Source organism: Notolepis coatsorum (genome assembly GCF_963971535.1).
Source record: "Notolepis coatsorum genome assembly, chromosome: 20".
Lineage (NCBI taxonomy): Eukaryota > Metazoa > Chordata > Actinopteri > Aulopiformes > Paralepididae > Notolepis > Notolepis coatsorum.
Window position 1 is genome coordinate 49,879,117 of NC_140184.1, and position 277,103 is coordinate 50,156,219.

The 277,103-nt window shown below is 44.0% G+C and overlaps 1 protein-coding gene across 2 annotated transcripts; it reads left to right on the forward strand.

The window, feature by feature from the left end:
- The first annotated feature begins 11,274 nt into the window (after positions 1-11,274).
- On the forward strand, positions 11,275-238,913 carry myo5aa (myosin VAa). 2 transcript variants are annotated; one of them, XM_084337836.1, is made up of 40 exons: positions 18,810-18,925; positions 78,838-78,948; positions 90,450-90,621; positions 105,917-106,061; positions 106,976-107,132; positions 113,891-114,034; positions 128,200-128,281; positions 129,339-129,446; positions 130,103-130,209; positions 138,614-138,879; positions 140,547-140,628; positions 142,292-142,432; positions 153,274-153,402; positions 157,509-157,592; positions 162,747-162,905; positions 165,022-165,119; positions 167,393-167,479; positions 168,175-168,283; positions 168,684-168,895; positions 169,263-169,419; positions 170,647-170,886; positions 172,922-173,170; positions 174,306-174,399; positions 192,084-192,232; positions 193,457-193,570; positions 195,134-195,268; positions 196,192-196,248; positions 199,120-199,347; positions 201,275-201,375; positions 212,311-212,509; positions 214,494-214,559; positions 217,511-217,604; positions 218,596-218,745; positions 219,064-219,218; positions 219,691-219,780; positions 225,510-225,660; positions 226,012-226,294; positions 227,558-227,732; positions 234,050-234,130; positions 236,180-238,913. In XM_084337836.1, exons 1-40 carry the CDS (start codon positions 18,893-18,895, stop codon positions 236,330-236,332), a joined length of 5,547 nt encoding a protein of 1,848 aa, XP_084193962.1. In that variant the 5' UTR covers positions 18,810-18,892; the 3' UTR covers positions 236,333-238,913. The 2 variants fall into 2 exon arrangements, with proteins under 2 accessions (XP_084193963.1, XP_084193962.1); XM_084337837.1 differs by lacking the exons at positions 18,810-18,925; positions 214,494-214,559 and adding an exon at positions 11,275-11,471.
- Positions 238,914-277,103: the final 38,190 nt, after the last annotated feature.

Consider the following 277,103-nt stretch of genomic DNA (forward strand, 5'->3'; position numbering starts at 1 on the left):
CGACACAGTGGTGGTGGGCCTGATCTCTGCCAACGACGAGAGGGCCTACCTGGAAGAGGTCAAGGTCCTGGCGGGATGGTGCCAGGAAAACAGCCTCTCCCTGAACATCAGCAAAACAAAGGAGATGATTGTGGACTTCAGGAGGTCGGGGGTCAAGGACTACAGCCCCCTCAGCATCGACGGGGCACCGGTTGAGAGAGTCAACAGCTTTAAGTACCTCGGAGCCTACATATCCGAGGACTTGACATGGACCACACACATTGACAGTGTTGTGAAGAAGGCACGACAACGCCTCTACTTCCTCAGGCGCCTAAGGAAGTTCCAAGTCAGTCAGAAGATCCTTAAGAACTTCTACTCATGTACAATAGAGAGCATCTTGACTGGCAACATCACCTCCTGGTTTGGGAATAGCACTGCACAAGACCGAAGCAGACTACAAAGAGGAACGCACAATTGGAGGGGGGCTCCCCACCCTCCAGAACATTTACAACAAGCGGTGCAGGGGCAAGGCTAAGAGAATCATTAAAGACTCCAGTCACCCGAACAACTGCCTCTTTGAACTGCTGCGGTCAGGCAAGCGATACCGGAGTCTCAAGGCGAGCACAGAAAGACTCAGAAGAAGCTTCTATCCCCAGGCCATCAGGCTGCTAAACGAACAATGAACACTACACAACAACAACCATCAAACGCACATAGCACACACATCCACACGCACACACTCACTTTAAACAAACACACTGTAGCACCCACTCCACACACTTTATAGCACACACCCACTTTAAACAAACACACTGTAGCACCCACTCCCCACACTTTATATTTATTGATGAAGGATTGCACTACAACTCGTACACCTTACTGTAAATTGTACCTAAATTGTACCTCATCCCATTTCTGCTTTGCACTATATAGTACTGTACATTAGTACACTGCATAGTATTGTATATTATATGGTAACTCAGTTACGTCTATTCTGCATCGAACATTGTACATATGTCTATACTGAACACTGTGACCTCATTTTCTACTTCTAAATTACATGCTATACTATGTTATTTGATACTATCTTGTCTAGCACAGTCTCTAGAGCGTAACAGTAAGAAGCATTTTGTATGAAAGTATTCTGTACTTCTGTATGACAACTATTAAAGAAACTTGAAACTTGAAGAGTAAGGAGGAAGGAGGGAGGGAGGAAAGGAGAGGAAAAGTTGAGTATCATCGGCATAGCAATGATACGTGATGTGATAATGTTACCCAGAGATTAGGTGTAGATGGAGAAGAGGAGGGGTCCAAGGGCAGAGTCCTGGGAGACACCTGTCCGAAGGGGGCCGACAGGGTCCCTCTCCATGATACTTGGTAGGAGCGGTCGTCGAGGTAGGATGACAACCATGCCAGCGCAGAGCCAGCCACTCCCATTCCTGCGAGGGATGCAAGGAGGATCTGATGGTTGACTGTGTCAGATGCAGGGTGCCGTTAGGAATGGGAGAATGTCTGGTGCTATGGTCTGGAGGAGTGGGGAGGGTATCGAGTCCAGCTGGCATGTAGACTAGTGGGACGGTTCGACGTTACCAGTGTCAAGGCCTTGGCGTCTGTAATGGGAGAGAAAGATGACTCGATTCAGCATTTGGAACGAGCAGGGTTTGGGAGAAGCAGCTGCGGATGCTCTCCACTTTTTTCTCGAAGAAAATCGCGAAGTCTTCGGCAGAGAGAGAGGAGTCGGGAGGGGGTGGAGGGGGAGTGAGGAGGGAGGACATGGTGGCATGCAGTTTACGAAGGTTGGCATTAGTAATGGTTTTGGAGAAAGCTAACAAGAGGTTGTGATAGGTGGTGATGTCACCAATGAGGTGTGACTTTCTATACTTCCTCTCGGCCGCTCTCAGGACCTGTCTTTCATCTCTCACTGCATCCAACAGCCATGAACTGGGTGGGGAACGGCGGACAGACCTCTCTGCAAGGGGACAGAGCTTGTTGAAGGAGGTTGAGAGGGCTGAGAAGAGGGTGGAGGTTGCCGTATCTGCGGGGAGAGCAGAGAAAATCTCACTCAAAGGTAGAATGGATAGGATGTCGGAGGAGAGATTGTGGCTGACCCCTACCACCCCGGTCACAACCTGTTTGAGTCACTCCCCTCTGGCAGGAGGCTGTGGTCCATCAGGGCCAAAACCTCACGCCACAAGAACAGTTATATATTAACTGGCTATCGCGTCCCGCTCTGCCTACTGAGATATAACTCATCATCTCTAGCACCTAGTGTGCTCCAGGAAACAAAAACAAATGCACCCACTTGCACGTGACCACGCCACTCCGATGTGCCCTATATTACACTGGAAGTGGTCACGCCTCACCCTTCCTCATTCATTTCCAACGCGGAAGCAGCTAGATGCACTTCGGAACTGGAGATTGTTATGAAGCAGAAGGTGAAATTACACAATGTTGGGAATTCGCCAGAAGTTTGCCAGCCCCCGGAACCTTCTTGGCACGTCCTGACAGTACGACGGCCCTATCCTGTTTGTTCCTCGTCGCATGACAGCAGACCGAGGGACTTCATGCAACGGCTGACAGTCGAGCCGTGTTGCGCCCAGGTAGGGCCTGTATTAGCAGGCATTGGTATATGTAATACTGCTCGTTGTCTCGTGAGACAGCCGGGTGATGTATTGGTGCCGGGGGCAGGATATTTGGATGAACGTGGTCATCATGACTCACTTTTGGATGTTTTTCCAAATATCCTAGCGCATGCAGCTAATGCTAATGCTAAGATGCTTGGGGCGCTGTTCCCATGTGCCCCGCAGGGGCTGTCACCACTCTTCCCTCCTCTTAACCGTTTCATTGCTGAAGGTCAATCGGTGTCTAATGTTGAGGGTTTTTCTGAGGCTTTTTTACCCTTTACACAGGTGGATGGGCTGACGACAGGGCCCAGGAAAGGTGTCCAGTGCTTAGAGGAGCAGGTAGCATCAGTCCTTTGCCCTGGCATGGTTGAACGGTATCCCACCCGGAAGCCGACGCCGGAGGGCGAGTCGGCCCGGCAGGTGGCTGAGTGGGCTGATGAAGCTTATACCGCTGCAGGGCGGAATTTAGCAGCAACCAATAACATTGCTCAATTGGCTGCTTTTCTGTCCAAAATGGTGTCGGGTAGTGGGGCCTTGGGGCCAGCCGACGTCAAAAACATTGCGCATGTTTTTGAGGTTATACAGCTTTTGACCCAGCCGCAAGCTATAACCGCAGGGAGGGCTAGGATGCTGTCAACGCTTGTTCACAGGCATCTTTGGTTGGAACAGTCTCCCCTTGAGGAGGAGAGGAGACTTCCCCTCCTCAGGGCTCCCCTCTCCGCAGAGGGACTTTTTGGTCTGTCCGCAGGGGCGCGGGCGGTATTTGACCTGGGCCCCACACCACGCATCCAGAGGTGAGAGCACGCCCTCGCCAGCGGCTGCGGCGAGGCCCCCGACCGGCAGCCATGTTTCCCCCGCCCGAGATACCCTGGGCACAAAGAAAACAGGTGATCACAAGGCCGACAGCCTCGGCGGCCGAGGGATGGGCTACATTAGATGAGCATGCCCTAAAAAACCGTCGCCGTCTAGCTGTGTCTAGCACGTTCTCCGGTTACTCCCCCCCGCTACACTACGGGACACAGGGCTCTGATTTGTTCCCTTTGGCTGCGGGCCACGTTCTTCCAGTGAAGCGCAAGCGGCCCCACATTTCACTTCTCATGGGGACAGGGGCTGACACCCAGTTGCTAGCTAGGCCTGGGTCTGTCTATGATAATGCTGTGCTGTCAAGCGGCTCCAACACCACACGTCCTGCGTCTGTGTTTGGTGAGCCTGGTGTTGTGTCTGTCGACGGAGCAGGTTTCCCTGTATCTAAAAAAGGTTGTCAGATGGGGAACTCTAGGCCCAGGAGGTTGCAGCGTGAGTTCCCCCAGCCCCGCCCTCGCCAGGCCGGTTATCACATTGGTGCCTCCCCCGACCGGAAGACCGGCGGTGGTCAGTCAGGCATGCGTGGTTTGGGTGGTAGTAATATCACTACAGGGCTACGGTGTGTAGAGACTCACCCTATTGGGCAGTGTGGGGACCACACACCTTGCATGTCCAGCTGCAGAGCAGGCTGTCCTCAGCAGTCTATGCCGGGAAGATGCTCAGCGGGGGAGCCTATGTCACCAGGGGTGATGGCTGCTCTCCCCGTATCAGATCGGCCCTTTCTGTCGGGGTCCCCCCTTGGGTGCGATTGCCTCATTGGTAGAGTCAGGGTGCGATATCCCGACTCCGCGAGATGCCCTGCTCGTGCGGTTGGCGAGTCCAGGGTTGGCAACACACAGCGGGAGGGACCGGGCCTCCTATCTACGGTTCCTGGCGGACCAGCGCCAGTTGGCTGCGGGTGCGCTTTGGGATTATCATCACGTATGGCTACAGCAGTGCCATATGTCGAGGTGGATGGAGAGAACACTGAGGGAGGGGCTTGTGTTACAGTTTACACAACCCCACCCTCCGTTTTTGGGTTTGCTACAGACCCTCTTGTCAGGGTCCGCGGCAGTGACAGCTCTGGCCGACGAGATCCAATCTCTGTTGGCGAAGCAGGCCATCGTCGTGGTCCCAAGGGAGGACGCGATGCGTGGTGTTTACTCCCGCTATTTTTTTTATTTTTTTTTTAAACTTTATTTTTTAGCGTTTATCGCTTTTCTGGTCAAGCCTGACCGACAGAAACAGGTTGAAATGGGATGTAGAGCAGGGGAAGACATTCTGAGAAATGACGGCGGGTCCGAGAATCGAACTTGTGTCCCCCAGATCCGTGACGAGCACGGTTTTCCCCAACGCAGAAATAGCGCCGAGATATGCGGTGAGCTACGGGAGCTCCCCCTACTCCCGCTATTTTCTGGTGCCCAAGAAATCGGGAGGTGTCAGACCTATACTGGACCTGTCCGCGTTCAATCGTATGATTGTGGCGAGAAGGTTCAGAATGTTGACCGTCAAACACCTGTTAAGCGCTGTCAGAGTGGGAGACTGGTTCACCTCCATAGACCTGAAGGATGCGTATTTTCACATCCCGATCCTCCCTCCTCACAGGAAATTCCTACGGTTCCTTTTTCAGGGCGTAGCGTACGAGTACCAGAGGCTGCCATTTGGCTACTCTCTGGCTCTTCGCACTTTCACCAAGTGCGTAGAGACCGCGCTGGACCCTCTGCGTTGTCAGGGGATACGAATCTTGTTCTACCTCGACAACATTCTGGTCCTCAGCCGGTCAGAGGAGGTCGCCAGGTCTCATACCCGGCTGGTGGTGGAATTCCTCACCAGCCTGGGGTTTGCTGTGAACTGGGAGAAGAGTACTCCTCTTCCCAGTCAACAGGTGGAGTACTTGGGCTTGGTTCTAAGCTCAAGGCCCATGAGGGCAACCCTCTCAGAGCAGCGACAAGGGAATATTCTCGGCGTGCTCAGGAGGTTCCGTCCTGGCAGGACGGTTACGGCGCTGTCCGTGATGCACCTGCTCGGTATGATGGCATCTGCTCACTCTGTGGTCCCTCTTGGCCTCCTCTTCATGAGGAGGATACAGAGGTGGTTTTCCAGGATGAAACTAGACCCGGTCAGAGACAAGTGGAAGCGGCTGATGGTTCCCGTGTCAATACTGGGGGATCTCGACAACTGGGGGAGACCTGGTGCCCTCACCAGCGGGGTCCCCATGGGCAGCAGGCTATCACACGTCATGGTCTTCACCGACGCCTCCCTCACAGGATGGGGGGGGACGTGTTGGACCCGCATAGTAGGGGGCAGATGGCAGTACCATGCTGCCCGGTCTGCTCTACATATCAATGTGTTGGAATTGAAGGCAGGCTCGGCCGCCTTGTGGTGGACATGCATGTTTTGGTCAGGACGGACAACACGACGGCAGCGTCGTATATCAACAGACAGGGGGGAGTACGCTCCCTCCGTCTGCACCGGGCGGCGGTCGAGCTCTGGCTATGGGCGTCTCTCAATCCGCGCAGCCTGAGGGCTCTACACATCCTCGGCAGGGAGAATGTGGGTGCAGGTGTGATGTCGCGGGGCCGTCCTCACCCCGACGAGTGGGGACTGCATCCAGACAGTCAGACAGGTCTGGGACCGCTTCGGAAAGGCCACGGTGGACCTGTTTGCGAGCAGACAGGCCCACCGGTGCCCCTTGTGGTTCTCGGTCAGTCGGAAGGACAACCCCCCCCTGGGGGTGGATGCCTTCTTGATGTATCCGTGGCCGCCCGGGATTTTGTACGCGTTCCCCCCCATACACCTGATAGCTCAGCTGTTGGAGCGGGTACGTCGAGAGCGCAGGACTTTGATCCTGGTCGCGCCGGACCGGGCCACGGCTGTGTGGTTCCCGGCCCTGATTCAGCTCTTGGTGGCCCCGGCGTGGCCTGTTCCGAGGTCACCGCAGGCGCTCTCCCAGGCTCACGGGACGCTATTTCTGCGTCCTGTTCTGGGACAGCCGTTGATGGTTTGGCTGCTGAAAGGGTGAATCGGGAGGTGATGTGTCTGAACCCTACTGTGGTTGACACCATCCGGAACGCGCGCGCTCCGTCCACTACCGCGGTTTACGCTGGGAAGTGGCATATGTTTCAAGAGTGGTGTGAGGTTGGGGGCCTGGACCCAGTGTCTTGCCCCCTGGACTCGGTTCTTGCCTTCCTCCAGACTATCCTGGATAGGCTGTCGGCCTCGACGGTGAGGGTATATGCTGCAGCTATATCCTCCTGTCATGTGGGCTTTGAGGGCGGTATGCTGTTTAGCCACCCTCTAGTGAAACGTTTCCTGCTTGGCGCTCGGCGTCTTAAGCCTGTGGAGCGTTCTTTGTCTCCAAGTTGGGACCTCCGACTGGTCCTGGGTCGGTTGTTGGAGGCCCCGTTTGAGCCTCTTGAGCAGGCGCCGTTGGGTCAGCTGTCTTTAAGACCGCGTTCCTTTTGGCCATCACCTCCGCTAAACGCGTGGGTGAGCTTTGTGCTCTCTCGGTGCGGCCTGAGTGCCTGTCTATTCGGGCCGATAGCGGGGCAACTCTGAGGCCTAATCCAGTCTTCGTGCCAAAGAATATCCTGAGCTCTTTTCGCTCCAGGGATATTGTGATTCAGGTGTTTCATCCTCCTCCAGTCCTCACGCTAATGAGTTGGAGTCGAGCCTGCACCTGTCGTGTCCTGTCCGTGCGCTGGGGGTTTACCTTAGCCGCACGCAGGGTTTCAGGGCCTCCAACCAACTATTTGTTTGTTACGGTGGCCCTCGCGCAGGTGAGGCGCTGTCCAAGCAGCGTCTGTCACATTGGTTGTGCGAGGGCATTGCCCTTTGCTACACGTTGGCTGGACAGGTTCCCCCCGGGGGCATCAGGGCGCACTCCACTCGTGGTGTGGCGGCCTCTGCTGCCCTGTTAGGGGGGGCCTCGGTGGAGGACATTTGTGCTGCGGCCTCCTGGTCCTCCCCGAGTCCTTTCGTTATGTTCTACCTCATGGACATGTCTGGGGGTTCTGTCTCCCAGGCGGTCCTGAGGTCCGGGACCTCTCCTGCATCCCGCCATCAGGTGGGCTAGCAGGGGTGGGTGTGGACCGCGGGGTGCTGTGTCACACGTGGTCCTGCTTGCGCTGTGCGTTCAGGGGTTCTTGGTTCCCCCCCTTTTTCGCACTTTGGTGGAGTTGACTGCCTCCCCCCCTTCGTTAGGACGGGCGGGTGGACGGGACTTCCCTCCTCCCTGGCTTGGGCTTACGGGCCCTCAGGGGGTGCATTTGTACGGGCCACGCGTCTGCTCTGCCCTTATCTCAGTAGGCAGAGCGGGACGCGATAGCCAGTTGATATATAACGTAAGGTTATCCTATAACCCTAGTTATATGATACTGGCTGAGCATCCCGCTCTTAGCGCCCTGAGGTCCCTTGGGGTTTCCGCTTATGGAAATCGAACTAGGAAGGGTGAAGCGTGACCACTTCCGGTGTAATATAGGGCACATGGGAGTGGCCTGGTCACGTGCAAGTGGGTGCATTTGTTTTCTTTTCCTGGAGCACACTAGGTGCTAGAGATGATGAGTTATATCGCAGTAGGCAGAGCGGGACGCTCAGCCAGTATCATATAACTAGGGTTATAGGATAACCTTACGTTTCTTCCCCTCTGCAGTGAGCCTCATCAACAAGTCTCGGGACCCTCACTGACCCCCCCCCCCCCCCCCCCCACTGTGTTACATTAACACACCCCTACAGGACTAAAATATATGTGAGGGCTGCAGATGTTTGGGTCACAAGCAGATAATAGGGACTCTAAGTTATTCGTGTAACGAATAACCACTAAACTGCTAAGCAGACATTAAGGAGAAGGGAGAAAGTAAACAACAAAAAACAACCTTTACAGGTGGAAGCCTCTACATGAGTATTTTAAGAAAATAAATCAAGTCCAAAAAACAGGACAACACTCAATAAAGAGGTATTATAGAAATAACTGAAATAAGCACCTCCTAATAGATAATAATTTCATACAAATAACCTAAATAACAATAAACCTCCAAACCTTGGAGTTTATGTGTAGTGATTTGATTTGATTTGATGTTTTTTTATTTTCGTCTCTTACATACAGGTGTATGCCAGCCCATATGGGCTTACAAGACACATAAACAATAAGTATACTTGACATTGACAATAAATTATATAGACCAAGATGGCCACAAAAAAAAGAAAACACAATAAAATGTAATATAGCAAGCTGTAAGCAATGTAGTTATGTAAACAAAGAAACAAGAGGAATTCATATACAATTATATAGGATATAGTGTGTTTTGTCTCAAGTGCCATGCTTTCTCCAGAAATCCTGCAAAACTGAATATCTCCTCCACACAAAAAAACAACTCAAAATACATCTCTCAGACTGCCAAAACAAATCTGGATTTACAAATTGAATTTTTTCAAATAAAGCCCTCCTCAAATCGGTGTACAAGGGGCAATCAAAAACAAAATGATATTCATCTTCCACCACTCCCAGATCACATAGAACACACAACCGCTCCTCCTCAGGTTTACCTTGGAATCTACCCACTTCCACAGCCAATGGCAGGGTGCCAGACCTCAACTGGGCACAGAGACCTCTGTCTTCTCTTTATGTTTAACATTACATAAGGTTCAGTAAAATACTCATCTTTACTTTCAACATATTTTCTAAGTTTAGGTTTTTTCCATATCTCCATCTTCCACTTATCCTGATGGATTGTTGATAATTTTGTAGTAGTGTACTAATGACAGTTAAAAAGGAAAGGAGTAGCCTAAAACCAGAATGGCTACAGAAAAAGGCTAAATGCTGAATAGCAGTGGCGGTTCTAGACCCCTATTTAATTTAGTTTATATCCCATTTAATATTATTCAACCTCTTTATTTACAGTTGTACAGCCCTGGAGTGCAGATTGCGTCTGACTGAGATGGTTTGGGTTGGGGTGGATGGTTTGGGGTTAAGCATAAGAGTTAGTGAGAAGGATATGAAGAAGAATTCAGATACATGGAGGGGAGTTACCGTGGTGTTAATGATGCTGGAGTTAAGGAAGAATGATGAGATCCATGGAGCTGCGTGCTTTGTGAGTGGGAAGCATGACAGTGGGAGTCAGGTCAAAGGATTGTAGGAGAGAGACCACTGTGTCTGACTGAGACGAGTCAGGCAGGTTAACATCACCCATTAGAAGGAGGGGAGTGCCATCTTCTGGGAAAGAGCTTAGAAGCATGTCCAGCTCGTCTGGGAAGTGGAACAGAGGGGACCTGGAGGGCGATAGAGAGTAACAATGGTGAGATTGAATGGATTAGAGACAGATACTGCATGATATTCAAGAGAGGAGAGTGACAGAGCTGGAAGTGATATTGAGTTTGTAGACCATGAGGGAGAGGTCAACAGACCGGTGGTGCCTCTGCACGTCTGGGGGGTCGTGGTGTGTGAGAGAAGTTATAGTTTGTAGATAAGGCTGCTGGTGTTGTTGAATTTTCTGGTGTTATCCTGGTTTTAGTAAGAGCCAGAAACTGAAGGTTTTGACTATGCGCATAGCCAGTAATGAAGTCTGCTTTCCTGACAGCTGATTCCATAAGCCTCCACGTACAGTGATAGGTATATTTGCTAGTTTTGCTCCCAAACTGGCATGGATGGCTTGAAGCTGGTCTGGTGGAAGAAAGTGTTGGAATGAGTAGGAAACACATTGTTGAAGGGGATAGGTGTGAGTAGCAGGAGGAAAGGTGAGGTTCTCAGGTGACGAGGGGAGGAAGAGAGATCGAGAAATGTCAAAGAGGAAGGAAAAGAAAACGTTCAATAGGATAATGGTCTACTTAGCACTCAGAGAACTACTGCAGGAAAACTCCATGTCTTCGTTTAATAGCATCATATAAAACCTTTATATTAGATTACATTCAAATGTATTGTCATTATACAGCACAAGTACAGTACAACGAACATATGTTTGGAATTGGCATCCAACCAGAGTGCAAATGTAACAGTAAAGTGCAATATACAATGTACAGGTGATTAAACAGTATATAAGATATATAAATTAGTACTTCTGAGTGTAGTGCTAATCAGATGTATGTTATACCAATATGTAGAGTGATACAGGTATAAAGACTACTGGTCGTAGTCATACTGTCCAGCAGTGTAACTAGTAGAGGTAAAGGATATGTAGAGATATAGATATAGTAATCTACAGATATGTAAAAGGATTATGTGCAATATGTAGAGACAGGTGGATAGATCTTTATATGGTAAACAGACATTATTTAAATTGTGTAGAACTATATAAAATAAGCCTTTCACGCTTTAAGTGTGTTTTGAGCAACAGCCTATAGCAAATAGCAATGATTAGATTACAGTATTTTATTTGTGTAGCCTAGTCCATTACACCCAGCTGTGACCCTTCCAAAGGGAAACTCCATTGCAAAACGTTTAGCTCATTTAGTGGAGCCCAACTTTTTAATACTGCATGTTCTATAGAACTTGGGGACAAAGTAACTGGAAGTAATCATATTACATTCTTATAACTATGCCTGTATATCACTGGTTACAATTGCAAGCAGGTAACAGTAGAAAGTAAGTAAGTAACCAACCCAAACTACACACAAACAGACACACGCACACACCAACCATCTGTGCATCCAACCTGTCACCTCTTATCCACGCCCCAAAATAAAAATAGGTCTCGGTCTCGGTGCGCACCACGACCACAGTGAGGTGCAGTTCAACCGATTTTCGGTGCCGCGTGTTTTTCAATAATCAATCATACCCAGAATGCAAAGTGAGACGCCAAACATCAAGGCTTTTCAGGTATCATCATCATGGCGAGATACTAGGTGCAACAACATATTGAACGGAGTATTTAAGGACATTTCTCAATTCCACTGAGTCGCGCTCCTTGTTTACATGCGGAGACGCAATAGAGATTCTGTTGCAGCAGCGCGTTGGAGCCACTGATGTTTAGCCCAGATTTGGAGAGAAAGGACACAGCGACCATCATGGCAGCGTCTGAGCTGTACACAAAGGTAATAGACTGTGTATATTAACCTATTCTCAATATCAACATGGATTTCTCTCCCATGTTTTTTTAATGCATCCTAGCATTGTCTCCCGACGTAAATGCTTACTGTATGATTGAATTAGTACACTGACAGCTCGACTCAGCCACGCCGCGCGTTCTGAGTACATTTTTAGAGCAGCTATGAATGACTTGAATGAAAAGTGATTTAAAAACAGCGTCTTGTATTAGAAACGTATTTCTGCTTGACAGCCGGTAGCGTTATTAGTATGATTTAGTGCTGCGTCTAAATATAGACCGCGTTTCAGTGTTTAAAATGGTGCAGCCAAACCTAACACTCTTGAGAGGTGTGCATTTTTTGGTCTAAAGTCGTTGGTCTTTTAATCATACATTTGTATTGTTTTTTTTTTCTTTTTCTACAAGTGTGTTTTTGACTTTATTTCAATTGTGTGCGCTTGGACAATAATAAAACATTCCAAGGCCTCGCTATTTTGCATCATCCCCCACTCCGAGGCCATGCAGGACTAGAATGATGCATAGGCGGTGCCACCGTGTAAACTGTGATTTGTATGTCTTTCTATTATAAAATTAGTCTAATGATCAGACCTGGATACTGTATATGGCCATATGCAATATTTTATTTGAATATCTAAGAATGTCAGAAACGTTTAGGCTCCATTATTCGAGTTGGTTTGGTTCGGATGTTGACTAGAGAACAGTCTTGTTGGGTACCGCTGAGATGCTGCTATCAGCGCTGACGTCACGGCTCTTCTGACGACACTCTATACACACCCATACGCAGAGCTGTCTATGCTACTGTACGTCACAACGTGTTTTTGCTTTAAACAAAATTGCAACCTCCTGTGATTTGGGTATTGCACTTTTTGCGATTTCAATAAAATATCCATGAATTGTTAAACCCAATTTGACGGTGGGACGTTGTCCAACTTTCTGCTTAGTGGACTGGACACTCCAGTTAAAATAGTTTTGCATCCTTCGCATATGGTGATGGAGAGACCCAGAGCGGGCCACCTTGGCTGGATTGATACGCCTGTGAAGAGTCCGATAGATTGAATAGATTAAGTGCTTACTGAATAGCTGCACAAGTCACGCCTACTGACTTGTATGCTGTTGAAATAATTAGCGTGCAACTAGGCTCATTGCCAGCCAGACATATCTCCACACTGTGTTTTAGCGCTGTTTGAGCATACAACAAGAACAAGGAGAATGCCACAAGTTTGTTGTTGCTATTGTTGAACCTTGTGTGTGCACATGTGTGTGTGTGTGTGACGTGTGTGGTTTGAAATAGTCACCCATCCCCTTGCATTGCCAGCTGGTACAGTCCCCCTGAATAGTGGTTGTGATAGAATACGCACAAGCGTATTCTAACTCCAGCACGGTCCTAAATCTCCACTCGGCAGAACTGAACTGCTACAGTGCATTTCTAAATATGTCCATAGATCAAGTCTCTCTCTCTCTGTGACCTTCTGATGTGTGATGTATTTTAGAAACATATGACGGGTTCCTGGTCCTGTCACATGTTCTGGGAGGTAAAGCACCATCCTGTCTTAAAGGTCAAGCTCTGATGTCACACACACACACACACACACACACACACACACACACACACACACACACACACACACACACGCACCCTATTCACCATTTCCCTTTCCATGCACAGGGTGGTGGGAGAACACTCTGCTCTTTGTGCCCGTGACTCAGCCAAATAAAACCCCATTGAGCAGGTCTGAGGCCGCTCAGTTAAAACTGCACACCCTCGCAGCACACGTGCAAAACAAACGCACACGGTCTGAGATTGTGTGGTCCAAATCATAGGCTTGTCTCTCTCCGGTCTCTGACCATGGGATAGAGAGAGAGACGTACAGTATGACAGTGTAGGTCGGGGTGAGACAGAGGCGGAGAGTGGTGAGATGAAGAGAAGGATTCCTGGTGAGAGGAGGAAACTATAAAAGAAGGAAGAGTCACGTCAGAACACCAGCGTTCTATGCTCTGCTTGGTGCCCGAATTTGGTGGCAGTTCTATTGAAGCCCGTGGGAGATGCATGGAGAAGCAAATATACAAACTATTTGAGGAAATATACATCAACCGATATATAAAATGTCAGTATCAAATTTTTATACTTATCATATGGTATTGATTGAATTGCTTCAATTACCATCAAGTATCGAAAAATGCTTTGGTATTGAATTTGATATTCAATACCAAATTCCGATACCTAAGTAGTTTATCTCATCGGTGTCAGTGAGCCAATAAGCAGTTTTTTTTTCCCCAATATATAACTTTCTTCTGTTCAACCACAATCCAAAATGTAACAAAGCCTCCGATTGGCTCGCACACAGGCAGGGACCGAAACTAAAGCCTGCCGCCCGCCAGGGGCGGTCTGTTTTTACCTTTGGCGCATGACACTTAGAGGGCTGCCCGCCGTGTGGCGTGTAGACGTGTAGTTCATAACGATACTCTTGTGCGAGTACAGATTATAGCCGCTCGTCTTTTTTTTCTCCGCCGCGAGATCGTTAAAAAACTACAAGTCCCACATTGCACTCAAGTCAACGGTCCAATCACAGTAGAGTGACGTGACTGGTTTCACGAGAAAGAAAGCAAATGACCAATCGGAAGCTCTCATTTGGCTTGTTTACTTCCGTCTGCTCTAGTCTATATCGGACCTCCATGAGCTAACGTTACTGTTTAAACAATGACCCAGTCAACTATTCACTTTTAGTTTAATACATGACGAGGCATTGTCTAACGGTATCTAGCTGGCTAGCTACTGATAGCTGCTGATATCAACAAATGCTCCAGCAATAGTCGACTCGAGTGCTCCGTTCCCTCGTTAGCTAGCTTAGCTCACGTTAGATCCATCTGTCCCAGTAAACTAAATTGTCTTAACGTTATCTACCGGGCTAGCAGTAGCTACAGATAGCTCCTGATATCAATGTCTTATAACATTGATTGAATGCGTATTCTAGCTGAGGGCATGTTGAATGTGATTTGACAAAAGAACCGTAACGTTAAATAGGGTCCAGCTGCATCGCCGGAGAATCCTTGCATGCTGAATGTAGGGTCTAGCTGAATATAGGGTCTAGCTCAGGGGTGACCAACCAGTCAGAGACTAAGAGCCACAAAAATGACTGTGGTACCACAAAGAGCCACACCATATACCAGCGTTTCTCAACCTTTTTTTTCAGTCACGGCACCCTTCATGTGTTTATAGGTCTCACCCTCTGGCCTCTGAAGTTGCTAATGTCTTTTTTATTTGGGCCTCACAGGGTTAAAAGTACCCTGTGAGACTCACGGTTGCAAAATTACAAAATCACTTTTAGCCATTTAAAAAAAATTATGTTTATTTAAAAAATGTTAAAGGGGAACTATTTTACTATTTCTTTCACTATTTGGGCACTTTTACACAATTCCTGTGAGTCTATGGAACACCTAGGTTTTTTTCAAAAAAAATGCATTGTTTTGTATTTCTAATCAAGTACTAAAAACCGCATTTTTCTACCTCAAGATCTTAAGCCGTTTTGAGGCTGGGCTCCAACCACTGTGTGGCCTGGTGCCAACTGCCACATCAACTGCCACATTATTATGCAGCTGAGAAATCTCTGACATCACAGATATGCACATTTTCAGATGACTCAGTTCAGTGAGGGTGAATATTGTGAGAGGAGAATTGGAAGAATTCGCCAATATGAGAATTGGAGACATATATCCTATTAATATAAGTCCACATAGCTAAGAAACAATGGTAAACACTGAAAAAAGCCATTTATAAGATAGTTCCCCTTTAAGCACATGTATAGTCAATTGGTCCTGTTGTTCAGCCTCACAATGCTATTTGATAGTAAATGTGTTTATATGTCCCACCCTATGGCCTCTGAAGTTGCTAATTTCTTTTTAATTTGGGCCTCACAGGGTTAACCTCTTAAGCCCGAGATATACAGTAAAAGTGTATATTTTCAGCATTATGTTTGTTTACCAATTATTTTAACTGTTATTAGTGAAATATAAGATTATAGAAATCTCAGGGCATTGAGTCGGAAACCCGCGCATATTGACAGGAGGAAGTGGCACAGCCAAAAGTGAGTGTAGTCTTTTGAAGGAAGAGACTCAGGGCTTTCAAATTTCGAAAAACTACCCTACCCAGCTCACACCAGCCCCTGTCAATCATCTGACTTCTGGATTTACTTTTTAATTTCTCTTATTTTTTGGGATTATCTCCCACAAACCTGAACGTTATTGCCATAAAACAGAACGCAGTTAGTTTCTCTACCTTTCTGTGAACGTCTTGCAAAAAACGGTGTTGCAATATGATGAAAAATGGTGGAGAAATTTACATTATAAAAAAGATGGCAGAATTCAGTACTGTATCTACAAAACCTTCTGTTTAATCATCTTCCCTTTATTCATTTGCTTAGATTTTTCAGGTCTGGTCAATTTTAGCATGGTGTTATTTACAGTCAAAGATAAAAAAAAAAAAAGTTAAATAGAATTGATATTCTCCTTTGGTTCATTACAATTTACTCAAGCCTAGTAACAGACACACTATTTCTGACACTGATCCATATATGTCCCTAGATTCAGATACCAAGAACATGCAAATGGACCATTTAAAAAAAAAATGTAAATGTTTATTATACGTCCTTATGGAATGAGTGACATACATTTTTTTTTTTTTTTTTTTTTTTTTTAATTTTTTTTTTATGGATGGAAGAGCCGCACATTGACGGGCAAAGAGCCACATGCGGCTCGCGAGCCGCGGGTTGGCCACCCCTGGTCTAGCTGCAGGGCCGGAGAATCCTTGCTGGAGCTGGAGGCTACTCAAGTATACACACAGACAGTGGAGCTGTTTGCAGATAGCAAGCATTTTGACTTATTGCGTGGTGGCGATGTCTCGCAGATAATACAACTACAAGTATGATTATATAATATATATTTTATTTAAAATAATTTTTTTTATATAAAATATATATATATATTTTTTTTAATCAAAATTTTTTTGGCAGGTAAGAAATATGCTTGGCGGGTAGACTCTTCCCATCTACCCGCCACTGGCCGGTGAGTCAAAAAGTTAATTTCGCTCCCTGCACACAGGGCTCTACAGTGCGACCATTTGCCCCTAAAAATTGATTTGTGCGAACCGGACAAATCATTTAGAAAAATCATGTGCGAGTAATAGCTTTGCGTTTTTGTTCTTGAACAAAATGATAAAGAAAACAATCGATAAAAATCGCTGTGACACATACGTCACACCGGGCATTTAACCTTAAAATGTTCATGAAAATTGTATGTGACATATGTCACAATAAGAACAATTATTATGATCTGCTTAGTTCATTTGTCTGATTCAATACTATTAGTTAATATATTTTATATTGTTCAAAGCATATTAAAACAAATATCAGTCATATTTCAATGTAGTACCCTGTAGTAGGGCTGCACGATTTTGGGAAATAATCAAATTGCGATTTTTCTGACAGATATTGCGATTGCGATTACATTCGCGATAATTTTTTTTAAGCAGCCCCACAGAGGTTTATTGTAAAATGTGGCTTGCATCTGGCCTACGCAGTGGGTCTTTTCAGGACACCGAGCCTGAAAATGTTTCTTTTTACCTGGGAATCGATACCGGTACCGAACGGTACCTTTTTTTCTGTACTTTACTCTCCCTCTCTGAAGTCTAAACTTCACAACAACACAATCTAAAACCCCTTACCTCCCGCTCCCAAACCGATCTTGTATCTCAATGGGACTTCCTGGTAAAAAAATTAAAAAGAATTGCGATTTTTTTTGGTGCGATTGATAATTGCATCATTCCAAATTTTGATTTAAAATTGATTAATCGTGCAGCCCTACCATGTATTGCCATGTAGTACCCTGTAGTTCCATGTAGTACTCTGTAGTATCCTGTAGTACCATGTAGTATCATGTAGTGCCACCCAAAGAAAGTGTTTCAAATATTTCCATTTGGCCTAGGGTTTAAACATGGTGCTAAAACCTAACATTGTTTCTAAACCCTTTTTGAAAATTTTCTTTTAGAAGACTTCCAATATGAGGCAGTTTTTATTCAGTTGTGTTCAGCAAAATGTTGTGTTTTTCTTTTTAAACCGAAGGGAAAGTTATGGGAAACGGAACAAGGAAAGTTATAGTTTGAGGAAATGCAAATAAAAAGACAATTTGATTTATTTTCCAACAAGGAATAAGTTTAATGATTAACGCCCAATGTGACATATATATGTAACATTTCAGATCTTTGCCATTAGGTGGTGCTATTTTGAAAAAATAAATCAGAAATGTGTTAATTTGTAGTCTATTTAGTCAGTCTTATGCCCCTCATAATTTGCCTTGAAGGAGAAATTGGTGTGGGTTCTTATGGGTTAAAAAAATAATATATATGTTATTTTTTTTAATAAATACTAAAATAAATAAATACTAAAATACTAAAAATAAAAAATAAATCCTCAATTTGAATAAAGTGATTAATCTGATTAAATTAGTCTCTTTTTTATTAAATCAACTTTCTTTAATGAATATAAGTCATCAGTTTTTTTTAATACTATAATATTAGTGTAGCCTAATCTTTATCTGCAACTGTGAAGAAAAACCCCATTGGTTTAAACAGAATGAAATAGACGCACACAAAAAAGAAAATAAATAAAATGTTTAATTGAATGCCAACGTAACGATCGAACATTCGGGCTCAGCCTTACACAGCACATAAGTTCACTTCCTGTAGATGTTCCCTCAGTCTGTCAGGTGGTGAATCTTTGATTGTGCAACATGCATATTTGTCTCCCCAGTGCTGATGGGAGAGCATGTTCATTAGATTACTATGGTAACCTGGTTAAGGTAATTGCACTGCCATGTTGTGCACACAGTGGCATCTAGCCCTACATTCATTCCCATACAAGTCAGGCACACACACGCACACAAACAGACAGACAGACAGACACACACACAGACAGACAGACAGACAGACACACACACACACACAGACTGACAAATCAGCCCAGAGGAAGGCTGAGTTTCACCACAGATCTGAACAGCTAATCGGTGCCATGGCAGATGTGTTTTGTGGGAAACTCCTTGGTTCTGCGGGCTGAGAGGGTGTCTGTGGATCCGTCTGCCTCAGGACTCATGTGATTGAGGGCGGGAGCTTGGATGTGTGATTGGCAGCGGGGGTTGTCCAGTCCTAGCAAAAGTCTGTGGCAGGGTGGGAATCTGAAGGGAGCACCAAGCGAACACTCCCCTTGTCTAGAGACACAACAGGAAGGCTTCATCTACTAGGAAGCTGAGGAGCTAACATTAGCTGTTACATTGATTAGTCTCAGGATTTGTGGTGTGAGGCTGGAGCCAACCAGAAGACTTGTCAGACGCAGCATGAGATAGGGGGCTGCCCAGGAGACCAAGATGAACCAGGAGTTGGATTATATGTTTGTCCAAGTAAGTTCCTGCTCACAATTTAGCTTTGTGTCCTTACTTCACAGACCTCCCCATGTTTCAGTAGATGCTGACGTTTCTGTACAGAGAATGGAATTTGAATTGAATGCAATGAGCCTGTGTTGTTGTTAGAAAATATCTTTTACGCTTGTGTGGTTCCTTGACAAGAGAGCTGTGGCGTGTTCCGTCAGATCAGCTTCTGATCTTCTCGTCCTGGAGTCCACTTGGAGAACATGGAGCTTCATCCCTGGCACGCCCTTCAGTAGGAACCAGCTGGCTAGAGGGAGTTGAGCCACTGAAATTGGCAATACCCCAATCCCATTGCTGCTTGCCGACCAATAAGCTAATGTTCCAATTAATTACAATCCTAATAGGGTATTTGGCTGTTGCTTATCAACAAGTAGCGTAAAACCTGAATCACCCAAGGTCCATAATAGTTGCAGACCCACTAATATCACAACACTTTGCTCTTTGCCAGCCAGACTTAGCCTACTGTACATACTAGATTCAGTATATTGTCCTGTGGGAAATGGGTTATGGAGAAGGCCTTTTTTAAATTCTTTATTTTGTCTGTAGAGTAGACAAATTCTCTGTTGGAGAGTCAAGATTGTGCAAAATGTATAACATATTTAGTATTTGGAGACCTGTAGCATCCATACTTTTGTATTTGCATTTGCAACTGGTCCACCACAGCCACAAGGGTTTTGTTACTGTAGCTTTCATAGCAGAGCTAGAAGCATTCAGGTCTGCTGTGATGCAGATACAATGCAAGAGTGCTTAATTAGCTTAATGCTGGAATCTAAAGAACCTATGCTGAGAATATATTTTCTTTTTGTACACTTATCATGGTATTGAGCTGTACTACTCTACTGTACTGTACTGCTCAGTGACTGAGCTAATGTGATTAGTGGCTAGGCAGGCAGTGACAGGGGTCATTAGGAAGAGACTCTGATCTCATTTAGCACTTAAGATATTGGCACATGGTTATGCCAACAGTCGAGTTCGGGACACTATTAGTCTACTAGTACTAGTTGTGGTTTTTTTTCTTCCCATCAACTCTCAAACAACAGTGAACTTAGTGACCTTTGTATCATGCTGCTGCGTCTGCCCAGCTGAGGAGAAAAACAGCAGATTCTCACATGAGTCTGGTCATGTGACGGGGATTGTAGAGTCTGGGGCTCCATTGAGTTGGATGAGAGGATGTGGGGAAAACACTCACTGGATGCAAAAATAACTCTTAAAAGTAAGTTCAGAGTTTTGGACCCCTAGCATTATCTTACCAATGGTGTTGTTGATTAGCACAGTCCATGCTGTCCTTCATACTGGATACCCGCAGATCCAGCTACTTAACCGCAAGACTAAAGAAAAGTCAATGGGGCCACACTCTGTTCTGTACAAGCCCTGAAATAAACACTGAAACCTACACCACAGTGCACCCAAAGTAGGTAATCGTACAGAGCTGCATACGGTATATCCAGTATCAAGAACCGCAGGGATTGTGCAGAGAAAGGACTCTACCAATTTATGACATCGTTGGTAGGAAATAGGGCTCCGGGTCCAAAAGTCTGAACTTGCCCTTTAGGCTCTAGTAGCCTAGCTAGTAGAGGTGGGAGAAAAATCGATACGTAGTAGTATCGCAATACTTTGCGTGGCGATACTGTATCGATACAGGGACGCCAAGTATCGATATTTAATTATTCATAAATCTTTTTCTTTTTGTATAAGGAAGTTGCATTGTTCATTTCAATACCTGTAATAATAGTACAGTAGTCCACACACACGCATGGAATATGACTGTAATAAAAACAGTTCAGTTTGTCAGGTACATGCAACACAGATTACAGTGTTGTGTTTACATCTGTCTGCTTGAGAAAATACCATGTTCTGCAATACAAATGATTGAAGTGAGATGAACAGACTGAACTTTATTTTATTAGATAAAACATGTTGACAAAGTTTTACTTTGCAGTTGAAAAAAGGTAATAAATCAAATGTGAGCAAAAAAATTTAAACGCAATATTTTCAGCTTATCGCGATATATTTAGTATCATATCGTATCGTGAGGTATCTGGCGATTCCCACCCCTACTAGCTAGGCTTAACTCTAACAAAATGGTAATGTTCCATGTAGAGGAGCTGTGTAATCCTGGCTACAGTAAAATGATGCCAACAACCACCCTGTTTCTGCTTTATTTATTGCAATTGAAGGTATTACTCCTGGGGTGCGTGGGGTGATGTTAATGCCCTAAGGAAAAGCAGAGAGGCTTTTTGGATTTATTTTAAAAGTCTGTACCCTAATGGGATGAATGAGGAGTTCAATGTGAACATTTTTATAATCTTCAGAGTTTTGTTTATGTTTTGTATAGATATTTTTAGGGCTGTCTTAAATACTTCGAAGCTTCATTCGATGGGCATGGGATTCGAATATGAAAATAAAATTCTATTATAAAAAGACTTGTACAGCACTTTGGTAAACGTTGTTGTTTTTAAATGTACTCTATAAATAAAGTGGATTGGATTAATTAATTAAGTAGCCCCTTTCGTGACTGTGAGGCAGCCAACAAGGTTTCACTCGGCTGCGCTGCCTGTGGTGCAGTGGGGCTGCTCTCAGCCAACGACATGACATTACATAATTATGTTGCAACCTTCGTCTATCAAGCAAACAATTATATTATATTTAATTTATAATTATATCAGACAATGCACCTACAAAAGCAGATGATTACAATTAAATTAGCCAACTTGGTAACACATTAGTCATAGCAGCATAGGCATAGCCTTATTAATGTTTTGTGTGGCGTCGCGGTCGTGTACAACGATACTTAAGTTTTTTAAGGTGATTTGACAAAGTTGTTGTAGAGTTGTGATATGCCATTTTCTTCTGGCATATCTGGCACTCGGCTTTTTGGGCATTGTCTTTGCATATTTTAAAGTGTAACCACACGTCTGATGACTTCTTCGTCGACATGTCTGCTGCACATGTCCTTGTTGTTTTCAACACAGATAATCTCCACATGCTTGTTGTAGAGAGGTGGAGTCGAGGCGCCGCTTACTTTCGTTTCATTGGAATGGAGGCGCAAGATTTGAGGTAAAACATTTTGATTTTTTTTTAAACTTAGATTTTTTTTTTATGTTCGAAGCTTGTGCCATCGAACGAAGCTTCGAAGTATTTAAGACAGCCCTAATGGGAATACACTCAGCGCCTGTGCACGTCATCTGAAACTTTCACATGCACCTCCCATCTGTCCGACCACGCCCACCTCCGGCCAGTTCATAACCCAGGTGTGGTTGGTCAACTCCCCCTTCCTCATTGTTCAACGAAACTTGGTGCTCATAGTCATAAGCCTTCGCAGTGTGAATGTGTATTTAGCTGGGGGAGTGTTGCATAGGAAAAGTAAAAATTATGGATTTGTCGAGATGTTCCGTGGGACTCCCGGGTAGGGGTGGGACGATACATCGATCCAGATCGATACATCGATGTAATTATCAACAATCGAATCGGATCGATGCGATGTAATAAGATCGATTCATATCGATACTCTTATTTTTTAAATCCTGTGGCGAGTCTCATATCCGCCCAAGAACAACAGCAGTAGCTCCGTGTGTGTAGACGTTACAGCATAGCATTCTCCCTTTCTGTGTGTGTGTGTGCGCGCGTCTTTGGAAAGACCAGATGAGGTCAGAGGAGTTTGATGTTTAAATGTTATTATTTATTTATTATTATTATTATAGGCCTATACATGATCATGCAACATCAACAAATTGTTGTAGGAACGGTTTGGGAGAGGGAGGTTGTGAGTTTTGAGTTCCAAAAAATTTAGCTTAAAGTTTAAAGCTCAATATATAAAAACGTGGCACTTTACAGTGAACAGGAGGTCTATTTGTATTAAAAACAATAGATTGATTTTCCTTTAAATGTCTGGAAGAGCTCAAAAATACAAATGTCAAATGATATTTTCATTACCTTTTTTTTGTTGATCTAAATGTTACTGATTGTGTTAAATGGGCATATGATATCATCTCATATCGATCGCAGGCACCTGAATCTAATCGTATCGTATTGTATCGTGAGAGACTTTGTGATATCGGCAAATATCGTATCGTTGTCCAAAGAATCGATATCGTATCGTATCATGATGAAACTGGTGATTCCCACCCCTACTCCCGGGACGCTTCGTTAGGCAGGTCGCCACGTCGCACCCGGGGGTTCCTTTGGACCGCCGTTTCGTGGCGTTGGAGCCCCGGCCTTCCAGTGCTTTTTCTCTACGGGACGAAAGAGACGACAGCGGGTGCGGCGGCAATGGCGGCGAGCCGCACGTGTCTTTGGAGGACGCTGACCTGTCCAGCGCTGTGTAGGGATGGGAATTGATAGGATTTTATCGATACGATTCCATTATCGATTCTGCTTATCGATTCGATTCTTTATCGATTCCCTTATCGATACCTGATCAATTTATAATTTAAATAAATAAATTGGAAATGCAACAGAACTACATTTAGTCATTTAGCTGACGCTTTTATCCAAAGCGACTTACAAGTTCTGTACGACAAGCCATCAGGAAGGGCACAACTCTATCAGCTGAGCAACAATGTTCATCAAAGTGTTGAGTGCTACAGTGTAGGTTAGTTTATTAGGACAAGTGCATGACAGTACGGTTAGTTAGGGTTAGATATATTTTTTTTTTATTCAGATAATGGTTGAAGAAGTGCGTCTTTAGTCGACGGCGAAAGATTGGACGTGATTCGGCTGTCTTAACTGGGGTGGGTAGTTCATTCCACCATTGTGGGGCAAGGACTGAGAATAGGCGACTTCTCTTTGATGACCCTCCCGGAGCTCGGATAGGAGTAGGTCTGAGGCGGCCAGAAGATGCAGAGCGTCGGGGTCTAAGCTGGTTAGAATAACAACATGCAACTTGACATTTCTGATTGTCATTTATTGTTGAGCCCCCATGTCAGAAAAATACAAACACTGTAAAAAATAAAACATTAACTATAGCCTACACTTACATTATTTTATTTATTTGAGATTCTCTTAAAATGTATTTATTTTTTTATTCTTAAACGAATTTAATCTATTGAATAACAGGTTGTTATTCCTCTGACTTCTGTCTCTCACTCACACTCTCTCTCACACACACACACACACACACACGCACACACACACACACACACACACACACACACACACACACAGAGAGAGAGAGAGAGCTCCCTCCCCGGGCCCCTGTCCTTTAAAGTATTGGCTTGTGTTGCTACACGGACACATTTGTATGTTGCACCATGGTACTTCCTGTCTGACGGACTCAGAGTAGACTAGTAGAGACTTAGTAAACAAACAATCCGGCTCTTATTATATGTGAACTAAAGAGTACAAGGTTTACACAACAGTCCCCACCCGCTGTTTTATTGTATTTGTACCTGTACTATCCGCTGTCAGCTGTTTATCTCTCTTTGTGAGCTTGATTAAATAGCGTTAGCTCACGTTAGCTAGCGATAGCTCCGCGGCTAATTTGAGCTCACCCTAAACTAAATCAATGACTGTTTTGATTGATTGATTGAAAAGTTTATTAACAGATTGCAGAATGGGTACAGTACAGTACAGCTCATTACATACAATTGTTAAGGGGATGCAGACCAGAGAAAGACTTTCGACTTGTTTACATCAGGGTCCCCCATTTTCAATTCATCATAACATATATGACATACATGACATACAGATAGACAGTACTGCTACATCTATACATTTATGACATATCAGATTTGCAAATACAGTACTGTTTGTGATACAAAAGTGTCCAGAAAAGGAGTGTATATACATTTGGCATAGAAACTGTACATTGGAGGAGGTTGGTTGGGTGGGGTGGGTTGGGTGAGGGCTGTACATTGGAGGTGGGGGGGGGGGTTGGGAAGGGGACACACACATTTTACACTGTACATTGGAATATTGACAAAGCCTTACTTGGTCATTTACTGTACAACTAGGTTAGGACATTTGTAGGGGCCAGTTTCGAATTGCAGTCTCACGTAGGTGTTTTTTGAGAGTGTTTTTGAAGGTGGGTAGTGATTCACATTCCTTTACAGCTTTAGGCAGGGCGTTCCACATTGATGTGGCATAATTGCGAAACGTGTTTAGTCCCTTGTTTGATCCGAATCTGGGTTTTACATGATTTGTGGAGCTCCCTCTGGTGTTGTGATCGTGGTATTCACTGACCTTTGGGAAGTATTTTGACATGTACATGGGTACCTTGGTCGCGTAGTGTATCTTGTAGACCAGGCCCATTGCAAGTTGCTGTACTCTGTCGTCTACTCTAAGCCATCCTAGGTTGTCAAAATGGGCAGGGGTGAGGTGGGTTCTAGGAGTCAAGTCAAGTAGTAGTCTGACTAGCTTGTTTTGAGATGTTTGTAATTTGTTTTTTAGTGCCTTTGAGGTGCTTTGGTACCATGAGGTGCAAGCATAGTCGTAGTACCCTTGAATGAGTGCTCCTGCTAGAGTCTTCAGGGTATTCTTGTTTACCAGAGCGGAGATCCGGTACAAGAATCGCGTTCGTTGGTTGACTTTTTTTATTACATTGGATGCCATTTTGTCACAGGAAAGATTAGCCTCTAGGATGGAACCCAGGTAGGTAATTTCATCTTTCCTTGTGATAATATTGTCACCCACTGTAACCGAGAAGCCGTCGGTCTTGCTGAGTTTGTTATTTGAACCGAAGAGAATGGACTCTGTTTTGCCCATGTGTAATGATAGTTTGTTGTCGGCGAGCCATATGCAGATTTTGCCTAGTTCCGAGCTGAGGGCTTTTTCAACCTGTAACTTGTTCTTGTCAGAGACCAGCAGGGCTGAGTCGTCCGCAAACGGGAACAAGTTGCAGTCACAAGCTGACGACATGTCATTTGCATAAATTAGGAATAGTAGCGGTCCTAGTATGCTTCCTTGTGGAAGACCACAGCTCACTGTGAGGGGGGGGGATAGTGTACCGTTTACTTCCACCATCTGTTCCCTCCCCTCCAGGTAGGATTGTATCCAGCTCACTGATAAACTATCAAAACCAATTGCTTTTAGCTTGTCAATCAGAATGGTGTGATTGACAGTGTCGAAGGCCTTTTGTAGGTCCAGCATGACCATGCCGCAGTATTTGCCCGCGTCCACCTCTTGTTTGATGTGGTCGTTCAAGTAGAGAAGGCATGTGTCAGTGGAGTGGGATGTTCTGAAGCCAGATTGGAATTCGTAGATTAGATTTTTTTCCGCGAGGTACTTTTCGATCTGTTCGTATACTATTTTTTCCATGACTTTCGAGATGGATGTAAGGATAGAAACAGGGCGGTAGTTACCCGGGTCTAATTTGCTGCCCTTTTTGTGCAGGGGTGTTACTCTCGCAATTTTGAAGTCCTTGGGGACGTGTCCCTGTTTTATGGAGAGGTTTATTATGTGTGTGATGACTGGGGTGATGGCTGCTGCTGAGTCTCTGAGGAATTTGGAGGGGATGTTGTCATGGCCAGTGGCCTTGTTTGGTTGGAGGGCGCTCAGTTTTTTGAGTACCTCATCTGTAGTTACTATTTCCAGTTTGAAGTCGTCTTTGTGGACGCCTAGGTTCTTGTAGTATGCTACTATGTGTTCTACCCCATACTGCCCTGAGTGGGAGGGTAGTTTGTTTACCAGTGTTGTGGCTATGTTTGTGAGTGTTCTAAAGCATTCAAGTAGTTTTCACTGCACATAGAAGTAGCCAAACAGCGGGAGCATTTCGGGAGCATAATACCAAAACCCAGGCAATTTCGAGCCCTTAAGGAATCAAATAGAGTCTGCCATGGCTACATGCTAACGTAACGTTATTGCGCAACTTTAGGCAGCGATAAGGGAATCGAAAGTCACAGGAGCCACACGGTTCCAGGCATCGGCCAATTAGTTTTTCGGTTTTCGATTCCCATCCCTAGCGCTGTGGACCTACGGCGAAGACTTTCGGCCAGGCGCCTTTCTCGACAAGAGGAGGGGAGCCTCCTGAGTGGGGTTGCACGATATACCAGTAATAGTATTAGGGCTGCAACTAATGACTATTTTGGTAGTCGTCTAATCTGTCGATAATCTTTTAGATTAGTCGACTAATCGAAAAACAATTATATAAAAAAAGAAATATATATATATATATATATATATAATCTTTTTAATTTTCTTTAAATTTTTTTGCACTACCTATCTTTGTGAAAGTGGCATCTCAGCTCTGGTCCAGCTGAAGACAGAGCAGAGGAACAGATTGGACATTGAGCATGACCTCAGAGTTGCTTTGAGACTCTTGTCAGGACCAAACAACATCCCCAGTTATCCCATTAGTTCCCCCAAACTTACTGTCGGTCTGTTATGTTAAGCTAAGAAGTCTTCAGCTGGCTGGACCAGAGCTGAGAAGCCACTTTCACAAAGATAGGTAGTGCAAAAAAAAATGTGTATTTCTTTTAATGACTAATCGACGCAACAATTCCTCGTCGATGATTTTTTATAATCGACATCGTCGATTATGTCGACTAATCGTTGCAGCCCTAATTAGTATAGTACCGTGGTACTAGAGTGTTCGAAATGATACTGCGTTTGAAAAAAAAAAAAAAATGTCCCCCTTTAATTTATTCATTTATGCATGCAAATGCCTTCCTATGAGAGCTAGCATTAACGTAACGTTAGTTATCATAACCATCGGCAATCGCAGTGAGGATCTTTATTGATTAACGTTAGCTAGCTAGCTTTAACTAGAATTATAGTTTGCTAGCTATATAAGCTTAACATTAGCCTAGCCCCTTTCGTGACTGCGAAGGGGCTAACGTTAGCCGAGTTTATTCTATGCAAAATGTGCTAGCTAGCTAACGTTAATAAAGATCCTCACTGCAATTGCCGATGGTATGATAACTAACGTTACGTTAATGCTACAGTAGCTCCTATCAGTACTGTAGTCATGCCATTGATGCCAACATTTGTTGGATGAGCTATGCTAGCTCTCGTGACTACAGTTCCTTATACGAGCATTCGAAAATGTCCACAATGCTATTCGCAAGAATAGAAAATAAATTGAAAAGCCTAATAATAAGCTATACATAAGCCTAAACTGCCGTGCTGAAAGCTAGTAAACGCAGCATCCCGTTGCCTACCCACAACAGAAATGAATTGATGCATATCTATAGCTTAGTCACAAACGTGATTTATACAGAGACATTTGACAATTGCCCATTTAATGGTTCATACATACTGTATAAAGACAACGGAAATCTATTTTATTTTTGTTAAACAGCCTACAATATGACAACCTAGTTCTAGATTATGATAGGCTATATATAATCAGTCTCACTCATCAAAATGTTTTCTAGGTTATGGTATCTCAAACTAATTAGGCCCTCTGCTATGACAAATGTATAATAATAATAATAATACAACCATACTTTTTCTACCCCTTGAATTTTTTTTAACTACAGAAGTCTGCTGCATTTGGCTCACAGAGTACACAAATGAGTCCAAAGATGATAAAAGGCTCAACAGGGCAGTCTCAGAGTTCATCTGTGTGGACCAAGTTCCAATATATATACAGTTGAGAAAGCTGGGTTCAGAAACCTTATACAGCAACTGTTTTGAGTGCAAAAAAAGTTCTCCAGCATTTTGAATGCCATTGCTTTTAATTTAATTTATTTATTCTTGTCATTGTTCATTGTTGTGTTTTAAAATAAAGAACAATAATGATCTGAGAGTGTCTCCCTGATTTTGAGGAAAAGTATCGAAATTCATATTGGTATAGTATCGAAACAAAAATGTTGGTATCGTGACAACCCTACTCCTGAGTGGTCCTTCGGGTTTAGTGGAGGTCGAGTACGCGGGGCCGGAGGCTTTCGAGCCCGACGTTGACACACGCCAAGGGGCCCTGGGTGCTTTTCACCAGGCCTACGCTGGGCCCAGCTACGACGTCCCCATGTCGGTGTCATCATTGGAGGCGGGGCAGGTACACCACCTGTCCCTGCAGGACATCGCCCAAGAGGAGCTTGTCCAGCGTCAGGAGATGGCAGTCGTTTTTCCACGAGTGATGGGTGCGGCGGCGGAGGCGAATGACGTCTCCTTCCCAATACCCCCACCAGGACCTCCGCAAGACGACCTGGTAGGCCATTTTTTCAGGGGAGGCCCATGTGGCAAGCCTGTCCTGCTGTGCCCGGCCCTCCCCTCGGTCCTCTCATATGCTGCCGCGAGCCGGGAGGTTCCGCATATTAGGGGTCTGACCAAGGCCTACCTCCCCTTTACTCGGGTAGAGGGGATGACGACGGGTGTGCCACGGCTTGATAAACCGTTGGCATCCATCCTATGCCCCGAAATGATGTGGCACCCCAGATTGAAGCCTGTGCCGAAAGGCAGGTTGGCTCGTCAGCTGTCGGAGTGGGCTGACAAGTCCTACATGGCCGCCACACAGAGCCTGGCCGCGACCAGCAACATTGCCCAGATTTCGGAATACATGTCGAGACTGGTGTCAAATGGAGAGCTGCTGAGCCTGGACGACAATGACGTCGTGGCTCAATCCATGGGGGCTGTTCTGCATCTCGTACAGCTGCAGAGCATAGCCGCCGGGAATATGCAGGCGCTGGCGACTCTGACCCAGAGGGCTCTGTGGTTGGAGCAGGCCTACCTGCAGGAACGCAGAAGACTGCCTCTTCTCCTCGCCCCCCTCTCCGATGACGGGCTCTTTGGCTCTTCCATCGATGAGGTGACGGTGGCCTGCGCAGAGATGGAGGGTCAGCGACGGCTCCTGGGGCACCATTTCCCCGGGGGAGCAGAGCCAGCGAGCGTGCGCCCCAACCAGGGCTCGAGACTAACGATGTCCCGTCGTCCCGGGGACGATCAAATATTGATTTGGGACGAACCGAAATCTTTTTTGGGACGCAAACGGGACGGATAGGATTAAATTTTTTTCACAGGAAATGTCAATTAGCCGACTGTCAGTGCGCGCATATATATATATGAATTATTCTACGTTAATAAAACATACCTGGTGATCAACTACAGTTTGCTGTAAACATTATGATATGCGTGTAGTGTTCTGTAACGACGGCTGCAGCGGGAGCTGGCTCATGCTGGATTTGCGAATAGCATGCAGCTGCAAAGCCGCAGAGCCAGGGCCGCTTTCAGGTCCGGTCACAGGCCCGCTCAACAGCGCCCCCCCCCCCACCCAACGGCTGAATTGCCAATGGCTGAATTGGAGTATTGCACAGTGAAGCGTGTCTTGTGTTTTTTGTTATCGGCAGTCCTTTTTCAGACTGTCTGATGCTAAATTGTTCAGTGACCGTGCTGTCTCTGTTATTTATAATAACGTTAAAGCTGCTGTTTCCGGTGGCGCTCAGCCCGGAGGCAGGCGGGCGGTGTTTGGTCCAATTTTCTCAAATTGGGGCCTGCCTGAAGGGGGTCCTTTACATTCTATTATGTGTATATAACGTTTCGGTCTTCTCCCTCGGGAGAAGGCCTGGTGTGAGGGGCTGTACTAGGCTTGGGCGGTAGAATTATTTTCATACAGTCATACCTTGCTGACATAATACCGGTATGGGTATTATGGTATGGGTAATAATAATGGGTATTATAATGGGTAATTATGACGGTATGACTTTAATTTTCATCAGGGGGGGGGGGCGGAGCTAACAATATACTTGTTAGCACCATACACAACGCTTATATATATTTTTTTGATCAACCTTTTCTCCCATTTTCTATTTTTCTCCCATCCCAATTTTCGTATCGTCCAATTCTACCCTCCCCTGTCTCGAACGCTGTTAGGCCATGCCTCCCACAAGCCGGCTGCAATGTGGACTAAGCCTTACATCACGTGTCCCCTCCGGTACTCGAGGAAGCAGCAGTCGCATCTTTTCACCTGCACAGCGCGATCTCTCAGCGTCGGGTCTGCGTTTGGAGGGCACGCCGCCCCCGTCGCTTCCTGAGTGCTGCGCAGGCGCACCAACCTAATACTGCCAATTGTATTAGTATGAACGACCAGCCAAGCTGATAGCAATGCGGAGAGCTGGGCTTGAACCCAGCGTCTCCTGCATTGGTGGTGAGTGCCTTGCCCACTGCACCACCTAGCCGCACATAACGCTTATATTGAAACACGTTGACATTAGGGCCGTTCTTTCAACCTAAAAGTGCACTTTCTTCAACCTCAAACCTAAATTCCTTAGCAACCCGTGTTACCAAGTAAACAAATCATGGAACGATAGCCAGTTAGCCCACACCAGCCTAGTACTACTAACGCTAGCTCCCAGAACGATAGTAGTACTAGGCTGGTGCGGGCTAACTGGCTATTGTTCTGGGAGCTAACGTTAGTAGTACTAGGCTGGTGCGGGCTAACTGGCTATCATTCTGGGAGCTAACGTTAGTAGTACTAGGCTGGTGCGGGCTAATTGGCTATCGTTCTGGGAGCTAACGTTAGTAGTACTAGGCTGGTGCGGGCTAACTGGCTAAATGTTAGCTCCCAGAACGATAGCCAGTTAGCCCGCACCAGCCTAGTACTACTAACGTTAGCTCTCAGAACAATAGCCAGTTAGCCCGCACCAGCCTAGTACTACTAACGTTAGCTCACAGAACGATAGCCAGTTAGCCCGCACCAGCCTAGTACTACTAACGTTAGCTCTCAGAACGATAGCCAGTTAGCCCGCACCAGCCTAGTACTACTAACGTTAGCTCTCAGAACGATAGCCAGTTAACCCGCACCAGCCTAGTACTACTAACGTTATCTCTCAGAACGATAGCCACGTAACCCTCTGCTGGCGTGTGCTGTGCACTACAATCAACTCTGTCAGTGTAATAGCAGTCTGTGACGTCACGGTATTGAGAATCATACCGGCGGGATTTCGAAAAATCCTGGTATACCGTAATACCGTCATACCGCCCTAGGCTGTACTGCATTTATTCATTAAATATCTTACATCCAGCTCCTCCGGTCAACCATGAGCGCGAGCGACATGCCGCATTGCCGCTCCCGCTGGGAGGAGGTAAGTGGTGACGTATTGTATTTGCATATCTGTTTTTTGCATAAAAGGGGTTCCCCGCTATCCGTCGGCGGATATATGGGGACCCTCGCTAGCTCTGGCGTTAGCAACCAGGGGAGTTGCGTGCGCACCTCCCCGGCTCGGGTTGTTTATTCAAGGTTATTTTTCGTCTTGCGCTGTTTCTGGCTCTGCTGTGATAAAGCAGCCACGACGGCCAGACCAAATCGGTTTCATTCTGAATTTTGTTGGAACGTTTTTGTCTTCTCCCTCGGGCTGTGCTATATTTGTTCATTAAATATCTTGCATCCAGCTCCTCTGGTCAACCATAAGCGCTAGTATTGTATTTACATATCTGTTTTTTGCGTGCGCACTTCCCCCGTTCGGGTTGTTTATTCAAGGTTCTTTTTCGTCTTGCTCTGTTTTTGGCTCTGCTGTGATACAGCAGGTGCCGCGACGGCCAGACAAAATCGGTTCATTCTGAATTTTGTCGGCAAAATAGGTCGATTTTCCGGTCCCAGTAATGGGAACTGGTTAAAGGGTCTGCCCCTGTCTTCTGTGAAAGCGGGGGGTGGAAATTCAGACCCATACGATACCTAGAGCCATATGAAATCCGCGTTCATGGAATCGCGGACGGAATTGCGGAATTAACCAATAAAAATGGAATCTTTTTAAAAAACGTGGAATATTGCAGAATTTGGCCTAATCTGGACTGAAATTCAGTTTTTGGGTGGAACGTTTGGTGCACACGCGACCGGGGAGGCGGGGACCCTAGAGCGGGTTACACACAACACGGCAGTGCTCAAGCGTCTCGCTGCTTCAGTCTTAACATCGTCAAGAAGCTAAGAAATTCCGCAATAAGCCCTAAATTCAGAGCAGAGCAGTATCCTAATGATTTTTATGCCTCCGGCGATAAGGTGTTTTGCAAATTCTGTCAACGTTCCGTGGACTGGACCCGCAAAATCACTTGCGACACTATTGTTAGGACATGATAGCTTCTAACTAAATCTAGTGCACCCATCCATTTGTTTAATGCAAACGATTGTCATTATACACTGCCCTTTATAATCTAAATAAACTTAAATAGCTATGTAACGTTACAGGACTATAATTTATATGGAAATGATAGCTTCTAGCTAAATCTAGTGCACCCATCCATTTGTTTAATGCAAACGATTGTCATTATACACTGTCCTTTATAAACGAAATAAACTAAACTAAAGGTGCCTAAATTATGCATTACTATATTTCATCACAATATAATATATATAGCTAGGCTACTGTCATTGTGATAATGTCAGTAGTAGCTAGCTGTATCTATTGTTTACACTTGAAATGTGTATTTTTATTTTGTCACAATATTATTTGAAAGATATTGTGTAAAATTGAACTGTTTCTGAGTTGCTGCACTTAAAAACATTAAATGGACTGTTATATCTTATTCAATTGTGGACATTTATTCATTCCCACTTATTTGACACTATTTCTCATGGTAAAATGAGCATAAAAAGCAAAATACAGAATTCTGAAATATTAAAACGGAATTTGGGAACAAATTAAATGGAATTTGGAAAATAATAAAACTGATTTCATATGGCTCTACCCATACCACACATGTCTCCCGATCGGTTGATTTTCAGTGGGAACGTAGTAGGGCTGTCTTACATACTTCGAAGCTTCGAAGCTTCGTTCGATGGGCATGGGCTTTGAATATGATTTTTTTTTTAATATATATTAAAAAAAAAAACGTTCTTTGTGCAAAATCAACTCTGCCTCTCTTTAACTACAACAAGCAATGCTGTTTATTTAAGATGAGGTCGGACTCGGCACTGACAGATTTGTGTTCATTGTGCTGCTTTTATAAAGCCTCAAATGACTGCTTACAATATTTCATGAAAGCAAAGTGTTTCGTTTGTCTAAGATTTAAAAAGGTTTAAACTTTACAGCACTGACAAAGTTGAACAAAGTGCTGTACAAGTCCCACAACATAATTTTTTTTAATATATATATATATATATTTTTTTTATCTCGAAGCTTCGAATTAAAATCGAATCTCGGGCCCGAAGCTTCGAATTCCAATAATTTTTTTGAAGGTCAGCTCTAGAACGTAGTGAAGGTGCCCATCCTCGGTGTAGGCTGCTAGCCAGCCCCCCCCTCCTGCTGAAAAGGGGGATGATGTCTGCCCATAGGGCTATGTCACATCTCACATGGCGGACTTCGCCGACTCCACCTAACGTGGGGTGCCGGGCCTGCCGGCCCAATATGTTGGGGAGGTGGTGGGCCTATTCTGCTTCCCTACGACCTAACGTATTGGTAATTAGAGGTCAGTGCTCCCGGGTTCCGGGTGTTTTTCAACACTGCCGTTAGGAACCGGGCACACCCCCGGATCTGTCGGAACAGCATAGAAGCGGAGTTTTCTATGTGTACAGATGGGAAGGAGGGTTTTTTATGTAGGTCTCCCTCGTTCAGGCTGACAGTCGAGCCCTGCTCTTACTGAGGTATTGGTCAGCCTGTAGGTCCCTGTAACCCCTGGGGGGCTCGGTGAGAGGGCTCGTCTGGTTAGACGCGGCCAGAGACCCCCAAGAGGGGGTAATGGGACGGGCCTGTGGTCACGGGGGGGGGGGGGGGGCAGTGGAATGCTGCGCCTCTGTGACTTATGGCCAGGACGCACACCCCCTGTCTGTTTTACGGGGGGCTGCTGCGTTAGGGGACACAGGACTCACCTTGGCCGCGCCGGGCGGGGTCGGTCTTATTCTAGTGTCCGCCAGGTGTCAGCCATGCTCTGCTGTACTGGTCACCTGTGGGCCCCAGCATTCCAGGAGGCTCGCTGGCAGGTGCCTCGGCAGGCCTGGTCAGAGTTCCGGTATGAGGATGGGTGGGGCAGGCTTGCCGTCAACCCTCTGTGGCTCATCGGTCAAGCATGTGCGCACTACCTCTCCGGGTGAGGTCCTTTGGTCCTCATCGGTACCTTTTGGGGGGGTTCTGTCTCGCGGCCATGGCCGGGGGGGCCCCGCCTCCGTAAAGGAAAGGTGCGCCTCTTGGAGCTGGAACCCCCTCTGTATCCCGCTGGCGGGGTGCATGGTGAGGTAGACGGTAGTTTTTCGCATGATCTACTCACCTTGTGCGTTTTGGGGTAACTGCGCCCAACTGCGCATGATTGGCGTCCTTCCCTCCGCTCCTCGTTAGGAGGCGCAAGGGGGCCGGACCCCACCCCATGTTTTTCTGATGGTCGTGAAGGGGACCTCAGGGGTTGCATTTGTCGGGGGGTACGCGCCCTGCTTCGCCCGTTGTCCCATAGTGCGAAGCAGAAAGCGTAGCCAATGAAATATAACAAAGGTTATCCTATAACCCTAGTTATATGATTGACGTAGCTGTCAATCAAGCGACAAATGACACGATTTCTAACGAAAGACACTGAAGCTCGATTTGCTGGAGTTTATTGAGATGAGACAGAACGCTCTAGAAATATATTCATATTCATCAAGGTATAAAACGGAAATGTATGTATGAAAAAATTATCTGTTTCGTGCATATTGACTGGAAGCAACTCATTGACGATCACTGTTATTTAGATCTATTGCTATTATATTTGATATATTTTAAACACTCGCAAATAAGTCCTATCCTACATTGCATAAAGCACTGGCACTGAAGAGCCATCAGCAGAGAGCGCTGTTGGCCCCCAATGAGTTCAAATAGAAAATGCAAAGGAAGAAATGAAGCACAATGAAGAATGAAGAATTTATGTTAGGAAATTATTACTATTTAGTAATAATAGTAAATAGTAATAAAATAAGTAGAATTGGTGCACCAATGCCGACACTGTCTGTCCACCAACAATATTTTTTGTCTGGCTTCCACCTCCCCTATTAGAATCTCTATTTCACAATCCATGAAATGTATTTTCTTTGAATTCTCTATTTGGATTGTATCGATTTGAATGTGAATTTATACTAGGGAACTGGCGTTATAAATCAGAATATTACCTTTTGGAACTTTCGGATGTACGCAACCGTTGGCACACAAATCTTATAATAAATCAGGCCCTTGTTTATTTTGGTCCACAGAATCAAAATTAATGTGCTTATATACTGTAGGCCATACTGTGATTTTTGTATAGAAAAGTACAGTGAAAAACACAATTTTATGTTACTAGCCATCGCGTATCGCTAGAATATTTTGAGGCAAAGTATCACAATTGACCACATTCACGCGGTGGCTCTTATATTATGCTCAGCTTGGGATTCCTTTCCACCCTGTTCTCTTTTTTTTTTTTTTTTTTTTTAATTTTTTTCCTCCGATTTTCTCCCATCCCAATGTTAGTCGTTATGCCAATTCCAGTCTGGGAGAGTGGAGGCTACCACGTACTTCCTCCGACACACGTCCAGCCAATCACCGCTTCTTTTTCACCTGGCAGCGTGGATTCTCACTGAGAGGGCGTAGCGTGTGGAAGGATCACACTATCCCACTTAGATCCTATCCGCGCTTAGCAGGCGCCCCGACCGAACTGTAGGAGTCGCTGTTTACAACGACCCGGACCCACCCCGCCAGCTTCTCCCACCCTCTAATAGTGCCAATTGTGTTAGTGTGAACGGCCAGCCAAGCTGGTGACAACCCCGGAGCTGTGAGCTGGATTCGAACAGGCGAATCCAGCCGCTCCGGGGTTGGTGACGAACGCAATCTCCGTTACGCCACCTGACCGCCCACTTCCACCCTGTTCTCTTAATGACATTACAGCTAAATGGATGCCGTTTGGTTGGTTTGTTAAACTAGTGCTATAGTATTGACTGGTTTGTTAAACTATGGCTGAGAACCCAAAACAGGTTTTACCTGTATGCATGGCTCTTTTGAGACCATACACAAGTACAAATAAGTATGTTAAATCAGTTTATCAGTGATGAGTGAAGGGCTGTGGAGGTGTTGAAAGGTGTAAAAGCATGCCTGTTCCTTCCAATAGTTTTAAACTAACCTACAACATCACCCAGTACTTTGCATTTAAGAAGAGTAAAACTGCACCCCCTGGGCTAAGCTGTCAAGTTAGGAATGACGGCTTGTTGAAAGCTTGCTGAGCTACTGGTTGCATGTACGACTTGCGAAATGCCTACTCATGAGACAGATTACGTCATCGGTACGTTAGCTAGCGATTTCACTAATTGCTATTTTTGATTGAAAGTTTAACCTTAGTTAAAGTTTTCATTGTTGGCGGCCATCAATCCAACGCTGGTTCCCTAAATTGGCCCTCAGTCATCAGAATTTTGAGAACCCCTACTCTAGGCTTAGAGCAGAATAAACATCTTGAGCTTTACCTGTTAGAACACATTGCAGGGGCGCCCCGGTGGCGCACCACGTATATACGCTCAGCTTAACCGCAGCGTCCTGGGTTCGAATCCGGCCCGGGACATGTGCTGCATGTCCTCCCCATCTCTCTCTCTCCCAATTTCCAAACTGTCCTATCCACAATAAAGCAGAAAATGCCATAAAAATATCTTATTTTTTTTAAATACGAACACATTGCAACACCAGGCTACAGGCTGCATCAAGGCCAGTTCCTTATATCTGCCACACGCTCAAATATTGGGAGGAAAACAGAGAGTGAGTGGTTGCACTGTTAGCCTTACATACACCTGGGAGGAAAAGAGAGTGAGTGGCTGCACTGTTAGCCTTACATACACCTGGGAGGAAAAGAGAGTGAGTGGCTGTTGTTAGCCTTACATACACCTGGGAGGAAAAGAGAGTGAGTGGCTGCACTGTTAGCCTTACATACACCTGGGAGCAGCAAACCCAGGTGTACGGCATCAGGCCTGACGATCCACCCAACACTGTCTACTATGCTTCCTGCAAAATAAACAAATTAAAGCCAGCAGAGGGCTGTGATAATGGGGAAATCCCATTGATTTGGAATAATATGTGGTTGATATTTGCATGTCACATTCCTGTAATTTAAACGCGTGTCGTGTAAGTGTAGCGCTATCTCATAGCCACAATGTAAGGAAATGGCAGCGTAGTTTACTGCAGTAGGATACGATTAGCTGGTGTTAAACCCAGAGTCAGCTTAATCCGTTCCTTATCCTTAGTCTCTTAGTTAGATCAGGATTACTGTCAGGCCAACCTGATACCTCAACTAACTGACCCTCTCCTGCTGGGCACCTGTGCACTGACCTGCTGACATCTTCAGGGAAAGTAGGCTCTCATCTGCATCAAGAGTGATCTGCATGTACTTTCACTACACTCACCTGACTCCTAAGATGCCGGGCCTCACACACTGCCCTTCAGCGGGTGACATTAACTGCACCAACATGCAATACATTTTTACCAGCACCTACACTGTGTAGTGTATTGACAGGGGACCCCTATTAACTGTTGCACTGCTGAACGGCATACATGGTACATCTCACTAGCTAGCCAGGTAGCATAACAGTCTGTTAACACTTTGAATGCCATCCACGCAGGGGGCGAAATTTAAGCCCGCCGCCCGCCATTGGCGCTCAGTTTTTACGTTTGGCGCTTGCCACTGAGAGGTCTGCCCGCCGTGTGGCGTGTAGTTCATAACGATACTCTTATTTTGAAAATCTGTGCGGGTCTCATTTCCGCCGCAAGCGCAGCTCCAGTCATATCGATGGCTCCGGCAGTTAGCAACATTCGGTTCGTATGATACTCTTATTTTGAAAAAAAACGTGGCAACGAGTCATATCTGCCCAGCCCTGCAGCGGGGGATACTATTGGCTTCTGCTCGTATCAACACAGAGGCAGTCTGCGGACCTCCATGAGCTACCGTTACTGTTTAAACAATGACCCAGTCAACTATTCACTTTTAGTTTAATACATGACGAGGCATTGTCTAACGGTATCTAGCTGGCTAGCTACTGATAGCTGCTGATATCAACAAATGCTCCAGCAATAGTCGACTCGAGTGCATAATACCTCCGTTCCCTCGTTAGCTAGCTCACGTTAGCTAGCTCACGTTAGATCTATATGTCCCAGTAAACTAAATTGTCTTAACGTTATCTAGCGGGCTAGCAGTAGCTCCTGATATCAATGTCTTATAACATTGATTCAATGCGTATTCTAGCTGAGGGCTTGATGAATGTGATTTGACCAAAGCACCGTAACATTATACCAATGGGGTCCAGCTGCAGCGCCGGAGAATCCTTGCATGCTGAATGTAGAGTATTAGTATAGGGTCTAGCTGCATCGCCGGAGAATCCTTGCTGGAGCTAGAGGCTACTCAAGTATACACACAGACAGTGGAGCTGTTTGCAGATAGCGAGCATTTTGACTTATTGCGTGGTGGCCATGTCTCGCAGATAATACAACTACAAGTATGATTATATAATATAACTTTATTTAAAAAAAAAAATTTATATAAAATATATATATTTTTTTTTTAATCAAAAAATTTGGCAGGTAAGAAATATGCTTGGCGGGTAGATTCTTCCCATCTACCCGCCACTGGCCGGTGAGTCAAAAAGTTAATTTCTCTCCCTGCATCCACAAGTTTTCTCATGTTTACCCCCCGCGGGTTGAATGCCCACTTACGAGAATATTCGTTTTTTTTTTTGTTTTTTATTAGTGATCTGAAATCATATTGCATCAAGCGAGTCTATCGTTGGAGATCCAGGCACCCCCGGCGCTCAGATGTGAAAAAAGCGCCCCCTATCGTCTCCCAGATGGTAAATCACCCTTTTGGATTGAACTCAATGAAAATGAATGGGAAAAAGAAATCCTGACTCCACATTTTACGTCTCACTCACTCTGGAGCCTGAAGAGCCGCGGGGAATATGTGTTTTACTGTATACACGATCGATCAATCAAATGAGCGATTTTTTCGAATGGCTATCAGGAATTGGAATAATCCATTTGGATACCATCTGATCTCAGGTAAGGAATCTATGTTATCAGTATTAGGATAATCAGACCCGTTTTCACGGATAAATAAGCTTTTATGTGATTATGGTGATAGGCTGTTTGACTCTGCTCGCGGTCAGGAAATAGGAGAATCGATTTTCAACTGGCGGCACGAGCGTGCGTGCGTACACATATACTATCGATCATCTAGCGTTTATTTGAAAACAATTCCTAAATAGGCCGAAAAATGACATCGTTCTAGAATATTCCAGTAAAAGGCGATTATCATGGAATGTGTTGTTCTTTCCGTGAAATGAGTGATTTTCAAAATGCTAGAAAAGGGAAATGAAGCGATAAAAAAACAATCTGCCATGACAATGTTGACTGGAAAATGAGTCTTTGATAAGCGACGGGCAGATTAGACAAAAACATAGATTAGGCGATATTAACGTTAACATTGGAGTGGATGTGGGCATTCAAGGGGGTAAAAAGGAAAATACGGCTGGCTCCCAAAGTGTTAATAGCTGGGAGAACATAATAGACAACATGTTTGCCATGTTGTTTCACTAAGTTAAACACATTTCAAGCATCAGTGATGTAACTTTTGGAATGAATGCTTTTGTTACCAGAAATAACATTGGTCCAACTCTCAAATATCTAGCTGAATTAGCTATGACAGGAGCCAGCTAGCTCGCTTGTTTGATTATCTCATGTTCACTATCGAGTAAAAACAATCTTGAGGGCGATCTTTTAATAGTAGTGTCATTCCCAATAACTATCGAATAGCAATTTTGTGAGTTTTGCCCATCTCTACTTCTTAGCTTCCAATCTATAACAAAGAGATTAGCTGTATAGATCACTAGATGTATCAACTTATAGGAGTTTCACGTTAGCAGTTAGCATTTCTTACATGATGGTGTGGCCTGCTGGGCAATAGTGATAATGCTAGCTTTGCACAATTAAACCTTAACACATTCCCGCCTGACCACGGAGATGTCCGTGTTTCGGCGCCATGCTTAAAGGGCCAACCACGGACATGTCCGTGGCAAGGTTGTTTTGGCTTTTATTCCATTTTAATAACTTACTCAATGTCACCGAGCGGCACTGCAGATTTACCCCACTCTTCGAATTCTGAAAAGTGCATTACCGGCCAGATCCTCTTAGGGGCGCTGTCTCGATAATGCAGTGTTCCCTGTGGCAGAACGGTGCACTAATTTTTTTTACTTTCAGTTTACTGTTAGCTGGATTCTATACGTGTAGCCTGTAGCTTGGAATAACTTTTGCGACGCCGAATTCACTATGCAGTAAAGGAATATATCATCAGCCAATGGACATATTGATCTACCCAGATGGCGATCGATAACTGGGAAATCCTTTTGGGGATCCAACCGGCCCACGGTAAGATATTTTTCACGTAAATTACACGCTGATCAGGCCTTGCTTTGATAGCCCCCCCCCCCCTTTCATGCATTCATGGTGGACCATGAATTAGGGCTGGGCGATATGGAAAAAAATCATATCGCGATAACGATATGATAATTTTATTTTATTTCTCGATATCGATAATTATCGAATTGTTATAAGTATATAAAAAAAAACCTTACAGATGTCTTCAATAGACTAACAGGAATTGTGTAAAGTTGCCCAAATAGTGCTAGGAATAGCAGTACATAGCCCCTTTAATGTTATTAGCTTAGCGCCCTGTATCTCGCCTTCCAGAAAATATACTAGTCCAAATCCCATATAACGCTTATATTCACAAGGCTATAAAATGAGAACGTATTGATGAATTTTTTTTTCTTTAAGCCATTTTGAAGGGACGTTTATGGTCTCAATTGACAATGAGAATGGACAGATAACAATACTATAAAGTATAGATTTAGCTCTACAAACAGCCTCACATACAATGCAAGTCTGTTTTGAAATGCTGGCCGTTTAGCGTGAGATTATACGGCCCCCAATGGCCCTGAATATGTTAAGAGGGACCATACTATAGTCACCATCTTGTAATATCACTATTGTGATTTATTTACCTTTTTTCAACTGCAAATTATTAGGGGTGGGACGATACATCGATCCAGATCGATATATCGATCTATTATCAATAGGGCTGACCTTCGATTTTTTTTGGCAATCGAAGCTTCGGGGCCGAGCTTCGATTTTAATTTGAAGCTTCGAAAAAAAAAAAAATTAATAAATCTTTTTTCTTTTTTAAAAATTTTTATTTAAATTTTTTTTTTATCTTATGTTGCGGGACTTGTACAGCACTTTGGTTAACTTTGTTGTTTTTAAATGTGCTCTATAAATAAAGTGGATTGGATTAATGAATTAAGTAGCCCCTTTCGTGACTGTGACGCAGCCAACACAGTGATTTAATTCAAGGTGGATCGCTGTTGTCGTTTGAACAACTTCAGATTTCATGGGAACTACCAATCCCCCAAATCAAGAATGTTTAAGATGAATGAAGTAAGATTTAGATTATTTGAAATATGGCCTGTGTAGACTAAACTATGCACAGAATTATGTCAGTCTACAAGGTCCGGATTCTACATGGTCCGGCAATGTAGACCTTGTAGACTCCACTACAGACCAATTATCAGTGAATGTTCATGCATTTTTAAAAAGGGCTACTTCCACAAAAAAACAAAGAACTCACCAAAACATCTCAGTAGCACCTTATCTAAATGTTCTATTTCATATATGGAGATTCATATTTATTCATGTATTGCATGCATTTCTACATTTTATTTCCTATTTTGTTTATTCATCCCAGTATCTTTCTTTCTTATGTGTGGAATTCTACAAGGCATTTACATTCACATTTACATTTAGTCATTTAGCTGACGCTTTTATCCAAAGCGACTTACAAGTTCTGTATGACAGGTCATCAGGAAGGATACAACTCTATCAGCTGAGTAACAATATTCATCAAAGTGTTGCGTGTTACAGTGTAGGTTAGTTTATTAGGACAAGTGCATGACAGTAAGGTTAGTTAGGGTTAGATTTTATTTAATTTTTTAAATTTTATTTCAGATAATGGTTGAAGAAGTGCGTCTTTAGTCGACGGCGAAAGATTGGATGGGATTCGGCTGTCCTAACTGGGGTGGGTAGTTCATTCCACCATTGTGGGGCAAGGACTGAGAATAGGCGTGTAGGTGGTGTATATGTGTTTGAGGATGATATCCTTCAAACAGGCAATAGTGATGATATAATTTGGGCAGTGCTGAGCTGGGTTACTTTCCTCCAGTGTATTTGTCCCCCGGCCCCACCCAATGGCCCCATGCACACACACACACACTGAAGTAAAAATAAAAATAAAATAAAAAACTTGAGAAAAAAAAAATTATTTTTCTTTTTTAACTTCGATTTTTTTTTAATGTTCGAAGCTTGTGCCATCGAACGAAGCTTCGAAGCTTCAAAGTATTTAAGACAGCCCTAATTATGAATTATCAAATAGGATCGATGCAACGTAAAAAGATCGATTCATATTGCGATACTCTTATTGTGAAAATCCCCTCGTGAGCATATCCGCCCGGCTGCAACAACGGTAGCTCAGCGCAGCTCAGCGTGTGTAGACGTTAGACACCATTGCTTCAGAGTCCGCCTATTTTGCCCGAAATAAGTGCCTGTTGTTTTTTTCCCCACAAGGGGTCAAATGCATCTAACATGCTTTCCATCCTCGCCATTCCTTTATGCCCACGTTGCGTTAAATACTGAAATCAACGTTGCGTTAGCGTGAGCTAACTAAGCTAAGCTGATAGAGCGATAGAGAAAACAGCAGAGGTCCACTAGGCCAGGGACTGGGAAGGAGGGGGGGTTACTGCATTCTTGAGATAGCCCCACTAACAGGATCTGGCCGGTACTGCACCTTCTGACTCCCAATATGCCTTTTCCAGCCAAAATACAGCGCTGTGATAGCATATTAATATCGGGGGAAAAAGAAAAACGAATCAAAAACAGTGAACAGGAGGTCTTATTTGTATTAAAAACAATAGATTGTTTTGCATTTAAATGTCTGGAAGAGATCAAAAATAAAAATGTCAAATGATATTTCCATTGCCTTTTTTTTGTTGATTTAAATGTTACTGATTGTGTTAAATGGGCATATAATATCGTCTCATATCGATCGCAGGCACCTGAATCGAATCGTATCGTATCGTGGCAGACTTTGTGATATCGGAAAATATCGTATCGTTGTCCAAAGAATCAGTATCGTATTGTATCGTGATGAAACTGGTGATTCCCACCCTACAAATTATGTCCCCAATGGAAAATGTTCTTACCATCTGCAACGAAAATATATCTAATACGATGACTTTCATTTATAATATATTTTTTATAACGATACTTGCCGTCACTGTATATTGCTGTATCGATTTCTTGCCCCCACCCTACCCTGCTCTCATCTGGTCTAAGAAGGGGCGGGCTGTAAGCCTGCCAGTCCCCGCCCCTTTGTGAAATCTACGTGACTCATTTCAGGAAATGAAAGAGTTGAAACATCTCTCCCGTTCTGAAAAGTCTCTTGTGTTTTACTGCTGCTGTGAAACACTGGTCTCTGATGACGGCCCAGGAGCAGTTTACCAACACAGACCTCACTACACCTCCGGAATATACCTCTCTTCCTCATTTTCCTTCTCATCCTCCTCAACGTATCGCCATAACCAGACCAACTCTCCATCCATGTAGCAGACTGGGCTCCCTCTGACTCATCACATTTTCTCTCCGTCGGGTTTCAGTGTTTTTTTTCACTGCACTTCACCTTGTGTGGAAAAGGCAACTGCACTCTGAAGTGTGTGGTTGAGTTTTACACTCCATCTCTCCTCTGTTCTACGAACCCTTGGGGATTTGGTGGCCTATAATAGAATAGAATAGAAATCACTCAACATTTAAACATTTAGACAGAACAGGTCACAAATTAGAATAATACAGAGTAAAATAGAAGAGTAAAGTAGAGTAAAATAGAATAAAAATGGAATAAAATATACAGTAAAAATATACTGAGGTCTACAGTAGGTGTAATATTGCACAGTGCTGTTTCAAACTAAGTCCAGGAAGATGGTAACTGCCACTCTGTGCTCAGTGATGCAGTGAGGCACAGTGATGCATTGTATAGTCTGATGGCTGTTGGAATGAAGGACTTCCTGTGCCGTTCAGTGCTGCATTTGGGTAGTGTGAGCCTAGCACTGAACATGCTCCTCCTGTCAGCCAAGTCTGTGTATAGTGGGTGGGAGGGGTTTTCCCTGATGGCCTGGAGCTTAGCAAGGCTCCTCCTCTCCACCACCCTCGCTAGGGAATCCAGCTCCACCCCAACCACGCTACTGGCCTTCCTGACTGGCTTATCCAGCCTCCTCTCTCTCTGTCTCTGTCCTCTCTCTCTCTCTCTCTCTCTCTCTCTCTCTCTCTCTCTCTCTGTCCTCTCTCTCTCTCTGTCCTCTCTCTCTCTCTCTGTCCTCTCTTTATTTGTATTCTCTTTGTTTCCAAGTCCAGTCTAGCGAAGGAGGAAGCTAAGGGGACATGAATTGAGAAGTTGATCAGCAGGATAGTTCAGCTCCTGCTACTTCAGCCTAATCATCAAGCATCTCGGAATCTTTTCTCTTCTCGAGTGTGTGACAGAGAGAGAGGAAGAATCAGCATGTGAAACCTGTGTGTGAGAGGGAGATAGTATATACAGTAGGGCTGACCTTCAAAGCTTTTTTTGGCCGTCGAAGCTTCAGGGCAGAGATTAGATTTTTATACGAAGCTTTGAGATAAAAAGAGAAATTAAAAATGTTTCACTTTTTTTTATCTTATGTTGTGGGACTTGTACAGCACTTTTTAAATGTGCTCTATAAATAAAGTGGATTGGATTCATTAAATGAATAACAAGTCGGGAGCTGCGCTGCCTGGGCAGCTGCTCTCCGTTACACAGCCAACAACATTACATTACATAATTATGTTGCAACCTTCGTAGGGCTGGGCGATATGGCCAAAAATGATATCGCGATATCGATAACAATATCATATCACTCGATATTATTGATATTGTTATAAGTATATAATTGTTTTATTTTTAATTTATATATATATTTTTTTAAACAACAGATTTATGTTTATTTTGCAGCAATTCTTTGTTGTTGCAGCCATCTTTCCCCTCACACTCCAGTTCTCAGGCTGCAGCTGGTTTGAAAGCGAAAGTAAACCGGCTTCTCTGCTGGCTGTGGCTCCAGGGGAGTTGAACAGTTCTGGCTCTGCTAGTTTCTTTTCTATCTTTTGGAGCTTTTTTGGTGGACAAACCACCACATGTGCACCGTGACTCGTGACTGGAGACTAGCTCTGCTAGCAGCACACATAGCCTACTGTGTACAGACGGTTTCAAACTGTATTTTAAATTAGAAAGCAAACAAAATAAATGGACATGTGAAACTGAGCGCCCTCCAACCTAACAAGGCCACTGGCCATGACAACATCCCCTCCAAATTCCTCAGAGACTCAGCAGCCGCCATCACCCCAGTCATCACACACATAATAAACCTCTCCATAAAACAGGGACACGTCCCCAAGGACTTCAAAATTGCGAGAGTAACACCCCTGCACAAAAAAGGCAGTAAATTAGACCCAGGCAACTACCGTCCTGTTTCTATCCTTACCTCCATCTCGAAAGTCATGGACCATTTTTTATACGAACAGGTCGAAAAATATCTTGCGGAAAAAAATCTAATCTACGAATTCCAATCTGGCTTCAGAACATCCCACTCCACTGACGCATGCCTTCTCTATTTAAACGACCACATCAAACAAGAGGTGGACGCGGGCAAATACTGCGGCATGGTCATGCTGGACCTACAAAAGGCCTTCGACACTGTCAATCACACCATTCTGATTGACAAGCTAAAAGCAATTGGTTTTGATAGTCTATCAGTGAGCTGGATGCAATCCTACCTGGAGGGGAGAGAACAGATGGTGGAGGTAAACGGTACCCTATCCCCCCCCTCACAGTAAGCTGTGGTGTTCCACAAGGAAGCATACTAGGTCCGCTACTGTTCCTAATTTATGCAAATGACATGTCGTCAGCTTGTGACTGCAACTTGTTCCTGTTTGCGGACGACTCAGCCCTGCTGGTCTCTGACAAGAACAAGTTACAGGTTGAAAACCCTCAGCTCGGAACTAGGCAAAATCTGCATATGGCTCGCTGATAACAAACTATCATTACACATGGGCAAAACAGAGTCCATTCTCTTCGGTTCAAATAACAAACTCAGCAAGACCGACGGCTTCTCAGTTACAGTGGGTGACAATATTGTCACAAGAAAAGAAGATATTACCTACCTGGGTTCAATCCTAGAGGCAGGGAGCGAAATAAACTTTTTGACTCACCGGCCAGTGGCGGGTAGATGGGAAGAATCTACCCGCCAAGCATATTTCTTACCTGCCAACTTTTTTTTGATAATTTTTTTTTTATTATTATTTTATATAATTTTTTTTTAATAAAATATATATATTATATAATCATACTTGTGATTGTGTTATCTGCGAGACATCGCCACTTCGCTGTCTGCAAACAGCTCCACTGTCTGTGTGTATACTCGAGTGGCCTCCAGCTCCAGCAAGGATTCTCCGGGGGTGCAGCTGGACCCTAAACGCTACATTCAGCATGCAAAAGAATTCCCTGGCGCTGCACCTGGACCCTAGTCAGCAGCCCTCACTCATGCGATGTAAACCAGGGACTCGAATACGCATGTTGTTGTTGTAGGACATTGATGCCAGGAGCTATCTGTAGACTGCTGGATGGCGTTGGGACAACGCCTCGGTGAACTATTTAGTTTACTGCGACATTTCGTAGTGACTAGTTACCTAGCCAACGGAGGTATTATGCACTGGACTATTGCTGGAGGATTTGTTGATGTCGGGCAGTCGGGAGCTATCCGTAGCTAGCCGGCTGGATAACGTTACACAATGCCTCATGTATTAAACTAAGTGAATAGTTGACTGGGTCATTTTGTAACGGTAGCTAACGTTATCTCACGAAGGTCCCACACTGACTAGACTAACGTCACGGTGAGGCAATAGCCTCTGTTTACATGCAGGCATACAGGGGTAGGAGCAGCAGCAGCGCTAACTAACGTCACGGTGATTCGGAGGCAATACCTTCTGTTTACATGCAGGCATACAGAAACAGGTGGGGAGGGGGTAGCAGCAGCAGTGCGCGGTGCACGCTTCATGTCTGTGCTGAGACAGCGAGTGAGAACTCCGCTAAAGAATTGGATCATGATTTTCGGTTTTCACATGACTATTTGATTGCCCGTCACACGGCGCTCAGACGTCTCAGTGGGAGGCGCCAAACGTAAAAACTGAGCGCAAATGGCGGGTGGCGCTCTCTAGTTTCGGTCCCTGCCTAGAGGCAAATCTTTCCTGTGACAAAATGGCATCCAATGTAATAAAAAAAAGTCAACCAACGAACTCTATTCTTGTACCGGATCTCCTCACTGGTAAACAAGAATACCCTGAAGACTCTGGCAGGAGCACTCATTCAAGGGTACTACGACTATGCTTGCACCTCATGGTACCAAAGCACCTCAAAGGCGCTAAAAACAAAATTACAAACATCTCACAACAAACTGGTCAGACTACTGCTTGACCTTACTCCTAGAACCCACCTCACCCCTGCCCACTTTGACAACCTAGGATGGCTTAGAGTAGACAACAGAGTACAGCAACTTGCAATGGGCCTGGTCTACAAGATACACGACCAAGGTACCCATGTACATGTCAAAATACTTGATTGATTGAAATTGATTGAAAACTTTATTAACAGATTGCAGAATGGGTACAGTACAGCTCAATACATACAATTGTTAAGGGGATGCAGACCAGAGAAAGACTTTCGTCTTGTTTACATCAGGGTCCCCCATTTTCAATTCATCGTAACATATATGACATACATGACACACAGATAGACAGTACTGCTACATCTATACATTTATGACATACCAGATTTGCAAATACAGTACTGTTTGTGATACAAAAAGAGTCCAGAAAAAAAAGAGTATATACATTTGACGTAGAAACTGTACATTGGATTGGGTAGGTGGGGGGGACTGTACATTGGAGGTGGTTGGGTGGGGGGGTGGGGGGGGGGGGGGGGGGGGGGGGTTGGGTAGGAGGGGTGGGTGGGGGACACTGTACAACTGTACAAACAAAACTGTACATTGGAATATTGACAAGACCATACTTGGTCATTTACTGTACATTGGAGGGGGTTGTGTTCGGACATTTACAGGGGCCAGTTTCGAATTGCAGTCTCCCTTAGGTGTTTTTTGAGTGTTTTTGAAAGTGGGTAGTGATTCACATTCCTTTACAGCTTTGGGTAGGGCGTTCCACATTGATGTGGCATAATTGCAAAACGTGTTTAGTCCCTTGTTTGAGCCGAATCTGTGTTTAACATGATTTGTGGAGCTCCCTCTGGTGTTGTGATCGTGGTATTCACTGACCTTTGGGAAGTGAATACTTTCGTCTATCTGTATGTCATATATGTTACGATGAATTGAAAATGGGGGACCCTGATGTAAACAAGATGAAAGTCTTTCTCTGGTCTGCATCCTCTTAACAATTGTATGTATTGAGCTGTACTGTACTGTACCCATTCTGCAATCTGTTAATAAAGTTTTCAATCAATCAATCGACAAGAGAAAAATAAATCTCAATTTGGTCAGTATTGTCATTTGGACAAGCCATTACTTTAAGTTGCAGGCAAGAAAGAAAAGTCTGTCCACCGTCTCTGGTTTTAAAACTGCCCTGTTGCAGACAAAAAAAAAAAAAAAAAAAATCGAGATATTTTTTTTTAATCTTTTTTTTCTTAGATATCGATTATTAAATTATATCGCGATAATTATAGTTATATCGCCCAGCCCTAAACCTTCGTCTATAAAGCAAACAATTATATAAATATTTATATGTAGTTAATAGAGACAAAGGCAGAATTCAACATTTTTATATGGGTCGGGACTAGGGGTTGGAATTGGTGCACTGCAACCCTGCCCGAGCGCGACTGGGCCCTACCCGACCCGACGGGTTCGGGCTGGGTAGGGCTTTGTTTTAAAATAAATAATTCGGGCTCAGCCGGGCCGGGCAGCCCCGTCTTTTTTTTTTTTTTTTATTATTGCGCGCTCTAGGGCTGGGCGATATGGCCTCTAAATGATATCGCAATATTTTTTGGCCATATCACGATACACGATATATATCGCGATATTTTGACATTTCCTCTAAGCACTTACAAATGCTTGATTTAACCCTTTGATGCATACAGTCACGCCAATATGATTATAATAAGTCCCTGCAAAATATGTTTGCATTATTAAACCATGAAGATGCTTTAAAAAATAATTAAATGAAAATGTACTAAGTAGTCTACTGACACACTAATAAAAGACATTTATATAAAAACTATTGGGTTTGGGTGCCTAAGACTTTTGCACAGTACTGTGTTTTCTATCCACTTTAGCCAAACACACACACATATATATATATATATATATATACACACTACTGTGAGAAAATAATAATCGCACACAAATGGATAATGGCTTATAGCAGACTTAATGATTTTAGAATATTTCAGATATTGAAATGAAATGTTTATATCATCAACTATCCAGTTAATATTTATACTGTAACGTTTGGCTACTTTACATCATTGAATAGAGAGAGAGAGAGAGAGAGAGAGAGAGAAGGCGATGATGTCACACTCGAATGTAAACACAGGAAGTTGAACACAGAGATTGAAACTGGATGCAAGAAACGAATAACCAATAAATATGAAGTTATCTTTAAACCTCTGTTGTTAAGCGTCGTCAATATAACCCACCTCACGAATGGAACTAGTGACGTTGAGTCCGCTTTGAGCGCTTCCAGGGTTAGCAGCTAAGAGCTAACGCTAGTTAGCTTAGCCTATTTATGGTTTAACTTAGCAGCTAACGTTAGCCCATTGCTCGCGTTAGCATGTCATTGCATGTCATTGAAGGTCCGCGCTGGTCTGTGTAATGAAATTACAATTGCATGTCATTTAAGGTCCGCGCTGGTCTGTCTATAATGAAATGAGAGGAACGCTCTGCACTAAAGCAAGTCTCATATCAGCCGCGATGTGACAACATATACTCGATGTTCACGATATAGTAATTTACTACATCTCACGTAGAACAAGCCGCGATACATCGAGTATACTCGATATATCGCCCAGCCCTAGCGCGCTCTCTATACTCATATAACTAGGGTTATAGGATAACCTAAGTTTCGGTTTCTCTTTTGCGCCAGCTGTCATCAGAGATCAGAGAGTCAGAGCGTGTCTCTGAGTCGCGATGGATAAGTTAACAGATATGGAATTGGGGAAAGGGAGAGCTTTTGAAAGTTCCCAATGCGTCTGGGAAAGCTGGATTTTTGGAAACATTTGGATGTAATTACCGCAGCGTGGTGAGTCCTGAATTATTTATTATAATTGGTTGCTGCGGTCGAGTTTTTTCTGTATACTTTTGTGTCATGATGATGACATTAATGTTTTAGTCTGTGTCTGCCAGTACCTCTGTATACTTGCGACATCGGATTCGGTAGCATCCTAGCAGTGATTTTGGACTGATTGTGACGAGGCACCGTGTCAGTCTAACGCGAGCGCTGGGAAATAGAGGCATTTGCGAAACAGGCTATAGAATGCTTGTTAGTTTTCAGCGTGATATGTGTTATTTAGTTAGACCTATTGGACATTTTCGTTTTTGTTTATTTATTAAGTTAATATATAAACAGTGTTTCGAATATTTAAAACAAAAGAATTATTTAATATTTGGCAATATAATTAATGCTTTAGTTTTCACTATCTGTTATTTAGGTAGACCTATTGAACATTTTTGTTTATTTATTAAGTTCATATAAAAAAATAATAATAATAATGATTTAAGTCTAATATATATATTTTTTTTCAGGTTTTCGCTAGGGCTTAAAATGTTATTTACAGTCGGGCTTATTTTCGGGCAGGGCCTGAAGTTCACGGGCTCGGGCTGGGCACAGGCTTCATTTCAAGGCCCTTGCAGACCACTAGTGGGAATCACCAGAGACCTCGCGATACGATACTATCGCGATACTTGAGCCGCGATACGATAGTATCGTGATACTCGATATATCGCGAATATTGCGATATACTTTTATTTAAATTTTTTTATTTTTAACTGCAAAGTAAAACTGTTAACATGTTTTATCTAATAAAATAAAGTTCAGTCTGTTCATCTCACTTCAATAATTTTTATTGCAGAACATGGTATTTTCTCAAGCAGACGGATGTAAACACTGTAATCTGTGTTGCATGTACCTGACAAACTGAACTGTTTGTATTAGTCATATTCCAACTTAACTGAATGCACATACTATTACAGGTATTGAAATGAACAATGCAACTTCCCTATACAAAAAAAATAATAAAACATTTAAAAAAAAATTATGGATAATTAAATATCTATACTTGGCGTCCCTGTATCGATACAGTATCGCCACGCAAAGTATCGCGATACTACTACGTATCGATTTTTTCTCCCACCCCACTCGGGACCAGTGATGCCACAGATTACTTGTAAAAGTAATCTGATTACTGATTACTGATTACTCCTTTAAAAAGTTTTCTAAGTTACTTTACTGATTACTTGATTATCAGAGTAACTTAGTTACTTTGAAAGTAACTAGGTTACGAAGTCGTCGTCGTTCCCCCAACAGTTTTTTTTTAAACGCTTTATTGAAAGTGCATAAATTGTTTTTAACTTGTTTCTCTGCACATAACGTAAATTGTTAAACTAGTGCTTCAGCTTCTGTACCATCAAGTATGGTAAAGCAACAGTCTATGATGCTCACAGCATTAGAGCAGCCAGCCAGTGGTTTTACAAAACCAGTGTATCACATCTAACAAATGCAGGCAGAACTATTCAATTATATCAACTGTAACTATTAAATTGTTTTTATAAATGTCTCTTTAACATGTAAATTAACTGTAAATCTGGCAAATAAGAGCTTTTGCTCTGCCACCATCAAATATACATTAATCAAAAGGGAAAGAAACAATCTCTCTCTTTTGCTGTTTGGCTGGCCTCCGAGTCCTCCTGTACCTAGTCGAAGCGTCGGCTAGTGTTGTGATTCCAGATGCTTTCAATGCAATTGGATGTGCTGTTTTTAGCGGTAGACAGTATTTTGTTTCCTCCGCATATGAATGTTTTTTTCACCCGGCTTAGCTGACACAAACGTGAAGTAGTGACTGAGGCTACGTTTAGACGAGCGATTTGGGGTGGAATTCTCCGCGCAGACGAGGCTGTAAAGACGGAGCCCTGCTGTCACACGATTGGCGCATATGTCACATGACGTGCTGTGAAGACCCGCCCTACTCTGCCTCTGATTCGCAGACTGTGGATGGGGAATGTGATTGGACCAAAGCAGAGTCACTCACAGACAGAGGGTCCAGTCACGCCGCGGGACACATTGTGTATTTAACCCTTTCACTGCCACACGACGTCACTCCCAAATAAGAAAAACAGCTCAAAATGTATTTTTGACTGTCGAAAATGAAATAAAATACTGCATTCCGCCTGCATTATGAATTTATGATGAGATAGTAACAAAATAGTAACGCACAGCCACTTGGACAAGTAACTGCAATCAGATTACTGGCTTTTAAAGATTAACGCGTTAGATTACTATTTTCGGGGAAAAGTAATCAGATTACAATAACGCGTTACTTAGTAACGCGTTACTGGCATCACTGCTCGGGACACAATAAAAAATACTAGTAGAGAATTGTCAGTGCTGTAAAGTTTAAACCTTTTTAAATCTTAGACAAACGAAACAATTAGCTTTTATGAAATATTGTAAGCCGTCATTTGAGGCTTTATAAAAGCAGTACAATGAACTAGGGCTGGGCGATATAACGATAACTATAAATATCGCGATATATTTTAATAATCTATATCCAATATCGAAATTTAAAAAAATCGAAAAATCGTTTCTTTTTATACTTTTTTTTTTTTTTTTTTTTACCTGCAACAGGGCAGTTTTAAAACCAGAGTCAGTGGACAGACTTGTCTTTCTTGCCTGCAACTTAAAGTAATGGCTTTGCTTGTCCAAATGACAATACTGACCAAATTGAGATTTATTTTTCTCTTGTCTATTTATTTTGTTTGCTTTCTAATTTAAAATACAGTTTGAAACAGTCTGTACACAGTAGACTATGTGTGCTAGCAGAGCTAGACTCCAGTCACGAGTCACGGTGCACATGTGCGGTGGTTTGTCCACCAAAAAAGTGCCAAAAGATCGAAAATAAACTAGCAGAGCCAGAACTGTTCAACTCCCCTGGAGCCACAGCCAGCAGAGAAGCCGGTTTACTTTCGCTTTTAAACCAGCTGCAGCCTGAGAACTGGAGTGTGAGGGGATGTAACACTAAAGATGGCGGCAATGACAAAGAATTGCTGCAAAATAAACAAAAATAATAATAATAATTTTATACTTATAACAATTTCGATAAATATCGATATCGAGAAATATGATAACATTATCATATCGTTATCGCGATAAGATTTTTTGCCATATAGCCCAGCCCTACAATGAACACAAATCTGTCAGTGCCGAGTCCGACCTCTGGCATTGCTTGTTGTAGTTAACAAATAGAGGCAGAGTTAATTAGGCGTATGATGTTCGTTGCATTGGAGGTGCAAGATTTTGCAGGTGGGAGGGGGGATAAAAAAGAAATAATAATAATAATTCGAATTTTTTTGTTTTGTTTTGAAAACATTTTCACTGTTCGAATCCCATGCCCATCGAACGAAGCTTCGAAGTATTTAAGACAGCCCTAATCGAACAAAGCTTCGAAGTGTTTTAGACAGCCCTAATGTACAGTGTGTGTGAGAGATTATGTACTGTGTGTTTATTATCAGGATGAGGATGTGAGCACAGCAGCGTGCCATGGTGCATCGGTGGGGTGTGAATGTGATGCTGCTCAACACTTGCTGTTGCTATTTTTACCTTCATCCTCCTCCTTTCCCCCCTCTCTTTCTCTCTCTCCCTCTCCCTCTCTCCGTTGCTAGGAGCTGGGTTCTGGGACTCGTTTCACTAGGGAGGGGAAGGTGAAAAGACCTAAATGGTGGGATGGCAAGAGAGATGGAGAGAAAAAAATATATATATATAGTGAGAGAGAGAAATATATATAGTGAGAGAGATGTTTTATTTGTTTCATTTTATTCTTTGGGAATATTATTCTTTATTATGGTTTAAATTCTCTAGACATTTATATTAACATGGTGTTATACCTAGTAGGCTACCATCACAGACTGCCATTGTGTGATTCGAGGCACTGTACACTGTCACTCATGTACTCTCTCTCATTAATGAGCGGAGCTATCCTGAGCCAGACTTCATCTACTATCTCATACTTGTTTTACAGGTGACCTGTATTAGTTTAAATGTGTGCATAATCATAGTTTAAGTAATTTACTTGATTACCAGCAGTGGGTTAATGATTTGAGATGTCAGAGACATAGCTGGTTTTGTGCCATTGTGCCAGCAATCAAGTTGCATTAGCTAGCTAGTTAGTTAATTAGCTAAATAAAAGTGTAGTCTATTCTTTGCCAGTTTGCTAAATAGTTAGTTATACAGTATAAAGGAAAAAAAGTCTAGTTTTGGGCTAGCAAGCAAGTCATATTAGCTAGCTAGCTAGTTAAGTTAGTCAGCCAGTTAGATAGTAGCCAGATAACTAACATAATAGATTTGGATAGATAACAACTACATGTTGTCTGGTTAGTTATCTAGTATCAACTAACTTGCTTGATCAGAATCATTAATAAATTATTTGCAAGTATACTGTAGATGATATATACTGTAGATAAGAACTATTTTATTGCACTGCAACCATTTTACTCTGTATTGTAAGCAAATTTATGTAAAAAAAAAATGTAAATGCCGGAAACCTGCTAATAATCTTTCATAGACCATGCTTGGGCTGGCTGTGAAACTGCACCAAAAACATGGCAGTACAGAGCTCATCAAGACTCTAACCAGGGGTCAGCAACCTTTTTGACATGGAGTGCCTGTTTGAAATATAGTTGTAACTAGTGTGCCTCAACAATATTCCATGCATCGTAATTTTTTTTCTCATAATCTGGTCTTTTTAATGATAATTTTTACATTATTACATCATTATTGTTATTGTTATTATTAACAATATTATTATGATGGTTGTATCAACCCTAAATCTGAGTTGGGGGGGGGGGGGGGGGGGGGTGCAATGCAGACAAACAGCTGCATACAGTGCGACCATTTCACTCACATTTGCCCATTCATTTTTGGACACATCGGTGTGTGTACTGTACGTGTGCTGTCATAGCTCCACCTACAGGCCTAATGGAGAACACCAGGAGAACACCAGGATGTGAATGGAGGGTGAATGTGAGGTATATCGTGTAAATAAGTTTTGATTGATTGCAAGACTACACTGTAAAAAAAAAATAATAAGTTACCAGAACTTAAAAATATTGAGTTCAGTTACTGTGCATTAAGGTTTTCAGTTTTCAATCTATAATAAGTTAACAGAAAAATAAGTACACAACCACATTATTTCAACCTAATACAACTATGTTTATTGTCATTGTTTTAAGAACACAAGTTGACTTGGTAATACTCTCATTGAGTAAAAAAAAATTGCTTTTAACATGTGCAATGTTCAATGAAATAGAAAAATAAATAATAAAATGTGTTGATTAATCCCACTGGTCACAATGGTGACCGTAATAATGTTTTTGTTATAAGGCTCTGCAAATGTTACTGAATGATGTAGCAATGTATTTCCAGCTAAATTGAAATAATAAACAAATAAAGGGTCTCAATTAAATATGTGGTAGTAAAAAGAACCTGTGGGAGGATTTCAACAAGATAAATGCGACAACAGTGCAAAATATTTCACTATAATATTTAAAAAAAAAAAAAATTATAATATTTTTATTTTTTTTATGCTACCCCCTGTGCCTATGAAAATGCCCCCTAGGGTTGCCTACCCCTGCTCTAAACGAACACGGCATCACAAGCACCTATGATGAAATGCTGTGCTTTCGCAAGTCAGTGGCCAAGTTTGTGTTAGCCAATCAGTCAGATTACCACAAGAAGCTCATCTTGAGCATGGAGATCGGCCCCATTTTCAGCTAGGCTGACAACTACAATTTGTAAATTGTGAGCCCAAAAGGGATGAAGACCACCCACACCATGGTCATGGAGTTAAGCCAGCATCCTGCCAGCATCATCGAGACAGGAAACATTGGTGTGATGCAGCTCAAGATCCCTTGATTCAAGAAATATGAGGTGTCCTCTCTATGACTCACTCACCAGGCTATAGTGTCATGCTGCATTCCGTTGCTGACTGAACCTGACTGCAGCGGACTGAAGCTTTGACTGAGTTTTCATTGGAAGCAGAGGTGGATTTAACTTGGAAGGCCCTTTGTAGTGCTCCAGCTGTATAGCCTGGTGAGTGAGTTGTAGAGAGGAAGGCTCAGGACGCCTTATGTTTCTTGAGGGATCTTGTGCTGCTGCATCACACTATTGTTTCCTGTCTCGATGATGCTGGGTGAACTCCAGCACTTCATCAAGTTTCAAGTTTCTTTAATAGTTGTCATACAGAAGTACAGAATACTTTCATACAAAATGCTTCTTACTGTTACGCTCCAGAGACTGTGCTAGACAAGATAGTATCAAATAACATAGTATAGCATGTAATTTAGAAGTAGAAAATGAGGTCAGTGTTCAGTATAGACATATGTACAATGTTCGATGCAGAATAGACGTAACTGAGTTACCATATAATATACAATACTATGCAGTGTACTAATGTACAGTACTATATAGTGCAAAGCAGAAATGGGATGAGGTACAATTTAGGTACAATTTACAGTAAGGTGTACGAGTTGTAGTGCAATCCTTCATCAATAAATATAAAGTGTGTGGAGTGGGTGCTACAGTGTGTTTGTTTAAAGTGAGTGTGTGCGTGTGGATGTGTGTGCTATGTGCGTTTGATGGTTGTTGTGTAGTGTTCATTGTTCGTTTAGCAGCCTGATGGCCTGGGGATAGAAGCTTCTTCTGAGTCTTTCTGTGCTCGCCTTGAGACTCCGGTATCGCTTGCCTGACCGCAGCAGTTCAAAGAGGCAGTTGTTCGGGTGACTGGAGTCTTTAATGATTCTCTTAGCCTTGCCCCTGCAACGCTTGTTGTAAATGTTCTGGAGGGTGGGGAGCCCCCCTCCAATTGTGCGTTCGGCTGAACGTGTCACTCTTTGTAGTCTGCTTCGGTCTTGTGCAGTGCTATTCCCAAACCAGGAGGTGATGTTGCCAGTCAGGATACTCTCTATTGTACATGAGTAGAAGTTCTTAAGGATCTTCTGACTGACTTGGAACTTCCTTAGGTGCCTGAGGAAGTAGAGGCGTTGTCGTGCCTTCTTCACAACACTGTCAATGTGTGTGGTCCATGTCAAGTCCTCGGATATGTAGGCTCCGAGGTACTTAAAGCTGTTGACTCTCTCAACCGGTGCCCCGTCGATGCTGAGGGGGCTGTAGTCCTTGACCCCCGACCTCCTGAAGTCCACAATCATCTCCTTTGTTTTGCTGACGTTCAGGGAGAGGCTGTTTTCCTGGCACCATCCCGCCAGGACCTTGACCTCTTTCAGGTAGGCCCTCTCGTCGTTGGCAGAGATCAGGCCCACCACCACTGTGTCGTCAGCAAATTTGATGATTGTATTGCTACTCCGCTGAGCCACACAGTCGTGTGTGTACAGGGAGTAGAGGAGGGGACTCAGAACACAGCCCTGGGGGGCCCCTATGTTGAGGGTGATGGATGAGGAGGTGCAGTTGCCTGCTCTCACCACCTGGGGTCTGCCCGTCAGGAAGTCCAAGACCCACTGGCAGAGGTCATAGTTCAAGCCCAGGTCCCTGAGCTTGGCTATGAGTATGGAGGGGACTATGGTATTGAATGCTGAGCTGTAGTCGATGAACAGCATTCTCACATAGTTCCCCTGCCTCTTGTCCAGGTGTGATGCTGCTGTGTGCAGCACATGGGCTATGGCGTCCTCCGTGGACCTGTTGGGGCGGTATGCAAATAGCAGGGGGTCCATGTTGATAGGGAGGGAGGAGCAGATGTAGCCCTTTACTAGCTTCTCAAAGCACTTCATGGCTATGGAGGTGAGAGCTACAGGGCGGTAGTCGTTGAGGCTGTAGGTGCTTGTGATGCTGTGTTCGTTTAGAGTCTTGATGAGCTCTGAACTGCCATGCTCACGGTGCAGTTTCACAGCCAGCCCAAGTGTGGTCTATAACAGACTATTAGCAGGTTTCTGATACATTTTAAAATTTTTATAATTGATTTATAAAATTATAATAGCATACAATAGACATAGTAGTAAAATAGTGCAATAAAATTGTTCTACAGATAGATAGATCTACAGTACAACAATCACCGTATGGATGCAATGAGTCCAAGCAGCGGTGGATTAAAAGGCTAAGGTGAAGAGGTATGTTTTTAGCTTACTTACTTTTGAAAATAAATACATCTATCTAACTAACTAACTTGCTTGATCATAATTTATTAAGAATAATTTATGGATGTTGTCAGGTTAGATATCTATCAAAATCTATTATGTTGGTTAGCTGGCTAGTTATCCAACTGGCTGACTAACTTAACTAGCTAGCTAATATGACTTGCTTGCAAGCACAAAACTAGCCTTTTTTTTTTTTTTTTTGTATTTTATTTTTTTATAATTTTTTAAACAAACATATAAACAAACATGACAACACACGATAAGATATACAAGCATTAATTAACAGTGCACATCCAATGAAATCACCAATTAGTTAAATGTCTTATACAGGATATACCCCTAATATAGGGCTGGGCGATATAACGATAACGATAAATATCGCGATATATTTTAATAATCGATATCGAATATCGAAATAAAAAAAATCTAAAAATCTTTTTTTTTTTTTTTTTTTTTTTTTTTTACCTGCAACAGGGCAGTTTTAAAACCAGAGACAGTGGACAGACTTGTCTTTCTTGCCTGCAACTTAAAGTAATGGCTTTGCTTGTCCAAATGACAATACTGACCAAATTCAGATTTCTTTTTCTCTTGTCCATTTATTTTGTTTGCTTTCTAATTTAAAATACATTTTGAAACCGTCTGTACACAGTAGGCTATGTGTGCTAGCAGAACTAGACTCCAGTCACGAGTCACAGTGCACATGTGCGGTGGTTTGTCCACCAAAAAAGCGCCAAAAGATCGAAAATAAACTAGCAGAGCCAGAACTGTTCAACTCCTCTGGAGCCACAGCCAGCAGAGAAGCCGGTTTACTTTAGCTTTTAAACCAGCTGCAGCCTGAGAACTGGAGTGTGAGGGGATGTAACACTAAAGATGGCGGCAATGACAAAGAATTGCTGCAAAATAAACATACATCTGTTGTTAAAAAAATAAATTTTTTTTTTTTTTTTTTTTTAAACTTATAACAATTCGATAATTATCGATATCGAGAAATAAAATAAAATTATCATATCGTTATCGCGATATGATTTTTTTCCATATCGCCCAGCCCTACCCTAATACCTGCTATCTAATACCCTACACACATACGCTCTAGCTCGTACCCCCCCCGCCCCCCGGACCCCCCATTGGATAATCCATCCATTATCCCTCGCTCCTAACCAGACACTACCATTATATGCTAGCTTTTATTCTCTCCACCACTTCTAACCACATTGTCATTTTGGATTAATTGAGACCCAAAATTCTTGCTGTAGATATTTCTTGATAAATCACATCGAGATATGTAATAATCCAGACCTTCCGGCAAATTCTTTCCGGTTGAAACCATCGTGATGCTATCAGCTTTTTAGCCACTGTGATACCCGATAAAACCAATCTCTTTAGCTGTGGGTGTACTGCACAGTGCACACTCAAACATCATTCAGCAGTAATACAGAGGGGTGTACAGGTCAGGGCTCCAGACTAACTTTTTTCACCACCGTCCCAGAACCGTCCCGAAATACAATCTTAACCGTCCCAAAGTGAATGTAACCGTCCCAAAAATCAAATGTTGTTTCTTTACTTTGGTTTTGTCGTCTATAGTTGTTATTGCCATAAGAAACACCATTCAGAGAAGGGGAGAATAAATTGATTTAGTCAAAAGGCTCCCAGGTGGAAAGATTTCACAAGAATAATTATGATTAAAAATAAATAAATATATATATATAAAAAGAGTGTTTAACAAGGTGCTAGTATAGGGATATTTGGTCACGGTGCTGTTATAGTCAACCAATTGGAGCCATGTTGATTATTCCTTCCATAGGAAAATATATTTAAATGTATTTGTATTTTATTTCGTTTTAGTTTTTTTTGTTATTACAAATGTGTGTTTATGGTTGAAAATGTTAGAGATAAATAAAGATCAAATCAAATCTAACTGAATAAGTTATCCCTCTCCTAACAAGAAAGAAAAACGTTGTTTAGCTTTAAACTATATAATGTCATTGCGTCCAGAGATTCCACCTTTGATAACTAAAGTAATGACACTTGACTAGTAATGAAACATGTCCCTTAGATTGCGCTGTCCTCCTGGTCGATATTGATAACTGCTGCTAAAATAAAATAAAATAAGTCCCGAGTCGAGACTCCGTGCTGCTGTTCCCAACGAATCCCAATAGTATGCAACTGCAGAGCCACAGAGCCAGGGGCGCTTTCAGGTCCGGTCACAGGCCCGCTCAACAGCGCCCCCCACCCAACGGCTGAATTGCCAATGGCTGAATTGGAGTATTGCACATTTATGTGGGTTAGAATATTTTTTTTGTGTTTCACGCCATATCCGGATCGCATGAGTAATTATGGGGCCAAATTTCCGTTCGCATTGCTTAATTGATAATTTGGTGTATGCTATGTCCTTCAGTCTATGTGGAGCAACTAGCCTTTTTTATTGAATTTTTCATTTGTAATTTAACCTCTTACCAAGCACCGACTCGAAATTGGGCCGTCATGCCCATCCACGCATGTCGTGGCACTTTGCGAGCGGCTACCGGCTCGGGGCTGCATTTTTTGCCAAACATATAATATACCATTCTAAACATCTATTTTCCGCCGTTCGAACGGCACCTCACTTGACCATTTCCGTGCCTCAGTTCTTGAGTTACATGACGATATGTCAGGCGAGCGTCTTTTTACAGGCCACACGTAAAATGACTACGTCGCACCGCATACGCTCGAGAACTGACCATTCCTCTGATGGCAAATTATTGGTCAACGAGTGTCCGCTTCCAATGCGCGGTTTACACAAACCTCTCTCAAACACTCATTTCTGAATGGATTTTTATCAAATTTGGACCTGTACTACATAAGACTTCAGGCTATGGAACCACAGTGTTTTCCAGCTCATACCTCTATGCTGGAATATGGAATCTTGCAACCACTAAAGAAAAATGTGAGTGTTTCAAGTTCAACTCAAGTTCAAATAGGGCTGGGCGATAAAACGATAACGATAACTATCGCGATAAATTATTTCCTCGAAATAAACATGAAACGTGGTCGCAAAGTTTCGATATATCGATTTTCCAAGCTTGGATATGAGCACACGCACTAACAACCAATCAGTGAAGGAGATGGCCGATAGCGGAAGGAGACCCGGAAGGAGGCGCGGAGGTAGGACTCAGTAAACAAGGCTGGCTATGGCAAATTAGCTTGCTATTTTACAGTTTACCTGCCGAGTTGGTGTGCGTTTTGAATTCTGAGGGTAACTGTTATAGTAGTGTGGGGTATACGGTGGACGTCGTTGCAATGAATTGGGCGGAACAGAGTATTTTAGGGTCATTTTTTAGTACATTGTCATAAAATACTCCGCTCAGAAACGAGGCTGGCTATGGCTAATTAGCTTGCACGGCGCTATTTCACAGGTTACCTGCTGAGTTGGTGTGTGTTTTGAATTCTGAGGGTAACTGTTATAGTAGTGTGGGGTATACGGTGGACGTCGTTGCAATGAATTGGGCGGAACAGAGTATTTTAGGGTCATTTTTTAGTACATTGTCATGAAATACTCCGCTCGGAAACGAGGCTGGCTATGGCTAATTAGCTTGCACGGCGCTATTTCACAGGTTACCTGCCGAGTTGGTGTGTGTTTTGAATTCTGAGGGTAACTGTTATAGTAGTGTGGGGTATACGGTGGACGTCGTTGCAATGAATTGGGCGGAACAGAGTATTTTAGGGTCATTTATAGTACATTGTCTGATTGTCATGAGATACTCTGCTTGCTTTGGCTAACTGCTAACGTGCGCGGACTGATGATGACATCAACTCGACTCTCGAGACATTCACAGCAGCAAAAGAAGTCAGCCCGCGTATCGGCGCCCGGCATAATAAGTTAATTAAACTTGACAGACATTATATCGACGATAATTATCGATATCGAGTTATATGAAAATCATTTTATCATTTTATCGCGATAACGTTTTTAGTCATATCGCCCAGCCCTAAGTTCAAACCTCTACTCTATTTCATTTTTTCTTTTTAGATATTTTTTTTCTTTTTCCACATGAAATGAAACGCAACGCAACACAATACAGTAACAATAACAGAATAAGACATGACAATTAAATAAAATATTAAATCAACAAATTGTAAAATAAAATACATATTTAGGTGTAGTTCAGAACACCACGGGAGTGCCCACCCACCCCCGCTATCCAACCCAAAAAACAGAACCCCCACAGATCACAGGCCCACCACACACAAAGCAGAACATCCCAAGCCCCCACCCACCCCAACCCCGACAGCTACGGCTCCCGGCCCATGGAGAACCCCGAATCCAACATCCCAGAGCATCACGCCTCAATGACACTCTGACTTCCCGAGACGCCGAATCCGTGGCCCCCACGGCCCAAAGCCAAGGCCATCAAAACCATAGCAACCGAGGGCCCACAACACCACATGCAGTGATTCCACAACCTACAAGACCCCCCCCCCCCTTCCCGAGCCGAACCACTGAAATGATAGCCTCCCCCCGATAATACTGATATTATTCCCTGACTAAATAGTCAAACTAAATGAACGTGTGCAAAACTGTTTACAGTTATGGGATTATGGATGAGATTATGTGAACATTAAATCAGTGTTGTTTTTTGGTGAAATGCCCTTTAAGTCACAGCGCCTGAACTGTGTGTTCTCCCACGAGTACCCAGAGGGATGGTATCAAAGACATTGAGGTGGCTGTGGTTCTGACAGGCACTCTGTCTAGGTTGTGTTGTCCCAGCAGGTGAGCAGATGTTAGGGCCTGACCTTCTCTTCAGCCAGGCTTCTCCTTCTCCATAAACATCTGCCTGTCTGACTGGTCCTACCTGCTGTTGGAGGGGTCCACGACCCTCACTGACTCTCGGCCAAACCTTTTGTAGGGGGAGAGGGGGGGGGGGGGGGGCGGGAGAGAAAAGAGGTGAGGATGCAGCAGCACTGAGAGCTATTGCTGAGTGAAGGTTGATGATCCATACTCCAGGCCCGGACTCAACTGGGTTCTTCATGGACTAATATGATGCAATAGGCAGCATGGGCCTGTCCACATTCCGTAAAATGTTCCTCTCCATGTACCAAGTGTGTGCATACTAGCTTTCTGGTGTCACTCGGCATGCACGCTGATCAAAGGAGATTGGTGGATCAAAGAGCTGGCCTGGACAATGAAAGAGAGAGGATTGTGCACTGTCAAGTCAAGTCAAGAGTTTTAATTGTCATGGCATACAAGTATACAATGAAATGCGGGTGGTCTTGCCCGCAACGATGTGCAATACAGTGTTACAACATATAATAGAATCCAATAAAAAAACAACATTGTGCAATAAACAGGTAACTGGTAACATGGTGTGACATCTCGGTATCTGTACATAGTTATTTACAGAGCATATAGGACATGCTAGGTAGCTTTGGTAGTGCAATACACTGTTCCTGTTATTCTAATTTAAAGTGGCCTTTCCTTTTGGCCATAAGTGTGCGGCATGAGTGTGTGCCCGCTCATGTTAAAGTGTTAAGTGGCTGCTAGTGTGTGAGCGTGCACAGCGTGCGTGTCGTGTGTGTGTTCATGTGTGCTTGTGTGTGGATAGTTTAGTGTTCTGTGGCACTCAATGTTCATTGTTCAGGGCTCTGATGGCCTGGGGGAAGAAGCTGAGCCTAAGCCGCTCTGTCCTAGTAGCTGGGGTTCGCAGGCGTCTGCCTGACCTCAGCAGCTGGAACAGGCTGTTATTGGGGTGGTGAGGGTCTTTCATTATCCTGCAGGCTCTGGATTTGCACCTCTTGTTGTATAGAACCTGCAGGGGAGGTAGTGCAATACCCGTGGTACGCTCGGCTGAGCGCACCACTCTCTGTAGGGCCTTCTTGTCTTGTGCCGTGCTGTTTCCATACCAGGCAGTGATGTTTCCGGTCAAGATGCTCTCTACAGCTCCTGAGTAGAAGGACTGGAGTATCTTCCCCGATACTCTGAACTTCCTTAACTGTCTCAGGTGGTAGAGGCGCTGTTTCGCCTTCTTTACTACTGTGTCTATGTGTGTTGACCATGTCAGATCCTCTGAGATGTGGACCCCCAGGTACTTAAAGCTGCTCACCCTGTCCACGGTAGCCCCGTTAATCATCAGTGGTGTGTGTGTCTCCTGCTGTCCTCTCCTATAATCCACGATCAGCTCCTTGGTTTTACCAATGTTCAGGAGTAGGCTGTTGTCCTGGCACCAGCGTTCCAGTACCTCAACCTCCTCCCGGTAGGCCTTCTCGTCGTTGTCCGAGATCAGCCCCACCACCACTGTGTCGTCTGCGAACTTCACTATGGAGTTGGAGCTGAACTTGGCCACACAGTCGTGTGTGTAGAGTGAGTACAGCAGGGGGCTTAGAACACAGCCCTGGGGGGACCCGATGCTCAGGGTGATGGTGTTGGAGGTCTGACCCCCCACCCTGACCGCCTGGTGGTCTTTCACTCAGAAAGTCCAGTACCCAGGCGCTCAGGGCGGAGCTCAGACCCAGCTCGATCAGCTTGTCCACCAGTCTGGTGGGGACTATGGTGTTGAACGCTGAGCTGTAGTCAATGAACAACAGTCTCACATAGCCCCCCTTCTGACGGTCAAGGTGGGAGAGGGTGCTGTGCAGTACCTGGGAGACCGCGTCGTCAGTGGACCTGTTTGTCCTGTATGCAAATTGCATAGGGTCCATATCACTGGGGAGGGAGGCACAAATGTGGTCCTTGACCAGCCTCTCAAAACATTTCATGACCACAGAGGTGAGTGCCACCGGTCTGTAGTCATTTGGACATGTTGGGGAGGGTTTCTTCGGTACAGGGATGATGGTAGACATCTTGAAGCAGGCAGGGACCACCGACTCTGCCAGGGATTGATTAAATATGGCGGTGAACACCGGGGCAAGCTGGTTGGCACAGGACTTAAGTATGCGTCCTGTTATACCATCTGGGCCAGCAGCCTTCCTGGTGTTCACCTGCATAAATGCTCTTCTCACACTGTGTACCGTCAATGAGAGAGCGTCCCCGCCCCCCCGCGGATGCCCCCCCCCCCCTCCACAACAGCCGGCGCACCAGTGACGTCACTAGCCGTTGGGCTAGCAGTGCCACTGTTTGCACCAAACCGCGCGTAGAAGGTGTTGAGCTGGTCCGCAAGGGAGGCGTCGTCGCTCCCCATTGAGGGGGCGCTGACTTTGTAGTCAGTTATAGCCCTCAGTCCCTGCCATAAGCCTCTTGTGTCATTCTGTGCCATTTGTGCCTCCATCTTGTCGGCATACGTCCTCTTAGCAAGTTTGACAGCCTTGCGCAGAGTGTAGACTGTTGTCTTGTACTCTTCCATGTTTCCTGACTCTCTGCCCCGGTTATAAGCAGTGGTGCGAGAGTTCAGGGCTGCTCTGATGGTACTGTCCACCCATGGTTTCTGGTTTGGGAACACCCTCGCCTTCTTTGTGGGGACGATACTATCAGCCAGTGTTGTTATGAATGACACCACAGCGTCTGTGAAATCGCTGACGTCACTGTTACTCCTCCTGAACAATCCCCAGTCGGCGTCATCTAGTGCGTCCTGAAACGTGGCCTCTGATTGGTTTTTTACCTCACGTGACACGACGGCGTCACGTGATCTCTGTTTATATGCTGGGACCAAAAAGATGGCGGCATGATTAGGGATGGGTACCGAATTCGGTACTTTTGAGGCACCGAACCGAAACACGTCGGTACTACCGAGTATCGAATCAAGTGAAAAAAAAAAAAAAAAAAAAAATTATTATTATTTTTTTTTACTTTTTTTTTTCATGTCAACGTTCACACGCACAATATATGCTTACCTACGATTTGACTTGATTCAACAACAAAGCAGTCGGAGCAATGACAAGCCGAAAACTGTCGAAATTGTAGTTATTTGAAGTTTGGATTTTTCTTTTTATTAATTAATTTAATTAAATTTCTTGAGACTAAAGTACCGAAAAAAGGTACCGTTGGGTACCGGTATCGATTCACAGGTACCGGTATCGGTTCAAATGTGAAAGGTACCCATCCCTAGGCATGATCAGACGTGTTTGTTGCTCCCGCTAATGGTGGAGCCGGTACAGCCTTGTATCCGGCTCTGAACGGGGTGTAACAGTGGTCGAGTGTATTTCCTCCCCTTGTGGAGCAGACGATGTGCTGGAAGAAAGACGGCATGACTTTCTTCAGATTCGCCTGATTGAAGTCCCCGGCTACGATCATGGCTGCATCCGGATGCTTGATCTGGTGCGCGTTCAGATGGTCGTGTAGTTCCCCTAGCGCCCTGCCGACGTTCGCCTGGGGGTGGATGTACACTGCAGTCATTATCACTGCAGTGAATTCGCGCGGAAGATGGAACGGGCGACATTGGATCGTGAGGTGTTCCATGTCGGGAGAGCATGAACGGGAGAGTATCTTCACTTCCCCGGGGCTAGTCCAGCCGTTGTTGGTCATAAGGCATAGCCCCCCGCCGATGCTCTTCCCGGAGGCTTCTGTACGGTCCGCTCTGAAGATGGTGAAGGAGTTGGAGGGAGAGATGCTGTGATCGGGAGTCACTGATTTCAGCCAGGTCTCCGTGAAGCACAGGATATTGCATTCCTTCATCTCTCGCTGGAATCGGACCCGCGCACGTAAATCATCCATCTTACTCTCTGTCCGTCCGCATAGTGTATCAGCACCCTGTACCTGTACTAGACTGTGAGAGCTGGTCTGGCCTGTCACATGGCCTGATGTCATGCTTCATGATTATGACCATAATGACTTATTAGGGTGTTTTCTCATTACACACGGTAGGTCCGCTCTGTTCTCGAGAGCCCCCCCCTCCCACTCCCCCCTCTGGTCTGCGTACGTACACACTACAATCTCGTTTTTCGTTCCCAAGCACAATTGAGGAGGGCAACACTCTATAGTCTATATATTTCTGAATGAACCAAAAACAGTTACATGGGACATTTCGCTGTACCTCGGGAAGTAATGTACCTAGCTAAACCTACACGATGGGTTAGATACAGGCGGGATTTTGGATACTCCCGCACTAAAAAAACATTTTGGCCATGCCGCACGCTAACCACATAGATTACAGACTAGTGTTGTCACGATACTGGAATTTCGAACTTCGATACGATACCTTGAAAAGTATCGATATTCGATACCATTTTCGATACCACAGGGAAAAAGGTTCAATCTTAAAATGTCAATTTTTATATTTTTTTTCATACATTTTGCTTTTGTTGCTGGTTGATTCTCCTCAGCTTATCTCTGGTACTATAAGAGAAGATCAATATAACACTTTTAAAACCCTTTGTTTATCTTTAGATAAACATTTAAAAATAACTGTTCATCTCACTTCAATAATTTTTATTGCAGAACATGGTATTTTCTCAAGCTGACAGATGTAAACACTGTAATCTGTGTTGCATGTACCTGACAAACTGAACTGCTTGTATTACAGTCATATTCCGACTTAACTGAATGCACATTGATTTTTCGATATTTTTGACAACACTATTACAGACAGACAAAACATAACGAACAACGTAAAAGATAATATGCATATATACTTGATCGGCTATAGTCCTGCTGAACACAACTAGTCACCTTGATAAGCCGCGATAAAAACACGATGGGACACAGATGGATCAGACACTGAAAAGTCATGAGAATATGGATGCTAAAACTTTACTTACCGATTGGCAGGCTAGTTGATGGACTAACATCAGGCTGCGTTACTGGAGGTAGTAATAGTGCGATGGGTTGTCGGGCTCCCTTGTTAGTTTGGGTTATGGATGCGCTAACCGGCCGCGTTACTGTGGGTAGTGTTACGAACTGGCTCAAGCTCGCAACAAGAATGCGGAGACACAGGCACAATTTAAGAAAGAACAAAGAATTTATTATAATTAAACTAAAGGAGCAGCCAATATATATGAATATCAGCAGTGTGTGGATGAGTTATGTGCAGCATGAATGTTGTAGGTGTAAAAAGCAACCAAAACCAAAGGAACCAAAGATGGCAACCAAAAGAACCAAACCAATCAAACCAAAAGACCAAATGTGTGGGGAGTTTGCCACCAGAGCAGAGGCAGCCTCTCTCTATTAACACTTTGGTCGCCAGGCTTATATTCTTAATAAACCATCCCACGCCAGCTCTATTTGTTTATGGAGAAGTTCCCCTTCTTTGCAGGGCTATAATTTTTTTAATTGTATTGCTAAATTGACATTACTATGGCCCATTCAACATCAAGTATCTATTGTTCAGGGTGTAGCAACGTTATACTTTTTCATTCACATATTCATACTAAAATACGGTCTAAAGTACAAGTATGTTTTTATCGTTTTCTGCAGCTTTCTCCAGAACGTGATTTATAGCCCCAAATGCATTATATTGATGATTGTATACAGTTTGATAGCAATCGGCGCGAGATAAAAAAATTTCAAATGGACGTGCTTCTAGAAGTTACTACTGATCATCTGATGTTGACCGGATGGGGGGGGGGGGGGTCATTTATAATTCCGTGGCCAACGTTAGATGATTCATCTAGTGTGGGTGATATGATCATTATAGCAGTTAGTATCGAACACGTTAAAAAATAACACTGAATCTTACCGTAGCTTCCTCGGGCCGTTGGGCGATGAGCGTGGAGCAGAAATATTCCTATTATGGGATGTAGAAATATGCGATCCATCTCCAGGTTGTATAATAGTATATACGTCCAAATCATATTGTTTATCGAGTTATTGGTAACGGATTGCTATCCGTTGTGTCTAGCTCGAGTCCTGGGACTATTAGCGAGTGATCGGACCGAATTGGAATGAGCACCAGCTTCCATTTCCTGTTTCCTGTTTGAGCGATCCGCCGATCGGCCACCAGATGGCGCTCTTGAACCGTTGGAGAGTTGAGAGGGGATCAACAGTAGATCTCAAGTCTCCGGGGGAGAAATATGATTTTTGAAATATTGATATCAAAGACGTGGTACGGCGTCTTTGGCAGAATGAGCATGGCGGGGAATGACGTGGTAAGGCGTTTTTGGCGACCATAGTGTTAACCTGCATGGGACACACCGGCGCAGGTGTGCCCCAATTAGGCTGATGAGCCTTCCCCAGCTCTGCTCTGCCAGCCAGAGCCAACACAATATGGGGGAGGGTCGTCACAGTAGTGATTCAACAACGGAGGGATTACTGGTTGGTTTTTGGTAGATTATGCTGTTGGTGAAAGCCCCCTAAACGGCCCATACTGACTACATTTTCTTTTCTGCCATCAATGAGGCCTTTATATTGGCTTGCATGACATAACTGTCATCAGCTGATCCAAAGAGAACCACCAATGCTTTTCCGTGGAACACTCCTGGGATTTGTAGTCAGAAGTTTATTGGTATTTTGTTGCCATGCCAGAGCCTCATGACTGGTGGCCAGAGACTCATGACTGGTGGCCACACTGGCCAGAGACTCATGACTGGCCAGAGACTCATGACTGGTGGCCAGAGACTCATGACTGGTGGCCACTGGCCAGAGACTCATGACTGGTGGCCAGAGGCTCATGACTGGCCAGAGACTCATGACTGGCCAGAGACTCATGACTGGCCAGAGACTCGGGCATGAGCATTTTTAGTGAGTGATTTCCATGTTTCTGTCAACAAAGAACAATTTTTCCTGTAATAAGAGGCTCAAAATCAAATCCCTCTTAATGTTGAGATTAGAACACCTTTCTTTCTCAGTGGCTGTTAGCCTAAATCCATGAGCGGTTTAGCAGGATTTGTGGGTGTGTGTGCGGACTGTGCGCATGTATGTATTCATGGTAATCTCATGACATGTCGCCATACAATATGGCACAATACCACAGCTCATTGGCCATTGGTCATCATTTAATGATAATCACCTGATTACAATGATATCTGATTACAATCACCAGGGCCCAGTAGTTCAAAACTTTGAATCCCTGATCGGATCAGATTTGGATTTTGGGTAGTTCAAAACCAAAAAAAACAGGATTAGGATCACTTTGATATCCGATCAGGAAATCAAATCCAAGCTTTAATCTGGATCAAATCTTCAAAACTGGTAGATGACAACACAGGATTGGGATCAGTTTGATCCCAAAAAAACTGGATTATCTTGATCACACCAGAGCAAAATGTACTATACAATTTATTTAAAAATATGTTTCAATATAAATAAGATGGCAAACGTTTGTTAATTGAAATAATACAACATTTTAAGCCTTCATGGCAAATCAATTAAACTTTTCGTGGTGGCCTAATTTTGTTTTCAAATAAATGTTGATGACATAAATGTTTATGTTCATAAAAGTATCACAACAAATATTGTCAATCACAATGTAATTTAGATAAAAAAAATATCTTCAACAAATAAAAGTCCATCTGTCATCACCTTCAGCAAACTGAAACCGCTTGGTATTGTCATTTTGTTTGGTTTGGTTTGATGTTGGAGTTGAGTGGGGATAGGGAAGGGGTTGCTAGCTATGTCTAGACTCTAGAGCAGTGTTTCTCAACTGGTGGGTCGCGACCCAAAAGTGGGTCGCAGGGCCATTTTGAGTGGGTCGCGGATGTGTGTGTAAATGTAAGTGTTTTTTTTTTTTTTTTTTTTTATATATATATATATATATACTTTTTTTTTTGCACTACCTATCTTTGTGAAAGTGGCTTCTCAGCTCTGGTCCAGCTGAAGACAAAGCGGAGGAACAGATTGGACATTGAGCATGACCTCAGAGTTGCTTTGTCTACCATCACCCCAGACTTTGAGACTCTTGTCGGAGCAAACAACATCCCCAGTTATCCCATTAGTTCCCTGGGATGTTAAGCTAAGAAGTCTGCTAAGAAGGATATATTATTTATTATTATTATTATTTTATTTCATTGTGTTTTTAGCCCTAGTTGCACTTTTGTTGCAACCCCAGTTATCCCATTAGTTCCCCCAAACTTACTGTAGGTCTGTTATGTTAACACATTCATGGCCATTTGGATCCGTCTAAAATCACTGTAGACGGCTAAACAGACTTGCATAGTCCGTGGGGCTGTTTGTAGAGCTAAATCTATACTTTATAGTATTGCTATCTGTCCATTCTCATTGTCAATTGAGACCATAAACCGTCCCTTCAAAATGGCTTAAAGAAAAAAAGATTTCATCAATACGTTCTCATTTTATAGCGTCTTGAATATAAGCGTTCTAAGGGATTTCGGCTGGGATATTTCCTGGAACGCGAGATACAGGGCTAATAACTACTAACGTTAAATCCAATGGCATTTCGGATATACAGAAGCTACAGTTAAAACTCAAACTGCATATGATCGGTATGATGGTCCACCATGAATGCATGAAAGGGGGGGGGGGCGGGGTGGGGTGGGGTGGGGTATGTCGTTTCTTGATTACCAATAACCACATTAGCCTCATTAACCTCATTCGCTGATCGGGTGGATGGCTATCATAACAAGCCCTGATCATCATGTAATTTACGTGAAAAAGAACTTACCGTGGGCCGGTTGGATCCCCCAAAGCATTTCCCAGTTATCAATCGCCATCTGGTAGATCCATATGTCCATTGGCTGATGATATATTCCTTTACTGCATAGTGAATTCGGCGTCGCAAAAGGTATTCCAAGCTACTAGGCTGCACATCCCGAATCAAGCTAACAGTAAACTCCATTGAAAGTCAAAAAAAAGAAAGCACCGTTCTGCCACAGGGCACACTGCATTATCGAGACAGCGCCCCTAAGAGGATCTGGCCGGTAATGCACTTTTCAGAATTCGAAGAGGAGGGTAGATCTGCAGTGCCGCTCGGTGACATCGAGTAGGTTATTACAATGCCAAAACAACCTTGCCACGGACATGTCCGTGGTTGGTCCTCAACTGTTGGATTCGAAACGCGGATTTATCCGTGGTTGGCCCCGAAACGGTTAGGCTAAGAAATATGCTAAGAAGCATATTATTTATTATTATTTTATTTCATTGGGTTTTTAGCCCTAGTTGCACTTTTGTTGCAACCTCAGTTATCCCATTAGTTCCCCCAGACTTAGGTATGTTATGTTAAGCTAAGAAGTCTGCTAAGAAGCATAATTATTTATTATTATTATTTAATTTCATTGGGTTTTTAGCCCTAGTTGCACTTTTGTTGCAACCCCAGTTATCCCATTAGTTCCCCCAAACTTAGGCCTGTTATGTTACGCTAAGAAATCTGCTAAGAAGCATATTATTTATTATTATTTTATTTCATTGGGTTTTAGCAATAGTTGCACTTTTGTTGCAACCCCAGTTATCCCATTAGTTCCCCCAAACTTAGGTCTGTTATGTTAAGCTAAGAAATCTGCTAAGAAGCATATTATTTATTATTATTTTATTTCATTGGGATTTTAGCAATAGTTGCACTTTTGTTGCAACCCCGTTATCCCATTAGTTCCCCCAAATTTAGGTCTGTTATGTTAAGCTAAGAAATCTGCGAAGAAGCATATATTATTTATTATTATTTTATTTCATTGGGTTTTTAGCGATAGTTGCACTTTTGTTGCACTTTTTTGTGTTTATTTCATGTTTTGAAAGATTGCGTATTACTGCAATTTTTTTTTTTTTTACATAAATCATAGTGGTTCAAAATGTTGGGTCGCGACTTAATGACTATGGAAAATGTTGGGTCCCGAGGCTAGACCAGTTGAGAACCACTGGTCTAGAGTATGGGAGTGTACTGCTTGTGGGCTGTATGGAGAAACAATGAGCCACCATGGACAGGGTTCAGGAAAGGGTCGTTCAAATAATGACTAGTTTCAAGGGCCTCCATTTACATCTTTGAAACACCAAGAGAACAGGCTACCAGCCTAACCATCCTCTCCATAACCTCCTCCCTCCTAGTAATGTAGAAAGGACTGGCCGGCTTCTTCAGCTGTTAATGTTAAAAAGACGAGCAAATAGACTGAAAATGTTAGCTGCGACCAGCAGCTAAATAGGTCACTCTGTCGGTCAATTTGGTCTACAAACATTTCCCCATTCCCCACCCTCTAGCAGCCACAGGTTTTACTCTAGGAGGCTGAAATTGAGCATGGAGGTCGAGGCTGAAATTGAGCATGGAGGTCGTGTGTGTGTGTGTGTGTGTGTGTGTGTGTGTGTGTGTGTGTGTGTGTGTGTGTGTGTGTGTGTGTGTGTGTGTGTGTGTGTGTGTGTGTGTGTGTGTGTGTGTGTGTGTGTGTGTGTGTGTGTGTGTGTGTGTGTGTGTGTGTGTGTGTGTGTGTGTGTGTGTGTGTGTGTGTGTGTGTGTGTGTGTGTGTGTGTGTGTGTGTGGTGGGTGGGTGGGTGGGTGGGTGGGTGGGTGGGTGGGTGGGTGGGTGGGGCAATGCACGGCTAGCTGGTCTACCAACTACTGCAACTGATACAGAACGCAGCCCACCTGATCTCCAACCTACCAAGTCCCCACTTCATAGAGCGCTGCACTGGCTTCCCATTGCCGCACGAATCTGCTTCAAGGTTCTTGACCTGGCATACCATGCAAAGGGAATGGCTCCCTCCTACCTCTGGTCTATAGGGAGGTGTAGTCTGACGTCACTGGTTGTTCCACCCGTATAGGGATTTATCATTGGGAAAATGCCAAAATGGATTATCGGCTATTGTAACAATTCTGCCGCATGAACATTGGCAAGCTTTCCATTTTTGCACAAAATTTGTTCCCTTCTACCACTAACATGATTGTTTAAGCATTTTTGGTTGAAACAAAGGTAATTATAAGGTTTTTAATTTGTCGTAAAAAAAGAACTACAATTACCACTAGGCAGCCTGTTGTTCACTAGGCAGCACTATTGGTCGGTTAGGCTGTCGCCTTATCCCCGTCACAGGTCATAGTACCTAGCTAGCTAGCTAACGTTAACGTTACCCCGCTAAATGCTATTACGTAGCATTATGTCTACTGTTGTGAACCATTTTAAATTGGGGCATGTAGGGGAGTTTCGGGAACGAGTAAAATGTGCAGGTCCTCTTCTCAGACCTGTGGGGCAAAGCACTGCACGCATCATACCGGCTAGCAAGCTAGCTAGATACACGCCACGGCATGTTGATACGATAGTAGCCCCTTTCGTGACTGTGATGCACTTGGTCACGAAAGGGGCTACCACGATAGCTAACTAACGTTAACGTTACAACACCTTATAACTACTACTACTGTCGTGTCCATAAGTTCCCTGGCAGAATACTTTGTTTGTGAGGACAAAGGTATACAAAGAGGAGAGAACCATTTTAAATCGGGGCATGTTAGGAGTTTCGGGAATGCCGACTAGCAAGCTAGCTAGCTACTAACGTTATAAACTATACACAATATGTACAACAACACAATGATTTACAATGATTAGTATTTACAGTGATTTAATATGCAGCGAAATAACGTTATACGGTTTAAATTATAAATACAAATATGGTAACGTGGTTGTGGCTTTTACAAATAGTGGTTAGCTTTAGAGATAAATGGCTATGATCACGGACCACTAGTGTTGGGTGAAACGGATACTAGCCACAGATTTAGGGTCAGTTATTTTCCCATTGTACGAATTGTTAAGCTTATGGAATGTAAGGGAAATCTGATCCTAGGTCTGTGACTACAGGCAGGAGGCAGGCTACGCTGTGGTGACGTCAGTCAGCAGCGCCAAAATAGCAGTGTAGTTTCCCAGCTACCTTTACAATTAATTGCGAATATTTTCATGTTGAGCTATAGATTGTGGATAAATACGCACAGAAAGGTACACCATGCCAACGTTAATGCTTTATTTATCTAAAACGAGCCGATTTCGAAATGGTCAATGGGGAAATACATTGCATTCCACAGAGGGTGGAACAGGAAAAAACGAAAATGACGTAACCACTACACCTCCCTATGGTCTCTAACTACACACCCTCAAGAACCCTACACTCTGCATCTTCTGGCTACTTCAGACCCACTCCCATCCAAGCTCCGGGGGGGGTCATCAAAGAGAAGCAGGCTAATCTCTGTCCTTGCTCCACAATTGTGGAACGAATTTCGGGACTGCCGAAACCCGCCCAATTTTCAGCCGTCGACTAAAAACACACTTCTTCAATCAATATCTGAAAATAAAAATACTAACCTTCGTAGTGTCTTTTACTATCATGCACTTTGCTACTAATAATCTTCCTTGCCTATAATTACCACCTACTATGCTAATATGTTTATACTACTTTGCACTCAAGAGTCAAGACGGTGTAGCACCCAAGTTAAACACTGTTTGATGAACAATGTTACTTAGGGGAGTTGTACCCTTCCTGCTGACCTGTTGTACAGAACCTGTAAGTCGCTTTGGATAAAAGTGTCAGCTAAATGACTTGATGTAAATGTGTGGGAAGGTGTGTGTGTGTGTGTTCATGCCAGCCAGGCTATCGTAAATTCAGCTTTGATTAGTTTGAGCACTGTACTTTCTTTCCTCCCAGTTCAATCGACTTGGATGCTGCACAGAAACTCTTAGGCGCTGTGCCAAATCATGGCAGGGAGATGCTGTGTGGTACAGGCAGAATTTAAAGCCAAAGTAACTGACATCATTAGTTACTGATACCCCACATAACCATTTTCACATAATGAGACTAATGTATATTAAACACTTTAAGCTCAATATCATTTTAACGTCTCCCATGTTCCACTGGCCACAGCAGTCAAACAATGAATCCTACTCTAGCTATACCGTGATTGGAGAGGTTGGTGTGTGTGTGCGCGTACATTTGCAAGCTAGATTCCTCAGCCACGTGAGTGGCGGTTCTCATCAGTGCTTTTCACATGGTTGTGGTCAGCTGATTGCCTCTGGCCATGGGGCAGGAAGGCGGCCCTACGGAGAGGTGTGCGTGTGTAAGTAAGTGTGTGTGTGTGGGGGGGGGGGGGGGGGGGGGGGGGGGGGGTTGTCCTTTGTGTCTTGTCATTTGTGTGGGTTCAACTCGTGAACAGTAAGATGAGCAGTGGAATGTTTCTCCACTGGCTCTTCCAATGTGCAGTGCATCACTAAGATAAAAGATACAAAATAAATAAAACCCATAATAACAATAGAGAACCAGACTGTATAATACGGTATTAATATGCGCAATTGAGTTTATTTTTTATTTTATTTTCGGACATGGTTCGTTGAGTCATGAGACTCATGACTATAAATGTCAAACGTAATTGTTAATGATACAAATATTTTCGTATAATTATTTAATTCCGAGGATGTCTGTATAGAATCGAAGTGACCACAATCGCCATAATTTATCCGAAATGAAGCCTTTAACCAGTTTAATCACCTGCGCATTCAATGTTACTATTGCACTTTACTGTTACATTTGCACTCTGGTTGGATGCCAAACTCATTTTCATTGTATTGTACTTGTGCTGTATGATGACAATACATTTGAATCTAATCTCATTTTGATCAGTCGCATCGTTAATAAACTATAGATTTATTTGGAATTCATGAATCTATTCCACTATATCCGCATGATTGAGTTATTAACAATGTAGCAGGTGTGGCAGGCGGCTTAGTGAAGATGCTGTACATACAGAGTGTGCGAGCGAGCGGGTGTGTACAGTATACTCAGAGTATCCTGCATCAGCTGCTGTATCTTAATAAACTATCGATTTATATGGAACAGTGTAGGTTTAGACCGAAGTGACATATTATAGCCACATCCATTTTTCTCCATTAGAGGGATTGCACGTGCTGCTTTTAGGGATGCACTGCTATCGGATATCGGTCTGATACCAGATTAAAACATCTGATGCCAGACTAAAACATCCGATATCAGACTAGATTATCAGATATCGGTCCCATACCAGATTAAAACATCTGATGCCAGACTAAAACATTTTATATCAGGCTAAAACAGGTCAAATCAGATATCAGTCCAATACTAGGGTATCTGTATTGCTGTATTTTTTTTATACTATAATGTGTTATATATATATATATATATATATATATTTGTAAATGGTAAATGGCTGCTTTTTTTATATAGCGCTTTTATCCAAAGCGCTTTACAATTTGTTACTCACATTTGACCCATTCACTCACACATTCACACACCGACGGCGGAGGCAACCATGCAAGGTGCCAACCTGCTCATCGGGAGCAATTAGGGGTTAAGTGTCTTGCTCAAGGACACATCGACACGCTGCCCGGGAGGAGCTGGAATCGAACCGGGAACCTCCGGATTGCCAGACGACTGCTCTACCTCCTGAGCCACTGTCGCCCCTGTTATTATATATTTAACATTTAATATATTATATTTGTCTATACTGTTCAGTAAAAGTGATGGATTGTATCGATACTTGGCATCAGCTGATACTGAAAGTACTTATAATCACTATCGGAAGTGAAACTGTAGGACCGGTGTATCCCTAGCTGCTATGTGACAAACATGTTTTAGCCAGCTTTTATATCTTGCTGCCAGTATCAAATTGTACCTTTGACATGACATAGTGCTGTGTTCCTCCCTAGCTAACAGCTCTCCCCTCTTCTTCTTCCTCCGTCTCCTCTGCTCATCCATCCGTCCTGCTGTACCCCCCCCCCCCCCCCCTCTTTCTCTCTCACTGTTTCTCAGTGTGCACGGGTGTGGATTCCCGATGCAGAGGAGGTATGGAAGTCAGCTGAGCTGATAAAGGACTACAAGGCTGGAGACGACGCCCTGCAGCTCACACTGGAAGATGGAACGGTATGGGTGGCTTTACTATTCCTCTAACAACACCTCAGACCTGAATCTCTCTCTCCCTCTATCTCTGTCCCTCTTTCTCCCTCCCTCTATGTCTCTCCCACTTTCAGCCTGTCTCTCTCTCCCACTCTCTGTTTCTCTCTCACCCCCTCCTATCTGTCTCTCTTGCTCTCTCCTACTGCTCTCTCTCTCTCTCTCTCCTCCCTCTGCCCCCCTCTCTCCCTCCTTCTGTCTCTCTATCCTATGCCAACGGGACTCCCCCGCCCCTCCTGAAAAAATTCTAATTTCTTTTTTTAAATCATTTATTTAATTTTTTTTATTAAAGTAACCTTGGCAAGCTAGCTAAATTATACATACATCGGTTTTAATATAAATCTTCACTACGACTTTAAAACGGTGGCACGGTCTACGGAGACGCAGAAAAAAGCTACCAAATCCATTCCGACAACTCCGAGACAATTCCGAGACTGACTAGCGTTGCACGTAACAAGTCTCAGTCTCTCTCTCTCCTTCAAGTAATCAAACGTTACACTATAAAAACGAACTCGATCGTTGATAATAAGTTGATATATGAACTGGATAGTTCATATAAGCCATTTTCCGTGTGTGTGTGTGTGTGTGTGTGTGTGTGTGTGCACGTGCCTGTCCCAACTCTGGTCTTTGGAAAGTTTGATAGTATTTACTGAGGATGGCCAGATAATGTTGATATTTAAACTTATATTTAAAAAATATTATACAGAGAGAAGCTTCAGCAAGTAGAAAATGCTGCTGACAGACAAAAGAGAATCCCTCACTGAGGAAAACACAAAGGCCTAACCATCATGTATCACAATGGTGATGTCAGCCAGAGATGGGGAGAAGTATGGATCTTTAAAGGACATCTCTTTAAAATAAATGACATTTTAGTTTTTTTCTGATTTATTTTAAACAAATTATTATTTAACTATTTAATTATTATTTAGTTATTGCACTGCACTGGCAGTTGAACTGCATTTAACTGAATTGAAAAAAAAGAAACCTCATAACTGAACCATGCGCTGAACATTGAACTACGCACTGTTTGCAGATGTACTGTTATTAAAGTTAGTTAAAAACATAATTTTGTATTGTTTTTTTTGGTTAAATCCAAAGGAAAAAATATAACATCCGAAAACAGGAAAATGTTTAACCGAGAAATCCGAAAACAGGAAAAGATAAAACGGATTTCATAGGGCCCTAGTTAAGGTGAGTTAATAAATTCACTCTGAAAATCTGCTCCACTCTGATAAACGGACTCTTTGGTCAGAGCGTCCAGTTGTATGTGCCTCCCTGTATTGTAAATAGTTGATGTGTGTTGTCACTACTGTATGTATAATTGTAAATAAGTTAATTTATGTGCAATCGTTTCATTTCAGCTCAGTGTAGAGAAATGCAGTTAATGCACCGATACTAACAACTGCCTTACTTGCGCGCGTCTATGACGACATGTTGACACCACGTATCCGTGACGCGCACGCCCCGCGACAACACTAGTCGTTTCGGGGCGCCTACCACCCCCCCTGAAAAGAATGCTACTTCCATCTTTCTCACTCCCTCTGGCTCTCCTTTTTCTCTCTCTCCCATTCTCCCCCTGTCTTTCTCTCACTTTCTCTCCTACTTATATCTCTCTCCCTCCTTCTGTCTCTCTCCCTCTCTCTATCTCTCTCACTTTCTCTCCTACTTCTATCGTTCTCCCTCTTTCTGCCTCTCTCTTTCCCTCCTACTTCCATCTTTCTCACTCCCTCTGTCTATCTCTCCTTTTTCTCTCCCTCCTTCCTAGTGATGCACCGATGTGGAAATTGTGGCCGATACGATAACCGATATTAATATTGCTGTTCTGGCCGATACTGATATTTACCGATGTCGATATCTCTGTATAGAAAAAACTTTTTTATGATAATCAAATAAAGTTATTTTCCAAAATGCATTTTTTTTTTTTTTTTTTACTTTTGTAACTTATTTTCAGAAATGACTGATATTTTAAAACTATTTAAGGCCAAAACAAGTTAAAAAAGATTTTTATAATTTTTTTAATATCATATATATAAATTCTTGATATCGGACCGATACCTATGTGTAAAAAAAACTGCCTGATATCGGCCGATATTGTATCGGCGGCCGATATATCGTGCATCACTACTCCTTCCCTCTGTCTCTTTCTCTCCTACTTATATCTCTCTCCCTCCTTCTGTCTCTGTGTGTGTCTCTCTCTCTCTCTCTCTCTCTCTCTCTCTCTCTCTCTCTCTCTCTCTCTCTCTCTCTCTCTCTCTCTCCCTCCACAACTATAAAACACTATTGCATCTCATTATTGGTTACTGGTTTTCCTCTTAGCACTCTCCATAAATTAGAGCTTCTAGTAAAGACGCCCTGAGGAGCTACTACTGTATATCATTGAGATGACTTCCTGAGCACAGCAGCAGTCTCATCCCCTATTACTCACATCACAGATGTTAAAAGAAGCTCTCCAGTCACATTGGAAGCTTTTACAGGATTGCTTCTAATGCTGTGTTGTGTGTGATTGTTGCATAGTTCTGTCCATGTGTAGGAGAGACGCTACACTATTATTTTTTTATATAATATCGTCAAAATATAATAACTATTTTGTCTTTGCGGACCCCCTTGAAAACGAGATGGTTAATCTCAAGGGGTTATTCCCAATAATTTTTTTTAAATTGACCTGTGAACACCGCCCTTCAGTCATCAGTATTTAGGAAAATGCCAAGAACACTGAGAAGACGTGTTATAATTAGTGCTGTCAGGCGATTAAAATTTTTAATCTAATTAATTACAGGTTTTGTAATTAATTAATCTAATTAATCGCATTTTAATCGCATATTTATATTTCATATTCATATAAATATTTAAAATTCAAGGACATTACATTATTGTGGCAGGTGACTGATCAATTAAATACACCAAGAAGAATGCTTTAGAAATCTATTTTATTAAATAAATAAAATAAATAAAATGAAAACATACCTCTCAATAAGGTAACATTTGTTGCTGATACAGCTAACAGTTTACACTAAGCTACAGTATCCTCAAATCAGGGTCTACTGCAGGGTCTACTGCAGGATCTAGTGCAGGGTCTACTACAGGGTCTACTGTATGCATGACATCTATTCCTCAGCTTGTTTACATTGTCTGAGTGTAAGGCTGCCCTCTTCTTTTGGACTATGTGACCTGCAAGTGAAGAATGCTTTAGAAATCAATTCTATTAAATTGAATAAATAAATAAATAAAATGAATGAAAACATACCTCTCAATAAGGTAACATTTGTTGCCGATACAGCCAATAACAGTTTACACTAAGCTACAGTATCCTCAAAAATCAGGGTCTAGTGCAGGGTTTACTACAGGGTCTACTGTATGCATGACATCTATTCCTTGAGCCAATTGCTAAGACAAACAAGCTTCAGCTTGTTTACATTGTCTGTGTGTAAGGCTGCCCTCTTCTTTTGGACTATGTGACCTGCAAGTGAAGAATGCTTTAGAAATCAATTTTATTAAATTGAATAAAATAAAATGAATGAAAACATACCTCTCAATAAGGTAACATTTGTTGCTGATACAGCCAATAACAGTTTACACTAAGCTACAGTATCCTCAAAAATCAAAACAGCCCACAGCAAGCTAGTGTCTGGGGGCATGACTACAGGGTCTAGTACAGTGTCTACTACAGTGTCTGGGGGCATGACTACAGGGTCTAGTACAGTTTTGGTCACCGTTAATGCAAATGATTGCAGTTTCCACTCAGTATCGATCAAGTGCACTGTGACACCCAAATAATTATGATTGCCCACCGACGTCCAGTGATCACCCGTTAGGGCCATTGGGCCAGCCCGTGCCAACACTTCTTCCCTCGCCTCCCTCTCTGTGTCATACATGTTGTGGATCCTTTTCATCACTGTAGCTCTCGAGGGTAGCTTGTAATTTGGGTCAGACGACGCTATTCGAAATGACTCCGCTAAACCCTTATCTTCCACTATAGCTATTGGCCTACAATATTTTGCTATCCACTTCGCGACGCTGTTGGTTAGTTTGTCTGTGGTGGATTTACTCAACCGTTTGCCTAACGGTAATTCTCCAAGAGTGGTTTGACGAAGCGTGCGAGTTGCTCTGGAGCTAACGTTAGCTACACTGGAGCTGCTCGAACAACTTGCCTGGACATGTTTAGCGTTCATGTGATACGTTAGACTAGAGCAGCTTCGGTGATACGCAAATTCTTTTTGACATAAGCTACATATTACAATGGTCTTGTTTACTGTCCCATCTATATTCTTTTTGAAATTGAACTTGCCGTTCATAGGTCCCAGGAGTATCGCCTCGGGTGATGCTGACATCTTGTTCCAGCTGAGCTAATTCCTTTGTGTGTTTGTTTTGTTTGATAGACGACGCATGTGTGAAGTGACGATCAAGTAGGCTACGGGTCATTCAATGGGCCAAGTTTAATACGCCCAACTCAAGCGTGGATTTCAAAATAAAAGCGCACCGATTTGCCACTTGTCTAAAGTAAATATAGGTCGGCTGTAATTAATTTTGCGTCAATTTTCATAACGCGATAATTTGCTGTGTAATTAATTAATCTAATTAACGCGATAAACTGACAGCCCTAGTTATAATATTACGGTATTCCGAGTAGCCCCCCCATCTCCCTCATGTCACCATCTTGGTTCTTTGTGCTCTCTATACAACAATGGCTAAATGTTTTACCCCCATCTCTGCCATCAATCTTCAATCTATTTGAAAGAGAAAATCCATCCTGCATATCTGCCATGTTTGAGACAAATCAGGTACTTTGTTATTGCTTTTACAGAGGGCACAGTGAAACGGATACACACGGAAGTAATTACAAACCTGTTTAATTACACACATTACACACAAGTAATACATAAATGATCAACCAATCAAATATTGTGTATGCAGGGATGGAAGAAAGATATTTTGGCACTAGCCTCGCATGTCTAATGAACTGCTATGACTGTCTTATCCATCATCTATATTCTGGATAGTGATGACAGTTTATTTTTAGCTTGTTTACCATAGCCTATGGATATAAGATAAGATGATCAAGATGATAAGATGATCCTTTATTGATCCCCTTGGGGAAATTCGGGTGTCAAAGCAGCATGGGGGGGGGGGGGGGGGGGGTGGATACAGGGTGGGGGGGATGCATAGCTTCACAGTTCTATATACACTATAGGTACACTTAAAGTATAGATACAAATACAATAATATAAAAAAAAGTACAAACACAAGATAGTCCAGTGATGAGAGTCCAGTGATATTAGTCTCTAGTGCAAAATATAAGATGGTCAGTACGGTGATGTGAGTCTCTAGTTCTCCAGTCCCCACCTGTCTGAAGAAGTTCACCATTATCCCTGTACCCAAAAAATCTACGCCCGCTTGCCTCAACGACTACCGCCCTGTAGCTCTCACCTCCATAGCCATGACGTGCTTTGAGAAGCTAGTGAAGGGCTACATCTGTTCCTCCCTCCCCATCAACCTGGACCCCCTGCAATTTGCATATCGCCCCAACAGGTCCACGGAGGACGCCATAGCCCATGTGCTGCACACAGCAGCATCACACCTGGACAAGAGGCAGGGGAACTATGTGAGAATGCTGTTCATCGACTACAGCTCAGCATTCAATACCATAGTCCCCTCCAAACTCATAGCCAAGCTCAGGGACCTGGGCTTTAACTATCTGCCAGTGGGTCTTGGACTTCCTGACGGGTAGACCCCAGGTGGTAAGAGCAGGCAACTGCACCTCCTCATCCATCACGCTCAACATAGGGGCCCCCCAGGGCTGTGTTCTGAGTCCCCTCCTCTACTCCCTGTACACACATGACTGTGTGGCACAGCGGAACAACAACACAATCATCAAATTGACACAGCAGTGGTGGGCCTGATCTCTGCCAACGACAAGAGGGCCTACCTGGAAGAGGTAGAGAATCTGTCGCAGTGGTGTCAGGAGAACTGCCTCTCCCTGAACGTCAGCAAAACAAAAGAGATGATTGTGGACTTCAGGAGTTCGGGGGTCAGGGACTACAGCCCCCTCAGCATCGACGGGGCACCGGTTGAGAGAGTGAACAGTTTCAAGTACCTCGGAGTCCACATATCCGAGGACTTGACATGGACCACACACATTGACAGTGTTGTGAAGAAGGCACGGCAACGCCTCTACTTCCTCAGGCGCCTAAGGAAGTTCCAAGTCAGTCAGAAGATCCTTAAGAACTTCTACTCATGCACAATAGAGAGCATCCTGACTGGCAATATCACCTCCTGGTTTGGGAATAGCACCGCACAAGACCGTAGCAGACTACAGAGAGTGGCCCGTTCAGCCGAACGCACAATTGGAGGGGGGCTTCCCACTCTCCAGAACATTTACAACAAGCGGTGCATGGGTAAGGCTAAGAGAATTATCAAAGACTCCAGCCACCCAAACAACTGCCTCTTTGAACTGCTGCGGTCAGGCAAGCGATACCGGAGTCTCATGGCAAGCACAGAAAGACTCCGAAGAAGCTTCTATCCCCAGGCCATCAGGATGCTCAATGAACAATAACACTATGTAACAACCATCAAATGCACTCACAGCACACACATCCACACGCACACACTCACTTTAAACAAACGACTCACTGCAGCACCCACTTTACACACTTTAGAACACCTAAACACACTATATTTATTGGTAAAGAATTTGCACTACAACCCATTCCTCATTACACCTTACTGTAAATTGTACCTAAATTGTACCTCATCCCATTTCTGCTTTGCAATATAAGTATATTGTATATTAGTATATTGTATGGTAACTCAGTTACTTCTACTCTGCATTGAACATTGTACATATGTACATACTGAACACTTGTGTCTACGTACGCGACTTCTATTTTATACTTGCTATACTTATTTTATTTTATACTTATCTATTTTTGTCTAGCACAGTCTCTGGAGCGTAACAGAAAGAAGCATTTTGTATAAAAGTATTCTGTACTTCTGTATGACAACTAATAAAGAAACTTGAACTTGTGACAGTGATAGTTCTGGCAGAAGATAATGTGCCAGACAGACCAAATGCTCAACAAGGAGGAAGATTCACTTTTTGAGATATCATGATGATGTGAGGCATTGCATTTTTTTTATTGCAAAAATGCAGCAGGGTGATGTAACTGTCTGCAGAACTGCAAGGAACCTATTGTCGCCTGTGTTGGCCTCGACCACGTGTGCGCAACTCGCACGATAAGCAAAACACAGAGGGCATTATCCACCATGCTAATATGGCAACTACCCATGATGCTCATGGGCTACACTTCGGGACAGGCTGAGAGTCAACAGCAATCGGAGAGAGAAAAAAAACGATATCTCATCAACACCCAGTCATTAACATCGCCACATGTAGGTACAAGGCTACATCACTGAAGCACATCATGGCAAGTTGACCTCTCTATTACTGAAAGAACAGCAAGGTGTGTAGCTTCAGGATTTTCCCACTTCTTGGCAAATTCAAGACATCCAACTATCACTTCTAAATAAGAAATATGTGAACAAAATGCATACAAAGTACAAATGGACTGCATTTATATATATTTATATAGCGTTTTTATCCAAAGCACTTCACAACTTATGCCTCACATTCACCCATTCACGGCAGAGGCAACCAATGCAAGGTGCCGACCTGCTCATTGGGAGCACGTAGGGGTTAAGTGTCTTGCTCAAGGACAGGAGAATATTTGGGGGAAAAAAGATCATTACATAAACATTAAGTTATTAAATATTTGAGTGAATGAATAATGAGCTAAACTAAAACCACATCAAGTTGAAACGACAAGGGAAGAGAGAAATGTTTCTATATGGGTAGACTATAGGGAGGTGGATAGTTTTCTAGAGTAGACTATATATAGTTAGGTGGGTAGTTTTCTAGAGTATATGGGTAGACTATAGGGAGGTGGGTAGTTAAGATTATTGTGTGGTGAGGTGGACTTGGAGAGCGCAGATAATCAAAGCAAGCTTTAGGTCTCAGGGACAGTCAGCCTTAACAGCCTTCCTGTAGTGATATTACATTTATATTAATAGAATAAGCTGACCTAGAAAAATAAGATTTCTGTGAGGCTTTTATTAACTAGCAAACTAGACATGCTAGTGCCTTTGGTCTCAACAGCAGCACTGTTGACATTTCCAAAAACGGGACCATCTCTTAATATAACCTATTCAATATATATAGGCATTTGAAGCAATCTATTTCATATTCATTGTTAAGATTAGAGATACAATATATATCTGTATCAGCCGATGTTTTTCTTTTTTTGGAGTTTGTTAGGGTAATGTTACTCATAGGCGGCGCGTGAACCGGACATTAGGGTAGGCTATATAGAGCGGAGCGTGCAACATTTTTCCTTTTTTGTCAATACACACACACACCCACTAGACTAGGCTATGCGAGGCGAGCCCCACTAATTTAATATATAGTGCAAATTAAGTGTTCAAATGAAGGCATCCAATAATAGATTAACCATTGTCTTACCTTAATGCAGCAAAATGCGACGTTTCGTCCTGGCATCATTAGGGATGGGTACCGAATTCGGTACTTTTGAGGTACCGAACCGAAACACGTCGGTACTACAGAGTATCGATTCAAGTGCATGTTCTTTAGCAAGCGTCCAGAAACCATCAAGCGGTCCAATGTGTTCCTGAGGAAGGAGGGAAGGAAGGAAGAACTAGAACTTGTTTCCCACTTCAAATTCCTTGGGGTCATCTTGGACTCAAACCTGACCTTTAAGAAACACATAAAGAAAGTGAGGAACACCATCAACTTCAACATTTCCAACTTCAAACAAATACGGCCCTCCCTAACACTTGAAGCCGCAAAGACATACTGTATGGTCTTCTCCCACATTGAATATTGCCTTCTAAACTGGTCATTTACTGGGGCCACAGCCATGAAACCCATAGAACAACTTTACAACAGAGCATTGAAGGTATATGACAGGAAACAGTACTCATACCACCACTGTAAAATCCTGGATAAGCATCAAATTTTACATTTTGAAAACCTCAGACGTTATAAAAGTTCCTGCTTTGTATATAAATGCCTGCACAGATTAGCCCCTCCCCCTCTCAAGGAGTTTATCCATGAGAAAAGGAACACTGGAGTAGCCACTAGGTCAAACACCAGAGGGGATTGTGAGGTCCATTTTAGAAAGACCGCCTTCAGCAAAAATGTTCTATCGATAAAGGGAAGTGGAACATGGAAAAAGGGAATGTACCACCCTGTCCACCTTTAGGGGCCAACTCAGGAAATGGCTGTTAGACAGCCAAATATGCACTCATTAGGGATGTTAGTGATGTTGTACTGACTGAATGTCATGTTAGTGTGGTCATGTCAGTGATGTCAGTTTTTATGAGTTTTTATGAATGAACGTTGTATGGTCCGTTTTGTGTTTGTTTTATGTTAGGACTATGGGTGGAAATTAGCCCTGTGCTATTCCCGGCATATTTACGTCCTTATCATGCTGTGATGTTATGCATACACATGTAAATGATGTTCATTCATTTGCATTGTCCTTAATAAACAAATCTTTTTTGATCCACTTTTTCTCCCATTTTTCTATATTTTTCTCCCATCCCAATTTCGTATCATCCAATTCAACCCTCCCCTGTCACGAACGCTGTTTCTTGCCTCCCACAAGCCGGCTGCAATGTGGACTAAGTCATACATAGCACAAGTCCCCTCCGGTACTTGAGGTAACAGCAGTCGCATCTTTTCACCTGCGCAGCTCGATCTTTCAGTGTCGAGGAGTAACGCGTGGGAGGCTCACGCTGCCCCCGACACTTCCTGATTCTACTGCGCAGGCGCACCAACCGACTTGTAGGAGTCGCTTGTTCACAACGTTCGATCCCCACCCTTCAGTTTTCCCTCCCCGTAATACGGCCAATGTGTATTACTGCGGACGACCAGCTAAACTGAAAACAATGTGGAGAGCTGGATTCGAACACGCGAATCCTAGCGTCTCCACATTGGTGGTGAGTGCCTTGCCCACTACACCACCTAGCCGCCCCTTAATAAACAAATCTTATAAGTGAGATACCAAATTTTTTTCTTATTTTTTCTTTTCCCTTTTTTCTTTTCATGTCAACGTTCACACGCACAATATATGCTTACAGTACCTAGGATTTGACTTGATTCAACAACAAAGCAGTCGGAGCAATGGCAAGCCGAAAACTGTTGAAAATTGTAGTTATTTGAAGTTTGGATATTTTTTTTTACGACGAGGTAGGTACATTTTATTTTGAGACTAAAGTACAGAAAAAAGGTACCGTTGGATACCGGTATCGATTCACAGGTACCGGTACCGTATCGGTTCAAATGTGAAAGGTACCCATCCCTAGGCATCAATGATCTTTTCTGCTTTAACTTTGTCTGTGAGATCACTTTCAATGTGAAGCAGACTGGTGCATTGTTGTTCTTAGCCAGTTTTGGATGTGATGTGCCTCATTGCTGAGAAAGACCGTTCACAACTTGAATCACAAGTTGCAGTGCTGACAGCAATGAAGGGAACATTTTTCGTAATTTAGATCTCATCATGCTTTGAAAACAATACAGTAGCTCTAAAAAGTTTCCACGATTTGATGACCTCAGACTCTCATGTCCTCTTAGAGCAAGCCCTTGTTTGCCAAGATAAAACAACATACAGCCTCAGGTGATCCGTAGTTATGCCCAGGGACAGCCCGGTGCAGCTTCTAAATTACTTTGTTTACCGTATATCCATTTTGCTTTTTGAAATTTGACTCAAAATTGTGCGCTGGTGTTCGCTACAAAGCGATCGGCGGGCTGAAATTCAGAACACAGATGTTGCTTACTGCGGCCTGCGGGATCAGGATGATCATGTGAATGATGTGATTGGCTACATTATTTAACCTGAGCCTATGCGTGATTGGTTACTGCCTGTACCTGGAATGTTAAACGCTGCCACCGATTGACACCTTCGTCGTTGACACCTCGGCCAGCGGGCTGCAGCACAAGACACAGCAGCCTGCGCACATTATATATACATTTAAAAATTTCCAGCATAATATTTTGAGTAGGCATAGCCTAGCCTGGCCTTATATACCCGCCGCCTATGATGTTACTTACATGTGACAATGACACAGCACAGGATTGTGCGATAACGTTGTTTCATGTACAAATATAGTATGTATAAAATTGTATTATCAGTTTGTTTTATTCATACATTTATTCAGCCTAGAGTGAAGCTGCACATGTCCGCCTCCATTCGTGCCTTTGCATTCCTGCTGCCTCTAAACTTTGTTTTGCGCTGTATCTGAATGTACTAGAAGATGTATGTCCTACGGGGATGCTAAAAGTAAATCCAATCAAATCTTATTTTAATTGTATCTTATTTGTATCTACTGCAGCTCACTCTAAACCTCCATTTCTCCTTTGTCCATCTACTGTGTTATGTTGTCTTGGTCACCATCGCCAGAATGTTGAGCACAAGCTGGACCCCAAGACGAAGAACCTGCCTTACCTGCGCAACCCTGACATCCTGGTGGGAGAGAATGACCTCACAGCACTCAGCTACCTCCATGAGCCAGCCGTGCTGTACAACCTCAAAGTTCGCTTCTCCAACTCCAAGCTCATCTACACTTACTGCGGTAGGCAGCCACACAAACAGACATACAGGCATATTTATTGTTGCCGTCATGTGATGTCACTGTTTTTTAGGGGGGGGGGGGTGTTTTTATCAAAGTGAGTGTTTACACATTTACTGTCTACGTGGAGTACATATACACATTTACTGTCTACGTGGAGTACATATACACATTTACTGTCTATGTGGAGTACATATACACATTTACTGTCTACGTGGAGTACATATACACATTTACTGTCTACGTGGAGTACATGGCCCTCATTTATCAAGTTTTCTTAGAAAGTATTCTATTTTCGTTCTTAAGCACAGAATTTAGAATGTGTGCACGCACAAAAGAAACGGGATTTATCACATGTGCGTACACAGGTCCTACGCGCACCGGTCTTCATAAATATCACCTTGCTCCTAAGCTTGAGCTTGTGCATGGTTTTAAGTATTTGCATACCAGAACCGCCCCGATTATCCATATATGGTCATAAAACACCCCCATGGGATGTGAAATAATGGACTGACCCGAGGGAATTGCGTGTTATGGAGAAATACGAGACAGGCTGACAGACATGTACACGTACGGTGATGTCGGATATGATATCTCTTAAAGACCATATTAACTAATAAAGCCCATGCTGGAATATGACTGCCTTTTTCCGTTTTGTTCGATTAATACCCAGGGATTAAAGTTCTCCTCAATTGTATTCCAAATTGCGACGGATTTTCCGTACATTTTCTACCTGCTGCATATGATTTCTAGAGGCATACAATCTATTTTGATGTCAGTATTGGGTAGCCTATATAAACAATAATACGAGAGCATATACAAGAACAATGAATCTCACTGCCATGTATGATGTAGCCTATACGCCATGTGTAGCCTGCCTATGTGATAAATACAAACATGAACTTGAATCCCATCATCATATTTACATAGTCTGTCCACTATGTTTATTACTTTGTTATTTCCCCCCCCCTATCTATGTAAAGCGACCTTGCATGGGTCTCTTGAAAGACGCTATATAAAATGAAGCTCTATTATTATTATTGTTATTATTATTATTATTAAAATACTGTCTTTTACTGTTAGTCTCAGTGAAGTTTCAACGGAGCGAGGTAATCTATTCTAACCAACAAATTGAAGTAGAAAGCATTTCGTTGTGGCCAATCATATTTGGAAACATGACACAAAATAATAGTGTCGCTTTTTATTTGAAACAATATTTAATCGCGTTTGGTGTAGGTGGGCGTTCTGTAACCCCTTTCGTGACTGTGATGCACCTCAATAGGAAACCAACCTAGATTTACCCTGAAGGACTGGTTCTAACCGAACCGTTCGTTATACAAGAATCACAGAGAAATGTCAAAGGTACTCACATTTGCACGAGGGTTTCGGACAGAGATACGGGATGGTTTGAAAGCTCGGCGTTGCTAATAAACATTTTAAATATTTTTTATAAACTGGTCAACACGGCATTATTTCCGGCGTTGGCTGCCTGGTGTGATCACAGCGCATGCGCATCATGCACACAACGCCGGAAATAATGCAGTGTTGACCAGTTTATAAAAAATATTTAAAATGTTTATTAGCAACGCCAAGCTTTCAAACCATCCCGTATCTCTGTCCGAAACCCTCCTGCAACTGTGAGTACCTTTGAAACGTCTCTGTGATTCTTGTATAACGAACGGTTCGGTCAGAACCAGTCATTCAGGGTAAATCTAGGTTGGTTTCCTATTGAGGAGCAAGTCACTGTGGGCACAAAGTCAAGTTCACATTCAAATTGATAAATCCCACACTTTGCTTAGAAATGGTCGTACGCACGGGTTAAGCACATATCTGTGCGTATGCCACGTTGATAAATGAGGGCTCATTACTTTTTACTTGAACTTGAGGACTGCATACTTTTTTTTGCAAAGCTTCGCTTTATACTTTATATGTATAGCACATGCATGAGCCTGATCTCTTTTGAAAGATAACATTCTGAAGTTACTAATGTAAAAAGGAAAATCACTTTCAGTGCTAATGAAATAGAGTAACAGAGGTCTGAACTTGAACTTGTGTAAAAAAATAAAAAATCTGTAGTGGTTGCAATATCCCCCCCCCCCCCCCCCCAAAAAATAGGTATAAGCTGGAAAACACTGGATCCATAGCCAAATCTTATAAAAATCCGTCTTTGAGAGAGATCCGGGTAAACCGTGCGACAAAAAAAAAAGCTCTCCAAAATCCATTTCCTCATCCATGGCCGTTCATTCTGAAGTGTGATTCACTTCTGGTTTTTGCTTGTCAAGTTTCACCTAGATCCCTTATTTGCACCACCCCTTATGGGGCATCATTGGAAAGGTACACTCACTTCGCCATCAGTAGATGATTAGCAGTTCTGGAGCGTCGGGAGTCCGGGGTGGTCATATGACGCAGTGCGTAAAAAGACGCTCACCTGACATATCATCATGTAACTCGAGAACTGGGGCACTGATTTGTTTGAGTGAGGTGGCATTCGAACGGCAACAAATAGATATATATATATATATTTTTTTTTTATTGATCTTTTTTCCCCCTCCATTTTCCTCCGATTTTTCTCCCATCCCAATGTTAGTCGTATGCCAATTCCCAATCCCCTTCCTGGTCTGCGCACTTACCCCCCACAGTCAGATCATCTGGGAGAGTGGAGGCTACCACGTGCTTCCTCCGACACACGTCCAGCCAATCAACCGCTTCTTTTCACCTGGCAGCGCGGATCCTCCCCGAGAGGGCGTAGCATGTGGAAGGATCACACTATCCCACTCAGGTCCTATCCGCGCTTAGCAGGCGCCCCGACCGAACTGTAGGAGTCGCTGTTTACAACGACCCGGACCCACCCCGCCAGCTTCTCCCACCCTCTAATACAGCCAATTGTATTAGTGTGAACGGCTAAATGCAGCCCAGAGCCGCTAGACGCTCACAAAGTGCAGTGACTTTCGTACATTCTGCGTACATGCACGTCGGGACGTATACGTCCCGGTGCACGTTATGTGGTTAAACTGGGTATTTTTCAGGGTTATCAGCCAGTAATCAACTCGTCACCTGTGGTTCCGTGAAGTTTCTGCGTTGTGTTGTTTATCTGTCATAAACATATTCTCAAGATGGAAACAGTTCTGAAAGTCTTTGAAAAGTCTATTTACCGGTCGCTCCTGCTATCAGCTCGATGATGGTTGAGGCCTAGTGGTTAGCCAAAAGCCTTCCCTGTTAACCGAAGCTAGCAATCTCGTGGCATTCCCCCTCCCCCACCGGCTATCGGAGGGTGAAAGGGATTTCTGCTGTCTCTCTGTCAACGTCCCTACGTGTCAGCTTCGTGTCCTAGTCTACTTTAAACCGGAAGAAACTCACAGCTATAACGTCTTTCCCCAAGCAACGGTGGCCATCCCCGTAGCCACGCCCCTTCTCTCATTACTAAGTGACACAAAAAAAAAATTGCTTTTCATTCATCTATTTATTTAACTGTATTAAACAATATAAAACGAATTGGCCATAATTGACTGAGCTGAGGTTGATCACATGATGTACTCGAGTACTCGTCTTTTCCGGTGTTTTAGACTTTTATTTTGAAGCCCACCGACCGGAGCTTTTCCGGTGTTTTAGACTTTTATTTTGAAGCCCACCGACCGGAGCGGAAGTATTGTTGTTATTATCCTAGCTGCCTAGCAGAACGTATTGAGCGGACAACTTGTCTCGTCCGGTTCTGTGTTTTTGAGCTAATGATAAAACAAATGTTGATTGTTGGTGAACAACTAACTTTAGGTTAGTTTTAATGTTGGCTACTAACGTTAGATGCAGCTACTACAGGCAATCAACGATGAGGAGGAAGCGTCAAAGCCGTATAGAATAGCCCTGTGTGCGTACTTAGGCACGACTCGAAACTACCTGTTATAATAAATTAATTCATGTTTAACTTGTCCCCGTGTCCAGTCCTTTGACTAGCCCCACCCGTTCATTGTAAACAATGATGCATGTAATTGTATTAACGTTATTGTGTGTTGTAGGCAGCTATGCTATACATTGTATTTCGTTTGTTAGCTATTTAGCTAATATTGAATAGCATCAACGACGCTAGATCTTTAATCTTTATTCTTTATTTAGCAGTCCAGTTTCTCCGGGCAGTAGCGAGTAACTACTTGGGTCTAAAAATAGCTAGCCTACACTACAAAGAACGCTACTTGGTTAAAAGGAGCAACACTATTGAGAAATGTAGTTAAGCTATGTGCTTACAGGAGCTCCCGTGCTGTGCTCTAGTAACGTCAGCGGCCCGCCTCCCCACACGTCCGGTTAGTTGTGCACGTTATATTAGGGCCGGGGGGATTTATGTTCCGCAAAAAAAGTTTCCATACCATTGCAATCGCTCGGTGCACAGCCCGTACTGTACCGGAGGACCACATTGAGGCGGTACAGTACGTATCCGCTTACCATTACACCCCTAATATACACGCAATGTGTTTCCCCGTTTCAATGGGATAACACACACAGAGGAAATGTATGTCTCAGCGTTTACAGTTTAACACGGTTGTTATAACCAGAAATGAAAACCATTGATTTCATCAATGTGGAGTACATTTACCGTATATGGAGTACATTTACTGTCTATGTGGAGTACATTTACACATTTACTGTCTATGTGGAGTACATTTACACATTTACTGTCTACTGTATGTGGAGTACATTTACTGTATGTAGAGTACATTTACTGTCTATGTGGAGTACATTTCATTACCCTGGGACAGTGTTTCTCAACCTGGAGGGAGTTCCAGGAGGTCCCCAGAAAAATTCTTCTTCTGCCATTGGAGTCTATGGCAGCCAATACAACCATATGGCAGAAAGTAATGACAATTGGCAGACTGATTTGGGACAGTCAACTGACCCCTGTCACCAAGTCCCATGTCCCCAGCTCTAACACTCTAGCGCCAACAACGTGTCAAAGTTGGAGGTGCATTTATGCACAACTTTTGAAGTGTGAGTCTGATTTTTTTAAACCGGTACCGTTGGAATCCTTGGCTCAAGCAGAGTTTGCCATTTGCCGCCATATTGGATTGCAGCCATTTTGCATTTTGTGAAAACACTTAAAATGCTAATCCTACAGATTTCCCCCAATCTGCACGAAATGTGGTACACATAAACTGTAGACCAATGCCTACACAGGTTTGAATTATGTTTTAGATTTTCCAATGCATTCGCATTGGAAAATCAACAGCCAATTGAATTTGGTGACAAAGCCACCAAACAGGAAGTTGAGTCATGTCTCAGAAATGCTTTAACACTTTCCGTGCCACGGGTCCGGTGCCCCGGAACCCTGTTGCGTGCCAATGCCCACTTCAATGATAGAGCTCTCATATTTGCGAACGCATAAACTATATCTTAAATTATGGCTATGTGTATAATATGGCCATCGCTTATCAATGACTTGTTTGCAGTCAACATTGTCGAAACGGATTGTTTTTTAATCGGTTCATTTCCGTTTTATACCATTTTGAAAAACTATATATAAATATAAAGATTCTGTGATAATCGCCCGTTACTGGAATACACAAAAAACGTTATTTATTAATCGTTTTCAAATAAACACTAGATTATCGATAGTATATGTGTACTTATGCACGCTAATAGAAGCGGGCTGAAAAATCGATTATCCATTTCCTGATCAGCACACACACACACGCACGCTAGGGATGTGCATCTCCATCACTGAGGCCGATGCGATGCTCATCTCGATACGGTGCCAACAATACGATACATTAACGATACATTTGAAGCACCGGGTGATGCGATGTGATACGATTCACCCCTGTTGAGATACGATACGATTCGATACGATTTGATTCAACATAATGCGATTCGGGGGGGCGATACGATGCGATTCAACACGATGCAAAATAATGATAACATTTTATGGTATGACAGAGGATTTGGTTGTATTCCTTATATGCAGCTTATATTATTATTAAAAATAAAATAATCTACTGTAAGACAATTTATATAAAAACTCTTGGGTGCCTAAGAAGACTTTTGCATAGTACTGTTTTTTCTATCCACTTTAGCTAAAAACACACACACACACAGACACACATATATATATATAAGAGAGAGAGAGAGACAGAGACAGAGAGACCGAGACCTTGAGGTACCAGGAATACCTTGCATAGGTATTCACGGTAACTTTAGATATTGATATGTATTCCGGTTACTTGTGAAAAGGAGAGGTTACCAGGAATACCGTTACCATATAGGTATTCACGGTAACTTATATGTATTCCGGTAATTAATTAATTGAAGCTAACACATCATGGAGGCCCAGGCCGTTAGCTACAAGCTAACAACACATCATGGAGGCCCAGGCCGTTAGCTACAAGCTACACACACCCCCCCCTACATGTGCCCCCCCTACATGTGACCCCCCCCCCCTCCCTACATGTATCTTGTCTCATCAGGGCAGAGAAAGTGTTGACGAGACAAAACAGAGCAGAGCTTATTGAGATCAATGAAGATACACTGTTTTTCTTTTTTTTTTATCTACTTTTTCTCCCATTTTCTATATTTTCTCCCATCCCAATTTCGTATCATCCAATTCAACCCTCCCCTGTCACGAACGCTGTTTTTTGCCTCCCACAAGCCGGCTGCAATGTGGACTAAGTCATACATAGCACAAGTCCCCTCCGGTACTTGAGGTAACAGCAGTCGCATCTTTTCACCTGCGCAGCTCGATCTCTCAGTGGCGAGGAGTAACGCGTGGGAGGCTCACGCTGCCCCCGACACTTCCTGATTCTACTGCGCAGGCGCACCAACCGACCTGTAGGAGTCGCTGTCCACAACGCCCGATCCCCACCCATCAGTTTCCCACCCCCTAATACGGCCAATGTGTATTAGTACGGACGACCAGCTAAACTGAAAGCAATGTGGAGCGCTGGGATCAAACAGTCGAGCCCAGCGTCTCTGCATTTGTGGCGAGCGCCTTGCCCACTACGCCACGTAGCCGCCCAATGAAGATACACTGTTATCTCACACACACACACATTCTGTACACACACACACACATACTGTACACACACATACTGTACACACACATACTGTACACCCATACTGTACACACATATACTGTACACACAATGTACACACACACTGTATACACACATACTGTTCACACATACTGTACACAAATACAGTACACACACATGCATACAGTACACATAAATATTGTACAAACGCATACAGTGTACACCCACCCACACACACATACAGTACACACACACACTAGGGGCACGTCCGCTCTGCCCCATATCTCAATATGGCAAAGAGTGGGACGCGATCGCCAGTACGAGTATATAACGATAGGTTATGTATATAACCTAGTTATATGAGTACTGGCTGAGCATCCCGCTCTTCGCCATATTGAGATATACCTCATCTCTAGTACCTACTGTACTACATGAACGAAAACAAAACACCCTCGCATTTGACCAGGCCCCGCCCCAGTGGCTTACTATAAGACACCGGGCGTGGTCACCACTCGCCCTTCCTCGGGAAAAGTTTTCCATCAGAAACCCCCCCCCCCCCCAAGGGACCTTAGGGCACGCTAGAGCGGGACGCTCAGTCAGTACTCATATAACTAGGTTATATACATAACCTATCGTTATATACTCGTACTGGCGATCGCGTCCCACTCTTCGCCATATTGAGATATGGGGCAGAGCGGACGCGAGGCCCGACAAATGTACCCCCTGAGGACCCGTAAGCCCACACCAGGGGGGAGGGGAGTCCCGTCACCCCTCCTTCCTAGTGAAGAGGGGGCGGCAGTCAACTCCACCCAAGTGCGAAAAGAGGGAACTAGAAACCTCCAAACGCACAGCACAGGCGGGACCACGTGTGACACAACACCTTGTGGTCCACACCCACACATCCCTGCTAACCCACCGAAAGGCGGGAAGCAGGGGAGGTTCCAGACCTCGGAACCGCCTGGGAGACAGAATCCCCAGTCATGTCCATGAGGTAAAACCTTACGAAGGGACCCGGGGAGGACCATGAGGCCGCAGCACAGATGTCCTCCACCGAGGCCCCTCCTAACAGGGCGGCCCAGCCAACGTGTAGCAAAGGGCAATGCCCTCGCACAACCAATGGGACAGGCGCTGTTTCGACAGTGCCTTACCAGCACAAGAGCCACCGTAACAGACAAAGAACTGATCGGTAGCCCTGAGGTCCTGAGTCCGGCTGAGGTAAACCCCCAAAGCCCGGACCGGACACGACAGGTGAAGGCTCGCCTCTAACTCACCAGCGTGAGGAGGCGGATGAAACGCCTGAACCACAATATCCCTGGAGCGAAAAGAGCTCCGGATATTTTTTGGCACGAAGACTGGATTAGGCCTCAGAGTTGCACCGCTATTGACACGAATAGACAGGCACTCAGGCCGCACCGAGAGAGCACAGAGCTCACCCACGCGCTTAGCGGAGGTGATGGCCAGCAGGAACGCAGTCTTGAAGACAGCTGTTCCAAGGTGCCTGCTCAAGAGGCTCAAACGGGGCCGAGGACCAATTGAAGGTCCCAACTCGGAGACAGAGAACGTTTCACCGGCTTAAGGCACCGAGCGCCAAGCAGGAAACGCTTCACAAAAGGGTGGCCTTACACCACTCTTGGAAAATACGCCACCTACCCGCGTAAACCGCGATAGTGAAGGGAGCATGCGCGTTCCGGATGGTGTCAACCACAGAAAGATCCATCCTCTCCAGACTCACCCTCTCACCAGCCAAACCATCAGCGGCTGGCCCAGCACAGGGAACTAACACAGAGACCCGTGCGCTTGAGAGAGGGCCCGCGATGACCAAGGAACAGGCCACGACAGGGCTACCAAGAGCTGGATCAGGACCGGGAACCACACAGCTGCGCCCCGATCTGGCGCAATCAGGATCAAGGTCCTGCACTCCTCAACGTACCTGCCCCGACAACTGACCTAACAGATGTATGGGGGGAAAGAATCCCAGGCGGCCACGGCATCGGTCCCAGACCTGCCTGACTATGTCCGGACGTAATCCCCACTTGTCAGGGTGAGGATCGCCCCGCGACATAGGTTGCGTGCCCATGAGCCAGGGTCGTAACAGTTGGGGGCTCGTCCGGGATATTTTACCCCTAGAACTTTGTTTGGTGGTTTTTTTTTTTTTCTTTTTTTTTTACACGGGGTGTCATGGTATTATGGTTTGGGTGGTGTTCGTTACATAACGTGGGGGCTTGAGCCATTTCGTCAAACAGGTGAGTATGCCGTATTTGTTTGTAATTTGATGTGACTACTTATGCTGTTAAAATATATAGTTTAGTGGGCACCACATGTAGATAGGGACATTATTTTCTGGTTGTTGGTTAGCGTCCTGTGCACCACGTACTCCTGGGGCAGTCAGGGAAGGGATTAGCACCATCTGCTTGTCTGGTACCGACCGTATCATGTACTGGACGGGTGGATGGTCAAGTATGATCTTTGACTGGTAGCAGGTGTGGTTGAAGATGGTTAGGTCTACAGGGCATTAGTTTAAGGGTAGGTAGATTAGGGCGGCCAGAAAACACAGGTAGTGTGGTAGGGCTTGATTTAGTGTTTCTTAGGGTAGACATGTGGTGGGCCGGTTTTGACTGCAGTTTAGACGTAGAAGCATATGTAGTCATATCAGGTTAGAAGGCGCACCCGTTTGGAATTGTTTGTTGGCTTATTTTGTTTGTTTGAGTGTTTGGTGAGCATACCTGGTAGCACCTAACACCCTGCGTGTATGACATGTCTATTTAGGGTGGGTGTGTTTTATTTTTTATTTTTTGCAACCTAGAAAGGTGCGCTCCGTAGAGCTCGCATTTCCACCGCGTTCCCTTCTGGTTGTTATTATTGGCATTTAGCATTCTTCAGTGGTTCTTCATGGTTCTTCAGTGGTTCTTCGTGGTTCTTCAGTGGTTCGTTAGGGGGGTCTTCGTGGTTCGTTAGTGGTTCTTCATGACTGTGAGGTAAAGTGTGTAGCTTGTGGTGGCTGGTACAGTGACGATGGCTTCCATCAAGGACTTTGTTGATCGCCAGTCTCATGACGTGTTGGAGAAGTTTTCCAAAGAACAACTTCTAGAACTTGCTGTACACTACAGGGTAGAGCTTTCTGCAGGTGAGAAACGTTTGAAGCCGACTGCCTTGAGTGCTTTAAGGGTGTTACTCATTAGGGAGCAGGTGCTTGAGGAGAGGGTGGGGGAGCCTCCTTCGTCTGGCGCGTCTCCGCTATTACCTGGGGTAGAGGGTGAGTGGAGGATTAGGGAGTTGGAGTTTAAGGAAAGGCAGCTAGAGCGAGAGCGTGAGGAGAGGAGAGAGGAGCATGAGCTTAAGGAGAGAGAGAGTAAAGAGGAGCGTGAGCTTAAGGAGAGAGAGAGGAAAGAGGAGCGTGAGCTTAAGGAGAGAGAGAGGAAAGAGGAGCGTGAGCGTGAGGAGCGTGAGTTTAAGGAGAAACAAATGTTGCTGGAGCACGAGCGTGCACAGAAGGAGCTTGAATATAAGCATGCTGTTGACTGTGCAACAACTGCAACATCTCCTCTTCAACATTTCAATATAAAAATAAAATAAAAAACAAACGAGTGCATGATGTGCATCTGAACATTCTAACATCAACACTTGAACAAAAAAACACATTATAGTGCAGCTGAGCTTATGAAAAAGTGCTTCATGTCTGTGCAAAAACAGCAAATCACAGCATCTTATTAGCACTTATTGTCCACTCTTAACTCTCAAACATCAGGGGGGGTGGGGGCAGACAGGCCTAGCCTACATACACGCATCTAATGAGAGAGATTGCACTTCTTTGACTGGGCAATGGCAGAGAAAGAGGGTTCATAGGAAGTGAGGGCTACCCGCAAACAGTGATGCAAATTTGTCAAGGAGGCACGGTTGCTTGTTTTAATGGCATTCATGTGAGAGAAACTGGATTCACAGGTGTATGTTGAGCCAAACATTGTTAGCACAGATATTGCCAGTGTTTTTATTTTGGGCAATGTGTTGACATGAATACACTTTATCCAAAATGTTGTGGTGGATTTATTCTCAAGTGCCTGCTTCAGAGCAGATGATGCTTGCATGTCAATTCTTTCAAGTTGCAGGAGACCTTCATCAATTGTGCTATTGTGGAAATAGCAGCTACATTGGCAAATGGGTTGCTCACAAAATGCATCAATTCTCTGGGCATGTCAAATTCATCAAATCGACTTGCAACGTTTTCCCTCAATTTATCAATGAAATCTGTCATTAATTGAGTGACTTTTGGCTCAATTGTGCGTGTGAACGTTGACACGAAGAAAAAAAACGTAAGAAAAAAAAAAGATTGTTTTTTTTTTTTTTTTTTTTTTTTTTTTTTTTTTATTATCATGTAATCTTTTGCAGGCCGGTCAGAATCATCCCGCGGGCCGGATCTGGCCCACGGGCCGCCAGTTGAATAGCCCTGCCCTAGAGAGATGACTACGAGATGCAGAGTGAGGCTCTTGATGGTTCCTATCTAAAACGGGGTTAACAGTACAGTTAAAATCCCCTCCCAGAAATAAAAACTCTTCATTATCACAACCCTTAACCCTTTATCTGCCAGGGATTATTCTGATCATATTCCCCTATCTGCCACTGTTGAAAGTCTATGGAGATGTTCCCCTTCTTTGCAGGTCTATAACTTTTTAAATTGTATTGCTAAATTGACATTACTATGGCCCATTCAACGTCAAGTATCTATCGTTTAGGATGTAGCAACGTTCTACTTTTTCATTCACATATTCATACTAAAATATGGTCTAAAGTATAAATATGATTTTATCGTTTTCTGCAGCATTCTGCAGAACGTGATTTATAGCCCTAAATGCATTATATTGATGATCAAATACAGTTTGATAGCGATCGGCGCCAGATAAAAAATGTCAAATGTACGTGCTTCTAGAAGTTACTACTCATCATCTGATGTTGACCGGATGGGGGGGGGGGTCGTTTATAATTCCGTGGCCAACGTTAGATTATTCATGTAGTGTGGGTGATATGATCATCAGAGCAGTTTGTATCGAACACTGTAATAATAAACGCTGAAACTTACCCCAGTCTCCTCGGGCCGTTGGGCGATCAGCTTGGAGTAGACAGTTTTCTATTATGGGATGTTGATCTAGATGAACCATTTCCAGGTTGTATTATATACGTCCAAATAACGTTGTTTATTGAGTTAGGGCGAGCGATTGATTATCCAGTGTGTCGGGGGAGCTATAGCAAGTGGCCGGACCGAATTTGGATGAGCACCAGTTTCCGGTTTGCTGTTTGGGTGATCCGCCGATTAGCCACCAGATGGCGCTCTTGAACAGTGGAGAGTTGAGAGGAGATTAACAGGAGATCTCAAGTCTCCGCGGTTGAAATATGATTGCCATCACAGATTTTGAAATATTGATCTCAATGACGTGTTACGGCGTCATTGGCAGATTACGCATGGTGGAGAATGACGTGTTAACTCGTCCTTGGCGATTAAAGGGTTAATAACATCAGCCAAAGAATCTAAAAAACACATTCTTTCCAAACCAACATTTGGGGCATAAACAACAATAAATACCATTTTCACCTTCTCATATAAAATACTCTTACTTTTAAAAGACGTCCCTTTACAACCTCCTCAATCTCACATGACTGTGGCAAAAATGTTCTGGAAAATAAAATCCCCACTCCACCACTAGTACTGGTGTTATGGCTTAAAACAATTTCTCCTTTCCATTCTCTTTTCCAAGCCACTGTATTATCCTCGGTGCTGTGTGTCTCTTGGACAAGCATCACATCAATATTCTTTAAGTCCATTAGTTGATAAAGAGATGCCCTCTTTGCATCATCTCTTGCACCATTTAAATTTAGGGTACCTACTTTAAATTCTGCCATGAGAAAATATCCAAATTGTAGGACATAAAATATTAAAAGGAGACCAGATAACTTAACCATCATTGAAGATTTTTGATCTTGACCTTTGAACAAGTTTCTTTAAACGATAAATCTCCTGATCAGAGAAACCTTCTTCATTCGTGCCATTGCGTCTTATTAGCCACTTAGCGGACTCAACAAATAACTTTACGTCAGGAAAAAAGCATTCCACCTTAACTGCCTTTTAGTTTCCTGTAGAAAACGTTTTATTCTAGTTAAAGAATAACCATCCCTCCTGTCAGCCTGAGACTGAGTGGGAGGCAGAGACTCCGCCTCATCACTGATGTCAGAGTCTCCAAATTTTAATTTTTTTTTGATCGGATTGGGAAAGATCGGTATTGGTAGATACTCAAAATCACATGATCGGGATCGGATCGGGAGCAAATTTTTTTTATCGGGACATCCCTACCTCTGACCCCTGTCTTCTGACTTCCCACTTCTTCACCCTCCTCGACCACAGTGACCTTCTCAACAGCCTTCGCTCTTCCCTTTCTCTCCACTCTTTTCCAATTAAAATGTACTCATTACTCCTGCCTCCGCTACCAAACCTCTTCTTTCTTCCTGCACCTGCTCACCCTGTTCTGCCCCCTATACCAGGTCTATCCCCTCTAGGCTTGGGCGGTATGACGGTATTATGGTATACCAGGATATTTCGAAATCCCGCCGGTATGATTCTCAATACCGTGACGTCACAGACTGCTATTACACTGACACGGAGTTGATTGTAGTGCACAGCACGCGCCAGCAGAGGGTTACGTGGCTATCGTTCTGGGACCTAATGTTGGTAGTACTAGGCTGGTGCGGGCTAACTGGCTATCGTTCTGGGAGCTAACGTTAGTAGTACTAGGCTGGTGCGGGCTAACTGGCTATCGTTCTGGGAGATAACGTTATTAGTACTAGGCTGGTGCGGGCTAACTGGCTATCGTTCTGGGAGCTAACGTTATTAGTACTAGGCTGGTGCGGGCTAACTGGCTATCGTTCTGGGAGCTAACGTTAGTAGTACTAGGCTGGTGCGGGCTAACTGGCTATCGTTCTGGGAGCTAACGTTAGTAGTACTAGGCTGGTGCGGGCTAACTGGCTATCGTTCTGGGAGCTAACGTTAGTAGTACTAGGCTGGTACGGGCTAACTGGCTATCGTTCTGGGAGCTAACGTTAGTAGTACTAGGCTGGTGCGGGCTAACTGGCTATCGTTCTGGGAGCTAACGTTAGTAGTACTAGGCTGGTGCGGGCTAACTGGCTATCGTTCCGTGATTTGTTTACTTGGTAACACGGGTTGCTAAGGAATTTAGGTTCAAGGTTGAAAGAACGGCCGGTGCACCGATGCGAATCGGTGAATCTTAACATCACTAACACACGCACACACACACATAGGGCCCACGTTGATATCTCTGTGAAAAAAGCTCTGATTATCCTAAGACTGGTAAAATAGATTCCTTACCTCAGATCAGATGTTCACCAAAAAGATTATTCCAATTCCTGATCGCCATTCCAAATATCGATTGCGTTTATTGATCCAACGCTGGGTGGTCGAAACGCCGATTCCACACTGTTCTGATGGTCCACAATGAATCCGATCGGCTCGAGTTACATGCCTGAGAAGTAAAATGTGGAAGCAGGATTTTTTTCCCCCATGCGTTTCATTCAATCCAATCCAAAGGGGTGCAGTACCACAGGGAGAGACGATAGGGGGTGGTATTTTCCCAATGGAGCTCAGAGAGAGTTTTGCAGTGGTAACATGAGGCTAGATTGATGAAATATGAATGGAAATAAAAAAAAAAAAAAAAAAACGAGATCTCTCGTCGTTGGCACTCAACGGTCTGCATGAACTAAGGAGAAATCTTGTCGCTGGCACTCAAAGTGTTAATGTATCAACCACATTTGGCAGACTGTTTAGGGACCCTCATGTGATCTCTGTCACCAAGTGGCATGTTGACAACTCGTGCACTCTAGTGCCACCAACGGGTCGAAGTTGGCAATGTGTTCATGTACGCAACTTTTGACACTTAAGTCCGATTTTGAAAAACAAGGTCCTGTTGAATTCCCTGGCTCAAGCCAAATTCACTGCCCTCAAAGGCATACATTTCCTGTGAAAAACACTTCACCAATCTGCATGTAACTTGGTACACATAATCTGTAGACCAATGTCTACAAAGGTATGCCTGCTTGGAGCCCCATATCCCTGCTTGCAGGTATATTTTCTACTCCCTTTTATCTCTCAAATGAATAACACTGGTGCTCTTTGAAACATCTCAAAATCGGTAGAGTATCTATTTACGAAAAGGTAAATGAAAATAACAGTTTTACTTCCCTTTTTTAATATGAATGAATGAAATGTAGTCCTCCTGTGTGTTGTGGTGTAGGGATCGTGCTGGTGGCCATCAACCCTTATGAGACGCTGCCCATCTATGGCTCTGACATCATCCACGCCTACAGCGGACAGAACATGGGAGACATGGACCCTCACATCTTTGCCGTGGCAGAGGAAGCTTACAAACAGATGGCCAGGTGCGTGTGTGTGTGTGCACACTTAGTGCTTCAGTGTGAGGCCTCATACACTAACAGATTTTTTGCACATGATACAAAATCCATCAAACGTTCAGAATGTTGCGTGTCGCTATTAACAATGTAGTCATAGCAACATTGTTAGCAAGGCTGGCGTGATCTAGGCAAGCAAGAGTTTCCGTCAATATGCAATTCCATGTGCATTTCCTGAAATGTACTGTAGCAGATTGACTTGGTAGTATAGTTCAGTAAACTAAACCTGCAGGATTCATTCATCCTTTCACAGACTAGTTTGGGATTGTTTCATGCAGTATGCGAGAGCATACACAACGTTATAGAGATAACTGTTCATTGGATTAACTCGAAGCTAAAACCAAAATGTTTACAAAACATGGTTTTGTGGTTCATAACTGGGGGGGGGGGGAAAGAAAAGAAAAAAAGAACACTCTGAAGTGCAAGTGTGTACAAGGCCTAAGTCGATCGAATGACTTCCCAATTTTACACCAAGTAATATCAACATGTTTGCACAGCATGTGTTACCTGAGTAGCTGCTCTCCCTGCTGCTCCCCTCTCTCTCCTCTTGTAGGTCAGAGCTGAGACAGGAATAGAGCGGTGGTCTCTCTCCTTGCTCTGCGTCTCTCTCTGGAGGATCCAACTAGTGTTATTTCTCCCTGCTGAGGACCCTCTCTGGGAGTCCCTGTCATACAGTACACACACTAACTAAACACACGTTTACTAGTGTACTGTAGCCACATAGGCTGCACCTTGTTAATGTATCCAGATCTCTCATATTCTCTCTCTCTCTCTCTCTCTCTCTCTCTCTCTCTCTCTCTCTCTCTCTCTCAAACACACATATGTTAGGTCTCCTCCTCTATTTCAATCTTTTGTCTCTTCCTCCTCTTTCCACCATCTGTCAGGGATGAGAGGAACCAGTCCATCATAGTGAGTGGGGAGTCCGGCGCGGGGAAGACCGTGTCGGCCAAGTATGCCATGAGGTACTTTGCCACAGTGAGCGGCACGGCCAGCGAGACCAACGTGGAGGAGAAGGTGCTGGCCTCCAACCCCATCATGGAGGTGAGTTCCAGAGGAGGGGGTCTCGCTCACTCTCGTTTACACCTCCATGTCTTAGTTTGTCAACACCAACCATCCTCCATAAAGTACAGGCAACACCAACTAGGCAACACCAACCATCCTCCATAAAGTACAGGCAACACCAACCAGGCAACACCAACCATCCTCCATAAAGTACAGGCAACACATAAAGTACAGGCAACACCAACCAGGCAACACCAACCATCCTCCATAAAGTACAGGCAACACATAAAGTACAGGCAACACCAACCAGGCAACACCAACCATCCTCCATAAAGTACAGGCAACACCAACCAGGCAACACCAACCATCCTCCATAAAGTACAGGCAACACATAAAGTACAGGCAACACCAACCAGGCAACACCAACCATCCTCCATAAAGTACAGGCAACACATAAAGTACAGGCAACACCAACCAGGCAACACCAACCATCCTCCATAAAGTACAGGCAACACATAAAGTACAGACAACACCAACCCCAGGCAACTCAGACCTGCTGGTCTCTGACGAGAACAAGTTACAGGTTGAACAAACCCTCAGCTCAGAACTCGGCAGAATCTGCACCTGGCTCGCTGATAACAAACTATCATTACACCTGGGTAAAACGGAGTCGATTCTCTTCGGATCAAATAACAAACTCAGCAAGACCAACAGCTTCTCTGTTACAGTGGGTGACAATATTGTCACAAGGAAAGATGAAATTACATACCTGGGTTCCATCCTAGAGGCAAATCTTTCCTGTGACAAGATGGCATCCAATGTAATAAAAAAAGTCAACCAACAAACAAAATTCTTGTACCGGATCTCCTTTCTGGTAAACAAGAATGACCTGAAGACACAGGAGCACTCATTCAAGGGTACTACGACTATGCTTGTACCTCATGGTACCAAAGCACCTCAAAGGCACTAAAAACAAGATTACAAACATCACAAAACAAACTGGTCAGACTACTGCTTGACTTTACTCCTAGAACCCACCTCACCCCTGCCCATTTTGACAACCTATGATGGCTTAGAGTAGACGACAGAGTACAGCAACTTGCAATGGGCCTGGTCCACAAGATACACTACACCACTAAGGTACCCATGTACATGTCGAAATACTTTTCAAAGGTCAGTGAATACCACAACCACAACACCAGAGGGAGTTCCACAAATCATGTTCAAGCCAGATTCGGCTCAAACAAGGGACTAAACACGTTTCGCAATTATGCCACATCAATGTGGAACGCCCTACCCATAGCCATAAAATAATTTGAATCCCTACCCGCCTTCAAAACCGCTCTCAAAGAGCACCTATGGGAGGCTGCAATTCTAAACTGGCCCCCGTAAATGTCCAAACCCCTCCCTATGCTTGCACCTTAAGCTCCACTCCACTCTCCTCTCCTCTCATACCATCTCCCTCCCTTAAACCCCCTACTTTTCTCTTCCCCCTCTCTTTGTATGTTGCTTATTCACCCCCCCCCCCCCCCCGCTGTCTCCCCACCACTCTCTTTGTATCCTTCTGCCTTATTAGGCTGCCCTCTGCTGTGACGGCACAGAGCTTAGTCTGTCATTGTGTGTTTGTGTGTGCATTCACACAGTCGTAAGGGAGGGGGGTTGGAGATCTCATCTAGGCCCATATGCCACTATACCCCCACCTCCCTTCCTCTACCCCGCTGATGACATCACTCTCCTCTCAGCAGACACTTCCTACCTGCCGTAGCCAATCAGAGATGTAGCTGGCAGGAGATGAATAGCAAGCCCTCTTCTCCTTGAGGGAGAATGTCCAATCTCTCCATAAATGTAACTGTGTATCCCAGGGCGTGTTATGTGTTTTGGTACGTGCTTGAGATTGCATCAGCTGTTTTAATGGCACTTAGCGTATGTGTGTGTGTGTGTATCTGGCTGGTTTGTGGAGAAACAGGAATACCTGTCATCTCTGCTGAAAGCCACCTTGTCTGCAGTGAGACACTGAGCCTGTGTTTAGCCTTAGCTCAGCAAGCATACTCGCACACTGCTGAACCCTACCCTGGTTGGCTGGCAGCAGCCTGTGTGTGTGTGCATGTGTGTGCCTGTATCCACCAATTGATTGATTGATTGAAAAGTTTATTAACAGATTGCAGAATGGGTACAGTACAGTACAGCTCAATACATACAATTGTTAAGGGGATGCAGACCAGAGAAAGACTTTCGTCTTGTTTACATCAGGGTCCCCCATTTTCAATTCATCATAACATATATGACATACATGACATACAGATAGACAGTACTGCTACATCTATACATTTATGACATATCAGATTTGCAAATACAGTACTGTTTGTGATACAAAAGTGTCCAGAAAAGGAGTGTATATACATTTGGCGTAGAAACTGTACATTGGAGGAGGTTGGTTGGGTGGGGTGGGGTGGGGTTGGGTGGGTTGGGTGAGGGCTGTACATTGGAGGTGGGGGGGGGGGGGGGGGGGGGGGGTTGGGTAGGGGACACACACACATTTTACACTGTACATTGGAATATTGACAAAGCCTTACTTGGTCATTTACTGTACAACTAGGTTAGGACATTTGTAGGGGCCAGTTTCGAATTGCAGTCTCACGTAGGTGTTTTTTGAGAGTGTTTTTGAAAGTGGGTAGTGATTCACATTCCTTTACAGCTTTAGGCAGGGCGTTCCACATTGATGTGGCATAATTGCGAAACGTGTTTAGTCCCTTGTTTGAGCCGAATCTGGGTTTTACATGATTTGTGGAGCTCCCTCTGGTGTTGTGATCGTGGTATTCACTGACCTTTGGGAAGTATTTTGACATGTACATGGGTACCTTGGTCGCGTAGTGTATCTTGTAGACCAGGCCCATTGCAAGTTGCTGTACTCTGTCGTCTACTCTAAGCCATCCTAGGTTGTCAAAGTGGGCAGGGGTGAGGTGGGTTCTAGGAGTCAGGTCAAGTAGTAGTCTGACTAGCTTGTTTTGAGATGTTTGTAATTTGTTTTTTAGTGCCTTTGAGGTGCTTTGGTACCATGAGGTGCAAGCATAGTCGTAGTACCCTTGAATGAGTGCTCCTGCTAGAGTCTTCAGGGTATTCTTGTTTACCAGAAAGGAGATCCGGTACAAGAATCGCGTTCGTTGGTTGACTTTTTTTATTACATTGGATGCCATTTTGTCACAGGAAAGATTAGCCTCTAGGATGGAACCCAGGTAGGTAATTTCATCTTTCCTTGTGATAATATTGTCACCCACTGTAACCGAGAAGCCGTCGGTCTTGCTGAGTTTGTTATTTGAACCGAAGAGAATGGACCAATACCTGCATTAAAGCAGTGTTATTGATCAGACGTGTGTGTGTGTGTGTGTGTGTCTGTGTGAAAGAGAGAGAGGTGTGTGTGTGTGTCTGTGTTCTATTGAACAGAGGATGCTGACAGCAGTTGTTGTGTTTGCAGACTTAGCAGAACTCATCGCACATCAGCAAAGGCTTACATCAGGAGTTCTTATTAAACCCTCTCAGCCCAGGACGAAGTAAATTCTAGAGGCTGACTGATTCATCTGCACAGATCGGACATTTCTGTTACCACCATTTGATTAGCTGCCTTTAAAGGGCTTTAGTGGACTCATGATACTGGTATAATATAAAACTAGATATCAGCCATGTCATGCTAGCTTGGGGCGGTCGATTTTGCTTCAAGGTTAAGCTATTTTAAGCTAGCTTAAATTTTATGGGAGGAAAATGTCATGGGCATGGCCATTTTTCAAAGTTGTCCCTTAACTTCTCACATCAAGATATCTGAATGACAATGGTCTCAATGGAACTACACAACACTCCTCTTTATGCTAGTCACATTCAGAATTAGGCCCAAACCAGGCAGTGTTGAATTTATCTTTGGAGTGGGGAGGGGCATATCGGCTATCAGCCTATTCCTGCTCCAAACTATTATCAGCCTTTAATAATCCACTGTTTACAAATTGTATCTCCAATTCAGCGTTTCCGTTGTAGTGCCGTTCCATGTGTCCTGCAATATTTAAATGTCTGGGAGATTAGTCTGGGATTATTATTATTATCTGTGTTTATTGAGCTTAAAATCAATTGATAGGCTATATAAAGAATGACATTATCCATGTAGATTTATAATGTATTTTTATTGAAAAGTAGGCTACTTTTTCCTATACATTATATTCCAAATAAAATCGGTCCTGTCAATAGTTTAGCCATAATATTGTTGAGCGAAGACTCGGACTGTTGCCTGTTTTGTTGAGTTAAATAAATGGAGAGACCCTTCGAACATATATCCATTTCAGTCTTTGCTGTTGTATAAGTGAATGTTCTTAACTCATTCAGCGCCGGAGCTATATGACTGAATTATGTCTAGATGGCCACCGCTTTAATCAATGGGAGGACGGGGATATTTGCCAGTGCTTAAAATATATCTTAAATTATGGCTATGGGTCTAATACACCTGTCGCTTATCAATGAGTTGCTTGCAGTCAACATGTACAAAACGGATTGTTTTTTCATCAGTACATTTCCATTTGATACCGTTTTGAATACGAGTATAGTTTTGGTGATTTCTAGTAATTCCAGAAAAAGACGCTGTCATGTACAAAGGTCTGATGACCATATAGAATATACCTGGAGCGGGCTGTACATGAACACCAGCCCGTCCAGTCAGGTGCCTTAGCACAGGTCCCGGTAGGCAAGTAATAAACAAAGGCGTTTTCAAATGGTAAATGATATTTATTATAGCGGGGCTTGAAAGCGACTGTTTTCCAAAGGAAAAATGATATTTATTATAGTGGGGATTTAAACCCACAGCACACACAAAGGGTAAAAGGGTAAGGGAGAACAAACAGGGAATATATAATAAGACAAACCAACACTAAGCAAAATATAGACGTGTCATAGGACACAAAGCTATTAAGCAGAGGTAAGCACTGGGAACCACCCAGCAATAAGGCACTACAGTATATATCCCCCTTGATGGAGGGGAAAATGGCGCAGAGGCCAATAATATATACAATAATAATCCCACCTGTTAGGGAATCACACAAAGTGGGAGATAAAACCAACACAATAAGATTGCCCACACACGGTGGTAAATGGCATTTACAAAAGGTGCTCAAAAGCATCCACTCAATAGTGGCAAGATAGGCAACCTCCTCACTCCACCCTGGCTAGTGGAAATGACTTAGTGAGGTGCCCCGATGTGTGTCACATGCCAGGCTTTATCCACCCGTCCCTTGTTGAGGCGATTGCCATCAGCTGCCACTCATTGGGCAATCAGCACTCTCCAGAGGAGGGACGGGCGGAACCTGGCAAAGGGAAAAAGAAAAGGGAATTAGTACAATAGTACCAAGACACACACCACATATAACTAACATAATATTACATATACTAACCTGATGTTTACATGGTGTTAAAAATATGGCAATAATGATAATGAACAACCCACGTACGTGACAGACACGATAATAGCCCTTTAGTGGAATATACAAAACACATTGTAATTTTTCGGCTGATTTATGAATAGTTTTCAAATAAACGCTAGATTATCGATAGTATATGTGTCCTTATGCACGATACAGAAGCGGGCTGAAAAATCGCTTATCCGTGCATTGGTCGGCGCTAACGGCACGCGCACACACACACACACACGTGCTCCGATGGCGGTGAAAGGAACATCTGATTAACCCAAGATTCGTAACATAAAGTCCTTACCTCACATCTGACGTCCTGCAAAAAGATTAATCCAATTCCTGATCGCCATTCCAAATATTGATTGCGTTTATTGATCCAACGTTATATATCCAAAACACATAATCCACGCTGCTCAGAGTGTCCCCATTCAATGTGGTATAACGATACTGCATGCCCGAGAAGGAAAACCTGGACCGGACTTTATTTTAATTTTTTTACAGTCTCAGCCAATCCAATCCAATGATGTGCAATACCATCCGGGAGACGATAGGCGGCAGTATTTGCCCTTTTGGGAGCTCAGTCCCATTCCCAACGATAACATCAGGTTGGATGGATGAAAATGAATGGATATCGCTAATAAAAGAAATAACGATTAAAACCCGACTATACTCGTGATTGGCACTCAAGCGTTGGCGAGTTAACCCGACTATACTCGTGACTGCCGCTCAATGAGTTAAGAGAGGGAGAAATACATTGCCTCTCTGCTGTCCAGTTAAGCCACAGCTCTGCTGTGTACTGAAACAGAGAACCCTCTTTCTGCTGGCAGCACACTGGAGACTGGCATCAAGCAGGCTACCATGGCCAGTTTGGCCCACTCAGGAATTATTTTCACAGGAGGAAAAATTATGATAAAATATGTAGAATTGTATCTTTACAGCTGAAATTGGCCTCTGTTTGTTTGTAGAAAATGTATCCTGACCAAACTCGAGGAATCTATAAAAGAAGGAAGGGTCATCACGATCAAGATTTCTGTGGGACAAATGGGAAGATTTGACCATGACAATGAGGTTTTATGGGGTTTTCTCAGAGTTGAGTGAGGACCAAAGCATTCATCCATCTATCCATCCAGCCATTCCATTTACTTTGACATCATGCATTTGAGGAGATGTATTGTGTTTGCTGTGTCTTTAGTATTGTACAACATGGAGCCACAGCACAACAAAACAAACGGCAGAGTACGTTGTGGGGCTGCGACACGACAAGAACGAGCCCCGAGCTCCACCTGGAGACTGGAGATGTGCTTGGACACACGGGAAGGTCTTCTTACTGGCAACATGTTCTCATGTCTCTCGCAGGCCATCGGAAATGCCAAGACCACCAGGAACGACAACAGCAGTCGCTTTGGGAAGTACATCGAGATTGGCTTCGATACGCGCTACCGCATCATCGGGGCCAACATGAGGACCTACCTGCTGGAGAAATCACGTGTGGTGTTCCAGGTGAGCGTTTGGTGGCACACAACTGACCACTTCTCTGGATTATTTTTCTTGTTTTGACATCTAGACCCCACACGAGTGTCTGTATGTGTGCACAGCAAGCTGATATCCCCATGAAGAACAGTCATAAAGTAGTAGTCACATAGTAGCGTCTAAACAGTATGTAATAGAAATACAAACTGTCAATGCATTATGGAACATCTGTATTCTACCTCTACAGAGTATATCCAGAGGTTGACATTATGGAACATCTGTATTCTACCTCTACAGAGTATATCCAGAGGTAGACTACAGATGTTCCATAATGTCAACCTCTGGATGCATTTTCAATGAGGATGTCGCCTCCCATGATTGCCCATATTTCTTTTTTCTTAAACCTCTTCTGTACATCTGTCATCACGCGGCATGTGTGCTGCAATCATCGTTTAATAGTATAAGTATAGTATACTGTAATAGTAATAAGTATATTGCATTACTTTAGGGGCTAGGGTATAATATAATATTATTTCATTAATTTCAATTGATTCTCCAGCCCTAACTTTTAAAGGTGACATGCATTATAAATGTCTTTTTTGAGTCTCTAGCATTGTATTATAGTAATAGGAGTTAGTATCAATGTGTTTTTGTATCTAAATACCATATTGGCGGATTGCTCTCATTAATAATAATAATAATTAATTTAATTTATATAGCGCTTCTCAATAACCCGAAGTCGCTGACAATAGTCGGGAGCAAGAGTACAAACAAAGAAACGAAAGCAAAGAAACAAAAACAAAGAAACAACAAAGAAACAAAACAAAAGGAACATGAGACCATGGGGGGAACAGGGAAGACAGCATGATAGCACAAAAAAGACTGGAGACAGACATCAATCAGGTTGGAGGGGGGGGGGTTTATGGGTGGGGGGGGTTGAAAGCAAGGGAGAACAGGTGGGTTTTGAGGTGAGCTTTGAAGGTGGAGAGTGTAGGGGAGTCTCTGATGGACTGGGGGAGGGAGTTCCAGAGTCGGGGTGCAGTACGAGAGAAGGCCCGATCTCCAAAGTTTTTAAGCTTGGATGTCGGGACAGTGAGGGAAGCAGTGGAGGAGGACCGGAGGTCCGACCATTTCCTGCTCGATTTAATTAGGTCATCCTGATTTGACTCGCAACGTGACGTCACGATGCGAGGATGGAGCGGATAGTGATCCGATTGGCTCTGTGGTTGGAGCCAATGCCCGCCCACAACCTAGGCAGCCCACACAGCGATAGCAGAGCGAGTGGAAATCACAGCGAGGCAGATAGTGAAACCCGACACCTCGACTGCACTCTGCCAGAGAGGGAGAGAGTGAGAGACGGACAGAGAGAGAGAGAGAGAGAGAGAGAGAGAGAGAGAGAGAGAGAGAGAGAGAGAGGGAGGGAGAGAGGTTAAGCGTTGGACTGTGACGTCAGAGGAGACGCTACAGGCTGCGCTGGAATGCACAGACTGGAATGTGTTTTGTGATAACACAGACAACCTCAACGAATACACTGAAACGGTGCTTGACTTTGTCTGTACTCTGGTAGAAGAAACAATCCCCACTACCACAATTAGAATTTACCCAAATCAAAAGCCTTGGGTAGATAAATCTGTCCGTGAGGCTCTGAAAGTGCGCACCTCACCATACAACACCGGGCTTGTGACAGGCAACATGGATGAACACAAGACGGCAAGATACAACGTCAGGAGAGCAGTAATAGAGGCAAAACGGCGTTATAGGGACAAAGTTGAACTTCAGTTTGAACAGGCCGACTCTAGAGGCATGTGGCAGGGCCTCAGAACGATGACAGATTACAAAGGCACCTCCCTCAAGCTGAACAGTGACATCTCCTTAGCAAATTAACTCAATACCTTCTATGCGAGGTTTGAGGCGGTGAATAACAACACCAGCCTACAAACCATTGCAATGGAGGGGGGGGGGGGGGGGGGGGGCGCTGCTGATGGAGATTCAGTGTTCAGAATAACAGAACATGAGGTGAGGAGGACCTTTAAGAAAGTGAATATCAGGAAGGCAGCAGGACCGGACGGTGTCCCCGGCCACGTCCTAAAAGTCTGTGCCGACCAACTGGCCCCGGTATCCACTGACATATTTAACCTGTCCTTAGAACAGGCTGTCATCCCCACCTGTTTGAAGAAGTCCACCATCATCCCTGTACCCAAAAAATCTACGCCCACTTGCCTCAACGACTACCGCCCTGTAGCTCTCACCTCCATAGCCATGAAGTGCTTTGAGAAGCTAGTGAAGGGCTACATCTGTTCCTCCCTCCCCATCAACCTGGACCCCCTGCAATTTGCATATCGCCCCAATAGGTCCACAGAGGACGCCATAGCCCATGTGCTGCACACGGCAGCATCACAGCTGGACAAGAGGCAGGGGAACTATGTGAGAATGCTATTCATCGACTACAGCTCAGCATTCAATACCATAGTCTCCTCCAAACTCATAGCCAAGCTCAGGGACCTGGGCTTGAACTATGACCTCTGCCAGTGGGTCTTGGACTTCCTGACGGGCAGACCCCAGGTGGTGAGAGCAGGCAACTGCACCTCCATATCCATCACCCTCAACATAGGGGCCCCACAGGTCTGTGTTCTGAGTCCCCTCCTCTACTCCCTGTACACACATGACTGTGTGGCTCAGCGGAGCAACAACACAATCATCAAATTTGCTGACGACACAGTAGTGGTGGGCCTGATCTCTGCAAACCTGGAAGAGGTCAAGGTCCTGGCGGGATGGTGCCAGGAGAACAGACTCTCCCTGAACGTCAGCAAAACAAAGGAGATGATTGTGGACTTTAGGAGGTCGGGGGTCAAGGACTACAGCCCCCTCAGCATCGACGGGGCACCGGTTGAGAGAGTGAACAGTTTCAAGTACCTCGGAGCCCACATATCCGAGGACTTGACATGGACCACACACATTGACAGTGTTGTGAAGAAGGCACGACAACGCCTCTACTTCCTCAGGCGCCTAAGGAAGTTCCAAGTCAGTCAGAAGATCCTTAAGAACTTCTACTCATGTACAATAGAGAGCATCCTGACTGGCAACATCACCTCCTGGTTTGGGAATAGCACTGCACAAGACCGAAGCAGACTACAAAGAGTGACACGTTCAGCGGAACGCACAATTGGAGGGGGGCTTCCCACCCTCCAGAACATTTACAACAAGCGGTGCAGGGGTAAGGCTAAGAGAATCATCAAGGACTCCAGCCACCCGAACAACTGCCTCTTTGAACTGCTGCGGTCAGGCAAGCGATACCGGAGTCTCAAGGCGAGCACAGAAAGACTCAGAAGAAGCTTCTATCCCCAGGCCATCAGGCTGCTCAACGAACAATAAACACTATGCAACAACCATCAAATGCACACAGCACACACATCCACACGCACACACTCACTTTAAACAAACAACTCACTGCAGCACCCACTCTCCACACTTTAGATCACCTAAACACACTTTATATTTATTGGTAAAGGATTTGCACTACAACTCGTACACCTTACTGTAAATTGTACCTAAATTGTACCTCATCCCATTTCTGCTTTGCACTATATAGTATTGTATATTAGTATATTGCATAGTATATTGTATGGTAACTCAGTTACTTCTAGTCTGCATCGAACATTGTACATATGTCTGTACTGAACACTGGGACCTCTATTTTTACTTCTTTTTACATGCTACTTTATTTTATTTCATACTTATCTTGTCTAGCACAGTCTCTGGAGCGTAACAGTAAGAAGCATTTTGTATAAAACGATTCTGTACTTCTGTATGACAACTATTAAAGAAACTTGAACTTGAGAGAGAGAGGAGAGAACCCGCGTCTGCGTGTGCTTGTTTACACAGTGTTTCATTCTCAGTCCCGCTGAGTCCGGGGCGCTCTCTCTCTCTCTCTCTCTCTCTCTCTCTCTCTCTCTCTCTCTCTCTCTCCCTCTCTCCCACTCTCTCTCCCTCTCTCTGTCTCTCCCTTTCTCTCTCTCCCTCTCTGGCAGAGTGCAGTCGAGGTGTCTGGTTTCACTATCTGCCTCGCTGTGAGGGGGGGAGAGAGAGAGGAGAGAGCCCGTGTCTGCGTGTGCTTGTTTACACAGCGTTTCATTCTCAGTCCCGCTGAGTCCGGGTCTCTCTCTCTCTCTTTCTCTCGCTCTCTCGCTCTCTCTCTCTCTCTCTCTCTCTTTCCCTCTTTCCCTCTCCCCCTTTCTCTCTATCCCACCCCCCCTCTCTCTCTTTCGCTCTCTCTCGCTCGCTCTCTCTTTCCCTCTCCCCCTCTCTCTCTCCCACCCCCCCTTTCTCTCTCTCTCTCTCTGTCTACCAGTCGCAGACTGTGTGGGCTGACTGTCACTCAAAGTGCTTATGGGCGGAGCCAGGCCATCACAGCCTGAAATACTGATGCTGTGAAATGCGGCGTTTGAGTACTTGATAAGAAATATAAAACAATGCATTTAAAAAAATTTAAAACTTACAGATGTCTTCAATAGACTCACAGGAATTGTGTAAAGTTGCCCAAATAGTGCTAGGAATAGCAATGCAGGTCCCCTTTAACAAATAAATACCTGACCCTTAGTCCTCATAAGAATAGAAGTACAAGATAACACACACAAACACACTAGCTAGACTTGAGGTTCATAAACTAGGGTGTAATTGGTGTGGGTCTGGCTTGGGTCTCCCTTAGATCAGAGACGCTGTACAGCAGTAACCTAAGAAGGACACGTGTTTAACCAGTCCTTTACAAGCCTTCACTCTACCTGTGAATCAGTCCTATTGTCTCTCTCTTTCCCCTTTTATCTTTCCCTTCAGTTTTTATCTCCATTATTCTCTCACTGTGTGTGTGTGTGTGTGTGTTGACTCTAAAGTAGAGCCGAGGGTGCAGATGAGGAATGAGGATCTTATTATTTTACAAGCATGGTACTCGCACACACCTACACTACACACACCCCTCTCTCTCTCTCTCTCTCTCTCTCTCTCTCTGGAATGAGGATGTTGGCGCCAAGCGTGTTGACTCACCCCCCCCCCCCTCATTCCTCATATGCTTGCCTCCAGCAGAACGTGTGTGCCCCAAACAGCAACACCAGACCTTGCCATAATTTTCACCTTAAAAGTTGTTTATACAGTAAACCTAACCATAACCCTATCCTTAAACTTACTGTTTATAAACCTAACCTTAACTTCAGCAGAGACCTCACACCCCACCCTAACCTATAATAGATATAATATATTACTAGATGCAATATTATTTTCGTGTAGTTACCTAAATGTCTTTCGATTACACACTAGGGTTGGATGATATTTACCGAATTGGCATATGACCAAGTCCACAGTGAAACATTAAATGGACGATGGTTTGTGTGTGTGCGTGCGCGTGTGTGTAGCTTGCTGTACGTTACCACCAGCTAGTATTCTCTATCTGACTCACTCAGTGCTGAACTGGACAGTGAGAGGAAACCGAAAACAAACTATAATTTCTCTCTACATTCAAGATCAAATAAATTATTCATAATTAATGTTATTTGATGGCCTCAAGTAATCATACTGCATAAAAAAAACGGAAAAAGACGAATTTGGTGAACTTTCAGGCTTCAAAATCAACTGGCCCAAATCTGCATGCCTGCCCCTTAACTCATTGACTGCCGGGGATTAGCCATGGCCCTATGGTAGCATTGCCATGCTTTAAAAGATAGGACTGAGTCACCTTGTTTGTAGAGCTATAACTAGGGATGCACGATATTGATTTTTTGACACCGATACCGATAATTTTATGCTCCTCAAGCCGATAACCGATATCGATAACCGATATTTATTGTATTATAATTTTTTTTTAAATGTATATATATATATTATTTTTTTAATCAATTTTTTTTTTTTTTTTTTTAGTATTTATAAGCTCCGACGTCATCGGTACTGCTATCGGTACTCGAGAAATTATGGAGTTTTTTTTTTTTAGGAATTTAAACGTCGCAAACTAATCTTGTTGGCCGTTTTCTATCTCTCCTCCCTGGGTCTCTCTCTGCCTGCGCGAGCCGGCTGTGCTCTTACACACACACTCACTCACACACACACACACTCACACACAGCTCTGCTCTCGACAGCACCCGTGTGTGTGTGTGTGTGTGTGTGTGTGTGTGTGTGTTGTGTGTTGTGTGTTGTGTGTGTGTGTGTGTGTGTACACACAGCCGGCTCGCGCAGGCAGAGAGAGACCCAGGGAGGAGAGATAGAAAATGGCCAACAAGATTAGTTTGCGACGTATAAATTCCTCAAAAAAAGTCTGGGTCTATTTTACTAAAGTCGATGCTGACAACGCTCGTTGCCACAAGTGCAACAAGACATTTGCCAGTAATGTATAAGCGCTGGTACTTGTCAATGTGGCTGGCGGGGAGCAGCTAACGTTATAGCTCCGAGTAGAATAATGGCCGACAATCCGGAGGTAAATAAACGAACGAGAGCTTCTGATTGGTGGTAAGAAGAAGAGGTGGGTGCAAGCGGAGGGGCGTAATTGGCAGATCGACTGTCTGTCTCCGAATGTAACGTGACTACGTCACAGACAAGAAGGGGAGCGCTGGATTTGTGAAAAACTCCCTGTTCCTAAACCACACGCTATCAGTTTTACCACAGTACTGGCAAAACGGGAGGAGGCTATAATAAAAACAAGCGCCCTTCATCCAAATCCACCCACACCGGATTTCTTTTAACCAAAAAATGTATTATATGTTATCGGAGCTATCAATAACGTTATCGAGTTTATCGGGATGACGTCATAATTGCTGATATCGGCCCGATAATTATCGGCCCGATAATTATCGTGCATCCCTAGCTATAACTATATTCTATATTATAGCTATGGATACAATACTATGGCCCATTTGACATCGAGTATCTATCGTTCAATATGTGAAAAAGAAAAAAAAAATCATCCATATGTAGAAGGGTGGATTATCCCTGCTTTATGGGAGTGGTTGTACACGGCCACCTGGTAGCGAGAACGCAGCAGAGCTGAGTCCAGCTGGGTCCCCGACTGTAGGCCAGGAATGTTGAAGTGGAGGTCGAGCAGCAGGAGTGGATGGGGCCTAGGATTCACTGACCTAGGAATGGTACTCTGGTCCTTCTTGCCCTCCAGGGCGATCAGCAGTAGCTCCCCACACACCCACACTTCCCCCAATACTTCCTGAGCCCTCCCACACCCGATGGCAGTAAGATGGATGATATATTCGCTCCCCAAAGCAGTACTCTTCCTTAATGATAAGTGGAGACCTTTCACAATGAACTATAGGCAGGGGGTGGTGAAAGGGTTAAACAATAATGAGCATTACCCGGAGAGAAAAGGGTTAGACAAAATCCACATTAAAAACACCCACACAGTGCTCCCATTTACGTCTCCTTTACTGAAGCTTATACACGTTACACGTTATCGCATACCTATCAAGGCTACTTCCACACTGGGCACCTAGTGCTCTCGCTCTATATTACAGACACAGTAATGACCTCTTCCCTTTAAGGGTTATCTACTGCTCCGCTTCGCTGTAGGTGGGGAACAGGGTAGGGAGTAAAGGAGTTCAATGGGAATTTTTATAAAGAACCACACGTTATTAGTACACTCAAAAGAAATTGACAGTGGGCCCACGTTAGCAACTAAAAGTCCTATCTACAGCCGGCTTTTCCCCAAAACAATAAATGGTCGGGGCGCCCCTAGACACTGCTGCCAGCATTAGGTCAAAGCACCGTTTATCTTCGCCCTTAGAGAGCCTGCGCCACACAGTGGAAATGTCTACCGATAAAGTTTCAGCACTCGGAGCGCCGCTGTACTTATCCAAGATGGCGGGCCTGCTCTCACCACCAACCATCCGTGTGGTAAGATGGCCGTCGGGAGATCCCGCGATAACAGGCAGCGGGGCGGGGTAGACGCTGGGCAGGTGACTGCTGGGGTAACGGCTTGGAGGGGCTGGAGGAGCGTGCAGTGTAGTGACGTCCGTTGCTGGGCTGAAGAGGTGGCCGACACGCGGGCTAAACTGTGGTGCTAGCCTATAACTGAAGCTAAGCTGTGGGTCGTGGTGAACCCCCTGTCATGACGCCTATACACAGCTAACGCAAGGTGGACAATATCTACCACCTGGTCTTCGGCAGTCGCTCATCTGCTGGGTCATTCACAATGTATCTTCCGCATTAACCAAACGCTAAACTATCGCATACTTCTATAATAACCCGCTTTGTAACTGAGTTTATCTCTCGCGTGCTGAATCTCCAGAGCTCCCGTTCCGTGCGTCCTCCTCCCTCTGTGGAAAACGATGAAGAGGAAGCCCCTCCCTCGGCACCGCGCTCTGAGCCCATCCTCCTTCACCTGTGTCTCCCTGCCCAACGTGACTACCAGCACCCCTGGCGGCACTTGTATCCTGTTCCACTTTGAAGTGTCAATGTTAGGATAGGGAGAATCAAAGAGATCAGCAAGTTAAGTGTCAATGTCAGGATAGGGATGATCAAGAGCGGTCAGCCGGTTACACAACGTCCTCGCGAACACAGGGGATGCAAAGAATTAGCGTTAGACACCTTGAATAATAGTCATTTTCAGGTGTCTACACATACATTCCCGTTTTATACCGTGGTGAATATGAGTATGGTTTTAGATTGGTCTGGGGTAATTCCCGAAATGCTGAGCAATAGCCTTATGTGTGTATTACACTAAAACCGTTGCCATTTCTTGCCTGGACCCGCTATTATTCTCAAATCTATATCATATCATAGTTTTTTGATGCTTTGATTGCCACCAACGGCATACGTTGTGGACTAACGTTACACACACACGGTCGGATCGCATTGAAGACATGCTTGGATCAACGCAAGATTGATATCATATAGCCCTTACCTTGACTAGGATGTACCCCAAAAAGAATATTCCAATGATCTGATTGCCAGTATTGATGTCCATCGTGTCGCCAACATAATCCACTACACATCATGCATCGGGAGTATTTGATTCTTCTCAATCCGACCGTTATAAACGCTGAGCTTGAGCAAAACAAAAAAACTACCCGGACCCATTAGATCGACCCACAAGCCAAGATACAATGTTTCAAAGGGTGCTCGATACCGCCGCCTGGGAGGATCTGGCTGGTACTGCACCCTCGGCGTCACAGTATGCCTTCTACCGGCAACATACGGGTCACTGACATTGAATAGGATATTAAGTTATTAACTCATTCTGCGCCATCTCTTAATGCGCAAGAGGGCGCTAGAACGCCACCGCTTTAATAAATGGGGGGACTGCGAGATTTGCGAGTGCTTAAAATATATCTTAAATTATAGCTATGGGTCTAATACACCCGTCGATTATCAGTGAGTTGCTTCCAGTCAACATGTACAAAACGGATTGTTTTTTCATCTGTACATTTCCGTTTTATACCGTTTTGAATGAGTATAGTTTTGGTGATTCTTAGTAATTCCAGCACGTGGGGTGGGTTTTTTGGGCCTTCGGTTGCTGTGGTTTTGATGGTCTTGGCTCTGGGCCGTGGTGGTTCGGGGTCTCGGGGAGTCGGAGTGTCGTTGAGGCGTGATGCTCTGGTTCTCTGGGATGCTGGACTTGGGGTTCTCGTGGACCGGGGGCCGTGGCTGTCGGGGGTTCTCGTGAACCGGGGCGGGTGGGGGCTTGGGGTGCTCAGCTCTATGTGCAGTGGACCTGGGATATGTGGGGGTCCTGTTTTTATGGGTTGGATAGCAGGAGTGGGTGGACTCTCCTATGGTGTTCTGGTTTGCTGAGCTTCACCTGGATGATTGTATGGATATATATCTATTCTTTTCTTTTCCTTTGATATTTATACTATACTGCTTTATTGATTTAATTTAATTGTCTTGTCATTATTATTATTATTATAGATGTTACTCTCCTGTGATGTCTTGTGTATTATTATTATTACTGTGTTGTGTCTTGTTTCATGTGGAAGATAAGAAAATAAAATGTTTTATCCATGTCTCTATTATAGATGAGTGTTCTGTGCCGGTTTGTGTACACACTGTGAATTGTGAGCAAACGCATTTTTTTTAAACCAGTATGAATATTACAAATTATATAAAGTACAATTATAAAAAGTAGGCTATGGAATAACATATACATTACAAATAATGAATTTGCTCTGCGAGATGGCGCTAGTGAATATAGAGACAAATTAGAATGTCCAATTGCCTCTCACTGTACAGTTCAGCACTGGACAGCGCCCCACCACACTCAGCAGCTCGCTGTGCAGAAAGTCAAACAGAGAATACAGTGCTGCTGGTAATAATACCTTGACCTGTTTGGGCCACTCTGGAATCATTTTCATCAGACATTATGACCCTCAAATGTATTTTACTTTATAGCTTGTAATATGTTTCCTCCTCCCACTACACAGTCTGGCCCTTTAAAATTTTTTGTAAAAGTATGTGGCATGAGTAAATGTGACTGACATTTGAAGCATCTATATGGGACTTTTAATTTACGTTTTATGGTAATTATTTGAAGTTGCTGAAGTCCGACCAAAAGAATAAATTATGATGTAGTGGTTGATGGCTGTCAATCAGCCCAACCCTAATACACAAAGCTATTTGTGTGGATATAATTTGACTGAAAGGATATGGACCACACATACAAGTCTCCCATTGGCCGACTATTTCCTGGTTTCCCTTCCCTGTATGAATTGCATCAATTAATCGAACATACAGTGTACATGTCTTTGATCTCAAAGTTGTACATGTTGACCTTTTGATCATAGCACCACCATCTGACCGACTAGTGTGGTATTTGTTGTGAGACATTAGCAAAGTAATATATATTAGTGTGGCACATTTCACATCTCTTATCATGTGATCTTTATGAATACTGTCACAATCAATTTAGTTTGGTGCAAAGAGGGTATTTGTGGTATTCCCGTTTGTGTTTTTCCTAAATGCAATTGTGTGTGGCTCTGTCAACTATAGTATGTTAGCTGTGCTCTTGGTGTACAGTATCTGTATTATCTAACTATAGTTGATACCATAGTGAAGAAGATGGGGAGTGGTATCTCCATGGTGAGGAAATGTCTTTCTTATGTCCCTACATACATTGTGGGACAGGTGGCGAAATCTTTAAATTCATGTCACCTGGATTATTGTGCACCAGTATGGTCCTCTACATCCAACGGTCAACTAAAGAAATTGCAAACTGCCCAAAACAGAGCTGCAAGTTTAGTCTTACAATGTTCCATGAGAACAAACACTATCAGTATGGCACTGTCAACTCTCATGGTTAACGGTAGAGAATAGGCTGGTTTTCAACACGGTTACATTTTTCAGGAACACTGTCTTTTCGTCTCAACCTGTTTTCTTATACAAACAAATTGTCAGATGCAATCAGGTTCATTACTAGGTCAGCCGATGATGGACAGATTGTGTTACCACGTCCAAAATCAAATGCTTTAACACATGGGCACCGGGCATTGTGCCCATCTTATACCACTCTCTGCCACCGTTAAAAGCCTATGGAGATGTTTACCTTCTTTGCAGGGCTATAACTTTTTAAATTGTATTGCTATATTGACAGTACTATGGCCCATTCAACATCGATTATCTATCCTTCAGGATGTGGGAACGTTATATTTTTTCATTCATACATTGTTGTGTTAATACCTTCTAGAATATAAGTATGTTTTTAATCTTTTCTGCTGTAATTCCAAAAACAGTAGTTATAGGCCCTGAAGCATATATAGATTATCGATTGGCGTTTCTCTCCTATACACGCTATATTAAAAAATTCAAATGTATATGATCGGTATACATTATGCTTCATCATGCGTGGAGGAAAGGGGGGGGGGGGTCGTTTATAATTCCTTGATCGTCCGTAACGGCTTTATGTAGTATGGGTTGATATATTGATCAGATGGTTTGCAGTGAAATGAATAAACAATCAAGCTGAAAGTAACGTTAGTTGCCTCTTACCGTTCGCCGATGAGACTGGAGGAGAAAGATCCCAATTATTCGACGCCGATCTCCTAGATCCATTTCCGGTTTGTATGGCGCAATAAACGCCGAAATCATATCGATTATTGCATTATGGCAGCGATCCATATGTACGCCAGTGTTTGTCAGGAGTCCCGTAACGAGATGTGACTGCCGGAGGAATTTCCTCGACGCACCGATGACAACATCCGGTGTGTTGAGAGTGTAACTCGCCCGACCATCCACCAGGCGGCGGTATTGAGGCGTTGCAGTCTCATTCAGGGTCCCGCTGGAGCACCGGAGGTTGGGTGGATGAATTATGAATGCCATGGCGAAAATTTTTATCTCAAAACGCTGTACAGCGATGTTGCCGTTCAACGCATGGCGGGCAATAATGCTGTAAAGCGATTTTGCCAACCAATTAAAGATTAAAGATCGTGCCATCAATCATTGGAATAACTGCCCACTGAACATAAGTAAATTGAATAGCAAAGTGTCTTTCAAGTACCACCTAAGAATGCACTACTTAAATATGTGAGCAAATACTGTTCACGTTTGGGAGTGGAAATACCTACTGTAGGAATGTAATAATGAAATATTTACTCATGAATGTACCGGTAATAACCTTTTCTGAAAATATTCATGTCTACCCATGAATGTAATAACCTTTTCTGAAAATATTCTGATGTTTATAAAGATGTCTACAATGTTTTACTGTTTTTAGATTATCATTGTTAATGAATTGTGAATTGTGATTGTCATATGTATCATTCTCATGTATTGTTATGTTTTGTGTTTTGTGTTGTCCTTCTGTGTGGACCCCAGGAAGACTATCGCCACTTAGGTGGCAGCTAATGGGGATCCTTTTAAACAATAAACAATAGTATGTTAGCGGTGTATGATCTAGGTGGTGGCGGCTAGGTGGTGCAGTGGGCAAGGCGCTTACCACCAATGCAGGAGACGCTGGGTTCGAGTCCAGCTCTCCGCATTGCTATCAGCTTGGCTGGTCGTTCATACTAATACAATTGGCAGTATTAGGGGGTGGGAAGCTGATGGGTGGGGATCGGACGTTGTGGACAGCGACTCCTACAGGTCGGTTGGTGCGCCTGCGCAGCAGAATCAGTAAGCGACGGGGGCGGCGTGCCCTCCAAACGCAGACCCCCGACGCTGAGAGATCGCGCTGTGCAGGTGAAAAGATGCGACTGCTGCTTCCTCGAGTACCGGAGGGGACACGTGATGTAAGGCTTAGTCCACATTGCAGCCGGCTTGTGGGAGGCATGGCCTAACAACGTTCGAGACAGGGGAGGGTAGAATTGGACGATACGAAATTGGGATGGGAGAAAAAATAGAAATGGGAGAAAAAGTAGATGTGAGCTCTGCTCTCAGTGTATCTCTATGATCTAACTATAGTATGTTAGCTGTGTTCTCACAGTGTATCTCTCTATGATCTAACTAGTCTTATGTGAGCTGTGCTCTCACAGTGTATCTCTATGATCTAACTATAGTATGTAGGCTGTGTTCTCACAGTGTATCTCTATGATCTAACTATAGTCTTATGTGAGCTGTGCTCTCAGTATATCTCTGTATGATCTAACTATAGTATGTGAGCTGTGTTCTCACAGTGTATCTCTATGATCTAACTAGTATGTGAGCTGTGCTCTCACAGTGTATCTTTGTATGATCTAACTAGTCTTATGTGAGCTGTGCTCTCACAGTGTATCTCTGTATGATCTAACTAGTCTTATGTGAGCTGTGCTCTCACAGTGTATCTCTGTATGATCAAACTATAGTTTGGGAGCTGTGCTCTCACAGTGTATCTCTGTATGATCTAACTATAGTCTATGTGAGCTGTGCTCTCACAGTGTATCTCTGTATGATCTAACTATAGTTTGGGAGCTGTGCTCTCACAGTGTATCTCTGTATGATCTAACTATAGTCTGTTAGCTGTGCTCTCACAGTGTATCTCTGTATGATCTAACTATAGTCTGTTAGCTGTGCTCTCACAGTGTATCTCTGTATGATCTAACTATAGTCTGTTAGCTGTGCTCTCACAGTGTATCTCTGTATGAATTAACTATAATCTATGTTAGCTGTGCTCTCCCACAGTATCTCTGTATGATCATCTAACTATAGCCTATGTGAGCTGTGCTCTCAGTGTATCTCTGTATGAATGAACTATAGTCTGTTAGTTGTGTTCTCACAGTGTGTATCTTGTATCTGTGTTCTTCCAGGCGGATGAGGAGAGGAACTACCATATATTCTATCAGCTGTGTGCCTCAGCGCACCTGCCTGAACTCAAGGCTCTGAAACTAAGTAAGGATCTCTTATCACTCACTCACTCACTCACTCACTCACATGAACACCTCTTTGACCTGCTTCTGGTTCTTTTCAGTGAACTGAAGATGTTTTGTTGCAATTTGTAACAATCAATCAAATTGTTTAATATGAATAGTACTATCGAGTAATGAAGGTTAGAGAAGGTTTATTTTTCATCTACTTTCTGACTCTGCCATTAATCTAGCAGGCTGTGCTGAGGATCAGAGCTCCTACTGGGAACCTGCACCTGCTCATCCTGCTCATGACACACACACTCACACTCACACACACACTCACACACACACACACTCTCTCACACACACTCACACTCACTGCTGGCACTGTCACACAGTTGGCATCCACTCTCTTCTTCCTTCTCTCTCTCTCCCTCTCTCCTCTCTCTCTCTCTCTCATATATATACATACACACACCCTTTTCCTGCTGGCTTCCCAGCTCTGTAAATGGAAGGGTTGTCGTGGTAATCGGAGCCTCTTGTTGCTGAGCAACAGTCTATGCTTTACAGGTTCTGCTTCTGTATGTGCCTGAATGAGTTTTTTTCTGATCAGCAGCTTCACTTTTTGAACATTTTGATAATAAAATTCTAACTGGAAGCCACTTAAATGCAAAGGTGAAGATTTATTAAAGAGTCAAATGCTGCACGGAGACTTGCCCTTTTATTGAGTTAGTTTTCATATAAATATTAAATATATATATATATACTGTATATTTAATTATATGCAAAAACGAACTCAGTAAAGGGCTATTTTCCATGCAGTAAAGGCAACTCATTTCAAGCTCAAAGCTCTTCCTCGGGTTGCAATTTCATGATTCCATCCTCAAATTATATATTAATACTTTGAAGGCAAAACAAATCTAAAATGTAAATTTTTTTACTTAATACATGTACTGTATATAAATGAGGTGTTGCTTTGGAAAGAGCTTTGATTTGGTTGAATGTTTTTTGTGGAAGGATATTGGCAGGAATCAAAGCACTGTGTCGACGGCAATTTTCTGTTTGCCCTCTGGTGAGTGTTGTCTCTGTTACTCCCCCAGGCAGCGCCAACGACTTCCTGTTCACCAAGCAAGGGCGAAGCCCCGTCATCGCTGGTGTGGACGACAGCAAGGAACTCTGCAACACGCGTCAAGCCTTCACATTGCTGGGTACACACACACACACACACACACACACACACACACACACACACACACACACCGCTTATCCAGTGGTGTAGTGGTAGTTGAGGTATGTAAACTGAGAACCCGAGGTGGGTATCTTTGACCCTATTATCCAATATAACTTCACTCCAGCAGAACCGCAGTCTTGTACTGTTGGGCCACCAGGCAGCTCCACTGGAGCAGTTGGAGGTTAAGTGCCTTGCCAAAGGGCACCTCAATGGTACCTGTTGAGAGAGAGGTTAGAGCGACATGCATTGAGCGACAGTGTGGAGATGGAAAATATAAAAATGAAGATACATCAGCATCTGGGTGCCAGTTTACTTTAGCCAGTCAGATATTTGTATTCATACAGAAGGCTAGTTATTATATGGTCGACTAGCTATAGTCAGCATCCGTTCATTAAAAGTCATACATTTCTGCTGTGTTCCAAATGATGATGGTGTCCTCCTGTGTGTTTGTGTTCTCTACTGGCAAGGTCTAGAAGTAAATCTTTCTGGACATCTTTGCCAGTTCTCCCAAGTAAAAAAGCTTATTTTGGGATTAGGCTACCGGTATTAGTGTTCGGTTAAGATTAGGTGAATGAAAGTAATTAAAAGATCCTCATATCTATTGTATCAATGTGTGTTTGTGTTTCCCCTCAGGTATCAATGAGTCATATCAGATGCAGCTGTTCAAGGTCCTTGCTGCTATCCTCCATCTGGGCAACGTGGAGATCAAGGACAGAGACGCAGACAGCAGCATCATCCCGGTGAGTAAACAAATATACTACTTACTACAAACTAATAGCTACTATTAACACATTCAGCGCCGGAGCTATATGACTGAATTAGGTCTAGATGGCCAGGACGGGGATATTTGCGAGTGCTTAAAATATATCTTAAATTATGGCTATGGGTCTAATACACCCGTCGCTTATCAATGAGTTGCTTACAGTCAACATGTACAAAACGGATAGTTTTTTCATCTGTACATTTCCGTTTTATATTGAATATGAATATAGTTTAGGTGCTTCTGTGTAATTCCAGGAAAAGACGCGATAATAGCGTTTTCGTGGAATACACTAAACACGTCATTTGTCGCTTGATTTATGAATCGTTTTCAAATGATGATTCAAATGAATGTGTCCTCATGCACGATACAGAAGCGGGCTGAAAAATCGCTTATCCGTGCCTTGATCGGCACCAACAACACACACACACACACACACACACACACACACACACACACACACACACACACACACACACACACACACACACACACACACACACACACACACACACACACACACACACACACACACACACACACACACACACACACACACACACACACGTTGTGATCACTGTGGAAGAAACATCTGATTAACCCAATATTGGTAACATAGAGTCCTTACCTCACATCTGATGTCCTGCAAAAAGATTAACCCAATTCCTGATCGCCATTCCAAATATTGATCGCGTTTATTGATCCAACGTTATATATCCAAAACACATAATCCACAGTGCTCAGAGTGTCCCCAGTCAATGTGGTATAATGATACTGCATGCCCGAGAAGGAAAACCTGGACCGGACTTTTTTTTGTATGCACATCCCCAGCCAATCCAATCCAATGATGTGCAATACCATCCGGGAGACGATAGGCGGCAGTATTTGCCCTTTTGCGAGCTCAGACCCATTCCCAATGATAACATCAGGTTGGATGGATGAAAATGAATGGATATCGCTAATAAAAGAAATAACGATTAAAACCCGACTATACTCATGATTGGCGCTCGAGCGTCGGCGAGTTAACCCGACTATACTCGGGTCTGGCGTCTAATGTGTTAACTACAAATGAATATCTACTACTAACTGCAAACTAATAGCTACTATTAACTACAAACTAATAGCTACTAACTGCAAACTAATACTAACTACAAACTAATAGCTACTATTAACTACAAATGAATAGCTACTACTAACTGCAAACTAATAGCTACTATTAATTACAAACTAATAGCTACTATTAACAAACGAATAGCTACTACTAAATACAAACTAATAGCTACTACTAACTACAAACTAATAGCTACTATTAACTACAAATTAATAGCCACTACTAACTGCAAACTAATAGCTACTACTAACTACAAACTAATAGCTACTACTAGCTACAAACCACTAGCTACTAGGGCTGAGCCCAAACATTCGGACCTTCGTTCGTTACGTTGGCATTCGAATTCTAAATTATTTTGAATAAAAAAAATAGTTTATTTTATATTCTTTTTATGCGTCTATTCATTCTGTTTAAACCAATGGGGGGTTTCTTCACAATTGCAGAGAAAGATTAGGCTACACTAATATTATAGTATTAAAAACTGCTGAGTTATATTCATTAAAGAAAGTTGATTTAAAAAAAAAAAATATTAACTCATTCAGCGCCATTCACGAGAAAAGTCGGGTTAACTCGCCATGCGTTGAGCGCCAATCACGAGAAAAGTCAGGTTTTAATCAGTATTTATTTTATTCGCTATATCCATAAATTTTTCATCCATCCAGCCTGATGTTATCATTGGGAATGGGTCTGAGCTCGCAAAAGGCCAATACCGCCGCCTAACGCCTTCCGGCCGGTATTGCACATCATTGAAATCCCTCCCCCTTGGGCTGTACGCTGATCTAAGAAGTCCGGTCCAGGTTTTCCATCTCGGGCATGCAGTATCGTTATAACTAGGGCTGTCGTGGTATGACATTTTCCCACGTGGTTGTGTGTGTGGCTAATCACCGCAGGATGCGGTGGTACCACACTTCTATAAAAAAACATTTAATAAAAATGTAACTTTTTTTTTAATATAACGGAACGTAAACCAAATGCGTCCACATTTTTATAGGATTCTATCACATTTTCATAACAATAGCACCCTGCGCCGTTTTCATTGAGGTTTCTTACAAATTAACGATGCTTTATCTTGTCCTTTATATGCCGATTATCATTAGAATCTTAAATTGTACCATATGTCCCCCTTTAGACAACATATGTAACGCTACCAGCGCACTTTTGTTAAGATAATTAGTTGGCCATTCTCGGTCGCTATACCGAGGTCGCAGTAATAGTTTAACGCTGTTCAGATCACGTCGGAGAATATAGACCCATCCCAGTGACCTGCGACCTGTGCTAACACTCTTGGGAAATGCAGTGTTGTAGTTCTCAACATTTTCAGCCTTTAATGTTAAACCAATGCTGCCATCTACTGACAACAAAAAAGTGTTGTCTAATCGTCACCTTGAGAGCTACTTCCGTATACAGCGTCGCCCCAAACCCATTCTAGAGATTCCCACTTTTTGCTGGGAGTGGGGCGTGGCCGTATTTGGTCCCAGACAATAAGAGTGGCTGCGATTGGTCACCGTGACGTTATATACCTGTAGAGTGACATGAGAGTTTACCCGCGATCGTGATTAGACAACAATTCTAAGGTCGTAGGAGTCCCGAAACTATTTTAAACATGTTTGATAATCTATCCAACCCTCTCTCTCTCTCAGTGCGTGAGGAGAGATTGGTGCTACAGTAGATTGAGAAGGGGCCGTCTCTCGGAGCAAGATCAAATTAATGAAAGTTTACGGTATATAGAACGGACATTCATACACAGCAACGTGCCACCGAACAAGGTGTGAAACATGAAGCAATATATTTCCCTTGGCATGGAACGGGAAATAGAAATCAAACCATTAGGGACCTGTGATTTACAATAAAGTGCTAAAAACTGAAAAGTGGGTTCTTACATTCTTGACACTAGAACTTTCAAAATAGCGTTAGCATAAAAAAAGCACTTTGTCTCGAGGTTCCACAAGTTGGATCAAAATCCAAACAGGGCTTTTAGGTCGCTTTCACACCAGAGCTGTTTGGTCCGGAATTTGATAGTCCGCTTTTTTGGGTTGGTGTGAATGCGCAGTCGAACTCTAGTGCGGACCAATCACGCAAACTCTAGTCCGCCAAAAAACATAGGTCTCGGTTCGCTTCATCGGACCAAACGCGGACCAAATATAGGAAGTCACCTGATAAACTGTGCATCTTGGGTAGAAGGAAGAAAAAAACACAGCGGCTTATTATTATTATTACCGCGGCGCGCGGCATTCACTGCAAAACAAGCACACTGTAAACATGTCTCCTGATAAACTGTGCATCTTGGGTAGAAGGAAGAAAAAAACACTGCGGTTTATTATTATTATTACCGCGGCGCGCGGCATTCACTGCAAAACAAGCACACTGTAAACATGTCTCGTGGACAGACTTGGGCGAATGATGAAGTGAAAGCCCTGATCGACATATGGGCAGAAGACCAAATAAAACGGCTGCTTGTGGGCACTCACAAAAACAACGAGGTGTACAAGTTGTTTAGCGAGAGGATGGCGGTAATGGGTTATAATTGAACGATGGATCAATGCCACGTCTCTTCTACTATCACGCTTCTTGCGGCTGTTTGTGTTTTCGTGGATTTCACTTCCTGAAGGGGAGGGATTTCCACTCTCCATTGTGTCCAATCGACGAGCGCCCTTTTCGACCACGTGACATTGTTCAGAAAGTTTGGTGCGCTTGACAAATTGCAATGTGAATGCAGACGAACCAAATGACGAATGCAACAATGTTGCAACTTCACCACCAGAACCGCACCGAGTCCACCAAAACTATATGTGAAAGCGCCCTTAGATTGCTCAGAGTGAAAATCGCTGTCTTCGCGTCCGAGTTGTTGTTGTTGGTACTACTGCACATTCTTCAGCTCAATGAAAGTGACGTTGCGTGTCTCCTATCCGTCATGCAGCGCATTAAGGCCCACACCCACCGGCAGCTGTTTTTTCCCTGCAATGGAATATAAATGTTACCATCAATGTATGTTTTTTTATTATTATTATTTTGAATATAGAATATTCGACTACTTAAAGTAACTGCACACTACATCACCCCCAAGTGGAACATGAAAAGCCACGTTCTGCAAACTTTCCCCCACTGTACCAAAATGAACCGTGACTTCAAAACTGAGGTACATACCGGACTGTGGTTTTTGCATACCATTACACCCCTACTGCTAACCACAAACTACTACCTAATGTTAGATTCTGATCAATCGGCCAGTATCACGTCTTCATCTGTTTGGCTTGTGTTATCCTCTCTCTATCCACTCCTCTGCGTTGTGTACTTTTAATGGTCCTGACGTCTCATACAGGGCTCTACAGTGCGACCATATTGCTCGCATATGCCCCTAAAAATATGTGCGTGCGAACATGCAAAATCAAGTACTCGCACGGCGTGCGAGTGGGGCCAGCGAGTGCAGAGTACAGCCTCTCAGTCTCATTCGTCCTTTTTTTCTCCGCTGCGAGAATCGTTAAAAAGCTACAAGTCCCACAGTTCACAGCCGCATAAACGTTCCAATCACAGTAGTTTCCTGTGGTCACGCGACTGGAAACCGAAAGTAATGATCAGCGGCTGCGTCACTGTCTGAGTCAAACAATAATACAGCCATGTCGAAGCCCATTCATTTTTATTTTGCGTGAAAGATACCGGAGAATGAGAAGTCAGGCGAGGCAACTCATGTTACAGAGGTGATGGTTAACGTTAACCAAGATACTGACGCTAGCCAGCATGCTAGCAAAGTTGGCCAAGCTAGCGAGGCTACACCCACTGTAGCACCCAATGTAGCCACTGTAGCTAGCGAAGCTACACCCACTGGAGCCGGAGGGAAGACATACAAATTTAACGTGAATTGGCTAAACATTTCCCCATGGCTAGAGTTCGAAAACAATGTCATGTTTTGTAAATATTGCAAAGTAGGATCGATGCATTGCGATGCATTGTTACACCCCTACAACTGGCCCACTGTGTATGTGTGTACAGCTAACTTGGCTAGCGTTATCAACCGCAGAGGTGGGCAATGGGTCCAGCTGTAGCGCCGGACGGCCAGAGTGCAACGGTGTGACGTCGTAATTGGCAGAATCGACTGTCAATCAATGGTCTACCTGACACGCAAACTACTGTACTGGAGGTGTACAGTATTTCAATAGGCAACCCTGAAAGGATTATTTTTCTAAAAGAGCAACACTAGCTCCCCCCTCTACTGATGGCCCTGGTTGTAAAGCTAGTGTCTCCTTTTTGTTCAATATCACTGCCTTTCTTATTAGGCCCCTAGTTGTTGGCTACAACTTTGCCATAGTAGGCATTAATCACTTAATTAATAGTTCAAATGTCTGTCCCATTCCTGTTTGCACACGCAGATGATACACGCACACAGTGGGCCAGTGACTTTGGTGGTATGTGCTATTGCACAGATGTGTCCCGTTCCCGTTTGCACATGCACGCACAGTACAAATATACATTTATTTTTGAAAAAAAGAAAAAAACTCCGTTACTTGACATATTTTCACTGTGCTCCTAAATATTTTTGGGTGCTCCTAAATTTCTTTGTGTGCTCCTACATTTTTTCATTTAGGAGCACCTGTGCCCCTAGTGAAAAAGGCTAGCGTAGAGCCCTGTCATATACTGGCTGATACAATCTTTATCTCTCCCCGTTAGTGCGATCCGCAAACCATAATAATTCTCCACCTTCGTAAGAATTCGACACTTTGACACAGCGTAATACCTTACAAGGAGAAGCAGTGTTTATTTACATAAACAGAGACCTCATAATCAGATGGGAACCAATTCGTATTGTCCTTGTAAAATCTATTCTAATGATCTTTCGGTGTGTTCAGTCTATCGTCCTTCTGCTATTCAGTCCAATGGTGGTCAGGCCTGGTCGTAGCCAGAACCCTTCTCCCGTTAGCCGAAGCTAATGATGATGTGTCATTCCTCCTCCCCCCCTTTTTAAAAGAGCCATTTTCCCCCCTCCCACAAAATAAAATTTATCTGGAGCTGCAAAACCTATTTACCCTTAAACGGGAACTATTTTACTATTTCTTTCACTATTTGGGCAATTTTACACAATTACTGTGAGTCTATGGAACACCTCCGTAAGGTTTAAAAAATGCATTGTTTTGTATTTCTAATCAAGTACTCAAAAACAGCATTTTTCTACCTCAAGATCTTAAGCCGTTTTGAGGCTGGGCTCTAACCACTGTGTGGCCTGGTGGCAACTGCCACATTATTATGCAGCTAATAAATCTCTGACATCACAGATATGCACATTTTCAGATGACTCAGTTCAGTGAGGGTGAATATTGTGAGAGGAGAATTGGAAGAAAATGTGCCAATATGAGAATTAGAGACATAGATCCTATTAATATAAGTCCACATAGCCAGGAAACAATGCTAAACACTGAAAAAGGCCATTTATAAGATACCGTAATTCCTCTAATAGTAACCCCGGCTTGTATTTGTTTCAACTGTAGCGGGTACCAGGCTTGTATTAGGAGGAGGCCTGTATAAGAGGGAGGCCTATATTTCAAATTTTCAAACGGATCATAATGAATAAATCAACATTTTGTGTCAGTTTGAACCCAGTAAAATGTACTGTGTTCATTTATTGAAACCAAGTACTGTATGAAATAGTAAACAGTGCAATTACAGGTGGTCACTGGTCATTTCAACGTTTTCAAAGTGAAATCAAGTAACTAGCTCAGTATGCAGCTCAGTATATTAGTAACCCGGCTTGTATTAGGAGGCCGGCTTATAATTGCTTAGCTCAAGAGCGCACCCGGCCATTAATAGAGACCCGGCTTGTATTTGAGACCCGGTTACTATTAGAGGAATTACGGTAGTTCCCTTTTAAAATTAAGATAACGGTGTATAACATTGTATATATAGTTATCCCCAAGCATACCCCACATTTAGCATACAACACCTGAAGATTGCATACCCAAAGTCATTTGCGATTTATTATAAGACGGTTTTTGACATTTTATTGCTGTTTTTACCTGTTATAACAAAGGAAAACCTCAAACTCTTATGAAGAGGAGAAAAAAGACTGGCATGTGTGTGACGTATATTTTAGTTGACGAAATCTTTTATTTAATTTCAGTGTCACAGTATCACCTCGATCTCCAAAATAAGAGGTGTTAAAAAGAAAATTAAATGCAGAAAAAGGCTTAGTCTGACCTCTCTCCACGCTACATTAGTGCCAGAGCAGAACAAAGTCGCTACTGCACATGCGCTAACTAAATGTCGCTGCCAAAACGTCCCTGCCAGATCGTCCATGACTGAGTGAGTGACCACAATATGCCATCCATAGCCGCAGGTGGTAGTCTATGCACGTGTAACGGATATGTACCGCGATAGTGTGACTATGTGACTACGGTGCATAGAAGTAAAACTCACTCCCCAGAGGCATCCAAACTGAGTGCTTAGGGAGGAATTCCTTTCTTGGCGCAGCGGTTTGTGATGTCGCCCGCAGTGCGGACGCCCGGGGTTCGACTCCCACTCAAGGCATGGTCGAAGTGTTTAGCAGGTACAGTGTTGTACCGGCGACAGTGGTGCCGTTTGACCCGGATGCCTGAGTGGTGTGAGTTTAGTGAATGTAACGGATATGTACCGCGATAGTGTGACTACGGTACATAGAAGTAAAACTCACCCCCCAGAGGCATCCAAACTGAGCGCTTGGGGAGGAATTCCTTTCTTGGCGCAGCGGTTTGTTATGTCGCCCGCAGTGCGGACGCCCGGGGTTCGACTCCCACTCAAGGCATGGTCGAAGTGTTTGGCAGGTACAGTGTTGTACCGGCTACACACGCCATGGGAAAAACTACTACTTATCAACTACAAACTAACTATAAGTAACTACAAACTACTAGCTAGCACTAACTTAAAAGCCCCTTGCTATTAAAGGGGTAGTTCACCCAAAATAATACAAACGGAGCCACAAACTGAGAGCCAGAGAACAGAGTGCCATTCAGCTCCATTGTATTGGAGTGAAGGTAGATATCTATATAACTAGGCAAATCACACCAAAGCTATGTGGAAGAATAGATGGCATTCTGAGTAAGAGGAATTCTTTTTTATGATTATTTTTTATTTTTTAATGACCGTATTGGCCCAAATATATATATACTGTATATATTTTTTACTCTAATCTCAGTCAAACGGCATTGTGCTTGTAAACAGTTTCTTGGTATCTGTGACCTTCAACACTAGTTCGGGTTCCAAGATTTTCCTGTGAAACCAGCAACACCCAGTTTCTCCTTCTCCCCCTCAGCCCAACAACAGGCACTTGACGGCATTCTGCGAGCTAGTGGGCGTGGCCTACCAGGACATGACTCATTGGCTGTGCCACAGGAAGCTGAAGACAGCCACAGAGACCTACATCAAGCCCCTCACCCGTATCCATGCTACCAACGCCAGAGACGCGCTGGCCAAACATATCTATGCCAAGCTCTTCAACTGGATAGTGGAACACGTCAACAAGGCCCTGGTCACCAACTACAAACAGCACTCCTTCATTGGGGTCCTCGACATCTACGGGTGTGTGTGCACGTTTGTGTTTAGGCAAAGAGGTTGTATGTTTCACAAAAAGATTGTGCAGCCATTATAAGCTATGGGAATAACTGTACTACTGTAGCTCTAGAGAGTAGCACATGGCCTTCATGTGACATCAATTAAAAACGTTGGTTTAAAAGTTGTTAAACGATCATATACCATTTTTTTATACTTTCCTTGAATGTGCCTTGCTTTTGGTTGCTAATCCAATTTTTTGCGATATTCTTTTCATATTTATTTCACAGGACTATTTTATTAACCTCTTAACTGGCAACGGCCCATGAGGACGATTTTCCCACCGGTGCGACGTGCCACTTTGCCGACCTCTAGCGGCTCGGGTGTGCATATTCTTTAATACAATATATATAACGAATTAAAGCCCTATTTGTTGCCTGTCTATTCAGGTGACAAAATCCATTCAGTGGTTCTCGAGTTACATGCCGATATGTGAGGCGTGCGCCAAAGTCTTTAGCAGACTTTAAATTTTTTCGAATACCACTCCTGACTCCTGACCCTCTAGCTCCGTCAATCATTTGGCGATCTCGAAAATTATTGAACAGGTTTGTAACCAATGAGTGTGGCATTCCAATGATGCCCGACTTGCGGATAAGTGAATTGGGGATCTAGGTGAAAAGTCACGAGCGAAAACGGGAAGTAAAAAATATGCAGAATGCATTGGAGTCTATGAGAAAATGGAAACCTGCAGACCTTTTTTTTCCACATTTTACCAAAATTGCTCTCACTCATTTCTGAACGGATTGTTGTGAAATTTGGACATGTACTACACAAGACTTCAGGCTATGGACCCAGGGTGTCTTTTCAGCCATAGCAATTATTTTGGAAATATACTTTGAATATACAAGTTCAACTCGAGTTCAGACCTCTGTTACTCTATTTCATTAGCACTAAAAGTGAACTTTCTTTATTGTATCAGAAACTTCAGAATGTTATCTTTCAAAAGAGACCAGGCTCATGCTAGTATAAAGTATAGTATTTTGGTTTGCAAAAAAAGTATGCAGTCCTCAAGTTCAAGTTAAAAAATTGCCACTTTTGGGGGCACCAGTTAAGAGGTTAACAGGCACCCAGAAAAGTGGCAATTCTTTTTCTTGAACTTGAGGACTCTATACTTTTTTATGCAAAGCTTAGCTGTATAGTTTATACGTATAGCACATGCATGAGCCTGGTCTCTTCAGAAATGGGTCTTTGAGAGAGATCCCGGTAAACCGTGCAAAAAAATAAAAAGCTCTCCAAAATCCATTTCCTCATCCACGCCCGTTCATTCTGAAGTGTGATTCCTTCTCGTTTTTGCTCGTCAACTTTCACCTACTTACTGTATTTTCACCCCTCCCACATGGGGTATCGTTGGAAAGGTACACTCATTGGCTACAGCGCTGACTAATCATTTTCACCATCAGTGGATGATTGGCAGTTCTGGAGTGTCGGCAGTCCGGGGTGGTCATCTCACGCACGGCGCGTAAAAAGACGTTTGCCTTTATACGTGCCAGTGCATGTTAAGAGGTTAAGGGCCATGCTTAACCAGTGTCCATGCAACTGGCCATTTGGTTATTAGTTGACTAAATATGTATTAGTCATGGAAAGTCATCAGCTATTTAACTATTAATCCCCTCTCTTCCTATCCTCCCTTCTACCAGGTTTGAAACGTTTGAGATCAACAGCTTTGAGCAGTTCTGTATCAACTACGCCAATGAGAAACTTCAGCAGCAATTCAATATGGTGAGCAGCTTTGGTGTGTGTTTCCGTGTTTACTAGGGCTGACCTTCGAATTTATTTTTGGCATTCGAAGCTTCGGGGGCCGCTTTGAGATAAAAAAAATATATATTACCGTAATTTTGTTTATTTTATTTTTTCATTTTAATGTTGTGGGACTTGTACAGCACTTTGTTCAACTTTGTCAGTGCTGTAAAGTTTAAATCTTAGACAAACGAAACACTTTGCTTTCATGAAATATTGTAAGCCGTCATTTGAGGCTTTAGGCTTTGTGTCCACCGGGGACGTTTTTTTCAAGACGGACCGTTTTGAAAAGCAAAAAAAAAAATCTCAGAGCGCTTTCCTGAGTCTCGCGACTGCCGCGGCTCCGCCACTTACTCGATGTTGATTGGTCGGTCGAAAAAAGTTACCTTGATGAGCGCCGCTCCTCTCCAAAAGTTTAACTAGTTTCAACCTTAGGCGCTGGGAGCACTCAGCCCAAAAACGCCAGCTGCAGAGAGCGCTAAAACGCGAGGCGCGGCGCTGGGAAAAGGAGCGCGCCTGTCGCGTCTGTAGCATAGAAATGAATGACAGAAAGTAGCTGACAACTCATAAAATGTCCCCGGTCGACACGGGCCCTTATACAGTAAAAGCAGCACAATGAACACAAATCTGTCAGTGCCGAGTCCGACCTCATCTCAAATAACAAAACGGCATTGCTTGTTGTAGTTAACAAAGAGAGGCAGAGTTGATTTTGCAAAAAGAAAAAAAAAGGAAAAATTGAATATATATATAAATATATGTTTAATATATTCAAATTTTATTTTCCTATTCGAATCCCATGCCCATCGAACGAAGCTTCGAAGTATTTAAGACAGCCCTAGTGTTTACTGTTAAACCTGTTGAACTTCATGCTCTGTTGAGATATGACATTTTGGCTTGATGTTGAAACTTGATGTCAAACACTGAAACTGAGAAGAATGGCTTTAAAGTCTATTGACTGTCCAGCCAAATGTGTTATTGGTAAGCCGTTAAGAACACGGGTGCACACCAGTCTTCTCTCCGACTTACGACTGCCTTTCCGTGTTGTACTGTAGCTACGAAGAAATCTCTGAAAAGAAACTGTTCGATCATGCCAAAATCAGCCCGAGAAGTTTGCAAGTGAAGTTATAAAGACATTTGTTCGTGAGGGCGGCTGGGTGGCGCAGTGGATTAAGCGCTCGTCACCAACGCGAGAGACACTGGTATCGAATCCGGCTGTCATACTGGCTCAATTGGCAGAGTCAGCGGGAGGGAAGCCGGTGGGTGGTAATCTGGTCGTTGTAAACGGCGACTCCTACAGGTCGGTCAGGGTGCCTGCACAGCGAGGAAGAGAGATGGTGAGGGTAGTGTGAGCCTCCCACACGTTACACCTCACCAATGAGAGTCCGCGCTGGCAGGTGAAAAGAAGTGGCTGGCTGACTCTGCATGTATCGGAGGGGACATGTGATAGTATCTATCAACCCTCCCTAGACCGACCAGTGGGGGGCACATGCGAGCAACGACCAGGAAGGGGAGGGGGGGAATTGGCATGACTAAAATTGGGATGGGAGAAAAACACAGAAAAACAGGAGGAGAAAAAGTGGATAAAAAAAATACTTTTGTTCGTAACATGAGGACCAATGTGTATAACCCGCGTGTGTGTGTGTAGCATGTCTTCAAGCTGGAGCAGGAGGAGTACATGAGAGAACAGATCCCCTGGACTCTGATAGACTTCTACGACAACCAGCCCTGCATCAACCTCATAGAGGCCAAGATGGGCGTTCTGGACCTGCTGGACGAGGAGTGCAAGGTACACACACACACACACACACACACACCTACACACCTACACGCACACGCTGTCCCCGAAGCCTGTTTTTGGAATTCAAACGTTGTCAGGGCGAATTTCTTTTTAAGATAAAAAAAAGAATAAAGTTTCTAAAAAGAAAAAATGTTTTTTTTATAGATATCCTCAAACTAAATCCTCAATTTGAATAAAGTGATTCATCTGATTTAAATTAGTTTTTTTTTTTTTTATTAAATCAACTTTCTTTAATGAATATAACTAATCAGTTTTTAAGGGCGGCTACGTGGCGTAGTGGACAAGGCACTCGCCACGAAATCTGGAGACGCTGGGCTTGCCTGTTCGAGCCCAGCGCTCCACATTTGCTTTCAGTTTAGCTGGTCGTCCGTACTAATACACATTGGCCGTATTAGGGGGTGGGAAACTGATGGGTGGGGATCGGGCGTTGTGGACAGCGACTCCTACAGGTTGGTTGGTGCGCCTGCGCAGTAGAATCAGGAAGTGTCGGGGGCAGCGTGAGCCTCCCACGCGTTACTCCTCGCCACTGAGAGATCGAGCTGCGCAGGTGAAAAGATGCGACTGCTGTTACCTCAAGTACCGGAGGGGACTTGTGCTATGTATGACTTAGTCCACATTGCAGCCGGCTTGTGGGAGGCAAGAAACAGCGTTCGTGACAGGGGAGGGTTGAATTGGATGATACGAAATTGGGATGGGAGAAAATATAGAAAAATAGGAGAAAAAGTGGACCCAAAAAAAACGAATCAGTTTTTAATACTATAATATTAGTGTAGCCTAATCTTTATCTGCAACTGTGAAGAAAAAACCCATTGGTTTAAACAGAATGAATAGACTCATAAATAAAAAAATATATATAAAAAAAAAAGTATACAAAATTCGAATAATTTTTTATTCGAATGCCAACGTAACGAACGAAGGTCAGAACGTTCATCCTGGGACCGAATATAAAAATAATAACAATAAATACAAAATAGAAAGTCTGGTAAGCATGTTGGTGGTAAATTGGTGTGGCTACCGCTTTGGGCCAATCAGTGACAACAATTGCAATTTCTATGATGTTGAAGAAAAAAGTGGTAAATGTAGATAGATGGGTGAGTAGATGGATGGATAGATACTGTATAATCTACTTTGCCCCATCAGTGCATATTCCAACGCAGCGTGTCCAGTCGATTCCATTGGACCTCATGAAGGCATTAATCAAATGAAAGGTTTCTTCTCCTGTTGTTCGGGTAACAAGGGCAGACAGAACAAAACATCCTCCTTCACGGTTCCTTCAAAAAGGTAACAAATGTACACCTAGTAGAAAAGTCTTTTCTACTACGTATACACCTTTTTCACTGCACTCCTGCAATATATTCCCTACTTGAAAAACGAACAAGGCAATATGACAGATGACCTGCGCTCTCTATCCGCGGATCTCCGCAAAACGTTTGAACTACAACCGCATCATATTACAAGACTCTATTTGATGGTGAGTCTACCAGTGTGAACACGGACACAGATTCCATGGAGAGACTACTCAAGAATCTCACTATCCGTGAGACCAAACAGTACCTACATGCTGTCACACTGAGTGACTACCTACGGAACAAGATTATCCCGAGAGGACTACATATTCAGCACCAGCGCTTGGACTCAACAGTCCCACTTTCTGTTATCACTGGTGTGAGATTCTCAATAAATGCTCTTTGGACCTGATGGCACTGGTTATAGAAGAAACCATTGATCTCATTAACAAACTAAAGGCCACTGTACTACCAGACAATGCTACGTTTGTCACTTTAGATGTGACTAGTCTGTACACCAACATCCCACATGATGGTGGGATTGAAGCGGCACGCACCTCTCTGAGCCTCAGACCCGAGACTGATAAACCCAGTACTACCTGCATATGTGACCTAATGGAAACTGTACTGACCAACAATTACTTTAAGTTCAAATCAGATCACTATCTTCAAACCAAGGGTACGGCCATGGGGAGTACTATGGCCCCCAACTATGCTAATCTGTACATGGGTCAGTTTGAGAATCAATATATATTGGACCCTGTTGCTAAAAAAAAAAGTCCAGACATATTGATATATCAGTGCTACATAGATGATATTTTCATTATTTGGACAGGGAGTGAAGAGTCACTGGAGGCATTTCATAAATATCTCAACGCAGCTAACTCCAATTTGAGCTTCACTCTGGAGGCCAGCTCCAGCAGCATCAGTTTCTTGGATGTTTTGGTCATCAAGGAGGGGAACACTATCCATACAGATTTATTTCGCAAGCCTACTGACGGAAACACTTTACTACGGGGTGACAGTTTCCATCCCACCCACCTCATTAAGAGCCTCCCGGTCAGCCAGTTTCACCGAGCCAGGAGAATCTGCAGCCTTGATAGTCTATATCCGAGACCGTCCACAGACCTGAGCAGGAGATTCCAGGAGAGAGGGTATCCTACAGAATGGATAGACAAAGCTGCTAACCGCTTTGATGTGGCCACACAGGACGAATGCCTACAACCTAGCATTAGACCCACTAAGGACCAGTCCCTGCTGTGCTGCACTACATATTCTCCTGTAGGTTTTGAATTCACTAAGATCCTACATAAACACTGGCACATCATCAACTCTGATCCCAAACTCCAATCTGTCTTCAAGGAACCTCCCACTGTAGTTTACAAACGCCCCCCCAACCTGAGAAACCAACTAGTGAGATCCTACAGCCCACCCACGGCTCACAGACCCACGTTCCTAGATAACACCCCGGATGGGAACTACAAGTGTGGTAACTGTGCACAGTGTGGGTATACTATTAAGAGCAAGACCTACACACATCCACTTAATGGTAAAACCCTCAGAGTCCGTGGCTTCATCACCTGTAGCTCCACTCATGTCATCTACCTAATAAAATGTCCATGTGGCCTGAGCTATGTAGGCAAAACCAACCGGCAACTCAAAACACGCATCAGCGAACACCGCAGCAACATCAGATGTGGTGATGAACATAACCCGGTTGCAGTACACTTTAGACAGGCAGGACACAACATCAGCACATTAAGATACACAGGCATTGAAAAGGTAGAGAGACCAGCGAGAGGCGGAGACCATGGCAAACTACTTTTACAGAGAGAGACCTACCATATACACTTATTATATATTTTCTTCTCTATTTTGCATGTGAAGGTGTGTTACATCTAACTACTAACTACCGTACTACTGTTATTGTAACTATGTACCGTATGTTCTGGCACTTGAGCTGCAGTATGTTTTGTAAATTTGTAGCCTATAGGCTAATTGATTTGAACCTTGACCTGGTTCAACCTTGACCCCTAATATGTATGTATATATACCCCACCCCTTTTAACATGTTGGTGACACTTGACAAAGGCCACAGGCCGAAACGTTGTGTTAAAGTAAATTAAACTTGGGAACACGGCAGACGGTGTGCTGACTTTTTTTCCACAACCTAACGAATGTACACCAACAGATTAGCCAGATTTGCCACATCAGTGGACTCATCTACTTCGAGAGAATAAAACTCACTGTTATTCACGTGACTGACTAATGTAGCCAGGATGTTTTCGGACATTGTATCGATGCGTTGTGATAGTGTTGTTGGACACCGGGATCATATCCAATTTTTGGCTTCTTTCTCTCCAATCATGCATTCAACCATATCTTTGGCAACTGGCTCACGTCTTCCACAAGTGTGTGAGGTAGCCCCTTTTTAGCAATTCTGTAACAAGCGAGATAAGAAGCCTTTAGTGCCTTTTGGTAGCTCCACCTGAATGAAACTGGATTTAATTTTGTCTGACTTTCAAGTCCTTTTGAAAAAGTGGCGACGTAGATATGAGGGCTTCATGCTGCTGTTAGATCCACACTGGGGGTCTGGGTTAGGTATGGGCGTGAGTAATCAATTACTCGTAGCTATGAGAAAAAAGAAAAGAAAAAAATCGAAATGATTAATAATTATGAAAAAAATTATATTATTATTATAATTTTTTACATATTTTTTCACATGTATGTGTAAGATTATCCCTTTTCGAGTAATACGCGATCACTCGGGTATAGCATGCGATCAATCGATCTGGATTTTTCCTTCAAATGACCATCCCTAGTCTGGGTGTAGGACGTCACTGCACATCACACACTGGGGGTCTGGGTGTAGGACGTCACCGCACATCACACACTGGGGGTCTGGGTGTAGGACGTCACCGCACATCACACACTGGGGGTCTGGGTGTAGGACGTCACCGCACATCACACACTGGGGGTCTGGGTGTAGGACGTCACCGCACATCACACACTGGGGGTCTGGGTGTAGGACGTCACCGCACATCACACACTGGGGGTCTGGGTGTAGGACGTCACCGCACATCACACACTGGGGGTCTGGGTGTAGGACGTCACCGCACATCACACACTGGGGGTCTGGGTGTAGGACGTCACCGCACATCACACACTGGGGGTCTGGGTGTAGGACGTCACCGCACATCACACACTGGGGGTCTGGGTGTAGGACGTCACCGCACATCACACACTGGGGGTCTGGGTGTAGGACGTCACCGCACATCACACACTGGGGGTCTGGGTGTAGGACGTCACCGCACATCACACACTGGGGGTCTGGGTGTAGGACGTCACCGCACATCACACACTGGGGGTCTGGGTGTAGGACGTCACCGCACATCACACACTGGGGGTCTGGGTGTAGGACGTCACCGCACATCACACACTCGGGAACTGGGTGTAGGACGTCACCGCACATCACACACTGGGGGTCTGGGTGTAGGACGTCACCGCACATCACACACTGGGGGTCTGGGTGTAGGACGTCACCGCACATCACACACTGGGGAACTGGGTGTAGGACGTCACCGCACATCACACACTGGGGAACTGGGTGTAGGACGTCACCGCACATCACACACTGGGGAACTGGGTGATCCACATCACCGATCCAAGTGAAGCCCAGACACCGATCATTTTCATCATATTTCCTTTTTCTTTTTCCAGTCTGTCGCCCAGTCTCGTTGTCTTTTTTACCCCGTTTTCTTGATGGAGGGCCGGGCTGTTGTGTCTGTGCTCCACACACACCCTTTTCTCTTCCTCCCTTGTCACTGTCATCACTCTCTGTCTCCACTACAACACTGCTCTCCGCTTCTCTCACCTCCAATTCCTCCTGTCCTCTTTCATTAACTTTAGATTTACCACCTGACAGTTTCCCTGTTTTTAGCCAGTTCTGCATGTTATGTGTGCCACAATAATAGCGCACCGGTCCCGGCCGTGCGCCCATATGGCCTTTTTGGCAGGAAGTTAAGTGCATTTTGGGTACATATTTTTTTTCTTTTCTTTTTTATATTATTAAAACGTACGTTTTTAATTATAACGTTTCTTGAATTTCATGATTTACACAGTGAAAATCCCCATTTGAGGGGAGCTCCCGTAGCTCACCGCATATCTCGGCGCTATTTCTGCGTCGGGGAAAACCGTGCTCGTCACGGATCTGGGGGACACGAGTTCGATTCCCGGACCCGCCGTCATTTCTCAGAATGTCTTCCCCTGCTCTACATCCCATTTCAACCTGTTTCTGTCGGTCATGCTTGACCAGAAAAGCGATAAACGCTAAAAAATAAAGTTTAAAAAAAAAAAAAAAAAAAATCCCCATTTGAAATAATGTATATTAGTTATATTTATTAGTAAAATAATAACACCATAGCACCGCCATTAGCCTTTTCATGTCACGCACCCCCGGCCTAGAGGGTGCTCATGCGCACCACTGTTTGGGAACCACTGCTGTAGATAGATGGATCAGAGAGAGTAAAGTGCGGAGTGCATGTGGGTTGTACGGTAGAGATAGATATATAGATACAGTAGATAGATATATGGATCAGAATACAGAACCGAGTACATGTGGGTTGTATGATAGATAGATTGATAGATATATAGATGGATGGATCAGAGTACAGTGCAGAGTGCATGTAGGTTGTACGATAGATATATATATAGATAGATAGATACAGTCAGTGGCGTAACTTTGTTCCTAGCGGTGGGGGGGGGACATATTAGGGGGCGAGGTCAGTGACGTCGCGGGGGGCGGGGGGGGGGGGGTAGGTATTTTTTTTTTCTAATACCAGGTGTGCAATACGCATTTTCCCAGGCGGTGGCGCCTCTTGTAAGATGTGGTCATCGTGGAGCCAGGGCTTGTCCAGCTGCACGTCCGCTAATTTAATATAATGATACTAGTGAAAAATGTTTAACTCTGTCAAAATAAACGAGCTGCATAGGCATAATAAACTGTAAGCGACATATACATGTTTGCACTGTCTTTTTTCTATTATAAAGTGCCTCTCGAGACTCTGGTGCATAACGCATAACAGATCAGTCATTTGATTGTAATGCAGGTGCTCGCATTATAAATCGAATGTATTATTATTATTATAACGCATGAACAGATCAGTAGGGTGGTCATTTGATTTCCGGCACCTCGGCGGGTGTATTAGAAATCGAATGTATTATTATTATTATTATTATTATAACATATAAACAGATCAGTAGGGTGGGCATTTGATTTGTAGCACCTCGGCGGGTGTATTATATATCGAATGTATTATTATTATTAAAACACAACTCACCATAATGCAGCCCTGCCCATTGTTTCGGATCCTCCAAAATCCCAACTTTGAAACATGTCCTTGTCAAATGTCCACTCTCGTTGAATGCAAGAACGCTACGACGGGGACGTCTCTCAATGTCGTGCCTTTATTTTTCAATATTCACTAGTATTCGGACAACAGCCGCACACTTCCAAATCGCTTACCTTACCTGTCGGGTCTGCTCGAGTCAAGGGTCCAGGACTCCTGCGTTAGAATGGGCGACAGGCAGCTATCCACTTCCCTCTGCAATTCGTTCCCTGCATACATCGCAGAGACGCCGACATGCAAAAGGTATTCGACCACCCTCCCGGGGGCTCGGATAGTTCTTGTAACTGCCTCCGTGTTCAAGTTTAAGTTAAGTATGATGTCATAGTCCGGCTGGCTTGTTCGCCATCCGCCAGGGAAACCGCAGATATATCCCTTTACTGCGAATTGAGAACGTCCCAAAAACTATTCCAGGCCGCTATTTCTTACCAACGGATTTCCAGTTCCGCGTTGACGCTTCCAGGCCGCGTCTATTCGAATCCCAACTGGTTCATGAGTCGGCTACACGCTGCTTTAATAACACTGCATTATCGAGACAGCGCCCCTATGACTTTGAGGATCTGGCAATGAATTCCAAGAGTAGGGTAAATCTGCAGTGCCGCGTCGCGTCACCGTTTATTATCATGTAACATTGTTTTTGGACGGTAAAAATGTGCGGGGGACAATAACTGCCTTCTGAAAACATGCAGGGGACATGTCCCCCGTGTCCCCCCCCATAATTACGCCCCTGGATACAGTGTTTCCCCTACCATTGCCTTGGCGGGCGGGGAGGATGGCCAGATAATGTTGATATTTAAACTTTCAATTATTATACAGAGAGAAGCTTTAGCAAGTACAAAACACTGCTGACCGACAAAAGAGAATCCCTCACTGAGGAAAACACAAAGGCCTAACCATCATGTATCACAATGGTGATGTCAGCCAGAGATGGGGGAGAAGCATGAACCTTTAAAGGACATCTCTTTGACACTGGTTGTAAATAGTTATGAGTGTTGTATGTGCCTCCCTGTATTGTAAATAGTTCATATGTGTGTTGTCACTACTGTATGTATAATTGTAAATACGTTTATTTATGTGTTCTAATAGACCTAATTTATGTGCAATTGTTTCATTTCAGCTCAGTGTAGATTCAGATTCAGATTACTTTATTCACCATATTGTATATACAAATGGAACGTGATTCGACATTACAGTGCATGATTTTTTTTCACAAATAGGAATAAACATAATAATAAATAAATAAGTCCGAAACAGGACCAACAGTGAGACAACAATAAGACTGTAAAGTGCAGTGGTTGGGGACATGGATACAGTGCAGCACAGTTCAAGTCCAGAGGTCCAGCCCTAGCAGCTCGCCATAGAGGGGGGGAGCAGGGGGACACCTGACTCGTTTACCAGGCGAGCTGCTGAGGGGAAGAAACTTAGTCTATGGCGGGACTTTAATGTCTTGGGCAGCCGTAGCCGCCTGCCGTGGGGGAGCATGATGAAGAGGCCGTGACCCGGGTGGGCGGGGTCTGCCATGATCTTCCTCGCCCTCCTCAAGGCCCTGGTGGAATGTAGGGACTCGAGGGAGGGAAGGGGGCAGCCGCTCACCCTCTCCGCTGATCGTATCACCCGCTGCAGCTTGGCCTTGTCCCTGACCATGGCTGCAGAGAACCAGGTGATGATGGTGAGGATGGACTGGATGATGGCGGTGTAAAACTGGACCATCATAGTCCTCTGCAGCCTGAACTTCCTCAGCTGACGTAGGAACATCCTCTTCCGGGCCTTTTTGTTGAGAGCGATGGTGTTCAGCTCCCATTTCACGTCCCGGGAGAGTGTCATGCCGAGGAAGCGGCAGGACTCCACAGAGGCCACCGAGGTGCCTCCCAGAATGATCGGGGTGGGGGGGGCTGCCTTCTGCCTGAAGTCCACTACCATCTCCACTGTTTTCTGGGCGTTGAGGTCCAGGTTGTTGCAGCTGCACCAGCTCTGCAGCCTCTTGATCTCCCTCCTGTAGGCAGACTCATCCCCCCTGGATACGAGACCCACCAGGGTGGTATCGTCCGCAAACTTCAGGAGTTTGACCGAGGGGTGCAGAGAGACGCAGCTGTTGGTGAACAGGGAGAATAGTAGTGGGGACAGAACGCAGCCCTGTGGGGAGCCAGTACTGATGGACTTGGGATCGGAGATGTTGATTCCCAACTTCACCCGCTGTGACCCGTTAGTCAGGAAGTCCGTAATCCACCTGCAGGTAGAGTCCGGCACCTGCAGCAGGGACATCTGATGCTCCAGGATGTGCGGGAGGATGGTGTTGAAGGCCGAGCTGAAGTCCACCGAGAGAAATGCACCGATACTAACAACCGCCTTACTGCGCGCGTCTATGACGACACTGTTGAGACCACATATCCGTGACACGCACACGACAACACTAGTAGTTTTGGGGGGCCTACCACCCCCCCTGAAAAAAAATCCTAGGGGAAACACTGAGATAGATAGATGGATGGATGGATCAGTGTACAGTGCAGAGTGCATGTAGGTTGTACAGTAGTGGTAGATTTGTTCACACAAAGTGAAGCCATCCGTTTCTTTCCACCCACTCTCTGCTTTACATTCTCTGCTAAATCAGCCCATTACTACCTCCCACCACACACTAAACCTAGGACACACATAAATAAAACGTAATCAGTTGTAATTCTTTACAACTGAGTACGACCTAGGGCTGACCCCTATTAGTCGATTAGTCGACTAATCGGTCGAAATGAGCCGTAGTCGACTAGCCAACCTCTTAGTCGAATACAAAAATATATATATATATTATATATATATATATTTATAAAAAAAAATTATATCATTCTTTCCAAAAGAAAAGAGGCATAGAAGTGTGGCTAACGCTAATGGCACGCATACCAGAGGCTAACTGCCTACGAAAACAGGCACAGAGGCACTGAAAGAGGATTTCACCCATCTAATGAACACACTAGACTAGACAAATATCAAGATGTATCCATCAGTGGACCAATTGCATGCTTTTGCAGAGGACAAGAAGCCTTCAGTCGACTCCTTCAGACATTAAGCACCCCCACAGCCCAAAGGGAACCCCGCATATATCGGTATCGGTTGGTATCGGAAATTAAGAGTTGGACAATATCGGTGTATCGGTAAAAAAGCCAATATCGAACATCCCATCTAAACGATTAATTTACCAGAAAAATCAACAACAATTGATTCCATTTGCAATTTAATTGGGAAGCGTGAGACCATGCGTGGTATTGCTTTCTGTTGAGATATGGAAGTGCATCTGGGGAGGGTGCCTTGATGCGCAGGTGCCCAAGGTGGACATTAGCTGGACGTGTGGTAGCACAGTGTTTGAGCGTCTGGTCTGGCTCCTCAGTGCACGATCAGCATTATCTTCCAGCAGCAGTATACATGCGTGTATGTGTGTGTGTGTCCATATGCATCCTCACCAAGCCGTCATGCTGCTGCATTGTTGCTAACAAGCTATAGATTTATATGGAATTCGTTAAACTTCTCCTTTGTGTCTGTTGTCATTTGTGTGGGTTCAATGTGGAATGTATTAATTAATTGTCTAGTCCACTATAGCTATATAGTCATGACTACAATTGTAAAACGTAATTGTTAATGATACAAATATTGTCGTATTTATTATTATAATTTTATTCCGAGGATGTCTGTAGAATCGACGTGAACACAATCACCAATGATTTCTCCCAAATGAAGCCTTTAAGAACACGGGCGCACACCCGTCTGTCCGACTTACGACTGCCTTTCCGCGTTCGTAAATCCTGTGAGTAGCTACAAACGTATCTCCGAAAAGAAACCGCTCATGCCAAAATTGACCCGAGAAGTTCGTAAATGGAGTTATGAAGAAATTTGTTTAACTTTCTTGTGAGTTTGTTCGAGCATGAGGTCCATTGTGTACACGTTTGTTTCAACAGCGTCCGTCCCAAGCAATCCAAGCTTCCGTGCTCAATACCTGCACTGCCTCCTCAGAAGAAACCCAACAAAATCATGAATTACACAATTCAAACCCTCCTGTGGTAGACAACAGAGTAGGAGTGAAATGAAAACAAGCAATTAGCTGCTGGGGCCAACCAACCTCTCTGTTCTGTGATGTCCTCCTGTCTTGTGTGTTCAGATGCCCAAGGGTTCAGATGATTCATGGGCCCAGAAGCTCTACAACACTCACCTGAAGACATGCAACAACCTGTTTGAGAAGCCGCGCATGTCCAACCGGGCCTTCATCATCAAGCATTTTGCAGACAAGGTAGGCTGCACTGGCATTTAAAAAAGTTGTGTACAAAAGACAATTTTATTGGTGTTCTAGGGAAATATTTGGGAAACACATTTTTACAGGGGAAGTGTGTATTCATGCCTCTTTGTGTGTGTCACGATTGCTCGATTTATGGCAATAATCATGATTATTTTGATTTATAATGAAATCATGATTATTAAACATGATTACTCATTCATTTAAGAACATCATATGACAATGACTGAATTTGTTTTACATTTCTTCTCGACCAAAGGCTACATTTATGTCATTTTCTACAAGTTAACAAAGACGTTTAAAAATAACTGGAGAAACGTGCCGTGGCTCCCTCCTCCCTCTGAACATGAGCTGAAACTACTGTTTTGGGCTTGAGGAGGAGGGGCAGAGCACAATGCTGTGAAGGAAGGGTGCGCTGCATTTACTACACAAGTCAAAATGAGAGCAACATAGACAATAATAGTTTTATCTTATTTTCATGATCGTGGGTCAAAATCATAATTGAAGTTGAAACTTGGTTAATCACCCCGCCCTATTGTGTCTGTCTGTCTGTCTGTCTGTCTGTGTCTGTCTGTCACAATAATTTATGTCTGTAATGTAATGCAATAAGGTCCTTGTGACGAGGTGTGAGCTGACACAGTATTTCCCTGCTCTTATTTTTAGACACTCAGTAACTTTGGTTACATCCAGTATAAAGCAGAGCTGGATCACAGCAAGATCCCTCAACGTATGTGTGTGATGACAACAGCTGATTTTTACGATCCAATGTCCCTGCAAGAATAGAAAAAACGGATAATTGGTCACTTATGAGGACTGTTTGCTAGATCTCATTAGAAAAATGCCTTTTTACCTGGTATAAGTTTCTCTGTTGGTCGGTATCATAGATATTCTTATGCCAATGCATCACAACAAATATCACACCAATCGACCTGATGATGGCGCTATAATCAAAGGTAAAATGTGAAGCTTTGAAAAGCCATAATAGGGTTGTGCCATAGATGATGACTTTGTGTTATCAAGATGATCTGGGGTCAGTTTGAGCCCAACCAACTCACTGGTATTTAAAGGGTCAAAAACATTGCTGATTTATTTTGCACATAACCTCACACACAGCCAATAAACTCTAAACAGTTTTGCACACATTAATTTAGTTTGACAGAAATATGGAGAATAACATGTCCAAAAATAAACTCATTAATTCATTCATTCATTCATTCATTACTTGTACATCCGACTGACACAACACTTGGTACACATATCCAGCTATCCTTAGTCTACAACACTGGTCTTTGCCAGAGTTTCTTGCAGCCAATTTGGTTGCAGCTTATCACAAATTCTGTGCTTGTTTTGGTGTCGGGGTTAAGTTTTAGATATACGTAGGAGCCAAATCATCTTCTTTTGTGGCAGATTCTTGATACATCTTCTTTTGTGGCAGATTCTTGATACATCTGCTGTTTTCACTGTCCTTTTCTCTTTTGCATGTGAATGTAATGGCCACATCTAAATAGTGTAATGTGTGCTAATGGTGGAGTAGGCAACTTCTCTTTACATTAATACCTTATGTTAGCCTGGTATCAGCCTGACCTACACCACCGGTGATTGATGGTGATCATGACCTGTTTCTTTAACCTGTCCTTTTTTTATGTCGTATTTTCCGTTGTGTCTCCATTATGTTGTCTATGTATGTTTGGTTGTATCACCATCATGACAACCCTGTCCCCTCGAGCAGAAGGTAAACGCAAGCATAAGAGAAGAGGGATGTTTTCCTCCGAGTGACTCTGCCAGCCAGCTGCATGTAGGCCTAGTGTCTGTGGCACGGCGTGATGAGGCTGGAGGCAGCAGGCCAGCTGCATGGCAGCCAAGCTGGCAAACTGGATGCTTGTACTGTGCACAACAGGCCAGCATTTCAACTGGCTTTTTGTTGCAGATTCATATCCCAGTGCTGCCGTTTTGTTTTTTGGTTGGCATGTGCATGTAATCCTCCATCCACATTGTGTAATGTGTGTTAGTGGTGGGCTAGACGGACCTTTCGGCTGCAACATAACACAACTTTACTTAATTTATTCTTTTGATAATTAGCCTGTATTGGAGTTGAGTTTAAAGGAAAGGAAACTCTTTATTTACCAAATACATTTACATGTACCAGACAAGTATCCTCTGCATTTAACCCATTCTAACCATTGAGGAGCAGTGGGCAGCCCACACCCGGAGGACTAACTCTAGTTGTAATGCCAGTGTCTTGGACAAGGGCAGGAGTTGAATAGAATAGAACGCTTTATTGCCATTGTACCAATACAATGAAATTAGGAGTGCTACTCGTGTGTCAGTGCAGTTAAAAACAAAGTGAACAGGACAACCTGCAATAGAATGATATTCATCCCTCCATACTACACATATCATTCACTCCATACTACACATATCATTCACTCCATACTAAACATACTGTATCACTCACACAGTACCCATAGTTCCTCACAATGCACATGTCATTGATAAAAGTAATTAAAGGTGCAGCTCAGTATAAAACAGTGCATAGATGGATATAAGAAAGTACATATAAAGTACAATATCAATATAAACATTATTTTACACGAATATTTGTATGGGTAGTGATTACGGCTTGCTGGTGTTTAGAGTTCTTATGGACCAGGGAAAGAAACTGCCTAGCATGAAAGCCCTTTTATGGTCTGGGAGGAAATGGGAGTACCTGGAGGAAACCCTCTGGAACACGGGGAGAACCCCCCTGCAACACTGTGCCATTCTCCTTGTTGAATTGCTTGTTGGGAGCCTTAAGGATGTGTTGCGTGTGACTGGACTTGGGTTTGAACACAATGAATATACGTTTTTTTAAGTTGTGCACATCAGATTTTTTTAACCCAGGTGGTGTCGATGTGCAGCAGTAGCAGAATTGTAGTTAAACAAGGGTTAAAGGTTAGGCATGTATTTGTAATAGGGCGATATTCTTATCTCACGATTTGATAAACAATATGGGGTTGATGATTCAATACATCCACTATACTTTCAGGGGTAAGACCACATGATGCCACACTGATGATTTCAGGGGTAAGCCCACATGCTGCCACACTGATGATTTCAGGGGTAAGCCCACATGCTGCCACACTGATGATTTCAGGGGTAAGCCCACATGCTGCCACACTGATGATTTCAGGGGTAAGCCCACATGCTGCTTGTATTTGAGTTTTATTTGTCACATACAGTACAAGACATGCAGTGAAATGTAGGTGGCCATGCCCGCCTAGATTGTGCAAAATACAATAAATAAAATAAAATACAAAATAGTTCAAGTTCAAGTTCTTTAATAGTTGTCATACAGAAGTACAGAATACTTTCATACAAAATGCTTCTTACTGTTACGCTCCAGAGACTGTGCTAGACAAGATAGTATCAAATAACATAATATAGCATGTAATTTAGAAGAAGAAAAATGAGGTCACAGTGTTCGGTATAGACATATGTACAATGTTCTGAGTTACCATATAATATACAATACTATGCAGTGTACTAATGTACAGTACTATATAGTGCAAAGCAGAAATGGGATGAGGTACAATTTTAGGTACAATTTACAGTAAGGTGTACGAGTTGTAGTGCAATCCTTCATCAATAAATATAAAGTGTGGGGAGTGGGTGCTACAGTGTGTTTGTTTAAAGTGAGTGTGTGCTATAAGTGTGTGGAGTGGGTGCTACAGTGTGTTTGTTTAAAGTGAGTGTGTGCGTGTGGATGTGTGTGCTATGTGCGTTTGGTGGTTGTTGTTGTGTAGTGTTCATTCATTGTTCGTTTAGCAGCCTGATGGCCTGGGGACATGATAAAATAAAGTTGTAAGATAAAAATATAATCATTTAGCTGACGCTTTTGTCCAAAGCGACTTACAAGTTTTGTACGACAAGTCAGCAGGAAGGGTACAACTATATCAGCTCTATATTGTCTATATATTGCTCTATATCGTCCCATCTCTAATTGGTAAGCGGCATCGCTAAAGAATGGTTAGCGTCGCTAAGGAATGAATGGAAGTCAATGGGATATGTTCACAATCATAGTGTGTGTATGTTTGTGTGTGTGTGTGTGTTGGTGTGTCGTCCAGGTGGAGTACCAGTGTGATGGCTTCCTGGAGAAGAACAAAGACACTGTGAACGAGGAACAGATCATTGTGCTGAAGGCCAGCAAGGTGACTAGTAACCCTACCCACACACACATGTACATTCACAAGCAGACACATACGCACATATTCTATTCTAAATAGATTCATAGAATAGATTAAATTCATCACTAATGATGCATTTTTTTATTAAATTTTTCATGAGTGAAGTCACTGGCAAAACCGACATGTTTGTGATAGGCCAACATATACACTGATGACATGTCTGTGATAGGCCAACATATACACTGATGACATGTCTGTGATAGGCCAACATATACACTGATGACATGTCTGTGATAGGCCAACATATACACTGATCACATGTCTGTGATAGGCCAACATATACACTGATGACATGTCTGTGATAGGCCAACATATACACTGATGACATGTCTGTGATAGGCCAACATATACACTGATATGACATGTCTGTGATAGGCCAACATATACACTGATATGACATGTCTGTGATAGGCCAACATATACACTGATATGACATGTCTGTGATAGGCCAACATCTGATTAATCTGTCCGGCTCTACTTTGTAGCATTGTTAGCATTCCTCATTTAAAACCAATGGGTAGCACTACAGCTCTGCTAGCTTGTGTTTTACCATTGTTTTGTGGGTGGATAACTGGTATACCAGTGAACCATGTTATTTTGATGAAAGAAAATATTCCTGGGTCAGCCCAGGAATGTGAGGGAGATGAAGATGATGCCTTACCCACTGTGTGAGAGGTTTAGTTCTTATCTATTTATACATTAAACACGCACACAAAGTGATGAGTCTGTGGCGCCAAGGGGCTTTACAGAACAAACACCTCAAGAGTAGCTCCAGAAAGAAAAGTTCTACTGACTTGGACAATGGAATAGAGATAATGTCTCTGTGGGTCAGCCCGAACCCGTGGCTTTCGGGACATTTCATATTCAAATCCAACTGTTCTGGTTCGGTTCTCTTTTACCCGGCCTTGGATTTCTGACATTGACACGTCTGGTCCTTCAGTACCTGCGATAGACTCTGCACGCTAACTGGCTAAACTTGCTAACAAGCTAGCAGCCAGCTAGCCACTCAACAATGGTGAAAATAAGTCATAGCTAGCCCGTTTCTATCAGCAAGTATAAAAGAAAATGTGGATTTATATAAATTACCAAGCCACTTTCTTGGCAAGGATAGATGGATTTAACATTATGTATCGCAAAGGTTTGTTGGGTATCAAATCTATCTGACAGATCCTGGTGCCAACTGGATCCGGGTTTGTGTGGGTCCAGATCTGTGTTTCCAAAACTTGATGGGTCTGGTTCGGATCCGATAAGTACATTTCCAGGTCTTTTTGGATCCGGGAACAACTCTTTGGACCTGTGAAGACCTCTAATTGCATGTAAGTGTAGTGTCACAAATAAGGAAATATTAGGTTTGTCTAAACATTTACAGTATGAGTTATACCATAGTTATCAGAAAAGTAAACAGACTTTTTCTTCTGAGTAAGGAAACCATACCTTTATGGCTGTGTGCAATCGTTGTTTCCATGGATACAGTGAATAAACAAGGCTCTTACATCGTGAAGTGAAATTATTGAACTCATTGTTGGTTCTTATTTGTAAAGTAGACAAATATTATTATAACATATTATTCAATATGTTAAAGGAAAAAAATAATATGAGTATACTGTAAGTAGCAGCGATTAGTTTACTTCCTCTTTGGGCAGAGATGTTTGACAGTGGAACGTCGTCCAACCCTCTGCGTAGGAGTGTCTCTCATGAGTGCTAGTGATTTGGACAGACTAGAGAGAGAATGACTTAGGCCATGTAGACACATACACATTATTTCTAAAAATGCATTTTCACCCCTCCGTTTCCAAAGAAAATTGTGTGTGTGTGTGGTCTCTGTGCAGGATCTGTTCATTAATACTTCCTGGAAAGGGAGATAAACCTTAAAATCCCTCTGTTGTTTTGACTACACACACACTCACAAACATAATGTATTATTTTGGTCTAGATGCTCACAGTGCCCTCTGTTCTGTTATAGACTGCAGCAAGAGCAGAGTTAGGTAAGGGGTTAAGTATGGTCGACTCTAACCTCTAACAAAACCTCCTAACACACACACACACACGCACACACACAGGCGCACAGTGTTTTTTCATGGAAGTCAGTGAGACTAACACCATGGGGTAGACATGGTAGTGACCTGCTAATGAGATTTAGCCTAATAAAGTTCTTTCTGCTACTTAGCCAACCTTATCATGTGTGTGCGTGCATGCGTGTAATTCTCTGCTGATTTCTGGATACACTCATAAGAATCACGACTGTGACTGAGATTTGCCAGTTGCCACTGATTGCCAGATGCTTCAGTAGGTGGCTAATGTTACTTGTAAAAACAGTTTGCTCACCCAATCAATGCAGTGCGCTTACAGAGACCATGTGAAGAAAATACCCTGATGACAGCCGCTGTTCCCGCTTATAGTGTTCTGTCCAGAGACACTATACGTTGCAAGGCCGTTGATCATCCCATAATGCACCTCACCTCCATCAGCGCTCCATCCATCATCAATAGTGCCTCCTCCTTTTCCGTTTGCATCATAGATGTATATCCTGGTTTTGGTAAAGGTAAGGATGCACCGATACCACTTTATACACTGCCAGTACCAATTCTAAATCCTAAACCTGAAACTACCGATACAGAGTGCTGATCGGATCCATTACTTTAGCTGAGCGGTGTACGACTTGGACCATTAGTTTGCAGGTCACTGGACAAAAATTATTTAGATAAAATCCATGTGGCAGATGTCTCAGATTTTAGTATTAGAGGGATTCCCTCTACACCAATACCACTACTGATATCGGTGCATCCATAGTTTTTTTATTTTTTATTTTTATTATCTTTCCCCCCCCCTCCTTTTTCAGATTTTTCTCCCATCCCACTGTTAGTTGTTATGCCAATTCCCAACCCCCTTCCTGGTTGTTGCGCACTCCCCCCTACTGTTGGTCCGGGAGGCCGGAGACTGTCGCATGCTTTCCTCCGACGCATGTGCAGCCAGCCGGCAGCCAGCCTGGCAGCGCAGATTCTCACCGGGAGAGTGTAACGTGTGGAAGGTCACACTACCTCCCTCCAGATCCTACCCTCGCTGTGCAGGCGCCCCGACCGAACTGTAGGGGTCGCTGTCCACAACGCCCAGGACCCACCCATCAGCTTTCCCACCCCTAACACTGCCAATTGTGTTAGTATGAACGACCAGCCAAGCTGATGGCAACGCAGAGAGCTGGATTCGAACCCAGCGTCTCCAGCGTTGATGGCGAGCGCCTTGCCCACTACACCACCTATCCGCCCCTGTGCATCCATAGTTAATGGTGATAATAGTGATTATTATCCTTTTTTTCCCCTTCTTTTTTCCCCATGTCCTTTTTTTTATGTCGTTGTGTCTCCATTGTGTTGTCTGTCCATGTATGTTTGGTTGTATCCCCATCATGACAACCCTGTCCCCTCGAGCAGAAGGTAAACACAAGCATTCTCCTCGTGCTGCCTGGTTTTCCAGCTCTGCACTGTAGCTCTCGTCTCCATGTCTCCTTTTGTTTGTGTTCTAACTTCTATCATCATCCCTCTATTCTCACCTCACTGGTTTCACAGCGGTGGGGAGCACTGGGTGGGGGGAACGATTGTTTGGAGAAAAATAATACCAGTGACTTTTCACCAAGAGAGAACTGGTTGCAGCAGAGAGGCCAGATTCCATGTATTGCCTGGATGACGTAGAAAATGGGATTGGAGAGAAGCGACAAGAGTTGAGGACAAGTCACAATAATCATTCACAATTCTATAGACATGCACACAGGGAAAGGAGATTGAGATACACAGAGAGGATAACTACACAGAGAGGATATCTACACAGAGAGGACATCTACACAGAGAGGATGGCTACACGGATAAGATAGATACACAGAAATAGCTACAGAGAACTACAGCAGATGGATACACAGAACTCAACAGAAACTGTCATTAATATACTGTTCACCTGATTTGGATGTAATAAAAGCTGAAAGTCTGTACTTAAATTTCAAGTCCATTGTGGTGGTGTACAGAGTCAAAGTTGGGGAAATTGTGTCAATGTTCAAATAGTTATGGACCTGACTGTATGCAGAGAAGATGGACAGATGATAGTGGTACACATAGCTGCTGCAAGCAAGAGTGAGGGAGAAAGAGAGCAACCATACACGACACACACATACACATGGGGGGTAAATCTAGTTAATTTATAAATGAAGCCCCAGATTAGTGTCCATATAAGCTACTTTCTACATGGAGATGTCTTACATTATCAGGCCTGTCTGCAGTTGAAATGCTCCCTTGCTGCTCGTGAGAAGAACAGTGGCCAGTGGTGACCAATCCTCTCATGGTGAAAACTCAGTATGAGGAGAGAACAGGGATGTTTTCCTCTGAGTGACTCTGCCAGCCAGCTGCATGTAGGCCTGGTGTCTGTGTCACGGCTTGATGAGGCTGGAGGCAGCAGGCCAGCTGGAGGACTGGATGCTCCTACTATACATGACATGCTAGCATCCTTCATATAATGGTATGGTTATATGACTACCTGTGCTATGAATGTCTTGGGAGTGAACCTGTTTATTACATAGCATACATTGTACAGCACATAACTTTATCTCCTACTATCTTATTGTAGTATTTTCCAGATAAACATATATGGCGGTGGCATATTGTCATATATGATGTGTTACATTTTTTAAACGCATATATAACCACTCTGCTGACTGGCTGTTAATAACATACAAATCAACAAACACCTAACCACTTATCGACCCAAACTACTGTAGATTCCTTTTTTTTCTTCATAATCTTAATAATTTTATGTTGAGGTTTGAGATAGAATATCTATATAGGTATGCCTGTCATTATTTGAAATATCAACTTTGTGATTGTCCACAATTCTGGAAGAACTGCCTGTTCAAAATGCAATTGCTATCATGCTTTGTAGGCATAAGAAATATATCATATAGAATACAATTAAAATCAAGAGTAATGTTCTATTTTGATGAAGGAAGTTGAAGTTAATATTGTTCAGTGAAGCTTTATTTACAGTAAATTGAGGTTAACATTTTATTTATGTAAAGTATTTTTCCCTCAGTGAAATAGTTTGTTAACATAGTTTTAACTGTATGTGTGCTGCTGTTCCCAGTTTGACCTGCTGGTGGAGCTGTTCATGGATGAGGGGAAGGCCATCAGCCCTACCGGCCAGGCTCCTGGCACAGGAGGCCGCACACGCCTCAGTGTCAAACCTGACAAGAGCCGGTCTGGCATGGCCAGCAAAGAGCATAAAAAGACAGTCGGTTGCCAGGTAACTGAAAGCCCTGTGTTGGGAGGGGTTGGGGGTCAATTAACAACTAACCAATTAAGTCAATTTCAAAATTCTAATATTGGGAAAAACCCATGAGAAGGCTGTCCTAGTATTAACCTAGTAATAACTATGAATTTCCCCCTATTTACTTTACTTATTTATTTAGACTAAAAAGCAAACAAACATGTTTTTGCAGTACACCCGGTCGGGACATGGGTCAAATCTTATTCAAGACTAAGGAGTATATTTTTTGTGTCTTGTCCTTGTCATCATCTTACAATATGAAATAAAAACATTTGATCACCAAAAATATTACTGTACTGTAAGCCAGGGGTTCTCAAACGTTCTGCTGCCAAGGCACCCCTGTGTTCAATAAAATATTCCAGGGCACCCCTACATACGATAAAGACATTTCCGGTCCCGTCTTTTTTGCTACAATGATGACAAAAGTGCTTGCTTTCAAAATAATGTTTATTTAAGAAACCGGGAAACACATTTGTAAGTAAGTAAGTAAGTAAGTAAGTAAGTAAGTAAGTATTTATAAAAGCAATAAAGTCAGTGATCAGTTAAGATCAATGTTTAAAAAAAATAATAATAATAATAATAATAGAAACGTAAAAATGAAAATAACGTAAAAACAGTCATTTGCTTACCAGTTTGGGAGAACAGGTCCGCACAAACATGTCCGCTCAGTAGCAACCGGAAGTGCACTAAACCAATGCACTTGTATGGTAGGTAGCAATGTTTAGCTCTTATAACGCTAGTGTAGTTACGTTTTTATCAGTGGTCATAGTTGGGTCCATAGTGCTTTACCAAGTCCCATGGATCCATCAGTGGCCGTGTATTGTGTGCGTATGTACCCGTTCCCTCATGTGGTCAGTGGCCAGAGTTTGGGTCCATAGTGCTTTACCAAGTCCCATGGACCCATCAGTGGCCGCGTCTTGTGTGCGTATGTACCAATTTTTTTGTGTGTATATGCAGGCTATATAATGCATTATTAACAGGTGTTTCAGGTCTAAATGGCTTAGTACTGTTGACATTACACTGCTTGTAGTAGTAAATCAAATAGCAAATTTCTTTAAATAAAATTACAGAAAATTATCACTAAAGTGCTATCTGTTGCAGCTGCACACTTTTCCATAAAAATAGCATATTTTGATAAGTGTGACCATTTCTCAAAAACTGAAAATCATGTATTTCTTTTTTAAATACAGAAAAGGATCACTAAAGTGCTATCTGTTGCAGCTGCACTGTTCTCCATAAAAATAGCATATTTTGATAAGTGTGACCATTTCTCAAAAACAGAAAATCATGTATTTTTTTTAAATACAGAAAAGGATCACCAAGTTACCATTTCTCAAAAAATATAAATAAATACAGAAAATAAGCACTCGTTCACTCGGTGGACATTTCTAGCTCAATGCGAGGTCTGCTGCTGCTGGCTAATAATACGGTCAATACATGGGGAGATCTTTGACAAGGCAACACGCATGTCATCCTCAAGGCTCAACTTGGCCCTATATTTTGTTTTCAGAGCTGTCATGGATGAAAAGCCAGCTTCACACAGATATGTGGTGCTGAATGGTATCAACACCTTAACTGCTGCATCATGAGATACTTGGTACTCAGCACCACACTCTGAAACGAGCTCTCCAGGTGGTATCAGATGAGATTTCAATGAGTTCTTCCAAGAGTTTGGATGGAGATGTGTCAGGAAGCTTTGTCTCAATGTTGTCTGTAAAGGTTATTTTTTTTTATCCAGAGTAACTTGGTGATCCTTTTCTGTGTTTTATTAAATAATGATTTTCAGATTTTAAGAAATGGTCAAACTTATCCAAATATGGTATTTTCATGGAAAACAGTGCAGCTGCAACAGATAGCACTTTAGTGATAATTTTCTGTAACCCAAAAAGAATTAAAATTTTATTTATTTTTTTATCTCAAGGCACCCCTGGCCGCTCTCTGCGGCTTGAGAACCGCTGCTGTAAGCTATAACAAGAAGCCGTCACTGCACTATAAGTGTTGTGGTGTTGATGATGGCGAGGAGCACATTGATGATGATGATGATGATGATGATAAAGGTCTCCTCTTCTCCTCATATCTTTCTCTCCCATAGTTCCGGAACTCTCTGCAGATGCTGATGGAGACACTGAACGCCACCACTCCCCACTACGTCCGCTGTATCAAACCGAATGATTACAAGTTGGCCTTCACGTGAGTCTCACTCTCTCCCATCTTTATCTCTGTTCTTTTAATTCACTATTTTATATTCACTTTCCTATCTTTATCTCAGTCATTTTAATTCACTATTTTATATTCACTCTCTTATCTTTATCTCTCCTTTTAATTCACTATTTTATATTCACTCTCTCCTATCTTTATCTCTGTCCTTTTAATTCACTTTTATATTCACTCTCTCCTATCTTTATCTCTGTCCTTTTAATTCATTATTTTATATTCACTCTTTCCTATCTTTATCTCTGTCCTTTTAATTCACTATTTTCCACCATCATCAGTGTAAGGTGTAATTCAGGTTAGACATAATTATGCTGAATGAAGCAAAACATTATTATTATTAACATAATTGTACTTTTATTGAATTGGCAAGGACTCAGACCTAATGTATTGATATGAAATATCTAGCTTCCTACAATGTGGTACGATGCCAAGTAAGTGGCTCATGCCAGACAGCTAATCCGCCCGGTAACCATGATGATGGACTTTCTTTGATGGTTGGTTGGTATTTTACATCCAAACTAGTTAGGTTATGCCCTACCTTATGCCCTACCTAATTAGTTAAACCAATTGTATTAGCTAATTTAGTTACAAACTAGCCTCTAGTGTGGAATTTACACCCTAATTTAGGAGAGAACTTACGAATAGCCGGTGCAGCCCAGTGCTGCTCTGCTGCTCTGCTTCCTTAGTGCAGCCAGTAAGCTGCCCGGCTTAAGTCCCTGATCTTGCTTTGCCAATCTTACAAATCCATGGAAATGGTATTTAGGGCATTGGCGGGATTCCACAATTTGATGTTTCCAAATGCAACAGACATTTTGGTGGGTGGAGTCCAATTGATTGATGTTTGATTGACACCCTGAAGTACCCACGCATTTACAATTTTACAAGGACATGGGAGGGGCAGGGTTGGGGCTGTCAGAATTGAATATGATTGGACAATTGTGTGCAGTAAAATAGAGAAAAACCTTTTTGAATTTTTCATGGGATCTTCAAGGGATCTAATGGGAAGAAATAGCGGCACTGTTTGTGTCTCCTGAAGGTTACATTTGTAGGTCATTCAAAATAGGGCACCAGGAAGCATAGAATAGAAATACAGAGGGAAATTTGGCACTACAAATCGCTCACAGTAAACATTTAGGTAGACAAAACAAAATCACGAATAAGAATAAAAAATAAAATTGCCTAAAGAATAAAATAAGCCTAAGAATAAAATAATAATAATAAAATACGGTCCGGGATTCACATTTCCTATTTTTTTTTTTATATATAATACTTAATGGGATTTCAGCACCCAGTGTCGAATCTTGAGAGCGCGGTCTAACTTGACTATGTTATGTATGTACATTCTAATATACAGTAAAAAATACAGAGATCAGTAAGTTTAATATTGACAATGTTGTTTTAAAAGTCCAGGTCAGGAAGATGGTAACTGTCACCCTGTGCTCAGTGATGCAGTGAGGCACAGTGATGCATTGTAAAGTCTGATGGCTGTCGGAATGAAGGACTTCCTGTGCCGTTCAGTGCTATATTGTGGGAGTGTTAGTCTAGCACTGAACATGCTCCTCCTGTCAGCCAAGTCTGTGTATAGTGGGTGCATAATCTAACAAGAGCACAGGGGGCAAGGTATTTCAAAACCAAATCCAAAACACTCATGTCGCAAAATGTAGCACTGAAAGGCACAGGAAGTCCTTCATTCCGACAGCCATCAGACTTTACAATGCATCTCTGTGCCTCACTGCATCACTGAGCACAGAGTGGCAGAGTGACAGTACCATCTTCCTGGACTTTTACATTTAAAACAACATTGTCAATATTACACTTACTGTACACTTAATGTAGATCTCTGTATTTTTTACTGTATATTTTATATTAGATTGTACATAACAGAGGAAATGTGAATCCCGGACCGTAGTTTATTATTATTATTATTATTATGTTATTCTTATTCGTGATTTGTTTTGTCTACCTAAATGTTTACTGTGATTGATTTGTAGTGCCAAATTTCCCTCAGGATGATTAAAGTATTTATATTTCTATTCTATTCTCATGTCTAGAAAAATACATGTTTGGAAAAATATTAATTTAGCAATTAATATGAATTAAGCAGAAGAATCTGAGACTCATGAAAAGGCTTCAGACATTCAGTAATGATGCATACTTTTTTCAGAACAAATTCTATATCGGGTTCACTGGGTCATGTTTCAGGTGGAATGTTACTCAGTTTAGTGTTGTACTGATGTTGTTGTGGGCAGGTTTGATCCTAAGCGCGCAGTGCAGCAGCTCCGAGCCTGCGGCGTCCTGGAAACCATCCGTATCTCAGCCGCAGGCTTCCCATCCAGGTAGGACCACACACACTGACGCAATAACACTATATGATACGTCTGTTTTTAAGACCGTAAAACCAAGATGACTTACACTGCACAGCTGAAACGTGAACGTTCACATACTGTGCAAAATTGACCTTCCAGCTCAACCTCTGTGTGAATGTGTTTTTTTTTTGTTTGTGTGTGTCAGTGTGTTTAAAGGTTCTATGTGTAATATTTAATCATTTGGAATGAAGACGTACATTCAATCACATAAAAATTGTGTGTTTTGGAGCACAATTTCACCATTCTTCAGATTTTTATGTCGTTGATTGTGCATGATCCTCATTCCAAATTATATATATTTGATAGTACCTTTAATCTCATCTTTGTACCTCAACCTTGTGTGCAGTGGTGCGTTATTGAAATCATCTGGGGTGACACGCACCACGTGCACGCGCGCTCCCTGCGCGTGTGCGCGCTCCCGCGAATGCGCATTTAATGTCCCCTCGCTTGGGCACAGACTAAAGACAGTGCCTAATTGCCTCTACGAATGGAATGTAACACGTCTTCACAACAAGGTTAGGTGTGAATGTGTCTGAGAACGTATTTAACACACCTGACGACCGGAGCTATTGATATGCAAATAGCGAGTGAGGTCCCACACCGTGGTACCCCGTGCCATGAACAACGCATGCCTGCTTGTGTGTGTGTGTGCATGCGTTCCTCAGGTGGACATACCAGGAGTTCTTCAGCCGTTACAGAGTGCTGATGAAGCAGAAGGATGTTCTAGCTGACAGGAAGATGACCTGCAGGAACGTTCTGGAGAAACTTGTGCAGGTCAGAGGTTGACTAGGAGGCTTCAAGTTGAGTTAAATGTCATTACAATGTTAGGCTTTTCCCCTGCCTATTGGACGGCTCTGTTCTACTTGTTCCCCCATCCCTACCCCAGACTCCTCCCACTGGCCTCAGAAAATAGGGGGAAATAAAAGAAACTTGCCAAATAAACTTGCAGTGTTTCTCTCTTTCTCTTTCTCTTTTTCTCTCTCTCTCCAACCTCACTGTAGTGGGAAAAAAGGGCGTAAAACGAAGATGATGAATGATGATCTCTCCTCTCTCTCACTCTCTCCTACTTTCTATCTTGTTCTCTCTCCCTACCTCTTCTCTTTCGCTCTACCTCTCTCTCTCCGTCTTTCTCGCTCTCTCTCATACTCACTTACATTCTCTCACTCCTTTACAGGACCAAGATAAGTACCAGTTTGGTAAGACCAAGATCTTCTTCCGGGCGGGCCAGGTGGCCTACCTGGAGAAGCTGAGGGCAGACAAGCTGCGCGTCGCCTGCATACGTATCCAGAAGACCATCCGCTGCTGGCTGGCACGCAAGAAGTACCTCCGCAAGCGCCAGGCCGCCATCACCATCCAGAGGTTCACCAGGGGTCACCAGGCCCGCTGGTGAGTGGGCCACACACCCACCAGTCAGACATTTTTTGTGTGACTTTGCCTTGACGTGCAACTTCTAATATGAGCGACGCAGTCACATTAGTGGGGATATCCTTGTTCATTTGGGCATTCTATTCTGGATAAATTAAATTAAAGCTTAAACGGTAAAAACTAAAATAATGAGTATTATGAGAAATATGAGGGACATTTAATAAGAGTTCTACACAAGGTGGATGAAGCTCTTCTCTGTGTGCCTGCATTCTTTTCTCCTGTCTCTCTTTATCCCTCTTGTTCTCTCCTTACCTCTCCATCTCACTCTACCTCTTCTCTTTCTTTCTTTCGCTCTCTTTCTCTCTCTCTCTCTTTCTCTACCCCCCAGCCTGGCCAAGTTCATGCGTCGTACCCAGGCAGCCATCATCATCCAGAAGTACCAGAGGATGTACGTGGAGAGGAAGTGCTACAGACAGAAGCAGGCTGCAGCCCTGGCCGTACAGACCATCCTCAGAGCCTACATGGCCCGCCAGAAGTACAGAGGGGTATGACCGCACGCACGCGCACTCACACACACGCACACGAAGATTGGCAAGACATGGAAGTGATCGCAAGTTGGAAAGCAGCCTGGAATATATATTTACAGCAGCCAATAATCAATCAATAAACGCGATCGATATTTGGAATGGCGATCATGAATTGGAATAATCTTTTTGGAGAACATCTGATCTAAGGTAAGGAGTCTATGTTGCCAGTTTTAGGATAATTAGAGCTGTATTCACTGAGATAACAGCGTGTCCCGTATGTGTATACGTGTGTGTGTGTGTGTGTGTGTGTGATGTTGAGGAAATGAGGTAATTGATTTCTCAGCTCGCTTCTATAGCGTGCATAAGTACACATATACTATCGATAATCTAGCATTTATTTGAAAACTATTCATAAATAGGCCGACAAATGACAACGTGTCTAGTGTATTCGAGAATATTCCAATAAATGCCATTTATGAGGGATTCTTTCTATTTTCCGAAAAAAAATTGAGAAAACTATAGCTTTTCGAAATGCTATAAAAAGGATATGAACCGATTTATAATAAAAAAAAAAAAATCCGTTTTGACAATGTTGACTGCAAACAAGTCATTGATAAGCGACGGGCAGATTAGACACATAGCCATAATTTAAAACATAGATTATGCGTTTTTAACTCTATCATTGAAGTGGATGATGGCACTCAAGGACATTAATCAACGTTATGGCCGGCACTGAAAGTGTTAATATACCATTTTTCCAGTTAGTTTTGTAAAAAAAGAAAATGGCCTTCTACCTTTTTTACTGTATTTAATTAATTAATTAAATTATTAATTTGAAGAGAACATTGTAGATAATTTTCTTTTATTATCAAATTGTCCTTAGAGCTGCCAAACTGTTGAGGGGGAAGAGGTCATAATATCCATGAGTAAAACTTGAGTGACAGCTCATAGTAGCAGGCAGGGGCCAGAAACGAGCTAACATTAGCTTGTAACGTTTCTCGTCTGAGCTTTGGTGCCACAGTACTACAGACACTACTACAGAGACTACAGACACGACTACAAGAAGGCATAGTGGACTCAGAGTTGGCGGGCGATCCGTCCCAAATGAAGGCAGCCACACAGTCAATCTTCGAGTATCTGAGCACAGCCATGCCAAACCAGCAACAAGCTAACCTCCATCTCTGTTGGACCTGGCATCATCCCTCTCTCCCCCTCTCATATCTCTCTCCTTCTCTCTCTCTACAGCTCCTACGGCAGGCCAAGGCCCTGGTTATCCAGAAGCATGTGCGCGGCTGGCTGGCCAGGATGTGGTATAAGCGCTGCCTGTCCTCCCTGGTCTACCTCCAGTGCTGCACGAGGAGGATGAGGGCCAGGCGCGAGCTGAAGAAGCTGAAGATCGAGGCGCGCTCCGTGGAGCACTTCAAGAAGCTCAACGTCGGCATGGAGAACAAGATCATGCAGCTACAGAGGAAGGTTGACGAGCAGGTGAGGCGCGGCAGTCGCTCTTGTCATCTGTAGTGACGTTGGCAGTACAGAGACTGTGGAAACCTTATAAACCTGCACTATGGAACTTTCTCATGAGAAGATATGCTGCGAGATCCATAAAAGGTTACGTCTCAAGAGGGCGGCTACGTGGCGTAGTGGGCAAGGCGCTCGCCACAAAATCTGGAGACGCTGGGCTTGCCTGTTCGAGCCCAGCGCTCCACATTTGCTTTCAGTTTAGCTGGTCGTCCGTACTAATACACATTGGCCGTATTAGGGGGTGGGAAACTGATGGGTGGGGATCGGGCGTTGTGGACAGCGACTCCTACAGGTCGGTTGGTGCGCCTGCGCAGTAGAATCAGGAAGTGTCGGGGGCAGCGTGAGCCTCCCACGCGTTACTCCTCGCCACTGGGAGATCGAGCTGCGCAGGTGAAAAGATGCGACTGCTGTTACCTCAAGTACCGGAGGGGACTTGTGCTATGTATGACTTAGTCCACATTAGTGCTCTGCAACCTTGCCCAGGCCCGACGGGGCCCGGCGGGTTCGGGCTGGGTAGGGCTTTTTTTTTAATAAATAATTTTTTTTTTATATATAACTAGGGTTATAGGATAACCTTCGTTTTCCTTAAGATTCGTTTTCTCTTTTGCGCCAAGCTGTCATCAGAGAAACATTTGGATGTAATTACCGCAGCGCGTAGGGAGAACTCAGGCCGGGGACAACTCGATTGGTTGTGTTGGAATATAGCCAGTTGGCGAACGTTTTATTTGTTCTTGGATGTATGTAGCCGGTTGGCGAAGTTTTGTTAAAGTTGTTCAACGCGTTGCTGACGTCAACAGCAAAGTGGTGAGTGATGTTTATTATTTGCTGGGTCGCTGCTGCCCTGTTCTGTTGTGCTTTCATTATGTTGCTCTGTTCGAAATCTGATTTCTGTTTTCTACTTGTTTGTATAGTGACTGAGTAGGCTATTGTGTGTCATGTGTGTGTGTGTGTGTCAAAGAAGATTCTATAGCCTTCAATACGTTTTACGAGGCTGCTCTATAAGCGAGCACTGGGAGGGAGGCATTCTAGGAGCGAAACAGGCTATGTAAATGCTTCTTAGTTTTCAGCGTGATATGCGTTATTTAGGCAGACCTATTGGACATTTTCGTTTTTGTTTATTTATTAAGTTAATATATAAAGTGTTTAGAATATTTAAAACAAATACCAAAAAAATTATATTTCAATAATAATAATAATAATTTTTTTTTCGGGTTTTCACGCGGGCTAGGGCTTAACATATTATTTACAGTCTGGCTTATTTTCGGTCAGGGCCTGAAGTTCACGGGCTCGGGCAGGGCTCGGGCTTTATTTCAAGACCCTTGCAGACCACTAGTCCACATTGCAGCCGGCTTGTGGGAGGCAAGAAACAGCGTTCGTGACAGGGGAGGGTTGAATTGGATGATACGAAATTGGGATGGGAGAAAATATAGAAAATGGGAGAAAAAGTGGATAAAAAAAAAAAAGTTACGTCTCATTTCTTGAGTGTAAAATGAGAACGAGATAAATCGGTGGCCAAACTCTCCTTACTTAAAGAGATATATTTTTGTTGCCGTTTTCTCTTATCCGCTATGTTTAAACACAGTGCAGTTACCTCTCATGGCAGTCTTCCATAGTGCCGTTTTAAATGAGCTTTTGGGTGGTACAGTTCAAAATACTGTTTCAAATTGTCAACTTGGATTTGGAAGGGATCAGGCTACATCGCCCGAGACCATCCAGCCCCAATCCACATAGAAACCAGTATAAATAATAAGTGAGGAAGAGCAGGAAAAGGTAATGCAGGCACAGATTAAAATAAACGCAGCCAGCGGAGACACATTCAGGGCAAGTACATTTGGATCTTTATGAATAGATATGACAGATCTTATCAACATGACAACTGAAATCATAGCTACAGTGATTTTCATAGTACTCCTCGGATCTTTTCTCATTGAAGTACATCATTTGTTTTCTGTTTTCACACACACACACACACTCTCTCTCTCTCCCATCCTCCCTGTAGAATAAAGAGAACCGCTCGATCACTGAGAGGCTGACGGGGCTGGAGACCACCCACGTGGCAGAGAGCGAGCGCATGCGTGCCGAGTTGACACGGCTGCGTGGGGCGGAGGAGGAGGCGCGGAACAACGCCAACCGCGTCAGCACCCTGCAGGAGGAGCTGGAGAGGCTGCGGAGGGAGCTGAGCACCACCCAGAAGGAGAAGAGGACCATCGAGGACTGGGCGCAGACCTACCGGGACGAGATGGAGCAGGTAAGGAGCTCCTCCTCCTCTACTCTCCCCTCACTACCTTTACCCTTGTCCCAACTCAACCCTTTATACTTGTTCCCACTTAACCCTTACCCTTGTCCCCACTTAACCCTTACCCTTGTCCCCACTTAACCCTTATCCTTGTCCCAACTCAACCCTTTATCCTTGTCCCAACTCAACCCTTTATCCTTGTCCTCACTCAACCCTTTATACTTGTTCTCACTTAACCCTTACCCTTGTCCCCACTTAACCCTTACCCTTGTCCCCACTTAACCCTTACCCTTGTCCCCACTTAACCCTTATCCTTGTCCCAACTCAGTCCTTTATACTTGTCCCAACTCAACCCTTTATCCTTGTCCCCACTCAGCCCTTTATCTGTTTCTCCTTTTTACAGCCTTTACTTTTGTTACGTGATCTTCTCTGTCTCCAGATGTCTAGCTGTGTGATGATGTCTCACACATGGTTGATCATGAGTAGTAGTTCCCCCTGTAGATCACATGGTTGATCATGAGTAGTAGTTCCCCCTGTAGACAGAGGGGGGAAAGTAGGCTACTGGCAAATTCTGATGGTTACAAACGGCTAATGTTGGTTGATTTAGGAGCCAGGGCGGTCCAGAGGAGAGTGGGAACATGAGGCACACATACGCAACTGTTGCCCCGTGGCAGGTGAGCGTGTGAGGTAGACTAGTGAGGTATACTGGTGAGGTAATGATCCACTCAGGTGTGTGTGTGTGTGTCTGTGTGTCTGTGTGTGTGTGTGTCTGTGTGTGCGTGCATGCGCACAGAGAGAGGTAGACCAGGTAGAATAATATCCTCCTATTACCCAGCACTGCATTTTAGAACCCCTGTATTGACTTTTAAATTAAATGCATGCGATATATGATCGAAAGTCCAAACTATTTTGACTGCTTGGTGTCTGGAGGATATAATAGCACTTCAGTAGATGAATAGACTGCCCACCCCCCTTTTTACTTGTGCACTGCAGTTTGTCCTTGTGAGATTTACTAATACAAAACATTAGTAAATGTGCACCACAAACAGACCCTCTGTGAAGTGGAGTCCAGCAGTGCTAGCAAATTCAACATTCTGACAGACGGACCATTAAGTGTGTGTGTGTGTGTGTGTGTGCGTGCGTGTAGATGGTAGCAGAGTTGAAGGACCAGAATGGCTTGCTGAAGAAGGAGAAGAACGACTTGAACAGGTTGATTCAGGAACAGAGTCAGCAGATGACAGGTATGCCACCCTATCATCACATTCTAAACCACTACAACCTCTTGACCTATCGCCTTGACTGTTACAAACCTGATGCAACCTCTTGACCTATCGCCTTGACTGTTACAAACCTGATGCAACCTCTTGACCTATCGCCTTGACTGTTACAAACCTGATGCAACCTCTTGACCTATCGCCTTGACTGTTACAAACCTGATGCAACCTCTTGACCTATCGCCTTGACTGTTACAAACCTGATACAACCTCTTGACTAGAGGATGACATCTTTTCGGGATTCCCACGGGATGGGAGTCAATTTCACTTTGAATCACGTGATTGGGCAGGACCGGGAGTAAAAGTCAACTGGAGCAGAAGGGAGTGGGAACTATGACAACAAAATCAACAGGATTTGGACGCATCACTAATGTAAATGTTTGGTGGTTTTATATTTAACTAAGGCAGACATCAGGGCTGTACAGCGTGCTATGAAAAAATCTGTGTGCGATGAATGAATTTACTGCACTAGCACCCGTGCGATAGGCATTCGGTTCATATGTGACTCGACGTGGCCAAACCCGACTTGTGGTGGCGAGATACAAGCATCAGAAATCGCGAAAATGTCTCTCACTTCAGAAATATGTAAAAATCGAAATATAGCTTTTTTGACTGCTTTGAAATGTTATTTATCTGTTCCCTTATTTGCAAAACGTAATACAACTTGTAAATGAGTTAATTATTGTTATTTGTCCGACAGTATTGTGTCCCAATGCTCTCCAAAAAGACTACAGCGCTGGGCTGCTCTTAACACTTTCCGTGCCGGAGCTCGGTGCCCCGGAACCTCCTTGAATGCCGCCACCCACTTCAATGTTAGCGTTAAAAACGCCTAATCTATGTTTTAAATTATGGCTGTGTCTAATCTGCCCGTCGCTTATCAATGACTCGTTTGCAGTCAACATCGTCGAAACGGATAGTTTTTTTATCGGTTCATTTTCGTTTTATAGCATTTTGAAAAGCCCTTGTTTTCAAGGAAAATATAAAGATTCCGTGATAAAAGACATTTACTGGAATATTCTAGAATACACAAAAACGTTGTCATTTTTCGGCCTATTTATGAATCGTTTCAAATAAACGCTAGATTATTGATAGTATATGTGTACGTATGCACGCTATAGACGCGAGCTGAAAAATCGATTCTCTTATTTCCTCATCAGCGATCACAGCCAAACAGCCACATCACACATAGGGGACACGCTGTTATCTCAGCGAATACAGCTCTGATTACCCCAAGACTGGTAACATAGATTCCTTACCTTAGATCAAATGTTCTCCAAAAAGATTATTCCAATTCCTGATCGCTATTTCAAATATCGATCACGCTTATTGATTGATTATTGGCTGCTGTAAATATATATTCCAGGCTGATTTCCGTCCCGCGATCCGATCCCTCTTGAGCAGACTGCTCGCCAGCACCAGGAGCCAGTTGGCTCCACCTCTACAGATCTACAGATCCCAGGTCAGTCTAAGCGACTGACCTGCAGTTACACAGGGATAGACGATAGGGGGCGCTTTTTTCCAATCTGAGCTCCTGTAGGGGCTGGTGTACCAACGGGAGACTCTGTTGATGAAATATGAATTCAGATCGCTAATAAAAAAATAAAACGATAATAATCGTCGTTGGCACTCAGTGGGGGGGCTAATAAAACGAGATATGTTGTCCGTGGCACTGAAAGGGTTAATGCTTGGGTTGTGGTCTGGCTTGGCATTCATTCATTACAGGTACTTGAGAGGTGTTGAAACACACACTGCTCTGCTTTCATTATTGCAGAGAGAACGGAAAAATGCATGCATGTAACATTAAGTTACACTTCTTAACGTTATAGCAAAAAAAATACTGTTATTTACGCGAGTCGGTCGTTAAACGTGACTCTGTGGCACAATTCCATTTGTGAGGAAAGGGGGGGAGGGGGGGTTATATTGATAACTTCACATTTATTTGGCTATTCGTTTCTTTATATTGCTTTATCCATAGGGCTGCTCCCGTTTTGTGTGTTGAGAATCGTGGTGTGACATCATCAGAATATATAATTTACGCGAGTCGGCCGTTTCTGTCCCAGACATTAACACAACAATCTGTTATAAATCACATTTCAAATGTCACGAATTTTATGAGCGAACGAATTCCGTTAGATTGGATTTAATGCTACCTAATGTCATAATAAAGTAATTTAATCGACGACAGTTGACTACTGTTATTGACAGAGGTTCAAGTGAATTATCAGCCACTGCTGTGTGACAAGGTTTGGTGTTTGGTCACCCGCCCGCTGTCTAAACACTCCTGCTTTCCAATTGACAGCTTACGCATCTATACGCTTTGTGAAGGCATGTCATATTCTACTTCAGTAGAAGTTTATTTTTTCTTACACCCTCTTGCTAGCAACAACTGTTGTCATCTTTTCTGGGAGCTCTTTACGAGCTGTTTCTGCATTTTGACGGTCCGGCTGAATCTCCCGCGGCTGAGAACAGCAATGTCAGGAATATCAGAGCACGTGAGGCATCTGAACCAATCACGTTATTATAAATCTGCACCAGCCCAATGAGAGCTCGTTGCTTTTAACAAACCCCTCAGCGCAAGACGGCTGTGACTCATAATGATATTGGGGAGAGAGCGACCGTTGATCTGAATGCTGTGAAATCAACAGGCACAGCATGACAAAGTGTACCTCCATTTATGCTGCTCTGATTAAAGGGTATGTTAAAGTGGTATGTGGTCCAGTTATGCTGTTCTGATTACGTCCTCTTAAAGTTGTCAGGCTTCAAAAATTTTGCAATGTTTTCTATGCTAAATCTTTCTCTTCAAAGTAACTAGTAACTGATGTGTTCAGATAAATGTAGTGGAGTAAAATGTACAATATTTCCTTTGAAATGTAGTGGAGTAAAAGTATAAAGTGTTCCTTTACCTTTCACTACCACACTACAGAAGGTTACCCTTTCACTACCACACTACAGAAGGTTACCCTTTCACTACCACACTACAGACAGTTAACCTTTCACTACCACACTACAGAAGGTTACCCTTTCACTACCACACTACAGACGGTTAACCTTTCACTACCACACTACAGAAGGTTAACCCTTTCACTACCACACTACAGAAGGTTAACCTTTCACTATCACACTACAGAAGGTTAACCCTTTCACTACCACACTACAGAAGGTTAACCTTTCACTATCACACTACAGAAGGTTAACCTTTCACTATCACACTACAGAAGGTTAACCTTTCACTACCACACTACAGAAGGTTAACCTTTCACTACCACACTACAGAAGGTTAACCTTTCACTACCACACTACAGAAGGTTAACCCTTTCACTACCACACTACAGAAGGTTAACCTTTCACTACCACACTACAGAAGGTTAACCTTTCACTACCACACTACAGAAGGTTAACTCTTTCACTACCACACTACAGAAGTTTAACCTTTCACTACCACACTACATAAGCGTAACCTTTCACTACCACACTACAGAAGGTTCTATATCATACTAGCTTCCGCTCAGCGTCATCTGCACTAACCTCACTTCGTGCATATGCACTGAATAAAAATCCACAATGTACCTTTACATACCAACATTCGTCTGGCCACACCCCCATCCGCTACCTTCATAAGCAGGTGTGTGGCCACACACTCGCCTCCTTCTTCACTTTCACCACAAGGAAGTGCCTGTTATATACATCACTTGACGAGGTTGTTTTAAGCTGAAGAAAGTTGAGTTACGTGTTTAAATTTTTTCTTGCTTTTTTCTTTTTCTCATAACTTTAAAAAGAAAAAAGCGAAGTCATAATGTTTACCTCGGAGGGTCGCGCTAGCAACGTTACCCATCACCAGCGGTTCTCCATTGCCTCCTCTGTCGTGCGTCTTGGAGCGGGGTTGAGGCCACTTTCGTGGTCGGCAGCCGCGCCCGGTAGGCGTCCGATAGGTAGTTTGCCTCTTCAAGGAGCTGGTGCACCAGCGCCGTCTCCTGTGCGATGGCCTGGTTCCGGCTCTGGTTCCTTTGCCGCCGGAGAGTCGTCCGCTGTTGGGCGGCCGGCTCCTCTGGTGGCGGAGGATTTGAGACGCAAACTTTTTGCGTCGGCTCGCTCCCGTCGTAAGATGGTGGCTTGTAGACGCGAACGGCCTGGTTTTGGTGAGTTGCTGGAGCCGGATGAGGATGCGTCTGATTCTCCATGGCCGATGGAAACAGAGGACTACATGGTAGAAGCAGACAGGTTTTTATTTGACGCCCCGGTGGAGACATGTCCGCCGCCCGTCCAGGTAACACTGGAGGGGGGTGATGGGTCTCCTTGGGGTCCCTCGTACGCGGATGTTGGGTTAGAACCTCCGACTCGGCGGCGGGATGCCCTGCTATCAGCCACATCAGAATGTGGCTCTGTAACCAGTAGTCTGCTGCATGTGAGGGACGCAAGCTCGGTGGGGGAAAGTATGCAGGGGGAACTGCATGCTTTGTTCCCCGAGCTCATGGCGGCGGCGGCAGTCGCAAACGGCGTGCCGCTGCCGCAGCCACTGCTTGTTCCTGTTCCTGATGATCTCATAGGTCATCTATGGCAACGCCGTCCTGTGAGAGAGATGGGCGTTGTCTGTCCATTTTTCCCCTCGATGGAGGCCTACGTCCGTCAGGGACAGGTGGTCTCCCACATCATGGGCCTCACCCCCGCCTACGTGTGAGTCACGAGGGTGGTGGGTTTGGTAGACGGTATGAAGGAGTGGGTGCCTCGGCTTGATAGGCCGATGGCAGCTCTCCTTTGTCCTGAGGTGGTGTGGGAGCCGTTACGGAAGCCGGTTTCCCAAGGGAAATCGGCGAGGCGGTTGGCTTACTGGAGTGACCAGTCATTTATCTCCGTGACTCAATCTCTGGCTGCCACCTCTAACATCGCGCAGCTGGCGAGATTCATGTCCGGGATACTGATGGGCGGTACGGAGCTGACCGATTTGCAACATGATCAGCTCGCCCAGTCGGCAGGAGCCATCCTGCATCTGATCCAGCTGCAGGCCGTCGCCGCTGGGAAAGTACGCGCCCTGGACGCGTGAATATTAAAGGCAACCAACTTGTGTTCGGCTTTTCTCTGATTGGCCGCGCCCCCACGCGCAGGCAAGCGCAGCCGTACCACGTCCCAAATGAAATCCAAGGAGCAAGCGCGGCAGCGCGGGCAACCAACTTGTGTTGTTTTGGGCTGCTGTTCCAACGCACTTGTGTTGGGCTGCGGTAGCAGTGGAGCGCTGCTGACTGATTATTATGTTTCGCGTTTTTAACAACCAACGGTAGATTCACTCGTCACTGTACATGTATAAACAAAGCCCATACTGTGTTAGGACTATAAACACTGTTAGGACTATGGTCTGACTCTTAATAATAAACACTGTTACAGTGTTAGGACTATCTCGATTCACGCGTCACTACTGTAACTAGAAACTCTGGGTGTCACTGTACATCAGTGTGGAAATGTAAGCTGTAACGTTATTTCGCGTTTTTAGACACATAGCCATAATTTAAGATATAGTTTATGCATTCGCAAATATGAGAGCTCTGTCATTGAAGTGGGTGGTGGCAGTGTAACAGCGTTCACCCTGATGTAAAGTAGCGATTTTTATTGTTTTGTCATGACAACCCAATTACATAATCCAACATATGTGTAAAGAAACAACATATTCCAGTTAACGGTATATTTTGTAATGATTCATTACGGTATAAATTAGGTTAACTGGAGCTGTGGAGGCTCCTTGCTGAAGAGCCAGCGGGGGCCGACGCGGTTGTTTTTTCCCCGGCTTGCGTGCGCCGCCCGCGGCTTGACTCGGTTCAGCTCCAGCAGCAGCAGCGGCCGTTCCTCCGTTGTAGGAAGCCCTTCAATGACAAGCGCTCTCATATTTTGCGAATGCATAAACTATATCTTAAATTATGGCTATGTGTCTAATATGGCTGTCGCTTATCAATGACTTCGCGACAGCCATATTAGACACATCGCCATAATTTAAGATATAGTTTATGCATTCACAAATATGAGAGCTCTGTCATTGAAGTGGGTGGTGGCAGCATTACTAACAGTAGCGATTTGTATTGTTTTGTCATGACCAAACATAATCCCAACATAGATAGGTGTACTGTATGTCAAATGTCGGTCATGTGGTGGAAGAGTTTAGTATAGTCACACAACACTACACCGCTGGTTCGACCAGCGCTTCTGCCGCGCGTCTCTCTTGCCGCAAGGGCGTGTGCTAGTGGATTGATTGATTGGCCGTGTGGCCAATCAGAGAAACGCTGAACGAAAAGCTGAACACAAGTTGGTTGCCTTTAATATTCACGCGCCCTGGCCACTCTAGCCCAGAGCCACCTTTGGCTGGAGCAGGCGCGTGTGCCAGAAAGGAAGAGGACTCCACTTCTGACGGCACCCCTCTCCGATGCTGGGCTCTTCGGGTCGGCGTTGCAGCTGATGACCTCAACCTATATGACTTGGCCTTGTTATAAACCCTGTTCACAGACTTGTCTGTGGCTAGCGCGCATTGAATTAGCTTTGCACTGTTCATTAGCATTCTGCCTACTTAAGGTATCATATGGCTATTGTTGTTGTCGTATTCAAGGGTTGGGCATGGAGGGGGTACCGGATAAACCCCTCCTTCCCTCTCCTGATTGGTCGTTTTTTTTTTACTCTTTTCATTCGGTCCGGCCAAGCTGTTAGGCAGCTTGGCACGGGGGGGGGGGTTTCCCTGACTCCGCACCTATCACGGGCGGTTGAGTCATGGGTTTCCCCCGTCATAAAATACGTCACTGGGCACTTTTCTATTGGACGACGGCTTCCGTGAGTTTTTTCAGACCCGTATGTAGGGTCTGTCATTGTCAAGTTGTCGGGGCAGAGCGTAGGAACTTAGTGTTCTGCTACGCTCGATATACGTGTAACTTGAGTCTGTTGGTCACATGGCTCAATGTTACCGTGACTTTTCAATTCATGGCTCACGTGGGAAGTCTCTCTGAGGATTACTGTCTCCTCTCTGTGGTGAGGGTGACGGGATGTAAGAATGAAAAAAAATGTTACCCTCAGCCGCGTCATGTGGGATTCATGTCAGTCTGTGTTTCTTTCTTTTTAATAAAAAGAGGAAAGAATATGAAGCACGACAACTCCTTGTCGTTCTCCCAGGCGACTTGAAGGACCAATGTCTGGTGTCTGGTTAGACTATCCATTGATGTGTTTGGGTCTCGACGCGTACATAGTGCTGGCTTGGGGTGTTTCTGATAAGAATCACGCATGAGGCTGGTACGCCTTGGTTGCTCATTATTAAAACGGCGTTTTTATAGGGCAACTGGGATGGAGGTTTTCTCTTCCGAGCGCCTGTTACTAGGTCTCAGCGAATTCTCGTTCATATCTGGAGGATGTTAACGGAATTGATCAAAACATAGGTAGAGGGGTCTCACGCCCTTGGGGTGGGCCACTGAGCGCGGTACGAATGGGACCGTCTGGGTGGCGCACTCTTTTCATGTTTTAGATCGACACGCGTACCTACCCCCTCTCTTGGAGTGGGGATGTCGGCGTGGTTAGGGCACGGGACTGGTTCTGGTCACGCTGGTCCAGGTCAGTTAACCCGTTGTCCGCCGGGGACGCAGATCTGCTATTCTGGTACCCTGAGGGACTTGTGCTTTTTTCGGGAGAAAAAATGCCGGGTCGGCCCGGGTGTCACAGGGTTGGGCGTTATGGAGACCCTTTGTTGGGTAGATATTGTACCCTGCGCTATCATGAAGGTGGCTGGTTCTTCATTCTTTTCGTTCCTCTCTTACGCATGGCGAAGAGGGGGCTGTTGGGGTGGTCTTATGGACCTCCTCTGGCAGCCCTGTGTGCTTCCCGAGCCGCCGGGCCCGGTCCGAAGTTGTGTTTCGTCGACCCGTAGGCCTGGAATAACCCCTTTTTGAAAACTGTGACACTTGTACTGCAGTATAGCCAGTGTGTACCCGCAGGTGTGTTTTGGAGTTTTTTTTTGAGGGGTTATAGGAACAACCACCGCATGTGGTACCAAGAGGGTGGTTGATTCCCTGGTGTGTTGGAGAAGAGTCAACTCCCGGGTTACGCAGTTGAGTGTGCCCCTGCACGTTCATGACGTCTGCCAATCGTGAAGCCTTCTCTGCCTCGGCCCCTCTGGGTCGGGGTTTTTTGGTGGAGACTTTGTCATGGTGCGCAACAATGCCAGCATACGCCCCTTCCGCCGGGGGTGCTGTTTCAGTTGACCCCTTTGGCGCCTGTCTCGTCCGCAGTGCTCCAGGCTCGGGTCAAACGCCTGCTGTCTGGTTTGAGGGATCGACCCCCTCTGGGGTCGTCTCCCCGGTGCGCTGCCTGCTTCCGCTGTAGTGTAGCCTTTTGAGTGCTTCGCGTTACGGCCATGCTGACTGCCTGAGTTTGCTAGGTTCAGTGTGCCAGGCGGCGTGCTAGTGGGGGGAAGGGCCCGCTCTTGGAGGGGCCCTGTCCGAATACGCTGGCGATGTGGGGGGCGGTGTCACTAAGTGACCGCCTGGTGAGGTCTTGATGCTGTGGCGTCGTTGACCTCTCCGGGCCCCCTTTTTCCGGGGGATCCAGTCCCTTCAGTGGGTCTGGGTCTTCCTTCGCGCTCCGCTGCTACGGCCTTGCCACGGGGTTGAGTTGCTCTCGACCCTGTGTTTTTGGGGGCGGTAACGAGGTTTGTTCCTTCCGTTCGTTCCCTGGTGGCATGCGGGTTGTGCGTGTGGGTAGTCGTGGGGTCAAGCCACTGTCTGCTCACCCTGTGCGTTGAGTTGCTTGAGTTTCTCTTCACACGGTCGGATCCGTCTCCCTCCCGTCCTCTAATAGGGGGGGTATCCTCCATTAGGACGCTGACGCTGAGCGTCACTAGTATTCATAGAACTTGGTTATATTCATAACCTTACGTTAACCTTTCACTACTACACTACAGAAGCTTAACCTTTCACTACCACACTACAGAAGGTTAACCTTTCACTACCACACTACAGAAGGTTAACCTTTCACTACCACACTAATTTTTAAATAAACTATCATGACTTTTCCTTTTTCCTCTGGGTGTTGTGTTTGCAGTGTCACAAGACAGTCATTGTCATAACAAAGAGCCTGAGACTGGAACGCTGCCATGTGTTAATTGTCCCAGAGAGAGGGGGGCCATGGATTACAATGAATTCTGGGTAGTGTTGTAGTTGTTTTACACTAAGTGTTACAAAGGGTCAGATTAAACCGAATATATATATTTATTACTTGAGATATATTGTATAATATTTGTATATCGTCTGATATCCCTTGTATATTCTTTGTACATATACACGGAATATCCCTTTACCTAGGTACAGGCCAGACCATAATATTCGTTCTCCTATTGGACAGCGACCCCCTAGGCGCCAACGGCCATACCCCCAATATCTAGTTCAAAGCCACCGCTAAGACATGTCTCAACATGCCCAGGTTTGCGCAGTAATACGAGACAGAAATGAGGTTGGCACTAGATTATTCACCTTACGTATAAATACGTCGCAGGTGGATACAGCAGTAGTCTTATCTTAGTAACTAAAAGCTGAAGCCTTCACCACGATACAACGTGCTGTGAAGTGGGCCCGTTTTGCCCCTAAATAGAGCCTTGAGACCGCGTGCGAATTGATAGCTAAAGTGTCAGAGTTTAACGCTGTATCGTCGAGTTCGACTTATTCTATTATAAAGTAATAGTCTATTATGTATAGTGTATCGTGCGGCTACCGTTCTACAGTGACCAGCATTACCACCGGTTCATCGTACCGAGCTAGTGTGCTTATCCAGGCTGGGCGGCCTAACCTTGTGCCGCCATCCGAGGAGTCCTAGACGAGAACCGTGTGGATATGTACACTGGATAACCTACACCGACGAATGCAGAGCCCTTTTCGGCTGGATTATATTACTTTGGTACTGTGGCTGCTGGAGCAGAGAACCGTCTACCCCACTACCGTGTGGGATCTACCCTGTGAGGAGCCCCGTCGAGCCCGCCTCTAGGACCCATGCATACCGGAGTATAGCTGTTGCTTTGTCTAAGGACCAAAGGATTATTGCACAGTCTCCTGTACCTGGAGTCTCTTTATTCCGCGTTGATCCAGACTTTTGCTCCCGACAATTCCCCCCCCCTGCTGGCTTACAACCGGAGGGAACCCCCTTAGTATCTCCAGCTGACCTACGAGTGTGCCTTATATAATTCTTATGCTACAGGTGGTATTAATCATTCCCATCGTAATATGCTCATGGACTTACGCTCTTGACCTATTTATGCACATTCTTCGCCATACAAGCGCGACCCTAATTCTCAATACTGCAATCTACTATTGATGCTCTTCTAATAAATATTCTAAACAGGACTTTCTTTGTTAAGCCGTGTTATTGTGTGGGTGTTCATCATATATACCGTGTACTGTATGGCCAGTAATTAAAGTACATAACTAAGTAGTGGTTTAATGATACCATACTCTCAATACAGTCAGGGAATTGTACCCCTCAGTTACACTAAGTGTAAACTCTTGAAGGCCCTTTTTCTCTGAATAAGTTTTGTGATATCACCATGATTCATAGGAAGTAGCTTGAAAAGTATCTCACCAAAATGTTCAAGTGATGGCTTATTTTGAAGGTATGAATCTGTACTTTCATAATATGTAAACAAATTTGAAGATCCCTCAACATGACCCTGAAGACCATGCCTGGTCACATATCGATACTCTTATTTTGAAAATCCTGTGGCAAGTCTCATTTCCTCCCAAGCGCAGCTCCGGCAGCCCAACAACAACGAAATGTTATCCTATAACCTAGTTATATGAATACTGGCTGAGCGTCTCGCTCTTCGCCATAATGAGAGAACTCTTATCTCCTAGCACCTACTGTGCTCATGAACAAACAATTTGCACCCATGCACGTGACCAGGCCACGCCCCAGCGTCCTCCTATAAGACGCCGGACATGGTCACACTCCCCCTTCCTCGGAAAAAAAGTTTCCAACATTGAAAACCCAACCAAGGGACCTCAGGGCGCTAAGAGCGAGATGCTCAGCCAGTATTCATATAACTAGGTTATAGGATAACCTTTCGTTATATTATCATACTGGCCAATCGCGTCTCACTCTTCGCCATAATGAGATATGGGGCAGAGCAGACGCGTGGCCCGACAAGTGTACCCCCTGAGGGCCCGCAAGCCCCAATACCAGGGGGGAGGGGAGTCCCGTCCACCCGCCCGTCCTAGCGAAGGGGGGGAGGCAGTCAACTCCACCAAAGTGCGAAAAAAAGGGAACCAGAAACCCCTAAAAGCGCACAGTACAGGCGGGACCACGTGTGACACATCACCCCGTGGCACACACCCACACACCCCTGCTAACCCACCGACAGGCGGGACGCAGGGGAGGTCCCAGACCTCAGAACCGCCTGGGAGACGGAACCCCCAGTCATGTCCATGAGGTAAAACTTAACGAAGGGACCCGGGGAGGACCAGGAGGCCGCAGCACAGATGTCCTCCACCGAGGCCCCCCCTAACAAGGCGGCAGAGGCCGCCACTCCACGAGTGGAGTGCGCCCTGACACCTCCAGGGGGGACCTGTCCAGCCAACCTGTAGCAAAGGGCAATGCCCTCGCACAACCAATGTGACGGGCGCTGCTTGGACAGTGCCTTACCAGCGCGAGGGCCACCGTAACAAACAAAAAGTTGATCGGCAGCCCTGAGATCCCGAGTCCGACTGAGGTAACCCCCAAGCACGGACAGGACACGACTGATGAAGGCTCGCCTCTAACCCACTAGCGTGAGGAGGCGGATGAAACGCCTGAATCACAATATCCCTGGAGCAAAAAGAGCTCCGGATATTCTTTGGCACGAAGACTGGATTAGGCCTCAGAGTCGCACCGCTATTGGCCCGAATAGACAGGCACTCAGGCCGCACCGAGAGAGCACACAGCTCACCCACGCATTTAGCGGAGGTGATGGCCAAAAAGAACGTGGTCTCCAAGACAGCAGATCCAATGGCGCCTGCTCAAGAGGCTCAAACGGGGCCTCCGACAACCGACCCATGACCAGTTGGAGGTCCCACTCGGAGACAGAGAACGTTCCACAAGCTTGAGACGCAGAGCGCCAAGCAGGAACGTCCCACGAGAGGGCGGCAGAACAACGTTCCGCCCCCACACTCGACCATACGCCACTCCCCAGCGTAAGCCGTGGTAGAGGACGGAGCGCGCGCGTACCGGATAGCGTTAACCACAGAATAGTCAAGACGCATCCCCACCAGATTCACACCGTCAGCAGCCAAGCCTAGAGGCTGCCCCAGAGTTCCGCGTGCCTGAGAGAGGGCCCGCGGTGACCACGGAACAGGCCACGGCGGGGCCACACAGCTGAATCAGGGCCGGGGACCACACAGCTGAGCCCCGGCCCGGCACGACCAGGACCAAGTCCCGCGCTCCCGACGTACCCGCCCCAACAGCTGAGCTATCAGGTGTAAGGGGGGGAAGCGTACATAATCCCAGACGGCCACGGAATCGGTCCCAGACCTGCCCGACTATGTCTGGACGTAGTCCCCACTCGTCAGGGTGAGGACCGCCCCGCGATATCACACCTGCACCCACATTCACCCTGCCGGGGATGTGGAGAGCCCTCAGGCAGAGCAGTTGGAGAACGCCCATAGCCAGAGCCTGACCGCCGCCCGGTGCAGATGGGGGGAGCGCACTCCTCCCTGTCCGACAATATACGACGCTGACGTCGTGTTGTCCGTCCTGACCAAAACACGCTTGCCCACCACAAGGTGGTCGAGCCGTTTGAGGACCAGAAGGACTGCCTTCAATCCCAACACATTGAATGTAGCGCAGACCGGGCAGCATGGCAGCTGCCCCCTACTGCGTTGGTCCGACACGTCCTATCCCATGAGGGAGGTGTCGGTGAAGACCGTGACGTGTGACAGCCTGCTGCCCAAGGGGACCTCCCCAGGAACCTTCAGCCGCTTCCATATGTCTCACACTGGGTCCATTTCCATACTGGAAAAAACCACCTCTGCATCCTCCCCATGAAGAGGAGGCCAAGAGGGACCCCAGCAGCAGGCGCATCACGGACAGCGCCGTAACCGCCCTAGGACGGAACCTCTCGAGCTCGCCGAGAACCCAACCACTCGCCGCCGCTCCGAGAGGGATGCCCATATAGACCTTGAGCTTAGAAAAAGCCCAAGTACTCCACCCGTTGACTGGGAAGAGGAGAACTCTACTTCCAGTCTACAGCAAAACCCAGGCTGGTGAGACACCACCTGCCTGGTATGAGACCTGGCGATCTACCCTGACCGGCCAAGGACCAGAACGTCGTCCAGGGCAGAATACACTTCGTAACCCCCGACGACGCAGAGGCCCCAGTGCGGTCTACACGCACTTGGTGAAGATGTGGGGAGCCAGAGAATAGCCGAACGGCAGCCTCTGGTACTCGTACGCTAAACCCTGCAAAGGAAGCGTAGGTAAGCCCTAGGATGGAAGATCGGGATGCGAATACGCATCCTACAGGTCTATGGAGGCTGCGCAGTGTGAGGCGGTGTGGGGCCTAGGTCAAATACTGCCCGCGCTCCTGCGGAAAGACCAAAGTCCCTCTGCGGAGAGGGGAGCCCTGAGGAGGGAAAAAACGTCTCTCCTTCTCTAGGGTAGACTGATCCAACCAAGATGTCTGTAAACAAGCGTTGACAGCATCCTAGCCCTCCCTGCGGTTATAGCTTGCGGCTAGGTCAAAGCTAATAACCTCAAAACCTGGCGCGATGTTTCGACGTCAGCTGGCCCTAAGGCCCCACCACCAGACACCATTTTTGACAGAAAAAACTGCAATTCGAACAATGTTGCTAGTCGTTGCTAATTCTATACCGTGGCGGTATAGGCTTAACAGCCCACCAGCCACCTGCCGGGCCGACTCGCCTCATGGCTTGGCGTCGGCCGGGCGGGACACCGTTCCACCATGTCAGAGGCAAAGGAATGATGCCACCTGCTTCACAAGCACGGAGCACCAGTGGTGGCTGCAACAAAAGACTACTACTAGTGAAGCACTGCCTCACTAGTAGGAATGCAGCAACTTCCACTGTGGTGTGCACCCATGAAGGGGTAAATGAATAAATGAACGAAAACTCCACTAACACACTGCAGAATGGGCTAGCCCATACACACAAATGTTAAGGGGATGCAGACCAGAGAAAAACACCAGTCCCGCACACAATTCATAGATTCACAAAAAGCACACCAGCCCTAGGCCTCAGCCCATCCACTCATGAAATGGTAAACAAGCCCCCGTCAAAACTCCCAACAGTAGACACCGATTGACCGTCAGCATGAATGGTTAAGAGGAGGGAAGACCTTTTAGAAAAGACAGCCCTCGGCGGGGAACAAGAACGGAGACCCAGCATTGTAGCATTAGCATTAGCCGCGCGCACTAGGACAACACCCAAAACAGAGTCATGACGACCATGTTTTCCCAAATATCCTGCCCCTCGCGCCAATACACAACTCGGCTGTCTCACGGGACAACGAGCAGTATCACAAATGCTAGCATTAATGCCTGGCAGCGCAGGCCCTACCTGTGTGCGACCTAGCCCGACAGCTAGCCGCCACGCAACGTCCCTCAATCCGCTGTCGTGAGACGAGGAAACCCCAGGACAGGCCCGATGCGCTGTTTGGATGTGCCGAGAAGATTCCAGGGGCTGGTGAATCTCCGGCGAAAACCCAACATTGTGTAATTTCTCTCTGCATTTCATAACAACTAGTTCATGGAGTGCACTGCAGCGTCCATGTTGGAAACAAAAAAAGAAGAAGGGGGAGTGTGACCATGTCCGGCGTCTTATAGGAGGACGCTGGGGCGTGGCCTGGTCACGTGCATGGGTGCAAATTGTTTGTTCATGAGCAAAGTAGGTGCTAGGAGATAAGAGTTATCTCATTATGGCGAAGAGTGAGACGCGATTGGCCAGTATGATAATATAACAGCGTGCTATGTTATGTTAGTGTGCATTTTGCGACCAGGAAATAAGTCCCTGCCTGTTTTTCCCCGCAACGCTTCCAATGCATCTTACATGCTTTGCATCCTCACCAAAACTAACTCGTTAGCTGCTACCGGTAACTAAACTAATAAGCTAAACTATAAGCTAACCCGGCTCAGAGGCAGAGAAAACAGTGAGGAAAGGGAGGGGGCGGGGGAGCCTCAGCCTCTCTCTGTCCCTCTCTCTACGTCAATGATTTTAAGTAGGTGAGGTCAAAGGAGTTTGATAGTATTTACTGAGGATGGCCAGATAATGTTGATATTTAAACATAACAAATATAATACATAATAAATGTATACATGATCATGCAACATAAAAAATTAGGAACTGTTTGGGAGAGGGATGTAGGGAGGGGTTTTAGGTTGTGTGTTGTGAGTTCCAAAAAATTAAACTTGGTTATTTCAAGTTTAAAGCTCAATATATCAAAAACGGTGAACAGGAGGTCTATTTGTATTAAAAATAATAGATTGTTTTCACTTGGGATGGGGATGGGTATCGTTAGGATTTTATCGATACTACTACTCTTATCGATACTGCTTACCGGTTCTGTACTTTCTCGATACTCTTATCGGTTCTTTTTTATTTAGTAAAAAAAATTATAAAAAATTATTAAGAACAGAATCGACATTGCTTTATTATTCTTTTATATATATTACTGCACATGTCTACTTTTTTATCAATTAATACAAGCAGTCAGATAAATTAACTATTTTGGGACTTTCTATTTTATTTAGAAAGTTCTTAAAGGGGAACTATCTTATAAATGACCTTTTCCAGTGTTTAGGGTTATTTTCTAGCTATGTGGACTTATAGTAATAGGATCTATGTCTCTAATTCTCGATTTGGCGCATTCTTCCAATTCTCCTCTCACAATAATGTCTCTCCCTCAAGTGAGTCATCTGAAAATTAGCGTATTCGGGACGTCAGGTGGTGCGTATTTGCATAATAACACCCGCCCACCTCTAGCTGCCAGCCAAGCGAGAGCGAGAGAACTGTAAACACTCTCCTTCTCCCTCTCGAGGAAGTCCACCACCGCGCTGCGCCACAGACAGCTCATGCTACCGAACCGAGAGAGAGAGAACTGTAAACACTCTGCGTGTCCTCCCGGCTCCCTCTCCCTCCCTTTTTTTGTCTGTCTGTCTGTCTGTCTGTCTGTCTGTCTGTCTGTCTGTCTGTCTCTGTCTCTGTCTGTCTGTCTGTCTGTCAGTCTGTCACTCTCTCTCTCTGTGGACTGACTGTCACTCAAAGTGCTTATGGGCGGAGCCAGGCCATAACAGCCTGATTTCTTGAGGCTGAAAAATTATGGATTTGAGTACTTGATTAGAAATATAAACAAATGCATTTTTTTGAAAAAAACCATACAGATGTCTTCAATAGACTCTCAGGAATTGTGTAAAGTTGCCCAAATAGTGCTAGGAATAGTAAAATAGTTCCCCTTTAAATCAGAATGTCCCACCCAATACCCAGCTGTTAAAAACGGTTCAATACTCCATGTTATTAGTAGAGGCTGTGTGTCTTGGTGCGCTCCGGGTTCTGTTTACGGTTTGCATTTTGAGCGTGTAAGCTTGCCGCAGGCGATGATGTCACGCTCGAACGTCAACAGGAAGAGTTTAACACACGGTGGTGGAAACTGGATGCCCGATATAAAGAAACAAATAACCAATAAATATGAAGTTATATTTGAACCTCTGTTGTCAAGCCTTCGCCATAATAACCCACCCCATTTTCTCACGAATGGAACTGGTGACGTGGAGTCCGCTTTGAGCGTTTTCCATGGTTAACGCTAAGCTAACGGCTAACACTAGTTAGCTTAGCCTATTTATTACTAGTTAGCAGCTAACATTGCTTGCATCAATTATATTGCATGTCATTGATCTACCGGTCGATCACGGCCGACTGGTTGGGCACCACTGGTCTATAGAAATAAATGCATTCGAACAAGAAACCAATGTATAGTAGACATAGCAATGGCAAAAAAAGTTGAGTGAGTAATAATGGCTCGCTGCGGCTCGCTTCTTGTGCAGAGACAGAGAGAGGAGAGATAGTTTGCAACGTTTAAATTCCTCGAAAAAAAACTCATAGTAATAATAATTTCTAGAGTATCGATAGCAGTATCGATAACGTCAGAGCTTATCAATACTCAGTTTTTTTCTAATTTAGTACCGGTTCCCGTTTAGAACCGGGTTTCGGGGGGCATCCTCATGGGATTATTTCTGTGGGAGTGGGAAGGAGCGGGAGTCAAAATCCACTCGCATGTCAGCCTCTACTCTTGACCCATCGCCTTGACTGTTACAAACCTGATACAACCTCTTGACCCATCGCCTTGACTGTTACATACCTGATACAACCTCTTGACCTATCGCCTTGACTGTTACAAACCTGATACAACATCTTGACCTATCGCCTTGACTGTTGCAAACCTGATACAACCTCTTGACCTATCGCCTTGACTGTTACAAACCCGATACAACCTCTAGACCCATCTCCTTGACTGTTACAAACCCAATACAACCTCTAGACCCATCACCTTGACTGTTACAAACGTGATCATGTGGTGACCTAATATATTATTATGATGTCACTATCTTCTTTACTATGTTGAATATACCCTCCCTCTTTCTCTGATGCCTCCTATCTCCCATCTTTCAGAGAAAATGGTGCGTGCGATAGCAGAGGAGACTCAGCAGTTGGAGACGGACCTGAACGAGGAGCGCTCTCGGTATCAGAATCTCCTGACGGAACATCGTCGCCTCGAGGAGAAATACGACGACATGAAAGAGAACATGGCGCTCTCTACCGTGAGACATGCACACTTATTCATTGACTCTCTCTACAGTGAGACATGTACACTTATTCATCGACTCGCTCACTCTTATTGAATTGTGCACCTTATTGAATTGTGTACAGACAGACATTTAACATTTCCAAGGGTTATCAAAGGTGGCAAGAGGGTTGTAATGAATAGATTTTTTAAAGCTTTTATTTTTACAAACTTTTATTACATAGTCTTCACATAATTCTGTATAATGTTCATATTACTTACTTACTTATCCTCTTCGTCCCGGTTGGGGCATAAGGCCGCAATCATACACTGCCATTGAATCCTGTCTCGTGCTTTGGCCTGCGCTTTGTCCCAGGAAAGACTCATCTCCTTCAGCTCCATCATCACTGTCCTTCACCAGGTGTTCTTTGGTCTACCCCTCTTTCTCTTCCCAACTGGGGTCCATCTCAGGGCAACTTTGGGTAACCTTTCATTGGGCATCCTCAATACATGGCCGAGCCATCTTAACCTCCGTCTCCTTATCTCAAGGGACATATGCAAGCTGCCTGTCTTCTTATAAAGTTCCTCATTCGAGATTCTATTTGGCCAAAAGATGTTACAGATCCTACGTAAGCAGCTATTGTGGAAGACGTCACCCTTTCTCATATCCTGTTTTGTTACTCTCCAGCACTCAGAGCCATATAGCAGGACATACTTAACATTGCTGTTGTAGAGCCTGAGTTTGGTTTTAAGGCTATATTGTTTAGACTTCCAGATGTTGCGAAGTTGGCTGAAAGCACCTCTTGCTTTGTTGAGACGCGTCTTGATGTCTTTTTGCGTTCCACTTTCACTGCTTATGAGGCTTCCGAGGTATGTAAAGTCTTCTACACATTCCAACGCCTCTCCATCGATGGTGATTGGAGGTGCTGTTGGGGCATTGATGCACATCACCTGGGTCTTTTTCTGGTTGATGTAGAGACCAGTTTGCTTTGCATAATTGCTTAGCCGGTCAGACTTCTCCTGGAGGTGGCTACAAGTGGATGACATGACTGCCAGATCGTCTGCAAAGTCAAGGTCTTCCATAAAGGAGAACAGGGTTGTGTTGGTTAATGAACCATAATCACGTTGTGATATTGTATGGGGAGGGGGGATTACAAAGGGGGAAAAGCAAACAATAATATAAACAAGACAAACTAACAAAATAATTACGTTTTTTGAAGTACTGAGGGAATGGGCTTTTTTTTACTCTTCCATTTTCTAGAACGCCCCCAAGCCTGGCCACAGGAGAACAGATTCCACGCACAGCAGCAACGAATCAGAGTACACCTACAACTCCGAGTTCACCGAATCGGAAGAGGGTTCCCGCACGGCAGAGGTGAGGAGGGGGCCTAAAAGGAAGCTGTCACCGCAAAACGGAAACAAATGTACAATTGTCCGCCTTGCCTTGGAAATGGCAACACTGCGTGGATATTTTCCGCTATCCAAAGTCTAGATTTCAGGATTCACTACGTCAAAATGACGTCATCAATTGTGGAGCGATATTTTTGAAAACTGAAAACGGTCCATCCCCCAACTGCTTTTAAATTTTCTAAAATATATATAATCATTTTGACATAGCAAATCCTGAAATCCAGCCATGGGAAACTATAAATATGGTATAGCATTTTTATTTCCTGTCCATAGTACCGACACAGACAGTCGGTTCCATAAATATTTGGACATCAACACAATTTTCATAATTTTGGCTCTACACCACCACAATGGATTTGAAATTAAACAAGATGTGCTTTAAGTGTAGACTTTCAGCTTTAATTTGAGGGTATATACATCCAAATCAGGTGAACGGTGTAGAAATTACAACAATTGCTATATGTGCCTCTCCCTTTTTAAGAGACCAAATGTAATTGGACAATTGGCTGCTCAGCTGTTCCATGGCCAGGTGTGTTATTCCCTCATCATTTAATTTCCAAGGAGTAGATACAAGGTCTAGAGTTCATTTCAAGTGTGGTATTTGCATTTTGAATCTGTTGCTGTCAACTCTCAATGAGGTCCAAAGAGCTGTCACTATCAGTGAAGCAAGCCATCATTAGGCTGAAAATCTAAATAAACCCATCAGAGAGATAAGAAAAACAATTAGTGTGGCCAAATCAACGGTTTGGTACATTCTTAAAAAGAAAGAACACACTGGTGAGCTGAGCAACACCAAAATACCTGGAAGACCAAGGAAAACAACTGTGGTGCATGACAGAATAATTATTTCCCTGGTAAAGACTTCACCAGAGCGAATACAGAGGGTTCACTACAAAATGTATACCATTGATGAGCCTCAAAAACCGGAAGACCAGAATTAGAGTTAGCAACAAAAAAAAACATCTAAAATAGCCTGTACATTTCTGGAACAACATCCTATGGACAGATGAGACATGGATCAACTTACCAGAATGATGGGAAGAGAAGAGTATGGAGAAAGCATACCACCTCATCAGTGAAGCATGGTGGTGGTAGTGTTATGGCGTGTGCTGCCAATGGAACTGATTCCCTTGTATTTATTGATGATGTGACTGCTGACAAAAGCAGCAGGATGAATTCTGAAGTGTTTCGGGCAATATTATCTGCTCATATTCAGCCAACTGCTTCAGAACTCATTGGACGGCTGTATTGGATGTAAATTACCCTAAAATTAAAGCTGAAGGTCTGCACTTGATTTGTTATCCTAATATGGACCTGACTGTATATATTCACCTAAAGTTCTATGAAATTAGGTGTATGTTGTTTTGTGATGTTGCTCTGTTTTACATAGCCTCCACTAAACACATTTAAAAACGCATCGCACCAAACCAGCATTCCTGTGGTCTTCCTTGAAAAAGCTGGCATTCAAAGGCTTGAAATGGATCTTTCCAAGTGTCTCTGTGTACTAACATGTGTTTTCCTTGTTCAGGACGTGACACGAGGAATAGATACATCTCTAACCTTGAAGCTGCAGAAACGGCTGACGGAAATCGAGCAGGAAAAGCAGTCGCTCCGCAACGAACTGGAAAACAAAGAAGAACAGTTTCAGCGAGCTCGGGCTAGGGTACAGTAGTATATACATTATACTAGTACACAATTAATACTACTACATGTTGTACTAACTACTAGGGTACAGTAGTATATACATATTATATGCCAGTACACAATTGATAATACTACATGTTGTACTAACTACTAGGGTACAGTAGTATATACATATTATATGCCAGTACACAATTAATACTACTACATGTTGTACTAACTACTAGGGTACAGTAGTATATACATAATATACCAGTACACAATTAATACTACTACATGTTGTACTAACTACTATGGTACAGTAGTATATATAATACTAGTACACAATTAATACTATGTGTTGTACTAACTACTAGGGTACAGTAGTAGGTATATACATATACCAGTACACAATTAATATTGCTATGTGTTGTACTAACTACTAGGGTACAGTAGTATATACATAATATACCAGTACACAATTAATATTGCTATGTGTTGTACTAACTCCTATTGTACTAGTATACAATGAATACTACTACATGTTATACTAACTACTAGGGTACTAGTATACAATTATTACTACTACATGTTGTACTAACCACTAGGGCACTAGTATACAATTAATACTACTACACGTTATACTAACTACCAGGCTACTAGTATACAAGTAATACTACTACATGTAGAACTAATCACTAGGGTACTAGTATTAATACTACTATTACATGATACTACTACATGTAGAACTAACTACCAATTATTATTATTACTACATGTAGACCTATGTACTAGTATACAATTAATGCTACTACATAGTACTACTACATGTAGACCCAACTACTTGCGTATTAGTATACAATTAATGCTACTACATACTACTACTACATGTAGACCCAACTACTACTTGTTCAGTCTGACATCCACTTCTTTCGCCATCTTTGTTTCGCTCTCTCCTTCTTTCAGGATGATGTGGAGCATAAGAAGGCCCGCGGAGCAGAGTTGGAGTATGAGTCCCTGAAGGTATGATGTCGGAACAGGGAAAATTGGCTATGGGTCAAGTGCTGAACAGTAAAGTTTTTGATTGGTGCTTAAGCCTGATTGAGGGAAGGAGAGCTAAGCGGGAGCTAAGCGTTCACAAGCAGGGGCAGAAGTGCTTGGTGACCTTGGTGATGCCTTCCCCGCCGTAAACCTCACTGGTATTGTAGAATGGTATTGCCTATTGTGTAATGTTAGTATTTATTTTAACATGACAACAATAATACAATTTGACTTGGATTTCTATCTATTCTAGCATAGCAGCGATTGCTCAGTAGATATATTAATTTATGGCGAGCATCTCACAACGTCAAAGCTTCCAGTCCGATTGTTACCCTAAAAAACCATATAGTAACAAGCATCTGTGGTTTTAGTTTTTTGGGGTTGTTTTTTTATTTACTGAGACAGTCAGAAGACTGTGAGGGAGATGGAATAGAGCAGGGGCTCCCAAAGTGGGGGTCGCGAGCCGCCGCGGGGGGGTGGCCAGATGAAAAATTATTATTATTTATTTTTTAATGCAGTCAGGCCACTGAACTTAGAAGCAGGCCAGGCCAGTGTTTCTAGTTGCAGCAGCGCAATAGTTAGATAACCTAGGTGGGTAACAACCAGGAGATCACTGCAACTCACACAAGTTTGATCTCAAGTGACTACCTGGTCAAATAAAGGTTAAATAAAATAAAAATCTCTCTCTCTCTCTTGCTCTCACACACACACAGAGGGAGCCGCATGTGATTGGTGGTGGCGGGACCCTTACAAAAAACTGTTGTTGCTAATCATTGACACATGCTAGCCTGTAATAATCCCCCCCAGAAAAATCTACTTTGCATTTGATATATTGCAAATATATGCCATCACACACACTGGCATTTAAAGGGTTAGAATTATAAAATGAATATGTGGTGTTATGATCAGGGCTGAAGTTGAATAAAATATTGTATTTTTTTCAATCTGACATTACAAAAAACAGAAAATCCATCAAAATCAGTGTTGTTGCTAATCATACATATGCTAGCCTGTTTTTTAACAATAATTTGTGATGCCATCACAAACACTGGCATTTAACACTTTCAGTGCCAGCAGGGGGCGCACGATTTAGTGCTTGAATGCCCAGCATCCACTTCAATGTTAGCGTTAATAACGCCTAATCTATAGGGATGGGTACCGAATTCGGTACTTTTGAGGTACCGAACCGAAACACGTCGGTACTACCGAGTATCGAATCAAGTGAGAAACCGAAAAAAAAAATTTAAAAAAATGTTTTTTATTAATTTTTTTTTTTTTTTTTTTTTTTTCATGTCAACGTTCACACGCACAATATATGCTTACCTAGGATTTGACTTGATTCAACAACAAAGCAGTCAGAGCAATGACAAGCCGAAAACTGTCGAAATTGTAGTTATTTGAAGTTTGGATTTTCTTTTTTTACGACTGAGGTAGGTCAATTAAATTTCTTGAGACTAAAGTACCGAAAAAAGGTACCGTTGGGTACCGGTATCGATTCACAGGTACCGGTACCAGTACCGGTATCGGTTCAAATGTGAAAGGTACCCATCCCTACTAATCTATGTTTTAAATTATGGCTATGTGTCTAATCTGCCCGGCGCTTATTAATGACTTGTTTTCCAGTCAACATTGTCAAAGCGGATTGTTTTTTTATCGGTTCATTTTCGTTTTATAGCATTTTGAAAAGCCCTCGTTTTCAAGGAAAATAAAAAGATTCCATAATAAACGCCCTGTACTGGAATATTCTAGAATACACAAAAACGTTTAAATTTTTCGGCCTATTTATGAATCGTTTTCATATAAACGCTAGATTATCGATAGTATATGTGTACGTACCTCATTTCCTCAACATCACACACACACACATAGGGCGAACGCTGAGAGCTCAGCGAATACAACTCTGATTATCCCAAGACTTGTAAAATAGATTCCTTACCTCAGATCAGATGTTCTCCAAAAAGATCATTCCAATTCCTGATCGCCATTCCAAAAATCTATCGCTTTTATTGATCCAACGCTGCATACTGTAAACGCATATTCCACGCTGTTCTGAGGGACCAGAATGACTGCAATCGGCTCGGGTTACATGCCTGAGAAGTAAAATGTGGATTCCGGATTTTTCTTTTCTCATCCATTTTCATTGAGTCAATTCCTAAAGGGTGCATTACCATCTGGGAGACGATAGGGGGCACTTTTCTCACATCTGAGCTCCTGATGGGGCTGGTTTCCCAACGAGAGACTCGGTTGATGAAATATGAATTTAGATCTCTAATAAAAAAATAACACGCTAATTGTCGTGGTGGGCATTCAGGGGGCGGGCTGATAACACGTGTTATGTCGTGGTGGGCACTGAAAGAGTTGAAGGGTACAAATAAAAAAATTCCTGCACCAGAATGCAGGAAATGAAGTCTTTGTAACAAAACATTTCCTGGTGGGGGACCCCCTGTTTAAAAAGTGGCCTGACTGGGGCTATATTTCGCACTATATTTCCTGACCTGAATGATTTCCCCAGTCCGGCCCTGGTTAAAAGCCTCCAATGCTTATTAGTGTGTGTGCGTTTGAACGTTTGCATGTTTCAACCATACATTTCCATTTATAAAAAATTAAAAAATCATAATATTAAAAAAAATATATATATATTTTACCTCCTATAATAGTGGGGGTTGTGGCTCTCTGACACAGTTATTTGGGAGTCACGGCCTGAACATTTTGGGAATCCCTGGAATAGAGGGCACATAGGAGAGAGAGGTTCTGGTCAGATATGATCCCAGACTAGCAGGGCTACACATGGTTGAGAGTTTCACATTGTGACAGTATGCAAATGAACCTGCTCCCATCTCCCACCCTCCTCAGCGCCAGGAGCTGGAGTCCGAGAACAAGAAGCTGAAGCACGACCTGTCAGAGATGAGACAGAGCCTGCTGGGCAACAGTGCCACAGGAGCCGGGGCCCCAGGCTCCCCAGCTTACAAAGTACTCCTGGATCAGCTCAACTCCTCCTGTGAGGAGCTGGAGGTGCGCAAGGAGGAGGTGCTGATCCTGCGCTCCCAACTGGTCAGCCAGAAGGAAGCCGCGCACCACAAGGTAGAGCCCTCCATTCACCTTATCAAGGTGGAAACTTGGAATTGAAGTTAATGTGGTTTGTTGTGCTCCTATGGTTCTCATGAGGCTTTTTTGCTAGCGAGCATCCTCCTTTAAACCCCCCTGAACCTTGTAATCTACAGTCTACAGTATTCTCACTTTTGAATCTACTTAAGGGGAAATTCAAGGGAAAATTAAGTTCAAAAGGTTAAATGAACTTGCCAGGCAGTTAAATTACATTTAATCAGCCACTGTCCATAGCTCTTGAGGTGTTTCACTGTACGAACAGTGTTCCTAACCACCCTGTCTTTCCTCTCACCTCCCATGCCCTCACTCAGGATGAGAAGGTACCGTTCAGAGCCTCAATCATGCATGACCTCCCTGTGTGTGACTTTGACCTTTTAAACCACTACTCCAAGCTGTAATCTTGGCAATCATGCATCCTCCCCCCCCCCCCCCTTTTTTTATGAATTTGGCCACTATTACTCTCACAGTTCCCCTCTGCTAACATTTTGAGTCCTTTGTAATACACCACTGACCTATTTCAAACCCTGCCTTTTCCTGGAAAGCAACCATTGTGATTGGAGGATGAATGAATGATCATTACATTTTATATAGTGCTTTTCTAGACACTCAAAGCGCTCCCCACAATTTAGGGTGGAAATTGCCTCCTTCATCACCACTGGTAGCACCCAACCTTGGGCTACGCAGGCTCAATGGCTGCCATACACTGGCACCCGGCACACTACACAATGGCTGAATGGCTCAGGAGACGGGGATTGATATCAGCCAATTAAGGGGGGAGGGATGATTAGGTGGCCTTGATGTCAGAGACCCGATTGGGAATTTGGCCAGGAACGCCGGGGTACCCCTACTCTTTACGATAGGCGCCCTGGGTTCTTTATTCAGTCAGGACCTCGGTTTAGCGTCTCATCCGAAGGATGGCACTCGCAGCTGTACGGTGTCCCTATCACTAACAGGGGCATGGTTACTGACCAGAGGACAGGGTGCTCCCTGCAGGACAACAACACCACTTTCCGACAACGGCCTTGACCGGGGCTCGAACCGGTGAACTTCCGATCATGAGTCCAGAGCTCTACTCATGTAGCCACGCTGCCGTGTGGATCAAGGAAAGAGAGGCAGAGTTTGAGATTGATCCATTGGTTTAATACAAATGGGGATACAAAATGGTTCAAGTAAAAGGATAGATTGACTGGATCGACAATGCTTCACAACTACTGGTGTATAGCTGTGTGTGCAAGTGCTATTAGACTAGTTATAATATTGTTTCATCATTAGTTTTCCAAACAAATGCAATACTTTGACATTTTGGATTTTAAAATAAACTAGCTGCTTATTTTTGGCTGCTGTTTTTGCTGCAACTTGAGGAATGCTAAAGAAAATCCTAACACGCCATTATGGAGAAACTGAAGGGCAAATGGAGACATTTATATCCCCAAACGTGGCACAAAATTTACAAATGTCCATGTAGTTTTCCAGGCCGTACTTGAAGGCTTGCTTATGAACACAAGTATCCTGGCCATCCGTCTCATCCATGAGCCATAGATCATGATGCATGTTAGATCATTCACACCAGGGTTCAGTATACCTCTGCCCCCGATGAGGTGACCTTTAGTGGATATGACAACACGTCATTGTGACGACCTCAGCGTTTGGCTGCTGGGGGGTAGGATTGCTGTGATAGTAAATGCAGTGTTCCTCACCGGCTATATTAGCCCTGTAGGGGGCGCCAAAAGCCCCATTAACATGCATGTTTACATTCCTACACATTAGCTGTGTGACGTGACCTGTAATGTACAGCAGTAAACAATACATTACACAAACACTGTGACCTTCTGTGTTCATATTCATTACATTACATTAATGAGTGGTCAAGTTACTCTCTCTCTCTCGCTCTCTCTCTCTCTAGGAGACCATGACAGAGCCTTCTCATTATGTTGTGGACTTCTCCAAGCTGAAGGACTCGGATGAACTGAAACAAGCTTATATAGGCCTCAAAGACACAAGCAGGTACTGTACTGTGCTACTACCCCCAGCCCCATCTCTCTCAATCTCCTCCTCCAACCCATCTCTCTCAATCTCCTCCCCCCACCTATCGCTCTCATTCTTCTGCTCCTGCTGTTTCCACTTTATTCCTGGCCCTCATACTGTAAATAACTTGCACCGTCATTCTACCCCTGTTATGTACTTAGTTGGCTTGCTGTGTGTGTGTGTGTGCTTTAGTTGATGAGCTGTCAGTTGGTGCCAGCAGACAATGTTCTATAAATATCAGCCAGGTGTCTAATCTGATTTAATATCATATGGCACTTGCCCATCATTGTGTGGCGTTGTACTTGAACTTATACAAGCAGGAAACCTCCGCCAGTCCTACATGTATAGAGGATCAGTGCACTGAACCTCCGCCAGTCCTACATGTATACAGGATCAGTGCACTGAGTGCAGGATCATCGTTGTGTGCAAACATAACTACCGTACTTTTCGCACTATAAGCCGCACCTGACTATAAGCCGCAGCAGCTAAATTGAATGATGTGTACATATATAAGCCGCACTGGACTATAAGCCGCAGGTGTTTTAATGTTTAATTACCATATGTAATTAGCATTGGGACACAATACTGTCGGACAAATAACAAGAATTAACTCATTTACAAGTTGTATTAAGTTTAGCAAATAAGGGAACAGATAAATAACATTTCAATGCAGTCAAAAAAGCTATATTTTGATTTTTACATTTTCGGGTTTGGTCACGTCGAGTCACATATAAGCCGCACCGTTATATAAGCCGCAGGGTCGAAAAATGGGGGGAAAAGCCGCGGCTTATAGTCCGAAAAGTGGTACAACTTATCCAGAAAATACATCTTTTGCAGATCCGTAAAAGCACAACATTGCAGGGGGGGGGAAATCCTTTAGAAAAGATATGTCTGGCAATTTAATTTATTTAAAAAACTAACGCATTAGTTTAACTAATGGTTCAAAGAAGATCTCAGTCTGAGCATTGTGTGTGTGTGTGTGTGTGTGTGCACGTGAACCCCTCTCTCTGTTCTGTGCAGATCTCCCAGGTTCACACGTAAGCCGCTGGAAGCCAATGAGCTCCTGAGTCGGCTTAGGTAACCATCAGGTGTGGCCTCTGCATGGTGGGACACACGGCATGCATGGCCACGCTGCTGCAAACCTACGTGTGGAAAGAGGTCCACGCGGCTGACGTTGGATGATAATGGCTTTATTCCACTTTGTACAAAGCTTAGCGCCAGCGTCACTTTTTATTGATCTAACCAGCATGGGGATGCTCAGCTAGTGGAGCCTGCACCATTTTTGCCCTTAACCCTTTCACTGCCACACGACAGCCGGTTAACCCTTTCACTGTGACAATACAGAAGGTTAGCCCTTTACTATCACACAACCGACGGCGATGCTCCATCATTAGCATCATTAGCTCCGCATTTGCGGAGCTAATGATGCTAATGATGGAGCATCGCCGTCGGTTGTGTGATAGTAAAGGGTTAACCTTCTGTCGTGTGGCAGTGAAAGGGTTAACAGCATGTAAAAAGACATAGTGGCTCTAAGTCAGATCTGCATGGTCTCTCTGGGGCTACTCGCTAACTGAACGGTGGAGTTCAATGACTAGAGTTTACCAGAAGCAAAGGATATTATCGATTTACCTTTTTAAAATCAAATGACGAGACTTTTTTCCGTTGGGACTGGATTTATCTTTTAGAGAATGTCCAGTACATGCATTGCCTCTGGCGGGTTGGTTTTGATTTGATGAAGAGGCATAGTTACAGCATGGCAAAAATTTATGTTTTTGAAAAACGTCTGAATTCCTGGATAATATTAGCAGTTAGTCTAAGCAGCTTAGTCTATTAGTCTAAGCCAGGTTGTAGTCTCTCAGCAGTTTAAACCCTGCCCCAACAGCATGACGGCATGGGGAATGGCTGTGTTGGACTCTTCATTTGATCCTATATATTTAATCACGCAGGTCAGTTGGGAACAGGTAGCAGGTAGGGGTGTAACGGTACACAAAAACCACGGTACGTACCTCGGTTTTGAAGTCAAGGTACGGTTTTCGGTACAGTTGGGGGAAGTTTGGCTTTCCATGTTCCACTCAGGGGTGATGTAGTGTGCAGTAACTAATTGTACTTCTAGGGCTGTCAACGAATATTTTTATTTTTATAGGCATAGGTCACCGGGTGTGGGAAACGAACCCCGGACGACCGCTTCACGACTCAGCGCGCTATGTGGTGTGCTACTGGAGCGCCCCATGTCAACGAATATTCTATAGTGAAATTAATAATCGACTTGTAAATTTTTTTTTATTATAATAATTATATTAGATTGTGAAGAAAACAGCCCCTGGTGGGTGGTCGTTAGTGGTTAACATACCATCGTATTCGTGCGGTACACTACACAGCCGTTCGGTACGGTACACACTGAAACGTGTTCGGTTCGGTACGGATACGTGTACCTTTACACCCCTAGTAGCAGGCCATCTCATATCAGCTGTAGGGAATGACTTGGCACAGACCCTGCACGTATACTCGTGTTTCTCTGTTCACACTGCTATCTTTTTTTAAATGTATTTATTGTATACATTTTTTTACAAGTGTTTTATGTTTCGTGGCACCTTTCATCCATGTGTCTGTGCTATGACTGTCACCCTTTCTGTTCCCTGTTGATTGTTTCCCTCCCATCTGTATGTTCACACAGACATTCACTACACCTCAACCTCAAATCATAATATAGATAATAAAGATATTATTAGTATAGCCATAATCCTGTGCATGCAGGCACACACAAACAAACAAACGCATACTGTTTACTAGGGCTGACCCCTATTAGTCGATTAGTCGACTAATCGGTCGAAAGGAGCCGTAGTCGACAAAAATGTAAATAATAAAAAATTATTATTATAATAATTTTTTTTATCATTCTTTCCAAAAGAAAAAGAGGCCTAGAAGCGTGGCTAACGCTAATGGCACGCATACCAGAGGCTAACTGCCTACGAAAACAGGCACAGAAAGAGGATTTCACCCATCTAATGAACACACAGACTAGACAAATATCAAGATGTATCAATCAGTGGACTGTTCAATCCCAGTTATTAAGCCTTGTACAAGACTACTGAACAGCTCTCCGTTTAAAGGGTCCGCGCCGGGAAGCTGGGGGTCTTACTACCTACCAGCTCTTCCCGGTGTGTCTAAGCTGCGGGGCGTAGATATTCGTCCGACTTCTCACTGTCTTCGTCTCCTGGTCTCTCCCCTTTGCACCCTCGGTGTCTCTCGATAAATAGCCAGTGGATCGAGAGGTCCCCGAGGACACCAGAATTAACGACAGCTATCTACTTATGATTGAATATGATGGTGTGGGTGTCGGAAAAGTAGTGACCACATGTATACTTATGCGGTCGGGGAAATGTTCACTTGTTTTAAGAGTAACCTTTGAGAACCTGTCTTCATGCACGCTATACCTTACTCAATTACTTCACCAGCAAGAACCCCCTTCAATGGGTAAAAAGAGTGGAGTTCCACAAAGTCTCTTTTTATTTCAATTATTTTTATTATTATAAAAGCAAAGATTTTATTTTATTCAAGCTTTTATTTGGTTTACATAGATGGGTAAAAAGCCACAGTTCAGGTCGATAAGAGAATAGAACTCGAATCAAAGTATAAAAACATTCAATGAGTCTAAGACTCTAAGACATGGTAGAATAAAGAATCAAAATTAAAAGATAAATCGAATTTCAGTTATAATGTAACAGTGAGCTTCCCTGAACTGAGTATGTAGTATTTCTGGAAGTCCCCAGCTAGAGAGTCTGAAAGAAGGGATCAACTTCCCCTTACCTCTGCTTAGGTCCTGCTCGGATAAATTATCTACCACGGGGCCAGCTCCCAGTACAAGGAACCCGCACCGTGCGATATTTATCTTGGGTTTGAGCAGGGAGAGCGATGGACCAGAGGTCTAATCGGCCGTTCGTACAACAGCCGAAGACTCCGAGGGACTCTTAAATCTGGAACGTGCTCCAGCGCCAACACTCCTCGGTTTCGATCAAACCTAGAGCGAGAGAGCTAGCGACACATTCAACTGTGATTTACAGTTCCCCTAGACCAGATGGAGCCTGTTGTACTCACTTTAGGTCTTAGGTTACTGCTGGGGTTTGAGTCCCTTCGAAGATCTCCGGACAATTGCAGAGAGTTGGCTCCTCTGGTTCCTCATCTGGTTTGAGTCAAAAGGTTAGTTCTTACCTTGAGAGCCGTCCCAGCGCTCTGCTTGTTTCTCTGTGTAACTTCACTTTTTATAGGGGCTTGCGTTCCTGTCCTCTGTGATCCATCCTCTTTCTCTGCTCAGTAAATTTAGTAACCCCTTCCTTGCCAGCCTCTCACTTGTACCTCGAGGTTACTACAGTTCGTTTTCCCCATACATGGTCATGACTTCCCCTATTCACAGTTCCGTGTTGAGTCACTACATACCCAGTTCCTAATGTCTCATAATCAAAAGTACAGTACCACTGGTATAAAATGATACAGTTCGGTAATCATAAATCATGTTTCTGTTATACTGATTACAAGACATCCTATACTGATTTCAAAACATTATAATCATCTTTACATTGTATGCTGAATAATAATACATTTCTTTAATCAGCCATACATGATTGGTTATAATTCATTTGCAGTTATAATCACTCGTTGTCACCCTCTGGAGGTTGCTTCGTATTTTGCAGTTTCTTCTTGGCCCCTTAGTATCTCTCAGTACCAGTTCTCCCAACCATTGTCCTTGTTGTCAGGGGCATGTATTTCCAGTACGTCTGGTTCTGGTTCTGGGGCCAGTGTCGTATGTAGCAGCCCCAGCAGACCGTGGGCTTTCTCCATACTCTCTTCACCTAGGGACCCACCTGGTTGTCTCATGGTCTCCGGTTTCTTAGCCGGGGCGCCTTGTTCTTCGTCCTCGATATCAGAGTCCTCTTCATTCGACCCGGGGTGGGCCCCGTCCAGGCTGTCATGGACGGACCCCCCCCCAGTTCGTCCATTCCCTCTGTATACCTGTAGGATAGAAGTTAGGGCTGCTGTGTGCTCTTTTTGTCTACTTACTGCCCGAACCGTTCCGATGGTTGATAGCCGTCCCTCCAGTCCTATCGCCTGGGACAGCATCTTTATCATCGGGTCATACTCTTCTCCTGGGCTGTAAAGTGCAGTTACCTGTTCCTCCAGCTCGTATATCTTGGTGTTCAGGACCTCTCCCAGCCAGACAATCCAACTGGATATGGTTTTAGTTTTTGCTTTATGCTCCTTCGGGCTTGGCACCAGGGATATTCTTCTGAATCCTCCACCTCCCAAGTTCACCCATAAGCCATATGCTTTCTTATTTCCTAGTTGGAGGGTTATTTTTTCACCTACCTCTGCCAGCGGCACGGTCCCCCTGCACCTGTCTAGATACTGCTGGAGGAGTGGGCTCAACTCTTCCCAAGTTCTTGCCTGGCCCACGGGTATTACTTCATGGTCCGGGTTGAGTTGTACTCTGTTGTCGATCTGGTCGAATGTAACCAGTTCCCCCTCCGGGGGTGCTTCGTCATCTTCGGCTTGGTTGTCAGCCATTGCTGGGTTGTACCTGTTATCTTACTTACTTGTTGTCTTCGCTTGTCGAGTCGTATTCCTGCCAAAGCCCCCCTTCAACGCCTTGGGTTAGGGATGGCCAGGAACACTGTGGGCTATTTGGACGGGTTATTGTCACTTACCGTCCTCCTCTGCGGCTTCCACCGTCTTCCTTGGTTTCCGCCTGGGTATCTGGCTGGTCCGGCCAGACACCTGTTTTCTGGAAGTTTTCACCTAGAGATTCTCTTACCTCTGTGTCTGCTTCCCTGGAGAGGGTTCCACGGTCTCTCCGCTTGGCCTCTCTCTGGGCATCTGGCTGGTCCGGCCAGACACCTGTTTTCTGGAAGTTTTCACCTGTTTTCTGGAAGTTTTCACCTGTTTTCTGGAAGTTTTCACCTAGAGATTCTCTTACCTCTGTGTCTGCTTCCCTGGAGAGGGTTCCACGGTCTCTCCGCTTGGTAACAGTGAGCTTCCCTGAACTGAGTATGTAGTATTTCTGGAAGTCCCCAGCTAGAGAGTCTGAAAGAAGGGATCAACTTCCCCTTACCTCTGCTTAGGTCCTGCTCGGATAAATTATCTACCACGGGGCCAGCTCCCAGTACAAGGAACCCGCACCGTGCGATATTTATCTTGGGTTTGAGCAGGGAGAGCGATGGACCAGAGGTCTAATCGGCCGTTCGTACAACAGCCGAAGACTCCGAGGGACTCTTAAATCTGGAACGTGCTCCAGCGCCAACACTCCTCGGTTTCGATCAAACCTAGAGCGAGAGAGCTAGCGACACATTCAACTGTGATTTACAGTTCCCCTAGACCAGATGGAGCCTGTTGTACTCACTTTAGGTCTTAGGTTACTGCTGGGGTTTGAGTCCCTTCGAAGATCTCCGGACAATTGCAGAGAGTTGGCTCCTCTGGTTCCTCATCTGGTTTGAGTCAAAAGGTTAGTTCTTACCTTGAGAGCCGTCCCAGCGCTCTGCTTGTTTCTCTGTGTAACTTCCCTTTTTATAGGGGCTTGCGTTCCTGTCCTCTGTGATCCATCCTCTTTCTCTGCTCAGTAAATTTAGTAACCCCTTCCTTGCCAGCCTCTCACTTGTACCTCGAGGTTACTACAGTTCGTCTTCCCCATACATGGTCATGACTTCCCCTATTCACAGTTCCGTGTTGAGTCACTACATACCCAGTTCCTAATGTCTCATCTCAAAAGTACAGTACCATTGGTATAAAATGATACAGTTCGGTAATCATAAATCATGTTTCTGTTATACTGATTACAAGACATCCTATACTGATTTCAAAACATTATAATCATCTTTACATTGTATGCTGAATAATAATACATTTCTTTAATCAGCCATACATGATTGGTTATAATTCATTTGCAGTTATAATCACTCGTTGTCACCCTCTGGAGGTTGCTTCGTATTTTGCAGTTTCTTCTTGGCCCCTTAGTATCTCTCAGTACCAGTTCTCCCAACCATTGTCCTTGTTGTCAGGGGCATGTATTTCCAGTACGTCTGGGCTATCTGCTAGATCTAGGAGATCATCTCCCATCATTGCTTCATAGCTGGCTAGGAATATCTCCAGCGGCTCATCCATCCCTGGTATTTCAAGGACTGGTGGTGCTGGGGGTGGTGCTGGGGGTGGTGCTGGGGCTGGTGCTGGGATCGTTCTGATCCACTCCACCACTGCTTCTCCTCGGACCCTCTCCCTCTCTGTTAACCCTTCTGTCACCTCCCTTATCATGCACTCCATTACCGTCTCCCCGGGTGGTTCAGCGCAGAGGGGTGTAGGGACTAGGACGGTGGGCCTTGTTGCTGGTTTGGAGAGGGATAGGTCACCTAGACCACTCCCATCCTTCATCATTTCCCCCATCTCTGGATCTTCTAGTAGCCCTCCTTCAGCAGGGCTATTGTTAGGAGCTGGTGGCAGAGCGTAGGCTGGCAGGGGGGGGGGAGTAGTTGTCCCTCTCTATGGCTCCTCCAGCCCCTGGCTGTCTCCTGGGGTCAGCGAGGCGATGTTCTCTCTCTGGCGTGCTGCCTGATGACTCGGACGACCGGTGCCTCCTTCCTTTCGGTGAGGCCTTCTGCGGGTCCCGCCAGTTCACTCGGGCCTTGGTCTTCTGGTACCTAGTTTTACTAACCTCTTGTTGTTCCTCCAAGGATTTGGAGTTGATGTAGGTCTCGTACCAGTCCATCTGGGACCCTGGGGATTCCGGGCTATCGATGCTTTTGTACCAGCTATCGATGCTTTTGTACCAGTCTAGTGTCCCCGGCTGAGGGGGGCTTTGGTCTGGATGGTGCTGTGCCCCCACTCCTCCCTCTGCCGGTTCCTCCTGGTATCTCATCCTCTTAGTGTCCAGGCCACAGGGAACTGCACCTGTGGGACTTATGGGGATTATACCTGTAGGATATGCTCTCTTACCCATAGCCTCTCTGGTTAGGTATAGATCTAAAGGCGAGATCCATTTTACCCTGACGGGGAAGGTGGGGATTCTCGAATCCTGAGGCTCCTCGACAGGACCAATTGCATGATTTTGCAGAGGACAAGAAGCCTTCAGTCGACTCCTTCAGACATTAAGCACCCCCCAAAGCCCAAATGGAATGATAAAAAATACTTATTATTATAATCTTTTTTTAATATATTATACTTTTTTTTTTTTTTTTTTTTTCGACCAATAGTCGACTAACGGCAAATTTTGGCCTATCATAGTCGACCATCCAAATCCTTAGTCGGGGACAGCCCTACTGTTTACTGTGTTAGCCAAAGTGGACCGAATCCATTGTCGAGTCACTGTTGAACTTGTCTCTACTCAATTTATACCTATCTACTGCCTTGCACTGTAATCATAACTACCTACCTCAAACTATAGTCTAACCATATATTTACATACCTGTAGGATACCCATGTACGTTAATGCTGTATATATATATATATTTATTTATCTACAACTGTTGGATATACTAGCATATATCCCTGTTCACATACCTGTGTACATATATAATACGTATTATATCTATTTCTGTATATATCCCCATACCTACTCTTACTAATTATACCACTGGCCAGTATAGCTTACTAAAATAGTATATTTATACCTGTATCACTGTACATAATTATACTGTACATACATACGTTTTGCATATATTACTCAGTAGCTTGTTATTTACACTTGTGTACACAGTGTATACTTGTATATTGTTAATGCACTTTACTGTTACCTTGCACTCTGGTTAGATGCCAACTTCGTAGTATTGTACTTGTGCTGTATGATGACAATACATTTGAATATAATCTAAACACAGCACAGCAGACACCCCCCACCCCACCCCTTTGTTCTTATGTTGCTTTTCACATTCCCTTGTGTTGTGTGTTGGTCAGATCCCCCACGCCAGACTTCCATAAGCTGAATGAGGATGGAGAGCTGTGGCTGGTATATGAAGGGTTGAAAGAGACCAACAGGTGTTTGTTTGTCTGAGTGCATGACGTGTAATGCCTGTGTACCAGGGGGGAGCTGCACCCTCCCTTTTCTTCTAGATTATTTCCTTTCTCTCTTTTTCTCAACTATCAGTTTTCTCTCTGTTTTCCCAACATAGACTTGCATAGAATAGTAGCATGGGCCGTCCGACTTGGCCATCTCACCTTTTGAATTTCAGGATAATGACATGTACACTGTGTAGACTATGTAGGTACATAGTCTATGCTCTGCCTGGACTGATGGCTTGCACCTCTGCTAACTATCTTCTGTGTCTTTTTAATTTTGCCCAAACCACACACACACACACACAGGTTGTGTGCATGTCACTCATCTATATGGTAGATATTGAATGATTAATAACAAACATCAGTTGACATCATTGTGGAATGACCGCCTTCTGTACTGACACATATTTCCTGGGTTTGACCACTGCATCTCCCCTGACTGATTGTGATGTAGACGTTCCCCCCAGGAGGGCTCTTTATTTTTTTAATTTTGCCTTTATTTAACCAGAATCTCTTTTACAAGGGAGACCTGGCCAAGAATCGCAGCAACACAAAGTTTCGAAATAAACACATTGCAGATAAAAGTAACGTTACAAAATGATCAGATAAAACATTTGCACACAGAAAACCTGGTTACAATAGGCTTCACCATAGCCTTAAATACATTCAGGGTTACCAATCTTTGAATCTTGAGATCAGACTGGAGATTGTTCCATGCAGTAGGTGCGGAAAACCTAAAAGCTTTCTTTCCCATTTCTGTTCGGACTTTGGGAACAGCAACGTGCAGAAAATCCTTCGAACGGAGATTGTAATTTCCACCATTCAAATTTGAAAGACTATAAATAAATCGGAACCATACCAAGAATGGCCTTGTAAATCAAAACATACCAATGACTGAGCCGATGTGCACATAAGGAAGGCCAGTTCACGTTTGAATATAATACACAATGGTGAGTAAGAGATTCTGAGGCACAGAAGAGAAACGCACTACCACACTACTAGAGGCACCATTAGAGAGTTGTCTCAGCTGGACTCGTGCCGGGTATCACACTGTCTGCGAGGGTCCGCTTTGGTCCGCGTGGAGTACATCTCGTCATCCGCCCATGTCTGCGGGGGTGCACACAGACATTCCAAATGTGTGACCGACTGCACATGTCCCAGATCGTTTGTTGCTCTGAGACGCTCTGGTAGTCAGCCCAGTTCACAACATGGAAACCTTGTATTGTAGTTGATGCATTAAAGATTTGGCTAATATATAATTTTTTCTGCAAATATCAATCAATATTCTGTCACATCAATATTGTGCCGTCGGAACAGTTTTAGGTTTGCAGGTTAAAGTATTTCTAATGTTCGCTATTGCCCAGCTGGCCACACAGTCGTCCAGGAAATGCACACGTTAAACTCTTATTATACCGGTAAGTTGATGCATCTTGTGATCTATGCACGAAAACCAACTTTTTTTCTGACTTACAATAACGAGATTATGTAAATCAGAAACATAGGCTATTTTGTGAATCCTTTGGGTGGAAAAAGAGAAGGTTTACTGCTGTTGTGGTATTTAATAATGATGGTTGGGGAAGAGAAAGCTGAAAGGCAGGAGTGGCGATGCAGGCGACAGAGAGAGAACGCCAGACCGAGGTGGACCCTCGGTTGTATGAATGGAACCGCGTTCGATGCGGAAAGCATGTCTGAGGCTTTTAGTGTTTCTACTTGGCTGCTGCTGCTCCTTCACACGGCAGGACGTGTGGGAGAACTGATCTTCTCAGAAACCTGCAAGACTTAGCTCTTCATAAGATGCTGATCTCCTCTCTCTCTCTCTATCTCTTTTCTATATCGTATCCCTCCCTCTCACCTCCACCATCCTCCTCCTCCCCCACCCAGGTTGCTGGAGTCCCAGCTGCAGCAACAGCGGCGTAGCTACGACAGTGAGGTGGAGTTGCTCCGTGGCCAGCTGCAGAACGTGAAGGAGGAGAACAACAGGCAGCAGCAGCTCCTGGCGCAGAACCTCCAGCTGCCCCCCGAGGCCCGTATCGAGGCCAGCCTGCAGCATGAGATCACCCGGCTCACCAACGAGAACCTGGTACGCCACAGACACATCCACATACAGGCTATACAGAACCTGGTACCACAGACACACATTCACATACAGGTTATAGAGAACCTGGTACGCCACAGACACATTCACATACAGGTCATACAGAACCTGGTACCACAGACACATTCACATACAGGTCATTCACATACAGGTTATAGAGAACCTGGTACCACAGACACACATTCACATACAGGTCATACAGAACCTGGTACCACAGACACAATCACATACAGGTCATACAGAACCTGGTACCACAGACACACATTCACATACAGGTTATACAGAACCTGGTACCACAGACACACATTCACATACAGGTCATACAGAACCTGGTACCACAGACACACATTCACATACAGGTCATACAGAACCTGGTACCACAGACACAATCACATACAGGTCATACAGAACCTGGTACCACAGACACATTCACATACAGGTCATACAGAACCTGGTACCACAGACACATTCACATACAGGTCATACAGAACCTGGTACCACAGACACATTCACATACAGGTCATACAGATTACACCGTCACAAAGATACATACATAGATGCTATATACCGATATCAGGATGCCCGATATCTGGTTCTGGTGTTGGATATCATTACAGTTACCGTTTCCCCAAAACTAAAGTTTGCATTACCAAGAACCACATGGGATTGACGGAAGTCAAAGCAAAGCGACTTTTGCCTTTTGAAGAATAGAAGCATGCAAAATCTCTCTAATGGAGAAAAATGGATTCCATCTTAATTGTATTGTCGAGTGGTCCATACTCTGTAGTAAAGTACTGTAAGTAAAAGGTACTCATGTCTATACTTAAAGTTACTAAACATCGGTATCTGCAGTGGAAAAATTGGTATATGCTCGAGGGAAGCAACAGTTGCAATTGGAGGATCACAAAAAGAGTGGTTTGAGGTAGTGTCCACTGGAGTAATCCTAACGGTTGACACCATCAGACAGATACTAGACTCACCAACAGGAGCCTGGTATACCACCTCATGCACACACAAACATCAACATCACTCAGGGTTCCTATGGTCCATGGGATTTCTGGAATGTCATGGAATTTTGAGACTTCTATTGTAGACAGAGATTGACAGAATGTTGACAAGTGGTCTGGTTAAATCATTGAATATCAAGGACTTTTCACAGATGCATCAATGTGTAGGAAACCTTTTACCAATTCAACCTTTTCAACCTTTTTTCCCAACAGCTTTTGTAAGACATATTTTATTGATTACATTTTTACATTAATTTATCCCTTAAGAACTTTTCTTATATGGAAAAACAATGCCAGCAGGCTATGAAAATTTACATTTTAGCTCATGAAAATGCTTCATTGTAGCCATTGGATTTCATAGAACGTCTTTAGGATGGGAACTGTGTGCACTATTCCACAGATACAGTGTGAGATCAACTCTGGTTACTATTAAGAACCTGGTACCCCACAACACACACACAAACAAGAGACGATACAAATGCCAACACACAGACACAGATACACTGCCTGAGATCAGACAGTTCATAAGTAAGACTTAGTTACACTACAACAAACACAAACACTAGAGACATACAGTACTGTAGTACTTAAGCCAAACCCCTGCACTATGAGACATTGTGGGCTGACACTCACCATATTCTCCAGAGTCAGATAAGAAGATGGATACCAATTTCCTCTGTGCATTCAGTAGAAAGCTATCCAGTTGCAAGCTAGCCTAGCTTAGCACAAATTAATGGAAGTGGATACAGACTACTAGCCTAGCTTAAACAACGGCTTTCTACTGAACGTACAGAGAGGAAATTGGTATACATGTTTTGTCTTGACGAGAAGAAGGTAAGCAAATGTCCCATAATGTTGGCATGTTCCTTTAATGTGTTATGGATGTGTAAATCCATCATGTAGCATTCATAAACACTCAGACTCACTCATACACACTGACACTTGTGGATGTCATCTGACAGGACAACATCTTGAGTGACGGCCGCACCTCACGGCAGTGTCGAGTCGAGATGTTACGACGGATAGTTGTATGTATAAGCTGTGTGTATTTTTGTGCATGTGTGTTTAAAAACTAACTGGAATGTGTGCTTTGCAGAAGCAGTGTGTTCACTGGGATGTAACAATGTCTAAACCCCTACACAGCGGTGTGTCCTCCTAACCCACAGCGGGAAATCTTTGCACCCTTTCTTCTAACAGACAAGAAGGCCAACTCTGCACCTCTGTCGCTCTCTCTCTCTGACCAGTTCAGCACCCTTTCTTTTGATTCAGGGTCACTTGTTTTTCTAACACACCCAATGAAGAGATAATGTTTCCACCCCAAAGAGGAACACACACATTTTCCCAGACATAGTGGATAGTGGAAAACCCAGGTGCTACTAAATACATTTCATGCAAAACTGTGATATGCGTTGGTTACATAACATTTGTCAGTATGCTAGCGAGTAAATATGCAATCTTGAAGCATGTCGCCGTTTTATCTTGACGTACTTGGCTGCTTTTGAGGATATTTTTTAATTGCAGTCAGGAGAGCTGTGGCCATGTCAACGACCCAGGCAACCAGAACTGGCTCATTATTTGCACTCACTTTGATGAGATTTGAAATCAGAATTGTTTGGTATAATGCCAGATGGTTGAACATAACCTAGGACTGGGCGATTAATAAAATTTCAATTACGATTTTGGCTTCCTACGATCATGAAATCAAGGTAATTGAGATAAAACAATTATTGTGCCACATGCCATGTTGCTCTCATTTTGTCTTGTGTTGTAAATGCAGCGCACCCTTCCTTCAGTGGTGCGCTCCGCCCCACACAAACGGTAGTTTCAGCTTGTGTTGAGAGGGAGGAGGGAGCCACAGAGCGTTATTTTGAAACATCTTTGGTAACTTATAGATGACAGAAAGGCAGCCTTTGATAAAGAATGAAAGGTAAAACGAATTCCGTCGTCGTTATATGATGTTCTCAAATCAATTATTAATCATTTTTAATAATCGTGAATTCAATATCAATTAAAATAATCGTAATTATGAGTTTTGCCATAATGGAGCTGTCCTAACATAATCAGAATGATCTTTTTAAAGGGGAAATTACACCACAAAGCAACATTAAACTCATGTACCAGATTGAGGCATAACTGATTAACACTTTGGCTGCCAGGAAACGTGTTTAGACGTCATTGCCGGCCATGCTCAAGTTGCCGGAGGACGCTGTACAGCGTCCTTATATCAATATTTCAAAAATCTGCGATCGGATTCATATGTCCCCTCCGCTGGCCTGAGATCCACCAGGAGGACCCACTGAGCTCTCTGGCGGTTCAGGAGCGCCATCTGGTGGCCGATCGGCGCAATCGCTTAAACAGGAAGTGGCATAGAGGTTGTGCTGGACGTCCGTATTACTTCCGGGCACTCGCTATAGGTCCCGGCATTCTAGCTCGTCACAATACACAGTGATCGATTGCCAATAACTCGATAAACAACATGATTTGGACGTATATACCATTATACAAGCTGGAGATGGACCGGGTAAATCTACATCCCATAATGATAAGATTTCTACTCTACGATGATCGCCCAACGGCGCGCGGAGACTGGGGTGAGTTTTAGCGTGTAACGTTACCGTCTTCGATACTAACTGCTATTATCAACATTTGACCCACATTAGATGATTGGTATAACGCTGCCCACGGAATTATAAACGCCCCCTAGCCCATCCGGTCAACATCAGATGACGTGTAGTAACTTCTAGAAGTACGTCTAGTTGGAATTTTTTATATCGCGCTGATTGCCATAAAACTGTATTGCATCATCAATATAATGCATTTGGGGCTATAGATCACGTTCTGGAGAAAGCTGCAGAAAGAGATGAAAACATACTTATACATTAGACCATACTTTACTATGAATATGTGAATGAAAAAGTTTAATGTTGCTACACAATGAACAATACATATAGGACTTTGAATGGGCCCTAATAATGGCAATGTAGCAATAGAATTTAAAAAGTTATAGCCATGCAAAGAAGGGGTACTTCTCCATAGACAAATAGAGCCGGCAACCTATGGTATATCATGAATTTAACCCAAGGCAACCAAAGTGTTAACTCTCTCTATGTAGTTGGTCAAAGCTATACCTACACAGAAACATTGGCCGTGGAAGGTGATAGTTTTACCCTCACTCTGGATGTTTATAGTTTCCTTGTCTATAACTTACCACATCTTTTTTTTTGTAGCTTGTCATCTTCCCCTGTCACATCTGTAATCTTAGCCGTTAATAAATTAGTCTTGTATTTTGCGATCGGTTCCAATGGAAACATAATGAATTGTAATGAATCATAGTGCTCTTAATTGTAATTGAAGCATCAGATTGAATATACCAATTAGTGTTGCTATGGTGACAAAATGTGCACTCCTCTGACAGCAGTAACTATGAAACTATCTGACATTCATGTAGACTGAACCGAGTCTGAACCGCGTTTAATTTCCCTCAGTCAAATCCGGACAAGGAGAAATAAAATCAGGTTTTATTTTTTCTGTGTGCGTATTGCCGCCTCTCACTGGTAAGCCTCAAGTACTGCATCCGGACACACTAACTAACACACACAAACACACAACCTGACTGCTTTCCAATTATATTAGTAAGATAGGATACAACAAGAGAGACCCAGAGTTTCCATTTTAATATTCACGTCCTGCCAGAGCATACTGTTCCATTAGCAAATGCATCAAATAACGGAAGATAAATGTTTACAGTGCTATTTCATGCACTTTAAATGTTTTGCGAAGAGCCTGCAGAAAGTGTTGTAGTGTTCCTCTTTGCCACTAGCTTTCTGTCTGCACCCCCTTGATCCAAGCAGTATACTGTGGTAGTCAAAGCTGGACTGCTCTCTCTCTCCCACCATATCTGTTATCTAATCTCTGTATCTTCTATCTCTACCTCTTGTCTCTCTCCCTCCATCATTCCATCCCTCACTCTTGTTGTCAGGATCTGATGGAGCAGGTGGAGAAGCAGGAAAAAACCATCCGGAGGCTAAAGAAGCAGCTAAAGCTTTTCTCCAAGAGGATCGGAGAGTTTGGAGGTAAGGATTCACTCTGTTCCTCTGAGGAGAAGACTATTTCCAGTGTGTGTGTGTGGGGTAGGGATGTTACACCTAGTCAACATAACATCCATGTCCCGCATACAACTTTTATCTACAAAAAATGTATTTAAATTTCATCATCATAATTGCAATTTTCCATCAACTCTTACATGTGACTTGTACATTTCTTTTTTTTGTATCCACTTTTTCTCTTTTTTTTCTATTTCTCTCCCATCCCAATTTAGCTGTGCCAATTCTCCCCTCCCCTGTCTTGAACGTTGCTCGCATATGCCCCCAACTGGTCGGTTGTAGGGAGGATAGAAGCCTTGGATCACATGTCCCCTCCGATACATGTGGAGGCAGCCTGTCACATCTTTTCACCTGCCAGCGCGGATTCTCATTTGGCGAGGTGTAACGTGTGGGAGGCTCACACTACCCCCGCTATTTTCCTCTCTCTGCTGTGCAGGCGTCCCCCAACCGACCTGTAGGAGTCGCTGTCCACAACGTCCAGATTACCACCTATCGACTTCCACCCGCTAACTCTGCCAATTGAGTTAGTATGATGGCCGGCCCAAGGCAATGCTGACACCCGGAGTCGAACCTGGTGTCTCTTGAGTTGGTGACGAGCGCAATGTTTGCTGCGCCACCCAGCCGCTGACTTGTACATTTCTTGTACATTGTCAGTGGCTTGGTACGAGGGTCCGTTAATTTGCTAGGGAACAGCTTGCTAGGGGGACAGCTTGCTAGGGAACAGCTTGCTAGGGAACAGCTTGCTAGGAAACGGCTAACTAGGGAGACAGCTTGCTAGGGGAACATCTGGCTAGGGAACATCTTGCCAGGGAAACGCTTTGCTAGGGGAACAGCTGGCTAGGGAACGGCTTTCTAGGGGAACAGCTTGCTAGGGTAATATGAAATAGACTTGGGTCCATTTACAATGTTTATGTTGTCAAGTTGAAATGGTCTATCTACATAATAACACTTATCTCTCCAGCGGGTCAGGCGGAGAGCCAGACGTCCCCAGGACAGATGGTGGATGAGCCCATCCGCCCGGTCAACATCCCTCGCAGGGAGAAGGACTTCCAGGGCATGCTGGAGTACAAGAAGGAGGATGAACTCAAACTGGTCAAGAACCTCATTCTAGGTCAGTGCTGAATGCTGATGTCCCCCCCACAGATGTCAGACCTGTCTGTGTTTTCTGATAGCTGTAAAGAGCAAATCATTTCTCTTGGGAGGCAGAGCAATGGTGCAACAAGCTCGCAGTTAAAAAGTGGGACTGGTATGACGGTCTGTACATGTAAGATCTGCCCTGGGTCCATATTCACAAAGCGTCTCAAAGTGCAAGTACTGATCTAGAATCGGCTCCAGTCTATTAGTTTAAATAAGGTCAAGAAGACAAATATTCCTGGTTACTGACATCAGATCAGCACTTGGGCCCTAATTGCCTCTTTTCCGTCTTCAGAGCTGAAGCCTCGAGGTGTAGCAGTGAGTCTGATCCCAGGTCTGCCAGCCTACATCCTGTTCATGTGTCTCAGACATGCCGACTACGTCAACGATGATCAGAAAGTTCGCACGCTGCTCACCTCAACCATCAACAGCATCAAGAAGATCCTCAAGGTATTGTGTGTGGGTGTTTGTGTGGGGAGCATGTCTATGTTCCCCGGGTCCTATGTTCCCCGGGTTCTATGTTCCCCGCTTTGATTGATTGATTGATTGAAAATGTTAGACCACCAGCCCTGATTCCAAACTCTAACCTTAACCAGTTGGAACGAGGGCCTAAGCTTAACCGTTGTGTACAAATGTCCTCACAGTAATAGAAAGATGGGGAAAGTCTCACGAAGATGAAAATATATTGTGGTTCCTCACTTTAAGGGGGGAAATTAGGGTTAGGATTTAGTTTTGGGTTAGATCTAAGTTTGGGAAAAGGCTAAAAGGAAGGTTCAGGTTTCTGGTTGGTGGTAGAGTGTTAAGCGAGTGTTGTTTGTGGTAGAGTGTTACATGTTTTTGGTTGGTGGTAGAATGTTAAGCGAGTGTTTTTGGTTGGTGGTAGAGTGTTAAGCGAGTGCTGCTTCTGTTCTCTTCCTGTCAGAAACGAGGGGATGACTTTGAGACTGTGTCCTTCTGGCTGTCCAACACCTGCCGTTTCCTACACTGTCTCAAACAGTACAGCGGAGATGAGGTGAGGTTCACACACTAAGAAAAAAATCCTGTATGCTAATCATTTGCAAATGGAGCTCAATAGAAATTGCATCAAGTGATTTTGAAGCAGATAGTTGGGTCAAGAATCAAAATTCCGTGACCATTCTCTGGCTAAGATGTTTTGATGATTGATTTGACTTCTATGGACCTTTTATAAAATATTTAGCCCCCGTGTCCCCCCACAAATCCCGGCATTTTGTCAGATGGCCAAATCCAAAATACCTGCTGACGCCATCTTGAAAAATTTACTTTTGATCCAGAGCACCTAGAATCATGTATGAATACACTTTTTTGTGTAAGTCAACCATGCCAATTCCAATTCTGACATCAGATGGCCACCATCTAGTAGAGCGAAAATGTAACTTTTAATGTCGAAACCAATTTTACCATGGTAGTGCGGTACTTTAAACAAACTACCTTCATAAGGATCTCAGCAAAATAATTTATGAATGTACAGTATGACAAGATAACTAATTATACTTCAAAATACGCTCTCTTAAATAGCTGTAACTTGAACAGGTTAACAATGAAACCACTTTAAACATGTCATGATCAGTCCGAATCAGAGCATTCTGCCTCACTAGATTCTGAATCATCAGATTCCAATGAATCACCCCTCCTCCTCCATACATCATCATCTCCCTTATCATCATCCTCCTCACTCTCCTCTTCCTCACTTTCTTCAGCTGGCCCTGGTGCAGGTAGATGTGTTGGGAGAGCAGGTTGTGTGTGGCGGACAGGGCGACAGCGACCACCCACCAGCTCCCAGCCATGTTCGAGTGGCGAAGGGTGGCGCTTCAGGGAGGGGTGGCGCACTACTAGATATGCCAAGTAGTTGGCACGGAGGCAGTGTTTGCGTAGGCTATCTGCATCTGGAGGGAGATGGATAAATGATTTGTTCTTCATTCTCTTCCACTTTGTGGTGCCACAGCCATGGTGCTACTCTTCTTGTCGCCATAAATAACATGTTGTGTGAACTCGAACAGCTCCTCTAGCACCTTCTCCTCAAGATCAAGGCTATCTCCACACCGCGAGAGCAGCCGCCGTGCCATAGGGCTCTTTGCCACCTTGTCATACACCGACGACTTACCCTTGCCATCACTAGCGGACTGACCATCGGGACCCCCGGGAGTTTTCCCGGTGGCCTGGCAGACTGGCATGGCCTGGCAGACTGGCAAATGCTTTTTTTATTTTAAAATTTGTTTGTTTGTGCCCGCAGTCAGGCCACTGAACTCCGAAGCAGGCCAGGTCGGTATACATGTTTATATTTGCGCATAATAAGTTCAGGCAAGCAGGCAGGAATGTGTGATTTTTTTTTTCATAGCCGCAGTTTGTGAAGACGCTCTCTGATTGGTTTAACTCCGAAGGGCTCTTCCGTGTTACTACACGAGTTTTGAATCAGATGGACATTGAAATTGACGTGGGAACTCTGGATGTTGATCACTTGATCACTTTATTGGATGTACTGCTGGGACTCGGACTTAAAGAAGACAGTTTGTTGGAACCTGACCATGAAATAGAACAGCTATAAGTCTGATGGATGATTTGGATGCTGATATTGAAGCCGTGGAGATGTAAGGAACGCGTCATTATGTTGAACTGACGACAGCAGCGCAGAGGGTGAGTGATAAATCGAGTAGGGTATGGGCCTGGCCTGCCTGAGTCAAATTCCCGGTAGGAATTATGGTCCCAGTCCGCGACTGCTTGCCATAGAAGCCTGAGTTGGCATCACAGCCTGTAATACAGTGTAGCTGCACAATACAATCTGCCATCTCCTCAGTAACCAGGCCACGGAAGAAGACTGTGTCCTGCTTTCTCTTGATACAGAGCATACCGGGCAGCTGTTGAGAGATGACCGCTGTCGTGACATAGGCATCGGTGTCGGCTGCATCAATGACAACAGGGCCACTGTAGCCTGACTCACATAGAACTGTGTAAGCTGAGAAGAGGATGGTGTCAGCCTCAGACTGGTCAAAGCTGTAGTTCTGCATTGGTTGCTGGGTTGACAAGTTGGTGCAGTGGGAGTACAGTAGTGGGAGTACAGTAGATGATCTCTACACCCTGTGCAACAAGGTCACTCAGATAGCTGCATATTACTTTTTGTAGCCGCTCCTTGTTGCTGACGCTACACAGCAGTGTTTTGAACTCTCTGGCAGAGGGGAAGGGGTCGCCCAGCTTCATGTAGGTGTTGGGGACATGTGTCTTACCTTGTACCCGCAGGTCTCGCTCATCATCTTTAGTTGAGTATGCTGCGTCGTACGGGTCATTTACACAGAAAATACGGTCAGCATCACCATGGCGGGCAAGGATGATGGATGATACCTTGTGGACATAGTCCAACCACTTGTATGGGGTGCCATCTTGTGTCTGCCAATCTTCTGCTGATGGGGTTGCCATCCTCCAGATCATGCTCATGTCGACAAGAGCGGTGTAAGGTTCTTGCAGATCTACAGATTGGAGAGAGAGCTTCTGAATGAGCTTGTTCTTCTGTGTCTTCCTATATGTGCCGTTGGAGTTTAATAACACCACACATTCCTCGACAACACGATGTTCCAGCAACTCGGAGAGATTCACAAGTTGACTGACCTCAACCAGGTCGATCACTGCCTTGAGAGCACTCCGCTCCATCTCAGCAGCTCTTGCTTTGAGTTCCTCCCGGGCTTCTCCATGCAGGGCCGCTTGGCAAATGTCAAGCGTTTGCTCAGAGAGTGCTGCTTCGACATATGAACCACCCCCAGACGTGTCATAGACTAGATCGCTATGGCTCCTCTGAGGGCGGGAGTGGAAGCCGATCTTGCTCTCAAACTCCCGGGTCAGGATGTCTTTGATGTAGGATGACTTGACCCCAGATGTTGGGAATCCATACCGAGAAATTATAGAGCTGTAGTCTTGGATGAGACTCTGCAGTGATCTTAGCTCATGTTTCTCAAAGATAACTGTTCTGATGTCGTCAAAGAATATAGTCTGAGCCTCTCGGAGAGTGACATTGTGCATGTGTGGGAGTTTGTCATCTTCACTAATTTTCTGGTAATTACGCACATATTTCAACCAGCATTTGAGGTGATATCTGATTTCAAGTGCATAGGGCTGATCAGCTGCATAATCAATCAGACCGTTGATTCTGTCTTGCATTCTCTGATCTTCCAGGGCCACCGTGTGGCTCTTGAAAGCTGCCCATGCGTGATCGTATGAAATCAGTACCAGCTTTGATTCTGGGTGCTTGGACGACTCTGTCTTACAGCACCAGACACATTTGGTTTTATCATGTTTCAGCCCAAGACTCGATCTCAGCCGCTTGGCAGCTGGGGAACAAACATCAGACATAGACGAAGACTCAGATTGGCTTTCATCAACCTCTCGTCTTTTCTGTCTTTTCTTGGCCTGTTCCAGTTTCTTAGCATTGCATAAGGTCAACCTACATGTATTATGGATACATTGTCCGACGGGACCTTTATCCCAATCCACAGTTGCATGGACGTTTCCGAATGTGTCAATACTGCTCCATAACAGTGCCTTATTCTTTATATTTTCCCACCTCTCAATTGAGGTAATGGAATCGGTGGCTTCATCACAAAGCCCGCCACACTGAAGGATACATGTAGTCTGATGGGTTATGCACTGTCTATTTATCCCTGTCAGTTGAGTGATGTCTTCCATTTTCAAGCTGTTATGCATCTACACTGTGCAACTCTTCCTTTCAAACTCTAACCTTACTCTGATATAGAACCCTGGAAATACCCAGCATGCATTTAAATGTTGTGGGTAACTCTGTGTCAAATTTGGGTCATCTTTGGGTCAAGATTCATCTTTGATCTTTAGACACCCCACCCCCACCTCTTTCCTCCACAGGGACACTTTTTGCAACATGCACCTGTTCTCCCAATCCCTCTGGCACCCCTCCCCCACAGGAACTCAACCTTTCTCACAGAATATGGACACTCATATTATTCTTGAACGTAAACACACACATGCACACACGTACGCACACATGCGCACACGCACATACCAGTGCATGTGAGCGGATCGGAGCGTGAGCGGCGCGGGGCGCGGAGCGGCCGGTTTTGACGTGAGCGAGGAGTGGGTTTTAAAATGAGTCGGCGTGACGTCCGGAGCGAGAGTTCTCCTCCGCTCCAATCCACTCCAGGCCGCTCACAGTGGTTTAACACTGTTGATGTAATATATACATGCAGTACAATGCCAAAGCAACAGATGGCGATGTACAAACATGAAGGCCATTTTCAACCAATGAGAAGGGTGAACCTGTGATATCCTGTTCAGGCTTTGTCACTGTAGAGACTAGAAAAAGTATCGACGCCATTGTTGTTGACGTTAGCTTACATGCTAACGTTAATGGCAGCGACCATAGCATTGTGGCTCGGCTAGCCTATCACCGCTTAATAGAGCTAGTGAATGGATAAACAACGTTATTTAACATTGCAGAATGGCTACAATTACAATGCGGCTCAATACAAACAATTGTTAAGGGGCCCAGGGGGTGTAGACTGTTGTAGTTTGAGCTCATTTACACCATGCTCCAAAAAAAAAAAAAAAAAAAATGCCGAGCGATCTGGCGCGGGGAGCGGGGAGCGCTTGATTCAAGGTGAGCAGGGAGCGAGCGGAGAGCGACTTGGGGGCGGGGTCAACATGAGTGATTAGCGGAGCGGACCAAGCTTTAAAGAGCGAAGAGCGGATTTCTCGGCCGCGCCGATCCGCTCACGTGGCCTAGCACATACGCACACACACACACTCTTGCAGTCTGTTGAAGAAGAAGGCCTGGATGAGAGGTCAACAGGAGTTCTTCATGTCAAGGAATGGTAAGATGGCGTGGTCCAAGATACCTTTTGAAACAGAAGGCTGAGCACAAGCTCAGAACATCATCAAAATAACTCTTAAAAGAAACAGCTTTCGAACACAACACAAGGGTTAACAAACCCCAAACACAGGGCTACAATGACTATATTAGCTAACTAGTTGTTGTTGCTAGTTAGCTAGCTATTGGGAAAGTTGGTAGCACCAGTGCTATCAGTGGAAAGGTTAGTCTGAAGCCCTGCCCAAACACCAAATCTTACCTTCCCATTCAAAAGTTACATTTTCGCTCTGTGTCTATCGACGTTTTTGCTCTACTGGATGGTGGCCATCTTGGATTTCTGGGTCAAATTGATGTCATAGAGTCAAACTGATGTCAGAATTGGAATCGTCATGGTTGACTTACACAAAAAAGTGTATTCATACATGATTCTAGGTGCTCTGGATCAAAAGTTAATTTTTCAAGATGGCGTCAGCAGGTATTTTGGATTTGGCCATCTGACAAAAAATTCCGGGATTTTTGGGAGGGACACGGGTGCTAAATATTTTATAAAAGGTCCATAGAAGTCAAATCAATCATCAAAACATCTTAGCCAGAGAATGGTCACGGAATTTTGGTTCTTGACCCAACTAAGAGTAATGTTATAACAATATCACAAACTTTGTATGACATTTCAGTTCCAGACAAATGTCCTTCCCACTTTGAAGCACCTTTAATGTGTGTGTGTGTGTGTGTGTGTGTGTGTGTGTGTGTGTGTGTGTGTGTGTGTGTGTGTGTGTGTGTGTGTGTGTGTGTGTGTGTGTGTGTGTGTGTGTGTGTGTGTGTGTGTGTGTGTGTGTGTGTGTGTGTGTGTGTGTGTGTGTGTGTGTGTGTGTGTGTGTGTGTACACGTACGTGTACCAGGCTTTTATGAAGCAAAACACTTCGAAGCAGAACGAGCACTGTCTGTCTAACTTCGACCTGGCAGAGTACAGACAGGTGATTAGTGACTTGGCGATCCAGATCTACCAGCAGCTCATCAAGTGCATGGAGAACATCCTCCAACCCATGATAGGTATGCTTGTGTGTTTGCATGCATTATGCTGTTTTAGATTCAGCCTAGCACAGTCAATATCACTCAGTGATTGAGTTAGGTACAATATTGGAATTTCAAAAACTTACTTTGACTTGACTTCATTTAGCTAAATGATCTTGCAATTGTATTTTGGCATATATGAAATTAGGCCTTTCCATCCACACCATTATCTACAGTAGTAATGCTCTATGTCCACCTCCTGAGTCTTTCAGTGCTGGCTTTGTTCTCCTCATTCTTTATTGCAACATTGCTATGTGTGTATTTAGTTTGAAGTCAAGATTATTTCAACTTTTCAGCCAAAACATCTGTGTATGCGTTCCCCCCTCGCAGTGCCTGGCATGCTGGAGCATGAGACTATCCAGGGCGTGTCGGGTGTCAAGCCCACGGGCCTGCGCAAGCGGACGTCCAGCATCGCAGATGAGGGCACCTACACGCTGGAGTCCATCCTGCGGCAGCTAAGCGCCTTCCACTCCACCATGTGCCAACACGGCACCGACCCCGAGCTCATCAAACAGGTGGTGAAGCAACAGTTCTACATCATCGGCGCCGTCACCCTCAACAACCTGCTGCTACGCAAAGACATGTGCTCCTGGAGCAAGGGCATGCAGATCAGGTGGGAGCTGGTTATTCTCACTCATATATGTTGCCATATTTTCCCTTACAAAAGTGAATTATAGTTATGCCTATGGTATTCCTGTGTTTTTTTGTGTGTGCATACTCCAGAGATTCACCACAGAAATACTGTAGTAGGGCTGTCCCCGAATAAGGATTTTGATAGTCGACTTTGATTGGCCGAAACTTGCCGATAGTCGACTGGTCCCTACCCCCCTGAATGCAAATATATATATATATTCTTTTTATCATTCCATTTGGGCTGTGTGGGGTGCTTAATGTCTGAAGGAGTCTACTGAAGGCTCCTTGTCCTCTGTGAAAGCATGCAATTGGTCCACTGATGGATACATGATATTTGTCTAGTCTAGTCACGTGTTCATTAGAAGGGTGAAATTGTAGGAGTGCGGTAATAATAGCACAGATGGAGTCGCTTGCCAATACAAAACTGATTTATTACGCACTCTACTGTCGCACTAACAACGCTTCCATTCCTCGTTCACTCGTCTCTCTTAAGCTACGTCATCCCCCGCTAAGAGTCAAGGGAGATGTAGTAAATACAACAGTCCTTCCATGTAGGCTAGAACGCCGTGAATTATGACTCAGTAGCCACTACAAAATCCTCTTTCTGTGCCTGTTTTCTTAGGCCTCGCTGGTATGCGCACCATTAGCGTTAGCCATTCTTCTAGGCCGCTTTGGTTTTGGAAAGAATGATTTAAAAAAAAAGAATGTACTTTTTTTTCCTTTTCTTTGTATTCGACTAAGAGGTTGGCAGTCGATTACGGCTCCTTTCGATCGATTATTCGACTAATCGGGCTCAGCCCTATACTGTATTGATTCACCTAGTCTACCATCTATTGTGGAATATTATAGAAATGTGTGTTGAATCTCTACAGTATTCTGTTTCCATAGTGACTCACTAGTATTTCTATAGTAATTGGTACGTGTGAAATTTTGTTTATGAAATAAAAGTTAAAAAATATTATAATAATAAAAGGTTTTTACGGTAGTTCATTTTCTAATAGGTTCCCTGTCTTTGGGTCTCGTTCTGATGTCTGTCTGTCTGTGTGTGTGTGTGTGTGTGTGTGTGTGTGTGTGTGTGTGTGTGTGTGTGTGTGTGTGTGTGTGTGTGTGTGTGTGTGTGTGTGTGTGTGTGTGTGTGTGTGTGTGTGTGTGTGTGTGTGTGTGTGTGTGTGTGTGTGTGTGTGTGTGTGTGTGTGTGTGTGTGTGTGTGTGTGTGTGTGTGTGTGTGTGTGTGTGTGTGCAGATACAATGTGAGCCAACTGGAGGAGTGGCTAAGGGACAAGACTCTGATGGTGTGTGGAGCTAAAGAGACCCTGGAGCCTCTCATCCAGGCCGCCCAGCTCCTCCAGGTCAAGAAGAAGACTGATGGGGACGCAGAGGCCATCTGCTCCATGTGCCACGCCCTCAGCACCGCTCAGGTGAGGACCGTCAGCGTTTTAAAATCTTTATTTTTTATGCATTTTGTATGCATTTTTATCTTTGTAGTTTAGTTTAACTTATTTGAATCATTTGTGGTAAACAAGAAGATGGGTGCACAAGATTCAGCAAGAAGTTAATTTCTTCTTCTCAGACCTGTTGACTTGGGTTAAGGTTCTGCAAGCTGTTCTACAAACAGCCAAGAGGGCACGCAATGTCTATGACATTATAACTTCATAAGGAACCTTTTCTATTTATTTATTTAATTTAAATTGTATTATTATTATTTCTTATTTTGTTCATTGTTATTTATTTATTTCTTTATTAATTTATTTATTTATTTGTCACTGGTGGGGGTGGGGGGAGTCCAACATGGAAAAGGGAACCATTCCTTGGGAGATTTTTCTGGGGGAGGAGTAAGGAAGGTAGGCTTGTCATGTGAGCGTTGCAGGGAGTAATTGGGGGTGGGGGGATTGACAGCAGGCTAACCTTGGGATGGATCTTGGGAGGGACAGGATGCTGTGGCAGGTTGGAGAGGGGGTAACGCATTCTGAAGAGCACAAAGCCCACCCTCATCCACCTCCACTGGCTTCTGGTCAAGACCTGTATCTCATATAAGATCCTCGTCCTTACATACAAATCCCTTATATACAAATCCCTTGCCCCCCAATATCTATCTGACCTCCTCTAACCCGTACACCCCCTCCCGGAGGCTGCAATCCTCGGACACGCATCTGCTCTCCATCCCCCAGTACACCCTCCTATGAACTATTAGGAACAGAGCCTTTAGCGTGGCGGCCCCCACCCTCTGGAACTCTCTCCCAGCTGAGATCCACTCTGTCACATCCTTGGACTCCTTTAAGACTGCTCTGAAAACCCACCTGTTTACGAAGGTCTACGGCCTGTAGTCATCTCCCTGTCTTTTATTGTTGTTATTTATTTAGCTTATGTTTTATGTCTTTTTGTTGCTTTGAAGAAGACGTTTATTTTATTGTCGATGTACAATACAGTGGCAATTTATATTTGTCTTTTTGCATATCCTAGTTACACATACACACAGTCCCCCACACATATAAATCAGAAAATGACAGGGAGACATGAGCCACAAACTGTTGAACCTGGTCACATTTAATCAAAGAGGATGGAGTGCAGTGTCTCCTGCAGTGCAGAGCCCCTGGAGCATTTTTAGGGGTTCAGTGTCTTGCTCAAGGGTACTTAGGCAGAGACAGTGGGCACCATATATGTAATACCAGCCACCATATAGTAGGGATTGGTACCGAATCAGGTACTTTTGAGGGTACCGACCGAATCACGTCGGTACTACAGAGTACCGAATCACGTGAGATCCGCCGGTGCCAAATTTTTTTATTTTTAAAAGTCCGATGACGTCAACAACGAAACCTGTGAAGTGTGCCGCATGTTCACGTCAACGTTGACATGCACAATACACGCTTACCTAGGACTTAGCCCTTCTGAGCACACCACACTACCGCCTTAAGAAAACAAATCATTCTCCTCTTCTGCTCCCCGACTCTGGAATCAACTCCCATCACACATCAAAGAAGCCCCATCCGTAGAAACGAAGGTTATCCTATAACCCTAGTTATATGAATTATGGTGAGCGCTCTGCTCTATTGGAACTGTCCCTTTAATCGTATACTATCATGAAAACTTTCAACCACATGTACGCTCCTCACCTGCCTGGCCACGCCCACATCCGCTCATACATAAGCGGGGCCATGGCCATACTACCAGCTCCTTCCCCAGTCTTTCACCGCCAAAACGGAAGACCGTGGGGTTTAGCACCTCAAACGCACAGGGTGAGCAGACCGTTGGACTTACCTTCGTATAGAAGGGCCCGCGACTACTCAGACGCGCATCCCGCACGCCACCAGGGAACGGACGCGAAGCGCAAAAAAAAACGTCACAGCCCCCAACATCGCGGGGTCAGAGCCAAAAAAAACAACCCCGTGGCAAGGCCATAGCAGCGGGGCGCGGAGGAGGTCCCAGGCCACATCCCGGGGGCTAGGACCCCCTGAAAAAAGGGGCCTGGTGAGGTCAACGAGGCCGCGGCATCGAGACCCCACCAGACGGTCACTGGTGACACCACCCCTCACATTGCCAGCGTATCGGAGCAGGGCCTAAAACAGGTGAAGGCCCTTCTCCCCCTGGCACGCCGCTCCGAAGCGCTCCCAAGGAGGTTTCACCCCCACAACGTCATGGGGCCAGCTGGCACGCCGGGGAGACAACCCTCCAAGGAGGTTGATCCCTCAATCCAGGTCGACAGGTAGAGCAGAACTCGACCTGCGCCCGGAGCACTGCGGACTAGACAGGCGCCTAAGGGGCCTACTGTAAGAACAGTATCCCGGCGGAAAGGGTGTTCGGTATGCCGTGCACCATGTCACAATCTCATGGGGCCACGAACCTCGCGGAGTCGGAGTTAGCCAACTCCGCCAGCGAACAGATTCCACCACGAACCCTGACCCTGCCAATTTATTAATCCCGCGGGTCGAGGTTCAGAGAAAGAGTTTGACACAATTGGCAGACGTCATGAAAGATGCGGGGGCATACTCTTGGGCAGCCGGGGTCAGACCCGGGCTCAACCTGAGAGTCGACTCTGCTACTAACACACCGGAGAGACAACCACCCCCCTATGTTTATTAACAGAGTGGTCGCTCCCTTAACCCACTAAGAAACCCCGGAAACACTACTGCGCGTATACACAGGCTATACAATGCAGTTCAAGCGTTTCAGGTTTAAAAAGGGTTAACCCAGGCCACAGGTCATTGAGGGGAAGGCCCGACCTGGGCCTGGAGGACCGGGACCTACACAGGGATGCATAGAGGAGTTGACAGAAACAGCCTCCCCGACAGCCCCCTCCCATCCCCGGCTCAGCAGGGAGGGAGGGGTGAAATGAATGGAGAAGGACCACCCACCTAACATTGTGCAAAAAAGTACAGTATGGACCAATGCACACCACTGTTAAGGGCAACTCGTAGTGGCATCTATATGACACACATTCAGGACATCAACCACTGTGAAGTCCGGTCCGCCCTGGCATTTTCCCCCCGGAAATGCCCAGGGTCCTTCGGGGTACCAGGAACTTGTCTGCGCCCTGGCGGACAATGGGTTAAACTGATCCGGTCCGGCACGACCAGGACAAGTCCCGTGCCCTTGTCACGCCGCCGCCCCCAGTCCTAAGAGGGGGGTAGGTACGCGAACACAGAAGGCGCCACCAAGATGGTCAGTACGCGAACACACTGCTCCCGGTGGCCCACCTAACGGGCGTGAAACCCCCCTGCCAATGTTTGATCTACTCCGTCATTGCCCCCCGGAGATGCACGCGAGTCCTCGAGTCTAACCTAGTGCACTGGCGCTCGGTAGAGACAAAAATCTCCTTCCCAGCCGACCGCATAAAAAACGCCGTTTTTATGATGTTGGGCAACCAAGGCGCGCCGGTCCCAAAAAGCGGATTCAATCATTGAAAAAACACCCTGGGCCAGCGCTGATCCGTCTCGTAAGACCACACGCTGATTTCATAAAACAGCGCGTATGCTCGTAAAGAACCCGAGAACAGTGACGGTGAATTTCTAACAAGAAAGAACCCCACAATGTTTCCCCTTGCTGTCTGGGACGAGCAGCAGGAAGCCGATCTACAAAAGACACAGGTCCTCACACGACGAGCCTGGGAATAACAACCGCGTCAATTCTGCTCTTTATGTAAGAGGGGAAGAGCGGTTTTCCCAGAGAGACCTCAACGTGAGTAAAACAATTGAAAACGGTTCATGTAACACATTGGACTAAGTACAAAACGGCCCAATATACACTACTGTTAGAGAGCAGAGCAGAAGGACCAATAGTCTCGACTACTCGCATCATCCATCCTTTACAATAACAGCGGTCTGTAGCACAGGCCCTGTAACTCACGGGCATGTCTCTTGGCCAATAAGAAAACAAGCTTGTGACGCCTTCAATGGCCTCTCCCGCCTGGGAATAAAAACTGCGTCAATTCTGCTCTTTATGTAAGAGGGGAAGACAGCGGTTTTCCCAGAGAGACCTCAACGTGAGTAAAACAATTGAAAAAGTTAATGTAACAATTGGACTAAGTAGACTAAGACTCTCTGAGGAGAAGGCTCTGAAACTCTCTACGAAGGAGGCTCTGAAACTCTGAGGAGGAGGCTCCTCAAAACGGCCCAATATACACTACTGGCAGGGAGCAAAGCAGAAGAACCAGTAGTCTCGACTGCATTGCATCCCCTCCTTTACAATGACAGCGGCCTGTAACTCACGGACATGTCTCTTGGCCAATAAGAAAACGCGCCTGTGATGTCTTCAAATGGTCGTGTCCCAAATCCCGTGTCCCACCTACTAATTTGGTGTGGGAAACAGGGAAATCCCCCCCCCCCCTCCCCGTGACGAGAGAGAGAAAACACCCTTGTCAGGGAAACTGATAGGTAGAAAGGCACAACCTCCCGGCCAAACAGTTACGTAAAGGATATAACTATATCCGTAGGGGAGGTTTATTCTGTCCACCCCCCTTGATTGATTGATTGAAAAGTTTATTAACAGATTGCAGAATGGGTACAGTACAGTACAGCTCAATACATACAATTGTTAAGGGGATGCAGACCAGAGAAAGACTTTCGTCTTGTTTACATCAGGGTCCCCCATTTTCAATTCATCATAAACACCTCGCCCCTGATACGACGCCATAAACAAGCAGAGCCGTGACACCAGTTGCATAGCGCGCTACATGAAAGCACATACTTACCTGTAGAGTAAAAGCTTTACATCATGCACGCCAGCCACAGCCGATAACCTCGTTTGTGTAAAAAAAAAAACTGGTTTTATTTCACGGCTCTGGCTTATGTGTGAAAAACTTGCCACCCACTATTTGTATCATTACCCTTAAGCAAAGAAAAAATATCAGACTAAAGAGAGGGACTCAAAAGGTCCTTGGTTCATATGCCACATATGTACAACTCTGTAAGCTAACACCCATACCAGTTGTGGGCTCAATGCTACGTTTACCTAAACGTATTACATGAAACACACACAACTCTCCTCATACAATAAAACCCCAAGTTAACTTTTACTCACGTAAGAAAGAATGCTGTCTTAAGTAGAGAGAAGGACATAAGCCCATGGCTAAGTGCTAGAACTACAGGCCTTGCTAAGTTATACACAATAGCAACCAACGCACATTTTCAGAGAAAACTGCACAAACTCCAAGCAAGAAGGCGCCCCCAGCATTTGTAGCTGCGGGTTCCCATAGCACACGTCGTAACCCCCAAAATACAGTGAAGTAAACACACGTTTTGTTAAACAAAAACATTGGGGGAGTGGGGCATACCTGACCCCCGGACGCAGGATGAATGGCCGCAACAAATGGCTGGTCCACCACGTTGACGAGGCCTCTTGCTGGCGGGGCCAGAAGCGGCGACGGCTGGAGTCTCGCTCCGGCGTGTCGCCCACATCCTGCGGCCGGCCATGGTGCAGGCCGACGACATCTTCTGCCAGAGATGACGCCGAATCAGAGTGTTCAGGGCCCGCTACCTCCCCACGGCTAACGCCAACAGTTAGCACAAGCTAACGGCTAACTCCAGGCTGACGGTTAGCACCAAGCTAACAGCTAGCCTTCACAGGCCCACCGTCGGCTCTGACCAACGGCCAGCTACCGGCTAACGGCTAGCTCTTACCGGCCCACCGATAGCCACCGGCTAACGCAGCAGCAAGCTAACGGTTAGCTCTCACGGGCCCACTGTTAGCTAACGGCTACTACTGAAGCTGTGTAATGTGAGGAATAGCGATGCAGGCCTGATCACGTCAGACAGCCGACTGCCTCTTCTTTAGCCCAAAGAAAAAAAAGGGCAGACAACACCCGTCTTTCTCACAGGACGGCGTTACCAGAGATACAGCTCAGGTGTGTTCAAATACGTCGTCGGATACATTCACACAAAACTTGTGAATGAAATGTGTTACATTCCATTCCTAGAGGCAATTAGGCATTGTCTTTATTCTGTGTGCACGCGAGGGAACATTTATGCCCATGCGCGGAGAACGCATGCAGATTATCACTCCCCGTGTGAAACGGCATCAGATTTATTTGGCTCACCCCCGATGTCATTGCCCCTGTACCCCAGTTTGGGAATAGCTGCTCTAGGCCATCCTGCCTCCCTTTGGATTGGTATCTTTTTCCCCAATTGAGTCCTTATGCCAATTCCCTTGGGTTGGGGTTGTGTATGTGCTGAACAGGTAATAGGTAAACATTTTGTTAAAGTGAGATTGAACGACCCTTTCATGTGCTTTTCTTTTCCAGATTGTGAAGGTCCTGAACCTCTACACTCCTGTCAATGAGTTTGAGGAGAGAGTGTCAGTCTCCTTCATTAGAACCATACAGGTAAGTTTTTTTCAGAACTAGTCATGACCATACAGATTATCTATGATGTTACGGTCTCTGTACTGGTGTGATACTTATGTGATCTATGATGTCACAGTGTTACTGTCTCTACTGGTGTGATACTTATGTGATCTATGATGTCACAGTGTTATGGTCTCTGTACTGGTGTGATACGTATGTGATCTATGATGTCACAGTGTTATGGTCTCTGTACTGGTGTGATACGTATGTGATCTATGATGTCACGGTGTTACTGTCTCTACTGGTGTGATACTTCTGTGATCTATGATGTCACAGTGTTACTGTCTCTACTGGTGTGATACTTCTGTGATCTATGATGTCACAGTGTTACTGTCTCTACTGGTGTGATACTTCTGTGATCTATGATGTCACAGTGTTACTGTCTCTACTGGTGTGATACTTCTGTGATCTATGATGTCACGGTGTTACTGTCTCTACTGGTGTGATACTTCTGTGATCTATGATGTCACAGTGTTACTGTCTCTACTGGTGTGATACTTCTGTGATCTATGATGTCACAGTGTTACTGTCTCTGTACTGGTGTGATACTTATGTGATCTATGATGTCACAGTGTTACTGTCTCTGTACTGGTGTGATACGTATGTGATCTATGATGTCACAGTGTTACTGTCTCTACTGGTGTGATACTTCTGTGATCTATGATGTCACGGTGTTACTGTCTCTGTACTGGTGTGATACTTCTGTGATCTATGATGTCACGGTGTTACTGTCTCTACTGGTGTGATACTTCTGTGATCTATGATGTCACAGTGTTACTGTCTCTGTACTGGTGTGATACTTCTGTGATCTATGATGTCACGGTGTTACTGTCTCTACTGGTGTGATACTTCTGTGATCTATGATGTCACAGTGTTACTGTCTCTGTACTGGTGTGATACTTCTGTGATCTATGATGTCACAGTGTTACTGTCTCTACTGGTGTGATACTTCTGTGATCTATGATGTCACAGTGTTACTGTCTCTACTGGTGTGATACTTCTGTGATCTATGATGTCACAGTGTTACTGTCTCTACTGGTGTGATACTTCTGTGATCTATGATGTCACGGTGTTACTGTCTCTACTGGTGTGATACTTCTGTGATCTATGATGTCACAGTGTTACTGTCTCTACTGGTGTGATACTTCTGTGATCTATGATGTCACAGTGTTACTGTCTCTGTACTGGTGTGATACTTATGTGATCTATGATGTCACAGTGTTACTGTCTCTGTACTGGTGTGATACGTATGTGATCTATGATGTCACAGTGTTACTGTCTCTACTGGTGTGATACTTCTGTGATCTATGATGTCACGGTGTTACTGTCTCTGTACTGGTGTGATACTTCTGTGATCTATGATGTCACGGTGTTACTGTCTCTACTGGTGTGATACTTCTGTGATCTATGATGTCACAGTGTTACTGTCTCTGTACTGGTGTGATACTTCTGTGATCTATGATGTCACGGTGTTACTGTCTCTACTGGTGTGATACTTCTGTGATCTATGATGTCACAGTGTTACTGTCTCTGTACTGGTGTGATACTTCTGTGATCTATGATGTCACAGTGTTACAGTCTCTACTGGTGTGATACTTCTGTGATCTATGATGTCACGGTGTTACTGTCTCTGAGTCTCTACTGGTGTGATACTTATGTGATCTATGATGTCATGGTGTTACTGTTTCTACTGGTGTGATACTTCTGTGATCTATGATGTCACAGTGTTACTGTCTCTGTACTGGTGTGATACTTCTGTGATCTATGATGTCACAGTGTTACTGTCTCTGTACTGGTGTGATACTTCTGTGATCTACTGTATGATGTCATGGTGTTACTGTCTCTGTACAGATATGATACTCATGTGATCTACTGTATGATGTCACGGTGTTACTGTATCTGCATTCAGGGGCTGATTTTTCAATTTCAATATAAATATATGATATTGCGTAGCCTATTAGGGGAAATTATGTCACTGTATAATAAACCATCTCTCTCACACACACTATCTCTCTCTCTCTCCATCAGACTCGTTTGCGAGACCGCTGTGAGACACCCCAGCTGTTAATGGACACAAAGATGATCTACCCCATCACGTTCCCGTTCAACCCATCCTCACTGGCCCTGGAGACCATCCAGATCCCCGGATCCCTCAACCTCACCTTCCTTCTCCGTGTTTAGAGACACACACACACACACACACACACACACACACACACACACACACACACACACACACACACACACACACACACACACACACACACACACACACACACACACACACACACACACACACACACACACACACACACACACACACACACACACACACACACACACACACACACGTTTATTTGATTTTGGGCACATTAATTTTCATCAAAATAGAATTGCATAAAACCTTAAATGTTTTATCTCTAAGCTTTATAGTAATTTTTTCAGGCAGAGGAATTATTCAAATTGAATAATTAAGTCTAGGTAAGTAATTAATTATACTAATCGATGATAACATAAAACAACTGGAAATATTTTTTCTCCTTTAAAATAAATGCCAGGGACATGAAATTGCCCAAAATCAAATAATCACCCACATACACACTCATACTGTAGCTACACACACAAAACCCCCTACCCACCCCACCCCAAGCTCTGAGTTAAACATTTGGTAGTTGTACTTGTAGTGTCGGTCGGTACTCCAGTAAGAATGTGCTGGTACACTTAAAGCTTTCTCTCTTTCACTCTCTCTCTGTCCATTTTGCTTGGATCTTTATTTGTATTATTTTTTGTTCTCATCTACCTGTCTGAACACAGTTGAGTGCCAAGACATGACCCACCATCTGTACCATACTACTTTATACATATTATATATATCACACTAGGGTATTTTTATTTATTGTGTTGCCCATCCTCTTCTCTCTTCTCGAGTCACGTCTCTCTACACAGAGCTTTGGATATGTGTCACTGTGTATCAACTTGAAATTATTTATTTCAGTATTAAGAGTCTTTCTGAAGGAAGGGAAACACCACCAAACAACATCCATCCTATTTGGTAGAGCATTAGGGGGAACATGGCTATGTCAGTACTATGGGTTGGAAATGCCAACCATGCGCAAAGATAGGAGATGGCTTTCATTTGCCATTTCCAAAAGGCAACACTTGTACATTTATTCAAGGTTCTACTACATTAGATATGTTATTTAGTGGTGTTGCTTTCCCTTTAAGCTGAATGTATATTGCTTTAGCCAATGTATCGCTGAGCTGAATAATGGTTTGAGTCTCTCTCTCTCTCTGAGGGTGGTTTAATAGTGTAGAATATACCCTGCAGCCTGTAAGATAATGATCCCAGCTCTTAACTCCCAATAGCCTTCTCTAGCCATCCAATCACCCACCCTCCCTATGCCATCTCCTTTAGTGTCCAACAGAGGGCAACACAGGCTTCAGTTATCAGAAACATTGAAATGTGTTGGCGTGGCACGCACTGTGGCCACTCTTCACTAACCTGCATGGGCTTCATTTGACTGTAGTGTGTCAATTGCCTTTTTGTTATATTTTACATTGTATGGATTATCACATGGTTCAAAGTATTCAAGGTATGTTTTAAGCGTACATATTAGATCAACTGGATTATGGAAAGCGAGACAATATTGAAGGATTTAAACACATGAATGTTACAAACCCGTCAATGAACCATATGATTATTTTAGCTGCACATGTTTTGGACACGGCCTTATCTGAATGACTTTTAGATCAACTTCATCTTGTGATGTTATTTTTCTGTCCATGCAGTATTTTTGTCAGAGCCACTGTAAAATGGTTTTAAATATTATCTTTTTATTATCATTTATGTATGTCTCCTTTTGCAGTAGATGTCAAATATGGGATACATTGTTTAGCTGTCTGTCTAAATGCACTTTTTAAATATTGCAGAGGAAGTCAAATAAATTATACTGAATATGTTCTACCTTGAAATAAATAAATACAGTTTATATACAATAATTTCAGTTATTTTCTTTTACCAACACGAGTCCCGATGCTAAACTTCCCCTCTGCCACATTCCCTGGACCCTATGTACGTACAGTAGCAGCCTGCTCTGTTTCACCGTCTTCCTTCATTGATATTATCATTCAAACTGGAGCCTCAGTTAAGAACAAGCCTATCCACTCCAGCACACCAGCCTTCTGTATAGAGACTGTCTATCTATCCATCCCATGTGAACCTGATTTTATTCCTCATGGACTGGCTGGCCTAGTTTCAGAGAGATGACCACACTTGCTCCTCATCACCTTATATAGTTGAGTGTAGCTGGAGCCTCTCCTCTCCCCAGCCTCCTCCTGGTGCCCTCGTAGAGGAGAATAAATGCCATTCCCTGTTCTCTTTTTTAAATTTTTTTATTTGTATTACTTTTAAGAGAGTTGGATGTATGATATGAAATCACCACTAACTTACCATCCTCTTGTTGTATGATATGAAATAGACATTATAGTATTGCCATCTTATCGACACTAGCAAACCATCACGTTGTGCTGAACTGTTTCCTACCTAGCCGTGCTGGTACCCCTTCAGGACACACTGGAGCCGGGCCTCCCCCTCCCTCTCTCTCTCCCTCGCTCTCTCTCGCTCTCTCTGACCCATGTGTACGTTTGAAGAAGAACTGGACTGTAGTTCTGGTAGCTGTGCTTAGTGAATGTGTTTCACCATTAACGGAAACTTGGAATAAGTTGAAATTGTCAAATCTGTAAAATAAAATAAATAAGCACAGTCAAGTTTGGGATGTTGTTTTTCTGCTGTGTCATTTTAACTCCTAGTTCATTTTATTTTCAGTCGACGATGGCTAAGATCACTATCACCTGAAAGTGGCTGAATCATCTTGCTCATGCTGTTGAGGAAAAGGTCCCATCTACCCTAACCTCGTTCCCAGTTTTATCTCCGTGAGATAAAGCCTGGTAAAGAACTACTGCCGAAAGTGTGTGTGGTAGAATTTCCGGTGTATGTACTTCCCCTGGAAGCTGCCTCCGAACGGACCAAACTTTTCCCAAATCCTGTTGGCAAACAAGCTAGAACGTCCCGGTCATTTTGTAAATTCTTCAGGCAAAGCCGTTGCAGTGGCTTAAACAAGGAAATATTGTGCACTTCACACGTTTCTATAATTGTTTTGTCGAAACCGGAAAGCCTGTACTTCCGTTTAGACATTTCAGGAGGCATATCTTTACCAGCCTACAGCTAACCTCGTTTCCAGTTTTATCTCCTCCATGAGATAAAGACTGGTAAAGCACTACGATCGAAAGTGTGAATTTCCGGTGTATGTACTTCCCCTGGAAGCTGCCTCCGAACGGACCAAACTTTGCCCGAATCCTGTCGGCAAACAAGCTAGAACGTCCCGGTCATGTAGTAAATTATTCAGGCAAAGCCGTTGCAGTGGCTTAAACGAGGAAATATTGTGCACTTTACACGTTTCTTTTTTTTATCTACCTTTTCTCCCCATTTTTTAATTTTTCTCCCTTCCCCAATTTCGTATTGTCCAATTCTACCCTCCCCTGTCTCGAACGTTAGGCGTGTTCGAGATGGGATAGGCGGACGCAGATCTGCGCAGGTTTTACTACGGCCTCGCCAAGCGCATTGCATGACTGTTAGAATGTTGTCCGACTTGCTCTGAAAATCTGACGAGACGAGGCGCGGAACTCTCGCGGGAGCGAGCCACGCACAGCCTTCAGAGCGAGGCGCCACAGTACCTCTCAGCCGGCTGCTCCCGGCTGCGTGTATCACTTCCGCAACGGATTTAGTCTGATTTCGGTTTCCGGGTTCGCCTGATTGGCCACTAAGCCCACGTGACCCTACACTAGCACGCCCCCCTTACCCCACTTACGCCTGAGAGTCACACACAGCTAGCGGCAGGCAGAGAGCCTTGCTACTACTAGCAGAGTGATGAATGAAGCTGTATCTGTTTCACCTAACAGCACTATTGCTCCGTGATCATAGCCATCCATCTCTAAAGCTAACCACTATTTGTAAAAGCCACAACCACGTTACCATATGTAATAATGTAAATCATTCTGTCGTTGTACATATTGTGTATACACCGTTAGAAGCTAACGTAGCTTAGCTTGGTAGCTATTGTTGTGCTAACGTCATCCCGACACCCAGCTTGTTAGCCAGCATGAATGCCCGATGTAGAAGGCATAGACGCAGGTCGCTTGTTGGCCGGCATGAGTGCCCGATTTGGGGTGGTTCTCTCCTCTTTGTGTGCCTTTGTCCTTGCGGGTGTTCTGCCGGGGGAGCTTGTGGACGCGACAATAGTGGTGGTTGTAGGGTGTTTGAGCTTGTAGCACTAGTTAGCTCATAGCTACCCAGCTTGTTAGCCAGCATGAATACCCGATTTTAAAATGGTTCTCTCCTCCTTGTATACCCTTGTCCTCACAAGTATTCTGCCAGGGAACTTATGGACATGACAATAGTATTTATAAGGTGTTTGATCATTGTGTCGTTGTACATATTGTGTATACACCGACACCCAGCTTGTTAGCCAGCATGAATGCCCGATGTAGAAGGCATAGACGCAGGTCGCTTGTTGGCCGGCATGAGTGCCCCATTTGGGGTGGTTCTCTCCTCTTTGTGTGCCTTTGTCCTTGCGGGTGTTCTGCTGGGGGAGCTTGTGGACGCGACAATAGTGGTGGTTGTAGGGTGTTTGAGCTTGTAGCGCTAGTTAGCTCATAGCTATCATTAGCTTCTCAAGTTTCTTTAATAGTTGTCATACAGAAGTACAGAATACTTTTATACAAAATGCTTCTTACTGTTACGCTCCAGAGACAGAGACAAGATAAGTATCAATAACATAGTATAGCATGTAAATTAGAAGTAGAAAATGAGGTCACAGTGTTCAGTATAGACATATGTACAATGTTCGATGCAGAATAGACGTAACTGAGTTACCATATAATATACAATACTATGCAGTGTACTAATATACAATACTATATAGTGCAAAGCAGAAATGGGATGAGGTACAATTTAGGTACAATTTACAGTAAGGTGTACGAGTTGTAGTGCAATCTTTTATCAATAAATATAAAGTGTGGGGAGTGGGTGCTACAGTGTGTTTGTTTAAAGTGAGTGTGTGCTATAAAGTGTGGGGAGTGGGTGCTACAGTGTGTTTGTTTAAAGTGGGTGTGTGCTATAAGTGTGTGGAGTGGGTGCTACAGTGTGTTTGTTTAAAGTGAGTGTGTGCGTGTGGATGTGTGTGCTATGTGCGTTTGATGGTTGTTGTGTAGTGTTCATTGTTCGTTGAGCAGCCTGATGGCCTGGGGATAGAAGCTTCTTCTGAGTCTTTCTGTGCTCGCCTTGAGACTCCGGTATCGCTTGCCTGACCGCAGCAGTTCAAAGAGGCAGTTGTTCGGGTGACTGGAGTCCTTAATGATTCTCTTAGCCTTGCCCCTGCACCGCTTGTTGTAAATGTTCTGGAGGGTGGGGAGCCCCCCTCCAATTGTGCGTTCGGCTGAACGCGTCACTCTTTGTAGTCTGCTTCGGTCTTGTGCAGTGCTATTCCCAAACCAGGAGGTGATGTTGCCAGTCAGGATGCTCTCTATTGTACATGAGTAGAAGTTCTTAAGGATCTTCTGACTGACTTGGAACTTCCTTAGGCGCCTGAGGAAGTAGAGGCGTTGTCGTGCCTTCTTCACAACACTGTCAATGTGTGTGGTCCATGTCAAGTCCTCGGATATGTAGGCTCCGAGGTACTTAAAGCTGTTCACTCTCTCAACCGGTGCCCCGTCGATGCTGAGGGGGCTGTAGTCCTTGACCCCCGACCTTCTGAAGTCCACAATCATCTCCTTTGTTTTGCTGACGTTCAGGGAGAGGCTGTTTTCCTGGCACCATCCCGCCAGGACCTTGACCTCATCCAGGTAGGCCCTCTCGTCGTTTGCAGAGATCAGGCCCACCACCACTGTGTCGTCAGCAAATTTGATGATTGTGTTGCTACTCCGCTGAGCCACACAGTCGTGTGTATACACAATATGTACAACGACACAATGATCAAACACCTTATAAATACTATTGTCATGTCCATAAGTTCCCTGGCAGAATACTTGTGAGGACAAGGGTATACAAGGAGGAGAGAACTATTTTAAATTTAAGCCACGTGACAGCCAGGGAGTTATGAGACGTTTGATTGATTGAAAACTTTATTATGTTATGAGTTATCATCATGATAAACTTCAAGCTGTCAGACACACACATACACACATGCGTCGTCTGTTTTGCCTCAATACTGTATAATTCTGTTTTGCCTCAATATACACAGTATACATATATATATTGATGCAAAACAGAATTATTCAGCAGTGTGTTGTGTGTGCGTGCGGCCAGGAGCGCGCAACAAGATGGTATACATTATGGTATATGAATAGTATATTCCACTATAGCAGTATATGGTGCGCTGTACATTTGAATCTGATCTAATTTTGCACACGGCCATCGCATTATAATGAGCTGGACAGGTGTGTAATGTGTGTGTGGTGACGTGAAAGCATATCTGCCATGCGAGACTAGGCGACAGGCTCTCGTGAAATCTGAAGTGTCCGCCTTTTTAACTCCTCCCCCGGCTTCACTCGGCTACTCTCGTCTACTTTCGAGGCGAACCGAAATCCATCTCGAACACGCCTAAAGTTAGGCCATGCGGCTCCCACAAGCCGGCTGCAATGTGGACGAAGCCTTGCATCACGTGTCCCCTCCAGTACACAAGGAGGCAGCCGTCGCATCTTCTCACCTGTACAGTTCTATATGAATTGAAAATGGGGGACCCTGATGGAAACGAGACAAACGTCTTTTTCAGGTCTGCATCCCATTAACAATTGTGTGTATTGCGCCGTACTGTATTGTACCCATTCTGCAATCTGTTAAATAAAGTTTTCATTCATTCACAATCACAGCACGATCTCTCAGCGGCGAGGGTCTGCGTGGGACGCGTGATTTTTTTCCGTAGCCTATGTTTGCGAAGACGCTCTCTGATTGGCTAGCCGCGTACAGCGAAAAGGTGGATAAGGCATCAGTTATACACAGGAATTATTCATCATAATACATGATTGTACAAAAGGTTTGATGAGGTTTATATAATCAAAATAGCCCAGACACGGTGGCTTCTTCACATCAAGACAGTTCTGCACATAAATAGTAGTCATGCTATGTATGAAACGAGAATGTACTAAGCCATACACATGGGCACAACCTGGTCTTATGGTAGGAATCTGTACATGTTACTCTAACCAACAATAATGAGTCCATGATTCTACTCGCATGTATAACAGCACATTCTCTGGTGGATCGATGGAGGCTCAGCCGGACCCCCCTGGGGACGGGTCGGTGGGCTGGCCTACCAACTAACTGTACTGCTCTAATACTTATAGGTTTAAATGACCTCACTTATTTTTAAACTGGTTCAACCAATCACAAGTATCGGTCTTCTTGTTGGGGCTGATCTGCCCCAACATGTCCTTGTCCTCGTGGGTTTGCCTGCAGCAGCAGGGGGGCCTGTCTGGCCCCCTCCTTTTGGGCTGTTGCTTCTCATGTTGGACAGAGGGGGGGGTTTGCCTGTGGCCCCCTTTGAATGAATCAATCATTTTAACATTCCTTCGTATACCATTTTGATTTTCCAATGTACATGGTTCATGCAATGACCTATAGATCTCTCATATCACCCCAGTACAGTCATTGCTTCTAGGCTGATACCAGACATCATAGGAGACCACACCAACCTTTATTTACCAGATAATATAACTGTGATAAATATACCAGGATTTATAACAAGAGTGAAATAACACTTACTTTCATACTCGGGTGATATTCTAAATGGTATTCTTCTTTGTAAGTTACCTTCTACATTGATATGGTTAATGTAATAAGTTACATATTTTAATACCAGATTTCCTATATAAAGTATACTGACTTAATAGTTCCTTGGATGTGTCTGCTAGTTAGAGTGAGTCACCGTTTCGTCTGTGGGGTGTGACTTATTTACATAGTCTTTGTTGTCCCCTGATTACATTAGCGTGGGGCTTTTTATGACCTGCAACTGTTCTCCTACATACAGTTTCGTTGGGCAGGAGGGGTGGGGGGGACACACTGTACAACTGTACATTGGAATATTGACAACCATACTTGGTCATTTACATGGGCCAGTTTCGAGTGTTTTTGAAAGTGGGTAGTGATTCACATTCCTTTACAGCTTTGGGTAGGGCGTTCCACATTGATGTGGCATAATTGCGAAACGTGTTTAGTCCCTTGTTTGAGCCGAATCTGGGTTTAACATGATTTGTGGAGCTCCCTCTGGTGTTGTGATCGTGGTATTTTGACATGTACATGGGTACCTTGGTCGTGTAGTGTATCTTGTAGACCAGGCCCATTGCAAGTTGCTGTACTCTGTCGTCTACTCTAAGCCATCCTAAGTTGTCAAAGTGGGCAGGGGTGAGGTGGGTTCTAGGAGTAAGGTCAAGCAGTAGTCTGACCAGTTTGTTTTGAGATGTTTGTAATTTTGTTTTTAGCGCCTTTGAGGTGCTTTGGTACCATGAGGTACAAGCATAGTCGTAGTACCCTTGTATGAGTGCTCCTGCCAGAGTCTTCAGGGTGTTCTTGTTTACCAGAGAGGAGATCCGGTACAAGAATCGAGTTTGTTGGTTGACTTTTTTTATTACATCCATGCCATTTTGTCACAGGAAAGATTAGCCTCTAGGATGGAGCCCAGGTAGGTAATTTCATCTTTCCTTAGTGTGGCTATGGTGACTAAATGTGCACTCCTGTGACAGCAGTAACTATGAAACTATCTGACATTCATGTAGACTGAACCGAGTCTGAACCGCGTTTAATTTCCCTCAGTCAAATCCGGACCAGGAGAAATAAAATCAGGTTTTATTTTTTGTGTGCGTATTGCCGCCTCTCACTGGTAAGACTTAAGTACTGCACCCAGACACACAAACACACAACCTGACTGCTTTCCAATTATATTAGTAAGATAGCATACAAAAGACTCAGTTTTAATATTCATGTCAAGTTCCTCCCGTCATTGAGTCCTGCCCGAACATACTGTTCCATTAGCAAAACGCATCAAATAACGGAAGATAAATGTTTACAGTGCTATTTCATGGGCACTTTAAATGTTTTGCGAAGAGCCTGCAGAAAGTGTTGTAGTGTTCCTCTTTGCCACTGGGTGGCGACAGCCCCAGCGCACCCAAAGCTTTCTGTCTGCAGTCTGCACCCCCTTGATCCAAGCAGTATACTGTGGTAGTCAAAGAAAGCTGGACTGTTCCCTCTATCATTCCATCCCTCGCTCTTGTCAGGATCTGATAGAGCAGCTGGAGAAGCAGGACAGAACCATCAAGAAGCTAAAGAAGCAGCTAAAGGTTTTCTCCAAGAGGATCGGAGAGTTTGGAGGTAAGGATTCACTTTGTTCCTCTGAGGAGAAGACTATTTCCAGTGTGTGTGTGTGGGGGTAGGGATTTTACACGTGACCTAGTCAACATAACATCAATGTCCCGCATACAACTTTTCTCGACAAAGTTAAATTTCATCATCATAATTGTCATTTCCACCAACTTGTACATGTGACTTGTACAAGTCATTGTCAGTGGCTTATACGAGGGTCCGTCGCGTTGCTAGGGAACGGCTTGCTAGGAAACAGCAAGCTGAGTAATGTTGTAATGTTATAACAATATCACAAACTTTGTTTCACATTTCAGTTTCAGACAAATGTCCTTCCCACTTTAAAGCACCTTTAACCTGTGTGTGTACCAGGCCTTTATGAAGCAAAACACTTCAAGGCAGAACGAGCACTGTCTGTCTAACTTCGACCTGGCAGAGTACAGACAGGTGATTAGTGACTTGGCGATCCAGATCTACCAGCAGCTCATCAAGTGCATGGAGAACATCCTCCAACCCATGATATGTGTGTTTGCATGCATATGCTGTTTTAGATTCAGCCTAGCACAATCAATATCACTCAGTGATTGAGTTACAGTAGCTACAATATTGGAATTCCAAAAACTTACTTTGACTTGACTTAATTTAGGTAAATTATCTTGCAATTGTACTTTGGCATATATGAAATTAGGCCTTTCCATCCACACCATTATCTACAGTAGTAATGCTCTATGTCCACCTTGAGTCTTTCAGTGCTAGCTTTGTTCTCCTCATTCTTTATTGCAACATTGCTATGTGTGTATTTAGTTTGAAGTCAAGATTATTTCAACTTTTCAGCCAAAACATCTGTGTATGCGTTCCCCCCTTGCAGTGCCTGGCATGCTGGAGCATGAGACTATCCAGGGCGTGTCGGGCGTCAAGCCCACGGGCCTGCGCAAGTGGACGTCCAGCATCGCTGACGAGGGCACCTACACGCTGGAGTCCATCCTGCGGCAGCTAAGCGCCTTCCACTCCACCATGTGCCAACATGGCACCGACCCCGAGCTCATCAAATAGGTGTAGTCTGGTCAGTTTGGGGCAAATATAAGGCTGCAAATCATGATTAACATTTGAGCCAATGTTTTCTGTTCATTTAGGGTCCAATAAAGAAAAGAATGCAAGGAGCCCAAAAAATAGGTAGGCGAAGTCTCTGAAACAGCCACGCCCACTTTTTAGACCTGAACTTCTGTATCTCAGCTCCTGAAGGTCGCACCGAGTTGATTTTGGGCTAAAGAAATGTGGGAATGACACATTTATATTAGTGTTATGAACAGACATATGCCCTAAAATCTAAACTTTTTGAGATATTCATGAAAAACATTTTTTTTTATCTCTGAATTTATCAGCGCCCAAGCCACTTCAGCCAAATCTGCTCATGAAGGCCATGCAGTTAGTTTGGGCCAAAGTTCTAAATCTACTCATGGGGCATACTAGTGTTTAGGTTGAGGCTTTGTTAGAAGATGAGGACCCCAACAACCACCCAAGAAACAAAGCAAACCACTTGAAGTCCAAAAAAACTTTATTTGAACACATCACACATCCCATCACACAGGATTCAAACACTTGCTGAGGCACTTGCAAAAAATTAGACATTTCATCCCCCTGCCAGCACAAGAACATGAGGTGCATTTATTAGATCTGCAGCTACACACCCCTGTTACCTGAGACAATGTGTCTCCTGCAGAAACTGTGCTCCACTTGACCAAGAGTTCCTCCCCATCGGTAGTCAATCCCCATTCAACAACCGGGGGACAAGGGAGTTGTAGAAGGCTGTTCCCCCACAGCCACCCTGCCTGAAATGTAGCTCTCAACAGATGCTGTAGAAGTGCATCCTGGCTTGGGGGCAGGTCTCGCAGCTCATCATTAACTGAGTTCTTGAACAACTGGAATCTGAGTCCATCTATACTTGCACAGTCGTACAGTCCAGCCTTGTTGTACCAGCTCATTACCCAGGGTTCAATAACTTCCATGCTGTTCTTAACAGTCTCGATACTAGGGCAGCAACTTAGTCCTCTCAATGCAGCAGTGAGCTCTGTCAACTTACTGTGGTTCATCCAGGCATTGAATTGAGCATTCTTTGAGTGGCCAAAGAAGGCGCTCACAGAATCACAGCCACTGAAAGAATGGAACACAGGCATGGCATCAGCCACATCTCCACCAAGCTTCTTGTGTGCTTCTGTGATTGAGTAGAACTGGTGTTTGTCCGGAACAGCAAAGTTGACGATAAGTTGCAAATCATCATCATTTATTTATTCGTACATGGAATTACCACAGTCCAACAGTACATATTAATATAATTCACCAAATCCCATGGCCGAAAGGAACAGGAAGAAGAAAAATTCGTATATATATCTGCCCCTACACACACACAACACACCGATAGACTTATTGTGTAAAACCAAACAGAATATACCCATTTTGCAAAAATGGAAACATCAACACAACCAAATTAAATCAACATAAATAAACCCATTTTGTGTATCTATCAGTCAAACTACATATTTAGGTTCATTCATTTACACACACACACACACACACACACACACACACACACACACACACACACACACACACACACACACACACACACACACACACACAGCTATACATTTATATAATGTATTATTCTGTATTATACTTCTATATACTATCTAATTTCTATTTTATTATAATATAACTAAATCATACTATTTATTCTACACCATATTGGTACAGTATTATACAATATTTTAATATATTATTATTCTATGTTACGCTGCTATATACTATATTACTATACTCATACTGGCCTACACTGCAACTCTATGCTACGTCATCCTGACCTGCTAAACTGCAATATTATACTAAACTGCTATACTGTCTATGTATCTTTTCTTTGCACAACCTTTTGAAGTGAAATATATTAGTGGAACTCTTCATCATTCTGCAAAGAGTTCCATAGTTTGATACCTATAACTGAGGTGCACCTTTGTTTTAAGGTTGTTCGTGCAAATTGGTGCTTAACATTTTATTTCCTTCTGCTGGACAGGGAACGAACAACCTCTGTATATTTGCTGGTAATACTCTGCATTTTGCTCTAAACAAAACTAATAAAGTCTGTATTTCAGCTAACTCTTTAAGTTTCAATAGTCTGGATTTAATAAATAATTCCTTGGTATGTTCTCTTGAATCTACATTGTGAACTATTCTTACTGCTCTCTTCTGTAATATAAATAATGGCTTTATGTTGCTTTCATACGTGTTACCCCACACTTCCACACAGTAACTCAAATATGGTAGGATGAGTGAACAATATAATATTCGCATAGAATTATAATCAAGCACATTATTTGCCTTGTTCAAAACAAAAACACTCTTGGCTACCTTCTTTTTTATGTACATTATATGTGGCTTCCATGTCAATTTCTCATCCAACATAACACCCAAAAATGTTTACTCAGATATTCTTTCAATATTAACTCCGTCAATACATAATGCCACATTGTCCTCCTTCTTTCGATTAGTAAATATCATACATTTCGTTTTTTCCAAATTTAGGGATAGCTTATTGTTATAAAACCATATCTTAAGTTTACACATTTCATTTACAATGTCATCTGCAAATTTTTTAAGGTATTTTCCTGAACTGAAGAAATTTGTATCGTCAGCAAATAAAACAAATTACAATATGTTTGACACTTCACATATATCATTAATATATAAAATAAAAAGTTTGGGCCCCAGGACCGAACCTTGAGGGACACCACATTCAATATTCATACATTCAGATGTGTAACCAGAGAGTTGTACATATTGTTGTCTATTTTCAAGATAGCTACTTAACCAGTTCATCGCCACCCCTCTCACACCGTATGTTTGGAATTTAGAAATTAAAATGTGATGATCTATCGTATCAAATGCTTTTTTTAAGTCGATAAACACCCCTATTGTGTAATTCCTCTCATCTACTGCTGTGGTTATTTCTTCATATATATTCATTAAGGCAAAGGCTGTTGATCGATTTGCCCTGAATCCATATACTGACTCTCACTCAGCAGGTTATTATTTTCAATAAAACTATCTAATTTATGAACAAACACTTTTTCAAGAATCTTGGAAAATGGTGAAAGCAAGGACACTGGTCTGTAGTTGGTAAAGCTGTGTTTGTCCCCAGATTTAAATAGAGGAATAACCTTTGCTATTTTCATTCTGTCTGGAAAGGTGCCTGTTTGAAAGGAAAGATAAAAAATATGACAAGGGGTTAATTAATCAATGGTCTTCTTCACAATTATCATGTCAATTCCATCACTGTCAGTTGATGTCTTATTTTTTTTTAATTTAAAGCTATTTCTATAATTTGTCTTTCACTCACATGTCCTAGAAACATAGACTGCAACACTTTACTTTCCCCTGTCCAGTCTTTATTTGCTTTCCCTTCATTATGACATTTGATATTCTTAGCAAGGTTGCATTTTGTAAGCCCTTTGTCATCCAGGGGTTTATTTTATAATTACATTTTTGCTTCCGTACTACCATTGGACAGTGTTCTTCATACAGCGACATGTAAATGTCCAAACATTTCTCATATGCAGCATTCCACATAAACCCCTTTCCACTCCTCATTAACCAGATCATTCCTGAACTTGGCTATTGTGTCATCAGTTCTTACCCTTGTGTATCTAAGGGAGTTTTCTTCCTTCTTTGTCTTAATTTGACAGTCATATATTACAAATATAGGTAAGTGGTCACTAATATCATTTATCACAAGTCCGCTTTTAATATTGTTCTCCAAAGTGTTTAAATATTGTCAATTAATGTAGCACAAGTTGAGGTTACTCTACTGGGTTTTGTGATCAGTGGGTAGAACCCTCTGCCATATAGAGCATCCACAAAATCTGACATGCAGTGATTAGATTGCTTTAAGAGATCAATGTTAAAGTCTCCACAAATCAGACATGTTTTGCTCTCATTTAACCCATTCAATAACTCTTCCAAACTGTCTTTAAATGATTCTATGCTTGACCCTGGTGTTCTGTATACACAAGTAACAACAATATTCTTCACCTTATCCATTTCAATTTCCACAGTTATACCTTCCATTAAGTCATCGATTACTATACTTTGCACTTGTTTACATTTCAAGTCACTGTCCACATACAGGGCCACGCCTCCTCCCCTTTTGTTGTTTCTATCCAGGTGATACAGCTCATAACCCTCCAAGTGAAAATCAGCACAATTGTCCTGCTTTAACACTTTCAGTGCCACCAGGTGGCGGCAGAGTTAGCGCTTGAATGCCACCATCCACTTTAATGTTAACGTTAATATCGCCTAATCTATGTTTTAAATTATGGCTATGTGTCTAATCTGCCCGTCGCTTATCAAAGAATCATTTTCCAGTCAGTGCTGTCAAGGCAGATTGTTTTTTTATCGCTTCATTTCTATTTGAGAGCATTTTGAAAAGCACCCGTTTTGAGGTAAAAAACAGCCCATTCTGGGCCATTCTGTGATAATCGTCTTTTACTGGAATATTCCAGAACGTTGATATTTGTCGGCCTATTTATGAATCGTTTTCAAATAAACGCTAGATGATCAATATTATACGTACACGCACGCCCATTCGAGCCGCGCGCTGATAATAGCCGTGTTCATTTCCTCATGGATTTTACAGTGAAACCGATAGAGGACATTTCACAAAACAGCTTATATCTTCATCAAAATAAGTCTGATTATCCTAACACTGATAACATAGATTCCTTACCTGACATCAGATGGTATCCAACTGGTATATTCCAATTCCTGATCACCATTCGAAAAAATCGATAAGTGTATAGATCTAACGTGATACAGTAGAATTCATGATCCGCGGCGCTCAGAGGATCCATAATGAACTGTGGTAACCCCGGCTGCATCAGTGGACTGGAAAATGTGGAGTACAGGATTTTTTCCCCCATCCATTTTCATTGAGTCCATTCCAAAATCCCTTATGTCATCTGGGAGACGATAGGGGGCGCTTTTTTCCACATCTGATTGCCGGCGGCTCTCGGGTAGACTAGGGTAGGCTCGCGTGATGCAATATGATTTCAGATCGCTAAAAAAAGAAAATCCGAGAAATCTCGTGAGTGGCTTTCAACGTAATATTAATAATTCCGAGAACTTGTGAGTGGCATAGAAAGTGTTAACCACGTTTCAGATAATGCTATAACTGAAAATCTATTATTAAATGTTTTTAAGTATTCATTAATCTTGGTGAAATTTGCATAAAGGCTTCTACAATTAAGGTGTATTAACGAAAACCTATTTTCTGGTTTAACAATGTCATTAAGCTGTTCATCTGTATAATATTTACAGGTATTATTAATTGCATTAAACACATGGGTCTCAGGATCAACATCATATTCAAAATCATATTTTTCTTCTGTATCCGACATTGTGGTTATGCCTACTTGATTTCCGGGCTCCAGTGAGCCTACTTCTTTAAAGTCACCCATTGTATGTATGTATCTCCAAATACAATTCCACCCAAGTTGACCATACCATACAGCTGGCCAACATGAGCCCTTGGCTGCCCAAGACACATCTCCATAGTCCATGATGTAGTTGTCCACAATGCCTCTCCACAAACGTAGTCCATGCCATAACTGTCCGTGGAAAACATACACACCCAGATCCAAAATTGAAAACGATAGTCCATGTCCATAGTCGAGCAAAAAGTAATTTAAGTTTTCTCTTTCAGTCTGCAGTATCCATGCATTCAACATGCGGTAGGAAACAGAATTCCAGTCCAAAAAAAGAAAATGAAATCCCAATAACAGTATCGATAAAAAATAATCCATGATATCTCTTTCAGACCATAGGTTCTATGCCAACCAAAGAATGCCATAAAGTTGATGTGGTCTATGAAAAAGCCAAAAAACCGAAGAACAAAAAAAAACATAAAAAAAACATATCTTCCACATGTCCAGACAGAAAACATATTGGCCATACAGGCCTACCAGAAAAAAACTCAGTCAATAAGGTAAACAGCATGAATGAAATCCATGCCATCAAGTCATCGGTCACAAAAAAAACATAATTATATAGGCATTGTCACTTGTATTGCTCCAGATCATTCAGATTTCGTACCACAACCACCCTGGCTTGCTCTGGTGGTCCGTTTAACTTTATAAATACTTTTCCATTTCTTGACCAGGTTGCTTGGATCTTGTTTTGCTTTCTGAGGGCACGGCCATACCAAGCTATTTCAGAATTCTTCTTTGTTAGGTGCTCGTTTATATACACTCCAGTATCTTTAAGTGTTCTGGATTGTCTCAACACTTCAACCTTATGCTTTCGATTTGCAAGCTTGACAACAATCGTGGTCTTGGTGTTTTTTTTGTCCTTGCTTGGGAGAATGTGACAAGCCGAGATGTGCTGGCTCTCTAAGGGAATGTTCTTACTTCTCATGTATTGAACCCAGGGTTCGAATTATCACCTGAGAGCTATGAGGGCCCCCTGATTTTTTTTTCTATTTTTTTCCTGAAATTGTGGCTGTTATATTTAGAGGAATATCTCATTAGGATTAGTCTAATACTAAGTAATAATGACATCACACAACAGTAATCATTAGACTATTGTGTGATGTCATTATTCAGTCTCATTCTTAACCATCAATATTTGTTCATTTTCTTACTCACCTCTGATATATAATGCGATATTTACTTATTTTCATTTTGCATCTGATAAAATACAACAATTTAATTTGAAAAATGAGACCACATTTATGAACTTGAATTAACATTTATTTGTCTCTGCACTTATAAATCAAAAACTAACAAAATAATCTAATGGAAAATAAATAAATAATAACATTTATCAGGATACAGTAAGTAACATTATCATCTGATAATAAAATGAACATAAAATAAATACTTCTAAATCTAAATAAATAAAATTTATTTTTCATCTCTGTGGCAATGTGCTCTATGATCTGTGCACAAGAATGATCCGATCGAGGGCGGCTACGTGGTGCAGTGGGCAAGGCGCTCACCACGAATACTGGAGACGCTGGGTTCGCCTGTTCGAGCCCAGCGCTCCACATTGCTTTCAGTTTAGTCGGCCGTACTAATACACATTGGCAGTATTAGGGGGTGGGAAACTGATGGGTGGGGATCGGGCGTTGTGGACAGCGACTCCTACAGGTCGGTTGGTGCGCCTGCGCAGTAGAATCAGGAAGCGATGGGGGCGGCGCCCCTCCAAATCGCAGACCCCTGACGCTGAAAGATCGCGCTGCGCAGGTGAAAAAATGCGACTGCTGTTACCTCGAGTATCGGAGGGGACTCGTGCTATGTATGACTTAGTCCACATTGCAGCTGGCTTGTGGGAGGCAAGAAACAGCGTTCGAGACAGGGGAGGGTTGAATTGGATGATACGAAATTGGGATGGGAGAAAAATTGAAAATGGGAGAAAAAGTTGATAAAGAAAAATAATAATGATCGGATCGGTGAGCTGTCTCACCGTTCAACTCATTAAGTGTCATAAGGGGGTTCAATTTGGTATACGGCAACCTTTCTTTAGCGACAGTATATGCTGCCCTGAATGAACTGGCTGTCTCCTTGAGCAAAACAGATATGATTTCGCTCACTTTTTTTGGAAGCACTTCCTTCTGGTTTTGACTTTTTATTTCTATAGCTTGCTTATGAGCAATGCTATCACTGTGCAAGTATATTTTCTTCCTCAACTTCTTGCTCTGAGAGCTAGTCACAGTCCCATTCATCCACTGCTCTGTCAAATGGGCTCCAAATGATTTATTTAACAATGTCTTGGTGTTTTTACATAGAAGGCAGCCAATGCATCCCTCCTTGGCAAATAACCAGCTATATTTATTTTTCCAAAAGTTCCACTGACTCGGACCCCAGCATTGTGGTGGTTGAGTAGCGGCACAGTCCAGGTCTAGTGGTGGAGACTCTGGTCTGGCAGTGGCAACCTGCGCGGTAACAATAACAGGTGCACTGCGCACAGGAGCAGCAGAGCTAACACTAGTGTCGTATATTTCTAAATGAAAACATGAATAAATGCAAGTGAAATGTACAAGGTAATGATTAGAAAGACAAAATGCTGATTGAGAGAAGGGCTATTTAGAGTACACCATGTGAAGTTATTTCTGAGACCCTAGGCTTGAGGCAGGTTGACTCCCCAGAAACAGATGGCTGACCTTAAGACAATAAAACTGACCCCTACCCTAAGTAAGGACTTTCAAGTTACGACATGGCAGAGTGGTCAGGGGACAGAGTGAATCGGACTGTAAAAAGAGCCTCTCAGATAGATGAGTCAGCAGCACTCAAGTGAGGCCAAGTGTTCAAAATGCATCAAGGATATAGAGAAAACTAATAAAGTTACATGTAGGCATAACTCTTAGAACAATTAGAATAACTTAGTCACAATAAAGAATAGAAACTCTTAAATACTAGAAGGTAAAACTATACAAATATTGGTCACATTATTTAATCAGTAAATAAGGTGTTCTATTAAAGGACGGATATATAGGGTTTGTTGTCTGGGCACTGTCTGAAAGTAGTCTGTGTCTTATCTACACTATGTAAACATTTTGTCACCAGCATAAGGATGTATTACTCAGTGAAAAACTACCCTCTCATTAAGTAATGATTAAAGTGTCAGCAGATTTAAACTGTGAAGCTGTTGTCACAAGACCCAGGAGGTTGTGTCAGCGAAACATGTGGTCACAGGACACCAGCAGACATGTTTCTGCTGGAATGTGACAAAAATAAGGCAGATCATGGACGTGAATAGGCAGGCAGGGTCTCCCCCTCCCTCTCGCTCTCTGTCTCCCCCTCCCCCTCTCTCTCTCTCTCTCTTGCTCTGATAAAAAGGGCTGATGGCGACAGAAAGAGACACGACTCACACCCAGAAGGGACCTGGGGAAGCACAGACACACACCCGGTGACGGGAGGAGGAGACCAGAAGGGACCTGGGGAAGCGCTGACACAGACCAGCAAGACACTCAGAGGAGACGGAGAAGGACCTGGAGAGCCACACAGAACTCGAGAACCGAGCCTGAGACTCGCCAAGCCAGCTACTGCAGAGCCAAGCCGTGACACAGAGGGACTGAGACCCGATGACGGATGAAATCGCCTCGCAGCAGGGGATCCAGACTCCACCGAGGGTAGATGAAAGAACCAAGCGCTCCCAAACCTCCCAGGATCCGAAAGAAAGGTTGCCGTGGCAACCAGACCACGGACCACTAGAGAGAACGCGTGTTGGCCTGGAAACCAAGACAACAACGAGAGAACCGCACCGGAAGAAGAAAACTGCCACATGAAACAACAGCCACATGAAAGAGACGATTAGATTGAATGAAAGAGACAATTAGATTTAACCAAAGAGACGATGTACTTGTTGATTCCTAAAGCTGTGGTTTTATTAATAAACACCGCCGCCCGTTGATTTTGACCACGTTGTCCGTCTCCCCTCACTTGAACCGAACATCTGAAAATACCTAAACCAATGCAGAGAGAAGGGTGAAATAGAAAACTATACGATCACAGATAGAGATAAATGAAGCTAAGAAAGACACTTCAATTGGTCCGTGACCCGTGCTGCATTCGGCCAGTACCGGTTGAAGACGACAACAGCCACTTCTCAAGGACACGGAGAGGTTCTCTCCCCATCATCGAAGCCCTCTGCGACTGAATGATCGTCCACTTCAGCCAAGGCCAGTGGGAATAGGTAAGTAGTACTAATGTGTTTAAGATTGGTAAATGGTCGAAGCAGTCTCGCATTTTGGGGTTGCTATTGTATTAGGTAGAAATGAGATGGATCAGGTTATGTTGGTGTTGGAGGAGTACCGGAGTCCAGGGTTCACAACCTGGCTCTGGTCTCAGCCACACACCGGCGGCACTTAGGAAGCGTAGGGGTTGGGGATGTTCAGTTAGGATGCCTATAGTTGGTACAAGGCCAAGTGAGGAGAGGAAATAGATGTCTGTATTTAGTTATATCAGCTTAGGGGATAGGCTAGGGATTAGGTAAAATATTTGAGGGGACCGGCGTAGGAGCAGTAGAACGGAGATTAGTCACAGATAGCGGGAAGTGGGACTGTGCGTGACGTAGTGGTTCATTAGAGGGTAAAGAGGAGTAGTCAGATCTTAAAAGAGTAGAATAAGAGTACCGTGGTGAAGTACGGGGGTAGCCTGGTTCCGCGAAGAGAAACAGAGAACAGGGAGATGAGAAGAAGTTAGGGTTCGGGCTAGAATGCTGTAGAAACCACACTTAGAATCGGTGCGACGGAGTAATGGACTTTGGAAGACGTTCCATAAGCGAATTACCACTTCTAGTCCGACGTCATTTAGGCTCAGATTGGCTAAGGTCGATATCTGAAGAAACATCAGCCGCGTGGAGGAATGCTGAAACTCTTCACGGGCTACAATACATGAATGGAGTGGGTTTCTCAGGGGTATAGCAACGCGGACTCAGTAGATATATGAAGCACTTTGGAAGTAGATACTGCACAGGGGATTAGAAAATAGGAGGATATTGTGTGAAAAAAGCGAGCAAATGCGCTAATGGATGGTATGCTTATGAATGAGACATTGTTTTGCTTAGTATATGTGTTTGAATGGATGAATGTTAGGGGCTCTGAGTGAATGTCAAGGTATTTTTTGTATTATTATGAACCAGGTGGCCAAGGCTGCAGCGGGGAGAAACCACACCCCTGTCCTGCCAGCATTAGCTGAGCACGACGCGACTAACGTGTGGACGCTGTGTTGCGTTTTCGAGTGAATTGAATGAATGGCATGTGTGATGGTACCTAGGAGATGTGTAATGTTCGTTGAAATTTTTCAAATCGGGGCTGTGGAAGTCTAAAAGTAATGTAGTAAAGATCAAAGAAAACGGGGATTTTAGAGCTGATGACGTCATTGGGAGCGTCGGAGCTGGGGGTGCGTTTAATATACTGTGTATTTCGGTCAGGCGGGGCCAAGCGGGCGAGCGTGCTAGAATAAGGATAATAATATATGTTCTGTGAACGGGGGCTAAATAGGATTAAAGTTGTGTTACGGGGTATAGCTGGGGTTGTGTGAACGTCGCGATGTGTTGTGCCGCTCGGATCAACAGGAGAAGGGGCCGTTTAGGAGGAGTGATGTTGGGTGCTAAGCTAAGCTGGTGCTAGCGGTACTGAGCTAACGAAGCTAAGATGCTAAGCTACCTGTGCTAACAATATAGCATGGTTGAACTCTCGGGGAATCTCGCGTGTTGCTACTTTTTGCTGGCGCGGGATCTTAGAGAGGCGGTGGACAGGGACTTCCGGTGTAGGGGATTCTGGGAGTTGTTGTTTTATGGTTGAGGTGGAACGTCGAGTTCCCGTCTTGGGGTGGGTTACGTAATGACGCACTTGCGGGGGAGGCGTGGGCGCCTCCTACAGGAAGTGGTGAGTGCTGTAGTGCAATGGTGGTGATGGACAAGACGTTCCAGTGGAGGGCGCTGTTGCCTCTTTTATAGTTTCACCTTTACAGGTGGAACGAGGTGCAGTAGGCAGTAGAGAAGGGTTTGTGATTATTATAGGTTTTGAGTAGCGACCATTTGTGGGGATTTGTAAATTCTTTATATTCGGTTTTTTCAGTTGTTGATGATGGATGTAAATACTTGTTAGATTATAAATCTGTATTTGTTATGGGCCAGGTGAAATGGCGCTGATGGGATTTGGCGTGAACCCCCCCCCTCCCCCCTTTTTTTCCTCTGTCTCTTCCTCCCTCGTTCACACTCTCCCCTTCCTCCTTCCCTCCCTCCCTCCTTGCCCCTCCCTCCCTCCCTCCCTCCCTCTCTCCCTCCTTCCCTCCCTCCCTCCTCCACCCCCGCCCCCCTCCGCTCCATCCCTGTCTCCCAGCTTAACTTTGTGGGATGGCGGGTGCACAAGGGGAGTTTTGTTTAGGATAGATTGCCTGATTGATTGATTGATTGAAAAATTTTGTTAACAGATGGTAGAATGGGTGCAATACGGTACAGCTCAATACACACAATTGTTAAGGGGATGCAGACCGGAGAAAGGCTTTCGTCTTGTTTACATCAGGGTCCCCCATTTTCAATTCATCATGGGCATGGAGTATTGGTTATATTGAAATTGGTTATATTGGTTATATTAGAATAGTGTTACTTGCTAGATTATTGCGTAAGGGTAAATAGGATATTCATGGTTATTTTGGAGCCCTCACCCCCCTCCCTCTATGTCTCTCCATGCGGACTATTTTAGTCTGATTAAAGTTAAGGTTGATTTAAGTTAAAGTTGGCAGCAGATGATGGTGATAGTGTTTGAAGTCCTGTGGGTAAACGGGACCAGACAATACGGGGTATTCTGCTGATTGAGTGTAGACGGTTTTGGTAATAGTTAATGTTGCATTGTGTGCCCCCCCCCCCCCCCCCTTCCTCCCCTTAGTCCCTGTATCCCTGTATCCCTCCCTCCTTTTTTCTTTTCCCTTCGCCCCCCCTCTGTCTCTCCTTGTATTTCGCCATCCCTAGATTGCGGCGTATGTTGTGGGTTATTGGTTTGTAGGTTTATTTGTACTGCGTTGTTATTGTGTATGTGAAGTAGGTACCGGATGGGCGTTGGCCTGTCTAGGTGCAGGTGGTGGTAGGATGATTTGTGATATTCCTTGGTGGGAAGCTTGGGGTGTTTTCGTTCGGATTCGCGACTGGAGGAAAACGCTTTGGGCTGTAGGATGACGGTTCTTTGTGTATTCAAGGATCTGAAGGATATTGCGGTGGCATGGTGCGGGTGTCCGTGAATTTATTAACGTGGCCAGCTGTACTATGTGTCGGTCAGGGTTTTAGTGATATGAGTTGCTAAAAGTTTATTGTTTTCCCTGATTGATGGTTGGTAGCAGTAACAACACTGATTGATTTTTATTAAGTGTTGTGAGGGGGTATGGTTGTGAGTAAGGATGAATGAAATGGATGTTGTATGAGGAGTATGAATGAAATTGAGGTTGTAGGAGGAGTGTGAAGCAAAAGCGAATAATACATTTAGTCGATACGCTAATCGGGCATTTAAAAGTAAGAAATAAGGTTAGGATGAACAGATTCATCAAGCAAAGAGAGATTAGAATCAGATGAAGGACCAGGTTTGCAAAGGATTATTAGACAATGGATAGGAATGGGTCTAATGATTATATTTCCCAGGAAATCAAGTGGAGAGAGCACACAGGGGATTGGAAACCTCCAGTGTTCCTGTTGAAGGAACGGACAAAAAACAAGATAAGCTGTATCGTTATTTTTTCAAGCAAATCACACTGTGTCTCTCTAAATATTTTAGTATAGTGTTGCCCGACATTTCCAATGCATAACGAAGAGTGGAAATAATAAGGGAAATGCCACTGTATTAAGTCTGGATGTTTCTGCTTTCTTTTTGTACAGGTGCTCGGCCGGACAGGAGCTCTGGACGATTTCCATAACCAACTAGGGGAACGGCTGTAATGAGCCTTGGTATAAGTATGAATGATAAGCCAGTTATCAATCCTTGTCTGCACAGTAAAAATTTGACAGTGTGAGTGTTTTAACTCAAGTAAGTGGTAATAGTGAAAGACAGAGGAACTTGTTTTTTCAATCAGTGTTACAGGAGTGTTTGAAAGAGTGAAGTGAATGACAGTAGCATAGGAAGTTCACCTTAGAGGAACATTAATAGGAACGTCTGAAGCGTTAGATGCAAAAACAATAGAATAACAGTGACAACAATATGGAAAAGGGCCTTAGTGATCGGGCCATTGGGGGGAGTAGGCCGAGAGCCTCTGCAGACATTTCCCAGATAGACTTTACCAGTGATGATCTGATTGATTTGAATATGGACTTCTCTCATGTGACCAGTACGACAGAAGGACTTGAGATGTTGACTTTGGTTCCGATACAGGGGAGTGAACCAGTGACAACGGTGTTACTCCAACCAGAACCGATTCAAGCTGGAGTGTCCATTGCAGGCGACTGCGGTTTAACCAAGGGGCAGAAAAAGAGACTGAGGTTACAGCAGTCCCACGAAGTCCACTCTGGCCGGATGGCTGGAACTGAGACCGACAGCAGGTATGGAATACACGAACAGTTTCTACAGCCCACCCGTTTCCCATGTCTACCCTGCCCTCAGCACCAAAGCCAAGATGAGAGGCGGAGCCCAGCGATGGGACGTCAAACCGCCAGTGCTGAGATGGGGGAAGAGGCAGCATACGATAGACAACAGAGAGCGTTTGTGACAGCGTTCGAACAACACGAGGCAGTTCATCGAGATCTGATGAAGACACAGCTGGAGATCGGTCAAGCCGCACACGAGACTCAGAGATTGGAGCGAGAACTGGCAAGAAAGGCTGCGCTGCTAGAAGCGACAGCTGTTGAGATCATGCTTCGGGCGTCTGACCTAGGCCGCTGTGATCAAAGAATGCCCTGTGCTCTGTTGCCCGGACAGGGAACTGGGCCGCAACAGGGTGAACAGAACCGCAGGAGGGGTGAGTTTCCAGGCCCCTCCCAACAAGAGAAGGCCCGAGGAGAGGCAGCAGAAAAGGACAGGTATGCCCCTCTCTCCTCCAGGCAACAGGACATGCGCCCAGAGGACGGGAGAGGGGTTGACCTGGCGAGGACTGTGGGAGGCCAGCCGAGAGACTGTGGGAGTCGTGGTAAACTGGAACCCCTGGGATGGCCGGCGTCGGCTGTGTGCTGGAATTGTGGGGAGGTTGGCCATTTCGCTCGGTCATGTTACAAAGGGTGGCAGACTCAGCGAACGTCCAGTAAGAAGCGAGAGTCCAAACAGGGTTGCTGGGAATGTGGAGAGTTGGGACATTTTCAGAGGGGGTGTCTGCATAGGTCATAGGTTAATTAAGAGCAAAGCGGAAATGCACAAACAAAGCCTATTGGGTGCTCGAGTAAATAGTTATTGATAAATTAAAATGGAAAATGAGACTGATTAGAATAAGGATAGAGATGAGGATACATAGATAAGGTTTGATTAGGTGTGCAAGTTACTAAAATGGTTTGGAAGACTAACCAGGGTAAGTTGGGGCTGTTGATGGGATGAAGTAACTGGGAAAATTGCATGGGTTAGTCTAAACTAACAAAATTTATGGTTTTAGACAGGAACAATGGAACATATAATATTAGACGGAGTTAGAAACAAAGGACTATTTATAGTAGTGATTACAATACTTGATCAAAGGGTGGTCAAAGTTGAATTAAGGAATTAAAAAAAAAAAAAAAAAAAAAAAAAAAGAACAACAACATATTATTATTTCATTACTTATTTTATTTCTTTTTGGATTTTTAATTTTGCTGTCTTAGTTTTTGCGGGGGTATTTATGCCTCTAGATGATAGTTAAGTTCTGTTTGATGGGTGTGTAGCATGTAGGCACTCACAATTTTTGTTTATTTACGATTTTCTTTGTTTTTGTTTGACTATATTTTTTTAGGAACTGGCTGGCTGGGGGAGTTCTCTCGCCGGTCAGGGATAGCAGGTGGTGGTGACACAGCGGGACTGGTAGGAGGTCTGATATAATGAGCTGGAAACTGGGAATGGACGGGAGCTGGTTCATGGTTTGTTTTCCGCTCATTAAGGCTCCAGATGTAGAATCTGGAGGGTTGTGTCACTTTTTGGGTTATGATAAGTGTTGGGGAAACATATTTCTTTGTCTATAGAAGGCTCTGTAGGTTTTTGGTCGCAAATTGGCCAGTTAGTGTTCGTGTAGAGTGCAGACATGTGAATTTGATGATTGACTTATGGAAGACTCTGCACCGGCTTGTTGAAAGCTGGCGGAGTGTGTGTGATGTGTGTTTAAAGGGACTGTGGTTTGTTGACCATGCACATAGGTTCTGTTGGTGATTGGCCTCGTCTAGAGCTGACTGTCCGGACCGAGGAGCTGTCGGGAAACAAGGTATTTGAAAGTGAAATAATGGTTATTCCACTGTCAAGGGTGGAGGTAGTTGTGTTGATCTTGAGATATTGAATCTAGTAAAACAGTACAGCACAAAAAGAAATGAGACAAAGATGATTTGATTGAATGCTAACGTAGGAAGCTGTGAAATACATAGATAATTAATTGGAGAAAAATGTATTGTCAAAATGCAGAACAGTAAAGATGTATCTGCGAAAATAAAAGTTTCCAATCTATTGTGTGTTTTGTAAATAATAATCCAAAATGCAAAAAGGACAGAGGGAAAATCGTTTCCTTCTGTGGAAAATCGGAGCAGTACCAGAGACCTGCATACAACGAAGAGGCGGTGATTAGCACAAGATACAACAAGAAGAAAACGGTCAAAAACGAGTTAGCAGTAAAGGCCTTAGGAAGTTTAAACAGGGATAACTGACAGGGATGAAAGCGAAGAATAATTGAGGCCTCAGTGGTCTTTTCAAGGAGAAGAAATAATTTATGTTTGCTTGTTTGAATTTCCCTCAAATGTTTAGAGAGTTAATCTTTTAGTGGTGTGATGTATTAATCTTTTCTTGCAGAGTCCATTACACAAAATAGACATTTAAGCTAATTACATGGATAAAAAATAGTCTAAGCAACAAAGCGATTATTGAAAGAGTGTTTCTTGTAAAAACAGGAACAGCTTTCTTAGACTGGATGTCATAATAATAACTGATAAATGTGTATAACTGTGAAAGGAGGAAAAGGTAGGTGAAATGAGGATTTTGTAACTGTACAGATGGAAAAGGGTTTTGTAGTTCGATTTGGGTCAAATTTGGATTTTTTTTGAAATTTTGAAAAATATTAGCAAAAATTATGGTTATGATTTTTAAATGTTTAATTTAGAAAATTAATGTTGTATAGTGGGTTATTAAACCCCCTAAGGGTGGATTGTCGTATATTTCTAAATGAAAACATGAATAAATGCAAGTGAAATGTACAAGGTAATGATTAGAAAGACAAAATGCTGATTGAGAGAAGGGCTATTTAGAGTACACCATGTGAAGTTATTTCTGAGACCCTAGGCTTGAGGCAGGTTGACTCCCCAGAAACAGATGGCTGACCTTAAGACAATAAAACTGACCCCTACCCTAAGTAAGGACTTTCAAGTTACGACATGGCAGAGTGGTCAGGGGACAGAGTGAATCGGACTGTAAAAAGAGCCTCTCAGATAGATGAGTCAGCAGCACTCAAGTGAGGCCAAGTGTTCAAAATGCATCAAGGATATAGAGAAAACTAATAAAGTTACATGTAGGCATAACTCTTAGAACAATTAGAATAACTTAGTCACAATAAAGAATAGAAACTCTTAAATACTAGAAGGTAAAACTATACAAATATTGGTCACATTATTTAATCAGTAAATAAGGTGTTCTATTAAAGGACGGATATATAGGGTTTGTTGTCTGGGCACTGTCTGAAAGTAGTCTGTGTCTTATCTACACTATGTAAACATTTTGTCACCAGCATAAGGATGTATTACTCAGTGAAAAACTACCCTCTCATTAAGTAATGATTAAAGTGTCAGCAGATTTAAACTGTGAAGCTGTTGTCACAAGACCCAGGAGGTTGTGTCAGCGAAACATGTGGTCACAGGACACCAGCAGACATGTTTCTGCTGGAATGTGACAAAAATAAGGCAGATCATGGACGTGAATAGGCAGGCAGGGTCTCCCCCTCCCTCTCGCTCTCTGTCTCCCCCTCCCCCTCTCTCTCTCTCTCTCTTGCTCTGATAAAAAGGGCTGATGGCGACAGAAAGAGACACGACTCACACCCAGAAGGGACCTGGGGAAGCACAGACACACACCCGGTGACGGGAGGAGGAGACCAGAAGGGACCTGGGGAAGCGCTGACACAGACCAGCAAGACACTCAGAGGAGACGGAGAAGGACCTGGAGAGCCACACAGAACTCGAGAACCGAGCCTGAGACTCGCCAAGCCAGCTACTGCAGAGCCAAGCCGTGACACAGAGGGACTGAGACCCGATGACGGATGAAATCGCCTCGCAGCAGGGGATCCAGACTCCACCGAGGGTAGATGAAAGAACCAAGCGCTCCCAAACCTCCCAGGATCCGAAAGAAAGGTTGCCGTGGCAACCAGACCACGGACCACTAGAGAGAACGCGTGTTGGCCTGGAAACCAAGACAACAACGAGAGAACCGCACCGGAAGAAGAAAACTGCCACATGAAACAACAGCCACATGAAAGAGACGATTAGATTGAATGAAAGAGACAATTAGATTTAACCAAAGAGACGATGTACTTGTTGATTCCTAAAGCTGTGGTTTTATTAATAAACACCGCCGCCCGTTGATTTTGACCACGTTGTCCGTCTCCCCTCACTTGAACCGAACATCTGAAAATACCTAAACCAATGCAGAGAGAAGGGTGAAATAGAAAACTATACGATCACAGATAGAGATAAATGAAGCTAAGAAAGACACTTCACTAGTACTAGCACTAGCAGTGTCAACTTCAGTGACCGTAGCGCTGCTAGCTGCTGCACTAACAGCGTCAGTCTTTGGCCTTTTTATAAAAGCTTTGTACAGCCTTGCGGCGGGTTGAGCCTTTTGGCGGCATGTGGCGTACTGTTTAGTGTTTATGTTTTCAGTTGCAGGACACGGACCGGCAGCCTTCTGTTTATCGCTCACTGCTTTTAAACTAAATCTGCAACAAATCATAACCGACTGTTGCACCTGCTGACTGCCTCCCAATCGCATGCATATTAGCCCTCAGACTCTTCTCTCCTCCCCCTTTCTTCTCTCTCTTTCCCTCTGGTTCTCACTCTCCCTCTCTCCCTTTCTCTTTTCCCCTCTCTTTCCTTTTCTCTCGATAATATTTTGTTGTCCTTGTATACTATTGCTACTGTAATTAATTTTTTATTTACTTGTATGCATGTACATAACCTTGTTTTTGTTACAGCCCCCCCCCCCCCCCCCCCCTTCCTCAAAAGGCCTTTGCTTTTTGATCAGGCTGCTTTTTGTATATAAGAATGTGTTCTTAATTCCTTGCCTGGTAAATAAAGGATAAATAAAAATGGCACCCCACACTTGAAATACTGTCACCAAACTACTGCCTTTGTTTAGAACTATTTACTGGATTGAAGTTAGTTAATTATCGCAATAAAATACATGAAATGTGAAATGCTTGGTTCTGTATGAGCCCCTGAGAGTGTGCTTCATACAGTTAAAAAAGTAAGTAAAGAGGTATATACAATACAATGTAAAAATTAGTAAACAGTGAGGTACAATGCAGAAAATGAGGTACAAAACTTTAAGGTAAGGTGCAAATGAGGTATGAATGTAGGGCAAATCTCTTTAATAATAGATAAATATAATGTAGTGTTAAGGTGAGTGTTTGTTTAAAAGTGAGTGTGTGCATGTTGTTGGATAATCGGGTCCTCAGCCAGTAATCTCTCTGTTTCCCGTGATGTCTGTGTTGTGTTGTTTATACCTTACTCCTCATACTGGCTGGCACCCAACTCTCTCCCCGGTAATGCATCCGACTCAGAAGAAAATGACATACTTGAAACATGATACCTTTCCTTGATGTTGATGTTTATTTCCATAAACATAGCCTCACGGTGGAAAACAGTTCTGAAAGGTCTTTGCTATTGAATTCCTTAATTCTACCATTCTCTCCTGATATCTGTTCGATATTGGTATATGGTTGAGGCCTAGTGGTTAGCCAAAAACCTTTCCTGTTAGCCGAGGCTAGCGATCTCGTGGCATTTCCCCTCCCCCACCCTCCGGTGGCGAGGGTGAAAGGGATCTCTGCTGTCTCTCTCTCTCTCAACGTCCCTACGTGTCGGCTTCGTTTCCTAGTCTGACTCAATCCGGAAGAACTCCCAGCTATGGAGTGTATTTCCCTAGCAACGGCTCTCTCTCTCTTAACTGTTACTATAGCAACAGTGTTGACACGTCCTACCAGCGGCCTGCTATCTCTGTTGATGTTAACACCTCGGGCGATGACCTTGGCTCCATCACTCACACACCCTGCTCTGTGGCTCTATCACCGTCTAACGTGGAAACACACACTGGCTGTCTCCTCTTTTAAGATCTATAGATCCATCAGAGTAGATGTCTGCTGTCATCTACAGATATTATATACACGTATGAAAAACAAGTCTGATCTCACAATGTGGATGTGTGTGCAATGAGTGTACTGTAGATGATGGGTTGTTGTTACATAGTCATTGAGCATCCTGATGACCTGGGGATAGAAGCTCCTTCTGAGTCTCTGTACTGGCCACTAGACTCTGGTAGCGCTTGCCTGACCAGGGCTTATCTCTCAGTGCAGTAATGTGTCCAGGGCTTATCTCTCAGTGCAATAATGTGTCCAGGGCTTATCTCTCAGTGCAGTAATGTGTCCAGGGCTTATCTCTGAGTGCAGTAATGTGTCCAGGGCTTATCTCTCAGTGCTGTCACACTATTATCTTTTTTTTTCTATTCTCTTCTAGTTCTGGTCTTCATCTTTTTTCCTGGTACTGGTAGAAGGTTCTCTGCTGGTCTAGCAGACTCTCCTGAGGGGGTAGTAGAGGATCTTGATTTCTCAGACCTGTTGACTTGGGTTAAGGTTCTGCAAGCTGTTGTACAAACAGCCAAGAGGGCACGCAATGTCTATGACATTATAACTTCATAAGGAACCTTTTCTATTTATTTATTTAATTAAAATGTGTGTAAATTGTATTATTATTTCTTATGATGTTGTTTTGTTCATTGTTATTTATTTCCAATTCTTTGTTTTTATTTATTCATTTATGTATTTGTCACTGGTGGGGTGGGGGGATTCCAACATGGAAAAGGGAACCATTCCATGGGAGGTTTTTCTGGGGGAAGAGTAAGGAAGGTAGGCTTGTCATGTGAGCGTTGCAGGGAGTAATTGGGGGTGGGGGGATTGACAGCAGGCTAACCTTGGGATGGATCTTGGGAGGGACAGGATGCTGTGGCAGGTTGGAGAGGGGGTAACACATTCTGAAGAGCACAAAGCCCACCCTCATCCACCTCCACTGGCTTCTGGTCAAGACCTGTATCTCATATAAGATCCTTGTCCTTACATACAAATCCCTTATATACAAATCCCTTGCCCCCCAATATCTATCTGACCTCCTCTAACCCGTACACCCCCTCCCGGAGGCTGCAATCCTCAGACACGGATCTGCTCTCCATCCCCAACACCCTCCTATGAACTTTTAGGGACAGAGCCTTTAGCGTGGCGGCCCCCACCCTCTGGAACTCTCTCCCGGCTGAGATCCACTCCTTTAACACATTCAGGGCCTTCGATTTCCCCATCCTGTTCTAGCACGGCCAGGTTTTCATTACATAGTTTCACTGTGCGTCACCTTATTTGTAGTACTAAATCTATATTTTATATTATAGCTATAGATACAATACCATGGTCATTTGACAGTAACTATCTTCCGTTCAAGATGCAAAAAAGAAAAAAGATTTCATGAATACGTTCACGCGTTATCCCGTGGTGAATAATGAGTATAATTTCGGAACGATCCGGGCTAATTCCTGGGAGGCTGGCTATAGGGCGCAAAGTGAATTCTACTAAAACCATTGTCGTTTCGTCCCTGGACACGCTACTATTTATCAAATGCATATGATGGGTATTATGTTTCATCATGAATGCATGAAAGGGGGGGGGGGGGATAGTTTCTGATAAATTTATTGCCAATAACTGCATTCGTTATTACCACAACACACGGCGATCAGGGGGATGGGTATGAAAACCATGCACGATCAAGCTGAAATTTACGTCAGATTGTCCTTACCTGTGGTCGGTGGTATTCCAAAAAGAATATTCCAATTATTTGATCGCCATCTGGTGCATCCTATGCCCATCTGGTCCACGACATAACCCACCACAACCTATGGATCGGGGGTCCTGAAAACGATTAAATGCCATCGAGTTAAGCCCTAGGTTTCCCATTACTAGAAAAGTGCGCCCGGAGTGGTTTAAACGTAGCACCCGGTCTGGAACAGGGTTTACTGCACTCTCGATACTGCCTACTAGCAGGATCTGGCTGGTACTGCACCTTCGGAGTCCCAGTATGCCTTTAACGGCAACGTACATTGAATATTAAAATGTAATTAAAATCGGAAAAAAGGGAAAACGATCCGTTAACCGTTGGCGCCCAATAACGTATATATATACGTGGTTGGCCGCGAAAGTGTTAAGACTGCTCTGAAAACCCACCTATTTACGAAGGTCTACGGCCTGTAGTCATCTCCCTGTCTTTTATTGTTATTTATTTTGCTTATGTTTTATGTCTTTTTGTTGCTTTGAAGAAGACGTTTATTTAATTGTCGATGTACAATACAATGGCAATTTATATTTGTCTTTTTGCATATCCTCCTAGTTACACATACACACAGTCCCCCACATATAAATCAGAAAAATGACAAAGGGAGACATGAGCCACAAACTGTTGGACCCGGTCACATTTCATCAAAGAGGATGGAGTGCAGTGTGTCCTGCAGTGCAGAGCCCCTGGAGCATTTTTAGGGGTTTAGTGCCTTGCTCAAAGGTACTTAGGCAGAGACCGTGGGCACCATTAGTATAGTAGGGATGGGTACCGAATCAGGTACTTTTGAGGTTACAGACCGAATCGCGTCGGTACTACCGATTCACGTGAGATCCGCCGGTGCCACATTAAATTGACCACGAAAACAATGAAGTGTGCCTTGCGTCAACGTTCACACGCACAATACACACTTACCTAGGACTTAGCCCTTCTGAGCACACCACACTAGCGCCTTAAAGGGGACATGCATTATAAATGGCTTTTTTCTGTGTTTAGCATGTTTTATAGTAATACAGGTTAGTATCAATGGGTCTGTGTCTCTAATTACCATATTTACTCATCAGTCTAGTCTCGAGTTCACGAGATCCTCCCTCACTCAACTAAGCTGTTCTGATTTGAACAGGAATTGGCATAACGACTAACATTGGGAGGGGAGAAAAACGGAAAAAGAAGGGGGAAAAAGATAATAAAAAAAAGATATGATACTCAAAACTGTTTATTTGCGGACGATGCTGCACTCATGGTCTCCCATCAGGACAAAAGAGAAGTAGAGAGGTCACTCAGTCTAGAGCTTGTCAAGATCAGTCATTGGCTGGTCGAAAACAGGTTATCCCTCCACCTGGGTAAAAGCGAAGCTATCCTTTTTGGCTCGGCCATACGACTTAAGAGGTCTCCTGGGTTCAAAGTAGTGGTAGGAGATATCGAGGTAACAGCAAAGGAGGAAGTCACATACTTAGGATGTGTTTTGGACAACACCTTATCAGGGGTGAGCATGGCACAAAAGGTGGTCACAAAGATCAATCGGAGAATAAAATGTCTCTGTAGAGTGTCCACCTATATTAACAGGTCAGCATTAGAAGTCCTGGAGGGGCACTGATCCAATGTCATTATGACTATGCGTGCTCTTCCTGGTACACTGGCATCACAGTAGCACTGAAAGGTAGGCTACAGACAGCTCAGAACAAATGAGTGAGAATGATTTTAAAACTCCATCCCAGGACTCGCCTTACACAGACACATTTTAACAGCCTCAAGTGGCTCAGGGTTGAGGAGAGGGTCTCTCAATTAAAACTCAACATGACACACAGGATACTCGGGAATACTGTCCCTCAATATCTTAGTGGATATTTTAACATGGTAAGGGATGTACACGGACAGGCCACCAGGGGTAGTACAACAGACATCGTCCCAGTGAGATGTAATAGAAAAATAGGCCAAAACTCATTCCTGTATTCAGCAGCAGTACTATGGAATAGCCTACCAATGGAGTTGAAGCCCATAAACCCCTTCTCCACTTTTAAATCAGTTATACAGAGTGGATCATAAGTAGCAGAAGCTGGGAGTAGTGACCAAAGGGTTTCTAATGTGTTATTCCTTTTTATTCTTTTATTGTCTATAAAATGGAATATCATTGTATGTATTTCTTTTTTTTATACCACACATCCTGACATACAGACACTACAAACACCCACGTCCACACACCAGTACATAAATCCACTGACACCAATGATGAAGGACAATGGAAACAAGCCTATGGCTTTATTGTGTTTATTTTAATCCTATTGGTAAATGGATAAATGTATACCTGTTCATATTGTGATCAAATGTATATGTGATTTCCATTCTAAATCAATAAACTATTCTATCTATCTATCTCATGTGATCTATGATGTCAGTGTTACTGTATCTGCATTCAGGGGCTGATTTTTCAATATCAAAGTTGATATTGGGTAGCATATTAGGGGAAATTATGTCACTGTATAATAAACCATCTCTCTCTCACACACACTCTCTCTCTCTCCATCAGACTTGTTTGCGAAACAGCTGTGAGACACCCCACACCTGTTAATGGACACAAAGATGATATACCCCATCACGTTCCCGTTCAACCCATCCTCACTGGTCCTGGAGACCATCCAGATCCCCGGATCCCTCAACCTCACCTTCCTTGTCCGTGTTTAGAGTCCATGTTTCAACCATTATCTGAAATGAAAAAATGTAATAAAATCTAACTGTCATGCACTTGTCCTAATAAACTAACCTACACTGTAGCACTCAACACTTGAACATTGTTACTCAGCTGATAGAGTTGTGCCCTTCCTGATGACTTGTCATACAGAACTTGTAAGTCGCTTTGGATAAAAGCGTCAGCTAAATGTAAATGTAGAGCCACACACACGCACACAGACACACACACAGGCTAACTGGTTAACACTGTCGCCTCACAGCAAGAAGGTCCAGGGTTCGATTCCCGCTTGGGGACCAGGGCCCTCATTCATCAACGTGTTCTACGCACAGATCTGTGCTTACCCTGTGCGTACGATCATTTCTAAGCAAAGAGTGGGATTCATCAATTTCAACTTGAACTTGACTTCGTGCTTACATCTACGCACAGTTCAGACCTGGCGTACCTAGCGCCCAGTGGTAGAATAGATTATTACAACAAGGAAATGAGCTTCTGTGCATAATAACACTGGCATGTTCTGTACGAACCGTAGTTCATTATAGTTCATTGTAAAATAGCAACAGTAGTGTAATTATGGTCAAAACCCTATAAATAGCATTTGGAATAATAGATCTTTCCCTCAGAATGAATGCAGCATGGTTTATATAGCGTTATCGGAATATACGGGGTGTAGGCTACTGACTGACTGCGCTCCGCGTAGCTTGATTGATTGATTGATTGAAAAGTTTATTAACAGATTGCAGAATGGGTACAGTACAGTACAGCTCAGTACATACAATTGTTAATTGGGGATGCAGACCAACTTTCGTCTTGTTTACATCAGGGTCCCCCATTTTCAATTCATCATAAATCATAAAGCTCAACTCGTTATTATTTTGCGCACAGACCGCCGAAACACGGGAACGTTTTGATTATATTTAAAAGGCTTTACGTTAAACGAAACAAGTGGAATTTCGAAGCTGTAAGCAGAATAAGTCATATGAATATAGTGTTCTTCCCCCTTTTTACTGTATAAGAAAGAATAGAAAACGCATTGCAATGACACCATGCAGATAGTGGACAGACTATATGATGGGATTCAAGTTCGCGTTTTTGTTGCTCATAGGCATGCTGTCAGAGTATGATATCTTAATCAAACATTCTAGAACATTTGTCGTCACAGATCATGTCCTAATAGAACATAGGCTATGGCATGGATCGTGATATTGTGTGGACTGTTATTATTACTGTACACCGGTACCACCCATTGTGACAACAGCCTTGTGAGTCCCGCACACAAACATGATGGAATTCAAGTTCATGTATTGAAAGGCAGCTGGCTACATCATACATGCAGTGAGATTCATTGTTCTTGTATATGCTCTCGTATTATATTGTTTATATAGGCTACCCAATACTGACATCAAAATAGATTGTAGTATGCCTCTAGAAATCATATGCAGCAGGTAGAAAATTGACGGGAGATCCATCGCGATTTGGAATAGAATTGAGGAGAACTTTAATCCCGGTATTAATCAAACAACACGGGAAAAGGCAGTCATATTCCAGCGCAGTCTTTATTAGCCGACAACAAAATAGATGCCTCTAAAAATCATATAGCCAATCGAACACAACTAATAAAGGCATTCATATTACAGCACGGTTATAATGACACACAACCAACGCCAAACAGTGGTCAACGAACGGTCTTTATTAGTATTTTGAGCTGTCCAGGCAGAATTGCAGCAATGGTCTTAGGGAGCCGTTGATATCTGACATCACCGTTTACAAATCCGCCTTTTATTTATCCCATGATACGCGATAGTGTCTTCTTGGTTCGACAGCAGTGAATTCTCTGTGGAGTTTCTCAGGGTTCCGCTCGGGTCAGTCCATTATTTCACATCCCATGGGGGGTGTTTCCTCACTTCCATGACCATATATGGATAATCATGCACGAGCATTGACGGTAGAACAAAGTGGTATTCATCAACACGGAGGAGCATAGAGCCTGCGTACGCAGTGTGTGATGAATCCCGACTTCCCTGTGCGTACACTAGTTCTACATTCCGTGCTTACGTGTGGAAATAGAAATGTTCTACGCACACTATTGATGAATGAGGGCCCTGGAGGTTTCCATGATGCCAGCCAGGTACCCAGTTGGGGTATCTCCCAGGCCTTTCTGTGTGGAGTTTGCATGTTCTCCCCGTGTTTGCAAGGGTTTTCCCCCTGATAAGATAAACCCAATGGAAAAACATGCACAACAACAGATCACTAACGCTGTGGCGTCCTTGACGAAGACGGACAGGAGCACTTGGATTGGTCCCCGGGGCGAGGCTCACGTTGACTCCTTTCTGCTCCCGGCTGCCCATGGGGGGAAGGACGACGGGATGGGTTAGGCGCAGAGACTCTATCGCATCGGCGACTGAGAAAAAGACAATGCGTGTGTGTGTGTGTATCCCGTGTGTGTGTGTGCCGCTCCAATTGCATGTCCAGTTCGTTGCATGCCGATTAAAGACCCCCTAAAGAGGTCCTGCATTACACATGGGTGTTTATTTTATTTTGGGCACATTCATTTTCATTTTAAAAAAAATCTAAAAGCGGTCAGGTGGCGTAGCGGAGATTGCGTTCGTCACCAACACCGGAGACGCTGGATTCGCCTGTTCGAATCCAGCTCACAGCTCCGGTGTTGTCACCAGCTTGGCTGGCCGTTCACACTAATACAATTGGCTGTATTAGAGGGTGGGAAAGCTGGCGGGGTGGGTCCGGGTCCTATCCGCCTGCTCAGCGCGGATAGGATCTAAGGGGGGTAGTGTGATCCTTCCACACGTTACACCCTCTCAGTGAGAGTCCGCGCTGCCAGGTGAAAAGAAGCGGTTGATTGGCTAGACGTGTGTCGGAGGAAGCACGTGATAGCCTCCACTCTCCCAGACCGACTGTGGGGGGTAAGTGCGCAGCGACCAGGAAGGGGATTGGGAATTGGCATAACGACTAACATTGGGATGGGAGAAAATCGGAGGAAAAAGGAGGGGGGAAAAGATCAATAAAATAAAATAAAAATCTAAAAATAGAATTTCATAAAATCTTAAATGATCTATCTAAGCTTTATAGTAATTTTTTCAGGTGGAGGAATTATTCAAATTAAATAATTAAGTCTAGGTAAGTAATTAATTATACTAGATGAAAAAAAACTGGAAATATTTTTTTTCCTTTAAAATAAATGCCAAGGACATGAAATTGCCCAAAATCAAATAATCACCCACATACACACTCATACTGTAGCTACACACACAAAACCCCCTACCCACCCCACCCCAAGCTCTGAGTTAAACATTTGGTAGTTGTACTTGTAGTGTCGGTTAGTACTCCAGTAAGAATGTGCTGGTACACTTAAAGCTTTCTCTCTCTCTGTCCATTTCGCTTGGATCTTTATTTGTATTATTTTTTGTTCTCATCATCTCCCTGTCTGAACACAGTTGAGTGCCAAGACATGACCCACCATCTGTACCATACTACTTTATACATATTATATATATCACACTAGGGTATTTTTATTTATTACGTTGCCCATCCTCTTGAGTCACGTCTCTACACAGAGCTTTGGATATGTGTCACTATGTATCAACTTGAAATGATCTATTTCAGTATTAAGAAAGTCTTTCTGAAGGAAGGGAAACACCACCAAACAACATCCATCCTATTTGGTAGAGCATTAGGGGGAACATGGCTATGTCAGTACTATGGGTTGGAAATGCCAACCATGCGCAATGATAGGAGATGGCTTTCATTTGCCATTTCCAAAAGGCAACACTTGTACATTTATTCAAGGTTCTACATTAGATATGTTATTTAGTGGTGTTGCTTTCCCTTTAAGCTGAATGTATATTGCTTTAGCCAATGTATCGCTGAGCTGAATAATGGTTTGAGGCTCTCTTTTAATTTAACAATTGAACAATATAGTTGTTTTTTCATATCCATTTTCAAAGCATAAACAAATGTGTTACTACACATTAAACAACATTATTTAATGATGAACAAATCAAGTACAAACAATGTTGACAATGAGTTATAAATAATGTAGAACTAATTTGTAAATGTTATACAAATAGTTATAAATGATTTAATAATAATTTACGAATGTATATAAATGGTTTGTTCATGATTAGTTCATTATCTACAAATACCTTATAAAGGTCTTATAACTGAGTGTTATTATAAAGTGTTACCTTACATGGTAAGGATTATCACATGGTTCAAAGTATTCAATGTATGTTTTAAGTGTACATATTCGATCGACTGGATTATGGAAAGGGAGACAATATTGAAGGATTTAAACACAAACTTACAAAAACTTAAAAATTACAAACCTGTCAATGAACCATATGATTATTTTTAGCTGCACATGTTTTGGACACGGCCTTATCTGAATGACTTTTAGATCAACTTCATCTTGTGATGTTATTTTTCTGTCCATGCAGTATTTTTGTCAGAGCCACTGTAACGTGGTTTTAATTTTTATTTCTTTTGTCATTTATGTATGTCTCCTTTTACAGTAGATGTCAAATATGGGATACATTGTTTAGCTGTCTGTCTAAATGCACTTTTTAAATATTGCAGAGGAAGTCAAATAAATGATACTGAATATGTTCTACCTTGAAATAAATAAATACAGTTTATATACAATAATTTCAGTTATGTTCTTTTACCAACACGAGTCCCGATGCTAAACTTCCCCTCTGCCACATTCCCTGGACCCTATGTACGTACAGTAGCAGCCTGCTCTGTTTCACCGTCTTCCTTCATTGATATTATCATTCAAACTGGAGCCTCAGTTAAGAACAAGCCTATCCACTCCAGCACACCAGCCTTCTGTATAGAGACTGTCTATCTATCCATCCCATGTGAACCTGATTTTATTCCTCATGGACTGGCTGGCCTAGTTTCAGAGAGATGACCACACTTGCTCCTCATCACCTTATATAGTTGAGTGTAGCTGGAGCCTCTCCTCTCCCCAGCCTCCTCCTGGTGCCCTCGTAGAGGAGAATAAATGCCATTCCCTGTTCTCTTTTTAAATTTGTATTACTTTTAAGAGAGGTGGATGTATGATATGAAATCACCACTAACTTACCATCCTCTTGTTGTATGATATGAAATAGACATTATAGTATCGCCATCTTATCGACACTAGCAAACCATCACGTTGTGCTGAACTGTTTCCTACCTAGCCGTGCTGGTACCCCTTCAGGACACACTGGAGCCGGGCCCCCCCTCTCTCTCTCTCTCTCTCTCTCTCTCTCTCTCTCTCTCTCTCTCTCTCTCTCTCTCTCTCTCTCTCTCTCTCTCTCTCTCTCTCTCTCTCTCTCTCTCTCTCTCTCTCTCTCTCTCTCTCTCTCTCTCTCTCTCTCTCTCTCTCTCTCTCTCTGTTTGGACTGTTTGTAGTTCTGGTAGCTGTGCTTAGTGAATGTGTTTCACCATTAAGGAAACTTGGAATAAGTTGAAATAGTCAAATCTGTCAAATAAAATAAATAAGCACAGTCAAGTTTGGGAGGTTGTTTTTCTGCTGTGTCTCATCCTATTTAATTTGATTATTTTCAGTCGGCGATGGCTAAGATCACCTGTATCACCTGAAAGTGGCTGAATTATCTTGCTCACGCTGTTGAGGAAAAGGTCCCATCTACCCTACAGCTGTGTCTCGCAGCAACAAAGAAGATTGGCCAATTACTTAATTGAATCTGGTAATTGGCTCCAACTCTTTTTAGAGTCAGTTAGAGTCTATGCCCACCTGGTATTCTATTATAGAAACCTTTGTCTTTGTGTAAATATTGAGGTCACTGGTCTGTTAGGCCACCTGTACTGTGGCAGGTTGCTGTTGCATTGCCTGTGTGAGCCCTTAGGCTTTTACAGGTGAGGGCTGGGCAGTAATGGGATTACACACTAATCAGATTACCTGTTACATTACTAGTAACAATTACTGTTACTTTTGGAAAAGTAAATGAGAACTCGTCGGAAAAATGCATTTGTTATGTTATTGCACAGTTTATATGGTTTATTATGGTTGGTTGGATGGTGGAAAACACTTCAACTTGGGGGCCTGCTGTTTGGAGTACATTATCATATTCCACAGCTTTTGAAAT

What these genes read in the sequence shown, in the direction of transcription:
- myo5aa (XM_084337836.1), top strand. Translation starts at nt 18,893, where the DNA reads ATGAACCAGGAGTTGGATTATATGTTTGTCCAA. An exon ending in ACCGGGACGAGATGGAGCAG is followed by an intron (nt 173,171 to 174,305) that starts GTAAGGAGCTCC and finishes GCGTGCGTGTAG; the next exon opens with ATGGTAGCAGAGTTGAAGGA. An exon ending in CATCCTCCAACCCATGATAG is followed by an intron (nt 225,661 to 226,011) that starts GTATGCTTGTGT and finishes CCCCCCTCGCAG; the next exon opens with TGCCTGGCATGCTGGAGCAT.